We start from the raw sequence: 248268 nt of genomic DNA, 5'->3' as shown, positions 1-248268 counted from the left end.
TTCAAGTTTCTAGCTTAAGCGGTTTGGCTTAGGCGTTGATGTCAGTCACTTACTCATTTACTCAGGATTTCTTTTATACACTGTACAAAATATCGGGAAGGTTTCTCATATTCGGGGAAAGATTTTGCATAGAAAAGTCTAGGTTTCCGGACAAATCAACAGAGCGTTACTCTATTTTAACGAAAATAACACCCTTTCCGTAAGAAATCAGAAAGGATTCGATGTGTTCAGAAATATATAGGATCATTTCATCATCGGAAACAAGTTTTCTTTATTTTAAAGGAATTTTCTCATACATTTCCCATAATTTGATGTTACTTTTCCTTTATTTCACGGTAAACTAAGTGAATTAGCCCCAGAAGCGACAGTCCTATTAGCGACAGGAACTCTTATCTGTCCTATGAACGACCGATTCATTTACATTGAGATGATGGAAGATTATATGATTCCATCTCGTAAAATATGTTTGCCTCTGGCGTTATTAGCGCCCGAACAACCTTGGTATGAAATATGTACGTGCCAGTGATACTGTTCGTTAAATGTATTTTTCCTCTACTGAGAGTGCAAATAAAACTTATTTTAATTTTGAGTTAAGTTTGACATAAAACATATCAAATAACTTAACGAGACAACAGGGATATTTCCATGAAAAGTATATTCCTAAAGGTAAAACAATCCAAAAAGTAAACAAACTCTTTAAAGTACCATCCCCCTATTATAAGCTACTAAAACGTAAACTAATTGCTTAATTTGCCTTCCTCCCTTGTTTTGACTTATACATAAAAGCTTGTCGTGAAGCAATCTGAAATAATCCCTTATAACTAGACGAACTGTAAAGTCCTGCGAGCATCGGCGTTGATGAGCTAAGAGGAGTTGATGAGCGAAACTGGTATTCCACACCAACTTGCGCGGATATCAACATGACAGGACTTGAGTTATTATAACAAAGGAAAAATTATATCGTTTAGTTATTTTTAAAAGAAGGAAATGTTTGAATTTAAAAAAAAATCAAAACGGGGGAATAATTAGCCCGGGAAATTAGGAAGGCCAAGAGGATGCTTCATTTTTCTTGTATGAATAAAATAAAGGGTTAGATTCACTCCTAAATTTTTGTATCATATCATATAGGATTTATCGGTCTGCAATTCTTGCCATTATAACTTCAATTTATGCATAAATTAAAATATATTTAATTCTCAAAATCAGGTGGGCAATTGCCCACTTCCTTCCTTGTGTTGAGCATAGCCCCTCGAAACAAAATCCTAAATACGCCATTGGTTGTCTTCAACATTGGGAGGTGAGCAGATTTGAGGCTTATTCTAGAGAAGGGAGATGAAACTCAATTTACAGTAGATGAATCTACTCAACTGTTGTAAAGTATATTATATATTAGGCGTGTAGATGAAGTAGTAGTACATATCAGTATTACAAACCACTGCCGTGAACACATACTGAAATCTGAATACATGCATATTTATAATTGGCATGTTTCTAATTAGGCATCCACAAAGATCCACGTTAAAATTGTTTTATAATATAATAATATAAATAATGACTTCCCCAAAACTATGAAGAAAGAATATCAATTATATATGACGCAACAATACTCTTTGAACAAAATGATGATAATCTCAATCAAGGACGCCGATTTCTCTGTAACTTTGGGGGGGGGGGGGCATTCATAAAAATGCATAAAACAATACATATAACAAGAGAAAATACATATACAAATACATATTCATAAAAATGCAGGGGGTCCACGTGACCTTTTGGGGGGCCTCCGACCTCCCAGGATCGGCCCTCTTGATCTCAATAACATTAAAGGAATCGTTACAGAAATCTAACGCATGTCATATACTTTTTAGTTAACAGATGTAACCTTAAGATTATGGAGAAAAATATTCCAGCAATTGAATTCTTTTCTTTGCTTACGAAGCATCCTCTCTCAAAACAAAAATTGGGACACGCGGAAATACGTAGCAACAAACCACGGTTCGAACGAGCAGAAAAGAGAAAACAAGCAAAATTACGTTGGCTACAAAATCCGAATGAAATAACCACACAAAATTTCGTAGACATCAGGAGGGAAACTTCCCAAACTTTTGGAACAAAGAAACGCTATTTTTTGAAAGCTAAAATTTAGGAACTTGAAGATAATAGTAAAAATAAAAACATTCGGGACGTGTATAAAGGGATCAACGAATTTAAGAAAGGCTATCAACCTCGTGCTTATATTAAAGAAAGCTGATGGAACAGTTCTCACTGATACAGATAGCATTTTAAAAAGATGGAAAGATTTCTTTAACGATTTGCTTAACTCGCAGCAAAAACTAATGTGCGTGGAGAAAGGGAGATACACACCGCAGAAATGTATATTCTCGAACCCAACCGAATAGAAGTAGAAATCGCTATAAAGAAACTAAGGAAACACAAATATCCGGCTGTAAACGAAATTCCGACTGAGTTAATTTTAGCTGGAGGCGAAAAATTTTAGAACAAGATACACAAACTCATTCTCCTTATCTACAAGAAGGAAGAATTGCCGCAAGAGTGGAAAGAATCAAACATTGTTCCAATCCACAAGAAAAGCGACAAAAGTGACTGTAATAATTATCGAGACATCTTTCTTCTGTCAACATCCTATAAAATCCTTTCAAATATTCTATTAGCAAGACTGACCCCATACGCAAATGAAATGATTGGAGATTATCAGTGTGGATTTAGATGAAATCGATCAACTATCGACCAAATATTTACCATTCGCCAAATACTCGAAAAGAAGTGGGAATACAGTAGCCCGGTACATCAACTATTTATTGATTTTAGAAAGGCTTACGGCTCGGTTAGGGGAGAAACATTGTACAACGTTCTTACAGAATTTGGAATACCGAAAAGGCTAATTAGATCAATTAAGGCATGTTTAAATGAATCAAAAAGTAAAGTCCAGGTAGGAAAATTTTTGGCCACGAGCTTTCACGTCGAGAATTTCCTGAAACAAGGAGATGCGTTGTCACCATTATTATTTAATTTTGTGCTGGAATACGCTATAAGGAAAATCAAAGATAGCAACCAGGGCCTAGAATTGAACGGTATTCACCAGGTTATGCGTACGCTGATCATGTAAATTTAATAGGGGATGACAGGAGAACAATAGAAAGAAATGCACAGATCTTATTAAACGCTTGCAGGGGCATGGGTTTAGAAGCAAATGCAAGGAAAACTAAATACGTACATGGAAGTGCGTCGGGACCGTAATACGGTAAATTATGGATGCGTTAAAATATTAAATAATTCTTTTGATAAAGTGGATAGTTTCAAATATCTAGGATCAATATTAACAGAGGAAAATCATATTCACGAAGAAATTAAATGCCGACTAAAAGCAGGGAATTCGTGTTACTATTCGGTTCAAATCTCATGTTGTCGCAAATTCTGTCGAGGAGTTTGAAGCCTAAAATATATAAAATGATAATCATACCTGTTGTTCTGTATGGTTACGAAACTTGGTCGCTTACTCTAAAGGAAGAACATAGACTGAAAGTATTTGAGAACAAGATCCTGAGACGAGTATTCGGACCCAAGAGGAACGGGAATGGAGAATGGCGGAACTTCATAACGAGAAACTACATAATTTATACGGTTTACCAAACATTGTTAGGGTCATCAAGCCTAGGAGGCTTAGGTGGGCAGGACATATAGCCAGGATGGAAGAAAGTAGGAACGCTTTCAAAGTGTTAGCGGTAAGACAAATCGGAAAACGACCATTAGGAAGACCTAGGCGCAGATGGGAAGACAATATTAAGATGGATCTCGCAAAAATAGAAATACAAAGTAGAATCTGGATCCAGTTGGCTAAGGATAGAAGTCAGTGAAGAGCTTTCGTGAACGCGGCATCGAACCTCCGGGTTCCATAGGCTATAGAGTTAGCTTACGAAGCATGAGTAGATGCCTAGGCTGATACTACAAATAGATTAATTTCCCATTTACTGAAAAGATGGGTTCTACTGACGTTGGATAGTCTGTATATTCTTCGTGTGCTAAGGCCTAGGGGAGAAAAGAAGATAAGATTTCATATCAGGTTACGTCACGCACAGTCGCACGCCTTCATTTTCATTAAAAATGAAAAAGCCAAGAGAAACAGATTTCAGCTCACTTTTCTTTGTGGCCGTCGGACACAAATCACCACACTTTTCTGCAAAAAGCACTTTTCAAATCGGATTATTGGGAGAGCCTCCAGTTCCAATGTTGCGGGGGGGACATGTCTCCCCATTTCCCCGGAATTTGTGCCCGTACCTACAGCTGAGACAACTTTCCAGCATGAGGAGAGGGATATATCCTTCTCTAGCATTTATCGCAATTTGTGCCCAAGTAGTGGAAGTGTAATTGATACATATTGATGAGACTACTAAACGCACTACAGCATGAAGTTCAGTTTGAAATACTTACGATTCTTTTTTAAAAATGGAAAAGCCAAGAGAAATCAATTTCATCTTACATTCCTTTGTGGCAGTCGGACACAAATCATCAAGCTTATCCCAAAAAGCACTTTTTAAGTCAGATTATTGGGGGGACTGTCCCCCCAGGTCCAACATTGGGGGGACATGTCCCCCTCGTCCCCCCTGGGATTTGCGCCAGTGCCTGCGAGAGATTTTTAACTTGTGTAATAATTTTTTCAAATACAGCGTGTTTAGATTTCTTTGATATCCTCAAATGGTGATCACCTTTTTTTCCATGGGCACCCGATGGGAAGGCAGGGGTGGCCCCCCTGGCTCACAAAAATGTATACGTAATATAGCAAACAACGTATGTTAAATACCAGATATACCAGACGTGATACAGCAACCATGGAATGCCCCCCCCCCCCCTAGAAAATTTTCTTCGGGCGCCCATACCTCTGTCTGATTTCTTTCTTATGCATAAACATATTCAACCTAAACTTATGCTCCGTATCATTTTAACATGAAATTTTTAATTATATTAAAATCATAGACAAAGGTGGAGCTACTCTAAATGTATTTAGTCAGTTTTCCCCTTGATAGAGTCAATGTATTCATAGAGATTAATTCAAAAATATATTAGGAAAAACGTATAAAAGATTGTTAATGTAATGAGAGCATTCTCACGTATTAAATTCAGGTAGAGCGAAATTTTTCATAGTACATTTTGTTAGATTCTAAATCACATTAGCATAAAACAAATTAAAGAAGAGAGAACCTTATCTTCTTCCATTATCTTAGTATGAACGAATCGGTGACTCATAGGGCAGTTAATAGATCGAATCGGTCGCTCATAGGACAGTTAACAGTTCCTGTCGGTAATAGGACTGTCGCAAGTGGGAAGACACCAACTAAGTTATCTGGCTACTCGGAAACCTTTTACTGATGCATCATGTGAGATAAATAAAGAGCCATATTGAATTATATCATATTTAACTTATGATGAAAAAAAATGGGTTCACTCGAGCAGACGGTTCTACCGAAAACAAAATTTACAGGTAAAATACGATGTAAAACACTTTTCATAAAAGAAGAATGTGAATGTAAGTAACTACGGCATTACTCGAGCAGACGGTTCTATCAAATTTTCACACATTTATTGCATTTATGAGGATAATGGTAGAGCACACCTACACATGCATATATATAGGGTAACCCAAAAGTAGGTATCCACCCTTGCATTGATCAAGTATAACATTCTAGTTTATGGTTTTTTTTTTTTTTTTTTTTTTTTTTTTTTTGCTTCGGCTGTTCCGAGCTTAAGATACAGTACAAGTAAAAACACATTAAGAACAAATAATAAAGAAACTAAGTCTACCTGATGGATAACAATAAGAAATGATAACCATTTTAGAAATGATCCAAAAAATGGATCAAAAGAATCCAATCTTGGCCAATAATTAGTTTTTGGATCAGGGCCCACGAAAGTTTGGAACGGCTCCTAATCGGGTTTTAGTATTTTTTACGGAATAAGCACATCATACTAAGTTAAGTGATAGTTTGTGTTTGGCTACACTATACGTAATTCTCCAGATATAAGGCGTACAAGAAAATGTGTGATTGTATAAAATATATGAATTTTTGGATCAGGGGCCACACAATTTTTAAACGGCCCATAAATCCAATTTTCATATTATTATTATTATTATTATTATTATTATTATTATTATTATTATTATTATTATTATTATTATTATTATTATTATTATTATTATTTTACGGAATAAGCACACCATACTGAGGAAATTGTTAGTCTCGGTTTGGCCTCACTTTATGTAGTTCTCAAAATATGGGGCGTACAAGAAAATATTTGATTGAATGAAATACATGGAATTTTGTGGATCAGGGGCTATAAAATTTTTGAAAGGCCCTTAAATCGAGATTTCGTATTTTTTACGGAATAAGTACATCATATTGAATAAATTGTTAGTTTTGATTTGGCTACACTGTATGTAGTTCTCCAGATATAAGGCGTACAAGAAAATGTTTGATCGTATGAAATATATTGAATTTTGTGGATGCCGGGCCACAAAATTTTTGAACGGTTCTTAAGTCGAGTTTCATATTTTTTACGGAATAAGCACATCATACTGAGTAAATTGTTAGTTTTGGTTTGACTACACTATATGTAATTCTCGAGATATAAGGCCCACAAGAGTGGCCCCGCGTAGCGTATTTGCTAACGCTCTCACCTTCGGTGCGAGCGGTCCCGGGTTCGATTCCCGGTGGGGGCACCCGTTCGAAAAAGTGTAAAACGCTTTTTCAGGCCAGCCACCCTGAATTGAGGTTTTCCTGGGTTTTCCTGGGTGTACCTAACTTATAGGTCCCAGGCCGCTTAATTCCTTCTCTTTCCCCGGATAGTGTGCTCGCCGAGGGACGTCATCCCTCAAAACATGACGGGCTAAATGGCCTTAGATGCCGAAAGCCCAAAAATCTAACTCCTAAATCCCTAAGGCCTACAAGAAAATTTTTGCTTGAAATATATTGGATCTTTTGATCCAAAAATGATATAAAATGCAATGAGATGATCAGTACGGTACTGTATACCTACTTTTGGGCCACTCTGTATATAGAGATATGTTATATAGCCTATATTTTCTTTGCATTTGTGTTTGTAAAGCAGTGTGGACGATTTTGTGTTTATACTGAAAATTCAACTGGTTCAGTAGTTTTTAGAAGTACTGCACACCACTGTTTAGGGGGGGCGCGGTGGCTCAGTGGTAGAGCGTTCACCTCTGGTGCTTGGGGTCCCAGGTTCGATCCCACCCCCGCCAAGTGAACTTTGTGGTGGACAAACACCGTGCTCGTGGGTTTTCTCGGGGTTCTCCCGTTTCCTCCCACTTTCTTCATTCCACCATTTCACTCATCTCTCATCATCACCGTCTCCTTTAGCCTAACCGGCATAAGCGTGGGACGTAAAACTTAAAGATTTCATTTCATTTCATTTCCACTGTTTAGGCTATTCGTTAAGTAAAATCAGAATTATAAACATTGGTTTGGATCATTTAACTTTTCGGACTCAATTTACAGGACTTTTGTAGGTGACGTGTTACCTAATTTCCTTAACTGCGATCTGTGAATGTTTTCAACATTGAAGAGGTTTATTCACCACGAGGAGAATAATAATAATTGAAGTACAGGAAATCCCGTATAAGAAATTTCATCTATTCTTAGTTCGTCATAGTATCTATTCTATTTGATAGCAAAAGCAGGAAGAAGTCACAGATTTCTGTCATAATTGATATTGGAAATTCCAGCATCGTATTAAATTAGTAAAGTCCAATCTGTAAAGAATACGAGAGTCATGATTACATAAGAAACCTATTTTTCCTCTACATTCTTAAGCTTTTTGTATTTATTTCGAGATTAGCATTTAGCGTATTTCCATTAGCTACCTTATTAGTTTTATTATTTTCTTAGAATATGGAACGAACATTGACTCATCTTCATGGAAGCAGTAGAAACGGTGTTTTCTTTGTAATTTTGTGAGCATTACTTTATTGATTACTTAAATATTCCTTAGGTTTCAAGTTAAATTTCTTATTTTGTTAAAGAAATGTGTTCAGCTTCTGTTAGATACTCGCTAAACCTTCCTGCCCAGCATGTCAGTAACTTTTTGTATCCGTGCCTCGACAGGCTGTAAATAGTTGCTCCCAGGATTCCTTGGATGAACTCCGATTCACAGATACGTTTCTGGTGCACGAAATGATTGAATGATAAAGAAAAAATGTTCCTTGTTTACTTTCTTTTATAGAGCTCTTAAAGTGATAAGCATTCGTTAGACAATGTCTAGGAACACAGAAATATATCGGAGAGCATTACATAACAAAAATAGTATCTCGTATCACGCCAATTTTAATAGCACACGAATTTTAAAAATGCTCATACTCTCATATCATTAAATTATTATGCATTCAAAGAAAACCAATTTCAAACTTAGAAAGAATGAAAGATATTGCATTAGAATAGTGTTATTGCGTTATACGAGGGTGGGCTGATAAGTTCTTGGCCCTACCCAGAAGGGCTTGAGCTGCAAGCATGAAAGTGTGAGGCTATTCAACATAGTCCCCTCGAAGGTCAACACACTTGGCACTTCGATGCTGCAACTTCAACAACTCCTCCCCCCCCCAAAAAAAATTCTCAAGGTCTGCAAAAAACTGTTCGGCAGCTGTTATCACCTCTTCATTACTGTGAAATTTCTGTTCTTTCAGTGCTGTTTTGAATTTTGGAAACAGATAATAATCAGAAGGGGCAAGATCTGGCGAGTAAGGTGGGTGGTCAATGCACTGAAACCCTAGGTCCCTTAGAAAATCCATTGTTCTGCCAGCCTTGTGGACGGGAGCATTGTCCTGCAAGATCAAGACACCTCGTGTCAACTTTCCCCGGCGCTTTTCTTTAATAGTGTCCTTTACCTTAGCCAGCAGACTGCAGTAATACTCTGCAGTTATGGTTTGGACCTTTGGAAGGTACTCTGAAAGCAAAACACCATCCTTATCCCAGAATATTGAGACAAGCACCTTCCATGACTGCTGTTTGGTTTCCGGATCAAAGTAATGCAACCACGTTTCATCCTGGGTAACAAACCGATTCAAAAAATCGTCCTTGGAGTTCGCAAAATGCCGTAAAATCACCTGCGATGATCTCACACGTTCGCGTTTCTGATCCGCGTTCAAACATTTCGGAATCCATTTTGCAGAAAGCTTGCGCATGTCCAACTGATCATGGATTATTGACCCAACACGTTTTTTGAATATGTGCACTTTGTCAGCTATCTCCTGAAGCGAAATCCGTCTGTTGCTCAAAATCAGGTCATGAATCTGGTCCACTTTTTCCGGAGTTGACACTGACACTGGCCTGCCACATCTGTCACCATCTCCTGTTGAAAATTCACCACGTTTGAAGTTCGCTGTACCATTTCTTCACAGTGGAGTATGAAGGGCACTGTCCACCCAATGTGTCTAGCATACAACCATGGATTTCCTTGGGCGACTTCTGTTGCAGGAAGGAGAACTTCATTACACCTCACAACTCCTCTTTGGTGAATTTGACATCTGGCTCCGCCATGGTTCATTCAATTACCTGTAAAATAAAAACCGTTCATGGTAAAATCGTGAAATTTGGTACTTAAACATATAAAAGATTAACATTTCACATGACATCAATTACATCAGGGTAGTACATTTGGAAGGGGGTCGGGCCGACCCTCGTAGCTACTCTCGGAGACACGGTGGCTCAGTGATATAGCTCTTACTCTTGGTGTGAGATGTCTATGGTTCAAATTCAGTTGATGGGAGTATGTGGTGTACAACGTCGTATCTTTGAGTTTTCTCAGAGTTCTCACATTCTCTTCTACATTCTAATTCCACCAATTATTTCATTATCATTTACTTTCACTATTCATTTGGCTTCTTTAACCTAAAGGGGACAAAACTATGAGACATAAAACTACAAATTATATGCATTTCAGGTTTCATTTCGCGTTGTATTCGTAAATTGACGATTTCTGAAGAGAAAAGTACGATATACATTTACGAGAAGCTGCTGAAAAGTTCGTAACCCAACCTAGAAGGAGTCAGGGGCGGATCCAGGGGGGAGATCGGGGCGATTGCCCCTCCCAGAAGAGGAAACTTCATATATATAAATAAAATCCATCCAAGAGTTTGGAGCCCTTAAAAGTTGCAGTATGACAACCCCCCCCAGAAGTCGGTCCTGGATCCGCCCCTGGAAGGACTGCACATGGAATGATGAAATTTTAGTTATTCTATATATTCCCACCGAAGTTCAATACATTTTCTCGCAAAATATTCCAATTTTTGCAGACTAGTTTAAAAAATCTAAAGACTGTTCCTCGTACCACTGTTCCGTGGTACTAATCTACTCCTTATCAGGTACAAAATGTCGTCCTTTTAAGTGTTGTCTGAGTTTGGGGAATAAATAACCGTTTAACGAAGCTCGATCTGGGAAATAAGGAGTATAATCTAGACATGGAAGCCCTAGATCATGCAATGCCAGTTGTATTTGCAATCCCCGATGGATAACAAGCAGTGCCGGACTGGCCACGTTGGCTACTTGGCGATCGCCAAGGCCCGTAGCCAGCCCAAAAATTTACGGGGGGCGGTAGAAGTTAGGGGGACCCGACCCAATCATATTATACTTCATCACCATATTATAGTTCATTTGCAAGCCTACCGTGAAATTTTAAGGGGGCCTCCCTTGCCCCCCCGTGGATACGGGCCTGCCGAGGCCCAAGGGGGGCCGCAGGGATCACGAGGCTTAGGACCTGTAGGCCTTGGACGTCGAATTTTCACAATCGCAAATACTTTCTTGAGTCTTCCTACCAAACAAAAGTTGTGGAAACTTAAGTTTCTTTCTCCGAAAGAAGTCTTCTCGGTCACCACTTGCTCATATCTATTTTCCTGTGTGTTAATCCCGAAAGACTACAACTATGCAAAATTTGATTCTTCTATTCCTGCCGGAAGCGCCTAAACATTTTGGGGATAAAAGATGCCCTCCTAAATAACATGGGAAAGATTTTTCAGTTCCCTATAAAACCACTCTAAAGTTGGAAATTTGTATTTTTGATGATTTATTTAAGTAAGGATAAGGAAAACGTACAAGAATACCGAATTTCAAAATTTTATTCCAATTCTAAGACCTAAAACATGAGATTATAGCTCCAAAAAAGACCCTTTTAAATAACATGGAGAATTTCTTCATTCCCCCTTTAGACCCCCTAAAAATTAGAAATATTTACTTTTGTCAATTTTCCTGTGGGTTAGTACCGGAAAGCTACACTCATGCCAAATTTGAACTTTCCAAGTCAACCAGAAGTATACATAAACCAATTCGTTTTGTCAATGAGTTGAGTTCATGTAGTTTATAGTTATATTGTTAGTTGTGGGAGAAGACAGTATATTTTCTTCAGATGCATAATCAATTTAAAAAATGCTTCTTGCTATCTATAACCGTATGTGTTCTCATTAAATTCTACATCTAGTTTGAATAGAGAGATAGCGATTTTTTAAAACAAAATTTATTGTATGGATTCGTCGATGCAGAAATAATTTTCATCTCAGTGTTTATTCTCCTACTGAAGCTGAAAGTAGTAAAAACTAACAACTTCTGGTTTCAATATTGATTTCTTAATTGTAAGAGATAACGAGAGACTGTTTTTGGTATGCATTCACAGTCCAAAGAACAGATCTGGAGCTAAGCAATTAGTGTATGAAGCTTTTGGAGTGATACACCCGGGTTCGATTCCCAGTGGGAGATCATGTGGTTCGAATCACACGTCTCAAATAGCCTTGCTTCTGAAAGGGACGTTAAAATCAAATCAAATAAAAAAAATCCAAAGAACAGATTCAATCTCTGACCTTATCCGTGCATCTCTATTACAACCGAAAGTTATAAATCTCCTTTTTCTGTTGAAAATCGTAGCTTTTAGTAACAGTCAATTACTTTTTCAGAGCCTTAATTTTATCCATTAAATTTTACACTAATCTTCACAATTTAGACAGTTCTCATTCCATAGCAGAGTCAAAAACCACCTAAGTAATTTTAAATTTTAATTGGTAAATTTTGAAGTTTAGCGTCCCTTTCAGCGCCGAGGCTATATGGAACGTGGACCTACATTTTTTTTTTAGATTTCTGTTCTTGCGATAGATAAAAGTCAATGCAGACCGTGTTGAGTCCCGATTGGGAAGAGCATGCGAGTTTACAGAAGCCGAACACGTTATGCGCTTTGAATCTACACAGTCTAATAGCATTCATTTTACATAACGAGATTATTAAAAATTATACATAGGCTATACTGAAAATAAATGAAATCTTTTGACTTTACGTCCCACGGTTATGCTGGTTAGACTAAAGTAGACGGTGATGATAAGCAATGATGAAATGGTGGAATGAAGAAAGTGGGAGGAACCCCGAGAAAACCCACACACACGGTGTTTGTCCACCACAAAGTTCATTTGGCGGGGGCTGGAATCGAATCCGGGACCCCAAGCATCAGAGGTGAACGCTCTCTACCACTGAGCCACCGCGGCCGTATTTGTAAAATTAACTTACAAATATAATTTACAAATATATATATTTGTAAAATCTACTTCTTGACAGATGTTTAGCTCTAGAAAGAACTGGCTGGTTATTATTATTACTCATTCAGTAGCAAAGAAATTATTAGGCCTTCCTTCTCATCTGCTTGGTCGTCTATCATCCAATTGGTCGTCCACCCAGCGGCTATCAGTGAGTTGCTTTGCATTTGCGCACCCCGCAATGAATTGTAAGTGCAAGTACTGTTTACAAACAGAAAAAGTTCTAAACTCGCATCCGTGTTTTCTTTTTTAAAGGGATTTTAAGCACTGTATTACAATACTTTAGTCCGAAATTATAAGAGTAATGTAGGTAGTAAGTATGAATAAATCAACAAACATGTTCTTTTTGCATCTAATTGTGTCTTAAAAAACACAACAAAATTACATTTCCGCTCATCAGGAGCTGGCCAGTGAGCTCCACTCCAGCTGATTATTTTTGTTATGGCTTGACGCAAGATGGCGAAAGGTGCTGAAATGCTCATACAACGGTGGGAGTAATTCAACTAAGGTAAGACTTGCTATGAATTACATAGTTAATTTGATACTTGTTTTTAATCGTTGCGAAATAGTGGTGCTATGTATGATGAAAGTATTGAGTGTTCGGTGCAAGCTAAAAACTCTGTTGTTGCTAGGTGTTGAGTACAAGATTAGATAACGCTTCCCGTTTCCTCCCCCTCCGTGGATCCTCCTGTAAAAGTGACAACAGAACAGGAGGACGCGGTAAACTGTTCAGTGTTGTAGTAATGAATGTAACATTTTGGCACTTAAACTTGGAATATTTTCAAGAATGATGGTTTACTTTCAAGGCAGTTCCAAAACGATACTCACACCTGGCTGAGAGAGTATTTACTACTGAGTATGTGATTCGCCAAAGGAAGCAACTTCGTTGACGGTTTTGGTATATTGCTGATAAAGTGTTAACAAGAGAGCTGAATAATGTGAAAAGAATATTTTCGACACTTCCGTGATACAATCATATCGATCCTTTTCAAGTTTCAGCTCAAAAGTGCAAATTATTTATTAGATCCAATTGTCAAGTGACAACGTTGTATGTAAACAAACTAGTATTTGTAAACAGAAGTGTGATCTTTTCTTGATTATAAATATAACTGATTATTTGGTTGAATCGTTCACAATGGATTTAAAACGAAAATCCAAGAATGGATATCCAAAGAACAAGCACGAAAATAAGAAAGTAAGTTTTATTTTGTTAATTCTTTAAATTTGTGAGAGTATATTATTTTTAGTCTTACGTTCCTTTTCAGCGTTGATATTAATATGAGACGCGGATACACGTAATTCGTCCGAGAATCGAACTGTCTTCTTTCACACTAACGCCGGAATTTAATCATTGAGCCAAACAAGTTTAGCATTGGTAATTACATGAGATTGCAATGATCTCTGATTGCATAAAATGTCAACTTGGTTAGGTTATGTTGAGCTTGGATACGTTCTTTGTGGACTCATTCTTATCCCGTTAATTTATATTCAATGAGTACCGTTCATTTTTTTTTTTTTTTTAATTTTGGCAAAGAAAGAAATTCGGGCTAATCTTCCGCAGATGGCAGCCTCGGATGAGACCCAGATGAACCTGTTTTCAACTTTGTATTACTATTTATTTGTTGATATTTTAGGCATAATTTTGGATTTGGGGAGACAAAATTTTTTTGCTTAAAATTCCTTACTTGGTATATTTTCTGTTGCTTCGGGGTAGGTTAACTTACTACTAGACCCCCAAATCCAAAACTATACCTTTAATAAAGAAATGTATTACCTAGAATTACTCCTCGTTCTTTTCTGTCGTTCGCTCTTCACTGTTAACCGCAAATATTATTTTATTAATTGCGTTCCCCTAGACATATTCATCTGTATTGTCTTATTGCGCAAAATTAGTACCAAGTGTTAAGTGTTGCAAACTGCACACTATTCAGAAATAACGAAAACAATGAGTTCTTACGTTCACATGTTTCCAAGTAGCACTATAAACAACACCCTATTACAGTACTATGTAAATAATCTTTTATTTGGTGCTTGGGGGCGGAGCCCATATCAAATACATGTTCCTGGGACATCAAAAATTATAAATCACGTACAAAAGTACTTTTTTCCTGTACTAGGTTGCCACATAGGGGGACACTTTTATTTATGAAATATGAATTTCTCTTAGCAAAAATGCACTCTTAGAAAGTGTTTCTTGAGAAAGAAATTGCATTAATTGGTGCAGATTGACTTTAGGAAGACCGAGTATAACTATAATATGTGCATATATGACATAAAAATAACTACAGTGCATAAATTACGAATTAACATTAAAACACAAACCAACTGGTGAAAGGTGGCCACTAAAAACCTTGCATACTATCTAACCGAATCAGGGCAAGAGAGCAGCGAGGGGGTGCGTCGGTAGGGAGCAGGCACGTCAGTGACGGTGGGTATACGCTTAAACGAAGACAGTGGGGAATAAACTTTGTGTGGCATAAAACAAATGCTTTGTTTGTGTCACAGCTTTGCGATAGTGTATGATCACTTTATATACTGCATTCCAATTGCACTGTAGTTCATCATATTTTTCTTATGGTAAAGAGCATACTTACCGTTTTATATTTCTACCTTATTAAACATGCAGAGCTCATTCGTGGCTAAGCGGTTAGCGTATATACGTCTGGCGTGGGAGACCCGGGTTCGATTCCGGGCAGGAGCTCATGTGGTTCTGATTGCACGTTAATCAGTAGGTTCACGTCTCATATAGCTTCGCTCCTAAACGGGGCGTTAAACTCGAAATTAACTTATTAAACATATAGAAGGTAAGATTCCGATATATTTTCATTACTTGTACAGTTCGATTGTAAAATCAAGTAACATATTTCTTCCATGTACTTTACAAATTTATGCCCCCGTAAGGTGGGATAGCACCCAAAATCAGCGTTTCCCGACCTTTTTCAACTTGCGGCACACTACAGGTGTAACTTGAATTCTTGTGGCACACTCATATATATTATTATTATTATTATTATTATTATTATTATTATTATTATTATTATTATTATTATTTGTAAATATAAAATACAGTGGTATTTTTTCTCTGTGATTACTAATCTCCTCACAGAGAAGAAAGCTCGATCACTGGTTTCCCCCCGTGATAAATCATTATGCATATTTTCCATTCTAATTTAAAACTTGACAACATTTGGAATGAAATATAGGACTCAGGTTTCTAAAAATACAATTCCTTTTCCGAAAACTGTATCCAACCTTTCACGAAGAAGAAATATCAGTAAATAATGAACGAACAAATAAATCTCTTTTACTTTTAAAACACAAATGTAGGTAATTTGTATGCACGTTTGCTTTGTCAAAAGGATTTAATGATATTTTAAAATTTCAAGTTACGAAATTGTCTGCAACAATAAAGAAGCAATAATGGTCATAACAATGATAATAAATACTTTTTTGAACATTAAAAATGTACAGAAAAGTAAGTCAGTATGAAGCTTAAAATTGTAGATTCATAGTAATGTGAAATACAAATATACATTTTTCCCTATGTCTTGCAATTTGATTGATATAGAATTAATAATTTTGTTTCAATTTCCTCGCGGTACACCGGTTGGGAAACGCTGCCCAAAATGTTGCTCCATTTTACTACATCTGTTTCAGATGCAATTGCCTTCTTATTAGTTTCCAGTCTACATTTCTGTATTTTCCTCCATTACTGGAGCATACATGTCCTAGGTTAATAAGACAGTAGGTTTGAAATGCTGCCATATTATGCTTATTATCTATTTACCTATTATCACACCAATACGCGAACTTATTTAGTCCAAGATGTGGCTTTCTTTTTTAACTTATGCTGAAATATGGTCTAATTTTGTTCATTTCTCCCCAAATTTTGTGTTGTGGGCCCACCATCTCAGTGGTGCCCCCCCTTATGTCTATGACCCCCCCAATTGTCTATCCTTAGGTGTTCTTCCATGTAAAAAATCTTCTTTTCGATTAATTTTACCCCCCTCATCAAACATATTTATATAGATTTCCCCCCCAAATATTTCAATGACGCAGTTTGCGTCATAGCCCCCCCTTGTGGGCACCATCTGCGGCAGTTAACCCGAAAATTGAAATAAAAAGTTAGTTTTCAAACGTTCCGTTTCCATAGCAGGAACCTTTCTCAACCAGGAGACCACACTGTAGACAGCAGGTACAATTTCTTGGGCTAATAGAATACGGAAGGTTATATATAGGTATAAAAATATATTTCGTTGAAAATATGATCAGCTTGCAAATAGTGAAGAATTTGGGGGTCGAAGTACATAATTTATCCAATTAATTCCAAAAGATGAACAAAATTTTCGACCAGTTCTTTGGAAAGTTGTTCACATTATTTTCCAGACGATGTTAATAAATACTTGCTAAGGATGAGGCTCATTTCTCATACGCCATGTCCCCACCAGAAGGTCCGGTGAATCTTATGTATGGTAAAATGATCGTGAGTTAATGCAAAAACACTTGGGCAAAGGTCAGGAGCGCAAAAATTGAATTTGGAGTTGACATTATCGTCTGTGGGAAAAGTACAAAAGTCATAACTTACGAAAGAAAGAAAGGACAAAATAATAAAAACAATTTTTGAGTTTTTATATATATATATATATATATATATATATTCTACCAGAAGGATACGTTTCATTTTGGACATAAAGGGCTGAAATTGGATTTGAACGGCATCGGAAATGTCACTGTTCGTCTCAGCGACACCGAAAACTATGAATTCGACGCTACTATCAGTCTTTTTCGAACATTTTAAAATATTTCTCCCCTCCCCTAAGTTGCACCATCAAAGTGAAGTGATGATAACCATCCCAGACCCGAACCTAATTTATGTTGAAATTTTGATCAAGATCGGTTGCATGGTTCAAGAGTTATGAAGTTACAAACATACTCAAGTGTTTTAATTTTAGATTTTAATGGTACTTAGTAATACCTTTAAAATGAGCCTACACTCCTTTTGGGGAAATGTACCATTGGCGAGCAGTTTTGAAGGCATCGCAATTCGAGTATGTGGAAGAAAACATTATATTTGTAGCCATAGTATACTGATGTAGTAATAATGTGTGCAGCAAACCTGGCAAAAGGGTATGAGTGAGAAGTCATAGGGGACAGTATTTTGAGAAACATTGTATTTGTAGACATATTAGAATAGCCTGGGATATTCGCGAAATGCACGTGTGCAGTTAAGCAGTTTCCAAAGATATTGTGAAACTATAAAGAGAATGTATATTTTTTCTTTACACGTTGTCGGCAAGGACTGTCGAAGTGGCTCATAGGCACTCCTCTTTTAGCTCGAATCTATTTTTTTTAAGGTTCATAAACTTTTACAAAATAATAGTATTTGTTATATTCAAGTATCGTCACCATGCGGGCAGGTGATAGATTCTAAAAGATTTAAAGGACAACATAAAGTGAGTTTCACACACTACAGGATGCAATGACTATTTTGTCTAGAAATAAATTACTTTGCATATAAGAACTATTAAAGTGTATTCTTGAAGATGCATTTCATGGAGAATCAAGTATGCTTTCATTCTGTTTCTGCCAGGGTTGTTGAGATTTTCCCCAACACAAAAATCGACATTGCTTTCTTTTTCGAGTAAAACCCACAATAACCCCCCCCCCCAAAAAAAAAAAAAAAAAAACAACCTCCAAAAGTATACTTCAAAACTTGGATTTAATTAGAGCTCCTTCGTAGCTGAGCGGTTAGCGTACACGCCCTTGGCGTGGGAGACCCGGGTTCGATACCCGGCGGGAGCTCATATGGTTCGGATTCCACGTTGATTAGTAGCTCCACGTCTCATATAGCTTCGCTCCTAGACGGAACGTTAAACTCAAAATCAACTATCAACTTGGATTTAATTAAGAGCCTTAATGTGATTATAATTACGTTCTTCAATCGTGTTTCTGAATACATGGCCAGTTTCAGGAATGGCTTAAAACATGTATTTATCAAGACATCATCACAGAATACCATTGAATTAAAGAAAAAAAAAGTTTAGGAATCATGCATAACGATTTTGTTTGCCCTCGATCAAAGTTTCTGTAAGTGTTCAACTAATCTATCTGTTATATAAAACTAAAAAGAATCTAGTTTGTTAATATATTATGGAGAAACGGTTGAACGGTTTAAAATGAATTTCTGAACATAGCAAATACCTACATCAAACTGGGTTTTATCATGAAACTTTGACTAAAGGGCGTACCCTAAGGAACACAGCGATTTACCATGTATGCTAGAAAATAGAATATCTTGTAAAGTTTTAGAGTTACACTTTTATTTATATGGGTATTCTAAGTGGAAAAGGAGGCTCAAATATTTTCCATAAACCCAGTTCTCCCCATGCAGGGAACGGGAATTTCAACTAGTCAGAATTAAAAAGCAACGCGGCTACATTCCCTTTATTTTGTTTTTGTAGTACGTACTCTTGTATTAGTACAAACAAAGAACAAAATGTCTTTCTTCATGTGTCAGTTAATTACAAATCGAATACACAACACTTAAGAAAGAAATCTGCTAAAGATACTAATCTTCTCGTCATTAACGGCAATCAGATTGGGTACTCCCGAATTCATCGTGCGTATTTGGTGGAGTATGATTTATATTGCAGTTATCGTATGCTACAGAAGTTCTTTAGTCGTAAAATATATTGTAAGAAAGCAAATTGGCAACTGGAAATGTCATTTAAAAAAAAAAAAAAAGTCTAACATTTCATTTCTGCCCCCTCCCTTAAAAAAATTCTCTATTTTTCAAATAAACACCCATTTAATAAAGCTGTTTTTTTTTTATTGGTCTCTGCTCCTTAACTTTAGGTACTATCTCAATATTTGCGTGACGTGTTTTGAAGGAAAGTAAAGGAATCTGCACTCAGGATGACTGGCCCGGGGATTTGAATCCTAGTTCAATAGAGGATTTTGTTACTCTACAAATTTTTCTACTTCCTTCAGTCTAGAAATCGAAATATTAGGGAGTATTAGTGGAGGAAAGTGTGTCCAACGAAACGTGGATGGGGCTTCACAGATTTCTTTTGTGCAATTTCTTTTTCCTTTTTTTTCTTTCTCTTTTTTTTTTTTTTTTTTTTTTTTTTAAGTTCAGTGTTTCAAGTTTCATCGAGGCTAAGAAAGACGATAATGGTGGAATGACAAAAGTGGGAGGGAACTAGACAACCCCGAGAAATCCTATGCACATGGAGTTTGTCCACCACAAAGGCCACTTGGCAGGAGCTGGGATCGAACTAAAGATTCCACTCGCTAGAAGTGAACGCTTTACCACTCCACAAAGGAGTTCCTTTGTTCTGTGTGTACATTTCAGCATGAACACTTAAATGGTTTGCTCTATGTGAAAATTGAATACTTAAATGGTAATTTAAGTAGGAATATGGCTGTAGAAACCCAATTTCGCTGAAAAGAGAGTTTATGTGAATTCGAGGAGATAGTTTTATGTGTCCGAGGAGATAGTGTTATGTAAATTCGAGTTTTGGGTAGCGTCATGTTTCAAATTTCAATTTATGATCACTTACATACTTTCCAGTTTTGGTGTCATTGTGACATCCATCGAGAAGAGCAACATCATAAGAATACCGTAATGGACTTCAGACATACCAGGAAATATTTTTTTTTCTTTCATCTTTCCTGCTATTTCGTTATATTTATACATAATTGCTAACATCACTGAACAGCTCGAACGCTGTCGGTGTAGATGGAAATACGCTGAGACGGATCGGGAATTCGGAAACAAAGTCCTACAGAACACCAGCATGCCTTTGCTAAGCGTATTGAAAATCACGTGATTTTAATAGACGATTATTGATTCACGTTCATAAATACTCATGAGAATTTATTCTTATATCTGTTTGCAGAAATTTGTTTTTGAAAAAGACATCGTAGAGAACGTTTGGTGATAATATATTTTAGAACTTTTTTTTTTTTTTTTTTTTTTGAGGAGGGAGATTAGAAATCTGTTTCTGGGATTTCTTCATGTATGGTCATTTTAGTTCGTCACGTATAAGGAATGACGTCCCTCAGTGATTATATTACCCGGAGAAGTACGGAATTGGGAAATAAGCAGCCTGAAACCTTTGTTACGTGTCATTCCGACATTAGTATGGTATGAATGAGGAAAATCCAGGGAAAACTTCAATCAAGATAGCTGACGTGAAAAGGCTTTAACATCTTTCCAACCGAGTGTCCCTACTGGGTATCGAACCCGGGACGGCTCGCACTAAAGCAGAGAGCACTAGCGACTACGCTACGCGTAATCACGAGTATGGCTTTAAAACAATACTTCAATAGATTTAACAGCTTCAGCTGATTGACATCGGATTATATATATTTAAATTGGGATGTTTAAGTTTTATTCTTAATTTACCTATGAAAACAGTCACATTCGATTTCTTCGCTTACAGGCGAATGTATTTGATATTATTAGTTCATTCATTAAAAAAAAAAAAAAATCTTTTTTTTTCTTTCCTCCTTTCTTACATTGAATATATATTTCCGACTGAGATCACGCACTAAGCGACCTTCCGATTTTCAAACGATTGCTGATAGCTGCCGAGGTCACATTTATGTCTAGTGGATCAGGTGTTGAATGGCATCTTAATACTGTCTAATGCTGTACTTACGATTACTTGTAATCTTAAATACCTTTGATGCGTTCTTTTTATGATTATAAATATAAGCGTCTTTGCCCTTAAAAAGAAAAACTTTCTGACTATTACTGTATTAACGTATCTGGTGACTGAATGATAGAACACTTACCGGTACCTCAAATATGAGGGGTCCGTTCGTCGATCCTAGACGATGTGACGTTATGATGCAAAGCTTCGTATTAGTCAGTTATCTCTGGGTTATTGCGTCTCGTTGGTGTAAAAACATCATCATAGGACGTTATAATAAGGATTTAATTTAACTTCTTGCGAATTTCAGTTAGCAACGTGATATAATGAAGAACAAGATGTGAAATTTTATTATAACGACAATTAAAATCGTTTATTTGGACTTAGATGAGTACTGTTTATAGCCGATGTATGGCGTAGGAATGCGGTTTGACAGTCGAAGAAGGGGCAGATACAACAGTGCAAAAAAGGGGAAGTGACGAGGTAGGAGGATGGAATAAAACAAGTGTTGGTAGAATACGTTTAGTCATGAATTCACGAACAGGGTGTCTAGCAGTTTGAAAAATCGGGAAAGTCGGGAATTTTTCTTAGATTTAAAAAAGTGGCAGGAAAATCGGAGATTTGTCGGGAATTTGCAAAAAAAAAAAAAAAAAAAAAAAAAAAAAATCGAGAAATTTGAATTTACGTTTTTGACATTTGTTGTGCTTATTTGCTTGAGGTGGACACGTATTTCGATGCTCTAGTAGGTCAGATACATGTGCGAGAGAAAATGGAGTCGTACAAAAGAAGTGAACACAGACTTCGTGACTTTTGGATGAGCGTCTTATCACCAAATTATGTATATCTCTGCAAGATAGTAAAGATGTGCCTAATTCTTTCTCATGGTAATGGAGCTTTAGAAAAGAGTTTTTCCGTAAACAAGGAAATAATAGTAGAAAATTTGTCAGAGGACTCTTTAGTTGCGCAACGTGTAGTGTGTGATGCTGTCAATGTAGCTGGTGGCGTACAGGCCCTGCCTATCCCGAAACAGATTATTGCTGTCAATGAAAAATGCATACGCGCAATTCAGGAAAGCCGAATAACACCGTAGGAAAATGATGTCAGAAAAAGATCACAGGGTCGCTGAAAAAAGAAGAGCACAACTGAGATTAAAGAAACAGAAAATTGTAAATCAGTGTCAAAAGAAGTCGCTACCATAGAAGAGAAGATGAAGTTGCGTTATTAGATTACTTCATTGCATACATGAATAAGGAGATACTTTTGATCAGATAAGATTTTGCACACTTTTTCGTTACATTTTAAGCTTTCTTAACTTTACGATTTTTTTCCCCTTAGGATAAGTCGGGAAATTGCTGAGAAATTTGCTAGACACCCTGCACGAGTAGAATGCCTGCAAAACCATCGATGCCGTCGACGTTCGTGTTCGCCTTTCACCACTGCTGCTGCTTAGTCTCTCTATATGGTTTACTGAGAATAACGCCACAGAACATTCAATTACAATTGACTGATTTAAAGAGTATAATTTAGTTTTATTTCTCTGTTTAATGATTCCGTTGGCCCAATAGTAAAGACCGACACAAGAAGTTTTTAAAAGAAGTCATAAAGAAAGAAATAAGCAAACAAGGGAAAATTGATAAGACGATACACACATAAGGGCCGAGATATTAACCATAACTCTAAATTACATCTGTAGATACAAGTTTATACGAAGCGAAGTGGCTATGAATTTGAAAAGACGCTAGTGATCTCCACGGAAACGATTGACACGTATCAACATTGAAGTTAGCTTTCCCTAACCTACCTTAGCCCAAGAATTAAGCCGAGGGAAAGGTTTTTCGTAATTTTTATGTTGATTTCTCTGACAGTCCGTTTATAAGTTATTCGGATTCCGCGTAACGCTATAGATTCGCATCTCATATGAGCTCAATGCTGCAGTGGGCCGAATTTTCAATAGATGTGAAGATCCACAATGCCGTTTACTGCAATTTGTTATCTCAAACCGTTCTAGAGATAGGTAAAAAAACTTGTTAAACTTCGCAAAACTGCTTATGATTATGTAATCCCGAGAGCTTGTTGTCATTACACCTACCAAATAGATTGTTGTAATGTTACAGAGGCAAATAAATGAAAAATAGTTTTAGAAGGCTTTCACAAATACACCATTTTGAGTAATACATCAAATGTTATATTTTTTTTTTTTCGTATCAATCGAATGGTTTGAGATATCAAATTGCATTATGGTCTTTATGTCAAGTTTTCTTTTAACATGTATTTTGAAATGTGTAACTGACGTAGTGCAATCTTTATGTTAGATTGACAAAACTGAACGTTGTGATATCACAGAACATACTAAATAATATCCCTCTGCCAATATTTGCATGGTACAAAATTTCAGCGTCCATTAGTTTAAAAGTAACAAGATAAATGGTCCATTCTGTAAATAGTTAATGTTGTTACTCGTCTGTCTTAGCCTGAAGGGCATAATTGTGGAACGTTAAACTGAAAGATTTCATTTCATTCTTAATATTGTTACAATGTTGAGTTTCCGAGGAAATTGAACAGATCCAGGTGTAAGCACGAAGGAAGGAAAAATCTTTTCAGTTCAACACCCCACGATTATTCCCTTTAGACTAAGGAAAACGTATGATTAAGGCAAGTGAATAATGGTGGAAAAATTGATGAAATGAGAATGTGGGAGAAAACAAAAGTACCTCGGGAAAACCACAATGTTGTCCACCACAAACTTACTTGGCCGAGAGTCGAACCAGAGGTAAGCGGTTTACCACTAAGCCACCGAGCCCGCGCGAAGGAAAGAATATTTTCCATAATCGGTATTCTAAAAGTTTAATTGTGTAAATTCTATTTTTCGTGCTATGCTACTAAGGGATTTTTCAATTAATAACAGTGTTTTTTGTGAAATCTTAAGAGTATCGTCTTCCTTAAAGTGTTAGACTACGTGTGGTAATCTCTATAAAAAGGCCTTCCTCTTTAACGAATTGAATAATTAAATATGTACTTCACAAATGTAGAGTGCATATGTTAAAATTCTACGAAAAAATAAAAATTGCAATAAGGAATTTTCCTTGAGTATAATCATTAAGTAAGTAAGTATAAAAATCGAATCGTATGCATTTGAGAAAAAAAAATGTAATAAATCTGTTTAGTTTCCTGCAACTGCTGCTGAAAGTACAGGTTTCGTGTTTCAGCAGTTCTCTCCATGACCTTGACTTTGAATAGCACCGGTATTGATCGGCCCTATATTTTCTCCCCTCAACCCTATTGCTTCAGCGTCCCAGAGAATTCTCTAGAAAAAAAGAATATTTACTTCTAAAGAATGCGGAATTTAAACAAATGCGATAATAAAATTTAAGTGATCTATTTATCACAGAATCATTAAAATTCAAAATGCGAAAGTGGTATTATTTGTGTTTCCTGTTAGCATGTACTGATCTGTTTACAAATTGATCTATGTATACAAAAGTAAATTTACATGATGAGAAAGCGTAATCAAGCAGTACTTTGTTATGCTTTGGTGTGGAATGTTCATATGAAAGTATTTCTAAAGTTTTTAATAATTCTGACAGTTGAAAAGGAGAGACGTGTTGTACACAAGCTCGCGTGGGGAATGGAAAATGAGATTCATCTTAATAGTTTTCATTAAGTTTGCCAAAAGAAATGATGAGATGAAACTTTATGGCATACCCAGTGTTGTTTTCCAAGTTCTTAACTTGCAGAAGAAAAAAATGATGAATGTAGTGATAAGTTTAATTCACACAAGCAGGCAGCTGAAGTTTACTGGAAAACTTAAGCGGCCTCGTTCACGATTTTTGTTCGCATCTCTTTCAGCATCGGGCTCGCTCGTGGGTATATTGTTAACGCAGAAGACTCGGGTGCGATTCCCAATGGGAGCTCATGTGATTCACGTTCCACGTTAAGCTGTAGGTACCACGTCTCCCATAATCTCGGTGCTAAAAGAGACTCTCAAGTCGAATCCAACTAACTAACCTTTTCAACATTCTGTTTCCAAAAGAGATTTACAAAGAACTTACTATTAACTCAGATAGTTTTCTCCAACCTATAAAAATACATAGGTTGGATACATCTTAAAAATCTTAGAACTTCAACGCAGGCAGTGGTGGCTCTTGAAGGAAGTCATATAGGCAAGGGTGCCCATCAGGGGGACAAGGTAAGGCGCTCGCCCCCCTAAGAGGAAATTTTACTTGGGAATATCGCAGGGTTTGAAAAAACCCGGGTTTTTTTGAAAAAGCCCAACCCACCTGGGCCCATATGGGTTTTTTCGGGTTTAATCGGTTTTTTTTCGAAATATTTCAATGTCTTTGGGGTAAAAGTGTTAAAATGTGATTTATATTTCAAGATTGTCATTGTCACAACTTGCAACAATTTTCTACTTACTGCTGTTTTGAAAAAATGGCCGCCATTTTGAAATTTTACATTCGATCGCCGAGAAAATCTATACAGCAAATTTAACATATTTCGTGCTTCCACCGTCAAAATTTCAATTTAAAAGACTGAAAATTGCGCTTCGTAGCATGGATACTTGCTGTTTTGAAAAAATGGCCGCCATTTTGATATTTTACGTTGGTATGCCGCCAAAGTCTATACAGGAAATTTAGTGTGTCTCGTGCTTGTATTCTGAAAATTTTAACTTCAAAGGCCGAAAGTTGTACCCTGTAGTGTGTGTGGTAGAGGCAGACAAACGAGTTGAGTTGATTTTGTGTTTAACGTCCCTTTCAGCAGCGAGGCTATATGAGACGAGACCTACTGATTAACGTGGATTCCGAACCACATGAGCTCCCTCCGGGAAGCAAATCCGGGTCCCACGCCGAAGACACTAACACACTACAGGGTACACTAACCGCATAGCCATGAAGGAGCTCGGCAGACAAACAAACAAATATAGATCAAGTCATCCAGAAGCCTGACTGACGTTCGCCAAATATGAATACCAAAAGGGGTCTATTAATTTAAAACAAAGACACAATTCATGTTGTGAAATAAATAAATGTTTTAAAATTTCTTATATGAAATTAGCATCTTCCAGTGTAAATAAACCTGCCATATTTTCTCCATGAGAATACTGGACACCTCAGATCCCCCCCCCCCTTCCTCAACTTTCCCACACAATGCAATGAACTGTGGTCTGGTTATGAACAAAAGTATAATATGCCGCGGTGGCTTAGTGATAGAGCGTTCACCCCTAGTGCATGGATTTCCTAGTTCGATCCCAGCTCGCGCCAAGTGAGCTTTGTGGTGGACAAACACCTTGTGCGTGGGTTTTCTTGGGATTCTCGTTTCCTTCCACTTTCTTCATTCCGTCATTTCATTCATTTCTCATCATCACCGTCACCTTGAGCATAGCAGGCATAACCGTGAGACTAAAACTAAAAGATTTCATTTTTTTTATTTTTTTTTTTTCAATAATATAATAGGCGAAAGTTCACTAAGCAGCAGCTGCTTTTCTCTGTTCGTACCCTGCAATTAATTGTATAGACTGAAGATGCCTAAAAACTTAAGATGTGCTATAAAAATGCTTTACAGGAAAACAATATGCAGATTATTTAAATCAGTGGTACAATCTACTTTCAATATTTTTCGCGCGTTGAGCAATATTTATATGGCTGTATCTGCCAAAATTACGTTCGTCAGTTTACTCTGATGAAAAGCAGATTTTTCTTCTTGTGTCGTGTGTAGTTGTCAGGACCAGATTTGCATTTTTCTCAGACGTGGACCAAAGCACAATTCTGTGCCCCTAGCCTCTGAAAAAGATTATAATTCTTGTTAACTTATCTAATGTGTTGCTGAAGAAAAGGTTAGTTATCTTCCCTGTGTTTGTAAATGTAGAAACACTCAAAGCCATTTTTTTTATGTTCCGGAGAGTATCCGAGTTTCCATCAAGTGCAATGGAAAAAGTAGCATTGCAAATTTCGCTCGCTATGAAGTCGAACAGGGTGGTGTTATAACTTCATCGAAACTGTTACATGCAACATCGTACTGTTCATTCACTAATTACAGGATTCCCAGCCAATCTCGGAATTTTTTGTTTTTCACTTTTCGAATAAGCTGATATTGATAGCAGAAATGGAACGGAGTTAAAATACGGGACATTTCCCTGTCCCGACTAAATTTACGGGGACGCGGGACACTCGGGCCCAAAAACGGGACATTCCCTTTTTTACGGGACGTATAGCAGGCTTAAGCGTAAAATAAATAGTTTTATTGTTGAAGTATTCATTTCCGATCCTTCCGCATTTAATTCGGGAATTTCCCGAGCACTTCTTTCACGGCGTGTACATCAAAACTTCCACTAGTACGGAAATTTGAACTCAGCACTTGAAATAGTAAGCGTTACATAGTCTTCGGAACCCCGAGCATTAAGCTTCTTAAATTTGACAAGAATTTTTACGCTATTGCTGGTGTTGATTCTACAGAATGCTTATGTGAAGAGTAGTAACTAATGACTGAACTAAACTACTGTTGTTGGAAAATCAAATTTTAGTTGAACCTCGTATTTTACATCAAAGGTAAGAAATTATACTAATAGTTTTACTAATGTATTTACATATGTACTATTACTACCGGCACCTATGACCTTAAACTCGTCAAGCGTGTGAGTGATAATGTCCCTCGGTGTCGCCAAGTCGACGAGCATACTATTCACGGAAAATATTTTTTAAAGTACAAGATTGCTTATTTTACTTCAAATAGGCTATAAGCATAATCCATACATTAATTTGTTCTATAACTATCTCAAGCTAAGTTTTTTTTTTTAAAATTAATTTAGGGAAACGAACCAGTTAGGTTGTCATAGTGCATTCAGAACTTTATAAAGGTCTTATGTTGAATGTTGTTGTATACCTTAACGTGAAAGCCTCTAATTCGCCCAAGGAGAGTAAAAAATCTGATGAAAATCACTTATAATGCGATCACCTTAGTTGTATCAGTAATATACTAACAAATAGGTCAAAAACCCAGGTGGGTTTTAAAGTGGATTTTTTCAGGTGGGTCCAACCCGAAAAAAAACACCGGGTTTTTTCGGGCTGGGCCCACTTGGGCAAATCCTGGAATATCGACAACCCAATAGAATTTTTACATTACTTAGAGCAAAATTTGAAACGTTGCTTATACTTGCCCCCCTCCGTTGGAAACCATAGCATGGGCGCCCTTGCACATAGGTAAAAATTTAAATACTGACCCTCCAAGTTAAAGAAAGCTTACCTAATGTACACTCATGTCCAAAATTATTGTCTCATGTCTATAGGGCCGTTCCATCTCAATTCAGGCAGGTATATGCAAAATTGACTAGGTGACTATCTCTGATTTTTTTTTGGAAAAACATATATTTGGTAACCCTGTTGGAGATATGAAACCTGCAAAGAAGTTTTTCCCAGAAAAAAATTTTGTCTTCGAGTTATGGGCTAATGAAATTCGGACGAAAATCACTATTTTTAATAAGAAAGTGGATGAGCAGAATCTTGAAAGACACGTAATTCAGTAACTACTTGTGATAATTGGATGATTCTTTTTTTATTTAGAAGTGCTCAGATTACATTTGTCGTTCTGATATAAAAAACTCGAATTACTGTCCAACAAGAGTATTTTGTAAACACCGGAAAACTTAGTAAAAAAGTAAAATGCAAGAATTTTGACATTTATTTTCCGTATGAAAGAATGAGAGAATAACCGTATTATTGTGACACAATATAGTATTCCTTCTGGGATCCCTATAGATACTTTTGTTTCCCATCTACGATGGCACATTGGTGAGAAAACGTGAGTGAAAGCATGATAAAACATCATTTTCGCCTGAAATTAGGACGGATTTTCTCCAAAAGGCCATTCTTAAAAAATCTGAAAATCTGCCCGAACGATCTTTCATTGTTCACTATGTGAATCATGCAAACAGAAATTGAGATGTTTGTGTATTAAATTTTTCGTAAATTTTTAAAAATATTGTGTGGCACAGGGGCCGGCTATGCAACCACACATAACATTGGCGCCTGTAATGTATGCAACCATTATACTGGATTAGTTGCATAGTATTGCAAATGGGAGCTATTCCAGAGCGTTTGAGTACTGCAAAACACTTGCATCATACCTAGGTACATGTTGCGCAATACTATGCAACTACTCCAGTATCATGGTTGCATACATTACAGGCGCCATTGCTATGCGTGGTTGCATAGCCGGCCCCTGTGCCACACAATATTTTAAAAATTTACGAAAAATTTAATACACAAATATCTCCATTTCTGTTTGCATGATTCACATAGGGAACAATGAAAGATCGTTCGGGCAGATTTTCAGATTTTTAAAGAATGGCCTTTTGGAGAAAATCCGTCCTAATTTCAGGCGAAAATGACGTTTTATCATACTTTCACTCACGTTTTCTCTCTCATGTGCCATCGTAGATGGGAAACAAAAGTATCTATAGGGATCCCAGAAGGAGTATTGTATTGTGTCACAATAATACGGTTATTCTCTCATTCTTTCATACGGAAAATAAATGTCAAAATTCTTGCATTTTACTTTTTTACTAAGTTTTCCGGTGTTTACAAAATACTCTTGGTGGACTGTAATTCGTGCTTTGTATATCAGAACCTCAAATGTAATCTGAGCACTTTTAAATAAAAAAAGAATCATCCAATTATCACAAGTAGTTACTGAACTACGTGTCTTTCAAGATTATGCTCATTCACTTTTGTATTACAAATAGTGGTTTTCGTCCGAATTTCGTTAGCCCATAACTCGAAGACAAAATTTTTTCTGGGAAAATCCTCTTTGCAGGTTTCATATCTCTAACAGGACTACCAAATATATTTTTTTAAAAAAAATCGGAGATGGTCACCTGTCTCCCCCCCCTGCCTGAATGGAGATGAAATGAGCCTATCAATATGTTGTAGGAATATAATTTGATAACGAATTCGCCCGGTATTTCTTATAATGTTAGTATGTGCATAAACGGCAGACATGTATGTGGCAAGTTTCATGTCAAAAGAGGAGTATATAAGAACAATAAAACGAACATAAAACTTTATTGTCCATTTAGCAACATTTTATTTTACTCATTATAATTTTTGTATTTATAATTCTTTCCCTATGAAATTTACCACAAATATACATTTCCCGATTATACACATGGTATCAGTATTAAAAATACCCAAGACAGTTATAGATATGCGACAATAATTTTGGACATGAGTGTACAGGGTGGTCCGGAAGTGGACGTAGCCCCCCTTTAGTTTCAACAGTATAGTGTTAGTTATGGCAGAATGTCTGTACATAGTTACCTTGAAGTCTTAAGAGTCATAAACATTGGTATGATTACCATCCATGTAACACAGCTGAATTCTGCGCCAAGTTCTCGCAGATGTTTTGCGGAGATACTCCGGAGTCACTACGGTGGCTCAGTGGTAGAGCGTTCACCTCTGGTGTATGGGGTCCTTGGTTCGATCCCAGTTCGCACCAAGTGAGTCTTGTGGTGGACAAACACCGTGTGCCTGGGTTTTCTCAGGGTTCTCCCGTTTCCTCCCACTTTCTTCATTCCACGATTTCATTCATTTCTCTAGCCGGCATGAGCATTGGACGTAAAACTTAAAGATTTCATTTTTTTGCATCAATTTTTCAGATAGGGGTTTCCTTATAAAATCTGTACATGTCAAAAACATAAAATATTTTGAAGATAGAGCAATTTATTTTTTCGTATATTATATATTTACTAGTTTTTCAATTAATTTAAATATTTTAGCTGTTACATTTCAATAACTGAATTACCTAATTTGACAAATAACAGTTAATACAGTGCTATAAAGTATACTGAACATAATAAAAGAATCATGGCGCTGGCGCTAATTACTTTCATCCATTTCCTATAGACTATTTATTTTTGTTTCACTGTGTACTTAGCTGTACTCACAGCTGTTACAGATAGCTAACAAACTTTAACGGGCTGTATCTTCGAAACATTGCAAACAAATAATCTAAAATTTTGTCATATTTCTTTACGAGTAAACTAAAAACTCCTATCAAAATATCATGAAGATGGCTGTCGGTGAGTGTAATTAAGCGTTTGAATTAGCATGGATCCTAAATCGAGGTGCCAAATGAAGCCCATTTTTCGATAGCTCTTTTCATTCTCCAGAGATGGATAGGATTCTACAACATTACAAGAATAGTTTTTGGTAGTTGTAATTACAAGTTCTTTCAATTACGTAATTTTAAGTAGTGTTGCAAACTTTAACAAACTTAGTCATATCTCCTGAACGGTCTGAGGTACTAAGTTGCTGTAAACAACATTATGATCCTTACTCCATTGTAAATCATCAAGAGGATTGGTTGTGATGCTTATCTAAGCACTTTTCGATGTAAATCCTTTGACAAAAGCAAGTCAGATTTTCAGTCCTTTATATTTTCCTCCCTATTTATTCAAAATACTTCATATTATGATCATAGAATTCAACATTGTGGTACTTTTTATGTGCATTGCTTCGTCCGTTTCACTTACAATATTACTGCAGTAGAAGGCTTCGAAATTTTGATGTATGTGATACTTAGTGTCCTTAGTTTGTAACTCTGAATGATATCTAAAATTTACAATTTTGACATACTCCCTTCTAGTAAACAGAAAACTCTGCCAGAATATCATGAAGATCGCTGTCAGTATGTGTTATTAAGCGGTTGAAGTGACATGGAATAATCCTAATCGAGGTACCAAACGTGAAGTCCGTTTTTCGATACCTCTTTTCATTCTCCAAAGATAAGTAGGGATGTATAGGCTTCTATAACATTACAAGAATTTTTTGGTAGTTGCAATTACAAGTTCTGAATAAATGTGGCATGTAAGTTTTCGTTTAACATGTATACCTAAAGTAAGTAACAACTTCACGTAGTCATTTGAACGAATATAATTTTATGTTCGGTTGGCAACACTTAATCCGGTGATATTGTAGAGTATGTCAGCGATTACTTCCAGTCCTGTCAATTTTTCCATCGTTCAAAATTTAAGTGTTTTTGTTGTTGTTGTTGTTGTTGTTGGGGGATCTATTGGTTTTTAAAGCTACAAGGGCATTTCAGCATAAATAGTCCCTGTATATTAGGTGGAGAAGGACCATTATCTTCTCCGGATACAGATACGTGCCATTGCGAGTCCCTAATTTAATTTTGTGTCCTTATTCGGACCTGATTTCTTCCCAGGCCCTAATACCGTGTAGAAAAATATTAACGTTTTGACACCAGGGCAGCAAAGGCATTCTCCGCTATAAAGCTCTTTATATAGTATCAGTATTTGTATTATACTACATTGTAGCATTGCTTTTTCCATTTTATTCCTTGTGTTATACCATGACTAACACATTGGACACTTCAAATAGTTTTGAAATTTATTAACGTATACTGTATGAAGTTCTCATTTATCGCATTCCTTTTTATTGTATGTTTATAAAACTAGTATTCTCAAACGTAAGAAAACAAAGTCGTAGTGGAAAATGTAAGAATAAATTAACAGCGTTACAGTACCACATAATTTTACGTTTTCTTTTGTAGCCACGAAGATCATTAAATGAAAACAATCTGCTATTCAATTAGAAGAAAAATGGTATCGACACAATCTTATTATTGTTTGTAGTTGTGTATAGTACAGAAACACATTGAAAATATTTATCGTTTGTGTTCAGTGTTTTCTTTCCTTATATATCGACTTCCTTGCAAACTGAACGTCCACTCACTCTTCTTAACATTTTACCACTAAGTGAATTGAAATTATTAATATTCAGCAAGAACCGGTATGTATTATTATTATTATTATTATTATTATTATTATTATTATTATTTGTAACAAAGAGATATTTAATTTATCGTAAAGATAAATCAATTTTGCGTTAGCGTGATTCCTAGTATTATTATATGCTGTAAGTCGTATGAAATAAAAGAGAACTGAATACTGAATACTCACACCTCTTTAAAATTCCTTCCTTTATTCTTGATGTGCTGTTGGAGACACTAATGTATATTCTGTGTTTTTAAAGATTTGAACCTTTTCTCTCACAAGTCTGTGTAGCAAAATATAATTTATATGAGCGGAGGACTTTCAAAACAAAGTTTGTAATGTTTAAATCCGTTCTCTGCACGATTTGACTTTTGTTTTTATCTTTTTTCTTTCTTTCCTTCAGTAGGTTGATTATCTCAGCCGAGTTTGTTCATGGAGTCAATCCATTAACATCTTCACGGGAAACGGTGTCTTTAAGGGTGGCTCTTCATATTCCATTTTCTGTTATTGAAATAAAGGTTGGAGTGAAGTTACTGTCCCTTTTAGCACCGAGGCTATATGAGACATGGATCTACAGCGTAACGTAGGATCTGAACATGAGCTCCCGCTGTTAATCGAACCCGGCTCCCCTGCGCCTAAGGGACGCACGCTGACTATTTAGTCATATAGGGAGCATTTGAAACAAAAGTGTGTAATTGTAGAATACTAGAAGTTACACATTGCTCCTTTAGATGGCAGCAAATATCCTTCAGTGGTTGACATCTGCCGGATGAAATTAAAGCTTCTAGCCGTGATTCTTCTTACTGTCTTTAGCAAAGTTTACTACTATTATTATTAATAATAATATTTTATATTATTATAATATGACTGTGTAGAGTCCGCCAAGCTGAGAAGGACATTGTGCGGAAACTGGCGGATTATAAATTTCGATCTTGTTTTCTTCAATATCGTATTACAACCAGTATTGCGACGCCTTTAGAGGTGTATGTGTCACCGTGAGGAAAATCTACTAGCCCTTTGGGGATCCTATGGTACAATTTGTACCATACGCGTTTTTCATGATACATTGCGTTATAACTCTCCTATTTGAGCTTTTTCGTCTTTTTTTTTTTTGTTTGTTTTGTTTTTCAAGTCCAGAGGCATTGTAGAAGACATTACGTATGGTTTCACACCTTCCTGCGTCCAGACATAGGAGGTGATGACGTCATAGGTCTAAAATTTATTTTTTCATTTATTAAGCCTATGTTCAATATTTTTGGCGGGCTTATTTTTGCACGTAGAAGATTGAAATTTTGCACAAACATTCAGTCCACCAAGTAGTATTTACCAGATTTTTTTTCAGATTTGTGAGTTAAAACAGGGGAGGGGGGACCAGAGGGGCAAAGGGTTGAAAAAAGGGATATTTTTACCCAAAAATCCCGTTTTTCAGGATTTTCCCGCCTCACATACATGATGGGGAAACGTGAGTCATATCGTCTGAAAGGCAGTTCCATTCTGAAGAGAATGACGGTCGAATCATTATCCAAGGGTAATTAGGGATATCACAGGGAATTTTTAAAAAATATACTTCTATATAGGGAAAAATATGGGACATGGTGGGTATATATATATATATATATATATATATATATATATATATATATATATATATATATATATATATATATATTGGGGCGGGCTTATTTTTGCACCTAGAAGATTGAAATTGTGCATAAACATTCAGCTCACTTAGTAGTATTTATCAGATTTTTTTCAGATCTCTGCATTAAAACAGGGGGGTCCAGAGGGAAAAAAATTGGAAAAAGGGATTTTTAGACCAAAAAATCCCATTTTCAGGATTTTCCCGCCTCACATACATGATGGAGACACGTGAGTCATACCGTCTGAAAGGCAGTTCCATTCTGAAGAGAATGACGGTCGAATTATTCTAGGGTAATTAGGGACGTCTCAGTCAATTTTTATCAAAATATACTTCTGTATAGGGTAATATGGGGCATTGTCGGTATATGTATTTTATGGCGGGCTTATTTTTGCACCTAGAAGATTGAAATTGTGCACAAACATTCAGTCCACCGAGTAGTATTTAACAGATTTTTTTTCAGATTTCTGCGTTAAAACAGGAGGGTCCAGAGGGGCTAAAAGTTTAAAAAAGGGAAATTTAGACCAAAAAATCCCTTTTCGGGAATTTCCCGCCTTAGATACATGATCGAGACATGTGAATGGTACCGCCTAAAAGGCAGTTCTATTCTGAAGAGAATGATGGGCGAAACATGACCCTAGGGTAATTAGGGATGTCTCAGGAATTTTTTTCACTGAGATCATAGTGTTTTGTGGTTATTTGGAGCATTGTGGGAATTCTTGATAAAATTTCTCCCGCCCTTAGTATTCAAGATAGAAACTTGAAATTTGGTACACATATTCAGTATACTAAGTACTATTTATCAGATTTTTTTAGATGGCTACGTTCACACATGGCCGTTCCAGGGGGGGGCAAAGTTCAAGAAAAAATTTTCCCTTTGACATCATTTTTCCCGCTTCTGGTATATGGTATGAGCATGCAAGTGGTACCATTTGAAAGCCAGCTCTGTTCTGAAGAGAATGAGGTATGAACCATCATCCTAGGATAAATAGTGACGATGCAGTAGCTGCTTGATTGAAAGTCTAAAAAATAGCCCAAAATGCCGGGATCCGGAAAGGGCTAGTTAACGGTGATTTTTAAAACATTTACTACATAAGTAAATGCACAATATGTTCAGCATAATTGAGAAGAACTGCGATTTATTATTGGCAACAAACGACACACTTTTTTAAAGCGAAAGTCATTATAGGGTTTCATATAATTGGGGGAAAACAGAAGGAAAATAAGATTGAACTCAGAAACTGTTATGGAGTAGTATTGTAATAAATTCTCAGCTGTGTACATCCAATTAGGCAAATGACGGTATGACTAGTGTCATTTGTTTTAATTATTTTAACGTTTTGAAATGGTTTAGATTCTTTAGAATTTCTTGGTTTCATTTCCTATTATACACTTCGTCTATTTGCTGTAAGCATTAAGCAAGTTTAATAAGGACATAACTTAATTTGCCCTTTTCTCCCCAATCCGTGGTTACACTTCTAGATGAGTCATAATTTTGGGGTATATTTTCTTATTGTGTAGTATCATCCTGTGAATGTCATAATGAAAAGCTTCGTAAGAGTATTCTTCAGTGCCGTAGTTAACGTACAGCATCAATTTTTAGATTTACAGGGAAAAAAAAAAGAAAGAAAAAAAAACTGGAAAACTATGCATGAAGGTAGTCCTTCGTTCACCCGTATCATTTTATACATCTCAGTGATTTCTATAGCTTGGCATATGTCTCCTTTGAATATTAATTCCCCACTACGCTAATGGTATTCTAGAATTATAATTCTGAATTCTAGTTCGTAATAACCACAATGAGGAAAAAATCTAGGCAACACTTGTAGCTAACGGTATACTTTTAGTTTTTCATGTTTTTATTTGTACACAAGAAAATATTTATCGGACGTTCGTTTCGTAAGAACGTGCTTGAGTACAAGCTATTTATTTAACAAATCATCAGAGACAACCTGCAAGGTCAATTTACACTAAAATCATAACAATTAATGACAATGAGAAAAAAGTGTGCGAAAGTCGGTTGGGGCATTTATTTAAAAGGATCATTCCGGTGTTCACCAGGTAGAATAAGGAAAACCCTGAAAGAACATCAGTCTGGTTGCCCGGCCACTGAGTTCGAACCAAAGACTTCCTGGTTGCAAAACAGGAGCGTTAATTAGTAGCGTAAATTGGTTGTTGTTCTACGTACATTAGAATAGTATATGTTGTAATTATAAATTATAGGACTAAATTATATCGAGACCATAGACACACTATCGTCTTATTAAATACTAAAATTTATAAATTGTAGGTATGTCACATGGAATGTGTTTAAATAAATAAAACTTGGCAGGAAATTTAGTTCTACTGTTAATTTTCGCATTATTTTTATTGTCCAATATGTCTGGTTATGACTTGTTTAGTGACATATGTACTGATTATGGTGAAATTATGTTAGAAAATATGATTTCACTACATTTTAGAGATACGCACTTCACTGTATCAAAGAGACAAGCTCACAAAACAACAGCGATTTTAAAGTATCAAGTGAAGTTTTGTCAATTTTATTCTATGAATTAAACAGAGGGCATTTGCTACACGTGAAATTTTGCATTTTTTGTTGTATTTGAACTAGCAAACGGCAATACAATTACAGTATAGAATATTTGAGTACTTAATGATATAAATTTATCATCTTTTTTGCCACCTACGAACCCAGAAAATAAGATGAAAACGGGATATTATTTTTGTAAAGATCTACGTCAGCTGTTCGTGCATGTTCTTCCGCTCTTTTTTGCCTTTCTCTTGACTTTGGCTGAAGGTCGATGAGAGAAAATAGCAAGTGAGCATTTCTTTGCCTTTATCTGGGGAAGTTTTCTATAAACAGCTGTGCTCGTGTGATACAGTGCATATGGTAATTGGACTTTTGTTGTATCAATTTATACATTATGAAGACTGTAGATCTTGTTGTTATTTACGTGACATACTTGGCTGTGACGTGCGCATGCGTTCCTTCGTCTAAAGAGTGTATGTACGCTTTTAATTTCACGGCTGATCGTCAGCTGACTGCTTTTGTTATGTTTCAGTGACTCTATTTGCAATAAAGACCGTATCAACAAAGAATTAATGATAGTAGCTATAGTATTGTCTCTATAATTCCAATGATAAAGGGCTTTGTACGACCTTGAAGTTTAATGTGTGATTACTCAAGAATACTGATAGGCAATGTTTAAAATCTATGAACACTTAAATGTTTCTGTTTACTTTCAACGGAAAGTAAGTTTAACAGAAAAAAAAGTACTATTTACGCGTGAAACGTCATGTACAGGGTGTTTACGAATGTTGAGGACAAGTTTCGGGAGGAGATAACTATAAGAGTTATTATTATTATTATTATTATTATTATTATTATTATTTACAAAAGAACTTCGCAATTGTAAGCGTTACTTATTATTGTTATAATGCTTTCATTATTTTACTTTTCTGTTGGTTAGAGTCAACTTAACTAGTACAGATACGTCAACCTGATGGTAGAACAATGCTGTCACAGAATTTTCGCTGTAGCTTATCGTTTTACTGTAAAATAAATTATTTAGAAATAATTATGGAGTGCCCGATGCGTGTATAACTCGAACATAAACAGAAGTTTGATCAGTTGCAAACACGTAGTCGTTCAGTTTTTACGTCACATAACATATGAACATAAAATATGCAAACTCACACATTGAAATAATATAGTATTTTCAAGTAAAGTAAGTTGATTTGAAAGATATTGAATAGAGACTTAATAGAATAATAACCGTAATAAAATAAAGCAGTGCTTTTATAAAATACACTAGAAACTAGCATATATATTCAATGTTATATTCAAGGTAATTCGGTGTTATTGCGTTTTGTTTGTTTGTTTGCTTAGCCGGAGTAAAATGAAGAAAGGGATCTGAGAATTATTGGGCACTCTTCCTAACTTGACGGCTTTCTTTTTTTTTTCTTAAAGGAAAGGAACGTTAAATTCATTTAGATTTACTTTCATTTCTCTATTTTATCGTACCAACAAATAATCTTATTGTGTAATGCATTTTCCAGTAGGTTCACGTCTCATATAGCCTCGCTGCTGAACGGGGCGTTAAACTCAAAATCAACTCAACCCTTTGTAAACATTTCCTAATAGGAGAATAATACTTCCAGTAATTACTTCACCTCTCCCCTAAAGAAAAAATCGTCGGTTGTGCATTTTATAAAATGCATCGTTTTAAAAAAATGTGAACTGCGGAGAAACAGGACAAGATTTCCTTAAACAAAGAAAGAAAGGGGAAAAAAGAAAAGCGAAGTTCCAGGAATTGGTATTGGTGATTGAGAGCTAAGTTAATTATTGATATTTTCTGTTTCTCAAGTTGATCGGTTATGAGTAAACAAGCATCATGGTAATCTTTTAACAAAGAAACAGAAAAATTTCGTAAGCTTAGAATACTTAAGGCAAATACCACAGAAAACTTCGGTGTTTTTCTCCTCCATCAATTTAGAACGATTTATATATACAGTTAGTCACAATTTTGTTCGTACGGATGACATTTTTGTGTTTAGAACATTAAACTGTCTATCTATTTTTGTAAAATGATTAAAATATTATGCTGTTCGTAAAATATATATAAAAGCAAGCTAGTGGCAGAATTGCAAAGCTTTTATGTGTGTAAGAAAGAAATAAAATAATTATTCTTCCAGAACCTCCCATTATTTACGCCACTTTTTTGTTCGTACACTACCCCTCCACCCCAACAATGATTATACAAATCGCGTCGATGCGAAGAAGAAGGCAGTAGATAGGGATGTTAGCAGCTCACTTGTGCTGTGATAGTGTGATCAAGGTCGTATTCCCACCCATATCGTCTATCTATTGTGATCATAATGGGTAAGAGAAGAGAGGTTAGTTGTGAGTTGAAGGACTAATCATAAATTTGGCATTAAATTGGCATTCGATGAGAAAGATTGGTACGTTGGTAAAGAAATCACATTCCACAGTTCAGTACATAATTAATAAGTTTAAACATAATGGGTCTACAAAGAATGTGCCGAGAAGGAAGAAAGAAAGGAAACTAAGTGAACGCGAGGAAGGCTTTGTGGTGAATAAGATTAGAGGTAATCCCAAATTAAGTGTCCCAAAGCTCCGCCCAATGGTTGAAAGTGTGTGTAACAAACGTATGTGTAATGAAACTGTACGGAGAGTATTGCACAAGTATGGATTTCATGGTAGAATGTGTCGTAAGAAACCGTTCGTTAGCAGAAAGAACCGTACTGCGAGAAGGAAGTTGCTAAAGAGCACCTTGACAAGGACCAAGAGTTCTGGGACAGCGTGATTTGGTCCGATGAAACAAAAGTGAACGTATGTGGGTCAGATGGGGCAAGCAGGGTGTGGAGAAAAGTGAACACAGCTGATAGGGTTGAGAATACAACACCCACAGTAAAATATGGAGGTGGTTCTGTCATGATATGGGGGTGCATGTCATTCAAGGGAGTAGGGACATCAGAGTTCATAGATGGTATAATGGACAAGCACGTGTACCTTAATGTTTTGAAGCGAAATGTAAAGCAAAGTGCACAAAAATGCAACTATATATTTCAGCAAGATAATGACAGCAAACATACGACTGAAATTAATAGAATGTGGTTAGTATGGAATGTACCAAAGTTGCTGAAAACACCTCCTCAGTCCCCCGACTTAAACCCCATCGAACACTTATGGGCTACTTTAAAGCATAATGTGGGTAAACACGGGGTTTCTTCGAAAGACGAGCTTAAGAGGGTAGTGATGCAAGAATGGGAGTCAATCAGTGCTCAAACATGTAAAGACCTTGTTAACTCTATGCGTGTAAGATGTCAAATGGTCATCAAAGCAAGAGGATATACCACAAAATATTAAATTTTCAGTTGTTGGGGTTTAGTTTTATACCTTTTGATACTATATTCTCAAGTGTACGAACAAAAATGTGACATAAAATGGACGAAGTATTTGTTTAGTGAACAATATTAACACGAAGGAAAACATATTTTGTTTTTTGTTTACTATTAGTTAATATCGATATGTGCTTTTTTTCAAAATACAGGTCGTTTTGAACAAATAATTAAATTTAACGTCAAATTTCTTGCTGACATTTGAAAATTTTCGCCTGTACGAACAAAAATGTGACACACTGTATATACTTAATTTTGCATTTTGTTTCATTAGGTGTTGCATCAAATGGAGAGATCTTTGTGCCTTAGTTAACTTTCGAGAAACTGTCGCATGTAAGTGAAGACTTACCTAATCGAATCTGTTGTATAACGAAGTGACGTTAATTAGTAAAAGAATATTCTAATTTAAAAGTAAAATGCCTCATTTGAATAGAAACAAAATATTTGTTAATTCTTCAGCAGGATTTAAATCATTATTGTTGCTTTACCTGGCAAGAAAAAGCACCGCGTCCTAGTTTGTTTTTCTTAAGGATGTTCAGTTCCTGCGCCATCTTAGTTTTTAGCCCATTGATTTGTAGAGAGAAGTATTCTCCTCTTTGTTTTTTAAATGAACTGAAATTTTAATTCTTTGGTTTAACATTTACTTTTCCTTAGATCTATGTAAATGTCTCGTATTTAATGGACATTTAAATTGTTTTCCTGTCTGACGAGTCACTGTGTTGTTATTGGTGGAAAGAGTTGTCGGGAGGGAAAGTATGAATTGTTTTCTGTATTACTTTGTAGTGTGGCCAGAGCGTAAGAGCACTAAAAGTCAACACCCAGAGTCCATTTCTTGGTTTGTTGTGTTGTATTATTATTTAGATTATTGTCGTAATTTGAAGTGGAAAATGGAAACGAAAAAAAAAAAAAAAAAAAACACACACACACAAAGTAATCCAGTCTGATATTAAAATTACAAAGTGTTAAAACATTTGAGGGAAAAGTGTACTCATATTGCATTTAATAACATAATAGAAAGAGCTGCATAATAAAATAACAGTAGACAAGTGTGTGATCTGTTATTAAAATTGATATATTTTATTTAACCTGCTATTCACAGTATATGCATAAACCCACATTGTAGATCAGTGGCGTAGGCAAGGGTCTGACGTGCTCAAGCCTACCCATTTTAGTATATCAAAAATTGATTCAGCTAATATGCAGTATATTCCATTTGTTATCACCATTAATACACCTTTTCTTATAATTTATCAAATTATTGTACGATCATGTTAATACCGAGAAGCTTCCTTTAACCTTACATAAGATTACAATAAATTGTTATGCACTGTATTCTTATTCTTTGAGGGAGGGACCCTTCTCGTCATCTATTAAACATCTAAATGTATCTTCTGTGGGTGCGCGTAAGAGCATTAAAAATGAAAAGGTTTCTTTCTTTCTTTTTTTTTTTTTAATATATGTTAACGTGCTTAGTCAATTGCTACCACACGCGACTTCATTGTGGGGGGGCCCTGATTCTATACTCCCAATTGAATCACTGAACATTTTCCGGTGTTTACCCATCATCATGAAAGGCCACGGTGGCTCAATGCTAGAGCTTTCACCTCTGGTGCGTGGAGTCCTTGATTCGGTCCTAGCTCGCGCCAAATGGGCCTTGTGGTAGACAACTACCATTGCATCGATTTTCTTAGATTCTCCCATTTCCTCCCACTTAATTTATTCTACAGTTTCGTTCATTAACAGCATCGTTTCCCTTAATCTCTAAGGCATAATCTGGGACGTAAAACTGAAGGGTTTTATTGCATTTTTCATCATAAGGCAATTGCAGAACAACGTGAAGTAAAAAGTAGGGAACTCAAGTCTAGAAAGAAATAGACACCCGAGAGCTGATACGCTGACCATGCATCACTTACTTGAACGTGCTACGTCTGGCTAGCCATAGACCTTCATGGATTGTTGTGCAGCGTAGTAGGTCTTGTAGGAAATTCCTTAATATCATAATAAGACTAAATCTTTGTATTTTGCTGAAAAATGCTTAGGAGGTCCAGCTATGGAAAGTTTGAGTTCACATTTTGCGTGAATAATTTATATGTATATTTCAGTAATCAATGGATGTAGGTATATCAAGGAAATATATAATTAGATGTATCAATTTAATTTATTTAAAACAAATACGTATAAATCTTCAGTAATATAAATATTTTTTTCTTAAAATACTGCGATCTTCTGAAATTAAAGTGTCAAACACCCAGAACTGAAAACGGAAATGTTTAAATTGGTTCATCTGAGATCAGTAAGTGGCTTTCGTTTTCCAATAAAGTAGACGTGAGTTGAATGAGTAAATGCGTTACATCAGCAGAAATACCATTTTTTGATGAAAGTGTAATATCAAATATGATTTCTCTTTCATTTAGAGATAGGATAAACAGAAAGTACAAAAAACTTAAAACCACGTGAGTAAAAGTATATGAGTGATTCTCGTAGATAACGATATTACAGGAAGTTCCAAAGTATAAAATAATAATAGCACAATTTGATTGTAGTATAAGTGTGTATCCGCTTGTGTCTGTACTTAAATGTTTTTGTGATGCCACAATGAACACCTTCGTAGGTAAAGAAACTTTCCTTCTACTTCGTTCGTGACCATCTCTGTTCAGTAAACACAATATATTTATTTTGTTTACACTTAGACACTGTTTCTTTTAAAGTGCTAGTTCCGCGCTATTACTAGCGCGTTGGCGATTAACCAAAGAATGAACGTTCCGCTCTTTGTATATGTGCGTAAATTGGTATTCGCGTAGGTTGTCTCAAGCTTTAAAATCCTTGTTATTATATATATATATATATATATATATATATATATATATATATATATATATATATATATATATATATATATATATTTGGTCTAGGAATTAATTCGTGCGGTTTTACAAAAGATGGCGTAACTAGCTTATTGTCCCATAGTTTCGTTGATCCAAACATGCGTTGAAAACTACTGTCATTGAGCATCTTGTTTAGTATATGTCAGTTGCTTGAAGCGGAAACAATAACATTTTCTCTTCAACTGAAAATGGCGCATTTTGTGCCTGATAAAGTGTTCTTGCGGGGAGTTATTCTTCATTGCTTTAACATGAAGAAAAGTGCTACCGCAAGTCATCATATTTTAGTGGAAGTGTTTGGTGACCATGCTCTAGCTGAGCGAACGTGTCAGAAGTGGTTTGCACGGTTTAAAGGTGGTGATTTCAGCTTGGAAGACCGAAAGCAATTTGGACAGCCAAAAGAATTTGAAGATGAAGAATTGGGAGCATTGCTTGATCAGGATTCGTGTCAGACGCAGGACGAACTTGCAGAAGCATTTGGAGTTGAGCAAACAACGGTTTCCAAACGTCTCAAAGCCATAGGAATGATTCAAAAGATGTCTTATTGGGTTTCACATGAATTGAAAAGAAAGACGTTGAAAGAAGAAAAACCGTTTGCGAATTGCTGCTTCAAAGACAGAAAAGGAAGGGATTTTTGCATCGAATTGTAGCTGGTGATGAGAAGTGGATTCATTACGAGAATCCTAAACGAAAAAAGGCCTGGGTGAAGCAAGGTGAACCAGGTCCTTCACAACCGAAACGAGATATTCATTGTGCAAAGGTTATGCTGTATATATGGTGGGATTTGAAACGTGTGGTGTACTATGAACTTCTGAAACTTGGTGAAACTATTAATGGACACCGCTATCGACAACAATTAATGCGTTTGAAGCAAGCTCTGGCCTGAAAACGACCAGAATGGAATAACAGGCATAATAAACTTATTTATCAAGATGATAACGCTCGACCACATGTCGCAAAACCGGTCAAAACCTATTTGGAAAATATCGGATGGAAAGTGTTACTCCACCCGCGATATTCACCAGACACTGCTCCGTCTGACTACTACTTGATCGATTGCATGAATAACGATTTGATTGGACAGCGGTTCACTTCTTCAGAAAATATCGAAAAATGGATCTTTGATTAGATTGCGTCAAAAGATGAGGAATTCTTTCGACACGGAATCCGTAAATTGCCTGAAAGATGGGAGAAAGTAGTGGCTAGCGATGGACAATATTTTTGTTAACGTATTCATTTACTTTGTTTTTGAAATAAAGCTTCAATTTTTATTAAAAACCGCACGAATTAATTCCTAGACCAATATATATATATATATATATATATATATATATATATATATATATATATATATATATATATATATATATATATATATATAGATAGATAGATAGATAGATAGATAGATAGATAGATAGATAGATAGATAGATAGAAAGAAAAATACTAAGAAATCTCGTTTTTACAGTCATTCATTCATACTTGGGATTGGCTACAGTTAGACTGGATTACCTAGATTATTTTTATAAACACTTCTCTGTTCACAAAAGAATAAATGAATGAAATGAAATCTGAGTTTTACGTCCCACGTTTATGCCGGTTAGGCTAAAAGAGACGGTGATTATGAGAAATGAATGAGATGGTGGAATGAAGAAAGTGGGAGGAAACGGGAGAACCCCGAGAAAACCCACGAGCACGGTGTTTGTCCACCACAAAGTCCACACGGCGCGAGCTGGGATCGAACCAGGGACCCCAAGCACCGGAGGTGAACGCTCTACCACTGAGCCACCGCGCCCTTCTGTTCACAAAAGAAGTTCGAACATGAATCTAAACGTGCACTATTTGAGGGGCAAGTCCATTTTACCTCACAATATACAGTACGTGTATATATTGAAGTGATCAATGCTAGAAGTTTTGGTAGGTATACGTCCCATTACATCCCTCTCTCTCTCTCTCTCTCTCTCTCTCTCTTTCTATATATATCTATCATGGAGTTAAGGCATCATTATATATATATGATATTGCTTTGTGCAATTGAATTTTTTATGGCACAGAAAGTGATGCCTTAACTCCATGATTAGTCGTTACAAGTATTAATCTGTTGTGACCACCTTTAAGATTTGTCTACATACCTGTAGGACCATAAGAATAAGATAATGTATTAGATTATTTAGTATGAGTGTATATCTTCGCTGTAACTTTTCAGTGGAGCTATTGGTAATCGCATAGACAGGAGTTGGTGTGGTGTAGAATCGGTTATTTCCTCAATTTTATCATATCCTTCTGTAATGAGTAGAGTTTTTCGTATACTGTAGAGGCCCATAGTCACAAATTTATTATTGCAGAAATCATCCAAATTACTTTAGTCTTTATATTTACTCTAAACACTGTCTTATCGGCGTTTGACATAACGAATCACAACATCCGGTTACAACTTTGTATGGAAACGACCATATACAGTGTCAAGTGTGCAAGGAATTTATTGACTTCGGTTGCCATAGTTATAATTTCTTAAAAAAGAAAAAAATGACTTAAAAATTGGCCGATAACATATTATTGTGTAGTTTTCTGTATGTGAATATAAGATAAGTTTAGTTATAATATATAATATGGATTGGTACTACCTCAAAGACCTAAAATCTCTGATGAAACGAAGTGCCGCGGCCATTTTAATTAAGAGATACGCTGGTAAAAGATTTATCTCATGTTTATAGTGTAGAATCAGTTTATACTTTATATACAGGGTGTTTCAAAACAACACCGTTTGGGAGGTGATTCCTGACATCAAGATAAGACAAAAAGTATAAACCAACCTGGGTGCACAAATGCTTCCTTTCGGAGTTATAGGCTGCCCAAAACATGAAAAAATGAAATTTAAAGGTCCATAGCTCCAAAACTATTGGACCTACCGTAGTCGGGTCAAGACTTCACTTAGAAACTAGTATGTGCCCTATCCAAATATCCAAGTTTCAAAATCCTGCGGTACTTCCACAACAATTTTTATAAAGATAATTGGTGAGTAATTCAATTTATATGCCCGTAGTCGATCTCCCTCTATAAAAATTGTTGTGTGAGTATCTTCTGAAACATGTATTTTTAGATAGTGCACATGTTAGTACCTAAGTGATGTCTTAAACCGACTGCGGTGGGTCCCATAGTTTTGGAGCTATGGATCTTTAAAGTTCATTTTTTTTTCTTCATATTTTTGGCAGCCTTTAACTCCGAAAGGAAGCATTTGTGCACCCAGGTTGGTCTATACTTTTTGTCTTATCTTGGTGTGAGGAATCACCTCCCAAACGTTGTCGGTGTTGTTTTGAAACACCCTGTATAAAGAAACTAACTTTTTCGCAGGCATGTGTGCGTGGTCCGGGAAACCACTAGTAGCAGTACACCTTGGGATAAAATGTTAAAGTGCCCTTACACGTTGCGTAAATCCTTAGTGCTTTAGCAAGAAGCAGAAATCCATACAAACATGTAAGAAGGAATGTCTTCATATGACTGTAGTTTAAGGTGTCATTGTATATACAGGCTGGCCCAAGAGTATGCATACAGTCCTATATTGATCGATCCATGGCATTTTATGTAATTTACTTATTGTTATCCACACTAATTTAGTTTATTATTTGGTTTTAATTTCTTTTCACTCGGAATAGACTAAAGAAAATAAACTCATCTTAGTAAACTAAAGTGTCATACTTAATCAATACAGGGCTATATATCTACTTTTGTCCCACTCTGTATGAATGAAATGATGCGAGGAGACGTTACTGGCTCTGAGAGTTAATTTTTATTAAATCCTGAGTGACAACAGAAGCACGTGTTTCACAGCTTTAGCATCCTGCCTGCAGCCGGTGGGCTCACTCAAAACGTTCACTTAAAGACGTTAAATAGAATTCTGATTACAGTCGTAGGACTCGCTGTCTGTTGACAAAGGAGAGATTGAAGAATGAAAAATAAATAGCACAAAAGTTAAGTTAACATGACGAGGAACAGCTGTCCAAAACTTACCACGGAACAAGTTTCGTATTTACTCATTGTTAAGTATTTCAGTAAAACTTGCATTGTATTACACAAATACTATCAATGAAATTATGGTATTTGGACTGATTAAAAAAAAAAAAAATAATAAGTGTATGTGCTTTATGAATGGTTTGGACAATTAGAAAGTTATACGACGGTTGGGTAAACAATGTTTTCATTGCTTGTGGAAATGTGTTAGATCATTTTTATGCATTATGCCAGTCGTCGTCGCTTTTGCTTTCCGAGCGGGTCGATAAGTGGATTTTCTTCACTTCCGCCGCTTTCCAGATCCTGGCACTGTTTTCGGTTCTTGCGTGAACTAGATCGTGAAGAGGGAAAGTGAAGTTGCCAATTGAAAACAACTATTCATTGAGGTGAGTTTTTTTTTTTTTCGATTTTTTTGTTTGTTTATTGGGCAAGTATTACAGCTTTTAGAAGTACAATATAAAGATGAGCAAGGGCTAATCCGTGTTAGTATGAACTTATTGGTAGTAAGAAATACAAAAAGAGCAAAGAAATACTACAATGCAACTTATTTTGTAGTAATTGTCCGCGGTACCTTCCACTTGGTACCTGTAATCTCTATCTGAGCGCCGAAGTACATTCTACAAAGCGTGTGGACAATTGCTATCAGGTCTCAAACTTCATTACTTTTTCCTTAAGGTTATTCCCAAAATATTGTAGAAAGTATTTTTTCAGGTGCATTATCTACACACTACCCATGTACATAGTTATGTACTCTTTTTGATTTTCTTGTCTTATAGAGACAACCCTTTGGCTCGTCTGCAAATTACTTGCACGCGAGCGACATCTTTTGGTATCAGGTAGGGGACACCGCAGCTAGCGACAAGTACTGGCCTGACTGAGCTATTGGGGATTGACGTGACTGCCAGACAAGCGTCTTGTATTGATAATAAAGATTAATTAGAATACCTAAATATTTTTTCCTAGATGTTATGCAACTTGTAACTCTTAAGTGTTTTGAAGTTTGCATATTAACGTTGCTCACAGACTGATATGATTTTGCTTTATGATAAAGATTCACATTTTGATAATCAACTTTTGACATTTTCTTATTTCTTTCTTAAAAAAAAAAAAAAAAACGTATCAGTATTAATGAAAACGAAAAGGACTGCCTTGTAATTCTCCCATTAAATTAAGATGAGTTTGAATCTCATTGCCTCGCTCGAGCAGGAGATAAAAGCTACTCGACTATGCAACGCACTATTCTAACATTAGTTTGGTTCAAAGCCAGAATGTATGTTTACTGAGTCGCAGCTGTTCTTTAATCCAATTAAGTGCAAAAACAGCGTAGGCATTCCTGGACATTTTCAGCATTTTTTTAGTAAAAAAAAGTTATCTAAAATAGCGAATGTTTTCATTGTTATTTTTTCCTTGCTGTGCAGTACATCCTTAAGTTAATTATAACATCATATAGAGGGTAATTGGAGATATTTCATGAATTTGTTGAAGCTATAAATATTTGACATACTGTCACAAAACTTTACAATAATAAAAAGATAATCAAAATAGTTTATTATTATTATTATTATTATTATTATTATTATTATTATTATTATTATTATTATTATTATTATTATTATTATTATTATATCACGAATGTTGATACCCTTACTGATTCTGTCCGTACTCGTGGGTTTTCTCGGGGTTCTCCCGTTTCCTCCCACTTTCTTCATTCCACCATTTTACTCATTTCTCATCATCACCGTCTCCGTTAGCCTAACCGGCATTACCGTGGGACGTAGAACTTAAAGATTTCATTTCATTTTCCTTACTGATTTTGCATACATCGAGACCATTATCAAGTTTCTCCCACATTCGATGTAACATGTTCGGTCTACAAAACCATTCATGATGAGGTGAGATCGCAGTTTTGTGAGGTTTGCTGGTAAGGGAGGCACGAAAACAGAATCTTTAAGAGCTCTGCCCACAAAAAGATCACAGGGTGTTAAGTCGGGTGAGCATGGAGATTATGACGAATATTTAATCATCATCCCACAACGATCGATCCACCGCAGAATTTTTACAGATCTGGAAAGTCAGGGAAAGTCGAGGAGGCATATAAGTAGTCAGGGAAATTTACCAAATATATATCCTACGAATAAAGAAACTAAAAATACGCTACAGCAGGCTGTTAGTAGGCAGAAAATCTATATTTAAACGATAATAATATTCGTAAATTACTAGATAAATATTATAATAACCTGACCTGTTATTACTCTACTGCTACTCTATTACTCTACTACTCTACTCAGTCAGTAGAATGTCCGACTGCCAATCCAGCTATCCTTGTTCAATCCCTGGTGGGTTTAAAGGGAGTTCTTCACATAGTGGGGAGAGAGAACCAGAAGTTGCATTTAAAATTTGAGGTGTTATTAATTTCGTAAATAGTATGTACTAGTCGAGTTATTAATATTTAACTGTACTTTCAATTCCGTGTAATCAGTATACATGGACTGCGTATAATATAGTTCACGAAGCAGGTGGAATTAAAACAATAGACATTGAAATGAGAATATAAAAGTACGATATACTATGGAAAGATTTATGTATTTCTTAGTTTGTAACTTAACATTAAATTGTAATATCAAAAATAACTTGAAAAGTTGGAACATAAAGGTGAGATATGGCCGGGTATAAGGGGAGTAGGAAGCCAAGAAAAAAGTGAGAGAAATTAAATCTAAGATATTTATAGAAACCTTGTATCAGTTTCTCAATCGCTTGTTTAAGAATGCGCTAACATAACAACGAAAGTGGGGAGGAACACTATCCTGTAGGTAGGGAAAGCCTACAATTTCGGTCTCCAGATTTGGGAAGAGCCAGTTTTCTAGTATGTCCAGATACACATTTATTTTAGTGATCTGTTCACTGAAGAAAGCAAGGACCATGAACTTTAAACTTTGAGACCGCACAGAACATATTAACTTTTATTGAGGCACTCAAGTGTTGCTCGGTAGTGTGGGGATTGATAGCATAGGGTAGCGTTTCCCAACCGGTGTGCCGCGAATGAGCCGCTGGTGTGCCGCGAGGAAATCGAAACAAATTATTAATTCGATAGGAACCAAATTGCAAGACATAGGGGAAATATATATATTTGTATTTCACATTATTATGAACCTCTACCATAAATATCCAATTTAAGTTTCATACTGTGTTACTTTTCTGTACATTTCTAATGTTGAAAAACGTATTTATGATTGTCATGACCATTATTGCTTCTTTATTGTTGCAGACTATTTCGCAACTTGAAATTTTAACATATCATTCAATAAATTCAACAAAGCAAACATGCATACAAATTACCTATATTTGAGTTTTAAAAGTATAGGAGATTTGTTTATTTATTCGTTATTTAGTGATCTTCCCTTTTAGTTAAAGGTTAGATACAGTTTTCGAAAGAGAAAATAGGTTTTTAAAAACCCGAGTCCTATATTTCATTGCAATTGTTTTTTATTTTAAAATTAGAATGAAAAATAAGCATAATGATTTACCATGGGGGAAAATCAGTGATCGAGCTTTCTTCTCTGTACGAAGGACAGTAATCACATAAAAATACCACGGTATTTTGTATTTACAAATAATAATAGTAGTAATAATTATATATATATATATATATATATATATATATATATATATATATATATATATATATATATATAATGGGTGTGCCGCGAGAATTCAAGTTACACCTGTAGTGTGCCGCAAGTTGAAAAAGGTTGGGAAACGCTGGCATAGGATAATGAAGAATATATAGATAGCTCTTCTGAATGTATTGTGTATCCGAATCTCACCCATTTAATTTATAAATAATGTTACAGCAGATCGAAGTAAGAATCGGGAACGAATCTACTAGTATTTGGGAAGACGATTGTAACCTTTCATAGATACTGCAGAATCACAGACAAATACTGGTGAGTCAGAGAAGGAATAAATAGATATATATTATTCCTGCACAAAACCTTAAATCATGGCAACTTGAAAAGCGTATAAAGACAGCTGGTGTTAAGATTCTTCACCTGGAATCCATAGAAATAATCTATAAAGATAAGCAAGAAACTTTGTCGCTTTTTGTGGAGATCTGTGTTTAATTGGCCCTCACACCGCGAGTTGAATGCGAATGCAGATAAGACGAAGGTAAGTTGTTGGTATGGGTATATCCGACATACTACCTGGTTGTGGCATTTCAGTTAAACCGTGAACTTGCGTAAGGATAGAGTGAACATGGGACCTCCACAGACCGTCATTGTACGAGTTCAAACTGGGGTCAAACGCCACTGCAGCAGACCGGAAGATATGCCAGGCTGTTGGTGAGGGTGTTGTGACTTCGCGGACAGTGCAGCGGTGGTTTAACAAGTTTAAGGATGGTGACGAAACACTCGAAGACGCACCACGTGCCGGAAGATCAATATATGTACACAATGAAGATCTTCAGGCAGCAATTGAGGCGAACAGTAGCCAGGCATGTGAGGAACTGGGACTACAATTCAGTGTGAGTGGAGAAACCATTCGGCAGCACCTCCATCAACTCGGGAAGCACTACAAGTTAGGTCGATGGGTCCCACATGATTTGAATCCGGGTCAGAAGGCAATGCGAGCAGCCACCTGTGTTTCTTTGCTGTCTCGTCTGAGGAAGGAGCCATACCTGGACAGGGCGGTGACGTGATAAGAAGTGGGTCCTGTACAAAGCTCCACGGCGCCGTTGTCATTGGTTAGCATCTCATGAACCGGTTTCAAAACAGCCGAAACCAACACTGCACTAGAAGAAGGTCCTCCTGTGTGTTTTGTGGACTGCTCGTTGCATCGGTCATCGGGAACTGCTATCAGCTGGTCAGAGCATCATAGAACTATGTACTGTCAGCAGTTGAGCTGTGTTCAAGAAATACTTAAAACTCTGGATCCCAGCACTTCTGAATCGCAAAGGAGTTCTCCTGTTACAGGACAACGCTAAGCCCCACTTGGCTACGATGATCCGAGACACCATTCTACGCCTTGGATGGGAAACACTATTGCATTCACCATACTCCCCGGACTTTGCACCGTCTGATTATTACCTGTTCCATTCCTTGGGCGATCACCTTAGAGGATGGCAGTTCAAATTCCTGGTGGAGGTGCAAAATGCACTTGATACCTTCTTAGCTTCACAGCCCATCACGTTTTACCGCGATGGAATCCATGGTCTTTCAGAACGTAGGCAGAAGATCGTCGATGCTGATGGGGTTATTTTTGATCTTCTAGGTGACATATCGATGTTCGAAGGTGGTAGGTAAAAAAGCGACAGAACTTTCTTGGTTACGTTATATTATTATTATTATTATTATTATTATTATTATTATTATTATTATTATTATTATTATTATTATTATTATTATTATTATTATTATTATTATTACATTTGCAAACCACTGCAGTACCATAGCGTATTTATCAGTCTTAATGGCGGAAATAAAATGTTGCGATTTAAACAGATTCCTAACGGTTGATTGTTACTGTCACATACATTTCATGGTGTTAATCCCAACGGATTTTGTTGTTGATTTTGAATTTAAAGTCTCTTTTCAACACCAAGAGTATGTGAGACGTAGACACTACAGCTTAAATAATGCGATCCGAATTACACGAGTTTCCACTGAGAATTAAATCTGGGCCTCTCGCCAAAGGCGCGTATGCTAGCTATATACTCCTGGAAGTGCTCTGCTGAACAGATTTTTCCGGAGCACGAGAAAACATCAAAATGTTGATAAGTTACTGCGGTTGAAAGTAAATAAAATACAGAAACGACAAATTCTTGCACGATTTTGAATTAATTATGTCGTTCTGTTTATAAATGGAATTGGCAATCGTAGAACACATTCATTGCATTTGAGTTTCTAGTCTCATCTATGAACTTCAAGTGTAGATGCAAATCCCGAATCAATTTCTGAACTTCTATAGGGAGTTGCGTGTAGATATCCAGCCTAACTGAGAATTTCTCAAGAATTCCTTGATTGTTTCAGTTAAATACTGGAGTGGCATTTTTAAAGATTATTAATGGACAAGAAGGAAATTAATGGACAAGAATTTAGAAAATATTCTGTAGTGCTTGTTTGAACCACTGCGACTTACGTACATATTATGATACAGATATGAAGTGTAAATGTATAAGTTTTTATATTCCCGGACATTTGGCGTCCGGAGTAGATGTTGCTCCGGACTCCGGACGGATTGTTTAATTCCCGGAATGTCCGGGTTAAACCCGGACGGATGGTAACTCTATTACAAACAAAAGATATATTGTCGAAATTACTCGGGACGGATTTTTAAAATTGATTTTTAATATCCTAAATATAATCTCAGTGCCCTGGTATTCACTTATTTATCTCAGTCATTTGAATAACGGCACACGAGAATATCGTATACATGATGGGCGATGTGATAATACAGAATGATTGATAAAAAGGATATCTGACTGAAGTTGTGATATTAATTGTGGAAGATCACGACGTTCCTTGCGGGACTTGCGAAATTTCTTCAGACATGCATATTGACAGCATTCCTATTCGTAACACTTAAATGCATGAAAAATGCGCTTTCATATGAAGCACTGTAGTTTCGATCGGATTAAGCGGACGTGCAAGCAGACTTGGAAAATCTGCTGTTTGTCCTTGGTCTACATTCTTTTTAACTTTAATAGTTAACGTATTACCGTTCACTATATTTTATTCTTTCACGTTTTGTGTGACTGGTTGATCCAGTCGAGAAAGGAAAGAATGTGTAGCTATAAAGAAGCTGAATAGACAGTTGAAATATTTGGCTGAACTTGAAGCTTCTACTGAGGGGGGGAAAAAAAAGCTGTTGAAATTTGTTGCATATACCGTATACATTATTTATAATTATATGTATAAAATTACGTAAAATCATTACTGAGTATGTCATCAATCATCAGGAGACGTATAATTTTTCGTGTGGTTGTGTAAGAAAACTGTTTATCATAATTGTCTCATATGATAAAAGTTCTTTGTCAGAGGCATCAGTCATGTATTTTAAGAGAGGAAAGTAATTGTAGTCAGATAGTTTGTCTAACCCATTTTGTTATAGACAGGCGTTTTACTTTCTCTACTTGAGTTCTTGCTGCTGATTTGCTCTTCAGTTTCTGGTGTAGCTAAAACTCAGAGAGGCACACAATAAAGGCGAACTTAGCTAATTAGGAGCCTGAAAATACATAGGTATAAGGAAAATTGATGCGCACAGAAAGCACAATGCTTATAGATACTTTGTCATGAAGAGGCACTGGACAATTTTGACCGTGTAATTTGAGTATTTACTAATCCCTTAGTAGTTAACTCAACCAAGACTGCAGAATATTCGTTTCAATGCATTTAGTGAAGAAACTTTTGAGTTTCTCTAATACAATTTCTGATGGGATTGATCCTTATTAATGTGTGAAGTGAAAAGTTTTGTTTGAACAATAAGCTAAGTAAATAAACTCTAGCGTAGAGTACATTTAATATCATTCATTGGAGTAAATATAAGCAGGCAAAAGAAAAATAAAAAGAAAGAAAGGAAACAGTTAATAAAGAATAGCAGTTAAATGTACTCGTTCTACAGACAAACGTATTTCTGTTTTGAAAAGTGTGGCATAGTATATTTAACAACTATTATTATTATTATTATTATTATTATTATTATTATTATTATTATTATTATTATTATTATTATTATTATTATTAATTAATTAATTAATTAATTAATTAATCAATTAATTAATTAAAATGCTAGGTTTGTATGCTTATGGCCAATTCTTTTGACAATTATATCTCGGAAACCACAAGCTCTAGAAAGATGCCGTTTTCACTGATCGATTGCAAATTTTTGTGTAGATTGTTAAGTTCCAATTGAATATTTTCTTAATAAATGGCCGTTATTTATTTATTACATTTTTTAGGGGTACACATGAAGTATTGAAATTTCAAAAATCAAGCATCATATCTTACGAGTTATACATTCCACCACCACACATCTGTATACGGGGTTCCAACACCACATATTTGTATACGGGGTTAGTATATCTCTCCGGCGTTTGTTTCATGGCCAAATGATAATGAGAAACGAAGGATAACCATTTCTATAGTCTAAGATGAATCTTTATTGTTTGGAGTGTTTGCCCAATGAACATCATATAACACTGACATTATAATTAATTGTGTATGTAATATATTGCTTATTACATACTGCATGCAAGAAGAAAGAAAAACACTGATAATACATGAATTAGAAACTCCAATCGGAAGTAGGCTCAAATCTTGCAAACAGTGCGAGATACTGAAAGAAAATATTCAAAAAAAATCTTTCCTTTATGGTAGGTACCCCTTGCCGATTTTTATCAAGACGTCTTTTACTTGTGTCTGTAAAGGGACATGTACAGATGTTATAAGGAATGACAAGGAGATTCATGCTCATAAAACTGTGCAGAGAGCGTAGGTTCAGATAATAATAATAATAATAATAATAATAATAATAATAATAATAATAATAATAATAATAATAATAATAATAATAATACTTATTATTATTATTTATTTATTTTTTAAGTCATGAAATGTAACCTACGAAATTAACTTTTTCAGTTGCAAGAAATAGTTTGCTTGATACTGCGAAACCTTTACATGTGTTTTAAACATTGCATTTCCTGTTGTATTTGCGCATACCAGCACATTTATTTGTAGTTTCACAATTAATGCTAGAGTGATTAATGGAATACAATTCCGATTTCTTTCTCAGATAGTTCATTTCTGTAATGACCTTGACGCAAATTATGCACTTAGCCTTGTATAGTATATGTATTCACACAGGAGATAACAAGGTTCTTGCAAGAATAGAAACATGAGAAGAATTTAAAATATTTCTGGTTAACTAAATCATTAGCGGAGCTTTTGTGTATTTGTAAATTTTATCGGTGTTGTGTCAGTAACGATAGTTCCTGGAACTTAATTGTGGTGTGACATGTCGATCAATATCAGTCATAAAGTCCACTACTGTCACCTATGTTTCTATTTTTCTCTTTTTTTAATATTAAAAAGTCGATACTACAAGCAGGGCCGGATCCAAGATTTTTCTGACGCCGATAACTACCAGTACATTTGAACTAAATTTGATTTTTAAAACGCCTTTCGTCATCCATGGTGTGAATAAGGAATTTCTCTGGAAATGCTTAGTGTCTGATGTTGTCAATCGAACCCACGACTTTCCGAATGCGACTCTTCAAAGTGACAATCACAATTCTTTACCCCTGATAGCGCTGATGCATAGAATGGAGGAAGATATTTTAAAGAGGGTCGCAAGTGGCATGCAGGAAAAAAAAAAAAAAGTGTTCTTTCCTCCTGGTTTCAGTTTTCTTCCCTACTTGTGAAATGTTATATTGTTTTTCTTGGCGAATCCTCTTCCTTCAATCTTCAGAAAATCGACTTAAAAACTACAATTTCTTTTAATCCCGAGCGGAAATATAACGGCAGAAATTTTCGGAAATTATTATTATTTTTCACTGCTAGCTTTTCATTTTAGATAGTGTATATTTACAACGAAGGGGGGTGCATATGCACCGGTGTGCATCCTCCTCAAATCCGGCCCTGACTACAAGCATTGTTTGTCCTTGAAAACAGGAAAATTTGGAGCATGGTGATGTGTAATCCTGCTCTGTTGAAGGTAACAAAGGAACGACATATACTTTGAAATTGATCTTGGCTACCACATTCAAGTCTCGGTGTATTTAGTAGGTAATGTTAATAGTAGGTCCTGTCCTCCATAACCTCGGTATTGCATAAGCATGTAAAAAAACACAAACTCAAAAACTCGAGATGTGACGCTGTGTTGATAGAAAAGTAATCAGTACTACTAAAAGAAGAAACAATTAGCAGTGTCATAGTGTATTCACGTGAAAGTTTGGTTTAGGTTTTGGTAAAGTAAACTCTTTAACAAGCTAAATTTTACTAAACCTAGGCTTAAATATAGCATTTTACCTCAAATTAAAATAAGCGTACTTTAAGATGAATTTGCCGAGTCGAAAATAGCTGTTTTACTGTATTTTAGCGTTGTATTCCACATACAGATTGATATTTTACATTCTGATCATTATACTAACCAGGGCGATATCCATAATTACTCCCAAGGAATACACGGGAAATCATTTTTTGGTTGTCCATGTATTGGGATCACCTCTATCAACAAACTCTGCTCCTGACTTTTGACCTTCTACAGCTTGGCCCAAATTGATGATCCATTAAGTAGTTCCTGAGATTTTCTCTCTCCCGGACGAACACGTGGACAGATAGAATAAATATACAGGGTGTTACATAAATGTATCACAATATTTTCAGAACAGATTCCTCACATCAAAATAAGAAAAATAAAAAGTTCATATAAACCTTGCTCAATAGTTTCGTAGTTATAGGGTGCCGAAAACGTGAAATAAAATGAACTTTAAAAGTTCATAACTCCACTACTATGGGACCTGTCGTAGTCGGGTCAAGCTATCTCTGGGAAACTGGTATGTGAGCTACCCAAATATCCATGTTTAAGAATGGTTCAATACTTGCACACCAATTTTTAGAGAGGTAGATGGAGAGTGATCAAGTATCTTCCAAACAGCCTCTCTAAAAATTATTGTGCAAGTACCGGAGGTTCTGAAAGATGAATATTTGTATAGTTCACGTACCAGTTCCTCAGTGATGTCTTGACCCGCCTACGATAGTCCCATAGTAGTCGAGCTGTGAACTTTTTAAGTTCACTTATTTCACGTTTACGAAACTATCCATTTTTGAGCACGGGTCCATATGAACTTTTTTTTTTTTTTTTTTTCATATTGTGATGTCAGGAATCTGTTCCCAAAATATTGTGACACATTTATGTAACACTGTATAAAGGAGTTTTTGGTAAATTAAACTCCTTATACATATAAAACAAGGATTGTTTATTTAATTCACAATTCAGCTGCTCTTAAGAATATTTTGATCCTTTGGTTTCTAGCTCAGTGGATGGCGACACCTTCACCAATGTCGGGGGGCGCGATGGCTCAGTGATAGAGCGTTCACCTCCGGTGCTTGGGGTCCCTGGTTCGATCCCTGCTCCCGTCGTGTGGACTTTGTGGTGGACAAACACCGTGCTCGTGGATTTTCTCGGGTTCTCCCGTTTCCTCCCACTTTCTTCATTCCACCATTTCACCCATCTCTCATCATCACCGTCTCCTTTAACCTAATCGGCATAACCGTGGGACGTAAAACTTAAAGATTTCATTTCATTTTACCTTCACCAATGTCATTTCGTGGTACTTTGATACACAACAACTTTAACATACTGTTGGAAGAATGGTTGATGAAGAACCAGATATGGAAGACTCAGTACGGAATATCTGGATGATAGAAAAGGACGATCATACTAGCAGATCAAAGAAGTAAACACTAAGTAGCACGAGCTTCTTCGTGGTTATATGGTTGGCGTATGCATTTTCGGCGCAGGAGACTGAAGTTTGATTTCCGATTGGATCTTATGTAGTTTGGGACCCACGTTGCGCTCTAGGACCGCATCTCATATATTCTAGGTGCTGAAAGTAACGCTAAATTTCAATCCAACCAACAAACTAAAAGCACTAGACGGAAAATCGAAAGCCACCATCCTTCAGTTAACATATTTCAAAGTAGTTTAATCCTTTTTGTGCGCATTCAGTATAATTTTGTTTTCTTTTTTGAAGTATTATACGCAATCAAGTAACAATTTTAAAAAAGTAGGAACGGAGTACTCAGAAAATGGCATAAAATTAACAGAATTATCCTGTCACATAACCAGGACGGATTCGACAGTTTTTTTTTTTTTTTTTTCGTTACTACAAGTTATTGGTATAAGGAATTCTTGCTGATTGAGTCAATTGAGTTTTGAGATAAGCATGAGATTGAAATTTTGTGCTTCCACCGCACAATGCCTACGAATTACAAACATTAGACAGATCGATTTTAGACCAATAAAAACTAGTCATCAAGAGGCTGCAAAATATTTTCTCAATATCAGCGTGGAATTTACACGCAAAACGAACGACAATAGTATTGCGAAGGAATATTTTTGACAATATTTCATATTGAATTAGAAAGAGAAGCAAGGTTATCTCGAAGACAAAGAGAATCCATAACAAAAAATCACTAGACAATTTGTGTCAAACAATAATAGCCACTGCGAATGTTACGATGTAAAAGGATATGAGAAAAATGTAACGAACCTTTCAGAAAACATGATTGAATTCGCTGCCAAACATGTAAATAATATCATCAAATATATGTAAGAGCTTCGGGGGAAAACAATTGTGTGTTGCAGGAACTTGTGAAGTGAATGTTTCTTTAATAACTTTTAAACTCTCTTGGTTAATAATTTTCGTAGTACACTAAATTTGATGTCACTTACTACCTAGTATTACGTTAAAACTTCTAATTTGGATAAAATATCTTTCCATAAAATAATTATTTTCATGCAATTTTCATGTAGTAAGTCGTATGAGAACTATATATGCAATATTTTTTTAAAAATTAAATGAAAGTACAGTATAGTAATGACCTAAGTATCCCTTTCAAAGGCGTAGATAGCTCCATTTAATATATATATATATATATATATATATATATATATATATATATATATATATATATATATATATATATACCGTATATATATTTTTCTGACATTTTCACTTTATTTTTATTTTTATTTATTTATTTATTTTGACTATTGGTTTTATAGTGGGACTTTAGTTTTTGATATATTGTACTATGATAATTTGTCATTTTCACGCCGTGAGTTAAATCGCCTCTTGCGTTAGTTTTAAGGGAAAAAAAAATATTTTTCTCTTACTATACTTAAGTAGCCCTGGTCCCCCCTATGTTAAAAGTAAGAAAGAAGCTAAGCATATGATTGCTTTTCGATCTTAAACGCCAGGTTGCATGCTCTGAAATCGACTTCTGAACACGGCATACTATGTATTTCTGGTTAATTAAAAAAGGATTTAGCATTTGGAGAATTCTGTAATCATTCGTGATTGGGCAATGGATTCTTGTGTTAAAAGAGACAAAAAAAAAAAAAAAAAAAAAATCGAAACAGTATGTATATATTAGTTTATTAAGAAAATAATGTGTTTCGGTGCACCCAAACAAACGTTATATATATACACTTTGTATATACACCTCGTTCAGATAATTGTAATCCATACTTTTGTTTAACACCTAATTTTTGAAGTATTTGTAGTTAATCTGAAAAATATTTGGAATCCAAGCCGTTCTTGTCACTTTCTTTTAATGCGTATCTTATTGGCGGTACCGTAAGTGATGTGTGTATTTAGAGCACGTGATACAGCTTTTCCCAACCATTTCTCTTCCTGTGATTGTACTTCGTTTGTATTGAGAGGCCGAGGTCAAAACATCGCGCTTCTCCCTGAAGCTGTCAGTGAACTAAGGGCATAAAGTGATGTCCAAGGAAATTGTAGTGGAACAACATTGTTTGCCAATGGATGTGTTTTCTTTCTTCTTCTTCTTCTTTTTTAAATTTTCTTTGTTCGTTGTGCAATACAGGATAATTACCCGACTCTCGTGTAGGTGAACTGCATTCGATGATATGCAAGACTGGTTTTATAGTGTAGCAAATGAAGGTGGCATATACAGTTACATTTCAAGTTCGCCCCCAGACTCGGACAAGTCCATAATTGTTTGAACTGGTTGTTGTTAACTGGAAGATGCACATTTTTAGTTTGTTGTTAATATGAAATAATATTTATAAACTCTTCCGCATTTACCAGTCATTAGGTTCCTTTCTGAATATGGGCTTATAATGACCAACTTAACTAAATTAACCAGGGCACATCCTGACTAAACCAGAATAACTTAATAGTAATAGTAGGTATACAGTACAGGGTGTCCGAGAAATCCTTCCCTGATTACAGAAATTGATAACTCAGCCTAGAAATAAGATAGAAATATGAAACTGGTGTTGAATTGTTTACAAACTATAAAAGTTTTTGTCTGTGTTAGTGCAACTCGTTCAGGCTTTGTTGCCCGACGACGGTACACGTCGATATGACTTTGCGGTCAAAATGCTATCACGTATTGAGGACGATAATGGTTATCTCAGACGAATTGCCTTTTCCGACGAAGCGACATTCTTTGTCAGTGGAGTAGTGAATCGCCATAATGTACGCATTTGGGGTTCAGAACCCCCCCGGGAGGTCAGGGAGTTCACCAGAGGCAGTCCAAAGGTGAATGTTTGGTGCGCGTTATTGCACGATCGAATTATCGGGCCATTCTTCTTCGCTGAGGATACCATCACATCTGCAGTGTACCTGGATATGTTGCAGCTGTATGCTGTTCCTCAGCTGCTTCAGTATCGCCCCGATGTCGTTTTTCAGCAAGACGGTGCACCACCTCATTGGGGTTTGGACGTCCGTGCCTATCTCGATAGGACATTTCCTGGGCGATGGATTGGTCGTGATGGACCAACAGCTTGGCCTCCACGCTCTCCTGACATAACCCCATTAGACTTCTTTTTATGGGGTTATGTCAAGGATGAGGTCTACCGAACACGTGTACCAGATCTTGAAACCCTGCAGCAACGAATAGCCACAGTCGTTGCATCGATCCCTCCAGTGATGTTGGCTAATGTGTGGATGGAAATTGAATATCGCCTAGATGTGCTACGTGCTACCAAGGGTGCTCATGTGGAAGTGTACTGATGTGACCAAAACTTTTATAGTTTGTAAACAATTCAACACCAGTTTCATATTTCTATCTTATTTCTAGCCTGAGTTATCAATTTCTGTAATCAGGGAAGGACTTCTCGGACACCCTGTATATGTAATGTGTTATCATTTACGAAGACGACAGTGGATTATTAACACAAACGTTGGAAAATATTTCAGTTGTAATATTATCAAAAAATTTTCTAAGTTTCATTCTTTTGTTTCAATTTTGCATCAGACTACAAAAACATTAATTTAGAAAACAAGTAATTAACATTAATTAATGATAAGAATGAGAAAAAATGGAATAACGGAAACAAAATTTCATTAATTTTTTCCTTGTGTTCTTTATGCACGAAAATTAGACCTTTAGTTAAAAGAGAGCAGAAATTGATGTGGCTAGTAGCAGGGTTGGCTGGTTTAAACAAAAAAAAAAAAAAAAAAAAAAAAAAAAAAAAAAAAACGAAAAATGCTTTAAATCGTATGAACTTTATGGTGACGTTTCCACATATCAAACCATCTGCATTAGTTTTATCTCCTTTTCACCTGTTAATCATGGCGTCCCATGTTCAATTCCCGGTCGAATCAAACCCTTTTTTCAAGTGTAAACCAAGTAGCGGTTCAGATGTCACTTTAAGCGAAAGGATGTTAAGCCTAAACACACGAAAGGAAACCAAATTATGTGCCTGAAGTCTGTTGTTGTATAAAGAAGCCAAGGTTGCTTAAATATATTGATAGGAATTAGCAAAATTTATCGACTGCCTATGTAGCTTCAACATTAGTTTGGATTGGACTTTCAGTTTTAATTTAATTGAATGATATCTACATACTAAATTTGTAATTTAATATCTCAGTTTTAGCGTACTGATTATGATACGTTGACCATAAAATTTTACATGCGAAGCAATAAGGGATTTTTTTTTTCCGTTATTGCTTTGCATTTAAAGTAATAACAGGATTTTCCCAATGGCTAAGGCGGAAGTTTCCCAATACATAATTCTGTATAATGGTTTCATTTGTGCAACTGTTTATCTTTTTGTCCTTCTGAAATGACTCTTGACAATTATATTAACAAGTGTGGAAAGATCAGTATTTTTATCAGGAGTTCTTCGTGAGTCGGCAGACTCATAGCATTTGTGGAAAATTAATCCCGGTTTCGAGTCCAAATGGGGAACAATTCTCTCGCATGTAAGCCGAGAAGCGGTTTGGATTCCGCTTAAAGCTTGTCTGACCCCTTCCAGCATAACCCCGTTGTTGCATAATCACACCAAGGCAAAATAAACTTATTTCTGTCCATATGTAATATAAATATATAGAGCAAATTATTTAAACCAAAAAACCTGGTTTAAATAAAAAAAACGGGTTTAAACAAAAAACAAACAAACAGGATTTTGGGTTTTTCAATAAAAACCATGGTTTTTGCCAACCCTGGCTAGTAGGGATCAAAAGATTCGATTTGACATGGGCCGTAAACACATTTCGTGATTTGTATCTCGGGCCTGAGAAGTTGTGAGGAAAATACGATACATTAGTTTCATGTAAACAACTGATAACTTTAATCCAGCTGTAACAATTGAAACTTTATAAGGATATACATTAGAATAGTAATTTATTATATTAATAACCGAAAACTCAAATAAACTATTAACGTAATAAATTATAACTTTAATATGCCCATAAATTTTCCATCGGTGCAGCAGCATTAACGAATCTGTAGTTTACATTTAATGAAATATTGTGCCATTCCTCTTGAAACTTTTTTATGTTAACTGAGTGATTCACTGTGTGGTAACTGGTTAGCGCAAGTTTCGTTTGATACCCGCCGGAATGCATAAGCGTGACCTGTGTATGCACAGACCTTTGGTGTACGCGGTGCACTGTATGCACGCTTTCCAAATAGTTGGGTTGGCAGAGAAGCCTTCATTGCATGGCCTCCCAAAAGTCCAGACCTTACCCCTTTGGTTTTCTTTTTCTGGGTGGCTATCAAAAACATTGTGTATGCAGAAAAAAATCACGACTTCGTACATCTTCAGCAGCGCATTTCTACTTCCATCTTGACTGTTACTCCTGATATTCTTCAACGCACGTGGACCGAAATTGACTACAGATTAGACGTATGCAGAGCAACAAACGGAGCACACATTAAGCTTTGATATTTTCTACACATTTTAAGGCTAAAATCATTGAACTACCTGTAATGGTTTTTTCATAGTAACTAGTCAAAATCCCAGCATTCTTTTTCGATGACCCTGTATAGTGAAAAGTGTTTATACTCCATTTTAAATCGAAGCTCTTGATCCACACTAGCTATATCCACTCGTGTTCCTACTAAATATACGCAATTTTTATTCACTATATGGATGTTAGTTTATTTTTAGGTAATCCTGCAGATAAGCGTCGTCAATTAAAACCTTGTAATTTCAGGATTGTCAAATGTTGCAACATCCTAATATGAAACTCACTTTAGCAACGAAAATCGTAACTGCAAGTTGCATCTCTTTCGGAGTAACTATTGTGTATGCACTACTTATTTTATACAAGGACAAATCCATATTGCATTAATAGAGTTATTAAACATAACTGAATTAAAGTAAATGTGATTTTCTGTAAAATGGCTGGTAGACCAAGGCTTTTGACAGGAATAGTATCTACAAATGAAGTTCTTGATTTTCAACAAGTAAGAGGTGAAAAATGGACATTTGACTGCTCTAGGACCATATCATGTAGATGGTAAAACTACTTTGCAACAATGGTCAGCACGCAGAAGATTAACTTTTAATACAGAATTGTGTGAACAATCGAAAACTTCTTGTTCTCTACATAATTACAGTTCTGGTATTGACCAGAAAAGATAGGTCTGTGGGGCATATGTAGGAAAAAATGTAAGATTTTTTTTTCTTTTTCTCTCTAGAAGAACCATTTGACATTGAGACTAATCCCCATTGCGATTTAATGTTGGTCGTGTGACATGTTCCAAACCACAATTGAAGACGTCGGTACAAGAAGGGGACAGCTCCAATTTTACATTTGGTTCAGGATTGAAACAAAATATTAGAAATCTATTTACGCTACTTTAGCCTCCAAACTTTTTGCAAAAAACAAACAAAAAAAAATTACTCCTATAATATTACATTTCTTTACAAAATGTTTGGAGGTTAAATGAAAATAAATTGCGTTTAAACTTTTTTTTCTTTCTTTAGTGAATCAAATCCGCAATTGGAGCTATCCCCTTCTTGCACTGAGGTCTTCAATTCATCACTAAGCTGAACTCATAAGTGAACACACTTCAGTGGACTGGTCCAATTTCTGCATGAGGAATGTAAAAATTGGCTGCAAGAGGAATCCAGATGAAATTGGAAGACTGGGGAAAAACGTCATTGAGTTCATTATTGTCGAGATTGATGAAAGCAAGTTCATTCACTGGAAATATTATATGGGATTATGGCTAGAAGGCCACTGGGTTTTCGGAGAAGTTGAGAGAACCAGTGGGAAGTGTTTCCTCGTCTAATTTCCTTACATTAGAAGGGAGACTTTGAAAGAAATTGTTTTAGGTCGCATACTGTCTTATCTTCGACAGCATCGCGCAAATCCAAACTGGAATTTATTTTCAATATATCATCATTCATCAGGAAAATTTTGTTGATCCAAATTATGCATCTGTTCATAGAAACAAGAAACATTCGATGGCAGTTTGAAACAAATAAAGTGGTTTTTCTTTTCCCACAAATTTGTGATCAGTAATTGATTTAGAGAATAGGACATGTTCGTCAGTTTTGTGTATGTACTCGCAGAAGATAAACATTGTATGATACACAAGAACACATTCCGTATCAGTCTACGCAAAATTTTACGGACCACAATGTAACAGAAAAGTTGGAACAAGCTACTGGAAGTGAGTGCTATACCGATTATCGCAAGCTAAAACTCATATTTTACATTACATTTACACAAACTCTTACGGAACGAGATTCATGGTGAGTGTATAGGATAAATATGTTTTGATTGGTGTTTACTTAGTTAGATTTGAGTTTATCGTCCCATTCACCAGTGAAGCTATATGAGACATGGACTTACAGCTTAACCAACCAAACCTGAGCTTCCGCCGCGAATCGAACCCGGATCTCCCGCACCTTTGGCTCATACGGTATACACATAGCAACGAGGGAGCTTTAATTTTTACTTGAGTTAATACATTTAAACGGTTATGGTTTGAAGAGAAGGCTCGAGGAAAATTCCCTACATCATATCATCATTCATCATCCCCTATATCATCATTCATCAGGAAAATTTTGTTGATCCAAATTATGCATCTGTTCATAGAAACAAGAAACATTCGATGGCAGTTTGAAACAAATAAAGTGGTTTTTCTTTTCCCACAAATTTGTGATCAGTAATTGATTTAGAGAATAGGACATGTTCGTCAGTTTTGTGTATGTACTCGCAGAAGATAAACATTGTATGATACACAAGAACACATTCCGTATCAGTCTACGCAAAATTTTACGGACCACAATGTAACAGAAAAGTTGGAACAAGCTACTGGAAGTGAGTGCTATACCGATTATCGCAAGCTAAAACTCATATTTTACATTACATTTACACAAACTCTTACGGAACGAGATTCATGGTGAGTGTATAGGATAAATATGTTTTGATTGGTGTTTACTTAGTTAGATTTGAGTTTATCGTCCCATTCACCAGTGAAGCTATATGAGACATGGACTTACAGCTTAACCAACCAAACCTGAGCTTCCGCCGCGAATCGAACCCGGATCTCCCGCACCTTTGGCTCATACGGTATACACATAGCAACGAGGGAGCTTTAATTTTTACTTGAGTTAATACATTTAAACGGTTATGGTTTGAAGAGAAGGCTCGAGGAAAATTCCCTACCAATATTAATTCGGGAGGACATAATCAAGTGTGTATGTTTCATTGTCAAATATTCAAGCGAAGGCATCCAGATTGTAGGGGAGGCAAACCAAACTTGGGGAGACCTAGGCCACACATTTTCGGCGCCCGTCCCTTCCGGAGCTACGAAATTCGCTCCCGGGGTGAACCTATATTGCTAATATTTTCTCAGCACTATTTTCATCCCCCTTTTGTACAAAGTTCTCACGGGAGAAACCAGAAATCACGGTTTTTAAATATGTTAGTAACGCGAGTAGTAAGTTGTAATAGTTGACATGTATTGCATTAGGCCTAATATCAATTACGCCACAATTTCTTTCATTCCTCAGAAAGAGGCGCCACTTGCACTTACGATTTGCGATGGTACTGGAACATTCATTATTAGTATGTTGAAATATGAGTCAACTATGAAATTAATAGAATTTCATTCACGACGCTAATCTGCAGGATTACCGTATTTTTATATACTCTAAACAAAACTGTTAACTAGAGAAGATTAGCGGGAAAAGTGGAATAGGTGACTAGTTTTCGGTACACAGCTAATGTTGCTTATGAAGATACGAAATGTGAAGTCTGAGAAATTAAGGGAAGAGGCATGAATTACGAAAAGAAGCATTTAGAAAGACCAAATAATCCGTTTATACATTACAAAAATAATAATGTTAAGAAAATTATAGTGTTTAATGTTTCGTCCTGCGTAAGGCGTTAATACGCAAATTGCAGGGAGGAGGGGAGGCGAAAAACTACGTTAACCCTTGGAAATGTTAAAAGAGAAAAGAGTGGATAAAATTGCCTGACTGGAACAGAAAAGCAGGAAAGAGGAGAATAATATTGAAGAATAGACAAAAGTTAGTAGAATAATGTTTGAGATGAATTTGTATTCTGAACGTCGTGACGATTTGGAAGAAAAACAAGAAAATGATTGTAATTGATTAACGATATAATTCTTACGTCAATAATAATAATAATAATAATAATAATAATAATAATGTAGGATCGTAAAATTTAAAAAAAACTTCTCAGTACGTTGCAAATTACGTTCTGTTGTCGTTACCATAATTTCTGACCTGATTGGAAATGTTAAGAAAAACAATGAAGTGCCCTAGGTATAATGTAAAATAGTGGCGACAAGCATGTACCAGTTCCCAGTGCGGGTATCGGGAGGAAGTTCCATATACAGTGTAAAGAATACGAAAACTTCAAGGAGTTTTTTTTTTAAGGTATTAAACATGTGTACCTATTTTTTTTTTTCGTGTGTGTGTGTGTGAAGTATTCTTGATACCCATGTTAGTATCTTATTTTCCTTATGAAAGAAATTATGAAACAGCCCCTCCCCCCCAAAAAGAAAAAGTCAAGGGCATCTGAACGATTGCTTCATTACGACAAAGAACAATGTGAGCTTGAAACTACCTGGCCAGAACTTCTGAGGAATTGCCAGGTATACAGTTGGCTGTATATACATAGCTGCAAGTACGCAAGTAAGCAAATATAGACTTAAGCGTTTGTGCCAAGTTCATTTTTTTTAAAATCTTTTAGGATAGAAAGTAAAACACACAAGGCCATGTAAATAAGTTGTTGTTGAGTGATTTTCTTGTATTGTTTACATGTAGAATTAGCGAATTAATCTCAGTTAAAAGTTTTGCCGAGGTTTTTGCACTAAGTAAGAGTAAATAAGGTTTAATTATAATAGATAGAAGATACTAGCTGAAATACCCGTCCTTTGCACTGAAGGAATTAGTTTATGAAGAATATTTGAAAGATATATGAACCCCCTCCCCCTTAGGATATGCACTTTATGGAAAGTAACATGATAATATACTTGCTCAAGCCAAATGCTATGTTCCGAAATTCGAAATGCTATGTTCCGAAATTCGTTCCAAACGGTTCAGTTGTTTTCCCGTGATGATAAGAGACAACGTCGAAAATATATTACAGGAATCGTCCCTACCCCTCATTAAAAGATGAATTTTCTAAAGCGCTGGGATGCGTGACCAATTATTTTTAAAGAATTTCATATACCAATTGTTGCTAAGATGAGAAACTCATCAATTTCTCGTTTCTGACACATTTTAAACCCATCTCCCTTTCCCCTTAGAATGCACTTTTTAATAGAGTGACATTATAAAAACACAATTCTAGAACAGTGCTAACTATTTGCTAAATTTCAGACTGTTCAGTCGTTTTTCCTTGTTAGTGAGATAGGCAACGTCGATTTGGACATGAAGAAAAATATATAGAAATTGAATTGGTGAGTAGGAAAAGAACATTCCACGACACCATACTTTTGGAAAACAAGAAAAGAAACCGCTTATACAACAATATTGTATGGTACTTTTGTAGCGTATGTTAAAACTTTTTATTATCCAAAATACAAAAACGTAATAAGATTACCTCTTAGTGGACAGTGTTGCTCTCAAGCAACATCGCATTCTATTGCGTTATCGGCACGAATTATAACTTCAGTGATCATTTAATTGGCACTATTGCTTTCATACAATATTCATATACATGATTTGCGGGTCGCTTCTTTAGATAGGCCTACTTCTAATCTTCGTCAACAGGGACAGTCAAATTTAGTATTATAGAAGCCTTATCTCCTACGTTTCGCGAAAGTTATTATTTTTATTTTTTATTTGTAGTTTCTTGCTCTGTAGGAAAATATTTCAACGAAACTGTTGATAATTACTGAGAGTATTCTTATGATATTTTACTATAATAGGGCAATGCTGCTCAGTAGCTACACATAAGACCTATTTTATGGCAATGTTGCTTTGAAATAAACACCCTGTATTTTGTAACCAAAGTACAAAAACACTTTAAAAATTACGAAATTATGATCACAAAGTCATGGTTCAACCATAAAAGCAAACTAAATTTTTTAATAGTAATGCTATCAATGTTTGTCATTTAAATGGTTATATATTAGGAAAAGCTATTAGACACTGGAAATAGTAGATAAATGGAATTTTGGAGGAAGTCGACCAGGGGCTGTATATTAAAGACGTCATCCACCTTCACCTAGTGAAACTGAGAAAAACCTGGAAAATATACAAGATGGCCGGCCGCGTTGTTTAAATCTGGAATCTCCGATTATTTTACAAGAATGCTAACAGTTTAGCTATGTCAGATTGTTCGTTTAAGAAAGGTAGAGTGAGCCAACGCACAATGTTAAACTCATCAGGCAGTTAGGGAATCAATATTTCACTGCCAGCGCCTCACTCACTTCTATCACAGTTATTATTACTATTATATTATTTGATAGAAGGAAGTGAGTATATATGTGACAAAAGCTCTATTTGTGTAAAGCCTTCGTATTAGATTGAGAGATTGTAACGGAAAAATAAAATCAGTTACACGTTCGTTTTCATCACACCCCTGAAACGAATGAATATACATAGTAACTTAATAGATTAGTTGTTAGTCCAAGCTTTCGGCTTGTCTACGAATTGCTTACACGCTAGTGACATATCTTGGCGTCAGGTAGGAGTCAGCCCAATTAGCGACAACTAGCTTGACTGTGAACTATTAGGAAGTTGCGTGACTGACAGAGTGAGGTGTTCTGCGTTTACGTATATGTTAGGGTTACTTACAGACTAATATGTTTCTCTTTATAAATAAGATTGTAAACATTACCATATTCTTCCTCAAATGTTATTGTCGTACATATGTTTGGTATTGGAAAGTTTATCTTCAAAATAAACAAATAAATTCTTTTGAGTTCCCAGTCCTTCAAGTCATCATATATATATATATATATATATATATATATATATATATATATATATATATATATATATATATATATATATATATATATATATATATATGTGTGTGTGTGTGTGTTTGTATGTTTTTTCTACGATGTACGGTAAAGATAACAGATATAACATCTCCAGCTGTCAGGATAGATGTGAGTAACCTTATAACCTTTACCACCAAGATAGCTTCCGTTTAATATGATCGTTCTTTTAAACTTTGAATCGTCTACCTAATGAAGTTTTATCATTTAATGAAATTGGGAGAAGATCCACGCATCATAAATTCTCTTTAGGTTTTGAAGAAAGACAACTAGAACCTCTATTTTAAATCTTCATATCTTTACATTGCGTAACCAGACAATTTGACCTGTCTTAACCCTTTTGAAAGATACACCAATTTAGAAACGAAAAATGTAGGATTAAATTCAAATGACATTTTCTTGTTATTCTGAGTAATATGTCAAGCCTGCTCTGCGTGAACACAATCCAAACTTAAAAATTTATAGCAACTATATTTATATCGACTATATTTCTTTGACATAATCCGTAGTGTTACGGTCGGACATATTAGTTGGATAGTGTTCTATCAACAGATTGATTCTCATTATTATTATTACTTTTATAGTTTTCTAGACTGCACCTCGCTGTCTATGATTGAAGCCACTTCCTAATTAATAATGCTTTTCTATATCTTTTGTAACACGAACAATGAAATATTTAGTTACGTGTTTATTTTCGCGGAATCTACTCATCAAATTGTTTCCTCAAGTTTATCATTTTGTTCAGCTTGATGTGATCTATAGATTGATATGTATAACGTAGAAACAGTATTATTAATTAAGCAAAAATTAAAATTTAGGATAAAATACTTTTTGAGTTATATTTCATTAACTATTCTATATACTGTCCTTTTTCTATTGTCATGATGAAAAGTTTGATGAGGATATACTTCAATATCAATATCAATATTATCATAGTCCATCATCAACTTTTAGGTTTCCAAAGCAATCGTTTTTCTCGAAAAAATATACATGAGAATTTACACTGAATCATATAATTTTGTTCAGCCTGAATCATTTGATGTATATATGTCATCTTCGGGCATTTTTTTTTCTATAACTGCTAATACTGTTTCAGAATTTGTTGAATAATTGAGACTCTCAATTAGTTCTTTCAAATATGTAAAAGATGATTCATGAATTAAATTTGCAGTTTCAATAGTTCGGACGTACGAGTATATCTGTTTTTATTGCATTGCTTTTAATTCTGCAATCATTAGCAATATTTTATTTATTATTATCACTATTATTATTATTATTATTATTATTATTATTATTATTATTATTATTATTATTATTATTATTATTATTATTATTATTATTATTTCAGACTATGCTGTGTATAAATGTCAGAAGTCTTATAGAACGGTGAAGCGGTTTTTTGCTCTCGATTCAGTGTCCCTAGAATAGGATCCATCTTCTCCGTTAACACTCTATTCAGACCGAAAATCATTGAAATTTACCATTTCCGGTTTCAGCGTTCATCGCCATAGAACAAAAATAGTAATATAGCAACAAGCTTTTTTGCAGTCGATTCAGCATATCAAGAGAGTATAACATCACCACCCGCAACACACTACCGAAACCGAAAGAGGTTGAAACTGACAAGTATTTCCGGTTTCAATGCTAATTTACGCAGACCAAAAACGGTGAAAGATATCGAGCAGCTGATTCTTTTTTTAAATCGCTTTAGCGTTCCAAGAATAGGTTCCATATTTACTGTTAGCACTCTATTCAAACCGGAAATGGTAGAAATTAACCACTTCGGGTTTCAACGTTGATCGCAATTCGCAATCGATTCAGCATATCAAGATAACATACCAACATCGTCCACAACACTACCATAACCGGAAGTCGTTGAAATTCACTCGATGACTAATACTTGCGGTTTCAATACAGATTTCCATAGAGCAAAAACTGTAAAAGATGCCGAAAAACGTTTTGCAAATGCAATCGATTCAGCATGCGTTCTAACAATAGGTTGTGTGTGCTCCATTAACTCTCTGTTCAAACTGGAAGTGTAGAAATCAACAGTTTCAACGTTACTAGCCATAGAATAACGGTAATAAATAGCGACAAGCTATTTTTATTTCAATCGATTCAGGCTCTCAAGAAGATATCACTACTCTTAACACTTTGCCAGAGCCAAAAGTGGTTGAAATTTACTAGTACTTCCGGTTTCAATACTTTTTTTACGTAGAGCAAAAACAGTAAGAGATATCGAAAAGCGGTTTCATGACAGATTCAGCGTCCCAAAAATGAGTTTTGCTTCGATTTTTTCTATCTGTTCAAACCGAAAGTGGCGAAAATTACGATTTTCGGTTTCCAAACTGATCGCATAATGGATAAAACGCAAATAGATGAGGACAAGCAGCTTTCTGATATGGATTCAGTACCGCAAGAATATGTTTCACCTCTTATTTTATTCCTCTGTTGCAACCAGAGATTATAGATATCAATTAGCACTTCGATTTCAGTATTAATCTTCATGGAGTAAAAAACAGTCAGAGATAGCGAGTAATGACTTTTTGATATTGATTCAGCGTCCGAGCTGTCTTTGATCTTATTTCTTTGTTGGAACTACCGCTTTGAGTACTGAATTCACATAGTTTGGAAGTCTACCGTAGTTTCATACTGTAAAATGAAACTTGTTATTAATATTATTTTCACTTTCAGGGGACGTAATCATTAAAGGAATGAATTGATTACATCAGGGATAAACTATACAATTAAATAGCGATTTGGCTGTTTTACTTCTCTTCCTACGTTCGTATTTCCCTGTTCTGTCCTCAGATTCGTAGCGTTATGTAGGAACGATATACCATATGTATTTTTATTAATTTGTTTTTATTATTATTTCCATAATCTTCTCTGTTAATGTCATTTTTTGGAGGGAGTCGCGTCTTTCAAAATTTTGTGCTTCTCTCGAACCTGGCAGTTGGAGCAGATCAGCTGATCAACTGCTCCATAATAGTTGACGCTACGCTTTGCCTTAATTAGGTTTCTAGCCTCGATACCAATAAAGCAAAACTTAAAAGTCAATAACTTCAATTGATATTTGGGGCTGCAGTGGCTCAGTCTAGAACATTCACATCAGGTGCGTGGTGTCCCTGGTTCGATCACAAAGCTCACTTCGCGCGAACTGAGGTTGTCAGATACCGTGTGCATGGATTTATCGAGGTTTTCCAGTTTCCTCCTACTTCATTCATTCCACCACATCATTCATTCTTATAATCACCGTCTCCCTTGGCTTACTCGTTATACCCGTGGAACATAAAACTGAAAGATTTCATTTAAGATATTATATAGTTCGTTGCTATGAAAAAAAGCTATATGTCAAGATGTACATTATTTATTTGCTTTTGCATTTCAATATCGGAAACGAAAACGGAAATGAGGTAGGAAATATATTAAAGATCGCTTCATACATTATTGATCATTTTCAAAGTAATATTCATATTTTCTTAGACTAAGTAGGTCAGATTCACCTAAAATGATAAGGTTTAACTGTATATCTGCTAACTATCATTTGCCGCTTAAGTTGTCTGGCAAGAACATTTTCACTTTCACCATCAGAGCTCGTGTCTGGCTTCACGTAATGAAAGGAGAATTACGTCAAAGCGCACAATAAAACAGTGCACGTTCTAACTATGCTGTGAGTGGTTGTTTGCGAAAATTGTTACTTTGTTCTCCATTGTCTGGCAGACTTCAGTTTTCAATATGGTTCCTTCAAAGAACATATTGATTCAAGAATTATTGTGTTGTAGACATATGGTAGCTTGCTGTAAGTGTACGTAGAACTGTGTTAAGTTTGTATTGTATTTTGCATAATGTACGATGTGATATGCTTGTGTTTAACAGATATTGTGATAAGTTTGAGGATGAATGGATGTTGATTTGACAATACTGAAGGAATACTTTTAAAATTATTATTATTATTATTATTATTATTATTATTATTATTATTATTATTATTATTATTATTATTATTATTATTATTATTATTATTATTATTATTGCTTGTCATATTAAAATTGTATATCTTAAATAATGACGAAAGATATAGCAAGTTTTTATTTATCTTTATTTTAACGAAAGAAAACTTGAAAATATTGAAATTTTCTCCAACCAGTAAGAAACACTTTATACTCATTATTAGTAGTCCAAAGATAAATTTTACAGTTTTTTATGATCTGTGATATAAACAAAAGAGTTTTCCTTCTCTTCGAGAACTGATAAGTTATCATGTTACTTTCAAAAACTGAACTATCAAAAGAGCTGTAGATGTCATGTGTGGGGGTGTTCGCGAGTTTCTGTCAGGAGTCTTTTAGAAGTATGCCTAAAAGAAAATTATCCCGGTTAGGCTAAAGGAGACAGTGATAATGAGAAATGAATGAAATGGTGAATTAAAGAAAGTGGAAGGCAACGGGAGAACCCCCGAGAAAACCACTCCCACGGTGTTTGTCAACCACAAAGTTCATTTGGCGCAAGCTGGGATCGAACCAAGGACCATTTGCACCAGAGGTGAACGCTCTGCCTAAAAGAAAAGAGTTTTCTGCTTCTGTTCATATATATAGGAATGTTTCTTTACTTGAAAACGAGAAAAACATATAGACTTATATATACAATTTCGGAACTATAGCAGTTGTCATTAAAACTGTCAAAAAAAAAAAAAAAAAAAAAAAAAAAAAAGAAAAAAGAAAAGAAAAGAAATGTCGGGTAAAGAGAGCTGTACAATATTTATAATCTATAAAATGGAACAAAAGCATAAAAACAACAGAAGAATAGCTACAGTATAAATTTGGTATTAAAGCTTTTGATTTGCTCCATTTGCATTCAGCCAGCTGTATCACTTATCAGTATTAGGGCTATGTCGTGTAACATCCTGCTAGTGGAGTCTTTACTCCTTCAAGTACTTATTCGGTTGTTAAGGTCTGTTCTGTTGTGCAGTGGAGGCATTGTAATGAAAGATCCGTCCGTCTTTGGAGGTCATGGTGAAGTGTCAAGGTATTCATGATTCACATATGATTCAAAGAGATTGTGAATTGCGAATATTATTTTATTCATATATATTTTTAAACTGTGATAAGATTTTTAAAAATAAATCAAGATTAGACAAGCAGAAGTATTTTATCTTTGATTGTTTAGTGATTTGCGTGCTTTCTAAAATCATTGGAGTTATCTTGCTTGTCAGATCATGCAGTTCAATGATTAATTCATTCCAAATAAAGTTCATGCCATTTAATATTTTCAAAAACTAAGTATCAAGCAAAAGGTAATACTGACATTTTTAAGGACATAATATGCAAAAACATGTGAAATGATGTGAAATAGAGTGACACAAATTTTAAACATGCTATTTTCGACTGAATAGGTCCTAATTCATGATAACTTTATGAAATAACACTGTCATTACATTTTTTTTTTTTTTAAGTTGGAAATGGGAAACTCTTTCCACTCGATTTCATAGAACTTTGTACCAAGGCTGTATCAAGAATAGGACGCGCATTGATGATCAGAACTCTATTGAAATTCTTAAGTTTATACAGTGAAACTTGTGTATATTGTTCATTATCAGTTCTACTGAAAATGACAAATTTACAGGAAATAAAAATGAAAGTTGAAGCAAAAGTAGTTGTAGATCGTGTTATAAGCATTTCAAAGTGTTCAATGTTTATCATTAAATTACATTATACTAACATTAGATTATACATACATTCTATTCTTATCGCAGTATGTGGGTAGTTATTGCTAAGACTTACATTTAAATCAGTTAATCGTAAGTTAAGCAGATTATATGAACTTTGAGTGTCAGTGAGCAAAACTCGCCGTACTGCGACAAATTTGATTCTACTTAAATATTTTATAATAAAAATTATCAATTGTAAGTTATGTTCTAAGTGAAGAGCTCACTCGTGACTATGTGATTGTCACACACTCCTTCGGTCCGGGAGACCGGATTCGATTCCCGTTGGATAGCATGTGGTTCCTATCTCATGTTAAGATATAGATTCATATCAGAAATAGCCTTGGTCCTGAAAGGGACGTCAAACTCTAAACCAACCAATCAAAACCACGTAAACTTTCGTTGCGTTATTCATTACACATAAATACATGATACAGGGAAGTGTGGTAATTGTAGTTCATGAAACGAAATCATTTAGCAAGTTGACTGATTTCCGACTTTAACTGTACTACTAATTTCGTTTTAATGTGTGTAACTTTTCAGTTGACCTTTTAGAAGAAAATAAATAAGATATAACAATTTATTCAAGCAAGGCTGTGTACTGTACATAAATGTATCTAGCAAACTCTTTGTTTTTTATTATCAGCAACTACAAAATAGTATACTGTATTAGCATTCTTTTCACTTATGCCATCTCTGTTTGCAGAAAACACTTTTTAGATGTTATTTGTCATCTTTGTTGTTGCATTTTGAAATATGATATAGTCTAAACATTGTGTAATGTAAACACGTATCCTTCTATAATTGCTAAGTCAGTTCTAACGTGTAAGAAATTAAGATGTTTGATGTTCTTTAAATGTCTTCTGCAAATTTGATAGTTTCATGTTAAAATTTATTTCTCATTAAAAATTATAACAAGTGTACCGTAGCCTTTAGTTCGTCCAAATTTCCAAGTGTAGTCTTTTAGCACCTAGATCTTTTGGCTTTTGTTTGTATTATTCATTGGCATAGTTGTCTGTTCGTAAACTTTTATTTCTAAAGAACTACGACTTGACCGATTTGGACCAAAATTGGTAGGAATAGGAATTGATGGTCATTTATAGGGCCTTGCAAAGTCTCCAAAATGGCCGGAAAGTAGAAAGATAATATACCGTATCTGGTACGATAAGATATGGGAAACAAACTTTAAATTGTACTTCTATGCTTGGAAGGAAGAACACGGTCCACATGAACAATTGTGGATGGCCAAACCTGAGTTTCCAAGTCACCGTGAGTTCCTTCGTGGCTAAGCGGTTAGCGTGTTCACCTTTGGCGTGAGAGACCCGGCTTCGATTCCCGGCGGGAGCTCATGTGGTTCGGATTGCACGTTAATCAGTAGGTCCCGTCTCATATAGCCTCGTTGCTGAAAGGGATGTTAAACTCAAAAACAACTCAACTCAACCAAGTAACCGCATTCTATAACAACTTGAGAGTGAAATAAATATGCAGTGAGGCGAGCCATCATGCAATACCTTTTAATAACTAGTTTTCCATTGTTATTGATTATTAATTAGTAAAATACCGTTTTAGAAATGAAAATTAATTCTTTTGAGCTTACCAAGGTCATATTTATTGCTTATTAGTACCTGCGTGCATGATATATTGCTTAACAATTACAGGAACTGCGTAAGTTATTATATAATTTATAAGGGTTTCTTTATTGTAATTGAGTCCATTCGTTCTGTTTGTTGTAAGTACATTTTTTTTTTCATCTAACTTTCTTGTATGTACTTATTTCTTCTTCAGTAAGGTAGCTTCATGTTTAGTATGCTGTTTAAGGATGGAATCGAGACGAGATTGTTTACAATCTGTCTCTCTCGAATTAAAAATTCTCGTCTATGTCTTGTGTCGATCTGCAAACGTTTGTGTCATTATCGAGGAGCAAGTTTTCTCTTGTCTTGAAGTAAATTCTGTGAAATTAAAATGTATAAGTAATATGTAATATAATCTTTTTCAATTCATTTTCAGAGGTGTGCTTATCAGGTTGTCTTAAAGGTATTAAGCCTTTGGAGGTCAAAATTAAGAACACATTTATTATGATTTGAAAATTAAGTTATGAAATCATGCACGATTTTGTTCGATGACTTGCCACTTTTCCAGCAATATTGTAATCCCTGGCTATAGCACTTCTGTGGTTTCTGGTCAAAAAATGTGATACATGGTTTTCACAGGTCTCTTTTTTAAATAACTTAAAATCATTCAGGAAATTCTGTAGAGACCGAAACAACGGTGCCAGATCCAGGCTATATGGTAGGCCCATTAAAACCTCCCAGCCGAGTTCTCTTAAATTTTGACGTGCCGCTAAAGATATATGCAGTCGGCTGTTGTCAGCGTGGTATACACCTTTTCTGTTGACCAATTCCGGCCGTTTCTTCTGACTTGTTAGGTTTACTCACGCTAATTGTCGTCAGTACAAATTCCAGTCTTATCATTCTGCCCGTGATTCACAATGCCCTTCCAATCCGGCCAGATGCACAGCGTAACCTTCTTGAGGATCATTGTGGGCTTTGCCACAGACTGTGGAGCTTCTCCTCGCTTGGACTACGATCCTTTTCGCACATTGTTGTATGTTATCCACATTTCATCATTCGTGATCAACCGCTTCAGAAATGTCTCGATTCATTACGTTTCAGTAGAGATTCGCAGGTAGAAATTCGATCGAGTAAATGTTTTTGAGTCAGATCCTGTGGCACCCAAACATCGAGCTTCTTTTGTAGCCAGCTGTTTTGGCGATGGATGTTTAGTTCATTGGCGATGTCATGACTGCTTACATGCCGATCTTGCTCCTCTTCAGCCAGAATATCATCCATTTTTTCTGTAATTGGTGGCTCAATGCAAGGCATCCTGGAGATCAAAATTTTCAGATTTAAGCTGCTACTTTCCATAAAATATCTTGCTCATAAGCAGCACAATTTTCTTCATGGCTTACACAGCATTTGCGCCTTTATCGAAATGTAATTGTAAAATGTAGCACAGTTTTATCGAAAGTTGACTCACCTTCACGGTACAATACCTCACGTCTGATAATAAGAATTCCAATACGTTTTGAACATCTGCTAACTTCAGTTGTCAGCTGTCAAATGACTTAGACCTGACCCACTTCGACTCAAATATCTGAGATAGAGACAGTAACTATCTCATGCACGAAAAGTTCAATACATTTTAGATTTATCTGAAATGTCCGCGTGTGATGAATGCCATCCTCAGTGAGAGTACTAAACTTGAAGTAAAAATAGAAGTTGTGGTTCATTTGCCACTTTGAGCATTACATCCCGTCCCATTTAGCCTTGTACTGATATAGGGCACTTAATTCTGCGTGAGGGCAGGGTGGCTCAGTGGTAGAGCGCTTATTTTAGTGCGTGAAGTCCCTGGTTCGATTTCCGGCCAAGTTTGTGGTGAACAACATCGTGCCCGTGAGTTTTCTCGGGATACTCCTGTTTCCTTCTACTTTCTTATTTCATCACTTATTCCATCATCATTCGTTTGCCTTAATCATCGTTTCCCTTAGCCCTCCCTTGCGTACTCCACTGCTAGAACTGTCATCGAACAGAATACGTAGATGCATCATTGTGATGATTTCTGTTTAAAAATAAGGTTTTGATATTTGATATTCAAGATAATCATAGTAATGTAATTCTTCTCGCGTTACACACGATATTATTTTTTTAAATGTAAATACAAATTAATTTTATTCAACTTTGAAAAACAACTTTCCTGAAGGTATCCGAGGTATCTTGGTTGTGCAACAAAATTTTCAGCAAGGTTTTCCATCAAAATAAGAATCAACCCTGCAATTGAAATTTATTTTTCTTGATTTCGGCAACTATTGTTTATGTTAGATTAGATTGGCTTTAGTTCGTTCTTATGTCATGATACGAAATGCTTACATACATAATCTGTTCACATATACATCATACATATTCAATAAAGTTCTGTATATTTACATTTGCTTATAGAATATTATACACAAACCTAATTTTACAACTGCGAAATACAACACAAGACTTTTCTTTGTAGATATATACTACCAATAATTTTATATAATTTAAGTAATTGTAATCTACTAAAAGTCAGTCTGTAGTTATCATCTAATCAAAATACTTTGGTAGTCTTTGTCACACTTCCGTAGAGAAAAATCTCATTAATATATATGACAATTATTATCACTAAACTTAAATTATTTTTATAGTTGTATTGCACTTCAATTGATCTTGTGTTTCTTTCCACAGAGCCACATGGACTCGTTCTTAGGCTTGTTCGACCCTGGAGCATCGGATGAATGGGTTGATGAAGATGGGTTCTCCACAAACGACCATCTTCCTCCGGAACCGCAGCTGGGTAATGTGGAGTACAAACTAAAACTAGTCAATCCATCGAAACAAAGATTCGAGCATTTAGTTACGCAGGTTAGTGTTTCTAAAATAAATATTGAGCATATTAATGTTTTAAGTTATTTGTTAAAGAACTGTTATGGAGAAAATACAAGATACTTCGATAATTGATATCATAATTCCAGTCCATGAAAGGTGACTGGAATTTTTATATGTATTATTTATTAATTTAAGTTTTGTTGTATTGTATTTAAGGTACCGCTTTTTATTTTATTTTACTTTTGGTTTCAAATGTAGGTAAACTTTTTTTTTTTTTTTTTTTTTTTTACATATAAAGAAATCATATCTAGGAGAACTTTAATAATAAAATGTTTTCTCCATGTCGAAAAATTTTTGATATCGCATATCTAATAATTTAAATTAAACTGTTATTCCAGTTTATCTCAGTGTTGTACAATCAACTGAAAGTAAATCCTGACAATCAATGTGCTACCATCTCGTTGTTTGTTAGTCATAAACTTCCTTTACAGGATCAGGATTATTTAGTGACTCTCCAGTTATAAAGAAACGAAAACATTCACGTAGAAAGAACTGAAATCTGTGATTTAGTTCACATATTTTTCGCGGTGCCACTTTCATTGGCGACGTAATAATCAAACAATAATAATAATATACATTCTAATAGTTTTATTTAAGTGGAATTTGAAAGTACATAAATAATAATTTGTATAAAAGAACATGAAGTAAAGCTCAAAACTGACAAGGGAACCTTCCGAAAATGATAGTTGCAGTGAAAGATGTGACCTATGCCAATTGAAAGAGCTGTAACAGAGATAAGCATTCCCAAAAAATTAGCTGCCCATAGCAATAGGTTCAAGAAATATAAGGGGTGGAAGTTCGGGAAACAGCAAGGTAGGACAAGGGGGAAAAGTGCAAATTCCGCAACAAAAAAAAAAAAGGGGGGGAGGGGGGCACGGCAAAATACAATGCTGACAAGTGATGTATAGAAAGAGACTTGCCACAATAGGGAACAAATGAAGGCCACCAGTGGGGTTAACAGTGTTGCCAACTGCAATGAAAAGTACATGTTTTGCAAAGAGCACTATATGAAGTGAATGTAATATTCAGTGTCAATCTGTCATGTAGAACATAAGATATGGCGTGTATAATCAGTGGTACAATCTAAAAAAATAAAATAGAAGAAAACAGAAGTACGAAAAATACGGAAAAGACGGAGTTTGCCATAATGCGCCACATTTGATCACGGGCTGTGCATATTAGAATGAACACAACAAGAAGCACCGAATATGCAGGAAACCGACGTACCTAGAGTCGAAAAGAAAAACTAGTTCAAAAGTTGGCAACACTGGCCATGAACATCCAGAACAGTCTAATATATTTAGGGTACTCCCTTCACAAAAAGAAAATTCCAGCAACAGGCATCACTCGGAATGCATCAATCCTAGAGTGATTGAGGCAATGTCAAGTCGGGGAACATGAAATCGTTGGGTTGAGCCAACAGCCGATAATAGAAGTAGTTAACATTATGTCATGGTTGGGTCGTATGTGGGAATATGCAGGGTGTCCCTCCAAACTTTGTGACCTGAAAGATTTGCGAAACGAACAAAAATGTGACGGATCCAGTTGTGCAGGAATGTACCAATGTCAGGGGGTGATAAAAGTCAGTGAGAAGCAAGTGCTTCCAGGATCCCCATCATAGGGCCCCAGGAGCCAACTTAAAATTTTCAAATGGCAACAGGGACCAAGTGGTACCTCTCTCGATAGATCATGGAATGTGCAACAACATATATAGGAAACATTTGCTATATAAAGCATGTTTTTCAAAATGGCCGCCATAAATATATGTTGTGTCTTAACATGGCATGAAACATTGTAATCTCAAATTGCTGCGAAGCGAAAAGAGATGTTGCAAATCCAATTGCACAGGAATGTACTCATGTCGAGGGCCAAGAGAACTTTGTAAGAAGCAAGTCCCCCAGGGCTTCCATCATAAGGCTCGAGCGGTCAACTGCAACATTTTAAATGGGAACAGGGAGCGGATGATATTTCTCTGGATAGATACAACACCGCCTATAAGAAACATTTGCTATATGAAGCACGGGTTTCAAAATGGCCGCCAAAAATGCACGTTTTTCTTGTCACCGAGCAGATATTTTTGGCGGCCATTTTGAAATCCCATATGGTAAATATTTCTGATATGCATTGTTGCATATTCCAAGATTTATCGAAAGAAATATAACTCGACCGACGGTGCTATTTGAAATTTTGAAGTTGGCCCCTGGGACCCTATGATGGGGGACTTGGGGGCACTTGCGTCTCACATAAGTTTGTCGCCCGCTGACATGGGTACATTCCTGCACAACTGGATGTGTCACATTTTTTTCGCTTTGAAACTATTTCAGTCGCAGAGTTAGGTGGGATACTCTGGATATATCATATAGGCGGTGATAGTACTGCAGACAGCAACACACAGCAGATCAAGCCTTTATGTTTGCTTTCTACAGGTGTGGATATGTGATAGAAAGACCACCAAAGGTTCCGACACCTCTAGAGTACTGTTTCGAGACATTCACAGGCGATCATTGTACCATGTGTGATTGGCAGTATTCCGCTGTGCTCACTGCAAATGTATCTTCTGTTTGGACCATTGTCTCATCGAACAATTGCACGTACAATGTGGACGAGCACGTACAAATGATGCGAAGGCTAATGCCGGTTGCCGGAATTTTCTTTTTGTGAAGCGAGTGGCCTAACTATATTATAATTGTCTGGATTTTCATGGCCAGTGCTGCCAACTTTGAAACTTGTTTTTCTTTCCGACTCTAGGTACGTCGGTTTCCTGTATAGTTGGTGCTTTCTTGTTTTGTTCATTCTAATATGCACAGCTCGTGATAAAATGTGGCACATTATGGCCAACTTCGTCTTTTCCGTATTTTTCGTACTTCTGTTTTTTCTATTCTCTTTTGGTAGATTGTACCACTGATTATACACGTCATATCTTATGTTCTACATAACACTGAATATTACACTCACTTCATATAGTGCTCTTTGCAAAACATGTACTTTTCATTGCAGTTGGCAACACTGTTAACCCCACTGGTGGCCTTCATTTGTTCCCTATTGTGGCAAGTCTCTTTCTATACATCACTTGTCAGCATTGTATTTTGCCGTGCCTCCCTTTTTTGCGGGATTTGCACTTTTCCCCCTTGTCCAACCTTGTTGTCTCCCGAACTTCCACCCCTTATATTTCTTGAACCTATTGCTATGGGCAGCTAATTTTTTGGGAATGCTTATCTCTGTTACAGCTCTTTCAATTGACATAGGCCACATCTTTCACTGCAACTATCATTTTCGGAAGGTTCCCTTGTGAGGATTTCATTAAGTGTCATTTATGGAGCAAGTGAAAAAAAATGCATGAAATATTTTTCAACTAGGATTTTAATCCTATTTCAAGACTTTTTACTCTGATTTGAAGATTGTTGCTTTTTCCAACCACTCGCAGATTCGAGTTTCAATACAAGTATTATTTTTGGTTCATAATACAGATAATGGAACACTAAACTCCAGATTTCATTTCATTACTCATAGAGATACTATAATGTACCATCTTCTTAATATAATTACCACGGAAGTGGATACCCTTGTATATAATTTCTTTTGACAGTCATTTGAGACAACTATCTGAGTATATCCTTCTATAATTTAAAGAAGGCGTGGTCTTCTCCACATACAGCAAACTTTACTCAAATCGATGTGCTCATTCCAAAATTCCTAAGAAGAGAAATCGTATAGAAAGGCACTCTTGAATAAACTTGCAAAGGTAATCTTTTTTAGGGCACATGCCCAGGGCGTAATGTCCTTACAAAAAGAAAAGATGAATGAAATATGAGAAGTCCATAACCTAAAGAGGAATCGTTTAAAAATAAGTGAATTTGCAGTAAATATGAAAGATGCGAGACGTGTTTTCTATTATGAATCGCATTTTTCTCAGTACTATTCACAATAATGTACACTTCTGAGTAGCAAGAATAAGGAATGGTAGGTACACTGTGCGTAGCCAGAATATAGGCAGCTTTGATCTTTAATATGAATAGAATTCGTATACTATGCTATTAGTATAATTCAACATAGTAAGATACGTATTCATTTCGCCCTTTATCCGTTCCTTCTCTCTCTCGACTACCATTTTCTGTTTTAATGGGAAAGACGTCTGCGTAAAATAATTAAATTTGGCAATCATAATATGAACAAAAACTGTTTTTATTTACAGTTTGCAGTTAGCAACCCCAAACTCAGGAAAGGTTACCTTAAGGAGGGTTAAGGAAGAAATCCCTCTCAAACCAAGATTGGTTTACCATTGTTGTTCGTAAGTCATTCTATTTTAAGTTAACCAAAGATGAAAATTCATGGTCTCAGATTTTGATGATTTTTTGTACGTTGAAAGACATGTTTGAGAATAGTTATTTCCCGAAATAAAACTTTTCACCCCTTATAGTTAATTAGTAGCTATTTACGCAATTAGCTTCAAAGTCACTACTCAAAAAGAGCTTATTTGCGTTTTATTGTTTATTTCAATAACCATAAGTGCTATGAAGCTAAAAATTTGCATCTGCATGTAATTTTGCCTGTAGATTTCAAATCTACAATTAAAACTAATGAGTATTATTTAGTAAAGTTACAGCAGCATTTATAGTCCCAAATTCTTGCCCTGGAATGAACATATGAAAATTGTACGTGTGTGAAATTTTAGCACAAGGTTAAGAAATACCTATATTTCATGTGAACCCAATTTGGTATTGGGTATTTGAACCTAAGAGCCAAAATAAAATTCCAATATGTGCGAGAACCAAATATTAAATGCACAGCAGTTATATAAGATGGGCTATGGACAATATCACATCCATTAGATATTTTTTTGTATCAATTGAAGATGTTCAGAGCATGGCACGACTCAAGAAAATAGATTTATTCTTGTGAAGACAATACCTGGAACAAGAAATAATCCTGGTTTCATTCCTGACAGTGAAATAAGTTTAAAAATTGAACTAATTTCCTTTACACCAATGGAACACCTACATAGAGTTTGGGTAGATAAACAATACTAACAGAAGACATCAGGGTAAAAGTCTTGGATCCAGGTGGTGATGATGCTGGAATATTCTGAAGAATATCAGGACTACAACACAAAGTTCTTACACCTTGCAGGGCCCGCTTCCACTTTTCACTGGCCTGGAATGGAACCGACGATATCGTATGGGTGCTAACCGATCATATTCTTATTGACGCAACAAATCACAGCTAGTGGAGGATCACAAGGTGTATATCACATGAGACTGTTCATAAAATTTAACCAGTTATTCAAGATTTTCAGAAACATTTATACATTGTACAATGCTGATGGTTAGTACATAAGTCAAATGTTACTTTTGCTGTAATTGAAGGCTACTTTGTAGAACAGTTGTAATAAAAGCTGTACAGTATTAAATAGCTTATATCATTACTTCAGAAACTCGTTATGAGGCAAAAGACACATTCAGATTTTTTTTTTTTTTTTTTTTTTTTTTTTTTTTTGAGGGGGAGGACTTATGTTCAAATATCTAAAACAAAATTTGGTTCACACGAAATATAGTTTTTTTTTTTTTTTGTGCTAAAATTTCACACTTGTACAACTTTCACCACATGCTCATTCCAGGGCCTGAACTTTGGACCATAAATGCTGCTATAACTCTACACCTACCATATACAATATTTATTAGTTTTGATTGCAGATTTAAAGTTTACAGGCAAAATTACATGCGGATGCTTTTTTTTTTTTTTTTTTTTTTTTTTATATATATATAGCTTCATAGCTCTTATGTTATTGAAAGAAACTATAAAATGCAATATCAGACGTTTTTGAATCGTGACCTTGAAGCTGATTGCGTAATTAGTTACTAAGTAAATAAGGGCTGGAAAAGTTTTATTTTGGGAAATAACTATTCGCAAATATGTCATTCAATGTACAAAAAATTATCAAAATCTGAGACGTAAATTGTTCATCATTGGTTGATTTAAAATAGAACGACTGTATTATGAGGCCTGAAATGTCTGGAGGGGAATGGTTGTTCACGTTGTATGCAGAGATATTGATGACAAACGCGGATTATATACAGGTGGATATCCACTCTTGCTGGCAAATGTATATAGGTATAATGCCTACATAGGCTAGAACGAATTACGTGATTTATTTCTTAAAAATTTGCAGATGAAATGGCGGTTGCGAGAAGGCCAAGGCGAAGCAATTTATGAGATTGGTGTGGAGGACAACGGTATTTTAACAGGACTGACGGACAATGAGATGACGGCCAGCCTTCAAACGTTACAGCAAATGGCTTATAAACTTGGAGCCACTACCACAGTACTTCGGGAGCGGATTGTAGACAGCGAGAATGGAAACTACCGAAAAGTGGCGGAAGTTCTTGTCAGAAAGGTGAGTTATAAATGTAATTACTACCACATATAAGAAACGTATTTATTTATGTAAACTAATGGTCTTATCAAAATTATCGCTATGTATGCAGTGAGGCAAAACTGTGAAACTTTATTTTATTCTGTAACAAATGAAGGTATAGCTTCCTGATGTTTTGTATTGTAATACTAAACGAAAGAAAAATATTTTGCTATTGTCAAGCAGTCGTAGCCTTCATCTTTAAGACTGACATTTTGATTTTGTATCAGTATTTTAAGAATATAGTGCAGATGTACAGGAATTAAATTGAAGTTTTGAAACCTTTCGTAGTTTTGCTATCGCTTGAAAATATCTTTGACATTTTATAATTCTGTTTTATTAAAATTTCTGTTTGTTAATTGTTTTGTAAATAACTCAACATCCGCGTGCAGAAGTGTAAACTCATTATTTTAAGTTGGGGGGCGGGGATGGAGTATAAGTAAATGAAGGTTCAAAAGAGTGCAGTACTTAATATTTAATATGATAATTTATGCAAGTATGTGTATTAATAAAATTACAATTTATATTTTGAATAGGAAGACTTACTTAACAACTTGGTTGTGTGTGATGAATTTCTACCCAGTATAACCCTGATCAGAAAGTGTTCGATTTGTTTTCTTCCCCATCTCCATTACAAGTTCAGACATAACCGTTTGTAAGATGCAACTTGAAACTATTCTCTGCTCGTGCGACTAGTATCAGTGCAAGCAAATGATTAAATAGTTGCCACATAGTTGTTTATTGTGTGTGCTTTGTGGAATGGAGTCGAATTTCTGTTTTTCTGACTGGACAACAGCACCACAATGGTGCCAAAGAATCCCGCTCAGAGCTTATGGAAATCAGATTTCCGTTAAATTGGCTGGTATTGCAGTATGTTGTGTATTTTGGTCCTCTGATGAAAAGTCTTAATGGGCTCGAAACCAGAAAACCCCGCGTTTTTAAGATATCCGCTGATTAGCATTATCACTTAAAGGTATATGCTCCGTTGTAAACTGAAGATAATAATTAGGTCGACATTTTATCTATGACGTATGAACGAGTCTCACTAGGGTATACTAGGACCTTTGGGGCCGCTGATTCCGAATCCGAGATCGGTTAACTTCCATCACATGAGGTTCAAGGTTATTTGAAGGTCAAATCGAGAAGGAACGTTGCAAAAATCTGAACAAAAGAGTACATAAATGTTTTCTGAGTCGCTGGATCCGATTGTGTCATTTCCTTGACCCGACAAGGTCATGTCAAGGTCACTTTAGGGTCGTTTGAAGGTCAAACTTGAAAAACCGTCGGAAAAGTCTGAAAAAATCATAGGTTTATCCAAAATTATTTAGACCGTGAAAGCACTGATATTATTCAATTTGATAGAAAACAGGTTTGAGCCAGGATTGTGACGTTTTGTAATCTTTTCAAGATTTAGAAACGCTACTCGATATGAGCTTTGGATATGCTTTGCAGTGAATAATGACGAATTGCCGGCCATGGAAGGGGAAGATGGTCCGATGTTAGGGTATTAATGAACTTGTAAGTCCGTTGCTAGGACATTAGTTTGTTGTGCACATAGTTTTAGTGTCCTATGGTTTTTAGGATGGGCTCGATGTCAACAACAGATCAAATACCTTAGTCGAACTTTACTGGAATACATACAAGATGCTGGTAATCATAATATCGACAACGATGGAAATGAAGGTGAAATACTGGAGGTTGAAGTTCAAGAATGATGAGATTGAGATGCAGAACAAATGTTTATTGGAGAAGACACTGCAAATGACAGACTTGGAAACTAAATGGACAGTATTAATGGTAAATTCGATTAACACCGACCTCGAATTCGGAATCAGCTACTCTGAAAGCCTATCTATGAATTTTTTCAGGCTTTTCCTATGGTTTTTTAAGTTTGACCGTGAAATGACCCTACGATAACCTTGAAGTGACCTTGTCGGGTAAAGAAATTGACATAATCGAATCTAGGGACTCAAAAAACATTTATGTACTTTTTGTTCAGATTTTTGCAACGTTTCCTCTCGATTTGACCTTCAAATAACCTTGAACCTTATGTGATGGAAGTTAACCGATCTCGGATTCAGCGACCCCAAAGGTTCTAGTATACCCTAAGGAGACTCGTTCATACTTCATAAATAAAATGTCGAGCTAATTATTATTTTCAGTTTACGAGGGAGCCTATACGTTTAAGTTACGATGCTAATCAGCGGATATCTTAAAAACGTAGGGTTTTCGGGCTTCGTACCCATTAAGACTTTTTATCAGGGGACCAAAATATATAACATACTGCAATACCAGCCAATTTAACGGAAACCGGATTTCCATAAGCTCTGAGCGGGATCCTTTGCTGCAGTATCCAAACTGCAATCCCTGTTTGTGATATAGATTATTACTGGTACCGAGTAATACTTGCTTGGGTATGTAGCTATGACCTGGAAATTCAATCTTAATTATAGCAGTGCAAATCTTACGACGAACCAAGAGCACATGAGAAGAGATGTTTACTTTTTTGTTCTACCATCGAGTACGCTGCGGAGGATCAATCAGTCATACAACAGTACTATCTTTATGGTTTTCGTCGTCTTCGCAATACAGCTTGTCGCATATACCTGGTAAATCCACCACAACCACGCTCCCCCTCATTGCTAATCTCTTTCAAGAATTGTTGGTCAAACACAAGATATAACAGGCCCGTCGATCTCCCTACTCATTAAGCATTGCTCCATGTTACTTCTGTCTTTTTTTCCGAGTTAGGGTTGCCTGTACATGGTAAGTGGAAAGATTAACCGATTTTACCTTACACCAATTTGTCTATAGGTGCAAATTAGTGATAAAGAAAGAGTGAAAGAACGTACGACTGGATCGAGGATAAATCCCTGGTCTCTGGCTTAGCGTATCTATGTGTTAGACATCACGCTACCCAGTCTGCTCCCTGAACAGCCATGCATTCTATCATCAGTGCGCAGCCACTCAGAACCATGGACTGTACCACAACTGCTTAAGCAACTCAGTATATGCCTTACAGAGCACCTTTCATGGTTGAATATGAGAAATAGAGGAAATAATCTAAATAACCATCTAGAAGAGCGGTGAATGCACTGCCACGATAATTGCGAGATCTGGCTTCGATTCTTAGTTAAGTCATGCATTCTTCACTCTTTTTACTGAGTACCATTGAAGTTACCTGCCTCTTTTCCAAGTTAAAGTTGCTACACAAAGAAACCAGTTTTCAAAATAGAGAAAAGATAAATACGACGCAGCATCTCTTAGAAATATAACATAAGAACTTCCAAAACTGCTACCAGCAATTGTGTACAGTCCGAAGGGGCTTACTACTTCGGTGGAAGGTGTTAGCATTTTTTTCTTTCTTTTTTCGGTAAAGGTTGGCACTTTGTGATCAAGGTTGTATTTCACTTGGGTACCCTACGAACATCTTCAAAAGTGTTAAATGACAGGGTTTAGACTAAATAAAATAACATTTTAAAAAAATAAGTATAATAAAACTAAAATAGAATTCTGTGGAAGACGACTAACTCACTCACTGTACGTCTTAAAAATCCGATTTTATATTATATCACCTTAGACTAGCAAAAGTTTTTTTTTTTTTTTTTTTTTTTTTTTTAATCTTTTCTGAAAAGCTACTCGACTAGAACTCTGCAGTATCTTCCGCGCCCCTTTTCTATTTTATTCTAGACGTCGCGATGTTATTATTATCCGTATGGTATTTAATCCTCTTTCACCTCATCATAGCTATTCTGCTATTGGCATATCACTTGCTGCAACTGAGAAGCTTCCATGCTTCATGGTCTTGAGTTAATCTCTTCGTCTTCATGTACAATTTTCTATGTTAATACCATTCATCAACTGTAGTCTCCTTCGGCCCCTCTCTCTCTTTCCTGCCATCGGACCTCTTAGCACGCCCCTTATGACGTATTTATAACATCATGATATTTATATTTATATATGATATGAAACGATGATGATGTTTTTATGAATGCGGTTTTGTTTAGTAGGACGTTCTTTTATTTGTCTCGTCTATATTTACTTAACCAGAGTGATGTATTTACTTGCGTTAGGAAGACATTCGCGTTTTCCCGCACTGATTAAATCTACATCATCCACATACACAAGTAGCTGATTCAGGTCATTAGAGTGTTAATTTTATTTTATTTTATTATTATTATTATTATTATTATTATTATTTTTAATCCTTCTTCTAAAACCAAGTGAAAAGCTACAATAAATAAAGCTTCCCTGTTGCAGAACGTTTTGAAAGAATCACAATTTTCTTTGCACTTCACTACTTTCTTCACTAAGATACATTTTCATCAGCTTTACGGTATTCTTGGGTATTCCTAAATTCCTCTGTCTAACTTTCACCCGACTCACTGAAAAATCTTCAAACAGTTAAATTACTCAATCGTAGGGTGATATCAATAAAACGAAGAAGTTGCTCATTACTCACAATTTTGAAATAGTTACTCGCATTGGTATCAATAAAAGGAGAACTGAGCACTACTCGTCTCGGCTGACCTCGGAGAAGCCCCTCCATTTTAGTGCAACCACACCTCTCTTCTCGAGCTGAGTGACTACTCCGCGTTTGATATCAATAACATTGAGGTACTGCTCTGTAGTGCGAGTAACTTCTCCAAATATGTGGAGCAAGCTCAGTTGGTGACTCCATGTGAAATATGGCAGAGTATATGATTGTTTTGCAGCATAGAAAAACTTATAAACTGCATAGAAATGTTGCAAATGATGACTATATACAAAAAACATTATAGGTTCATGAAAGAAAATGTAGAGTGGTTAGCACATTATTTTTTAGGAGAATCAACCGAAACTCAGGGTGGCGCACTAAGTAATGACGAAAAGATGCGAGTTTTCTTGCGTTACGTGAGTGACGGGATTCCAGGTCGGAGTGTCAGAAGATTCTGGTGTGGCTCAAAGTACTGTTGTGTTGATTTTGAGTTTAACGTCCCTTTTGAGCAGCAAGGCTATATGAGACGAGACCTACTGATTAACGTGGAATCCAAACCACATGAACTCCCGCAGGGAATCGAACCCGGGTCTCCTACGCCAAAGACGCGTACGCTAACTCAAAGTACTGTGTCTATAACTATTACAAGTGTAATGGATGCTATTATTGCAAAATCTGAAACCTGGAGTGAGTTTCCGTCAAGCGTGCGTAATATGCAAGCAGAAAAGGCAGAATGTCAAGGCGGAAGGGGACATTTGTTGTGTGGAAAACACAATCAGATGGACGTGCTTTATGACGTGATTGGCTGGACTTTTTTCTTTTCTTAAAGGAAACAAAGAGGCCAAGTGTATGATTTCATTCATTCTTAAAGCCAAACAATCTACATTTGTGTTAATCTTGATATTGCTGGATTCGAATCAGCATCCATCAGCTCCAATAGGTTCGTTCCCATGATTTCAGCATTACTTTCTTGTTTGCCGCCTTTTTCAAATCATTCTTTTTTGTTTTATTCTCGCTCGAATATTAATGATTTTCTTTTGGATTTGTGTCTCAGTTGTTGATGTATTTGATATTTTGTTGCATTTCACTGTAATTGCTTTCGACGCTTCGGCTTTCCTTCGTGTACTTTCTGGTGGCTGTAACTTCGAAAGTACCCTGGAAACTCTTTTATAATATCCACAAATGCACCTCAATTGAAACTGTCGTTGCTACTTTCCCCTTCTGTTGCGTTTAGGATACTGCGCCATAGGTTAACCACAACAGAATGACCGCCCGACAGATGAGAGAAATGAGTTATCACTCTTTTTATTAATACGACTCTGCTACACGCAGAGGAAACGCCAGTAAACGTTCATAAATCTGGGGCAGTCTCGATCTGAGTAGTGGCTTGTTTTATCGATACGAAATTGAGGGAGGAGATTACTCCAGGTATAGTTACTCCGATTCTTGAGCAGAATGTATTGATATTGCCCATATTCTCATGTTTCTTTAACAACTTTTCGATTAGAAATTTGGTTCAGTATTGACCTGTTGGCCCGAGTCATACTAATAACACTCAATTAATTCATTTATGTAAGAAGTTAAGCGTAATATGAGAATTTTAGATAGAGTCTAATTACAACTTGGCAGTAAAGATATATCTCTGTACTTACTGTAGATTGTTTGATTCTTTTTCTTAAATATAGACATTGCTATTGATTCTTTCCATTCTGTAGTATGTTTTGTTCTTCTTTCTTCTTATCGTAAATTTTCCATTCTTGCAGCCTTCCTGATCAGTGTGTGCACGATGACTTTCTTTCAATCTATCGTTCTTCTAGATCTTTTCTTATTCTTACCATTGTTCTTTTTTTGACATCCTTTTGTATTTCATCCTGACATCAGTTTCTTGATCTTCCTAGTTGCCATTTTCGTGTGATTTTCATTAGTTAAGTCTACTTTCCAGTAATTTTTTTCTATATATCCATTTTAGGGTAACCTAGATTCTTCACTTCTATTTTGGATATTTATCTAAAGATAGTGATTGACCCATTTTTAATCTAAATTTTAAGGAGAAAGTGAAATATTTATTTCGTTGATTGCGATTGAAAGAGTTTTCTTTTCACGTATTTTGTGACCTTGGTCACAGGTTAATCCATTGACACGAAAATCAACTCACTCTATAAACATATTTTGCACTTTTGGTACAAAGGGTGTAAAATTGAAATAAGGTATACTAGTCCTACTTTATGGAGAAAAGAAAATATTTCTTGATGTAACCGTAACCTAGGTTGTTATAAGATGTGCCTCCTGTGTAGTAGCATCTTTGGTTTCCTAGATGTATTCTGATCTCATATGAGAAGTTTCGCGCTTTCATAATATCTTTCTCCGTGTGTAGTCCCTTCGTAATTTCTTTCGTCATTCGCCCATCTACCATCACTTCTGTGCTCAGGCACTTGAAAGTTTCATTTCTTGAATGGTTTCGCTTGTAATTTTGTTCGTTTGTCTTGTTATTTTTTCTTTAAAGAACCAGTACTTCATTTATTTTTTGGCTTTTTCGGAAACCACATTCTTCTATATATTTGGCCCAAGTATCCAGTTGACTTTTCTTGAATATTCACATTACATGTTATTTATTTATATTTTTTCAATATTTCGCTATTATCTTTTTCTATCGCCACATTTCATCATCGTGCTATTGTATACCCACTGGACTTGCCACTATTTATATTGCTATTTCATTTGCTTCTGGATTTTTAAATTTTTTTATACCTCTTCTACACTTATTAGGCTGATATCTATACTTATTGTACTGGTATTTGTTCCTCCTATATTAAGCAAATGATTTATGTATATTTGAGTAAGTGAGAACCTCCTGCATTGAGTAGTTTATCTGATGATCAACTTCTGAATCTGCTATAACGTAACGCATCTTCTTAGTTCTGTACACTGTTACAGTGCTTATAAAAGGTGCACGTTCGCGCTATGCAAGACAGCGTATGGCTATGGAAAACCAAATCTAAACTCTCTAAAGTAATCTAAACTCCTGACCTTTGAACTCACGAAGGGCTGTGGTTATTCAGGCGTCTTGGTGATATGTGATCAGTATCTGACTTTCTAGAGAGAGTTAGCTTCTCACCATATTAGCTGAACATCAAATGTTCCGTGCCTCTGTAGAGAATCAAGCTTATGAACTTTCGTTCTAACTGTTCTGCTATACGTCAATACATGATAAACAGAAATCAGTTTTAAAAAATTCTTAATTCGATGCTTAGAATAGGCGAGTGACTGTTGAATACGAACGATTACAAAACTAAGTATGTATTACTTTTATAATGCCTTCGATAGATATTCATTCTCATAATAACAAATATTGTTTAGAACTTAGAACTTATCTATAGATACATGTGTATTACTATTATTAATAAATATTCCATCTTGAGTTAGCCATATCGTATGTAATAGTTCGAGATTAGATTTCATTACTGCGTTGTGCTTCATAGTACGTATTTAAAAGGTTTTAAAATCGAAGTTATATCAATTATATATTATTTCTTTCAAGTATATAACATAGATGATTTCGTAACATTTTTTCAAATAGCCACTTCATGTTTACATAGACATAATAATTTTGTTTGCTTGTTTTCCAGGTGCCAGATGACCAGCATAATATTGAAGTTCGAGTGGCGGTTATGGGTAGTGCAGAGGCAGGAAAATCAACATTACTTGGAGTGTTAACTCAAGGACAATTAGACAATGGTCGCGGACGAGCTCGGTTAAATATGTTTAGACATTTACATGAAGTTCGGACAGGACGGACGTCTTCGATTTCACATGAAATTCTCGGTTTTGAATCTCAGGTAAATATTGCATTGTTGTAAAGTATAACAGTTGCTCAATTGAAATAAAGGTTAGTGTCAGTAAGTGTTGCATTATTATGAAGTATAAGGGTTGTGAAACATAGACTGGTGTCGCGACATTGTATATATTGGACAACATACATTATATCACAACGACAACTTGAAAGAGTCCACAGATATGCTTTTCCATCGTTCAGGTAACTGTTTTAATGTTGAACAGGTTTCCTTATACTCTTCGTAAAGAAGGATACTGATCGTTGACTGACCCTTTTTCCTTGGCATCTCGAATGAACTCTTTGACCGAAAGTTCCTGACCGCTTACCTTTCAGGTCCTCCTTCAACGCGCTAAAGACGTGATAGTCGCATAAGGGGAGTTTTGGTTTGTTAGGCGGATGTTTCATAAGATCACATTGGAAACGGCGCATTGTAAATTGTTAGTATTGCAATCGAATGTGCATGCGTTATCGTAGAGCACAAGTACACTTCATGAGTTTTACCAGCCATTTGGTTTTGATGGTCTCTCGGAATTTGTATAAGTTGTTATAATAACGTTGAACGTTGATCGTGGCATCATCAGGACCCATTCCAATAATAAAGGTCTAATTGAATTACAAAAACTGTCAACATGACCTTGGCAGCTGAGACATGATTATGCCCTCTTCGGTCTTGGTAATACAGGATATCTTCACTTTCTTCTAACTGACTGGTAACCATATTTTTGTTACCAGTCACGATTTGCCCTAAGAAACGTTCGTCCGTGTAGTATCACCTGAGATGTTCCAAGTATACCTCCAACCATACGGCTTCCTGTTCGTCATTGAAGTACAAGATATCCATTAGGCACACACTTTCAGACATTCTTGTTCTTTTTGCAGAATTTTGTGGATGGATTCAACACAGGTTGACAGCTCATGTATGGTTCCGTGCTGATTGTTCTACACCATTGTATCAGTAGTAATCTTTTACCAGCTTGGTTAAGGGCATCTGAGAAGCTGTGCATACCCCTCCACCTCGAAACCCGACGCGATTTGAACATCGTGCTTCGTTTTAAATATGCTTTCCCGTTCCACGTACACCGTTTGTGTTCAGGTATTCAACGAAAAATTTCACTTACTCAAAAACCTACTTCGCACAGGAATTAAACCATGTCGCATTGTACTTACTGAACCTACCCATGACACATATCCGTAGCTTTAACTTTCTACTCAGTGGATGCGTGTTTCAGACTTCCTACGGTTCTGCACTATTATTGCAAACACCAAGCCATGCAGTACTATCCCGTCAACTATCTGCAAATAGATTAATAGAAGCAAATCACATTCAAGCAACACAAGGCCTTTTACTACAATTCTACTAGGACAACTTAAGTTTCAATTGAATAATCCTTTTAAAAAAGGTGGATTAGATTAACAATACACACATGGCATATATATTGAGAAGGAGTGGAAGTCTGATGAAGACACAGTTATTGTTTTGAAACTGTTACGTGATACTGTTTTTTACATATTATAACATAGCCTTGCTCAGTGTGTTATTGTGTATTAGTACAAAATGGAAACAAGGCCTGATAAAATAGTTATACTGTATATATATATATATATATATATATATATATATATATATATATATACCAAATAATAATAATAATAATAATAACAACAATTGTAATTGTATGAGGAGGAAACCTGTAAATTAATACATCTATTCATGTGTCCAAAATAATAATATACATAATCTAATCTCTTTAATTTTATTTCAGGGGAGAGTCGTGAACTATAGTGAACTTATGACAGCAGAGGAAATATGTGAAAATTCAAGCAAACTCATAACTTTCATAGATCTGGCTGGTCACCAAAAATACTTGAAAACAACAATCCTTGGGCTGACAGGATACTCTCCTCATCATGTGATGCTCGTGGTTAGTGCGAACGCAGGAATTGTTGGAATGACACGTGAACATTTGAGCTTAGCTCTAGCAGTGAATGTACCGTTCTTTGTTATAGTGACTAAAACCGATATTACGCCGCCAGCAATATTAGAAAATACTCTTACGAACCTCGAGACTATATTGAAAACTGTAGGATGTACAAAGGTTCCGCTACGAGTAAATAATGAAGATGATGTCATCACGGCGGGTTCGAATCAGTTAGCGGAAAATATTGTGCCCATATTCTGTGTGTCGAATGTAACGGGAGAAGGACTCGAACTATTGACAAAGTTTCTTCACGTGTTACCACCTGGAATCAGTGCGAAGGAGAAAGAGAGGTTAGAACAGGTTGGTATTAAATGATTTTTCATTATGATATAATCACTCATAGAAGTTTGACCATGCATATGTTCATTATTGTGTTACTTAAGTAAGCTATCAGAAATTCAGTGCCTTTTTGCAGAAAAAAAAAAACATATCCAAAAAGATAAGTACAGTATGTAACTTCCTCCATGTTCACTCTGAAACTATTATTTAAATAATTAATATTTTTCTGACCAGAGTATGCATTTCTTTATTAAAAATAAATTATTTCGTTACAGTTTCCATAACGTAACGGGGAACTTAGGAAATTAATTGATATTTGGGAATAAGAAGAAAAGAAAGAGAAATATGATAATAATAGTGATTATATATATATTAATAGACACAGTTATTATATATATATATATATATATAAATGAAACGGCAAATTATAATAATTTCGTATCGTTACATAATTTACATTTAAAATTATATAATGAATATCAACCATTTAATATTATGATATCTCTATTACCTACATTAATATGAACATACTTATTAACGTCTGAGAAAGATAACGTTACGTTATGGAAACTGTTACGAAATAATTTATTTTTAATAAATAAATGCTTATTCTGGTCAGAAAAATATTAATTATTTAAGGTACAGTATGTTTTTGACTAGGAATGTACTGTTTAACAACACCAGAATTAAAAGTGTGATCTTGAGTGAAATGAAGTGAAGTTTGTTTTATGTAGGCCTAGGGAGAACTTCAGTGCATATATATAAAAACAAAATGCTTTCATGATAATCTACTATTATACGTTTTAAAAAATTAAAAAAAATAAATGAAAACTTTTTTCACGTTTCATTTATGATCTGTTGACCAATATAGTAATCTACATCAGGAATAGTCACCCCACGTGCCACATTTTATGTTCATAGTCTTGAATGTGCCATGGACGAACTTTTGAACTAAAGTTTTCTATATATTCATCTGCCCGTTGGTGAGTTTGCGCATGTCAGTAGTGTCATGCGGTCGCAGGTTAGCCATCCATTATCTATTTTTATCTTTCTTTACAATTTATTTTCTAAAGTATGTTAATAGCTTGGTAATTCCGCACGTTTATGTCAACGTAAAACCTTCCAATCCTGAAGGTTAGACTTCCTTGGAGGCAAGACTCCATATTTTTAGTTGTTTTATGTTCTTATGAGTTATTCGTAGCTATAGGAACAATATATACTTACTGGCTTCCTAAACAAAGCACACATGCTCAAAGAAATGTATCAACTAGTGGTGCTACTCAGCATTTTTGTCGGCAAAAGCGTGGAAAATTTAAGTAGCAGTTAAATTCATAAGGATGTCCTGATTTAATTAAAGGAATTAAAATATACGAAAAATATATATAAGGTGGGCAGGAATTAACTCGTAATGAAAACTGTTTAATATTTAGCCAGTTTTCATGAAATAAAAAGCATTTCGTTCCTTACAATGGGAGAATCGTTATGCATTCCTAAAATTCCGCATAAACACTGCCATTATCTACCAATTTACGTAAACTGTTGGGAATGTTTGCAGCATACTTCTGCAGATACTCCAGTGATACGTTTGAAAAACTTGACAGTAAATTCCATGGACGAAAATTCAACTCTTCCTTCAAAACATTTTGGATTGTGTGTCAGTTAAACTACTTTCGTGAAATTCCTGTGTGATTTTTGAGGATCGATGAACATTTCCTGAACCATTTGCACATTTTCCTCCGTCCTGGGTGTTAAAAGGCAACCGCGTCTCTAATATCTGCTACAGGACCTGTGTCCGTTAGCTTCGAACGGCAATTCATTATGGCCTTTGCACCTAATGAGGCACGAGGTCTTTCACACTTCGCCACCATCTCTGTACTTGTACTACAAACTGTCATACTTCGTTTCAGGATGCCAGCTGAGCCCTCTCACGTAAGGTTAGACGTTGCGTCATGGTCAGCCACTAATACCTGCAGTGACATAAATGAGATATAACGTAATAAATTCTATAATTTTAAGGAACAAGATACTTTTTGTTTCATAAAAAATGGTTAGGTAATATAAAAAGTTATAAACAAATTTTAATAGGGAGTTAATTCCCACCAACTCTGTAAATAGATCAGTTTGAAGTAGATATAGGGCTGTGGTGGCTCAGTGGTATAGCTTTCACCTCTGCTGCGTGGAGTTCCTGGTTTCATTCCATCTCATGCCAAGTGCTCTTTGTGGTGGACAAACGCCGTGTGCGTGGATTTTCTCTGAGTTCTTCCCATTTCCTCCCACTTTTCATTCCACTATTTCATTTATTTCTCACCATCACTGTCTTCTTTACCATACACTACATAACCATGCGACGTAAAACTGAAATATTTCATTTTATTTTTGAATTATATATTAATATAATAGGATATAATCGTCTTCAGATGTTATGAGACAGCGTGTAATCATATTAATGAAAACTGTATTGCTACGACAAAGCGCAATATAATATCACGTATAGAGTGTCTACAGACACTAGAACACTCCCTTCCCCACTCCCCGCTTTGCACGTCGTTCCAAACATGTAAAAGCACATGGAAACCAAATTTTTAAAAATACATTACCCTAACATAGATTTGTTTTCAGAATGCTCCTAACCAGGAAAAAAAATCTAGTACTGCTTGACGTAGTCTACTTTGACAAGTCCTGATACGATCTCATTGAGTATCTCAGAAAGATCAGAAGCATAATTTTTGAATATATTTTCTCACTAAAAATATAATAAGTTGGCAATATTTCTTTTTCCTTCCATAACTCTCTTAGCGCTGTATAGATGTATATATTTTTTTCATTACATTTTACAAATTAGTGTACACTGCAATTTGTACGTAGAACTTTTAGAGCCTACTTTCCTTCATCTTGTTTCTTGAAAATGGCAGCTGCATTTAGATGTTGAATTTACCTCTTAAAATTATTATTTTTTCAGTGGAATTGTAAATATTATTTATATCAGATTGTAGATGCCTCTTTCTTCCACATTTTTTTTTGTATATTTAGAATTTCTTCCAATCATTGTTTTTTACCTTCTCTTTTGTTGGTCAAGAAAAAAGAAAAACATTAAAACAACAATAATTAAGTGAAAAATACTATTTAAAAAAAAAGATTTAACATAGTTTTCTTTTCCCATTAAAACTTTCATTTGCTGAGAAACACTTCTGCTTTTATTGGTCAGGAGGAAAAATGTTTCCATATTGAAGTATATCGTTTTATTATATGATATTGATTGTCTGCGATCTATAATTACGACGTAAGCTGCGTGAGGAGTTGTCTTATACGTACCTTTACCCTTTGAGTTTATGTAATCCACAATGAATTTAAAATTCTTCAATTTTATCAAGATAGGTTCTACTTATTGTTAAGAATTTAAAGGAAATAGGGTTTAGTAGAATGACTGATAGCGACATTTATCCTATTCTTGTAATTTAATTATCTACTCTACTCCGAATTTCAGTAGGTGCACTAACAATTTAGAAATTTGCCTTCTATGAAATTGCATAGTTACATATAATAATATTATATTTATACGAAGTAGCACTTCCTTTCGAGAGTTCAGAATTAAACTGGGTCGTAAATAATAATAATAATAATAATAATAATCCTTCTAAATCTTATTATGGACTTCCTCTAAGCCTTTTAAAAAGATGTCCTTTTATTACAAATACTCAAGCGTGTATATATATATAACTTAATCAAATTTTTATATCAAACTTTCACGGTAAGTTAATAGCGTATTATTATTGTTGTAATAACTTAAATTAAGTTCTTATTCAAACGACGCGAACATATAACGGACCATAACAGAGAGGTGAGTTAATTATTAATTTTAATATCATATTATAACCGAGAGGTGACTTAAGAGTGTATTTACATAGTAACATTTGCTGATATTCTTTGGCTGAGAATTCAAGTAATTTTCAGTCTTCTGTAAGTGATTTTAAATTCATGGATGAACTGACAGACTTCCCACTTTTCACTCGATTTCCGGTGGGAGCTTACGTGGTTTGGATTCCATGTGAAATTGTAGTTCCATGTCTCACATAGCCTCAGTGCTGGAGCGTTAAGGGACGTTAAACTCACACTAACGAATCACATTTGTTTCTTTATTGGCTAGAAAACAATAGAGGATAAACCGATCCGTTACCATTCAGTTCATCTGTTGTATACTGTATTTGTAAATTTTACAAATATCTTCAATATTTTCGTCTTTCTTCCGATTTATCTTCATATATTTCAGTAAAGAATTTCTTTGCTTAAATATTCAAAAGTTAATTTTAAGTATTACATATACTTACAATTAACTATAGTAGGGACATTCCATGTAAAATCAACCAATGAAATCACAAAATCTGACCTGACGATCTTAAATTTTTGTAAAAATTGGTGCACAGGTTTATTACAGTGGTCGATGAAAATATCCCAAATATTTCCTCTCTCCTCCTGAAAGTGTCCCCATACATGGTGGTCAAAAATGTCAAAAAACGGTACAGTGATTATTAAAAATTGTCATAAAATGATTAATGTGTGCACTAGAGACATGAAACAAACATCATTGGAAATTTTAAAGATTGCTCTACAAGTTGTACTATATTGAAAAACCTGTAAAATAAAAATAACACTTCAAAAATTCATTTAAAATTTGAATTTGAATTTCGCATAGAAATGTCCCTGTGAATTTGTTCAAAATCGCTCAGATTGTAGTCTCATATGTGTACTAAAACACCGCAAAGTTGCATTTTGGCCACTCAATGGGATCCGATTCAAAATTCAACATAAATCAAGCATTGCATGATATTGACCATGTGAATATCTTGGTTCAGATCGATAACCATTTGCCTGTAGCTATTTACCTGCAGCATCAAAGGAATTTATATTCAATTTTGATTTGTTTCTTGATATATTCATTTGAATTTACACAATTATCCACCTTTCGAGTTATTAAGAGAGGTATTACGTTTCCGAACAGTACTCAATACAGATTATTATTCTTGTTAGTTAGTATGGATGTTTCTAAATTTATATTGGCTACATTGATGCATGTTATTTTCATTTCTTTGTTTCAGGATTGCTGTTACAGAACTTATTATGAAAGGGAGGGAGGGATATATTTCCCTCCCTTTCACAATATTTGTATCAAATGTTATGAAACACAGTGACACTGTTAATCACTTCACACACTTTCAGCACAAACAGTTAGTCAATAAATGCTTTTTCCTATTTCAACTATACACTTCCTCATGTCTGTGACAGCAATCCTGAAACAAAGGAATGAAAATAACTTGTATCAATGTAGCCAATATAAATTTAGAAACATCCATACTGACTAACAAGAATAATAACCTGTATTGATCACTGTTCGGAAACGTAATACCACTTTAAATAACTCGAAAGGTAGATAATTGTGTAAGTTCAAATGAATACATCAAGAAACAAATGAAGTTGAATATAAATTCCTTTGATGCTGGTAAATAGCTACACGCAAATGGTTATCGATCTGAACCCTGATATTCACATGGTCAATATCTTGGAATGTTTGGTTTATGTTGAATTTTGAATCGGATCCCATTGAGTGCCCAAAATACAACTTTGTGGTGTTATAATTAATTTTGAATACCCAAAATACACATATGAGACTACAATCTGGACAATTTTGAACAAATTCACAGGGACATTTCTATGCGAAATTCAAAATTCAAATTTTAATTTGAATTTTTAAAGTTTTATTTTTTATTTTACAGGTTTTTTCAATATAGTACAACTTGTAGAACAATCTTTAAGCTTTCCAATGGTGTTTGTTTCACGTCTCTAGTGCATATATTAACCATTTTATGACAATTTTTAATAATCACTGTAAGTGAAAAAATGCCGTTTTTTGACATTTTTGAACACCCTGTATGGGGAAACTTTCAGGAGGAGAGAGGTAATAATTGGAATTTTTTCATCTCCCACAGTAATAAAGCTGTGCGCCAATTTTTACAAAAATCTGAGATGGTCAAGTCTGATGACTTGTTGATTTGACATGGATGCCCTAGTAGTAATATTTGTGACTCATAGTCTTTCTTTCGCAGGGGGGCCGCGGTGGCTCAGTGGTAGACCGTTCACCTCTCGTGTATGAGGTCCCTGGTTCGATCCCAGCTCGCGTCAAGTGAACTTTGTGGTGGACAAACACCGTGTGCGTGGGTTTCCTCGGGGTTCTCCCGTTTCCTCCCACTTTCTTCATTCCATCATTTCATTCATTTTTCATCATCACCGTCTCCTTTAGCCTAGCCGGCATAACCGTGGGACGTAAAACTTTCACGTAAAGATTTCATTTCGTTTCATTTTTCATTCTTTTGCAGGCATGGTTCACAATAGATCACAGACGAATAGTTAAAAGAAGAATAATTTTTTGCACTTAAGTAAAACTTTTCTGGCCAGATAAGCGAGAGGTGTAACGTTTCCTCGTCTTCTTTTATATATAATGTGTAAATTTTTATTTTTGTTTATTTATTTTTAAGTATATTATTTCTTGTCAGAGTAATTTTAGAGAGGAGTATCTTTAAGTGTGAGGAATTTTTCCTTCTACTTTTCAAAAGAAATACGCTTAAGTAGTTAAGATTGTGTTCAGTTATTTTAACTGTAGCTTCTCTGTGAAAGTAGTTCCTTTGTTGCGTTTAGTTCAACATAAAATCCTCGTGAGTTGTATGTTCCGTAACTAATTTTTACCATACTTATTTTTAAAGGAGCCATGTGAATTTCAAGTCGATGAAACTTTCCGGGTACCAGAAGTTGGAACAGTCGTTGGTGGGCTTTTAACCAAAGGTGTTATAACAGAAGGCACTAATTTAGTAATAGGTAAGCTTCACTATAGAAATTATTTAGGTTTTGTGGTTGTTTCTGTATCGAATTGAACTATGTGAAATCAGAAGTTCACGCACTATTAATATATGAATAGAGACAAGATCTAAACGTATTGTAGTGGTATCCCTTATTTATTTTCTATTCACGATAATTTACTTAAAATTTGACGTAAAAAACTAACGGTATATTTTGAAGTACATAATGTTGATTATTATTATTTCTTCTCTTCCTCCCTTTAACATGACCTCTGTGTCATAAAGGTCATATTCCATGCAACTTCTTAATGTGTATATTTGAAGTAATCGGCCAATCCCGAAGTTCCGGGTTGGGCTCACACAGGTACTGAAATCCGAGATGCCATTGTTCAATCGTATTTTAGAATAAAGAGCACTTTGTAAGCTTTCGTATGATGTACATATGTGGAGAAAATATGTTTACATTTTACTGTTACAAAATTTGTAAAAGCTTCAGATATGACCTCTGTGAAAAACAGATTTTTTCTGTTTAACACAAGCGTACTTAAGAATTAATAATTGCAAGAGAGGAAAAGCCTTCCTTTAACATCGAAATGTGTAAAGTACGAGGGTTAAGTCCTAAATTATGGCAATAATAATAATAATAATAATAATAATAATAATAATAATAATAATAATAATAATAATAATAATAATAATAATAATAATAATAATAATAATATTTTAATAATAATAATAATAATAATAATAATAATAATTATTATTATTATTATTATTATTATTATTATTATTATTATTATTATTATTATTATTATTATTATTATTATTATTATTATTTCTATTTCTTTCGAAATGGAGCATAAAAAGACAGATCGAAGATACACGTTGAAAAGCTTATGGCACGGGCCGTCGAATGGTCTTACCAGAGGAAGGCTGGATGAAGGAGGCCTTCTTGGGAAACAAGTAAATTACAGGCAACCGGACAACACAGATTGATAATCGTATGAGCAACGGTTACACAAAACTACTTACACAGACTTTATAGTCGTACACGGTACAAGTCTCGCAAATTTCCCTCGATGTTAGCAACCTTCCAAGTAGTCTCCAAGTTCATCTAGGGTCCGTTGCCTAAGATGAATATCATCTGCTTTATGTGAAGTTTTAACGTGAGCCACCTCGCGTCGAAATGCTGTCACAATGTCTAGTCTATCTGTTAAAACGTTTCCCACGCAATGCCTGTTTCACTTCGGGGATCAGTTCATAATGGCATGGACCTAAATGAAGAGATGAAGAGAATATGTCAAGTGTGGAATAACTTCCCATCACCACCCGTACGTTGTTCATTTTTCATGACCTCACCTACTGAACTTTGGGGCGTGCTCAGATATGTAGTTCTAGTAGGACCACTCGACGTTACATGCCATAAACTTTCCAACGTGTCCTGTTATGTCTCATTCGAAAGAAAGAAGAAAAAATGTTGTAGCTGACTTAAGATTTAACCCTCGTATATATATTATATGTTTCTGGAAAATTACATGACGGACTTACTTAGTAAAGTTACATGGGAAGCTTAACTCTTCCTTCATCAAAAGCGTTAAAAAGTGGAAAATAATATAAACTTAAAAAGTGGAAAATAATATAAACGCTAAAAAACAGAAAATAATTCATTACTGTTATGTATAATAAGTCTGTGCCAAGCTAAACTAATTAATACCTAATATGAAATTAGTTTCGATGATAATTCTATTTGACTTGGCTTGGCAAGCCCTCTCGATAAATTTTGCTTAATTTGTTTCAATCAATTTATCATCTTAAATTTAACCAGTTTATCACTTTTAGTTGTGATTGTGAATATTTAAAAAATGACTAAATATCAAACTTGTAGTGTATTCAAATGTCCATTTGTTAATGAATCGCTCAAATAAAGTGTATGTGACAGTAGGATCACAAAGCTTTTTTAAGACAGTATTTTACACAAGAATTCCCTTATTCACCACTGTGTTTAAGCCTTGCATTTCAATTTGCAAAGGTGAAATTATTTTTCTAATTTCATTCAGATAGACCTTCTACTCTTAATTGCGAGCTGTGTATTTTAGTTCAGTATCGGAATTATCATTATCACATAGTTCCGTCATTCTGAAGAAACAGAACGGCAGTGAACGTCATCGTCTAAATCTCCCTCAGAATCTGAGAAGACATATGCGAAGTCCAAGGGCGAAACATTTCCTATGGGAGAACTAGAGGAACTAAGAAGAGTCTTTCTAGGCTTAGTAATAATGTGACAATGAGCCACTCGAATTTCTTCTTTACAGAAGGTATAATTTTCCTCAAAATCAACTTAGACTGTTGCATGCCATGGGGGAATTTTCTGCTTAAATTTCTCGAAATGGTTTCATTGTACTCGTTTCATGAAGCAGTGTTTTGCGAAAGGTCTATCTTTTTTACACCTGCTATCATTGCTTTGTATTTAAAAGTACTTTTGTCTCATATTTATTTATATTTTGAGACAAAGTAAGCAATTCAGTCCACTTTAATTAAATTATGTTATAATCTTATAAATATGACCACTTCGGTCTTCAAAAGAAGCATAACCAGTGTAAATACTGGGTTCGTGTAGACATACCTAATTAGAAGTGAAGATTTAAGATTCCCGCTTGTTTTATATTCTGCAATAATTTTAAAAACAAAAGAGATGTGCAAGAATGTGCAACTACAAGGAAATAAAACTTAAGAGCCATGCAATGAAACTCTTGAAGAGATGATACAAGTAACATTAAGGAGAGATCGAAATAACATAGAACTAATTTGGTTTTATACCTGAACTGTCGACAACGGTTGCAATGTTTGTAGTTAGGATACTAATGGAAAAGTACAGAGAATACCAAAAGGCTTTCCATATGATTTTCATCGACCTAGAGGGAAAGTATACGATAAAGTTCTACGGGAACTTATTTGGTGGCCACTAAAAGTGTATTCTGAACGCATACATTTGTGTAATTTAAGATATGGTGATGAATGTAGGGCAGGAGTGCGGAGTACATGTAGAATAACAGAAGAGTTTACAGTTAAAATGGGACTTCGTCAGAGATCTAGTCTCAGCCCATACCTTTTTGCAGTTGCGATGGACAAGCTTGCAAAGGATATCCAAGAGTTAGCACTTTGAAATATTTCATTTGAGGGTGACATCGTACTGGTGATTGAGATCAAGAAAGCACTGCAAGAGAAATTAGATGCCTGGAGAGGAACATTCGGGAGCAAAGAGCCGAGAATTAGTAAAACCAAGATAGAATATTTACATTGCCCATTCAGCAAAAATGTAATCGAAAATACAAGAATACGATTGGGCAAAGAAGAGGAGATAAGGACAAAGAAATTCAAGTATTCAGGATCAATACTACAGGAAAATGAAGAAATGGAAGAAGATGTAAACAGCAGAATTAGCGATGGTTGGACAAAATGGAGAGAAGCGACAGGAGTGTTATATGACCGTAGGGTACCAATACGCTTTAAAGGAAAAGTTTATAAAACAGTAGTGAGACCTACCATTTTATACGAAGCGGAATGTTGGATGACGAAGAAAAGAGAGGATTGAAAGTTTCTTGTTGTGGAGATGAAGACGCTGATATGGTGGATGTGTAAAGTGACGCAGAGGAACAGAATTAAAATTAAAGTGATCCGAGGAATAGTAAAGTTGAAACCAGTTGTAGAAAAAGTGCAAAAAAGTAGACTTCGATGGAAACCTTCGGAATACGTGGCTCACCGAGTAAATGTTATAGAACTGAGTGGGAAACGAACGCAAGGCCGATCAAAGAAGAAGTGAGGAGACTGTTTAAAGAACGATATGGTGCAGTAGGGTATGACAGTGTTATATGAGACACATGAATGATAGCGATATGGAAAACCTACCTCATCTAACTGGGAAAAGTTTAGAAGAAGAATTATTTTTAAAATGTACTTCTTGTAATAAAGCTCTTCTTAATAAGTCTGTCTTAGAGAAAACTAAACCTGGCACTTAACCTTCATGTTAATATTGGCGTGAAACATATAAATATATATATAATTCCGAAGAACCTGAAATATTCTTGACCCTGGCTAATTCGCATGCAAAAAACTTATACTGGGCCCGAAAATTCAAAGTTGGGTTTATTTCAAGCGTTTATATTATTCAGACTTTTCTATTGTTTTCATACTTTATAAATGAAGAGAAATAAAGTGCATAGAAAGAGAAGGCCACACCCGGAATCCTTATTTCATAAGTAACAGTATCTTTAGAGAAAAATTTAAGCATTAGTGTAGATGTGAAATGATATAAAAAGTCACTTCCACTAATTTGCTGTTAGAGTAATTACTGTTCTCGTGTAGACAAAACTGACAGCAAAATTAGTTCAGATGTGACGCGAACAGACTAGTCACTTCAATGAGTTTACATTTTACAGTTAAACACATTAATTTTCTAAAAGCTCGGGAGGAAGGAACTACTAACACAGCTATGTATTATACCATACTGTTTTGGAGGAAAACAAATAATCGTATATTTCTCCCAGCATTGCCAAATCAACCATAATTTCCTTTAGTAACACTGACTTTAAAGTACTGACATACAAATTTGATTAAAACTCATTCGAAATTTGGAATTTTTAGCCTAGTTCATTAGTGATAATGTGATCAATGAGCTCTCGAATTTCTTCTTTGCAGAGGGTATGATTTTCCACAAAATCAACTTGGACTATTGCATGTCTTGGGGAGATATTCTCCTTAAATTTCTAGAATTGGTTGTTTTGTATTCGTTTCATGAAGTAGTATTTTGCGAAAGGTTCGATTTTTTTAGTGTACCTACCTGTACTATGTCTCATGCTGTTTAAATATAATTTTAACAGATTGGAATTTTCAATGTGAGAGGATCACTTTGTCCTGGATTGGCCGTAATACAAGGCACATATAAGGTTTTGGTTACCAAATATGATTTCCCTAAGGAACGAACCTTTTTGTTCATAGTTTATTGCTGGTCTGTAAATTCCATAAATTGCATTGAAAAGGGATTGCATACCTTGCAAAAATCAACCACTTGTTTGCTTTAAGTTACTGACATCATCATCTCGTATTCACTTTGAAGTTCCCACGTATCTCATAAAAGGAAAAATGTTTCTTATTTTTATTTTATGGAATAGTGAGAAAATCTTGTTGTTACAATTGTTTTTGAATTACAGTTTGATGTTAATACACAATAACACACTGAGCAAGACTATGTGATAATATGTAATTAAAAAAAAAAAAAAAAACTATCACGTAACAGTTTCAACACGTGATTTATAATGGCTGCTTCCATGCGGGCTCAGCGTGTAGTTCTTTTGAGACAATTTGTAACAAAATACGGTGCACAGTTTAAGTTTTACAATGGATATAAGTTTTTACTAATAAGAAAGACTGTGTCAGATCCATTATGGTTAGGCTTGAGACACCAGATTAGATTTGCAAGCACCGAGAGCCAGACAGCTGAGACGGAACACCATTCTATCATTCAAGACTCGGAGAAAGCAACAGGATCTGGACAGCGACATGAATTTCAAGCTGAAACTCGTATGCTTCTTGACATTGTTGCCAAATCTTTATATTCAGAAAAAGAAGTAAGTACTATTCTTGATTTTAATGTTTTGGATTTTGGCACAGACTTTTTCATATTGGTGAAGAAGTAAATTCAGTTATTCATTATGAAGTGATTCAACTCTTCAGATAGACGCTTTATCGATCAGTCAATCCCAGTATTCTAGAGCTATTCGTGATTGTTTGTTTGTTTGCTTATAAAGTTTACCTTGAAAAAGAATCTGTCAATTTATTAAACAGAATGTATTTAACGTGCTATTGCTGGGTTTCAGCTTTGATAAAACTGACCAAAGTTTTCTTCACGTCGCCAAGCTCCTCTGGAGTGTTCTGGAGCTAGGACATACAGGAAAAGCGTTTGCCTCTTGTGCAAAGAGTCCCTGATTCAATCCCAAGCGATGCGTGTCAGTGGATCGTAGGTCAACAAGATGTTACCCACTGCGACCCGCTGACTCATTCTGCGTAATGCATTGTAGACAGCATCTTCTGAATACTGGTGAATTTGTCTACGTTTTACTTTTAAAGCCTCCATTTTTCTTCCTTTTCCATTTATTTTAAAAAAGTAAACTTCTAATTGGACACGTGTGCAGCTAAAAAGTGAAAGTGAAAGCCACACAAGTGTTACTTTTTAATGAAGGGGCGGAGCCTAATTAAAAATTGATCTCCGGAGATTATATAAGTGATGACTAACTCCCAAGCAGCCAGAAGGAGTGGAAGTCTGATGAAGACACAGTTATTGTGTTGAAACTCTTACGTGATACTGTTTTTTTTTTTTCTTTTTTTTTAAACATATTATCACATAGCCTTGCTCAGTGTGTTATTGTGTATTAGTACAAAATGGAAACAAGGCCTGATAGAATAGTTTGATGTTGTATTTAAATAGCTTACGGTACTCTTCAGATTGTACTAGGAATCAAGTATTTCAAAGTGTCCACCCAAAGTTTAAGCAGATTATTACCTTGATTTATTTTGTATTAAATTGTATGTATTATATATCGAACTTAGACTTTATGGTGTTACCTGTTGTGTTGGTAAGTATTTAGATGAGATCGTGAATAAATCAAATAACATTTTTAAGATGAAGCTTCGAATTTAAAAATATGGTTTAAAGTGGATTAATTAAAGATAAGAAACAAGTGCAATGTGAATTTCTCCGCAACCATCATATGTGACGGAAAATGTCTACATGCAATTCGCGAAGTTTTCATGAATATACAAGCCTTGGCTCTTTGTCTTGATGATGGGTCTTCAAAAATCGTGGAATAAATTGCTTTCACAGTATGGATTTCTGACTTTCACCACTTTGCTTCATCCACTTTCAATGACCATCCTTTTCTTTCGGCTTTGCCTCTTCGTCCTCAACGTCAGGTTCCTTTCGCTCACGAAGGCTACACCTTTTTCCAGTATATAATTTTCCATAATATAGCCTAGTGTGTTTTTGACTTGCTAAGGGGAAATTTTTGGCATGAATAATGTAAATGATTCTCTTATTGTTGTTTCATGTTCAAAACTGAACCCTTCTGATACAATTTGTTTCATCAAAAATTTCTAAGTAAATTGCCTATTGAGAGCTCAGCCTTCTGTTAATTTAAAAAATCGATCACTTCATTTCCATAAAACTGCTAAATTGAGCTAGGCTAAAAATTAAAATAATATAATATAAAAATTATATTATAAGTTGGTTAAAAATAATTGAACTTTTAAATTGTATCTTCACTTGATTTTATTGTAGTAAACTTTTGGTTGAAAATAGAGATGTATTTTTTAAGATATTATAGAACTGTAATTAATGAGCCTACTGTATGGTCTCTGAAAGCTTTCAGTTCATTATATAGCTATTTTGAATGAAATGGCTATTTACAAAAGAAGATATTTTAGATATTATCTGACGATTTGCAGGACCTATGGACGATGGAAGTTTTTTACCAGTGCAGGTGCAATCCATACATAGGAATAAAGCTCCATGTAGGGTCGTGAGAGCAAGCCAGAGTGCGTCTTTGGGACTAAATCAAGAAGTCGCGGGACTCAGAAAAGGAATGATGCTTCTTGTTCCCGATGCCAAGCCTTCAGCGTCTAATTTTTTTCAGGTATACCAATGATTACGATATAATGCTGGTATTATCACACTGCTACTGACATAGATTATATACTCTTAAGAAGTCTGATTAAATTACTTACGAAGATAAAGAAGATAGAAGTAAAAATATTTATTGTAATCAAATTAACATAAATCTTACGAAACAGATTACTAGCATGAGTCATTTCGGGTAGTTAACGTTAAATATGTTCAGTAGCCAGCTAAAATGGATACCTGCCAGTGTAGTTTGTTTTAAGGACGTGTGGACGGGTTTGAGTATAGTCTTATATAAATGCTCAGTTAATCGTTTTCATTTCGACATTACTAACTAAGATGGGTCTTTTGATAACGTTTGCACAGAAATTAACTTCAAATCGTATTCTCAACATTTATTATAAAATTAGAAAGGAAAAAAAAAAAAGTTCCAGTTATCTTTTATAGAAAATGAATGTGTATTATATGTTGGAAAATAGCTATTGGGTATCTGTTGATTTCTTCAGTTCTTTAAATGTAGAAGTAAAGGGAAAAATGCATTGATTCATGTTATTCAGTACTATCTATTTTTATTTACATACAGCATATACTTTGACAGGGATATTTCTTCGGTGGTTTTTATAATAATTATTCATTTTAACAAAAACCCGATCGAATAAATAGAATATACATACATGTCTCTTGTACATTATATGTTGAGGATCAGTTGCATTTAATATATGCTTCAAATTATTTTCTGTTTACATCGAAACAGTATCAATAGTTCTACAAGATACATATATTTTTGATGACCAAGCTATCAGCGTTGTTAACTGATTAAAAAAAAAAAATGTTGAGAGAAATACAAACAAGGAGAAGGAACAGGAACATAATTACGTAAAAATGAAAACGTAAAATCATTTTCACACCGAAGTAAAATTCAAGTAGTTCAAATTGGAAACGCTGTTGGTTCTTCAATTGTTTCGTGATTTTATATTTTACTCTTGTCGTCCAGAATCCAATACTGTATAATATCCAAAGCATTTTTAATTCTTCTTTATGGATCGAAAGATGCGCGTGTAGTTTTAATAACTAACATTTGAAACACTTGTTTTGGGCACAGTCACGTTCCTCGAAAAAAGTATTGTTTTCAATATTATCAGTACAGGATTCTGTACAATACTAAAATACAGTATCACAAATCAATTTTAAAAAATGCATTCGAAAAATAATTGTTCTAATTGTAGTAGTTTTTTTTTTTTTTTTTTTTTTTTTTTTTTTTTTTTTTTTTTTTTTTTTACCGATGACTATTACAATTTGATCAGGAAAAATATCTATGTTTAAGAATGTTGATACGTTTTCTTGACATAAATAAGAGGATCAAATAAGGTATATATAGTATTTTTTGCTTAGCCAACTTCGGAATAGCATAAATTATTATTTTAGTAATATTTGATTAACTTTCTTACGTATATAAACTTAGCTTAACTCATTATATTATAGATTATGTCGAGAACAAGACCAAATTAAATTTCATATATATATATAGTTACTATAATTTGAAGTACATACCTTAAATTGCCCATGTATTAAAAAAATTTAAAAAAAAACTCTGTTTGTTTCAGATTTAACCATAGAGTAAGATTTACCAGAATTATAATTAAAGACTTACTTTGTAAGCGTCGATATTTTATGAATAACTGTACTGTTTCAATGGATAACTTCCGTCTTCATCAACAACGGCAGCGAAGAAAATTTTACTGCTGTCATATCGCATTTTGTAAACTTCTTGAGCTAACGTTCCAATACATAAACAAAATTTATCACCTTGTACAAAGGAAGAAGATTTAAAAATTAGGTAAATATGAAAACCATCTTTGATAAAGTTGAATGCCACCTGTTGAAACAGTACGGTTATTCTTAAAACTTCGACACTTGCAAGGTATGTGATGAAAATTCAGTTCTGCATTCATTAGTCTCTTTAAGCAAGATACTTTTGGTACATAATCCAGGGATGACTAGTGTGTACGACCACTAATTTAGCTGTTATAAAGATACTATCGCTTTCTACCCCGTTAAAAAAAATAAATAAATAAATAAAATAAAAACACCTATATAAAAGCACTTATATGCATATATTCCTTAACCTAATTTAATGAGTCACCCGAGAAGCTGAGTGATTACGACACATGCTTCCTGTTCATACAGTTTATGGTTCGATCTAGGGTGGGAGCATGTGGACTACCACACGGATCGAACGTTAAACTATAAATTTACGCCATACATTCTTATTGTAAGACTGTTAATACAGGTTACGCATTAAAATATAGATACTGGAGTAGATCAAGACCTTTAGGAAAAAAATAGAAGACGAAGTTTCCTAAATAACTGTACAATAATTGAAGGGCCCTCTGCAATAATAAGGTAAGTGAAAAATGAGGTTCACTTATAAACTTAAAGTGCAACATGCAAGATGCAGATAAATTGTGTTTTTCTCTCAACAGACACTTCGTATACGCACTAGAGGCGACGGAAAAGGAAAGTAAATCCACACTCCTTCTTTATCTTTATTATACGCGGAATCGAGGTAACAATAACTCGACTTATCTTGTTATTGCAGAGGGTCCTTCAATTTCAGAAAATTTAGAAGTAAAATGTGATTTTTATGAACCTATTGGAGCTTTGTATGAAGTTATGTTTATCTTTGAAGGGTGTATTTTGATTACTCTTTCTTCCTCTTGTCGCTAAAGAATTTTAAAATTGAACATATTTATTGGACGAGTATAACCCAATTACATAGATTGATTGCTAATAGTTAGGTAACATAACTAACAGAACCGTCATAACAAACCGTCTTGGACGTTAGGCCATTACAGCCGTGCTATAGTTTTCCTTAACGATCCATTGTTGTTCCATTTACGTAAATGAAGATAATGTATTTTTTATTATTGGTAAAATATTAATACACGAGGGAAAAAGAGTATCTTCGAGAAAACATGCCATATTTCAGCGCTAAATTTGTGTACTTTCGTGAACAATATTGTCCCCACTGTCCAGTCAGTCTCTCAGTTTCATATATTAAGCTAATGCAAGCTTTCCATTGACTTCTGTCCTTAGCCAACTGGATTTATTTTCTACTTTGTATTTCTATTTCTGCAAAATCCATCTTAATATTGTCCTCCCATCTGCCCCTAGGTTCTCCTAAAAGTCCTTTTCCGATTGGGTTTCCAGTTAAACTTTTAAAAGTGCTCCTACTTCCTTCTATTCTGGTTACATGACCTGCCCACCTGAGATTTAATAACCCTGACAGTGTCAGGTAAACTGTATAAATTATGCAGTTCCTCATTATGAAGTTTCCGTTTGTTTTGGTTCTCAATATTAGCCTTAGGCTTTTATTTTCAAATACTTGCAGTGTGCGTTCTTTCCTTAAAGTACGCGACCATGTTTCGCAACCGTACAGTACATCAGGCATAATTATTATTTTATGTGTTGTAAGCTTTAAATTCTTCTACAGGGTTCGCAAAGAAAGAGAGTTTGGACTGAATAACACAAATGTTAATGTTGATCCTAGATATTTGAAAATATTGACTTTATCGAAAGTATAATTTGGTATTTTTTTGCAACTACAGAGGTAGTTCAGTCTTCATTTGGCCAATTTCGACTTACCTAAAAATTTAGAAGAATCCATGGCCCCAGGTTCTTAAGTGCTCGATGTGTTTCCCTTGGTTCCTAACAATAGCCCGACAGCGTAATTTCCACTGTAATAGGCTTCTCTGAAGAACTGGGAGGGGAATCTTGTCCCGCTCCCTTTGCACAGCTTTCCAAAGTCCTTCCACAGTTGTCACACGCCGTTTTCTCAAAGCCCGCTTCAGCAATCCAAATCCACAATAGTCCATAGGACTTGCATCTGGAGATTTAACAGGTACCTCATTGAAAGGTATCACCTGTATACCACTTGCCTCCTCCATCTCTCTGTAGAATACGAGGGACAATCGTGAGGTATGTGATGAGGCCTTGTCCATGTGAATGCGCACCAGATTGGCGTCATTTCCGTACATTGTTGGAATCTCATGCTCGTAGATCGGCCGCATGATCTGCTCCTGAAAATACTGCGAATTTATTTTGCAGTTCTTCGCCACCCTACGAATCTTCAGTTTACCTCGGTAACAATAGCCAGTAACGACCATGAACCCTTTTGGGAAGGATTCTTTACAGACACGGACCCACCTTATGAAGTTCTTGGCGCCTTTCTCTCGGTACATGATGGCTCTCGGTTTGCCGCAGTCGGAAAGGTAAATCCATGCTTCATCGAGCGTTACGACGTACATCCACCTTTGTTTTGCCAGATGCCGTTCGTACAGCTTCCGGACGTTACATTTTCGTTCCTTTTGGTGGACATCCGTGAGAAGATGGCCGCGAACTTTCATGACTTTTTCCAGCTTGACTTGGTGTAACGTCCGGCTCACAGTCCCCAAAAACACGTCAAGACGATTAGCCATACACCTTTGTGTTGGCGGATTTTCTTGCATTGCCATTTTGCGAAGTTTCCTCTGCGTGGTGGAGGTGGCCTTGGTGCATTCCCGCTTCCTAGGCAACTTCGTTGGTGATCCAAATGGTGGAGCTTCGTTGCCCTTGTACTTTTTAATAACATTTTTTATTCCACTTAAACTGATGTTGCAACCATTCCTCTTGCACTGTTTTCTAATGACAGAAACACTAAAGTAGGCGTCATAAAGAGCCGCAACTTAGCCTTCCCAAAACCGGCTTAGTTTGGGCGGCATTTTGGTCACAGAGGGAAAACCCACACACGTGGAAACAAATTTAACACAACACTCACAACAATGGTCCTGTTTTCTACGTTATTGTCGTCCGCGCGGAAAAACAACTCCGTTCCCAGGAAGCCATTGCACAACACTGCAGGACGCCACGAGCCAGGTCGGGTGAGTCCATTCTGCCCGGGAGGGGGAAGGAACGAAATCAGCCAAACGTAGGCTAAACAACCTCTGTATAATTTGCAGTATTACGGTTACTGCGAACTTCCATGTATTTAGTTTTCTGTGTATTTACTTCTAACTCCCATGTCCCTACAGGCGTTTAATACAACTTTTGCATTTCTTTCCATTATCCTTATATCATCTCCTATCAGATTTACATCATCAGCATAAGCTATAACCTGGTGAGGGCCATTCAGCATTAGGCCCCGGTTGCAATCTTTGATTTTCCTCATATTCTAGAACAAAATTGAATAATTTGAGACAGTGCATTTTCTAATTTCAGGCCATTCTTTACGTAAATGCTCGTGGACATGTATGTTCCTTCTCGGACTTTATTTTTGGATTTATTTAAATACATCTTAATTAATCTGACCAGCTTTTCCGGTATTCCAGATTCGATAAGAATGTAATATAATGTTTCTCTCCTAACAGAGTCGCACGCCTTTCTGAAATAAATTAATAATTGATGTACCGGAGTATTGTATTCCCAAGGAAGCATGGTGGCTCAGTGGTAGAGCGCGTATACCTCTGGTGCGTGGGGTCCCTCGTTCTATCCTTGGCCAAATAAGTTTGTGATGGATAACGTACTGTTCGTAGGTTATCTCGAAATACTCGCTTTTCCTCCCACATTCACATTCCACCAATTTTCCTATCATAATTCCCTTGCCTTTATCATCCGTCTCCCTTAGCCTAAAGGGCATAATCGTGGAACGTTAAACTGAAAGATTTTATTCCATTTCATTTATTGTATTCCCATTTCTTTTCGAGTATTTCACGGTGGTAAATATCTGCTCGATAGTTGATCGATTTCCCCTAAATCCGCACTGATAATCTCCAATAATTTCATCTGCATATAGGATAAATCTTGCAGTATGTTAGTATGTTAGTATGTTAGAGAACATACTGTACAGTATGTTAGAGAATTTTATAGGATGTTGACAAGAGAGAGTGCCACAATCAGCTCCTCTAAACGACCGAACATGAATTATGCTAGACTGTCTTCTTATGTCTACTAAAATGTAATCAAATTGATTATATGTTTTTCCTTCTGGTGAAGTCCAAGTATATTTATGAATGTCACTATGTAGGAATTTTGTACTCTTCTTGGTAAAATTTTTAGATGTTACAAAACTCACGAGTCTTACATTGTTTCCATCATTTTCCTTGTGCAGACTTTCGTTCCATCTAATCGGTTTGAAGATATTCCCTCGCCCTCATTCGCATTGAAATCTCCTAATAGAATTTTCATATGATATGCAGGAGTAGTGTATGAAAGATTATTGACAAAATGTCACCTAAACTTTTGTGGCTAAGTAGACTTAACTTTTAAAATCGGGTATGATTTGTGCGAATTATTCTGATTTTTATTCCTTTTAAGCATTTATTCTTTCTCTACTGTACATTTCTGTGATCACTTTGCATATTTCTTTCTTTTTCAGAATTCAGTAATAATAGTTTTTATTTATTTATTAATTTTTTTACATAAAGATTTCAGTGAATAGATGTAGAACATTATATAATAAATGTTACAATTTTACCACAATGATGGTGCAGAATGTTACTGTGTAATATTGTTACAGTTCTTGTGCAAGATATTTGCAATATCCATAGTACGAATATATTGGAGTCATGTAATTGCGTAGAAGTAGTATGCAGATTAGGTAAAGCATTAGTATTGTGCTTTGGGGTAAGGATGTAGTCAATTTTTCACCCATAACGATAACGATAAATTTTAGTATTTTGTAGTTAACACCAACGAGCATTACGTCTTACGGCTTATTTGTCTTTCACTTCCATTTATGTTTTGACTAATGCTATTCAAAACTTAACACAAATGTGTTTTTTACGAGGATGCTGAGAAATTGATGTAGAATGTGTACTTAGGTAGTATGTTTATACTTTACCGGAAACATGTCACAGTTTGACACATTTGGATTAGCAGCAAAAATTGGAAGATGACCCAGAAGTCAAAAGCGTTTACATCTTTTGGAATGATGTTATTTCTGTGTAAGACAGCTTCACTCCACAGTACATTCTTAAGTTCGAAAAGTTCTGAGAGCTTGTAGTTAAGAAAGTCTAGGGGACAGGCATAGTGTACTTTCCTATAATTCCTAAAAGGTCGGAACTTATCTAATGCCACATAATAGCAAATACGTATTGAATTTGGTCGGGAATATATTAAAGAAAGAACACACTCTTTCACATTTTGTATAGATGCTGTTTCATATTCTCTTTAGCACCTGAACGAAATTTTGCTATGAACCTTGTATTAGTCATAAAGCTTGTTCAAAAGGAGGTACAAGTGAAACAATGAAATATAAATATGTCAGATTTAGCTAGTAATTAAATAGAACCAGCATCTTATCCATCTTTGAAGGTTGTTGTTTTAACTCCATTTCTCTTGTTACAGGCTACAATTTTTGTCGACTTCCATCCGAGAACGATTTATCGTGGCCTTCAAACCACTGTGTTTATAGGTAATATTCGACAGACAGCAGTGATTGAAGGTATATTGGCAAGTAATGGTATCCACAGCAATGAAAAGGCATCGGTTTTGTTTCGATTCATCAAGCATCCCGAGTACGTAAAAGTAGGAATGAGATTCCTATTTCGCGAAGGACGAACAAAGGGCATTGGGAAGATAACTCAGGTGTTTCCATTTGTTCCGTATGATAATTAATTTAAAAAATATGAAGCCATTTGTCTGTGGTTTTTAGGCACAAAGAAATTCTAAATGCATAATCATGACATTTTTTTTCTCTCACTATTTATTCTATGAATACTTTTTATCAAGTTCGTACTAACTTGAAATATTGATACTTTATCACGTTTTTTTACACTAGTTTTAGTGTAATTAATGTATAAAATACAGAAAAAGGGAGAGGGGAATATCATTAACTCTTTAATCGGTAATACGTTTTTAACACTTACAAAGAGTACAGTATTTAGTTGTCTTTTTAATTACCTCATTGTAATGATGTGAAAAAAAAATCAAGAAGCATCAGTATTTTTAAAGTGTAGTGGTTTTAGTGAATTTTAAATGTAAGAAGAATTTACATATAAATATACACTGCGATAAGAAAGCCAGTAACACTAAATAATCAAGTATGTACAAATTCGAAACGCTTTTGTACACCAAAGCATCTGGCCGAATTTATTTTGCTGTTTTAATGTAGGTCATTTCTTATTTACGGATCAAGGGCTGTTTTAACAGAACTTTATGATGTAATGCTGATTATGTTTCTTTCATAATGTAAGTTGCTTGAGTGAAAGCATGACGTATAGCCATATTGGACTGAATGTGGGACTCATTTTGACTCCAAGAAACATTAAGTAAGTGTGGAGTTAAGTAAGTGTTATGAAACTTTTTATGATATGCCGTTTACCCTGACATTTATATCACGTAAAGCGTAAACAAGGGCTGGAATTTAACAGGATATTCCGATCCATCTCTTACTTATTCGCAGCTCAAATACCTTGAAAATGAGCTATCTGTTATGAGCAACAAATAGATTATACTTTACAGTTGCATAATTCTAAAAAAGAATTATTTTAATAAAGTTGCATAATTTTAAGAAAGAATTATTTTAAATGCAATAATACAGAATATTCTGAGCGCTGGACTGGCGATAGCTTGAAAATTATAAGAACTGAAAGAATTAGTTTCCAATTCCATCAGTTGTCGACATCAGACTACATTGGGCATATCATCTATTGATTATATTTTTTAAAAAAGTTTCAGTGTATTGTGTATCTTCTCCTAGTCAAAATCTGCATAATATATTGAATTTATTATTTGAAAATGATTTCTAATCGTCCATTGGTATATATTTAGTTTTTGTACAAATAGATATGTACCACTTAGAATACGATATTTGTCTCAGTTGTAAACTTCTGTGATATTTCCCGTACGAATTTCATCTGGAGCTTTCAAGCAAATTTTTGCAAGAAAGATTCCCTTTTCATCTTAAATTCCTGTATTTTCTGTACTTATTTTCTTTGTGAGGAGTGAATTAATAAAAAATAAAATGCGTTAGAGGAGGTGAGGTATATTTTAAAGTAGTTTATGATAAAAGTGAATGAAAAATAGAAATTTTAACGAGATTTATTTAAAGTGTATATCATTAATATAACAAATATTATTTATTTTTATCTTTAAGAACTATAAAATATTACTTGTAAAAATATATTTTATATGTATTTCTCAAAAAATATGTGGACAAATATAGAATATTTAGTAATTAATATCTGAACTACAGTTTCAAACATGTAACACGCCCAGGCATAATAGATTATTATATATATTTCATAGATTTGTTCTATAAATACACAAGTGATAGAAACTTATCTGGCTAATAATCCCAATATCTACGTAACGCGTAAATAGTACAAACATTCTTGGTTTTGTTTAATGTAAATGTTGCAAATTTGTATCAGCAGTTGTTGCACTTTTGCTCAATTTTTGATGTGTGGTTGTTCATCCATATTTGTAAGTACGTGTGGACATGTGTGCAGAGAAAGGCATAATATTTTCAAGATTCTTTCACAGTCATTCAACACCATGAAATGAAAAGTAATTTTTTTTAACGAAACGATTGCGCGTACTTTGAATGGATAAGTTTAACTGTGATATAGATAATCATAACCCTAAACTACTGTAACTTCATATTTAAGTGCGAAACTGGGAATAGGTTTTATATATATATATATATAGTAATGTGATTATCAGAGGTCCTCAATGCACTATTTCACATTTAATTTTTTAGTGCTGCCCACATTTTTCTCCTTTCCTTTGGTTATGGGCACATGCAACCTGAATACATCCTGGCACAGTGTAATTAATTATTTAAATCAGTAATTTTTACAATATCTTTTACTTGCTTTTCTGATTTTGACCTGATAACATTGAAGAGTACATATTTGTACCTGACTCGTACAAATGAAACATTGAAGAGTACACGTATGTCCCTGACCCGTACAAATGAAATATTGGAGAATATATTTATATACCAGATCCGTACAAATGTGGAAAGCTTTGGTAAGTTAAAAAAAAAAAAAAAAAAAGTTTGCTTGTCCTTGTGTACTCTGACAGATGACATTTTGATCATTTTGATATTGTTGCAAAGATTGCTATTCAAACACAATTTTTTTCAATTATTCCTTTCCATGCAGCTGCATAGTATAATGCTTCTAACCAAAAGTCATACATTGTGACTTGGTTACCTGAGTGTAATATTCATATCGAAATTTGATAAATTTAGATAAATGTAAATTGCATGCAAGTTCTCAGCCAACAAAAGAACCTGTTCTTGAATATTTTTAGCGAAGTTGATTAAACAATCCTTATTTTATAATCAAATCAATATTTGTCATCATTTTCAAATATATTGTATGAAAATGCATACTTATCAAGTAAAAAAGAAGTAGATGTAGATCTGTAATTGAGGAAGTAGGATAAAATTACCAGAGTTTTATTTAATGTTCGTTAAGTACTGCCGTCTGTATATTAGTGTTTCTTATCAATATGTACAGCTTTATGAAACGTGATGAAAATGCAAATATGCAAAGAAATCATTTGTTGAATATTGGTTTTGGAAGTTCGCTATTTTATATTGTTCCGTTCAGTTTATCACTTTTCTCGTCTTAACTGGTTTTCAGTCTGAAGCATATTCTTTTGAAAACAGATAGCAAATGTTGATCGGAGTATAATGATTGTGTGATTATCCCACTGAAGGATTTCAGCTTAGCCCATAATGTATTACTGTCCTAAAATAGAACACCTGCGAACATAGATTTTTTTTAGATGTCTTTAATAAAGCTTTAAAACATTGTTTGATTGTGGACATGGATCGGTACATATTAAGTTTTATTATAAATAATATGAACGTAAATAATAGGTATAAAGCTTCTTTAGTGACTTTTCATCTTCAGTGTGCTATGAAGTTGTTAAGAATATTTAAAAATTATTAAAATAGGTTCTAGAAAAGTTTGTTAGCTGTTCTAAACTGTATTTTGTTTGGTGTCAATGGCTTCCATGGTAGTTTCTAGTAAGACCCAACCAGTAAGAGAGAAGTGAGGGTATTAAAATTAAGAAGGGAGAGCAACCTATTGCAATCACATTTAAATGCCCTGGTGTAAGTGCACAATAGCATATTTAGAAGGCAAATAGCCGACCTATGTGTCCCCTGTACAAGAGAAGATGAACCAAAAGATTTTGTGTGCACAGAAAAATGTACTAATTTTGTGTATATTGATCAACTACACTTCGCGAGTGGACGTCATATGACTTAAACGTTTTAATACTGCGCGCGACCACGGCTTGTCATGATACCAATGGGTTAAGTAATCGGAAACTTCTAATTCGAATGTGGTAGAAACTCTTGAAAAATTGCTTTTTCGTGAATATTATTTGCCTTTTTTTGCACATATGACTACGTACACCAAATGGTTGTATTGTTAGAGAGCCAGTTCATTTGAGTTGTTGATTCTGTATTACTAATGAGTTAATTACAGTAACTAGTTGCTGCTGTTACATTTTGCAACATGTAAAACCTTATGCAATATTTTATACCTGTCCATTCCTCTATTGATGTACAATTAAATAATTTTAATAGAAAGATATGTAATATTATTTATAGATTTACACAAAAGTGCAATCTACATGTGAAGGCATTAACAAAGAGCTTTTTATTATAGATGTTATTTTAATTTCATGACAAATTATAAAATAGAGTACGTACAATAAATAACATAATAATAAACAATATTTTTGTGTATATGTGTGAATTGAAATGATCGTACTTTTAGCAAAGATTTTTAAGTGTTTATTTCTATAAATTAAGGAAATTGTACATTTTAATAGTTTTATTGGTATGTGTTGCTTTTTTTAAAGTTTTTTCTTCCTTTCTTTAAACAGAGATTTAATTATTCGAAAGTATGACTTCCATTGAGTGTTGTTGTTCTCAATCTGCAATAATTATATTAATCTACTCATCGCTACTATGACATTACAATAAATGTTGAAAAGAACTTTCTTTGTACTCCGTGCTGCAGGAAGTTTTAATTGTATTTCAAAACCTCTGTGAGGTTTGATTATAATAATAGTTATTGTTATTATAGCACATATTAAGTACCCACGATTCACGTGAAAAATGCTATGTATTTTGACGAAGTGACACAAAGATCTCCTAATGTATATTTCAAATTTAAATTAATAATTGTAGTAATAAATAAATATCTGAAATCTGATGTTTTCTTTTTAAGCTATCATATTTTTATATGCGATACCAGAACTCCACCAAAACATCCAAATTTTGCGTCTTGCTCTTGAAAACTGCAAGTTGTTAAAATCTACGCTGATCTCTGATTTTTATTTGAATGATGCATTCTGCGGCCCTATTTTTCGACAGTCAAAAGTAATTGCTTTAGTTCTAAAAATTCTAACAATAATTCAGAGATAAATCTCAGAAACCAGTTACTTATATGCAAAAAGCGAATTGTCTGTTTTAATAAAGGAAAATCATTTTAAGATGGAACCTAGTGGTTAACAGAAGATCTGCGACAATGAGTACGATGCCAGTAGAACATTTAAGTAGCGAAAGAATTGTGGTTAACAAATAGTTAATTCGAATTGTCTGAAGTTTGATTTTAAGACATAACTGAAACATATCTTTGTATTGTGTAAGTTTAGTTAATGTTCATAGTTTACCTCTGTCACTACTTAAAGCTCTTTCCACAATTCCCGTAAGTAACTAGAGAGAGGAAATGAGAAATCGAAATATTTGCTATGTTCGCAACCTTGGTTTCAAAGTAAGTAAAGTAAAAATATTGCATTAACGAAAGTCAAAATCATTACTCAGATAGAACAAATTTAAAATAGCCGTCCGTGCTTTTAGATTTTATGGATTTTTTTTTTTTTTTCATTTTCGCGTTTTTAACATGATGAAACATAACTGTTACTAGGATTTACAAACTGCGTAAGAAATCAAATTAACGGTTTACAGTATGTGTATCAGTGATGGCAAAAATGAAAAATGAAATCTTGAATTTTTATATCCCATGGTTGTTGTTTACATCCCATAGTTATTGAAATATAAACTTCGGTGCAGAGTAACCCCATAAGTGGGGATACTTTACACAACATGCAAGAAACTATGTTCAACATACGAACATAATGTTTCTGTGCAATGTTTTCCCTTCAGTATTTATACACTTCACTTCCTACACAAAACTGCATGCAGACTACAAATATTGATATTAGAATGATGATACCAGTGTCGTCAGTACTTAGTATGAATTATCGATATTTGTAAAGAAAATTATGCATTTTCTGGTACCGGCACGAAGCCACATTCTGATAGCACATGCCTCACAAAAATGCCAACTCAGGAACAGAAAAAATCCACGTGAACTGATTTGCCTTGGTTGCACTTTATGTCCGAGAATATCATCCTAAACGTAATCAGTGGAATATTTACGGGGTTTGGGACTTTCAGGCTGAAGTCCATCCAAATTACATGATTTTTTTTTTTTTTTTTTTTTTTAATCTAATGTTAGTCATTCCTATGCGTATAAGCTTCAACCCCCCCTAAAAAGTCTAGTAATTTCTGAAAAAAAAAATAAATAAATAAAATTTTCTGAGTGAAGGCCCTTTCAAACTAATTTTGTGGTTCTGCCACTATTCGTAATTTATTTTCCAACAAGAAATCCATTCCGGCATCTATCTAAATAGAAAATTTACATAAAAGTAGACGGCAGGAGATACCAGCAGTAGTAATTTCCTATCTAAGGGGTTACTTTGGACCGGTGCCAAGTAACCCCGATTAGAGGCTGAAACCGCCTTTTCCCAGTTTTGTCTTTTTTATGACTTTAAAACGTTTCACACTTCAATTTCAACTATTCTTTTAAAGTCCCATTATACACAGTAGTATTCTACGAAACTGACTTAACTTTGACGGAAATTCTTGTACGTGATGTTCTTCAAATTTTGTCGGTCTTTACAAAGACTGCTTTCCATACCTCTACAGCAACAAACTCTCCCGGTAATTAGAACTGAAGTTTATATATTATAGCTTATAGCCCGCCAATATTATAGCCAAAATACAGTTAGATGTTCTATCTTACGGTGGCAGTTTAAATATTCTCTTTGTGCAAAGTAACCCCTGATGAGCAAAGTAATCCCGTCTTACGGTATAGAGATGTGCTAATGCTTGTTACGAAATGTTAATTTTATCCATGACATGCATGAACTCAATCTGCACCCATTTATTACAATTATGAATGTTACTTCATGTATTTGTTTTGTTGGATGCTACTTATTTAACATAATTCCGTACTTTTGAAGAAATTTCTTCCTTTCTGCACAGCCACTAAATTTGTTGTTGGTATGATTGATTTGAAGTTAAATGTCATCTGAAAAATCTGAAACAACTTACAAGATTTGAACGCAAGAATATATTACAAGTAAACAGAAAAGTTAACAACTTAAAACCATTAATTGGTTGTTTATGTAAATGGTGTCGGTGGATAAATACGTTTTGTGTGTGTGTGTGTGTGAGAGAAATGAAATTAAATGAAATTTTGAGTTTTGCGTCCCACGGTTATGCCGGTTAGGCTAAAGGAGACGGTGATAATGAGTAATGAATGAAATGGTGGAATGAAGAAAGTGGGAGGAAACGGGAGAACCCCGAGAAAACCCACGCACACAGTGTTTGTCCATCACAAAGTTCACTTGGCGGGAGCGTGTGTGTGTGTGAGAGAGAGAGAGAGAGAGATTTTTGTGCGAATTCATAATTAATCGTGTTTAATATGTTAATTAGATAATATGGATATCAGTAGCGTAGAATGCTATGAGACTTTGAGACGTTGTCTACCCTTTCAAATTAAAAGAACATATTGAATTATTCCCTCCCACTTCTATTAATAGTAGGTAAAGTATCTGACTAATGAAGTAGATAAATATACAGACTTCTCTGTAGCTTAGCAGCTAGAAGATGTTGAATCAATCCATTTAGCTTACTCATGATATTAAAACAATGTGCTGTGGCTAAAATGATTTGTGAAGGAACCTTTTATTACAACATATCTAAACATTTTAACAAAACAAAATAAATAATTTATGAACTTACCAAAATAATATTCTCTCAACCTAGTCTTTGTCCGAAACAAACTAGCTATTAGAAGAATCCCTCTGAGAATAAAATTACAAAAATTGGAATACAAACTTATATTAACACATTTTGGCAGAAATAATTCGCCTATTGTTTTAAAACTTCAAATAATAGTATATATATATGTATGTATAAACGTATATAAGTAATAACCCTTGGATCACTAAAGCATATCTGAGCCTAAACGATTTACAATCGTATACATAAAGCGCCACTCTTGCCGTGCTTCTCATGGGAGTATGCTACTAATTTGGTTTGCATAAAATCAAATATTCCAAAGTATATTAAATTACAAAACAGTGATTTAAAAGATAAAATTTATCAAAACATTTGGAAGGAAATGTTACGAAAAAATGACCAGGATTCAACACTAATTCATATGATGCATCTAAATATCAGGATATCAATGTAGTTGCAACAATCTAGATTTCAGTACGAAATGTTACAACGTTCAAATTACCAAAATCCATCTAAATATATGAAGGAGAGAGATTTGCAATCAGACGGACATTAATTCATATTAAAGATCAAAACATCCCATCTGCTGCAATCTGTACAGATTCATCAAGTGTACTTCAGTCTTTAGCTACAATAAGCTGGAATAATAAAACCATATGGAATTTTTTAAATATTAAATCTTTATACAGAGCTACGTCAGAACAAAATAAAAGATCAATTTTACTCTTATGAAAGCTAACGTAGATACAGAAAATAGTTCTATAGATTTGGCCTCCAAGAGAGCATGTAAAGAAGGAAAAGCATATCCACTTAAAATACTTTATAAAAACTATAATTATAGAAGAAAAATATAAAGCTGATTTGGAACAATGGAAGATTACAAATCAAAGCTCTCCAGGAAAACTGTAGAGGCCAATTACTAAAAAAAATTAAACCAATAAATTACATCAAAAATTGGTCGAGAACAGAAACATTTTATATTACAGAATACTTTTTGGAACAGCATTTACATCTTTTACATTATTTCAAATAAGAGAGAAGAATGCATTTGGTAATAAAGAAATTAGTACCACCAATCACACATTGTTTGAATGTAAATTCTTTAAAATAAATGGGAATAAATTATTACATCAAATGCATTAGATGCTAGGAATTGGACTTGTTTCATATAATCAAATATTAGTCGTATACAATTGGAGAGCTATAAGAACCATTATTAAAATTTTAAATCCTACAGGAATAAGATTTTAAATTTATTTAAAAATATATTTCACAAACAAGAAATCATATCTGACACAGATTCAAGGAGGTGATATTAACAGTAATAAATAAACGAAGAGTAAACTAAACAGCAAATTTACAATAAATTTTGACAAAAGAGCTCCAGATACAAATTGAGACATTATAGATAAAGAGTTATAGGGGAACCAGCAAAAGAAGGTCTCTGACAACTCACAGCGGCGTTGCCACTACTCACGTGTTACGGCTTTCTCAGTGCATCTATAATGACAGTTTTCTTAAAGGTGTTAAACAGATTGACCGTGGTTGGTAACTCTAGCACCAAAGTAAGGGCTGCATTTTCCCTCCGCATGTGGTAAGAAACTTCAGAGGCCATCTCTTGATTGCTCTTCTATAGTCGACTAAAGAAGTTCTAAGTATAGCATCGAAATGTGCCTCCACCCACTTATACTACTAGAAAACAAGTAATTAATTCACTCTGATTAAATCATTTTTGTCTTGTATCTCATGGAGACATCTAAACTGGAGCAGTTATTTTTATGAACACAATTAAAAGTAATGAAGAAGGAGATCATTAATATAAGAAGAATAAAATTTGAATTGCCCTACAAGGAAATAAAAACATAATTTTATGAATTTTCAAAATTGTTGTAAGGTAATATTTGTCTATATCTGATGAACTAGAAGGTAAGTCTTGGGATGCTTTAAGAACATGGTCTAGATGAAAAATTGTTAATTCTATGTATAATATTCAACACAGCTTTAACACCGACAAAACTGTTTTGTGTAAAGAAAAAGATACAAATCTCTGCTGGTGTGGAAAAGAAATAGGAAGTTTGAATCATTTAATATTTGACTGTGTTATTACAACAAAACAGGAACTATCTTACAAAACATCTTTTAAAATACTTTCACACGTTCCCCATCACAGTTGGTATGATAATTACATCAAGAAACTGGAATCTTATCAAGATGTTTTTACAGTACATACAGGATAATCATTTAAATAAATAGATAAATAAAACCTCATGAATAGGTTGTTTCGTGGAGTTACGTTTCACCTTTTACAACAAATTAAACAAATTAAAGAGATGACTGGGACAGGGACGTACGCAGGGGGTGGGTCCTGGGGGTCCGGACCTCCCCGAATTTCGACTTTTGTGTAAATTTAGCCTAATTTTAGGGGCAAATTTAGGAATTTTAATATAAAATACCCTTATATTGAGTTTGAACCTCCCCCGAAATAAATTCCTGCGTACGCTACTGGACTGGGAAGTAACTATTGCTACTATTCTGCTATCAATTCAACGTGTTTATAAGAGTGAGTTTAACACTATTAGTTCAGAAACAATGTCAGTGCTTTTATCAATCATACTTCCCAGTGATTCTACTCACACCTTAGTGTTAAAACTTTGTTTTATTTAATTGCTCAGCTTCATTTTTCTACAGTTATAAGAAGAAGGCTATTTGAACTTATGTCTGAGCCTCTGAACATGGCATTCACGGGTACCGAAATGCAAATAAAAGGTAATATTTACCCGCAATAAATTTATTTTTGTATTCATGATGCCAATGAAGGCTATACTAATGAAGCACTAAATACAAAGCTCTTTGCTCACACCAAACGAACATTAAATAAAAGAATATGACAAATTTTAATGTATAAATGTACATACAATTTTATACATACAAATATTAATGTATTTGTATGTACACAATGTATGATCTGTCAGGAAAGTAAATGTACACCTATTTTTCGAGTCTGGCATTCCTGCGCTCCATCCGTGGAGAGTATGAGAATTAAATCAATCAAATGTTTACTGAGGGGCAAAAAGAAAAGCTTAATCTGAATAAGACATTGCAGAGGGGCACAAGCTGTGAATACGAATAGTGCACTGTGTAAATAAAGGACGACACCGAAAGAGAAAGCCAGAAACAGCTGTTAAACTTACAAAAAAAGAGTAAAAATTGTCGAAGTGGGAACATAAAACACAAATACAACAAATACGCCGACAACTAAACGATCACCATGCCCTGTTCTTGGTGTAGTGGTTAAGGTGCTGGCTTACAAATCCAAAGGGCGCAAGTTCGAATCCTCGGCAAGGACATTTTTAAAAATTTTTGTTAATAATACATACAACTCATGAGAGATGGTAAAAGAGGTCGTATTTAGTTTTTCGTAGCAATTATTATTGGTAATGTTTAGTACTGATAACACTTTTTGTCTTTGCGTATTGCTTTTGTTCTTGTCTTCATTTCGAAAGAGAAGAATATCCGAACAAATGCCACCAAAATTCCTCATATTTTGAATGTAAACGCCATTTGCAATTAGTAGAGAATAAAAATTGAACGTTCCGAAGTAGCTGCAAAAAGTAAAAGGAAAAACATGGAAGTCGACCATACTCATGGTTATTAAAAATACAATTTCTACATGCCTTACACCTCCCGACCACGTTTCTACGTTAGCAAGTAAGAGGCTTGTGTTTAGGTTAGGTTGGTCAATACGTTTTGCAAAGGGGCCCGGTTTAGCTCTGACGCACCACAGGTGCGAGAAGGGAGAAAAACACTTTTTCCAGCGCTGCCAGACTCACAACTCGGAATTATTCCAAAACCTGATCGAAATTATGCTAGATTCAGTCAAATTATGCTAGATCCTGATACTTACTAATTCAGGAGTTTTTCAAGAAAAAATCTCTAAAATGAAAATAACTCAGGATGTAGAAAAACCTTCCTTGTTTCCTTTTTTTGTTCCTAATTCAAACAAAAAAGTCAATAAAGTTCCAACACAAACATTAAAACTTCTGGAAACTAGAGGTTTTTTTTTGTACCGGTACCTTCTGATTTTTTTTTCATTTTTGACTATGGCTGTTTTTCTTGTGATGCATAAATTTCATTAACACTTAAAAAACTCGTTTTCTAATTCATTTTCAGAAACACTAAATTGTTTTTACTCTCACGCCCGTTCTCTAAGGCATCGGTAAAGGGATGACCTCCTACCGTTTCGAACTTGCTTCGAACAATAAGACTACTTGTATCGTTTACCGACAACGATATGAATCAATGGAAGAGGATACATTTCTGCTGCTCTTTTTCTTTCCACAACCAACTTCTTTATCATCTCCAGGTTTTGCGGCTTTTTTGATAAACTTGCTGAAATTATGCTAGATTTGGGCAGGATGCTAAAAGCAAGATGCTAGATGCTAAAGACATGCAAATTATGCTAGATCTAGCATCATTATGCTAGATCTGGCACCGCTGACTTTTTCTCTCTCCCTCTGTGTGTCTATTTATCTATCTATTTGTGTATATATATAACGCTATTTGTGAATGCCATAACCACCCTAATTTTCAGCGGATTGAGACGAAACTTGGCACAAACATTAATTGTTGAAATATCTTGATGAGTTCGTTAACCAGAATAATCAGATGAAAATGTTCAAAATGGTGGCCCTTCAAACTCTTAAAAAGTTCCAAGGGAACCAAATTTCGCCCATAAATAGGTATTCAGAAAGTTTGAATAAATTTTCCTCTTTTACTGAAATATTTGTGTGCAGAAACTTATTGAAATATTGGACCCGATTAATCGCCTAAAGAAGGTTCACGCCCTTTCGCTACGGTCAGTTTTTTTTTTTTTTTTTTTTTTTGCAGGAGGGGGTTATCTTCCTATTGGAACAAGATGATTGTTACTGATGATATGAAATTACACATTGAAAGTGAAGTAACTTGTGTAACGTGTTATTTGAAAGAATAATATAATAAATGTGCATTCCTCTAACACAGAGAACTCATGTATTTCGAGTTCGGGAGCCTGAATGGCGAGGAATGTTATTTGATTTGCTTTTTAGTAACACATTGCATTGCAAATAAAGGTAGGCAACATTAGTGGTAAGTAAAACAATAATAATAATAATAATAATAATAGGTGTTGTTTGTGGCAAGGCAATATCTTCCTCAGTTCTTCTTCAAACGTAATGATTGTAACGCCATATCTCCCTTACAAACAAAATATTAGCAATTTATATCGAGAGAACGGGAAACTGTAGAGCGATGGGACCAACGTTGGACAGTATGCACCCATAGTACTCAGAAAAATAAGCGATTTCAATGCAAAATGAACGAAGAGTCATTGTCAGGGGTACTCATGGGGCCACGGCAGAGCCCTCTTTAGGCAAAATGACGATAGCTTATATCGAGAAAACAGGAGGTGATACTGGAATGGGACCAACGTTGGACACCGTGGACCCATAAGGCGCATCGAAAAAATTAGGGAGGCGGGCGCCAGCCAGCCTTACTTATTTCCACATAATAATATAAAATTATATTGTCGAAATACACACACGAGTTAGCTACTAATATTTCATATTATTATTATTATTATTATTATTATCATCATCATCATCATCATCATCATTATCATAATCATCATCATCATCATCATCATCTACAGCGTCTTTTCATTACGTGAGCATGTTTGACATGAAACCAAAGAGAAAATCCATCCTGTAGCGAAAAGAAACAATACTTTCTCTCAAATGGATAAAATATCAAGCCGAGATTGATTCGAACTCGCATGAACGGCGCGAAAAGCCAGTGCTTTGTCCACTATTTTTTAACTGACTCACCGAACGCGTTTCAGTAACTTACTTATTGCTAATTTTACTTGCTTCACTCGTTTAACTTGCTTTTTTCTAATAACTTATAACGACAGGGACACGAAAACTGAAACATCGAGAACAGTTAAAAATGATAGATGCTCTCCCGCCGAGAATCGAACCCGAGACTCCATACACTCAAGGCTCACGTGCTAGCCTCTAGACCAGCGGCGATGGTAACGCTCACTTCCTGTGTCGTTAGGGATTACGACCACTGTATTGCCAGCTATCACTTCTGTGGGTTGTATAGTATGATCACATGTTTCTTCTTTGGTGGAAGAGTAAAACCTACATTATATGTAATACATGAGGTATTTAGACCTACATGCTCTTCATATAATGTAATAAAAGAGTCATGGTGTCGGATTTTAATACATGACGTATTGCAGTATACAACATGCTTTGCATTACTTGTTTGTTTGTAGACAGCTACTAGCTTAGTGTTCTGAAAGGTTGTGTATAAACTAGGGATAGCCCGTTCCGGAATTATTAGTTTTCGGACTCCCGAAAGTAAAGCCGGACAAATTCCGGAATTCGGAAAATTCCAATTTTGTAATAATTTCGGAATTCGGAAAAATCCGGAATTTAGAAATTTCTGATTTCGTTAACATTCCGGAATTCGGAAAATCCGGATTTTTTCGGAAAGTCGGAGTTTTTCACAATTCCGTAATTTTCTAAATTCCGGATTCTTTCCGAGTTCCGAAATTCTTCTGAATTCCGGAGTATAACTGAATTCCATAATTTTGCGAAATCCGGAAAGTGAAAGTTCAGCTTCCGAAAAATGAATTTATTTTGGTTAATATGAATCGTGGCGGAAATAAGTCTTTGACCAGGTAATGGCGACTGCTTTGAAAGAAATGGGGAGTATGAGAATTCAATCTGTCATATTTGTAGTTTCGTGTGGAGAAAGAACGAACTTGTGAACCAGTGGTTTAAGAAAAACTCAAGTTATTAATATAAACTTTGCCGACTTCATAAAAGAAATACGAAAGACATTTTGAATCGAAAAATATAACATACAAGTTTGCAAGCGAAGACAAAGAAACCTAACGTAACCAGACTAAAGACGGATCGTTTACCGCGTAGCGATCGCGGTTCAGTGGTCAAGGTGCTTCTGCGAATGCACGTTGCAATTTTTTTTTTCTTACTTTAGAATTTTTGATGGCGATTGATCAGCGATAACATACGTTTTATTATATTCAGATATTTGAATACTCGGATGTTTCAATACTTGAACTATCAAATCTTCAGGAATAATAATAGTAATAATAATAATTGTTATTATCTCGTAGAAGATTAAAATCTAGAAGCTAAATTATCGCTCAGGTCATACCGTTACAAGGAGAAACGTGACATTTGGAAAGAATATTTCGGTTTGGTTTAATGTTGCTCACGAGAAGAGGAGTTTGTCATCTCGTTTCTAAAACAAATAAAATAACATGAGAATTAACATTTTACATTCGAGACGGGTCAGGGCTAAATCAAAATTTTCGTCTCTCTTTGGAGATGAGAATCGAGACGAGACGAAAAGTATCGTAAACATTTCCCGTCTTGTCTCGATTCTCGAAATAGTGTATGTCCATTCTTTAAGTAACAATTGCTCTGTAGACTGAATCTCATAGGCTATTTCGTTACATTGTATTTCAGAGCTCATTAAATTATGCTCTGTGTAGGTATTTTTGTAGCAAAGCTTTTATATTTACCTCTGCATATTCTAAAAATTAGTTTATTATATGCCTTACTGTCGCGTGATATTCAGTTATATTTATTACAGTTATTTTCCTCAAAACATACTTTCTACATGCAACTTCAATAAAAGGTTCTAGTTTAAAATGTTGGTAGTTGCAGAGGTGTGTCTTGAAGGTACGGAACCCTTTCCCCGAAATCTCTAATTTTAAGTAAGTTTTGCCAAATTTCAGGGCAAGTTTAAAACAACAACAACAACAACAACTACTACTACTACTACTACTACTACTACTACTACTACTACTACTACTACTACTACTACTACTACTACTACTACTACTACTACTACTACTACTATTATTATTATTATTATTATATCAACTCCATGTATAATCTTTAAAAGATATACGGTTTGTATCTGAATAGTAAAAGCTAATTGACTGTCGATCTCGGTCGTCTGGAAGTCTTAAGGAGGCAAGGACATCGGTCACGTTCTGGGTTTGAGTTCCGAAGGGGCAAGTATTCGGGCTCGAGCAAAAAATTGTTAAAAGTTATTGGCTTCATCCAAACATATTCAAAACAGCTGGGACCAGGTTTGGGCTTCTCAACGGCTCGAGCGGCTCGGCTTACAGCTCATTCAATATCGAACCGAATCGAGAAGTGAGCCGAGCCAACAGCTCACCACACCGAGCCGATTTGAGCCATCGGCTTAGTTGAGCTGAGTCGAAACGTGCTGATGAACTAGTTTCAACTTAGCTGGCTCGAACCGGTTCACATGAGCCGAGTAGGTGACCCATCCCAACCGAGAAAGCTCGAGCCATCGGCTCAATTGAGCTGAGTCGATGGCTTGTTCCAACTAAGCCGGCTCGGGTCATCGGCTCATCCCAACCGAGCCGACTCGAGCTGTTCGCTCAGTTGATACGAGCCGAGCCGGTTGATATCACTACCCGAGTTGGTCTTCTGCTTGGGCTCAAGAATTCGACCGTGCAGATCTCAGCCTTGATTTTAAGAACTACAGTATATAATTATATTGGTGATTACGACATTTGAGGCTGTCTCGTAATAATAATAATAATAATAATAATAAACTCTTGTCTTCTCGTTATCTAGACGAGACGAGATACACTAAAATTGCCCCACGAGATGCACTAAAATTACGAGATGAGACGCACCTCTGTCGTGAGCAACACTAAAAGTATTCCACATTACTGCTTACATTTCTCATGGCTTTTGCTTTCCAGTCTGATCAGGCCAATATTTCAAAACGAGTTAAAACGAGCTGAACGAGTGAGAGAGCCATTATCAAACTCAACTCAACTCGAAACTAGACCTCGAAAACAGCGACTTGGCTCGGAACTCAATTCAAGAAAATTACCTTTGACTCGACTCAAATTGTACTCGAGTTGAATTGAATTTTGGCTCGTCTTGTGCTCATCCCTATTCGTGTTTGTATTTTATGTTTCCACTTCAACAATGTCTACTCTTTTTTCTCCTTTTACCTGCTGTTTCTAGATTTCTCTTTCGGTGTCGTCCTTTATTTACACCGTGCACTATTCTTATTCCCAGCTTGTGACCCGCTTCAATGTCTTATTCAGTTTAGGCTTTTCTTCACACATTGACTTGACATGTGATTGATTTAATTCTCACTTTCCGCGCACTACCGATGAAAATGTTTTATTATTATTATTATTATTATTATTATTATTATTATTATTATTATTATTATTATTATTATTATTATTATTATTATTATTATTATTATTATTATACTATTGAACTTGCACGGCGAAATTACTGTATAATACGATATCATTTCCTGTAATTTTACTCCATTGTATGCTATTTAGTTTATTAATGGGCACTAAATTGTCTCCAGATCAACGAATAAATTAACTACGGCATGCACTTTGGTGGAAATATCATTGCAATAAGATTATTGGTTCGTTCCAAACATGTTCATGTAATGATATTTCCACCAAAGTGCATGCCGTAGTTAATTTATTCGTTGATCTGGAGACAATTTAGTGTCCATTAATAAATTAAATAACATACAATGGAATAAAATTACTGAAATGATATCGTATTATACAGTAATTTCGCCGTGCAAGTTCAATAGTATAATAATAATAATAATAATAATAATAATAATAATAATAATAATAATAATAATAATAAAACATTTTCATCGGTCGTGCGCGGAAAGTGAGAATTAAATCAATCACATGTCAAGTCAATGTAAGGAGAAAAGCCTAAACTGAATAAGACATTGAAGCGGGTCACAAGCTGGGAATAAGAATAGTGCATGGTGTTAATAAAGGACGACACCGACAGAGAAATCCAGAAACAATAGGTAAACGAAAAAAAAGAGTAGAAATTGTTGAAGTGGAAACAAAATACAAATACGAATAGGGATGAGCAGGAGTCGAGCCAAAATTCGACTCGACTCGAGTTCAATCCGAGTCGAGTCAAAGGTATTTTTCTTGTAGTACTTAAAATTATACTGTAGTTCTTAAAATTAAGGCTGAGACCTGCACGGTCGAATTCTTGAGCTCAAGCAGAAGACCAACTCGGGTAGTGATATCAACCGGCTCGGCTCGTATCAACTGAGCGAAGTTGTTGTATTACTATACATCTGCTTCCGCCCCTGCCAAATCTGGTCGATCTCGTTGACGCGACATATTTACTTTTTTATACCCCTTTCTTCGTTTACTGAACAAAACAGTAACTATTCTGAAATATACTACTGCGCATGCCTCGTAGATAAATATTTCTGATGCCAATAGTTTCCGTTTTGTCCAAGGAATGTTCTTTTTCTTATTCCCAGCATGACCCTTTTATTACATTATATGAAGAGCATGTAGGTCTAAATACCTCATGTATTACATATAATGTAGGTTTTACTCTTGCAGCAGAGAAGAAACATGTGATCATAGTATACAACCCACAGAAGTGATAGCTGGCAAGACAGTGGTCGTAATCCCTAACGACACAGGGAGAGAGTGGTGCCCTTCCCGCTGGTCTAGTCGCTAGCACGTGCGCCTTTGGTGTATGGAGTTCCGTGTTCGATTCCCGGCGGGAGAGCATCTATGATTTTTAACTGTTCTCGATGTTTCTGTGTTCGTGTCTCTGTCGTTATAAGTTATTAGAAAAAGCAAGTTAAACGAGTGAAGCAAGTAAAATTAGCAATAAGTAAGTTACTGAAACACGTTCAGTGAGTCAGTTAAAAAAAAAAAAGTGGACAAAGCACTTGCTTTTCGCGCCGTCCATGCGAGTTCGAATTAATCTCGGCTTGATTTTTTATCCATTTGAGAGAAAGTATTGTTTGTTTTCGCTACAGGTAGTCCACTCTTTTCGTATTTTTTGCTGTCGTTCACAGTTAAAGTAACTGACTATTCTTTCTATGAATGATGGATCTTCTCTTTGGCTTCATGTCAAACACGCACACGTAATGAAAAGACGCTGTCGATAAAAATAATAATAATAATAATAATAATAATAATAATAATAATAATAATAATATGAAATATTAGTAGCTAACTCGTGTGTGTATTTCGACAACATAATTTTATATTATTATGTGGAAATAAGTAAGACTGGCTGGCGCCCCCCCCCTATTTTTTTCGATGCGCTTTATGGGTCCACGGTGTCCAAAGTTGGTCCCATCCCAGTATCACCTCTCTATATAAGTTATTGACACTTTGCCTAAAGAGGGCTCTGCCGTGGCCCCATGACTACCCATGACAATGACTCTTCGTTCCTTTTGCATTGAAATCGCTTACTTTTCTGAGTACTATGAGTGCATACTGTCCAACGTTGCTCCCATCGCTCTACAGTTTCTCGTTTTCTCGATATAAATTGCTAATATTTTGTTTGTAAGGGAGATATGGCGTTACAATCATTACGTTTGAAGAAGAATTGATTAAGATATTTATTACCTTGCCACAAACAACACCTATTATTATTATTATTATTATTATTATTATTATTATTATTATTATTATTATTATTATTATTATTATTATTTTATTTACCACTAATGGTGCCTACCTTTATTTGCAATGCAATGTGTTACTAAAAAGCAAATCAAATAACACTCCTCGCCATTCAGGCTCCCGAACTCGAAATACATGAGTTCTCTGTGTTAGAGGAATGCACATTTATTATATTATTCTTTCAAATAACACGTTACACAAGTTACTTCACTTTCAATGTGTAATTTCATATCATCAGTAACAATCATCTTGTTCCAATAGGAAGATAACCCCCTCCTGCAAAAAAAAAAAAAAAAAAAAAACCTGACCGTAGCGAAAGGGCGTGAACCATTACCAATAATAATTGCTACGAAAAACTAAATACGACCTCTTTTACCATCTCTCATGAGTTGTATGTATTATTAACAAAAATTTTTAAAATGTCCTCGCTTAAGATTCGAACTTGCGTCCTTTGCATTTGTAAGCCAGCACCTTAACCACTACACCAAGATCATGGCATGGTGATCGTTTAGTTGTCGGCGTATTTGTTGTATTTGTGTTTTATGTTCCCACTTCGACAATTTTTACTCTTTTTTTGTAAGTTTAACAGCTGTTTCTGGCTTTCTCTTTCGGTGTCGTCCTTTATTTACGCAATGCACTATTCGTATTCACAGCTTGTGCCCCTCTGCAATGTCTTATTCAGATTAAGCTTTTCTTTTTGCCCCTCAGTAAACATTTGATTGATTTAATTCTCATACTCTCCACGGATGGAGCGCAGGAATGCCAGACTCGAAAAATAGGTGTACATTTACTTTCCTGACAGATCATACATACAAATATTAATGTATGATACATACAATTTTATAAATATAAAACGAAATGAATACTTATAAAAATAAAAAAGTATTTAATTAATATTTATATAATAAAAGAATATCTATACATTAAAGTAGGAAAATAAGAAAATGCTTGCATGTAAGAATTTAATGTTAGCATATAAGATACTGAATGCAATATCTATTACCAACAGAGCTAATTAAAAACTAATATATATCTTTATCTTCATGTTAATGCCTAACATTTTAATAATAGCAGCTATAATATACTACATGGTGTCTACCAGCAGCAAGCAAGCATTATCGAATACTACGGATACAACACAATCTACGAAACTACGATAATCTTAACATACATCTAAACTACGAGCCTAAAAATGAAACAAACTATTCTACGATAGGAAAGCACCACAACTACAACTAGGAAGAAACTACATTATAAACTACCTTATCATCTAGGAAGCTACACTTCAAACGACCTTACGGGCTACACTTACCTTTCAATCTGATCCGCGTAGTTCGTCGCTTTAATGCTGTAGGTTACCTAAAATAAAAAAAGCAGAAACTGTTAAATTAAAAGAAATCGTATGTTCCTAACCAATAGTACTGTATATATATCTATTCACATCTATTCATTCCTTATCTATTCAAATAATATTAATCTAATATATGTGTTTGTGCTTTCCATTTGCAATCATAATTAATTGTTCTTTTTTCAGCTTTCGACATATGTTTTAAATTATATTGAATATTTAGCTTTTGTTTTGATGCCACCTATTTGTGTTCAGGATTTGGACAGCGTTGTCCGTGTAAATTCTCTGGAGTTCTCCAGAGGCTGTGTCACTAAGTGTCGTGGTATCCTTTTAGTTAACGCGGTCAGTTGTGTGACATAGGTCAAATAAAATGTTTTGTATTTATCGCATTCCGCACGCCAGTTCGTAGTTATGGTAACTAACTGATGAGGAAGAAAGAGAACATAGAACTATATTGATTAACTCAATTATAAACAGCTTTATTTCTACTTACACTGTAGCTATCTCGTTTCTATTTGATTAGAGATACTCAGAGCTAAACACAGAATATTTTATTATAACATACCTTCACTTAAATACACATGAAAATTATTTAATGTTTATTTCTTTTATTGATGTATTGGAAGATACTGTGTTCTACTTATACATACGTTTTTTTTCGTTGTTGTTATTGTTTTGTTTTGTTTCATGCAAAGTAATTTTAAAATTCTGTTTGCCCGTCTGTAGAAATTACACAGGGTTAATTTCATACGTAATTTGTGTGGGTGCAGTCTGCTATAGAAATACAAGCAAGATAAAACCGTTCACTCATTTAGATTTGTTTATCAAAGAGAAGGAAAATTGTCTCATTTACAAACAGTTTAAAACATTAATTATAATAATAACAAAATCTTTGATCTCTTTTCTTTCTTTCTTTCTCTCTCTCTCTCTCCGTGTATGTGTGTATAATAAATGTATTTTATGGCCTGCGAACAATTAGAATTCGTTCCTAATGAACAGATAGACACAGAATACTGTTACCTGTTACCAATAAAATTTGCTTTATTATTATTATTATTATTATTATTATTATTATTATTATTATTATTATTATTATTATTATTATTATTATTATTATTATTATTATTTTACTTAAACAATTTAGATTCAAATCGAACATTCATATTGTTTAACTCGTTTCTTCTTGGTTTCCAACTGTGTGAACAAATTGTTCGCTGGTCAACCACATGCTCAAAGTCTCTGCTAAAGAGGAATCTTTGAATTTAAGGATGGATCCATCTTATAAAGGGCGTTAATCTCAAACGAGGACATAACATTCATCAAAAGCGGGCGGAAAGAGTTCAGAGCACACAGGAATCGAGTCCAATTACCAGAGATGTGAGAAAGAGAAACATAAAGTTGTACAGTACGCTTAAGTTCATGTTTTTTGCATTATAAAAGTTATCTCTATCTATAATAGAATTAGTTGCAATTGACTGACTGATCAACCCCCAGACCAAACCGCTTAACCTAGAAACTTGAAATTTGGACAAATCATAGGATTTGTGACATAAGGCCCCACTAAGAAAGGATTTTTGGAACTTTGACAGGAAAGAAGGTATAAAGAAGAGTGCAGTTATTATCTTAAGATGTCCACATCTCGGACTTTCTTAAGGTTAGAGACATAAAATTAGGTATTTGAACTTCTCATTTAAAGTAGACATGTATTTCACAGTTTTTTGATGTTTGTCGTAGAAAGGATGAAAAAGGTTGGAAGAGAAAAAAGGTGGTGTTACAATTGTTATAATTGGATGGGCATATCTCGAAATTCTTTAAAGTTAGGAACTTGAAATTTGGTATTTAGATTTTTCATTTAAAATGATCAAAGACGTTTCAATGTTTTTTAATATTTCCGCTAGAAGGAAAAAAAAGATGGGTAGACAAAAATGTTGCTATAAAATAAGATGGCTTTATCTCGAAATTCCTTAAAAACAGGAGCGTGAAAATTGGTGTTTAGGCTTTTAATTTACAATAATTAAAGACGAGTTTCAGTGTTTTTTCATGTTTGCCTTAGAAGGGAAAGAAATGACGGGAAGAAAAAAGGCAGGAGTTATCATTGTTACAATAACATGGCCATACTTCGAAATTCCTTAAGAGTACTAACGTTTTAATTAAAGACATGTTTCAGCGTTTTTTAAAACATTTTCCTTAGAAGGAAAGAAAAATGGTGGGGGTTGCAATTCTTATAATAAAACAGTCATATTTAGAAATCTATTAAGGTAGAGAGATATGTTAGGAATATGAGAAGCATAAGTTTTGTGACCTAATACTACTAAGGAAGGATTTTTCAAAATTCGATGTGGAAAAGAGGATTTTGGAGGTGACAATATTATAGGAAAGCATCCGCCGAATCTCTGAAGGGAAGAGACATGAAATTTGGTGTATATTGACTTCCCATTTAACCCTTTAGAGACATACGTGGTATATAAACACAGCCGATCGCTCCATTGATGACGGATGTTGTATATAAACACATTTGGACAGATATAGTTTATAAGCCTCAGTTGTGTTTAATTTGTCAAATAAATCACTCAATATCCAATTATAAGCTTCGATAGCTTTTAAGGAGTCAATTTTTGCGTCCTCTAAGGATTAAAATAATTAGACACGTGTTTCACTGTTTTTTATATTATCCTTAAACCGCAAACAAAATAGGTTGGATTTAACAATTATTATAACGGGATGCTCATATCTCGAGATTTTTAAAGCTCGGGCACAATGAATTTTGATTTTTAGACTTTTCACATGAAATAATTATAAACGTCTTTCAGTATTTTTTTTTTTTTTAAATATTAACTTACAAGGGGAAAAGGGGCGAGAGAAAAGGATAGGAGTTACAATTATTAAAATAAAATGGCAATATCTCGAAATCCCTTAAAATTAGAGACATGAAGTTCGATATTTGTACATCATTTAAAATAATTAAAGACGTGTTTCAGTGTTTTCTGATATTTCTCGTACAAGGGAAGAAAAAAGTTAGGGTTACAACAATTATTGTAATAAGATGGCCAAATCTCGAAATCTCTTAAAGATAGATACATGAAAGTTAGTACTAGGATTTTAATTTTAAATAATCAAAGACTTATTTGAGTGCTCTTTGTTATTTCCCTTAGATGGAACGAAAAATGCAGGAAGGAAAAAGGATGGGACTTGCGATTGTTATAATAGGGTGATCATATCTGGAAATTCCTTAAGATTACAAACGTGTTAAAGATCTGAAACTTGATATATAATCTCCTTATACAATTCAAATGTTAATATACAGAAATTTTCCGGAAAGCTCGCCACAGTACCGATTTCTGTATAACTTTTATTTGAGGGGGGGGGAGGCGTTCAGGTTTGTGTGTTTCGTTGTTCGATATCCAAGCAAATATATCCAGATTTGGGGTGTTCAAGTTAACTTTGGGGAGCTCCGAACTCCTTGACCTCCACAACCGGCACCCACCGGTGCTTCCCGAAGTTACCCATAGGTCACGTAGGCTATGTAAGCAAAGAAACGTAGCCAAAAAAACAAAACTCCAAGAACAGAAATATGTAAGTTTGCTGTTAAAATCCAAAGCAGGATTCGTCCAGATCAAACGGTTTAAGCTACAAACTTGAAATTTGGACGGGGCATAGGATTTATGATGTAAAGCCCCACTAAGGAAGAATTTTTGGATATTCAAGAAATTAGATGAGAAAGGGAGTGGCAATTATCATCTAAGTTTTTCATATTTCGGAATCCCTGAATGTTAGAAATGAAATGAAATTAAATTAAATTTTCAGTTTAACGTCCCACGATTATGCCTGTTAGGTTAAGGAAGACAATGATTAAGGCAAGTGAATGATGATGAAAGAATTGGTGGAATGAGATTGTGCGAGGAAACGAGAGTACCCGAGAAAACACACGGACACGGTGTTTGTACACCACAAACTTACTTAGCCGTGGATCGAACCATGGACCCCAGTCACCAGAGGTAAGTGCTCTACCACTGAGCAACCGTGCCCTCTCTGAATGTTAGAGACATGAAATTTAGTACATTTAAATTAATTAGACACATCTTTCAGCGTTTTTCTATATTTGACCTAGAATTGAAGATAGAGGGTTTAGAAAGAAACAGGGGTGCAAATTACAAATATTACAATAAGATATCCATATCTTTCAATCTCTTAAGATTAAAGGCATAAAAATTTGTGTCTACTCTTTTAATTTAAAACGATTAAAGATGTGTTTCATTGTTTTATGGTGTTTCCCTTAGAAGAAAAAAAAAACAAGGGCAGGGGTTTCAATTGTTATAATAAGATGGCCATTTCTTGAAATTCCTTTAGGATTAGAGATATATTAGGGATATGAGAAGTGCGAGGCCGTAGGTTGAGCAAATACAATGTTCTGGGGATGACGTCCCCAACTAGCCGAATGCTAGTTTACAATATCTGTACATGAATCTTTTAAGCTTTCTGAAAGGAGCTTAAATACAGGTATTAAAATAAAGATACCAGAAGTCTCAGTTTAGTCTGGATAGTCCTTCCTTTTTGGTCTTTGTCCCTACTTTTTTTTCAACTGGATTCGGAACACTCAAGTATCCCTAATTTTTGCTTAGTCAGTTATTTTATTTCACATGATCATTTTTATTTTTTTGTTTCCTTTATTTATTTTGTTTCCTTAAGGTTCATTGCTAACACGTATAATTTAACTAATAAATCAATTGTCAATAATTGTTAAAGTTATCATTTGTTTCAAAACTCAGAAAGATGTGCCGATTTCACACTCTGAAAATATGATAAGCTTATCTTAAAGATGAAATATGTCCAAAAGGATTTGATTCCCTTGTACACTGAATGCGCCAAATCATGATTTAAAGTGCTGACATGAGTTCATATAAAACGGTTTCAGAATATAGCAGTGGCAGCTTATAATTAAAACCATCTTGACTCACGTAGTGCAAAATAAAGTGGCTATTTTCCTAGATTCTCCCAAGTGTATCTTTTACTTTTGTAGTACATAACTAAAGAATATCTCCATGTGTTGGGTTGTCGCAAAATGTATGTGGGATTTCGGGTACTTTCATGTTGTATGTAACCTATTTAGTGACTTTTCGTGCCACGATAGCTCGTATTTAATGTCCATTCAAAAGAGGCAGCTTCGTATTGAAACAAATCATTCGATGTATCTGAAGTAGAAAATTTTAAGTGAAAGTAGGATTCTATCTGCTTAGACATGTGGATTGAGGACGTGAACATTAGCAAAATCTGATTTCACCGTCTCCAAGCTACATAATGAAATATGGAAATATATTCTACAAATTAATAGCAAAGGTGAAAAAATATCTGCATGGATCAAGAAGATGGTAGAAAACGACTCATCAGACCCTATCAGGAATATAAAAGCAATGAGGCGGTAGAGGAGTTCACAAATTGCAAGAAGAAATTACCATCAATTAACAAAACAAATCCTTATATAGAGACCAAGGGACATACAAGAAATATCCTACGAAACGCCCTCGTAGAAAAGGTGAAGTAGAGAAATGCAGAAATACTGCGCAGTAACATAGAAACAATTTGTCAAGATCGATGATTGAGAAAAGTTGGATAGACCTTTATTCAGCAGTGGATTCACATTTATTGATAATAATTATCGTGATGTCAAGTCGTTGAGTGATACCGGCTACTCAAATCGAATTTTTCGAAATTCAACCTCTAAGAGGGAAACTTTTAAATATTTTTCAAAAGTTATTTCGTGTGTCGCCATCACGTACAAGCAATATCATGGGTTTTAAGTATGATGAAAAATTATCACCCAGGTTGTTTTTGTGTGAAGTTTTTTAAAACAGCTCTGTGAGGAAGATTTTTTTTCTTACAATTTTTGCTCGTTTCGTTTGAACCTTTGAATGTAAGTCACGAAATTTGTAGACAGGGTCTTTTTAACTGACATCAGATAAAAGATGAGGTCCTCAATTCTATATATTTCTATATTATAAAACTAAAAGTGTCTATGTTTGTGACTCTTAATCTCTTGAACTACCCGACCGATTTTCATCAAACTTTCAACATAGATGAGATTCGAGCCCGGAATGGTTGTTATCTTTTTACATTGACGGTGCAACTTAGGGGAAGGGAGGGAGGAGATATTTAAAAATGATCGAAAATGGCCGATATTAGTGTCGAATCCATAGTTTTTGGAGTCGCTGAGATGAATAGTGACACTTCTGATGCCGTTTAAATCCAAACTCAGCCTCCATTGCCTTTTATGTTTAAAATGAATGTATTCTTCCCGTGCGAAGAACGAGTATTCTGCTAGTTTAATACAAATATGTATAGATGTTGTGAGAAGGTTCATGCATAACTTCGATTTACGTGCATCAATTTTGATGATTCTTTTTGTTTGAAACATTGTACTTTCTTGGTGGTCCCATATAAATTTCATTTGGATGCATGATTGTCTTCGTAATTAGACCATGAAACACGTCAGCGATCGTGTGTATGTTCACACATATCCAAGGGTGTAGGCAGCAGGTTTATATAGGAGGAGTCCGTCGTTTTTGAAGGGGTGCCAGCTACAATGTACAAAACCAAAAAAATGTCTTGCAGCTAGTGCTTTTGAGGCCTGACAAACCGGAAAATGTTAGTTTCCTTCCGGACAAATAAAAAGACTGTTTTCCTTAGCTTCTTCTTCTTCTTCTTCTTCTTCTTCTTATTATTATTATTATTATTATTATTATTATTATTATTATTATTATTATTATTATTATTATTATTATTATTATTATTATTATTATTTTTTTTTTTTTGTCTCCATAAATTATATTCCAGGTAGTTTTTGTTAAGTTTCACCAAAAACTACTACCCCCGACCAAACATTATACCTTTGTGCGTAACTAATTCAATTTAAGCCCTTGTACACATAACCTATCTTGTACATAGGTAACCAAGAAAGTTCTCACCCACCACTTCCAATATCGAAATGTCACCTGGGGCTAAGACGTACCTGGAAGATCAAATATAGTCCCCATCAGCATCGACGACTTTCTGTCAACGTTCTGAAGCCCATGGATTCCATCGCGGTAGAATTTTGTGGGCGTGAAGCGAAGAAGGTAAGGTATCAAGTGCATTTTTCACCTCTACCATTGAATTGAACTTTCGTCCTCTAAGGTGATTGTCCAAGGAATGAAACAAGTGATAATAGGACGTTGCAATATCCGAGGAGTATGGCGGATGCAATAGTTTTTCCCATCCAAGGCGTAAAATGGTGTCCCGGGTCATCCGTTACTCGTGGGGCTTAGCGTTGTCCTGTAACAGGAGGACCCTTTGCGATTCAGAAGTGCTGGCTCCAGAGTTTTGAGTTTTTCTTTAACACTGCTCAACTGTTCACAGTACACAGTTTCATTGATGCTCTGACCAGCTGGTGGCAGTACCCGATGCACGATGCCGCGAGCAGGCCACCAAACACACAGGAGGACCTTCTTCGGTGCAGTACTGGTTTCGGCTGTTTTGGAACCGGTTCATGGGGGGTCTAACCAATGATGACGGCGCCGTGGAGCTTCGTACAAGACCCACTTCTCATAACATGTCAACAGCCTGTTCAGAAATGGCTCCTTCCTCAGACGAGACAGCAAAGAAACACACGTGTCAACTCGCATTGCCTTTTGGCTCGGAGTCAATTCATGTGGGACCCATCGACCCAACTTGTAGTGTTTCCTCAGTTGTTGCAGGTGCTGCCGAATGGTTTCTCCACTCACACTGAATTGTAGTCCCAGTTTCTCTCATGTTTGGTCACTGTCCGTCTCAATTGCTGCCTGAAAATCTTCATTTTGTACATGTGTTGGTCTTCCGGCACGTGGTGCGACTTCGAGTATTTCGTCACCGTCCTTAAATTTGTTAAACCGCCGCTGCACTGTCCACGTAGTCACGACACCCTCACCAAAGGCCTGTCATGTCTTCCTCCCCCTTACAGCGGCGTTTGACCCCAGTTGGAACTCGTACAGCATAGATGCCCTCATGACGCTCTGTGGAGGACCCACGTTCACTCTTCCTTACGCAAGTTCACGGTGTAACTGAACTGCCAGAACCAGGTGGTATGTTGGATACACTCACATCAACAACTCAGATTCACCTTATCTCCATTCGCATTCAACTGACGGTGTGAGGGGCAATGGAATACAGACCTCCACAAAAAGCGATAGAACATTCTTGGTGACCTTTATACATAAGACTGATTTTTAAAATTGCAATAAATTTCTTTAAGATTTCCTGACAAAAATCTACAGTGCCGGCAAAAAAAATATTTACATTGTGTGGCAAAAAAAAAACTTGCCACACTCAAAATCCACATAACGGGGTCAAGCGCCGTTCCCGCCATAAAAATATGAGAGGAGCCTGATGATGACGTCAGCGATTAGCGCGCCACTTGCAATCTTCCCTCACCCATCAGAAGCTCAGTGTGCCTCGTAGCGTTGTACGGCGAGATAGTTCTTTCTTTGCTCTGTGCAGCTAGATTTTTGTTTAAGTTCTTAAAAGTAAGTGGTCTTATAACTTTGTTCTGATTACACACAATGGGTCGTAAAAAGCTGACAATGGCAGAAAAATCCCGGGCCTTAACCCTTCTGGAAAAACGTGATTCGGTAATCGCTGTATCCAGGGATCTTGGAGTGTCAAGAGAGACAATTTACCAGCTAAAGCGTTCAGCGGCGTCATTTCCTCCTGGAACTGTACCATGTAGGAAGTCCGGCTCCGGTGCACCTAGAAAGACTTCACCAAGGACTGATAAACTTCTAAAGCGTGAGGTAATGTCAAATTCCTTCATAACAGCTGTAGAATTAAAAAACAAGTATCCTGAGCTCCTCCAGAATGTCGCAACTAAGACAGTTCGTCACCGTCTGCAAATGGATCTGGGCTTGCCAAGTCGCCGTGCTGCGAAGAAACCCCTTCTCACATCAGCAATGAAGAGAAAAAGGCTCGACTTCTGTAAGAAATATCAAGATTGGACACCTGAAGACTGGAAAAAAGTTAGGTTTAGTGATGAGAGCACTTTTAGGTTGATCCGGGATGGATCTAAGATGGTGCTCCGTCCGAGTACTGCTTCACGGTATGACCCGAAATTTACAGTTAAGACCGTTAAATACCCTGATAGTGTGATGGTGTGGGGGGCATTCAGTGGTAACAAGGGCAGAGGAGGATTATACTTTCTTCCCAAGAATGAAACCATGAAAGCAAGCTATTATATTAATGTTTTGGAAGAACATTTACTTGCTTTTTTGGGACATTCATGAGTGTAATTATTTTATGCATGATGGGGCCCCGGCCCACATGTCCAAGGCCGTGCAAAAGTTTCTCAGTGACCATAATATTCCTCTGTTAGAGTGGCCAGGTAATTCTCCTGACATTAATCCAATCGAAAACGCCTGGAACGTCATGAAAAACAAGATTCAAGAGACACGGCCAAACAACATCAAGGATCTAAGGGAAACGATCAAAACACTGTGGATAACCATGGACTCTACATACTTCGTCAGCCTGGCTGAATCAATGCCTAAACGACTGCAGATGGTGATAAAATGTAAAGGCGATATGACAAAATACTAATTGTAAAGTATTAGCCACAATAAAATACTTTAATATTATGAATTTGTAATGATTTCTGATTTGTTTCACAATGTAAAGATTTTTTTTTTTTTTTGCCGGCACTGTATATATTAATTGCGGTGTCTGTGAATAAAAAACTTCAGATCCAAATTGAAAGTGACTATGTTTGTGACTCTTAATCTCTTGAACCACCTGATAGATCTCAATCAAATTTTCAACATAGATGATGTTCGAGTCTGGAAAGTTTTCTTTTTCTTTTTTTAAAAATATTTTCACTTTAACGGTAGAATCTAGGGGAGGGGGAGGGGAGATTAATATATAAAAATAAATAGAACTTAACTCTTGAACCACCCACCGATCTCGATCAAATTTTCAACATACACAACATTCGGGCCTGGGATAGTTATCATGCCGTGTTGAAGCATTCTAGTTTTTTTTTTTTTTGTTTTTGTTTTGTTTTGTTTTGTTTTACATCTGTCTCACCGTTTCAGATTAATAGGAATGGGCATGCATTTTTCAATGACACTTGTGTTGACATTTTGACCCACCGCTATTTTGGACAGGTTTATTATCAAGAGTCGAGACTTCTTTCACCTTTCACTTCACATCAGCTTTCATACGATACTCAACTTGAACCCCTTTCCCATTTCAACATTTTGAGTGGGACCCTGCGAGGGAACCTGGAACATTTTTTTTAATACTTTGAATCATTATAAGTTTGAAATAATAACATATCCGTGTTCTTGTTTTTACACCTATCCTACCGTTTCAGATTCATACGAGTAGCCATAGACTTTGCAGTGAAGATTGTGTTGATATTTTGACTCACCGCTATTTTACACAGGCTTATCGTAGAGTCGAGACTTGATTTATCTTCTTTCATTCAATACGAACTTTCATACGAAATGTAAGTTAACCCCCCTTTCCATTTAAAAATTTTGAATTGGGCCCCGTTCGGGATACTGTGGGGGACCCTGGGACCATTTATTTTACTTTCATATGTTGTACTTTTGAAACGATAGAAGACATGTTTTTCAGTTTTCATATCTGTTTCACCATTTCAGATTTTTCGGTTACCGGACTTTATAGAGCGGTTACAACGGACTTCATAGACACGCTTAAAGATTTTAATAAAAATAAGTAAAGTGCTGCCTTTAAGCGGAATGCATGAGACCTCACCAATTTTGGTAACCGGTTTTGATCTTACCTTGACCCAAGCTTTCAGGAAATATATACATCAGCCCCACTTTGTGGGTTCAGGTTCAAGTACATCCCGGGTAAGATTCGAGGACGTCTTAAATTCGAGTAGTTATTAAGAAATTCTTAATTAAATATATTATTAATGTGTTATTAAAACTACTTTGCTAGCCATAAATATTTTTAATTTTGTATCATGTTCAATCATTCAGACAACAATAGTGTCCTCCGCTTGCGCAGGACGTGCGAGCTTGCTAGTATTTATTTATCTATTATTTATGACTAAAAACATAATTATTTTATTAACAGCTATATCTAGTTAATACACCCTATTTTACACCAAGTAGCATTAAAAAGAGCGAATGAAATCCAAATAAAAACGTTAATTTTCACCAAATTTTCCATCTGATAAAAAATGTTTTTTTTTTTAAAAAAAAAAAACTAGTTACGGCATATAAAAATATAATGTACTCACTAATTAGTTTAGTAGTGTTGTTTTATGGTCCATACTATTTTACCGTAAATTATTAATTATATGTAAACTTTAAAGCTGTTCGTTTGGGGGGACCAGGAAATCATTTGGGGGATCTGGCCCCGATGGCCCCCCCGTGGCTACACCCCTGAACATACCTTCAACATAAGTAGGTCGATTATAGTGCATTTGTTTTTGTTTGAGGGAGTATATTTTCCCGGTGGTTCAAAAGTCGGTTAATATTTTTTTTAGTTTTTCTTTATTGAAACATAAGTACAAATATATGCCATTTGTACAAAATCAACATAGCTGACGTAGGAAGAGAAATGACGTCACTTTAGGTTTTGCTTTTCATTTTAGTATTATTATACTATTGCTTAAGTAGTATTATAGTATTATTATATTATACTATTTTAGTATTATACTATACTATATACCAAATGATGCTTCTGAGAGGGAAAGGGCAGGTTTTTTCAGCTTGTCACACCATCTTGTAAGATCTATTTTGTGAGTCACCATTATTGTTGGTATGATGACAAGTTTCCATATGAAGTTGATCTTTGTATGATTTTTTTGAAAATTCAATCCTATGGAAAAAGATTTATATATATATAATTTTTACTTGTTTGTCTTTTAAACCTCTGAATATAAAGATACAAAATTAGGTACCGTATGACGGGGTTGCTTTGCAAATCAGGGGTTACTTTGCACATCAGGGGTTACTTTGCACATCAGGGGTTACTTTGCACAAAATATGAAAAGAGTTTCACAGTCCTCTGTCGGTAAAACCATGAACAGTAAAGGCGAAGTGTCAATTGGCACCGTAAGATAAGAATATCTAACTGTATTTTGTCTATAATGTTGGCGGTTAATATCAGTTCTAATTACCGGGAGGGCTCGTTGTTGTAGAGGTATGGAACCAGTCGCTGTAAAGGCCGCCAAAATTTGAAAGATATCACGTACAAGAATTTCCGTCAAAGTCAGTTTCGTAGAATACTACTGTATATAATGGGACTTTGATGCAATAGTTGAAACTGAAATCTGAAACGTTTTAGTAATTAAAAAAAAAAGTAAAACTGGGAGAAGACTTTTTCAGCCTCTAATCGGGGTTACTTTGCACCGGTCCAAAATACCCCTTGGATATCAAATTACTACTACTGGAACCTCCTGCATTCTACATTTAGGTAAATGTCCTATTTAGGTAAGTGCCGGAATGAATTTCTTGTTGGAAAATAAATTATGAACGTGGCAGATCCAGAAAGGTAGTTTGAGAGGTTCTTCACTCACAAAGGCCTTTTTTTTTTTTTTTTTTTGAAATTACTAGACTTTTGGGGGGACTTATAGCTTGTACGCAAAGGAATGACTAACATTAGATGTTTAAAAAAGAAATTATGCAATTTGAGTGGGTTTCAGCCTGAAAGTCCCAAACCCAGTAAATCTACCATTGATTACGGTTGGGATAAAATTCGTGGACATAAGGAATAGCCAAGGCAAATCAGTTCACGGGGACTCTTTTTTCTGTTCCTGAATTGACATTTTTGTGGAACATATGCTAAACTGTGGTTCCTGTGTCGGTACCAGAAAATACATAAATTTCTTTACAAATATCGATAATTCAAACTAAGTACTGATACCAGTACCATCATTCTAATATCAATATTTGTAGACTGCATGCAGTTTTGTGTAGAAAGTAAAATGTATAAATACTGAAGGGAAACCATTGCACAGAAACGTTATGTTAGTATGTTGAACTCACTTTTTTGTGTTGTGCAAAGTAACCCCATCTGTGGGGTTACTTTGCAACAATGGTAATATATTTTAATAACTATGGTCATATTAAATGTTTACTAATGAACTTGCACTATTTTTTTCCTTATGTATCTAGCTATTATATGTTTAAAATACAGTGTTGTAAATCATTACGTTTGTAAGTTACATGTGATTTTCTTTAAAATTACTTAAATCTTATGCAAAGTAACCCTGTCTTACGGTAGCGTACATTGTGATAGCTACATAGAATACCAGTGGTGGATCTAGAAAGCAAAAGTGGAGGGAGAGAAGTCAGAAACCAGGCTATGGTAGGTATAGAATATCATAATTTTACTACAAACTTTCAAAAGTATATAAATAATAGCTTACATTATTTTTGTCACTCAAAAACCGGGGGCCTTGGAACCTTGGCCCCGCTTTAGATCCACCACTACAGAATACAACTATAGTACTCATTTACGATAGTTTAATATGACAGACACAAGGGAAAATTGCTTTCTACATTTATATGTCATATAATCACACAAAAACTACTTTGTGAATTGTAATCATTTTTTGAATCAAGCCAGGTCATGAAATGGATAAATTTTTACTATATGTCGTTTTTTAATTGAGCCCATAATGGGAAGGGAGAGGGGAAATATTTTATTATTATTGTATGTCTGCTTGAATCGTTGGGTAAAAGATCACAAAATTGGTCCAGGGCTTTATGGTATGGGGCACAAAACACCAACCAGCCGTTCACTTGCCCGAATTCAATATGGAGGACGCAGAAGAATAGGGAGAAAGATGTGCAAAACATTGTTGGTGGTAACATGGCTATATTTGGTAGTATTTATAAAAAATGTTAAAATATTAAGACTGTAAAGACATACCTGTTTTTGTGTAAATTGCAATGTACACGTACGTCTTTGTACGTTCTAATAGGGGTTCACTACCCCTCTCACCTTTTGGAAATCACTGATAACTTACTGACATTGTTTCCTTATCTATCACAATATAGTGCGCTAGGTTCAAAAATTTAATGTTGTTACTCCCTTTGTTTTTATCATTGATTTTTCCGCATTCATGTCAAAACTAGATAAATGATAAGATATGTAGAAGAAAAAAAATACTGTCGATGCACATATAGGTATTCTCCCTCTCTCTGTCATTGTGTCTGTGTGTCTTTTTATCATTCAGGATGCAATAAAAGTTAATATTGACATCCCGGGACAGTTATGAATCTCGGCTATTGGAAGAGGAGGTAATATCATTTATATCGATTTTGAAGGAAGAAGACGATGAAAAAGACTATAAATGGAATGAAATCTTCAGTGTATGCCGCGTGTGGTAAACAAGGCGGATAATTATATTGAAGAATGACGATAGTCTGATTGGCATGGTCATTTTTATCGAATTTTTAAATTTTAAGTGTAGTCACGGCCAATTTGACGTCAAGTTGACCGGGACATTTGAAACCTAAATAACGGTTTTATTTATGTAGCAATAACGTTGAAATTCAAGCAGTATTCAGCATGCACATAGTAGGAATGATTAGGATAGTCATATTATCCAATTTTGAAATTTTAGAAGATTTTCCTGGACAACTCGACTTCCAGTTGGCCGGACATTTAAAACCTAAATAATGGCCTTATTTCTCTAGCAGTAGCAATGAAATTCGAGCAGTTTCCAGTAGGAGGATAGCAGGAATGATTCGCGTAGTTAGATTATGAAATTTTGAAAGTGTCCAGGCCAACTTGATGCATATAACAAATCTATTTTTTAAAAAAATATCTATACAATAGTAAAGAAAAAGGAATTTTTTGAATAATAGTGTTAATAATCCTCCATTATAAACAAAATAGCCGTTTATAGCTTTAATTTTGTAAACTGAACTCTGAAGTTCAAAATAAAATGTTTCCCGAACATAGAACGAGATGTTTGCAGGTACTTGATAAGATAGTTAGGCAACAAAAACTGTAATGCCAGTTTGAAAATCGATCAAGGCAGCCAGCCCCGGACTGAACATAGAATTCACAAGTACTTGATGTTGTGAAAGCATTTTCTTGATTGTAAAATCCATTACAGGGATATAAAACTGGTACCTTAACAAGAAAGTCATAGAAAGCCCAAACAGTAAAAATGCCGGGTTTTTTCTTTAAAAAGATTGTTTTTATGCGGAAATAAACCATCGTCCCAAAGAAGCCGCCTTTTTGGACCTCTGATTATAAGACATTAATCATTGAATCACACTGTCTCTTAAAATTTCTGCAATTATAAATATTAATTGATGGAACTGTTGTAAAAATACAATAATTATAAACTAATCTTTCATTATATCATATTTAATTAAATAAAAGGAATAGAATAACTGAAAAGGTTTTTGAAAGGAAATGATTTTTTATTTTTATTTTTGATGTCCTACGATTATGCCCTTCAAACTGAAGGATACAGATGATTAATGAAAATGAATAATTGTTAAATTTAATTTCTGTGCTCTCCCTCCAGGAATCGAACCCGGGACTACGTGCACCAAAGGCACACTTTTTTCACTAGATCATCGAAAAGGACTAAACGGGGTTATATTTCTTATCTCGATCTACTGGAATTCTAGTTGATTTTACACCTTGATACGGTAGAAAATTTTCATCGCCTATTGGGGTCGAACTCTAGGTATGTATAACCAAAATTGAGCGTGTGTTAACGATTTAGTTACTTGGAATCCTATTGTTATGGAAGATACTCCTCTCAATTTAAAATAAATTGTTATTACTTTTTAAATAACATGAAGAAACTTGGTTATGCAAATGAGTCCTATGTATATTAGACAATATATCGTTAAGATATCAGCGATAAAGAATGAACTAATTGTTACTGTATAACACGAGGTCATTGCCGTCCACATTGAGAATGGAGTAACTGCAGTAAACTACTTGAAAACGTCGATTGTTTAACATTCATTAATATGAATTATAACCAGTGAATATGCCATGATACTGAAGATCATTTAACATAGTTTAAACGATTGTTACGTGAGAACTGCATAATAATACTTAAATCATTAACGTTTGACTACGAGCGTGGCTTCATCTGTTCCGCTGATAGAGAAAGAGTTCACTTACATGTATGGGAACAATTAATGTATTATTTTGTTAAAAGATTTATTACCTTTAATAATCGTTATGCGTTTTGCATTTTATACAAGACAGTGGCCATTGCTCTTTGCTTCTTACCCAATACAGAAATTGTTGGAATTTGTTTTACGTACATCGCAGTAACCAAGGATTGAATTAAATTTTACTTATTCCACATTTTCAACTGTATGCATTTTTTAAAACACTTTTGTTACTGAACACGATAATTTGTATCTAAAAAAATCTTAAATATTCTAGTAACGTATTAAGATGGGTGACCAAGCTATAATACACCGTATTATCATAAGAGTTGAGTTGAGTTGAGTTGATTTTAGTTTAGCGTCCCGTTCAGCAGCGAGGCTATATGAGACGTGGACCTACTGATTAACGTGGAATCCGAACCACATGAGCTCCCGCCGGGAATCGAACCCGGGACTCCCGCGCCAAAGGCGCGTACGCTAACCGCTTAGCCACGGAGGAGCTCTATCATAAGAGTTATGGTATGATACTTTCATATTTTAAAAAATGGCAGGATCTTGAACAAACTATTTTTATCACGTTCTTTTCATACATTTTCACTACTTTTAACTTTCTTTAGGAAATCTGTGACGATAGTCTCTTCAAAAAGCACTACGGAGAACAAAAAGAGAGATAAAGGCTGACCAGTTGAGACGGGCTTCGAATCTGAAATTCTCCTCTCTCTGGTGTCTGTGATTCCATCTTAATGTTCCAAAGGAAATCCTTCCGGCGTCGATGGTGATAAATCAATTTTCCAGAGCAACACTACATAAAACACAACTTGGGAACAGTTTGCGATTAGAAAGAATTCATAAAATCAAGCTCAAATACATTTGGATGAATAGAATGATGGAGCGATCTTCTCGATGTAAACATCAGAGCTGAAGGTCCGTTTCTATCGTCATCCTGAAAACAGTTTGTGTTCAGGAAAATACTCACAAAGTTAAATACATAATCATTTGAATTGACAGCACAACAAAGTGGGCCTTTCGATGTAACTCTCAATATCGAAGACGCTGCGGCTCTGTCCTTCTTTTTCCTCTGTCAAGTAGTTTTGTTAAGCAATAGACGTTTCTGGGCTTGGTAATAATTGCTTGGGATCGTTTTCAGGATGACGGATTGCAAAGCAATCACATTCTTGGTCTCATTTGTCTATTCAACTTGGGTTTGTCTCTAAAAAAGAAATAAAATGTACAATACGTTTAGAAGTTGCTAAGCAAATTGATTTCAATTCTTGTCCTATATAGAAAAAGAAAAATTAACAGCGAGTGGAAAAATTGAATAGAAAACTAAACATGATTCAATATCGCTTTAGATAATTCTTCTTTCCGTTTTTATTTTTTTCTATCAATTTCATTTTTTCATTGATTTTTTTAAAAAATACAATTTATGTTATTTTTACAAATTTTGGATTAAATCAATTTGGGAAACCATTTTACGATATTGTCCAAAAGAAACGAATCCTATTATTAATACCTTTTTTCCCTGAATATATCGTTGAAACAAATTAAAGAGTAGCATACTAAAAGATTTTTTTTTGTTTTGTTTTAGAAATGAAATAATTATGAAATAGAACAAAATCGAACTTTTCCTGGAATTGTATCCTTAAAGTCTTAAGTTTAAAAACTTGTTTCCTATATTGTGACCTTCAGGACTTTATACATATGGACAAATAAGAATATTAAAAACGGCGATGGAGGCTCATTTACTCAGTACTTATCACTCAAGTAATAGGAGCATCACCAATCATAGTCCTTCATCGGGGTCGCTGAGATGAACAATGACACTTCCGATGCCGTGGCGCGCAACATGGAGAGGAGAGGAAATATATAAAAATAATCGAGAATGACCAATATCAAGGATCTCTTTAGTAATAGTAAAAAGTGACTGACTAACGAAACATGTTAATATTTTTTCTTAATTTAACCCAGCGAAGCGGGTAATTGATGCTAGTTGATTATAAATCCAAAGAATCAGGTGTTTTGCAAGTCATGAAACGTGAACCTAGATAAATCCATTGAAATCTCAAATGTTCGATTTTCTTCGCGATTGGTAGGCTTTTCTTCACTCCTATAATATTTCGAAGGGAAAACATTTTGACACAGTCGGAACTATCGTACAAATAATAATGACATCACAATTTGTGATATACTGGCACAATTTCACTTGTGGTAATTAGTAATAGAATGAACAATATGTATGTATTAAAAAAACTCCCCAATATTCACTACCTGTCATGATGAAATATTTTAAAGTTGATCTATATCCGATTCGCCTCCAATTACTCTATGGGAAGTATTATACAAGAGTATGTCTGTCTGTCTGCTGACAGATATCACAGCAAAAACAAAACGGTAAAAGTAGCGACAAACGGCTTTTTGGAATCGATTCAGAGTTCCACGCATACCTTTTTATTAAAACCGGATGTAGTAGAAAATTACTACTACTTCCGGTTTCAATAATGATTTTAATAAAGTGAAAGGGATAGCAAGAAATGGATTTCAAATATGGATTCAGCTTCCTAAGAATGAGTTCAATTTCATATTTATCCTTCTATTAAAACCAGAAGTAACTAAAATATACGATTTCAGTTTCAACATTGATCTGCTTAGTGAAAGACAACAATAGATGGCGAGAAACTTTTTTTTTTTTTTTTTTTGAATCGATTCAGCACCGCAATAATACGTTCTTTGATTTTATTCCTCTAAAGCAACCGAAAGTGATAGAAGAAATTAAGTAATACTTTCGGATTCAATATTGCTCTACATAGAGCAAATACGGGTAGGAAATAGGGAGAAATATCTTACTGATATGGATTCAGCGTGGCAAGAATGAGTTTCGTCTCTACATTTGTTCTTCTATTCAAACCGGAAGTGATGAAAATCTATGATTTCCGGTTGCAGTTAGATAGCAAGATGCAGTTGCAAGAATAGATTCAATCTCTAGCTTTATAACTGTATTGCAACTGGAACAGTTCCATTATTGTTTTCCATCGAGCAAAAGCAGTAATAGGTAGGAAGAAACTTTTTTTTTTTTTTAAGTATGGCTTCAGGATCTCAATAATAGATTTCATCTAAGCTCTTATGATATTATTCTACTGAAACCAGAAGTAGCATGTACTACCATGAGCAAAATAAATGACGCGTCTCTTTATTTTGAAGTTTTTTGAAAATATCTCCGTTTTCTTTATATGTTCGAAATTTCGGAAGGTTTCCCCAGCAGGACAGGTTAATAACAAACCCGTTTTTAATATTTGTGTTAGATATTAGCTTAAAATAAAGAAATTAGAAGCAAAAAACATTAAATCGACAGAAATCTCGAGAATTACCAACTCTGCTAAAGTGGGAAATTTTCAAGAACGCGAGGGAATTCTGCAGTTCAACACGAAGCAGCGACATCTATGTCATTGAGAGAAGCGTGGATTAGATCTACAAACGAAAATTTTAACGAAATATTTCTAGTATGTCTTATTATATGCATTATCAGCGAACTCCAAATATATGAATCTATGCTAAGTATTAACGTATAGATAGTGCAAATAGTGGAAATTACCTATGGAAAAAGACGAATTGTTAGCCCAATCGTAATGAAAAATCGTCTTTACTGTAGAACAGGTTCAGCTTACGTAAGAGAGCAAATAGCTCAGTTAGGTAAAGCAACGAGTTTGTATACCGAAGGTAGACGGTTCGAATCCCGTGGAAGTACTGTTGACAGTTTTATCACTAAGGTTATTTTATTTATTTTTATTTGGGAAAGAATCAAATTGTAACATATGTGTAAAACTCATGACGATACCAAAAAAAAAAAAGAGAAAATATAGTCGCATTTGCATTAGTGTCTCTAATTTTTGTTTGCAAACAGATTCGTAATTATTTCCCCTGTGCTCACTGATGCATAACGAATGTTTTCCAGTAAATGTTAATTCTAATTTGGAGAATTTTATAGTTTCACAATGTTTCTCACTACATAGTCTTCTATTTACGTGTTTGGATATTTTGATAACAGATTTCCCTATTAAATGTTTAATTTTCTCTATAAATATTTGTCTTAAATTGAAATTGTTTTGAATTTACTACATAAGCAAAGTTGCCCGAAGGAGGGGAGCTCAAGTAATAGATATTCTACGTAAAAGCAACCTATTGTAGAATGATGATGCTTCTTACCTTCAGCACATAATCTTAACGTTAGAGAGTCAGAGAGAGAAAAATCCTGGTTTTTCCTCCTCTATGACCACCCATCTTAAACCTCTACATATCATTGTTCGTCTCACATAATTTCGGCTCTCCAAAGACATTCATATTTATTATTATTATTATTATTATTATTATTATTATTATTATTATTATTATTATTAATGAATATGCCACCCTTACATAATGTTGTAACTTTACACATCTTAGTTTAAAGTGCTTTCTTTAGTAATAATTTGAGCAACCACGTCACAAAATTTAAAATGTATGAGGGGGAACGACGTTTTATTTCCCCTCCTCTCTTTTCAGCACCCTCCAACAGAAGGTATATAATTTCTGAGAAGCAGGGCAGACAAAATAAATAAGAAATATATTTAGAGCATCCTTTCCTCCTTCGTGAATGTAATATAACGTAGCATTTTTTGTTCTACTGAAGACGACCCTAGGCCGTTATGGTTAGGTAACAAAAGAAATACCTAATATATTTATAGCGCCCCTTAACTGTAATATTACCTCTTCTTTATTTGTTCGAGGCTTCCCTACACAACCAAGGGTGACAAAAAGAATAGGAAAAGTGTCTAAAGATTACAAAAGACTTTATATTTTGTCAGAAGCAAGGCAGTATATACACAACATTGCTTTCGTTAACAAGTGTTTCACCCTTGAGTCGCTTATAAAATTATGCAGAATAACTTTTGCCGATCATTGTTCTAGAGGGATTTGTCCAGGATGGTTTGGTGTCGAGCTAATAACGATGAGTATGTTTATTTACATCACTGTTAAAGAAATAGCAAACTTTCAGAAAGGAACTTACTTAGGAAACAGATCTTCCTTCTACTTAGCCAGAGCCCACTCTGAAAAATTGCATCTGGCATTCTGAGTGAAAGTTCTATGGGACTATTAGAAAAATATATTCCCGTTTTCACGCTGATGGTAGAATTTCTTAAACAGTTATTGAATTACGTTCGAAGGGTAGGCGTAAATAGCGCCCCCGCAACAATATGGCGTGGGGACCGCACAAGCTGCAAGGCCAAAAAATATACAGAAAGTACGCAGAGGCGGAGCAGGCCAAATTTTCACACTGGCAAAGTGACTTTTTGGCGCCCTTCCCCTAGTAGTAGAATATATTTTACATTTTATCATAGTGTTTTTAATAGTTTAAACCAGGAGCGTCATTTCAGATTTTGCTTTGGGGGGGGCAACACCTCTTGATATAAGTAAAATTTCGCGTTTTTCACTAATTTACTACTATTCTAATGATAAAATCTATATACATCTCAAACTCACGGGGGCAAATGCCCCTCCCTGCCCTCCCTAAATGACGCCCCTGTTTTAAACCCATTTTCAAAAAGAAATCCATTACCTAGGAAAAGTTCACAAAGAATATGGCCCGCTATAAACAATACCAACTCCACCCCCCCTGGTCTAGTGGCTAGCACGCCTGCCTTCTGTGGTACCGGGTCCAATTCCCGGTGGATTACTGTTGAACGATAAAAGTGGTTCGGATTCCACTATAATTAGTATCCACATCTCCCTTGCCCATTAAGGCATAACCGTGGAACGCTAAACTCAAGCAAACAAACAAACAATACTTAATTCCCGGCACTCTTTATTCTACATGCCATCTCTCAATTTTTCGATACAGCCCCCTTAGTACTATGAAACTCTCTTCTTCCATAGTGAAATGGAAAAAGATCATATAATTGCCACTACTTTACAAGAATATAAACCAAAAACGTCAGTAGAAAGCACATTATAAAATTTACTTTTTGAGGCTCGTTTTGGTGCCCCTCTTTCTCTGGCGCCCCGGGCAGTCGCCCGGCCCTTAGTCCGCCCTTGAAAGTACGGACGCATAACTAAGGACTGCGGAGGAGAGGTTAACCTTCATGTTATGCCACTGGTTTGACGTGTTTGAAATGTTCAGTAAGTGATCAGTTGGTGATATAATATCGACGGTTACTGATGTTTAAAGTTTAGCTAAGACAAAGCTACCTAATCAAATACATTTGATATCGCGATGTCACAATTTGATTTTTCCTCACATAAAAAAGATAAAAACAATAGTAATAAAAACCCTTACTCGTACTGGGCTCCTAACTAACTAACAACCTAATTCTTACAGACTAGTTGCTCTGACCAACTGAGTTTCGATTTCTTACGCGAAAGAAGTCTGTTATATTAAGAGGCATGCTTTTCATTATCAAAACTGTTCGAAGTAATAGAACATGGCTTAAGAACAGAGACGGAACTGAATTACCACTCGATTGACCTTGAGGGCAAATCACCAAAGCGTAGCTATAAACGTAAGTTCAGCATGCATTTCTCTGGAGTTGTGTTCAGTATTCCTATCTGCCAGTCATGCTTGTTCGTAGGAGTAATATGTTACAAACCTAACCTTTCGATAGAGCACAATGACAGAGAATCAAAATTAATGAATTCTTGCCCTTGTGAACTTGGGATACCACCATGTGCAATAAAACTGTCGCGTCTTCTGAAGTGATATTTTATCGAAAATAACTCGTTTTCCTTTATATATCCGAAGTTTTTGAGGGTTTCAAAATGAGAAAACGTTACTGACAAACACGGACGCATTTAGGGGTGGGTCCAGGTGGTCCGGACTCCCCTCTGAAATCCCAACTTCTCTGTAAATTTAGCCTAAATTTAAGGATTATCTTTTAAATTTTATTATAATTTATCCTAATATTGAAGTCGGACTTCTCCCGAAATAAATTACTGCATACGTGCCTGCTGACAATTTTCAATATATTCCTTAAATAAGTAAAATAACTAAATTAGGAGCAAAAAGCTTCAACACGGGCTAACTTTTGTCCACTGCCAATATTGTTAGAAGGGATATTAATAGCAAAAACTGCTAGGCAATGCTGAACCTTGGAACTTCACTCCGAACAGCAAGCTTATTATTGAGAACTACATATGAAACATTTTATCAAAACTTATCTAGCTTTTACCTGGCATGAAATTATTATATACACCAAAATTCACTCTCCTAAAATGTGTATCTAAACATTGCTCTACGTATCTACGAAGCAATGAAAATTATTTATCGAAATATGTGAGCAGGGAATTCTAACAGCCAGCCATTTTATTTAAATCGTAGTAAACCCTGTAACCGGGCGTTAACGTGAAGACAGAGCTTGGTCCATTGGTAAAGTGTTGGAAGAATATAAACTCAATGTTCGTAGGTTCGAATCTATCCACTCACCATAACATTTTGTTCTTATGTGTAACGATGAAATAAGAAAGAAAAAATGTATAACCGTTAAGACAAAACTTCAACCAAGTCTGAAGAGAACAATACTAAAATAGTAATACAATGACGTCAACCAAGAATTATTTCATGTAGCGTTTGGACGAAATTACAGCTGTTAACAATTGCAGAAATAAAAACAGGCTGTAATGCAGTCTAGACTTCTGAATGCATTTACTTCCTGAAAACTTCCGTCTCGTCATTGGTATGCCGTTAATCATTGTAAAACCTTTCAATTGGAAGTGAAATGACACAAACTAAAACAGTTTTAAATCAATAAATGTCTATGTGTAAAAGTAGGTGTCTTTTATCTGTAGTTCTGAGTTCCTTTTACTTTGAAGTGACAAATGAGAGAAGAAAGTATGGTGTTCGAAAAAAAATCAAATTTGAGATTTCAACGAATTTACACGTATTATAGCCCCTAACACCGAAAAAGTTATTTTTCGATACATGTCCATCAGTTCGTCCGTCCGTTCGCTACACTTTTCTGTGCACTCGCCTAGAAGCCATACCGTTCAACTTATCTGCACCAAATTTTAGTTTAAGATTTTCATAGTATTTCCTATAGTTTTTTTTATTTCCCTCCTACTCCCAAAACAAGGGTAGTTTCCTGTACGATGAAAATAAAAAAAGATATTTTCTCATAACTGGCTCTAACGATCTTGTTTTCTTTCTTTTTTTATAAATCAATATTTAATTAGCAACCCTATTTTGTGGTATAAGGCATTTATCTGAGAAAAATCTACAAGGGGTAGTTTATACTAAGGGGGTGAGTTTTTTCTCAAAATGGACTCAAATGTTTTCGTTCATATTTCATAAATAAAGATTTCATTAATAACTTATCAATATGGCATAACTCGTTTGTCCTAAAAAAAATGCGAGGGGTAGTTTATTCTTGGTGGAGTGTTGTCTGGGCGATTTTCTCAAAAACGACTCAAAAGAGTTTATTCATATTTCAAAAATAAATATTTCGTTAATAACCGAACAATATGGCAAAACTCGTTTGTCCTGAAAAAATATGCGAGGGGTAGTTTACTCTTGGGGGTGTTTTTCCTCCACGGTTTTCTCAAAAATGAGTCAAGCAATTTTGTTCGTACTCAGAAATAAATATTTCATTAAAAACCTAGTAATATGGAATAACTCGCTTACCCTGAAAGAATCCTCAAGAGATAGTTTATTCGGGGAGTTATTTTTCCCTCACGATTTTCTCAAAAATTACTCGGACAATTTTATTGATAATTCATAAATAAGTATTTCATTAATAACCCTATATTTTTGTATAAGTCATTTCTATGAAAAACAATTACAACGGATAGTTTATTTTTGGGGTCAAGGTTTTTTCCCCGACAATTTTCTCGAACGACAGGCGATTTTGTTCAAATTTCGCAAATAAATATTTCATTAATAACCAAAAGTATATCTTAACTCATTGTTCGAAACAATTCACAAGAGGTAGGTTACTCCTGACATGTTCTTTTTGAACGACTTTCCCAAAGTGACTCATTTGATTTGTTTCATATTTCATAAACAATGATTGCATTAATTGGTCTATTATATGTCTAATGAAAATGTGCTCAAAGTGTGAGTTAGTTTTGTAGTATGGATTTTCTTCAATCGAAGTTTTTTATTCGATAATCTGACATTCGATGTATTTGAATAATACGATAATTTTATTCGTATTATCCAAATACACACTTCAGTAACAACTGCGGCCTAACACAGTTAAGAAATTGAATTGAAAAAGTTTAGTGCGGTGGCCCTGTAATTGAATATTTTTTGAGAAACTCCCTAGCTTTTTGTGGTAAACTCAGGCTTTTCTTTTTCGAGCGACAAAAGAGAGAAGAAAATATAGTGATTGTGAAAATAATATCAAATTCAGATTTCAACGGATTTACATGTTTCATGGCGTCTACATACCGAAAATGTGACTTTTCGACACCCGTCCTTCCGGTCCGTCCGTTCGGCACACTTTTATATGCACTCGCCTAGAGGCCATACCGTTCAACTTATCTACACCAAATTTTAAACTTAGGGTTTACTTAGTATTCTTACAGGAGCTTTTCCATTTTTTCCTACCACCTAAAATAAGTGTGGTTTACAAACAGCCGAAAATCGAAAAACGCTATTTTCTCAAAAATGGTTTTAACAATTTTGTTTATTTTTCATTAATCAATATTTAATTAACAACCCTATATTGCAGTATCAGATATTTCTCTTAGAAAAATTTACGAGGGGTAGTTTATTCTTGGAGGTGACTTTTTCTCGACGATTTTCTCAGAAAAGACCCTGGCGAATTTTGTACACACTTCATAAATAAATATTTGACCTTACAACATGGTATAAGTCAATTGACCTGAAAAATATATGAGTAGTAGTTTATTCTTGGACTTGAATTTATTCCCAGTGAGTTTCTCAAACACGACCAGTTGGCAACCCTGTATCTCGACAACGAAGCTGAATTCGAAAACTGCAAGAGGACCATTTGTCTCCTTTTGATGTCACGAATCATCTCCCGAAGTTTGTGGACATCTTACAGGTTCACCCTCAAAGGCGCAAATCTGTCTTCAACATTGGGGGGGACGGGTAAGATGGTCCCGTATATATATATATATATATATATATATAAGCGATGTTCAAAATATTTATGAAGTTGAAAAACAATGTTGTGAAGGATCAGGGGAGCAGAATTGTCTTCAGTGACGAATTTAGGAGGCTATCGGGCTCATTCTCCCCTCGAAATAATTTGTTAGTTTTACGCATTCCACGTACAACAATAATCCTTCTTACCATTTCTAAGAATGTCATTGACTTTCCATTTTCTTATGCTTTTTGTTTAGAAATAATACTGTATTTGTCAAATTTCATTCCATGTAAGAACCGCGTCCTTAATTGTTCTTTCTGTCATCCTTTCTATTTTTCTGTTTCTTTTTCTTGACGTTACTACTTTCATTTCGCCTATCATACTTTATCGACCGTTGTCAGTTGTGATTCAAGTTGGCCGTCATCAGTAACACCAAAACTAAGAGGAGTTGATAAGCGAAACTAGTGTTCCACACCAACATGCGCGGATATCAACATGACAAGACTTTAGTTATTATAACAAAGGAACAATTATATCGTTTAGTTATTTTTAAAAGAAGGAAATGTTTGAATTAAAGAAAATCAAAACGGGGAAATAATTAGCCCGGGAAATTAGGACGGCCAAGAGGATGCTTTCTTTTTCTTGTATGAATAGAATAAAGGGTTAGATTCACTTTTAAATTTTTGTGTCATATCATATAGGATTTATCGATCTGTAATTCTTGTCATTATAACTTCAATTTATGCATAAATTAAAATATATTTAATTCTCAAACTCAGGTGGGCAATTGCCCACTTCCTTCCTTGTATTGGGCATAGCCCTCAAAAGAAAATCCTAAATACGCCATTGGTTGTCTTCAACATTGGAAGGTGGGCAGATTTGAGGCTTATTCTAGATAAGGGAGATGAAACTCATATTACGGTAGATGAATCTGATCAACTGTTGTAGAGTATATTATATATTAGGTGATGTAGATGAAGTAGTAGTACATATCAGTATTACAAATCACTGCCGTGAAAACATTCTGAAATCTGAATACATGCACATTTATAATTGGTATGTTTCTAATTAGGCATCCACAAAGATCCACGTTAAAATTGTTTTATAGTAATATAATAATATAAATGACGACTTCCCCAAAACTACGAAGAAAGAATATCAATTATGTGTGACGCAACAATACTCTTTGAGCAAAATGATTATAATCTCAATAACATTACAGGAATCGTTTCAGAAATCTGACGCATGACATACTCTTTACTTAACAGATGTAACCTTAAGATTAGAGAGAAAAATATTCCAGCAATTGAATTCTTTTCTTTGCTTACGAAACATCCTCTCTCAAAAGAAAAATTGGGACACGCGGAAATAATATGTAGGAACAAACCATGGTTCGAACTAGCAGAGAAGAGAAAACAGGCAAAATTACGTTGGCTACAAAATCCGAATGAAGTAACTACACAAAATTTCGTAGACATCAGGCGAGGAACTTCCAAAACTTTTAGAACAAAAAAACGCGATATTTTGAAAGCTAAAATTTAGGAACTTGAAGATAGTAAAAATAAAAACATTCGGGACATGTATAAAGGGGTCAACGAATTTAAGAAAGGCTATCAACCTCGTTCTTATATATGAAAGAAAGCTGATGGAACAGTTCTCACTGATACAGATAGCATTTTAAATAGATGGAAAGATTTCTTTGACGATTTGCTTAACACGCAGCCAAAAACTAATGTGCGTGAAGAAAGGAAGATACACACCGCAGAACCATATATTCCAGAACCCAATCGAATAGAAGTAAAAATCGCTATAAAGAAATTAAAGAAACATAAATCTCGGGTGTAAACGAAATCCCGGCTGAGTTAATTTTAGTTGGAGGCAAAAAAATTGTGGAACAAGATACACAAACTCATTCTCCTTATCTACAACAAGGAAGAATTGCCACAAGAGTGGAAAGAATCAATCATTGTTCCAATTCACAAGAAAGGCGACAAAACTGACTGTAATAATTATCGAGGCATCTCTCTTCTGTTAACATCCTATAAAATCCTTTCAAACATTCTATTAGCAAGAATGAGCCCATACGCAGATGAAATGTTTGGAGATTATCAGTGTGGATTTAGACGAAATCGATCAACTATCGACCAAATATTTACCATTCGCCAAATACTCGAAAATAAGCGGGAATACAGTAGTCCCGTACATCAACTATTTATTGATTTTAGAAAGGCTTATAACTCGGTTAGGAGAGAAACATTGTACAACGTTCTTACAGAAATTGGAATACCGAAAAAGCTAATTAGATTAATTAAGGCATGTTTAAATGAGTCCCAAAGTAAAGTCCGGGTAGGAAAAGTTTTGGCCACGAGCTTTCACGTTAAGAATGGCCTGAAACAAGAAGATGCGTTGTCGTCATTATTATTCAACTTTGTCCTGGAATACGCTATAAGGAAGATGAAGGATAGCAACCAGGGCCTAGAGCTGAACGGTGTTCACCAGGTTATGCGTACGCTGATTATGTAAGTTTAGTAGGGGTTGATATGAGAAAAATAGAAAGAAATGCAGAGGTCTTATTAGACACGCTTGCATGGACATGAGTTTAGAAGTAAATGCAGAGAAAACTAAATACATGGAAGTGCGTCGGGACCGTAATACGGCAAATTATGTATGTGTTAAAATATTAAATAATACTTTTGATAAAGTGGATACTTTCAAACATCTAGGATCAATATTAACAGACGAAAATCATATTCACGAAGAAATTAAATGTCGACTAAAAACAGGGAATTCGTGTTATTATTCAGTTCAAAACCTCTTGTCGTCGCGAATTCTGTCGAGGGATTTGAAGCTTAAAATGTATAAAACGATAATCATACGCTTACTGAGTACAGAGCATAGACTGAAAGTATTTGAGAACAAGATCCCGAGAGAAATATTCGGACCAAGAGGAACGGGAATGGGGAATGGTGGAAACTTCATAACGACGAACTACGTAAATTATATGGCTTACCAAACATTGTTAAGGTCATCAAGTCTAGGAGGCTTAGGTGGGCAGGACATGTAGCCAGGATGGAAGAAAGTAGGAACGCTTTCAAAGTGCTAGCGGTAAGACCAATCGGAAAACGACTATTAAGAAGACCTAGGCGCAGATGGGAAGACAATATTAAGATGAATCTCGCAGAGATAGGAATACAAAGTAGAAACTGGATCCAGTTGGCTAAGAATAGAAGTCAGTGGAGAGCTTTTGTGAACGCGGCATTGAACCTCCGAGTTCCATAGGCTATAGTTTGTTAGCTTACGAAGCATGAGTAGATGCCTAGGCTGATACTACAAATAGATTAAATGCGCATTTACTGAAAAGATGGGTTCTACTGACATTGGATAGTCTATATACTCTTCGTGTGCTAGGGCCTAGGGGAGAGGAGGAGATAAGATTTCATATGAGGTTACGTCACGCACAGTCGCACGCCTTCATTTTCATTATAAATGGAAAAGCCAAGAGAAACAAATTTCATCTAACTTTCCTTTGTGGCAGTCGGACACAACTCATCACAGTTATCTGCAAAAAGCAGTTTTCAAATCGGATTATTGCGAGAGCCTCCAGTTCCAATGTTGGGGGGGACATGTCTCCCCATTTCCCCGGAATTTGTGCCCGTACCTACAGCTGAGACAACTTTCCAGCATGAGGAGAGGGGCATATCCTCCTCTGGCATTTATTGCAATTTGTGCCCAAATAGCGGAAGTGGAATTAATACATATTGATGAGACTACTAAACTCACTACAGCACGAAGTTCAGTTTGAAATACTATAGAATACGATTCTTTTTTTAAAAAAAAAAAAAATGGAAAAGCCAAGAGAAATCAATTTCATCTTACATTCCTTTGGGGCACTCGGACGCAAATCCGAAAAAGGGCTTTTTAAATCAGATTATTGGGGGGGACAGTCCCCCCAGGCCAACATTGGGGGGGACATGTCCCCCTCGTCCCCCCCGGGATTTGCGCCAGTGTTCACCCTTAATGAAGCTTCTTTTCGAAAAGTTAACTATTAACTTTAGGCATTGTTTATCTTTTTTTAAATCACAAATGTCGTTATTAATTTTAAGGCAGAGAACTACTTCTGAGAGAATAGATCTTGAAAAATAATTTTAAAACTTAGACTTTTGTTTTCGAGACATTCCAGACAAGACGAGACATTTTACAAGCTATCTCGTGTCCAAAACATTTGCCTCGTATTATCTTGGATGTCACAAAGCGCGTCTTGTCTCTTTCTCGAGACATGTCTTATCTCGTGCGCATTCGTTAACACTTGGGAAGGATTATCTTTCTACTCAAAGCATTGTTTTTATAATGGTTGCATATTTATGATAATTGCTGTCCACATAAATTACAGTCCTTTCAGTTGAATTAATTTTTATTATTATTATTATTGAAATTGCAATATCTAGTTTAACGTTGGACGATTATGCACCTACGCTAAGGGAGAATGATGATGAATGAAATGGTGAAATGAAGAAAGTGGGAGGAAAATGGAAAATCTCAAGAAAACACATACCCATGCACACGGTATTTGTCCACCTCAAATTTCACTTGGCACGAAGTGGAATCGAGCCACGGACCCCTGCACCAAAGGTCCCTGCAATGCTTTATTATTATTATTATTATTATTATTATTATTATTATTAATAATAATAATAATAATAATAATAATAATAATAATAATAATAATAATAATAATAATTGAAGCGAGCTTAACGAGTTTCAACCGTAGGACTCAACCAACGTTTGGGTGCCTGTTCGTTCGTCTGCTCCTCTCATAAAAGACATTTCATTTTAATGAAACTAGTAAGTGCCTTCTTTTAGCTCTGCGAAGTAACTATTGCTTGGAATATGAATCTGCAAAACATAAGAGGTAAAATTAACCAAATGGTGCAAGTTTCCACTTATATATACAAAACAATTTTGCAATATCAACTACGTAAATCTTGTCCCATAAAGAAGCCGAAACCCCTACACCGAAGAGCCCTCCGAGATTTGATCATTGTCCACACGGACTGAAATTGTCATTTGAAGCCAAGACTTTAATATGAAGCCAATAATTTCTTTAAAATAGACGGAAAATTCGGAAGTTATAAGCATTTTCATATTTTTGCCTTTTCCCATAAGGGAGCCGTAGCCCCCTATACTGAAGACCCCCCGGAGATTTGATCATTGTCCACTCGGACTGAGTTTGTCATTTGGAACCAACACTTTAATACGAAGCAAAATATTTCTTTAAAATAGACGAAAAATTCGAAAGTTATAAACATGTTAATAATTTTGCCTTTTCTCATAAGGGGGCCGTATTAGCCTACACTGAAGAGCCCCACGAGATTTGATCATTGACCACTTGGACTGAAATTCTCATTTGAAACCAAAACTTTAATATGAATCCAAAAATTAAACTTTTACATCAATTTAAATTGACTGGGTTCCGGTTCCCCCCACTATTGTTTAGTTTAGTTAAGTGGTAATTTGTGACAGCTTCACATCATCAAAAGAATGTTTCACTTCCCCTCCCCTCCCCCAGGAGTTCGTGCTGGATCCACCACTGGAATCAATAGACACTCTTCCTATTCTTGTTGTCACCCTTGATTGTGTAGGGGCTCCCTCGAACAAATAAAGAAGCGGTAATATTACAATCAAGGGGCGCTATATATTAGGTATTTTTTTAGTTACCTACCCCTAACCGCACAGGGCCATCTTTCGTAGAATAAAAAATATTACGTGATATTCCAATCATGAAAGGGGAGAGGATGCTGTAAATATATTTCTTATTTATTTTGTCTGTCCTGCTTATCAAAAATTACTTTCTGTTGGAAGGCTACTGAAATGAGAGGGGCAAAATAAAAAGTCGTACCCCCTCCTACATGGTTGCTCAAATAAGTACTAAAGAAAGCATTTTAAACTAAGATATTTAAGATTTAAACTAGGAAACTAAGATATCCTACATTATGTAAGGATGGCATATTCAGGATTATTATTATTATTATTATTATTATTATTATCAGGGTGCGAATTACCGGGGGGGATGAGGGGGATTTTCCCCCTCAATCACATTTTGTTCCCCCCCAAAGAAGTCAGCTGAAGTATCCCCACCGGGGATGCTTGCTTTCCCCCTCAAACTATGCTTAGTATAACTCCAAATTTCACTGATTTTTGTTATTTCTTGTAAATTTAATCTTCTAGCTGTATTTCGAAATGATCGATGCAAACTGTTCAGTTTTGGTCATTTCTACTTACCACCTAATTACCCACTATTTTCAACGTTGTTAGTAGAACTATATTATTATGACTACGGTTGTTACTTGCAACTGTACCTTCGTACCCTTCAGTTCGTCATCGTTTGTGAATTTGAATGTACTAATTGCGTATAACAAAGCCACATAGAGATTTATAAATGTTCTTAGCGGTTGGCCAAGAAGAAGTAAACAAATAGCTTCTTCTACCATACTTGGCGAAGTTCGGATATGTCATATTCATCCTCTATATTTATATCGATTATCATCTTATTTTAATTTTTGTTATAACATGTTATTTCATTTTCCAGTGTACTCTTTGTTAGCACATGGTCTTCATTCCCTAGTAGGTTGTGTGTATACAACTCAAAAGTTGCACTTAATTTGTGATAATAGCATAGTAATCACTGCTTTTACAGTTTACGGAAATGAACTTTTGAAACTGTACTCAAAATCTGAGATATAGGTATTCTCTCGTAAGTATATGTTAACGTACACGCTGGGGGAGCCGCTCCTAGTGAGCAGACATATTAATGAAGGTGATTTTTAGGTGAATAAGCGAATAATTCAAGATTTGTTTCAGCATTTGTTAATACGACTTGTTCTCCGTGTCATTGTCCGTGTCTGTATAAGCATTTCAACTGGAGCGGGTTTTTTAAAAGTTAACCCTTCATTTTTCCATCTTTTCGCTGTACAGTTTGCTGTCCACACAATTAATGTTGTCTGAAAAACTTCAGTGTAATGTTTTACTTTATTTGAATAACGTAGCCCATAGTGAATCAACTCATCTCCAACCTAACAGTAAAGTAATTTTTTAAGTGTTGACTTTCCGTGCCCATCACGGAATCGATATTTGGAGAAAAAAAGTCGTGATGAGCACAGCTTTAGCGGGAAGTAGAAGCACAAGCTCGAAATTTGAATTGAGAGATTTTAAATATTTGGCCTTCGATTTGACCTTGATGTGAGAAATCGGGACCAGCAACAATCCATTTCTTATTTGATAGACTAATATCTAGATTTTCTTAAAAAAAAAAAAAAAAATGTCCAGTTTAACTGATAATTTTAGTGGTTTTCACAAGACTGAAGTAGGTTTCTTTTCGCAACCTGTATGTATTAATGCCAAGTGGAAGCTTTCAATATAAGTGGAAAAATTAACATATGCTTGTGATCATGGCTATCGCTTGAGCCGAATTATTAACTAAATAAACCTTAGAGAGCTACGGGGACAAGAGTGAGTACAACATTAAAACACGTTCAGAAAGGTTTAGTGGGGTGTGTGTATGTCACACAATATATATGTGCATAGTTATTGTCGGTAGATTTATTAAATTAATAAATCTCTTATTTATTACACATGCCACACACACACACACACACACACACATATATATATATATATATATATATATATATATATATATATATATATATATATATATATATATATATATATATATATATATATATATATATGGGGGGTAAGGCATTTATTGTCTCATTTTGAAATTTGAACCTTCAGACTATGTCTTTTGGCCTAATTTTATCCCCCCCCAATATAGGTTATCTAATTCGCACACTGATTATTATTATTATTATTATTATTATTATTATTTGAATGTTTTTGGAGCACCGAAATTTTGTGAGACGAACAATGATATATAGAGGTTTAAGATGGGTGGTCATAGAGGAGGAAAAACCAGGATTTTTCTCTGTGTGACTCTCTAACGTAAAGATTATGTGCTGAAGGTAAGAAGCATCATCATTCTACAATAGGTTGCTTTTACGTAGAATATCAATTACTTGAGTTCTCCTCCTTCGGTCTACTTACCTTATGTAGTAAATTCAAAACAATTTCAATTCAATACAAATACATTGTAAAACTTTTCCGTAATTAAACATCTAGGGAAAATTAAACATTTAATAGGGAAATCTGTTATCAAAATATCCAAACACGTAGAGAGAAGACTATCTAGTGAGAAATATTGTGAAACTTTATAAAATTCTCCAAATTAGAATTAACATTTACTGGGAAACATTCGTTATGCGCCAGCGAGCATATGGTGAGCAGTGAGCACAGGGGAAATAATTACGAAACTGTTTGCAAACAAAATTAGGGACGCTAATGCAAGTGCGATAACAGCATTTTTTCTTTTTTTGGTATCGTCATGAGTTTTACACATACGTTACAATTTGATTCTTTCCCAAATAAAAAAATAAAAAAAAATAACCGTAGTGTAGTGATAAAAATTATAACGGCACTTCCACGGGATCGAACGCGCTACCTTCAGCATACAGACACGTTGCTTTAACTAACTGAGCTATTTGTTTTTTTACGTGAGCTGAGCCTGTTCCGGTAAAGACGATATTTCATTACGATCGTCCTACCAATTCGTCCTTTTCCATAGATAATTTCCACTATTTGCTCTATCTTTATGTTAATACTTAGCATATATTCATATATTTGGAGTTTGCAGATAATGCATATAATAAGACATACTAGAAATATTCGTTAAAAGTTTAGTTTGTAGATTTAATCCACATTTCTCTCAATGACATAGATGTCGTTGCTTCGTGTTGAAATCCAGAATTCCCTCGTGTTCTTGAAAATTTCCCACTTTAGCAGAGTTGGTAATTCTCGAGATTTCTGTCGATTTAATGTTTTTTGCTTCTAATTTCTTTATTTTAAGCTAATATCTAACACAAATATTAAAAACGGGTTTGTTATTAACCTGTCCTGCTGGGGAAACCTTCCGAAATTTCGAACATATAAAGAAAACGGAGATATTTTCAAAAAACTTCAAAATAAAGAGACGCGTCATTTATTTTGCTCATGGTAGTACAACTTCTGGTTTCAATTTTGTAAGAAACAGGTAGAAACTGTTTTAATATGGATTCACCATCCGGAAAAACAGGTTTCATCTATGGTCTTAACCGTCTATTGCTTAGAAGGAATAGTTCTATTACTTCCGGTTTTAGCACCGAATTGGCGTCGTTTGGAAGTTTGCTATAATTTCAAAATGAGAAACGAAACTCATTTGTTTCTTCTCTAAATCTTAACACCTTAACAGTCTACCTACCAATATAATAATAGTTGACTGTCGTTGTGATTCCATAGCTAGTCCTGTAAAGGACCCCGCCTTCGCTTCAGCAATGCTTATGCGTAATGCGTGGGACTATCCCATATCCTTTATGGTCAGAGAGTTCGGTCTCGGTGTACATGTTCGCATGGTTCAAAGCAGTGATTCTGATTTGACTTTAATAGTAGGTTCCGCCTGTATAACATGTGGTAGGTATTAAAATAAGGATGAAAATTGCTATTAATCAATTAGTACAGTGTAGCTAAACATTTGAAAAGAGCAAGTCTTAAAATCCACATGTGAGTACAAATATTATCAAATTTTTATGTCCTAAATTTGAATAATACTTCAATTTTCCGATAACCTAAATTCAACTTATCTAAGCATTTATGAGTTATAATTAGGTTTAATATACTGGACGAACTTCGCTATGTATTACTACTTATGCACTAAAGAAGTTTACCATAAATTGTTTTCTTACCAGGAAGTTACAATAAATAGCTTAAGATAATTGCATTGAATGTTAGAAGCCAATAAAATATTGTGAGTACCTAAGAATCATGACAATTTTAAAGTAAAGAAAGTTGATTTTATACGTAAATATAACCAGAGAAAACGTTGCGGAAACAAAGGAAGAAATATCCGTCCTTTGGTCGTAAAGATCAAGGACGCACGACTCTCATAACGCCAAGAGAGGGTGTTAACTCGTTCTCAGATATTTATGGAGCGCTGGCAGCCATAATGGTCCATTAAGTTTTGTGTAACATTATTTTTAAAGTCATTTATTTAGTAAGAATAAGATTCTATGTGTGTTAATGGGAAGCTTTATTATTTTTTCTTTCAAGTTTAGTTCCCAATATTCTTACCTTTACATTCAACTAATTGAACTAGAAAGTAAAACGCCCAATTGTTAATATTCCCGAAGGACTATAACCGCACAACAAACGTTCAACTGGGCGATATTTGATCAGAGAGTCGATTTGGAACGTGATTATTTTTGGCCTTCTTGACTGGGTTTCACTACCTCCGAATCCTGTGGTACCTAATCCTACATGTGTCGTCTCCTTGTGAGAAATCCAAGTTAGGAGAGAAGAAATATTTCTTAAATATGCACGAACTTGTAATAAATATTCGACTAACAGTTCTGGTAAAATGTTTGTGTGAGAGCATTGTTTTGTCATGCGTGGGTGTATGTGTTGTATAAGGTTTCTTCATAAAAATAAATAATTTTATTTTCAACGTGCATTCGTATGTCTATTTATTTATCTATAAACGCATTCCAATTCTTTCAGCCGCAAGATATTCCGTTCATAGTATATTTCCTTTTAGATATGCAAATTGTGCTGAGGAAGTCTTACAGAAAGTTTTTCTCCACTCCTCCATCTGTCTATTGACAAAGGTCAGAACAAAGACGGTAAGGTATGGTAGATTATATGTATATATCATAATGTCTTTGTTCCGGGGGGTGCAAAGGTGCAGATGCACCTCCCTTCGTTGTAAATATACACTACTGAAAGTGAGAAGCTAGCAGTGAAAATAGCAACACTTTCTGAAAATTTCTGCTGTCATGTTTCCGTTTGGGCTTAATACAAAGGGACATTTTGCAAAATCGATAGTTTGTCAATTTTCTAAAAGTTGAAAGAAAAATATTCACCGAGAATAGACACTTAGTATTTCCAGAACATTTCCTCATTCACACCACAGGCGTTTTAAAAATTTTAATTCAATTCAAATGTATTGGTAGTTATTGGTGCACCCGCTCAGAAAATCCTGAATCCGACCCTATATATATATATATATATATTAATCTTTCCACGGAAATATCTCGAAAACGGTTGAACATAAATGAACTGAACAAATACTCAAATAAGAAATACCATGGAGAAAATCGAATAGTGGTGTCGCGGTGTCCCCCAGGGCCGCTCTTCAAGGGGGCCCAGGGTCCAACTTTAAAATTTTAAATGGAAACATGGGGCGAGTGACACCTCGTTCGATAGATCTTTAAAAACTAAAAAGCGATGTGGCAAAAGAATTTTCATATCGATCATCATATTCAAAATGGCCGCCAAGATATGTCACCTTTATCAGATAAAAGTCCAGTACCACTAATATGAAAACAGTTGAACATAAATGAACCAAACCAAAACTCAAATAGGAAAGCCATGGGGTAAATCGAATAATGTTGTCGCGGTGCCCCCCAGGGCCGCCTTTCATGGGGGCCCAAGCCCAACTTAGAAATGTTAAACGAAAATATGGGTCAAGTGATACCTCGTTCGATAGATCTTCATACACTAAACAGCGTTGTAGCAAAAGATTGTTCATATGAGTCACCGTTTTCAAAATGGTTGCAAAGACATGGTGTCTTTATCAGATAAAACGTCCAGTACCACTAATATGAAAATTCTTGGAGATAAATGAACAGGATAAAACTTGTATAGGTAATCACAGAAGGTATTTATCTTTCCACGCCTCGAGAATAATCCAACTGAGAAAAAGATTATTAAAGTATAAGTGACATAATGCTAAAGAGGAAATCTAACTCTTAGAAAATTATCTTTCCGATCTCCCTCCATAAGTGGGGAATGCATGGTAAAATCTCAAATGAGAACCCCACTTTTACTTGCAATAGGTATGGTTTGTCTGAAACACTTGGGTGTACAAGTGACTGGTACTGTAATGAACCAATATTGTACAGACGGCTTTTGAGCAAAACCAACCTTTGTACACATTGTTCTAAAATTGCGTTGTTCGACAAATTGGTTTCGCATTGCAGTTGTTTCATTTTTGCACAAATCATTGTTTGTAATCAAAATGGAAGGTACTATTTAACAAGAATTTTATCTACTTTTTCCATTAAAGACATCTATCTCTTATAAAAACAGATAATTTTGTTGTATACATACAATTTGAAAAAAACTAAGGTTCTCATTTTCAATTTCACCGTTCCTTCCCGTCCCGCTTCACCCACTTACAGAGGACGTTGGAACGATGATTTTCTAGGAATTAGATTTCCTCCTTTGCACTATGGCACTTTTACTCTAATCATCTTCTCCTCTGTTGCTACATTTTGGGGAAGTGGAATAATAAATACCGTCTGTGATTTCCTATAGGAGTTTTACTATGTTCATCCGTTATTATCTTCAACCGTTTTCATATTAATGGTACTGGACGTTTCATCTGATACTGGCACCTATCTTGGCTACTATTTTGAAAACGGTGACTCACATGAACAATCTTTTGCCACAGCGCTGTTTAGTGTATGAAGATCTACCGAACGACCCATATTTTCGTTTAAAATTTCTAAGTTGGGCCTGGACCCCATGAAAGGCGGCCCTAGGGGGCATCGCGACATCATTCGATTTGCCCCATGACTTTCCTGTTTGAGTTTTTGTTTGGTTCATTTATGTTCAAACATTTTCATATTAGTGGTACTGGACTTTTATCTGATAAAGGTAACATATCCTGGCAGCCATTTTGAATACGGTGATGGATATGAAAAATATTTTGCCACATCGATTTTTAGTTTTTAAAGATCTATCGAACGAAATATCATTCGTCCCATGTTTCCATTTAAAATGTTAAAATTGGGCCCTAGGCCCCCTTGAAGAGCGGCCCTGGGGGCACCGCGACATCACCATTCGATTTGCCACATGGTATTTGAGTATTTGTTCAGTTTATTTATGTTAAACCGTTTTCGAGATATTTCCGTGGAAAGATTAAAATGGGCCACCCTATATATATATATATATATATATATATATATATATATATATATATATATATATATATATATATATATATATATATATATAGGGTGTAAACAAACTAGACAAATTGTGTGTTAGGGATTAATAATTCTCTTCATTCATTTCTGTGTGTCTCATAACAATGATATTCAGTAATGACAACTATAGCAAGGGAAGAGACTACTTTGTGTCTTGATTTTCGTATTTTTGTTACTGCACTCGTTATGTTACGGTTCAGGGACGGATCCAGGGGGCAGCGATCGGGACGATCGCCCCCCAGAATAGGAAAACTTTCTTATTTTATATATATATAAATAAAAAACATCCCAGACTTTGGAGCCCTTAAAAGTAGCTTTAAGTAGCAGTATTACAACCCCTCCCCGCAGAAGTCCGTCCTAGATCCGCCCCTGTTACAGTTTTACGTCCTTTATCACTATCAAGACCACTACATGTAAGGATAACACACACAGCTTTCCATTTGATCTGATATACTTGTCCTTTAATAATCAAAGCTGAGATCTCTTGATTCAAAGACGACAAGTGATGCCACTCATTCGTTGCGTACTATGTGAACGTACCCGTAAATGTTGTTCTCAATTTATTTGCAATTGTTTCCCTCTTCCTGTGGTAATCTCATACATCCATACCTCAAAAAGGGGGGATGGAAAGTTGGAAAGAAAGTAATTGTTCCCAGGGTAGATTGAACATATTGTTCCCAGACATACGCATGTGTTCTGTGATACTGTAACTGATGGTTTTGATCCTGTAATGGATCCTAGCAATGGATCAGCAATTCCACCTATTACATTTTTTAATATTCGACATACACTATGGGACATTTCATGTTCGTTACTAAAATGATCAGATGTCCTTAGAAGTGTAGTCTGTCTGGTGTAACTGAGAAAAAAAAGAAAGAAAAAAAAAGATAAAAATCGGAATCGTTGAATTGTCGTTCTCCTGTTGTTATGCAACCACGCAAAGTTAGCACAAGATTTAGTTTGACTGGTTTGATTCTGTATTTAGCATGTCTTCCGGCAGCGAGGTCACATGAGACTTGGACCTACAGATTAACGTGAGATCTGAAGCTCCGGTAGACATCGGAAGCCATGAGCTCTCGCCGGGAATCGAACCAGGGTCTTCAATGCCATAGGCATGTACTCTAGCCACTTAGCCACAAGAGAGTTCCTAAATGAATTGGATTTGAGTTTAGCGTCCCCTTTCAACAACGAGGTTATCTGAGATATAGACTTACAGCTTAACCGCGGATTCCGACAACATGAGCTCCCGCGCCAAAGGCACGTACTTATTCACATAGTCACGAAGAAGCTCTCTATTCGCACAAAATGTCTCCTACGTTGCCTCTAGTTACAATATCGACTTCTCGGGAATGCATTATGTATCCAGTGCTGTCAAGGCTTCCTTTTCACCTACTTCGAACCCACCTTTACGTCCGAATATGTCTGAGTTTTCCTTGGAATTCCTTGCATAATTATGTACACTCATGTCCAAAATTATTGTCGCATGTCTATAAATATGTTGTTGTATGAATATAATTCGATAACGAATTCGCCCGATATTTCTTATAATGTTAGTATGTGAATAATCGGCAAAGACATGTGTGTGCCAAATTTCATGTCAAAAGAGCAAAAATTGAAACAATAAAACGAAAATAAAACTTTTGTTGTTCATTTAGCAACACTTTCTTTCACTCGTTCTAATTTTCGTATTTATAATTCTTTTCCTATGAAATTTACAACAAAGATACATTTCTGGATTATACACATAATATCAGTATTAAAAGTACCATGCAAAATCATTATCAAATTATATTCTTAGAAGAAGACAGTTATAGATATTCGACAATCATTTTGGACAAGAGTGTACATTGCATAAATATTAATTTTTGAACAGCGTACGTGTGTCTTCCTGTACTCGTGTTCGTATGTCTTTGCTCACAGTTTGGACAGCTCTAGCTCTGAAACTACGCACATTTTGCCACACATCCATATGAAGTTTTTTCTTGTTTTGATGTGAGGAATTACCTTTTACAGTTGGTCGGTCCAGCTCATAGCACAGAAAATACAGGCTGCAATTTGAAAATAACTCTGGGCTATAGTACAGTAGACAGAAAATCCCTTTCCTACAAAATATTTTTGTCATAAGCCAATGACTTAGTGAACAGTTGTAAAGCTGAGCTTGAATTTTTTTCCCTCTTTAACAATAAAACTGTTTCTGGTGTTAGTCCTAGAGAACCTTCAAAGAATAATAGTAATCGTAAATATCTATTCTTATAGCTAAGGATGTTACGCGCAACTTCTTTCCTTTCCTGACAAATTCACTCCTCTTTTTCTTCAAGTTTGCATCTTCCCGTGCAATTCAAAGATGCATGAACGTATGCCATACACAAAATCTTAAACACCCAGCAATACTTTTATTTCTTGACAGATCTTTATTCCGTAAGTAATTCGAATATTGAGTACAGAATATCGAAATAGCCGAATTCAATATTTACGTTTATGAGTAGTATATCATATTTATCTTACACTATATAAAATCACTGTGACTAATCCAAATTTGTGTAATCTTTCAATAACGGACACCTCTCAAGTACGGACAAATAATTATGTCCCGTCATTCTAGATTTCACTATATCTGGATGCAGCGTCCGAAGAATAAGTTCCATTTCAGAACGTCATTTAGGGAGGGCAGGAGGGGGCAATTGCCCCCCCCCCCAAGAGTTTGAGTAATACATATACTTTAATCTATTGACTACTAATATACTAGTACAAAACGTGAAAGTCTTCTTACGTCGGTGGTGCTCTTGCCCCCCTCAAGCGAAGTCTGAAATGACGCCCCTGTTCCATTTCCGTCCTTATTCCTCTATTGCAACCAGTAGTGGGTTAAATCAACATCTTCCAGCTACAATGTTGCTTCCCATAGAGCAAACTAGTGAGTTTTGTCCCATATTGATTCAGTTTCAATAGATGGATAAAAAGGGCGTACTTCTTGTGATGTTGAATCTATGTGGGGGGGGGGAATCTCGATATTTTACCGTTTTTGTTTTTCGCTGTTCATGACCGTTTTTGTTCTATGAGGATCAATATTGAAGCGCTAATATTTAAACCTTTAAATCACAAACCGAGATGAACCGAGCTCACAAGCACCCGGTGTACAAAGCTGTGGAACACAGGCTCTGTTGTTGAGCCGAGCGTGTTCCTGACCGACCCCGGCCACAAGATACACTGATCTTTATTCTTTACGATGAGCGACTTGCGCACCGAATCTCGTTTACATCCGGCGAGTAGTAACCAAGAAATAAAGTAACACATAAAAGACAAGTTGAGCCAAGATGAGCCTGTTCCTGGCCAAGCCTGGCAACCAAATGTAGCAATATTTACTCCTTGGAAGATAGCCTATTTATCCACCTAATTTGGCTTAGATACGGTCAGTAGCCACTAGAAATAAAGTACCACATAAAAGGCAAGCTACGCCGAACCTGCTCACCAAATATAGCAATTTTTGTTCCTTAGACTACGGGCTATTTATCCAGCAAATCTAGTTTAGATCCGAACAATAGTTAACGAGAAATAAAGTACTACATAGACGAACCTGGCCACCAAGTATAACGCTCTTTATTCCTTAGACTATGGGCTATTTATTCATTAAATTTCGTTCAGATCCGGCCAGTAGTTACCGAGAAATATGGTAACGTATAAAAGGCGAGCCGAGCCGAGCCGACAATATTGTTTTCACCCGACTTGTATCACTGAGCAAAATATCATTGTATGAAGTCAAGAAATGAGTAAACCAAGGTTGCAAGATTTAAGGACACGGTCGAACCATTCTAAGTTAAAAGAAAATATATAATATGCTCTTTATTTTACTTTCTTAGAGTTTAAGAATGTTTATACTTTTTAAATAATCGCGGAAATTTCATCAGGCGAGAACCTATTGATTGGTCGCGTTAAAGCTTAACTTTCTCTTTCAGTGCTGAAGCTGTATGAAACGGGACCTGCAAAATAAATACTAATATCTGTAGAAACAATAAATAAATAAAAATAGTACATAAATTAGTGTTTAATATGGAACCTAAACTACTACCCACGTCAGTCCCCATATTCAGGGGGGTCTAGGGGGCCGGTCCCCCTAAATTTTTGCTGCCCCCCCTAAAATTTTCACGATAGGCTTGCAAATGAACTATAATATGGTGATGAACTATCATATGGCTGGATCGGCGCCCCCCACATTTTTGGGCTGGCTACGGGCCTGACCCACGTTTGTATCTGAGACAAATATTCCAATCAGGAATTGAACATGAGTCTATAGGCACAGAAACCACGGACGTTAGCCACTTAGCCGTTAATGTGTTTGCTTACACCTACACACCACATCCTATTAAATCCAAACCCGTTCTCATAGAGAATCAAACCCATGACTTCCATGCCACACGACATGAAACTGATCTTTAAACTAACCAATCATTGAAGTTCCTTGTGAAGGTATTGTGTTCCTTCTTAAATAGCCTCATTCAGTTATCTCTGGAGTTTTATTAGTTAGTAAATACGTAGGTAACCTGTATAAATATCCTCTAGTCTTAATTTACTTACATTTAATCTCAACCCGTTAACTTCTTTTGTTTTGAACAAGTTTTGAACACTTGAACACTTGGGACACGCGGTTGAGCAACAGATGGCACCAGTGCAGATTTTAGACCTTTATTCCTCCTCTAAACACTGATTGATTGGTTGATTTGTATTTGAGTCCTTTATCAGCATTGAGGTTATATAGGACGAGACCTGCCGTTTAAAGTGGTATCTGAACCAATGTAGTGCGTTCGATGCTCTTCTAGCCGAAATTGAACACAGGACATCTTGTAATAGCTCTGTTTACGGATTTCTTTCTCTCTTCCTATTGCGCAACAAATTTACTTTGATATAGTCTCGCGACGGACGACATGGGCATGCGCCGCGAAACTGTAGGCCCATGGTCGCCATAGAGGTGTATCCTCTAAATATGATAACGCATCCGATATTGCATCCAAGTCCTTGAAATCTAGAGAGGCATGATGAAATCTTAAGTATATCACAACGCACGGTGGTGAAAATTTTGAACCGTGACGTAATTGGAATCAGAAGATCTTGCTAGATATATGTTAGATAGAAGTAGGTTAATGATAAGAACGTCGTATTTCATCTTAACGTAAGTACAATAGTATTTATTCCAAGATGATGGTGAAAAAAATCATTCTTGAAACGAATTAAATATGACCAGGTAAATTAAATTGTTTATATATTGCACGTAGCATTATTTACTTTTAACAACATTCGTACTATTTTCATATAGATTAATTCATTATCACTTATTCTCATTAATAATAACAATAACTAATACTCTTTACATAAATCGTTCCATTGGACTTTACTTTCGAAGAACTACAATTCCTTTTACCGGTACATATTAATTCTAGTTCCTTACGTTTATGTTATCATGCATCAGCTGTTCCAGAAATGACGTACCAAACCATCTTACCTTACTTGTATACATCTAACAACATTAAAGACTTCCACTGTGACTACTTGGCTCTTTATTCTCATATGTTACTATAATGTTAGAATAAATTTTCTTTTTGTGCATGTAATATGAATTTTACTGAACCAACTAGTTAACACTTTTAATCACAAAATGGAAAATCATCGAAACAAGCAGCTTACTTGAAGTTACCATTAATTTTGAGATTTAAATGTAAATATAAAATGCTACATGAATTTGGTATTTTGTGGTTATCCCGGATTATTAGAGAAAGGGGGACGGAGCCCCTAAACTTACTTTTACAGATACATAATCTGCTGGTATTTTCTCTCCGTCATGAAATTAACAGAATAATAATACACACAATTATAACAGGAAGTTCTTATGTAAAAACTATTAAAATATTGTGCCTTTTCTTCTTCTATCAACATTGATTTCTATTATGGTCCAGACCATATTCCAAGTTCCCTTAACACAGCTTCTGTAACTAGATTGAGAACAAGGCATCTTCAACAAAATTAACATTAAATTAAATATTTCACAATAATAACAAGATTGTAATGCCCATACCGAATGGAGCATTACAATTTCTCCCGTCACCAAGAAAAATTTTTGCTTCAGTTAAAATTTTTAATCTAGAACAATTTTTTTCATTATCCTGATGATTTTCGGTCAGTTTGTATGTTCATGAGATAGTATTTGATATCATTTGTACCTAAGTGAGAACATCTGCTAAGGAAATCCGCCACAACATTTTCTTTCCAGGTCTATTAATTTAACACGACAGAATTCATTGAGAGTTTCACGTAATACCAGATCAAAATTCCACTCTAAGGAAGAACTCATAAAACACAATAAATCAACAGACACAACTCATTGAAACATTAATCTAAATGAAACTTTAACAATGTAATACATTTTACCCAGTGTCGAATCCAAATTCTCTTCCCCTAAAGAGTGTCCATTTCAAATAATCTTTAATCCTCGTCTTCTTTCTGCATATCCAGCATTTTATGGATTCTGCTTTTCTTCTGGTTTCTGTATTTAGATATGTCGTCGTATACTTCTTATTTTTTAATCGATATTTGTACTTCACTTTATCTGTCAACTTTGACACCTTCTTTTTTCTCTTTTTGTGACTTCTTGCTTTCATTTTCATTCCTTTTCCTTTAGGCTTTCTTAAGTTTATTCTCTTCTTCCTTTGTCTTTTACTTTTTCTCATCTTGTTTACATAGATCAGAAACGCCATACGTTTCAATTTTCTTCTCTTCCAGTACATCAACTCTGTCTTTCTGTTTCCTCGTTCCTTTCGTTTTCTTATTTTCCTTCTCCAAATAGTATTCTTACATCTTTCGTTAATCTTTTTCCTTCTGAATATTGTCCAATAGTTCCTATACTTTGTTCGGAAATGATCTCTGTTCTTCGTAGTGTAGTCATCAATACTATAATTTTCCTTTCCTTGGTAGTACCTTTCATATTTAATCGTTTTCTGCTTTGATTTTGACCATAGATAGTGAGAATCAATCTTCTTCTGAGTACTAGTTTCCTTTTCCTTTACAAAATTCAGTTTTACCATTCTTTTCAGTTTTTCCGCCTTACAATTGGACTTTCTAGTCTTCTTCTTACTGATTTCTACAGGTCTCTGCCAGTTTCTTTTTCTACATATTATCCGATTACTTGTTTTCTCCAATTGCTGTATATCACTTTCTTCTTTAGTTGGTTTTAGCTTCTTGTCAGGTCTTTCCACTAGTCCATTTGATATTTTCATGCTTTTACATGATACAGTTTTAACGTCTGTACTTTCGTCACATACTGTCATATCTTTGATTACATTTGTTGTCCACTCGGTGGTATCTTTTAGAATAGTTTCTGTTAATCCGTCACAAGGTTGATCCTTTTCTTGATCTTTTACAACTTCCTTGTAACTATTCTTATCACCGTCTGCATTTGTCTGTGACAACTCAATAATTTCATCAATTGCCTTCGCTTTTGGATCGTTTATCTGTTCCATCTTCTTTGGTGTCACAAAATCCAAATTTTCTCCACTCATCCCATTATTACCTGTATCCACTACCTTATCCACTTTCATGTTACTAATTTCAACTGTTTGTTTCAGTTCCATTTTCTGACACAGGGTATCACTTTCATTTCTTATTTTCGTCCGACTTTTTCCAGTATTTTCCATCAGTTTCAACAACACTTCCTCAAACCTATCAAATGCCTCCATAATCATTTTGAAACCAACACCTAAGTCCGCTTCATTAACATCGTTTCCCGTGGCATTTTCAGTATTACTAATTGAGCCTCTCTCACTACCACATTCAATGTTACTCATTTTATCTGGTTTCATTCTTTTTTCATTTTGTTCTCCGAAATTGTGTTTTTCACCATTTAGTTTCACTTCCTTTTGTACATCACTATCTTGTTTTAATTCATTTAGTTCTTCACCATTTTCTTTTGTAGAACAATTCCCGCAAAACCAAGAAGTGTTGGGCATATTTAAAATATCATACATATCGATCTTAAGACACTTCCAATGATACGATAAATTACAATTGGAACATATAATGGAGCCTACTATTCTCCCAGACTTTTCCATGGACATCATATAATCGCTACAACAACCATACCTATTCGTATTCATCACCTTACGAGTACAGTCCATAGTACTACTTTGTTTTTCTATCATCTGAACTTTGATTTCTTATGTTCACTTAGGGACATCCTTCCCTTCTCTATCTCCGGGACATATCTTCTAAAACTTTTTTTTTATCATACTAACGCTGCTTTTCCTTGAATATCTTTGATCAATAATTAACATTTTCACCACACACAACTCTAAAATTCTGACGTTGAAGCCACTTTATTTCAAATCGAATTCACTTGAATTCAGTAACTTCAATTTCCAATCCTGTCGCTGGAAGTCGCCATTTTGTAATAGCTCTGTTTACGGATTTCTTTCTCTCTTCCTATTGCGCAACAAATTTACTTTGATATAGTCTCGCGACGGACGACATGGGCATGCGCCGCGAAACTGTAGGCCCATGGTCGCCATAGAGGTGTATCCTCTAAATATGATAACGCATCCGATATTGCATCCAAGTCCTTGAAATCTAGAGAGGCATGATGAAATCTTAAGTATATCACAACGCACGGTGGTGAAAATTTTGAACCGTGACGTAATTGGAATCAGAAGATCTTGCTAGATATATGTTAGATAGAAGTAGGTTAATGATAAGAACGTCGTATTTCATCTTAACGTAAGTACAATAGTATTTATTCCAAGATGATGGTGAAAAAAATCATTCTTGAAACGAATTAAATATGACCAGGTAAATTAAATTGTTTATATATTGCACGTAGCATTATTTACTTTTAACAACATTCGTACTATTTTCATATAGATTAATTCATTATCACTTATTCTCATTAATAATAACAATAACTAATACTCTTTACATAAATCGTTCCATTGGACTTTACTTTCGAAGAACTACAATTCCTTTTACCGGTACATATTAATTCTAGTTCCTTACGTTTATGTTATCATGCATCAGCTGTTCCAGAAATGACGTACCAAACCATCTTACCTTACTTGTATACATCTAACAACATTAAAGACTTCCACTGTGACTACTTGGCTCTTTATTCTCATATGTTACTATAATGTTAGAATAAATTTTCTTTTTGTGCATGTAATATGAATTTTACTGAACCAACTAGTTAACACTTTTAATCACAAAATGGAAAATCATCGAAACAAGCAGCTTACTTGAAGTTACCATTAATTTTGAGATTTAAATGTAAATATAAAATGCTACATGAATTTGGTATTTTGTGGTTATCCCGGATTATTAGAGAAAGGGGAACGGAGCCCCTAAACTTACTTTTACAGATACATAATCTGCTGGTATTTTCTCTCCGTCATGAAATTAACAGAATAATAATACACACAATTATAACAGGAAGTTCTTATGTAAAAACTATTAAAATATTGTGCCTTTTCTTCTTCTATCAACATTGATTTCTATTATGGTCCAGACCATATTCCAAGTTCCCTTAACACAGCTTCTGTAACTAGATTGAGAACAAGGCATCTTCAACAAAATTAACATTAAATTAAATATTTCACAATAATAACAAGATTGTAATGCCCATACCGAATGGAGCATTACAATCTTTCACCGAAGACATGTATATTATTAGCCACTTTTTATACTTTTTTTCATTAAACTAAAATCTGAAGCACCAAGTATACCAATTTTTGTATTCTCGCTTTATTTTGAACCTAGTTTTTCTCATATTAGGGCTGATTAAATATTGACTTGCGTGATCGCAACGCATCTGTGCGATCAATTTCCGACCAACAACGTTAAATGTATTTTTTAGAAATTTGTGTAATGACATTAGTAGTAAGATTTTGCGATTTTGAAGCTAAATTTATCATATTGAAAGTCTTGAATCCGAATTTTAGAACAAAATTTCTGCATAAACATGCTATCTGTTTTGTGATATTTGTTTGCAAAGAGCAAGTAAGTAACTTAAACTAATGCATTATGCAATGAAGAACTTTATAAGTGAACATGATGTTCCAGAGATCGTGCAGATTATGAATATCGGGGCCACTTCATAAAAATATTTTACGTTAATTTTCTTGATTTAAATAATACTTCAATAAATTCTAGATCGTTAGTTGTATGGTGCATATCCAAATAACTGTCTACAGTTTGATAACATTCAGACAAATTGATATACCAAAAAAGCAAACACCTTGTAAACGAAGATATATATATAATATCATATATTAATGCTCATATACAAGTAGGCTATATGAGCGGCTTAGGCGAACATATCGGTAAGCTCAAGTTACGGTGAAATTGAGTTATTAGGTGGAATGAATTGTGATCGAAACACAAAAGAGTATGTAGGTAGTTTTATTTCGGAAATATACCTGATGAAATTAGGGGAAACTTTTAGGGTAAATGTAATTGCATTAAATTGCATGGGTATAGTCAACCTTGTTTCCCAAAGTTAGAAAATGTGACAGGCCATTATGTTCGTCGGAGCCGCCCATATACTATATATATATATATATATATATATATATATATATATATATATATATATATATAGAAGGGCGGCTCCGACGGACAATGAAAACTCTTTAATTACATCCACAAAAAATCAATGTGATATTTCCAGGAAACAAATACAATGCGCATCACTTTAAAAAAAATGTCATAGCTGATGTCTCTGCACTAAACACTGAAACAAAGCAGAACTATCTATCTAAACTAAAGCAAAATTATAAATGATTGCAGTGCAAAATGTAATCATTAATTATCTTTCTGTTATAGTTTCTTTGATCACTGCTGTTAACTAACTGTATCGGTTGAATTTGTACAATATTTTATGTAATCCGTCAGTACTTTATTATTTATTGCTGTGAATGAGTTACTGTTGGAACGTAACTGTTAGATAATACGGTAATATTGTTTCTTTTATTTATTTGATTTTTGATCTCTCTCTCTCAAGTTTTATAATTAAAATGAACTAGACATTTTAGTCTGACGTCCCACATTTACACTGCAGACTAAAGAAAATTAATGGACAGCAAATGTGATTATATCGAAGAGGTGACGGGTAGAGAAAGTGGAATGAAATATTTTCAAGAAAATCCATGGACACCATTGGATTCTGTCCCACACAAGAACATATGGCCTAACGATTGGAATAAGATGTTTCCCACGAAAAATGAACTTTCTATAGCCGAATGGTCTTGGATACACACACCATCTTTGTTCTGTTTTTCTGTTTTCATTCATGTGAACTTGAATTTGAATTATTTTATTTTACTGATATCTTCTTCAAACCTGTCACTTATTCCGTGAAAATTAAATTTTCTTATAAATAATTTTATTATTTAATAATCAAATTTACTTTAAATAATATTAAATCCTATTTGTGAAACACAAATGTGTCAGTGTATCGCACTAATTCCTAAAAATAAACAGTCATACTAATTAGGTGACGATACCTGCGCTGCCTGTTCACTTGGTGTCAGCAGATGTCGTTACTAGCATGCAGGCAATTTGTCTAATTTAAAACTTTTGTCATGATTTAAATACAACTTAAAAATTGTATTGTTACAATTTACTTATTTCCAACTAGAACAAGAACCGAAACCATATTTAGATTTTAACATTATTTGCATAATTTAGATTTAATCATTAATATTTCTATTATTTAGATTTAAGCACTAACATTTGTATAACTTTGATTTAAGCATTAATATTTGTATAACTTAGATTTAAGCATTCATATTTGTATAATTAGATTTAAGCATTAATATCTGTATAATTTATATAATTACATAAAAACAAATACAAATTTACATATTTATTTGTATAACTATAATTTGTTTAATTTAGACTTAAGTATTAATATTTGTATAACTTACATTTAAGCATTAATATTTGCATAATTTAGATTTAAGTATTAAAATTTGTATAACTTAGATTTAAGTAATTATATTTGTATAACTTAAATTTAAGAATGAATATTATATAACTTAGATTTAAGCATTAACATTTGCATAACTTAGATTTAAGAATTAATATTTGTATAATTTAGACTTAAGTATTTATATTTGTATAATTTAGATTAAAGCATTAATATTTGTATCATTTAATTCAAGCATTAATACTGGAATTTGTATAATTTAGATTTAAGTACTAATATTTGTATAATTTAGATTTAGATTAAGCATTAATATTTGCATAATTTAAATTTAAGCATTATTATTTCTATAATTTATATTTAAGCATTAATATTTGTATAATTTAAATTTAAGCATAATATTTCTAAAATTTAAATTTAAGCATTAATATTTCTATAATTTATATTTATACATTAATATTTCTATAATTTAAATTTAAGCATTAATATTTGTGTAATTTAGATTTATACATTAATATTTCTATAATTTATATTTAAGCTTTAATATTCGCGTAATTTAGATTTATACATTAATATTTGTATAATTTAGATTAAGCATTAATATTTACATAATTTAAATTTAAGCATTAATATCTGTATAATTTAGATTCAAGCAATAATATTTGTGTAATTTATGCAGTAACATATTGTGACATATTGTGACAATTTAAGCATAACTTAAACTGTATATATTGTTCAATTTAATTATTTCGAAATGAATGCTGATGATGCTAAACAAGAACATGCTTTGCTTGTATTATTAGGATGAGTCGTAATATATATATATATATATATATATATATATATATATATATATATATATATATATATATATATATATATATATATATATATATATATATATATATATATATATATATATATATAGGATTTGAGCATTCAAATGTGTATAACTGCATGTTGGTTTAAAGGAAATTTTTAAAAAATAATAAATGCAAATAGTTAAAGCTTTTATTTGAGGACGATTTTAACCTATAGTGTACAGCGAGCCGAAGGCTTGAGGAGAAAATAATTAGTTTATATATAATGCAAATTCGTTTCTGAGGAAGCAAATGACATTTAACTTTAAATATCAGTAAAACTATAAAATTAAAATCCCAGTTCATTTCAAAAGCTTATAAATCAATCTACTTAAAAACAAAAAAATATTGTATTTGGTACTCAACACCGTTTAGCTTTATTAAAGATCAAGTGAAAGATATTTATCCTACAGTTAACCATTTGAACATTATTGAAAAATGCATACTATTTCAGACTTCCTATATGTGAAAAAAATTCTTTTCTTTAGTTTGGACGATTCGTAAAACAGCATAAAATAATTATTTTAGATTTCAAGAGGAAATGTAAACATTACTTGCTTGGAGTGTCGATTATTCCAACTTAAGAAATGTGTGTACAAATTTGTGATAGAGTTTCAGAAGACCAAAATATAAAGCTGTACTTTCAAACTGAGACTTCAAGAAACTATTACATTATTCTCTTTAACTATTTAATTAAAGAGAAATGTATGTCGTAGACCATATTGCTTTGTATTAAATGGCTGTTTGAATGTCGTAAAATACAAATAAGTTTACCATTTCAAGTTTTTTCTTACCTGTTTGCCAAGAAAGCGAAAATAGCTATAGGCCTACATTTGAAGCAACTACTAATATAACTTCAATTTCTTTTTTTACGTCCATGTTAGAACTATTAAAGACAATTTAAGCTTAAAACACTAACAGTGGAAGACGAATAGGAATTTTGCGAAGATCTACCAGGATTTATATATGTATCAACAGTCTCTTTGTAAGTGAAATGAAATCTTTAAATTTTACGTCCCACGATTATGCCGGCTAGGCTAAAGGAGACGGTGATGGTGAGGAATGAAGGAAATGGCGGAATGAAAAAAGTGGGAGGAAACGGGAGAAACCCGAGAAAACCCACGCACACATTGTTTGTTCACTACAAAGTTTACTTGGTGCGAGCTGGGATCGAACCAAGGATTCCGTGCACAAGAGATGAACATTCTAAAACTGAGCCACCGCGGCCCACTCAGTACTCTCTTTGTAGAATAGTTAACCTAAGGATTGGTAGTAGGATTTAATTACGAAATTAGAAGGGTACAATTTACCTATACGCTTATTTTCTATTTTTATGTTCAATACAGGTCGTCTTCAGTGATCAGTCTCTCTGGTTTTTGAGATTGTCTTATCAGAGACTTTTAAAGCATCATCCACGCTGGGAAAGATCAATAGTCAATCAATAGTGATTGCTATTTCATTTTTTTTCCTGTATAAAAAACAAGGTCAAACCATTTTGAACGGTATATATACACAAAGTAGCTTATCACAAAAAAAAAAAAAAAAAAAACATACAAGCATAAATTAAATTCATGCATTTCTTACATACAAGCATAAATTAAATAGAAAGTTATTTAATTCCTGGCACAAAACCATGTTCATATGCCATTATAGATCATTAGCAAAAGTGAATACTTATGCTCTCTACATGTTTACTCAATAAATTACAAACGAATTCATGTTTTCCTTTTTTTAACACAGAAGAATCACATTCCTTTTCGTGATGTTGAAAGTTATATTTACTGGAAGTTGGTAAATCTGTTCAAAATTTATTGACAAAATAAAAATGACGTAGATGTAGACTTTTGATTCTGGCTATATGCAGGCAGGTAGCCAGCCTCAAAATGTAGGGGGGCGGCGGTAGAAGTTAGAGAGGCCTGATTCAAAAATTTTATAGTTTATCACTATATTATAGTTCATTTGCAAGCCCTCCGTGAAAATTTTAGAGGGGTCCAGCAAAAATTTAGGGGAGAGCGGCCACCCCTAGACCCCCCGTGGATACGGGCCTGGTTGTATGTAATGTGTTGTCTTAATTCAGGGTTAACTAGCTAACTAACTAACTCTATGGCCTATGGAACCCGGAGGTTCAGTGCCGCGTTCACAAAAGCTCTCCACTGGCTTCTATCCTTAGCTAATTGCATCCAGTTAATTCAGGGTTATTCGGCATAATACAAAGTTACATTTTCTGAAAAGAAAGAAGCATTGGATTCAATCACATTATTTATACAGTAAATTCTCGATAACCTGGACTAAAGAAGGAGAAATAGTTTCTGCCACCATATTGAAGGAAAATGATTATGTCTAATGAATGGAAATTGATAGTCACTTCATGGTAATAACATGCATTTTAATATAAGGACATAAAAGTACACTACAATGCTTTCAGTATTTATATAAAGGATAATGTACAAGCGTTTTGAAACAAAAATACTCTATCTTAGCTCAGTTTAGAAGACAATGTAACTTTTCGGAAGGAGAATCAGAGAGAGAACTGAAGTATTGTTGCAAAATATTTATTTCAAGCACATTCTTTTACTAGTGCATCTTACATATTAGTATATCGTAATTGAAACTACTGTTTGTCAAATATCACCGTATCATACCATCATTAAATAAAACTTAATCATTAATTAAAACTTAATAAATCGTATATCATTAAATGAAACTTAGTCCCCAAAAAAACTAAAAAGAAAAAATATAGGTCCTACAAGTTTTCGGACTCTGCGAGATATCTCTTTCCGAACTTAAAGGTCATACGAGACAGTCATATTTAAAGGATATATCTTACTGAAAAATCGAGAACCAGACTTTTGCACTTAGGAGTTTATTTAACAGGACGTGCCAGGAACAATTTATTCATTTATTTAAGATTACAACAGGCCTTTAGGATCCAATTACAGTGTTCTGAAGATCTTCAACAGTTCAGCTCTCAAATCGTTTGCAGACATTCTACAGATATCTAAACTTTTATTTGCCTTGCTGTATCTGTAATAAGAAGCACATATTCGCCACATAGTAGACTTCATTAGTACATTCGTCCTAGTTTCCGGAGAGAAAAAGAAATCCGTGTTTGCTTGCCTCGTTCTTAAGGTAAAAACCTGAACTTTAATCTTATTCGTTAGTTCCGAACAATCTATCTCATTGTTAATGATTTTGAATGAAAATAATACATCAAGATCTTCCTTTGCTCAAAGGTTTCAAAATGAAAATTTCCTGTTAGGGTAGCAGATAATCAAATTTAGAGTAGTGCAGTGACCTGTCTGTAAGTGAGGTATCTTAAGAATTTAGTCTGTATCATCTCTATCTGTTTTGCGTAGGTAATATGATTTGGGTTTCACATTTGGCTGGCATATTCTAATTTCGACCACATGAAAGATGTGTACAATGTCTTGAACACATGCATCATATTAAAGTCTCTATCTATTCTTACTACCGAGCCTAAATTTCTGTATGCTTCATTAGTTATATTTCTTACATGAGTTTTAAAGGACAAGCAACTACCATAGGTTACACCTAGATCTTTCACTGTTTCTGTTTTCTTAAATAGAGTTCTGCCTATCGAGTACGGAAAGGTATGAGGATTTCTTCGTTTTGTAAATGACATATACATACATTTGTTTATATTTAACCTAAGACCATTTTCTTATATTCATTTATGTTATTTATCGCAATTTTGCTCAGATGTTATTCGCAAATATATATTTAGATCGTCAACAAACAATAATTTTTAACCCTTTGACGATTTATAAGTCCTGTTCAATCAAGCTGTGAATAATTCAACGCTACGTTAGAGTTCACTGGAAGCCGGATGGCGGATCGTTTGCTCGCACTTCACAGAGTGAAGAAGGGAACTTATTTCAACGTTATGGCCAAATTCGCACTGTAAAATTGATGGTCCTAATTTATTTCCATCGACGTCTTCTTCCTCCTCTATCTCTTCTTCGTTCACTATCTCCTTCGTAGAGTTCTTCAATGTATTCCTTCCATCTTTTTGTTATCTGCTCCTCTTCTATTAGCGTTGTTCTGCCCTTGTCTATGATGATGTCTGTGCGTTTCATTTTCTCACCGAACTGTTTTCTAACCTTTCTATATTCCGTTTCTGTATTGCTTTTGACTATATTTTCTTCAATTTCCTTGCATAAATTGTTTATCCAGTTTTCTCTGGCTTTCTTTACTTCTCTGTTGATGTGATTGCTTCACCTTCTGTATTTCTCTTTTTTTGTTTATCTTGAACTGTCTCCTTTGCTCCATCATTTCCAATATTTCTGCTGCTATCCAGGGCATACAGACATATTGGATTCTCAATTCTCTTCCTATGTGCTCGTCGGCTGTTTTTATAATCCCCGTTTTCACGGCTTTCCATTTCGAGTTGATGTCATCACCCGCTAAAGCAACTTTAATCATCTCTTTATCTGTCGCAGCTGCAAATTTCCTTTTCGTGTTTTCATCTCTTCTTAGCTTGATTGTATTTCATCTTTTATTTGGTGCTACCACTCTTTTCTTCTTAAGTCGGAGTTCGCTCTTCATCAAAACTAAATTATGGTCTGAGGCAACGTGTGCACCTGATTACCGTTCTTCACTTGATTTCTAAATGCTTGTCAGATCAGTATATAGTAGGGTGTATCGAAAAAAACTTTTTTTCGAAACCCGGTTACGGCTAGTGCGGATTTTTGGTCAAATGGCATCAATAAAACGTATAAAAAATCTCAACTCGATCAGACAACTCCTTCTGCTGCCGAGTAGAGCCCAAATATTAGAAAAATCAACAAAAGATTCACTTTTCAACTGATTTCCCCAAAAAATATTTTTTTAAATATTTCCTATATTTTTCGGTCTTTTAAATTATTGAAATAGCATTGGAAAGGAGAAATAAATACATAAAACAAATTTATTACGGTTATTTCTGTACACCATAAGCATAAAAACCTAGTTAATCATTTGTAAAAATGCACTGATTTTCTGGCGTATCGTACAATTAAATTTTAATATAAAATTATTGAAGTCTCTTGTATAACGAAGAAAACACTTTAGTGCTAAATTCTAAGAGCAGTAATAGTATAAATAATTTGCTCCCAATGCCGTATGCATCTGCTTATCACACTAGATCACCTGCCGCCCACCTCTTCCCGAACGCCTCTTCTCTTATACTTGCCCAGCTGAAAGGATCGGTCTTATCAGTCACCAGTAGTCAACCAGCTGTGTCGAACGTGATTGTCGCTGCTTGAGTTATTTATTAGTGCTGTAGGGAATTTTAACTAAATAATTTGTTTTCGTGTGAAGTGCAGTATGTAGAAGTGAGAACAGTGTTTCAGTTGTGTTAAGTACTTTTTATTAGGAAGAGAGTGACAGATATGCTGACGTTATGGCATCGACAAGTTTGTTACGGTCTGACGTTAGGAATAGCATTATTGGGACACCCAAGGAATTGGGTAGAACACAGCTACCAACCGTTGAAATGTATTGAGACAATACCTATGGGAGCGAGAAGAAAAAATGAGAATTTCGGGATCCCGGAAAGAGCCTTCAACAAAGGGTTTATCTTCTATCGTCGGAAGAAAGATTGTAGAAAATTGAGATTACGCCTCAATCTTGTGGTTCTTTGATCTAGAAGAAAAGGCGCCTCTAGCACTGGTACTTTTGTTCCTTTTTCGCAGTTGCAGGCAAGAGGATCGGAACACTTACAAAAGGCTATATCAAATGAAATATTTTTGGCAGACTGTTGAAAATCAGCAATTCGTTTTGCAGAAGTTTGGAAACCGGACTTTGCTGAGTTTTGCAAGTCACGGACAATATTATGGTACTTCAATAGCATTGCAATAATCCTTCTGACACTGAAAATTGCTTCGCCGCTGATTGAGGCGTAATCTCAATTTTCTACAATCTTTCTGGCGACGAAAGAAGATAAACCCTTTGTTGAAGGCTCTTTCCGGGATCCCGAAATTCTCATTTTTCTTCTCGCTCCCATAGGTATTGTCTCAATACATTTCAACGGTTGGTAGCTGTGTTCTACCCAATTCCTTGGGTGTCCCAATAATGCTATTCCTAACGTCAGACCATAACAAACTTGTCGATGCCATAACGTCAGCGTATCTGTCACTCTCTTCCTAATAAAAAGTACTTAACACAACTGAAACACTGTTCTCACTTCTACATACTGCACTTCACACGAAAACAAATTAATTAGTTAAAATTTCCTACAGCACTAATAAATAACTCAAGCAGCGACAATCACGTTCGACACAGCTGGTTGACTACTGGTGACTGATAAGACCGATCCTTTCAGCTGGGCAAGTATAAGAGAAGAGGCGTTCGGGAAGAGGTGGGCGGCAGGTGATCTAGTGTGATAAGCAGATGCATACGGCATTGGGAGCAAATTATTTATACTATTACTGCTCTTAGAATTTAGCACTAAAGTGTTTTCTTCGTTATTCAAGAGACTTCAATAATTTTATATTAAAATTTAATTGTACGATACGCCAGAAAATGATTAACTAGGTTTTTATGCTTATGGTGTACAGAAATAACCGTAATAAATTTGTTTTATGTATTTATTTCTCCTTTCCAATGCTATTTCAATAATTTAAAAGACTGAAAAATATAGGAAATATTTAAAAAAATATTTTTTGGAAAATCAGTTGAAAAGAATCTTTTGTTAATTTTTCTAATATTTGGGCTCTACTCGGCAGCAGAAGGAGTTGTCTGATCGAGTTGAGATTTTTTATACGTTTTATTGATGCCATTTGGCCAAAAATCCGCACTAGCCGCAACCGGATTTCGAAAAAAAGTTTTTTTCGATACACCCTAGTATATAGTCTATTTGTTGAATTTTCCTTTGTCTACTTATCTTGTCAGTATGTATCTTCTTAGTGGTAGTTCGAAGAGAGTATTTGTTAAAATCACAATATGGCTTTTGCAGAACTCAACTAGTCGTGTACCACTCACTTTCCTTTCTCCTAGGCCGAAATTCCCAGTTACATTCTCTTCTTTGCCTTCGCCGACTACTGCATTTCAGCCTCCCATGATGATTAAATTGTCCTGGTCTTGAACATTCATCAATATTTCTTCTATTTGCTCATAAGTTTCTTCTACTTTCTCATCTTTGAAGCTTGATGTAGGCATATATACTTGGATTATCATCATATTCCTCGGTTCGGTTGCTATCTTCAACATTACTATCCTTTCATTGTATCTCCAGCTAGAACCTATTCTTGGTCTAGTGGCTAGCACGTTTGACTTCCTTTCGCGTGGTCCCGGATTCGGTTCCCGGTGGAGTACAGTTGAATGACCAAAGTAGTTCGGATTCCACTATAATCAGTAGGTCCACGTCTCCTTTAGCAGGCATAACTGTGGGGCGTTAAAATAAATCAAGCCAAAATGCATCTCCAGCTGCCTATAACTTTTTGTCCTATCTTCTTATTCAAGGCAAAACCGAGTCCTTCTGTACCGTTTACGGTTCCTGAATGAATCGTTCTGAAGTCCCCGCTCGACGTGTCTCCTCCATCAGGCCATCTAACTTCGCTGATTCCCAAGATATCTATCTTCATGCGTTTCATTTCTTTCTTCAGGTTTTCTAGTTTTCCGCACTGTAACAAGGATCGCACATTCCAGGTTCCTATCCTTCAGGGGTTTCGTTTGATGACCACTGAGGAGGCTCTGCTTTATTTTCCTCCATGCCGGGGACGACCTTCTATGAAACAGTAGTGTCGTATTCCTTAATATTACTTTTCTTATTTTTCTTTCCATGTTCTTTTCTAGAGTCTGAGTAAAGTGGTGATGTTCCAGGTCCTTCCACCTCGCAGTGAAACAGCCATAGAAGACATCCTGTCCCTGCCTGTTTTTGTCCACATCTGAGCCTTGCCGATGTCAATCATCTTCGGCCCCAATGCAGTAATAGTAGAGCTGATGCCCTCTACCATAATATCTCTCTCGTCTGGCTCTTACCCCTAAAGACCTGTCCGGCATGGGAAACCCTCTGATAGCGAAGCTATCTCCGGCATAGCTCTTGGAATCCTTGAAGCACACAATTCCCCTTACCGTGGCAAGGTGGAGATATTATCGAGGGAGCAAAAGACATATAGTAATTGAGGGTGATTAGGGCCATTAAAAAAAAAAAAAACTACCTGCTACTCCTTCATTGTTTATTATATCTTCCGAATTTCTAGCAAATATACTTCCTACATCCATTAGCCATTGATTCCAACCAGAAATGTTTACACATCCTCTAAATTTGGAGAGGGAATTAAAAAAAAGACAAAGTATTACGAGTGGCCCTATTCACTATTGTTGATTGGGTGAATAGGGACACCCATAGGTCGAATAGGGCCATTGGGTTTACTTATCACTGAATGAATATATTTGGAAAATATATTTATTTATCAAGACAGCATACATATATGTTACAATAGTGCGAAAAATGAACAATAATGCGAAAAAGGAACAATTATTTTTAATGAATAATGTAAGTACAAAAATATTGTTACTCCCACTATGATACATTGGATTACGAAGTATTCATGAAATAATGAGTTATCAAAGAACAATATTGTAAAAAAAAAAAAGAAAGAAAAAGAAAAAGAAAAAAAGAAAAAGAAAAAAGAAAAAGAATGGGTTTCCTTTCAGAATTCAGAATAAGCACAAAAACATTAGTAGGATACTCGGAATACAGCACATTAAAAAATAATATCATATGAAATTATATTGCTCTCATGAAATAATAATAATAATAATAATAATAATAATAATAATAATAATAATAATAATAATAATAATAATAATAATAATAATCACTCGAGACTCAATAGTTACACTTAAATCTAAAGTTATACTTGTATTTCAGAAGTAGAGGCAATCAAGCATCGTCCGTATGTCAATCTTCTTCTTCTTCTCTGCCCCAACGCATCGTGTATGGAACCAAGCTTTACATTTCCACAAGATGTCTAATCGCCGATGAAGATTTGGAGTGGTAATACAAAATACCACAAAATGCACAAATATTGTCATCAATTTTATGTTCTTTGTTTTTCTTCCTTTTTTGACTTTCTTTCGATTTTCCAGTAGACGATCCAAGGTGTGTAGCACAACATGGATGACGATTGGTCTTGAAAAGTGTCGTTCGTGCTCGATCGATGAATTCCGGTGACATTTTTATTAATCGTTGTTGAAACTCCTGCTCTTGTTCATTTGTAAAATATGTTTGTCCTCTTTCCTTTTTAACTGGTTTGAAACCTACCTTAGCTTCAATTCTTCTCTGTAAGCACGTCCTGGGAACACATACATTCTTGTTGCTTGTCTTTGACTCATACCGTCTCTACCTGCCTACAGTGCCACCTGAACAGCTTCTTCAGTACATTTGATTTCAGTTTTTATTTTGTGTCTGGTCATCTGAAATTAAACAGTTACAAAATATTTTTTTCTTAAAGGTATCTTAATATGTGAAGACATCTTCAAAACATGTCTACAATAATTTAAAGTATAAAAAATCTATAAAATATGTTACAAGTATGGTGGTCCTATTCACCCCAAATGACTAGGTCCTATTCACTCAATTTACACATATTTTCATATTATTGGATGGCAACCCTACTTTTATGCACTGACTGACATTGAACAAGTGACTGTCTGTTACCACATAACTATCGCTCTTACAGAAAGAAACATTTCATTGTTTGGACAACTACATACTATATGATACACAACATTCTCAACACTGAATTTTAACTTGTAGTCAAATTCTAAAAACTTACCTTCAAGGACGTAATTTCAATTCTTGATAAATGAAAACTGTACAACCAATACCCATCCATCTGTTCGACTAACACTCGTCACATTCTAAGCTCTCCATCCATGTGGCGTTTTACATTCTGCATTGCTGCCAGCGTTGCCAGATTGAATTTTCTTAGAGTGGCCCTATTCAACCAAACTTACCATAATTATAGAAAATAATGTAAAAATTAATCATTTTTTTAAACTGTCAAAGTGTAAATTCATTGAACTAGTTACAGTGAATAAAATTAATAAATGTTGGAAATATGCCTGTATATTACTCTTACTTGACTCGTGTGCGTGGGTTATCTCGGGGTTCTCCCGTTTGCTCCCATTTTCTTCATTCCACCAATCATCCCATCATCGTCCATACGGCCTGAGCCAAAGTTGTCAGCATTAATCTTACATTGAAATGGTGCCCTCTACATACTCTCAACCATCTGCTTCTGGACCCCGGAGAAATGCTCCGAATCCCCCCCCCCTCCCGTAGATCCGGCCCTGGTTATGCCACATGAGTGAGTGCATTATGGAAAAACTCGAGCTAGTAGACTTACGAACAAAAATACCAAAGCAACAAAGATAAATTCGTTGATAATATTTACGTCCATTCCAATATCTCCACGTGGAGTTTTCTTCAAATTATTATTGAGTACATTTATCCATTACAGAAACTGCACCACGACTATGTCGTAGTTATAAGTAATGTAATTATTCCTAGTTAGGCTTCAATAATACATTTTTTTTTTAAAAAAAAAAGCATGAAAATAAATAATAACAGTAGTGTCTATAATGAACAGTTCAAGTGCAAATTTCTTCAAGGCTCTCCCACCGGGAATCAAATCCAGGACTATATGCACGGAAGACGCTAGCCATTACACAAAAGGAAAGGGCACCAAATTTAAAGTTGTGTGTTCGTAATTTACTGTATTCCTACCGCATCTTTAAATGATACGTGTGAGCAGGGCCAAAGCTCACAATACTCTACACCAGTACCTACGGCGCTCTCACGCATACTTCACGCCCCTTCTTACCGCTCATTGGTCACCTGTTCTTTTTCTCTTCTCTCTTCTGCGATTTCAGATACACTATTAAATTCTCAAATTCCAATAATAATAATAATAATAATAATAATAATAATAATAATTACAAATTGGTAAGAATATGGTTATTATTTCCATCAAGATTTCTCCATATCATTGTAGTGGAGTATTATTAATATTATTACTTTGTTCTTAGTAAGACCATTGCTTACGTAATAGTTATTTTGTGCGTATAATTGTGACAGTTCCTTTTGTAATAACATTCGTAGTATTCGTAATCACGAATTTCAATTTATTTCTATCGGTAGTTTGCGTTCCTCTTGCTCGCTCTTCAAGTCCCTGATGTTGGAAATACTGTTCTACAGCGTTCCTAAACTTACAACATAGGCAGCTATGATTATCTCCTGAAATGTAGCAACGCAGCGATCGCTATGCTGGAGATTGGCGTCGTTTTAAAAATAATTATACTTTCTATAGACAATCTTATGTTTATATTTGTATATCACTTGACACTTACTACTATTGCATTTCATTATTATTATTATTATTATTATTATTATTATTATTATTATTATTATTATTATTATTATTATTATTATTATTATTATTATTATTATCATTATTATTATTACAAGATCCTAATATTCCACGTCTAGTTGCAGAAATAAATTAAAATAATAACCACCATTGAAGTCCGTACTTTATGATCACTTGTTGAAGTATGACAGTGATAGATTTCAGTCAGAAACGAGAGGACGGGGTTTGCTACTCCGCATTCGAATTCCACCCGCCATGCAAGCTGCTTCAGAGTCTAGTATCTCCCAATTTGATTGCAGATTGTGGCTTCAAGTAATGGCCGACGGTAAGTGAGAAATGGTTTTACATATTGTGAAAAAATATATATAGACAATATATTTTCTCCTTAAAGTGTTGCAATTAAAATAATTACTATATTATTTATTTAAAAGAAAAACTACTTTCCAGACTCTATACACAGAATCAATATCTGACTATAATAACTTGTTAATTTGCATAAAATCAAAAACGCACTCAAACGCATTCAACTGAAATATGATACTGCATTACTGTATCCATAATATAAAGTTTGTTTTGCTTGGATCAACATAAAGGCATGCTTTTTACTATATTGGGCAGGTATAATTTTATTCATTTATGAATTTACATATTTCTCCGGGATTTAATTGAGAACCGTTACGAGTTATAGTTTATATCACATACATATTAACATGTTAAAACTTGTATCTACTGTTTAAATAAAAGTGTTTCATCTTAAATATACCAGTATGCTTAGTTTCAATTGTTGCGTTTATGCGCATATGTTATTTGAGTAATTAATTGTCTCTTTTAACAGATTAGTTTAAATACAGCTCGTATATTTAATTTTTCAAACAACTGTTTCGTTTTAGTGTATATGCTTTATATACATTTAAATATGTTAAACAAATTCATGAATGTGCAAACAATCTTCTTTGATTTCGATGCGTTAATGTATCACAAATGAAATCAATGAAGTTATTAAAGGTAAAAAAAAAAAAAGATATTTTGTAATTTTTTCATTCTTTTATTTGATTTTTACCTAAAATCAATGACAGAGACACTGTGCACTATATAGTAGGAGTTCAACTGAACTCATTCGAACTGAATTAAACTTAACATGGTTATAGACCTTGACCTGTTATAAAAGCTTGTGAAATATTATTGTGCACAGTGTCTAAGATAATGCATAAAATAAAAATTACATGAAGAAAGATTTTTAAACTTTACTTTCATAGTTTTATTTTATATTATTTAATCCGTATCAGGACCCTGTTTACGATCCAAGACAACTATTTTTTCTTTAAAATAATAAAAACTGGATTGATTCGTTTTTTGGACCCCACGAACTCGAATGATTTTAATACAAAGCACACTGGATTTTAAGGTAAAATATTAAACAAATGGTAATAACAATAGAATAAAAATGAACTTTATAGGACTTTGGCGAATATATTATAGAAGAAAAATAAAAGAAGAATATATATTCTACTATACTATAGAAGAATATATATAAAAGAAAATAATACAAAGCAGGTTAAAGAAAACATGTAATTAGCAATAAAAATCATACGAGATGTTTCCATTCCGCTCCCGACAACGAACTGAACGATAAAGCGTGTTGGTGCGCTGGGGAAACGTAGACAAAATACCTGCTGGGCCTTGGATTCCAAATAACGTTCATATTCTGAGGAAAAACTTACTCGAATCTTTTCGTTCGCATTCCAAGTTGTTCGAAATGAAAATGAAATGAAGTCTTTCAGTTTAACGCCACATAATTATGTTCTTTAGACTGAGAGAGAGAGACGATGATTAAGACAAGTGAATGATGATGGAAAAATTGGTGGAATGAGAAAGTGGAAGGGAATGGGAGTACCCTGGGTAACCCACGAACACGATGTTGTCCACCTCACTTGGACGTGGATCGAACCAGGAACAGCACGCACTAGACGTAAGTGCTCTACCACTGAGCTACCGTGCCCCCAAAACTGTTTGTGTTCTGAGTTTATATATGTAATGAAAAGCGTTATCCATACTAAATCGACACTCTTAATCATTATTTAATGTATCCACTCCTGCTGTACCTTAAATATCATTTTTAACCGACTTAAAAAAAAAAAAAAAAAAAAAAGAGTTCTTAGTTAGACCTGTAAGTGTGTATATTTGTATGTTTGGGTGTATACTATTATCGCGATTATCTCGAGAACCGTTAGCTATATTTCATGAGGTTTTCACTAATCGAATAAGCTATTCGGAAGGAAGGTTTATTATACGTATCAAATATTAAAAAAAATATATTTTTCTTTTTAAAATCAAGCAATTCCTCCAACGCTTGAGAAAAAAATACCCTAAAATATGCTGCAACCAGAAATCCAACAATGTAAGGCGGGTTATATACCTATATAACTAAGGGGTAGAAACCATTTTTAGCCAACTTTCTCCAAATGATTTAACACTGATGATGGATGTTTAGTTCATTGGTCATCTCATGACTGTTTACATGACGATCTTGCTCAACTATTGCCAGAGTATTTCCAACTACTGCAAGGAAACGAAAGTAACTATTTTACTGATTTTCGTGTCTATGCTTCCTGATTGAAGTACTCAAATTTCCGCAATCTACTAACAACAAACCTATAGAGAGTCATGATGGCCCAATGGCAGAACGCTTACATCTAGTATCAAGATTCAGAGATTTGATCCCAGGACATGTGAGTTCCCGACGAACAGCAGAGAGAGAGAGAGAGAGAGAGAGAGAGAGAGAGAGAGAGAGGAGAGAAAGATTCAAATATGGGAACAAAGAGGAATACATTCACCTATGCAAAGCTATTTGGTCTAGGAATTAATTCGTGCGGTTTTACAAAAGATGGCGTAACTAGCTTATTGTCCCATAGTTTCGTTGATCCAAACATGCGTTGAAAACTACTGTCATTGAGCATCTTGTTTAGTATATGTCAGTTGCTTGAAGCGGAAACAACAACATTTTTTCTTCAACTGAAAATGGCGCATTTTGTGCCTGATAAAGTGTTTTTGCGGGGAGTTATTCTTCATTGCTTTAACATGAAGAAAAGTGCTATCGCAAGTCATCATATTTTAGTGGAAGTGTTTGGTGACCATGCTCTAGCTGAGCGAACGTGTCAAAAGTGGTTTGCACGGTTTAAAGGCGGTGATTTCAGCTTGGAAGACCAAAAGCAATTTGGACAGCCAAAAGAATTTGAAGATGAAGAATTGAGAGCATTGCTTGATCAGGATTCGTGTCAAACGCAGGACGAACTTGCAGAAGCATTTGGAGTTGAGCAAACAACAGTTTCCAAACGTCTCAAAGCCATAGGAATGATTCAAAAGATGTCTTATTGGGTTTCACATGAATTGAAAAGAAAGACGTTGAAAGAAGAAAAACCGTTTGCGAATTGCTGCTTCAAAGACAGAAAAGGAAGGGATTTTTGCATCGAATTGTAACTGGTGATGAGAAGTGGATTCATTACGAGAATCCTAAACGAAAAAAGGCCTGGGTGAAGCAAGGTGAACCAGGTCCTTCACAACCGAAACGAGATATTCATTGTGCAAAGGTTATGCTGTATATATGGTGGGATTTGAAACGTGTGGTGTACTATGAACTTCTGAAACTTGGTGAAACTATTAATGGACACCGCTATCGACAACAATTAATGCGTTTGAAGCAAGCTCTGGCCTGAAAACGACCAGAATGGAATAACAGGCATAATAAACTTATTTATCAAGATGATAACGCTCGACCACATGTCGCAAAACCGGTCAAAACCTATTTGGAAAATGTCGGATGGAAAGTGTTACTCCACCCGCGATATTCACCAGACACTGCTCCGTCTGACTACTACTTGATCGATTGCATGAATAACGATTTGATTGGACAGCGGTTCACTTCTTCAGAAAATATCGAAAAATGGATGTTTGATTAGATTACGTCAAAAGATGAGGAATTCTTTCGACACGGAATCCGTAAATTGCCTGAAAGATGGGAGAAAGTAGTGGCTAGCGACGGACAATATTTTTGTTAACGTATTCATTTACTTTGTTTTTGAAATAAAGCTTCAATTTTTTATTAAAAACCGCACGAATTAATTCCTAGACCAAATAGAATTGAAGAAACAAATTATTGGACAGCATCCACATTCTACGCGACTCCCCATAGCTTCGTTGTTAGTAGGCTGCGGATGTTTATTCACTTCAAACAGGAAACAGACACAAAAATGAGTAAAACAGAAACTAGAAATATGTACATGAAATAACCAAAATAGACACAACATATCAACATTAACTATATGAACATTTTCATCTAGTTACCAAGTAAGAAATGGAAATTAATCGTTGAAGAACACCCATTTCTTTCAGTAGTTTGTAAGTAAATGAATCCAGACGAATTTCTCTCTGAGCGGAAGAAGTATATTATGTCACAGCAGCAATGAGTTGACGAAGACTGCTTTACACAATTTTCACATTTATCGAAATAAAATTGTAAAATGGAGCACAGTTTTTCGGAAGATTCATTCAACTTCACTGCTCAATATCTTACGTCTCATTATAAGAATTCCAAACACTTTTTGTATATTTACTAGCTTCAATTATCAGCTGCCAAATGGCATTAGACTGGACCCGCTGTGGTTGATATACCTTGTGATTTGAGACACCACAGCCATTCCATGTGCACAAGGCAAACCACATTTTAGTCTAAGTGATATTTTGTTACGGTTTTCACTAATGTATTGAGCTATTTCCAAAGAAGATTGTTACCCATAAATATATTTTAATAATTTGATAATTAATTATCACGTATTCTTTCAGGCATATTTCGTAGGGAGACCCATTTAATACGGAGTTACTATCCTATCTTTAGTTTACATATCTAACTAAACTACTGGGTATCAGAAAGAGTAGAAAAATAAAATAATAAAAAAACAGAACTGACTTCAAAAAAGCACTGAAAAGTAGAAAATAAAAAACTTATTAAAAGAAAACAATCGACTTCAAAAATGCACAAAAAAGCAAAAACTAAAAATTCTCTCAAAAATATGAAACGACTTCAAAGAAAGATACTTTGATAATAAAAGCACTAAAAAGCAGACAATAATAACTAGTAAAGCACTTAAAAGCAGAAAATAATTTATTAATATTATGTACGAAAATATTTGAAGTCGTGCCAAGCAAATCTATATTATAAAATTAAAAGTGGCTATGTTTGTGACTTAATCGATATAGATATATAGATATATAGAGAGTAAAAACAGTAATAGATAGCTAGAAGTGGTTTTCTGCCATCAATTAAGCTTTCCAAGAACATACAGCCTCTCTACTCTAATCTCTTAATTAAAACCAGAATTGATAGGTATTTACTATCACTTCCGGTTTCAGAATTAATTGAGAGAATATCGCGTCGTACACGCTTCGTACTTCTTCAGTGATATACACTTGACACTGGTACCTGTTTTATACAATGCTACAACGGAGATACACATATCAGTATATTTATCAGGTTATGACATACACAATCTATAAATGAGCATATTTCAAATTGTGGAAATCCTTTGATTGATTTGTATTTACGTTACTTGTGAACATCAAATTATAGAGGATAGAGACAAGAACTAAAATAGGCTCTTAACCATTGTAGTGCGTAGGGAATCGAACCCTGGACCTTCCACACTAGAAGCACATGCTAGCCACTGGATCAGCAATGAAATTATGAACGAAATTTCTTCCAAAATTATATACATTATATAATATGCATGCTCTATTAGGTAATCATCTGACAGATATATGTAAAATATTTATGTTCTAGTTGTAATATTTTGCAGAAGATGCCATTTATTTTAAAGACATCAATAAAAAAATAATATAATAAGAAAATTCATTATGGTTACATACCATGTTTAAAAAATGACTTTTTGTTTTTCTTGTTTGTCTCTTTTGTCTGCAATTCCCTCTGAACTCTTTTTGGCTTGTGTTCAACTCGTTTTAAAAGCTACTTTATACTGAGACTCAGACCTATTAGCTACAGATTAAAAAAAAAAAAAAAAAAATAGATAGATAATATCCAGGTGCAAAATTGTGTCATTCACTCTGATTTAATTTTCTGTCTTCTCCTTTATCTTTATCAATCACTCGTTTTTTTTTTATTTTTTATGCGTCACAATTACATTCTGTTATAAAATTCAGTGAGAATACATATGATTGAGCCCCTTGTAGCTAGAATGGTTAGCGCATAAGCCTCTTTTGACGCAATTAATAAGCTTTTATACAATATTTTCGCTATCAACTTGTCATTATTTTAAGATAAACAGTAAGGTTTAGTAAATTAGTTAGAAAAACTTATTTATTTATGTGTTGTACCGTACTTAGCATCTCATATGAATTGACAAGTTCCATATTTATGTCTGAGACCAATGTGCAACAAAGGACGCCGAAGAACTTACAATTAAAAAGACGAACTCTATAACGGCTTTTCCGTGCAAATCACTTTAAAAAATAAATAATGTCCCATGGATTATACACTGAAGTAAAGCGAGACAGTGATAATGATGGAATGACAAAATTGAGAAAAAGCGAAAGAACCCTGGAGAAACCCATACACATGATGTTCGTTCACTACAACGCTCATTTGGCGAGAGCTGGGATCAAACCAGGAACTTCATGCAGAAGAGGTGTGCACTTTACCACTGAAGTCCCCCGCAAAATACAATTGTCCTTCTGCATGTGCTGATAGAGGACCAAAAGACCATCTCCAAACACACATGATCAAGAATTGAATGCGAAAATGCGGAGACCTAGGTTCGATCCTGGTAGCTCACATGGCATCCAATGAATGGAGCAAATAGCTCGTTGTCCCAGACTCGCGCTTGAGAGACCCGAGTCATAGGAGGAAAGTATTAGGTATTTTACAAGAGTTAAAAAAAAAAAAAATACTATTTCTAATACATTCTTGGCATTTTAGTGCCCAAGGGTATCAAGTTCACTTTTGGTCATTTTGGACATATTTCATCTTTAAGATCTTTATCTGAGGCATCTTTCAAAGCTTATAAGATTAATGTCCAGATATTGTAAAAGAAGAAGAAGAAAAGAGATAAAGAAAAAGAAAGCTGAGTTGATTTTGAATTTAACATCCCGTTCAGTAGCGAGGCTATATGAGACGTGGACCTACTGATTAACGTGGAATCCGCACCACATGAGCTCCCGCCGGGAATCGAACCCGGGTCTCCCACGCCAAAGACGTGTATGCTAACCGCTTATTTACGAAGGAGCTCAAAGAAAAAGAAAGAAAACACTCTTATAATGTAAAAGACAGTGTTAACTTTTCCCTGTAGTTAAGCGTACCATATAAATTTTATGTGTCTGAACGCCCCATACGAAAGAGTCAAAGTTGCCGAAAAAAAATTTTTTTTCGTACTAGAATTTTGACCTATATCATTTGGTTACTCAAATCGACGGGACGGCTCTTGGATGCTCATGTGGTTCTAGCTGAAATAAAATATTTCAGATTAACGTTCCACGTTCATGCTCTTTAGACTAAGAGAGACAGGCCCGTATCCACGGGGGGCTAGGGTGGGCCGCCCCTTCCTAAATTTTCACTGCCCCCCCATAAATTTTCACGGTAGGCTTGCAAATAAACTATAATATGATGATGAACTGTAATATGGTTGGGTCGGCCCCCCCTAACTTGTACCAGGTTCCTCCGTACATTTTTGGGCTGGCTACCGACCTGAAGGGAGACGATGATTAAAGCAAGTGAACGATGATGGAAGAATTGGTGGAATGAGAAAGCGGGAAAAAACGAGAGTACCTGAAAAAAAATGGACACGACGTTATCCACTACAAATTTACTTAGCCGGAGATCGAAACAGGAACTCCACGCATTAGAGGTAAGCGCTCTACCATTGAACCACCATGCCCCCTACTCATATGGTTAGAATTTCACGTTAAACTGTATATATATATAGCAGTGGCGTATTTACGATTTTGTTTCGGAGGAGGCTTTGATAACTTTCGGGGGGGCTTTGCCTGAAAATATGAAAATTCGGCAAGATATTACATATACTTTACTTTAGTAAGTAAGATTTCGGGGGGGGCTTAAGCGCGGAAGCCCCCCTAAATACGCCACTGATATATATATATATATATATATATATATATATATATATATATATATATATATATATATATATATATATATATATATATATATATATATATCACAAAGTCTCGACGCCTAAAAGGACATTAAATTCCACGTATAGTCTATATCTTTGTGGTGAAACAAACTCCAAACCGACCAATTCTTTGACATTTTAGGTGCATGACCGTATGAAATATAAATACACTTTATTAAACTGACTTCAACGCACACATTTCTTTCTTTTTCTATTTTTTTTTCTTTCTTCAGAAAAGCAAATATTTTACCACTTTCACGCTCGGTTAAAACGTCATCATACCATGAAACTGATTTGTTTCCCCTACAATCTTCCCCTCCTACTAGACTGTTCTCTCTTCAATAATGGAAATTATGACATTCAATTACAACGACGTTCGTGATGCTAAAATGATATAAATATTTCTTTTTTAAAAGTAGAAAGACTTTGGGAGAGAGAAAAATTTTTGATAATGCCATTACAATGACTTTTAAATGAACTAATATCGAAATGAGCATATAACGGTATTAATACGTACACTATACTGTTGCACGATACGCATCGTTAAATAAAGAAATTCATTTTTTCTTGAAAAAAAGACACAGAGAGAATGTTTAGACTTTTTATTATAAGCATTTCTTGCGTGCGGGCTGTCTATCGTGAAAACTAGGTTAGGTCGTGTTTTTTTTTTTTCTGAGTAAGCAATTTTTCATAGCCACAATGCAACAGGTGCTTTTAGTAACGTTGATTGTTTAGTGGCAGAAAGACAAAAACACTTCATTTTTCGATTTTCTGTCTTCAGCTGTTTCATGTTTCCTCTGTTTGGTGTTTGTTCAGTGTTTGCAAATAAGTGCTCCCGAATTACGAAGACAGTTTTTTGATTGGTGCAAGTGTTGTGTTGATTTATTTGCGCGGGCTAGTATGTTTTAAAAAATATTTTTCAAACTTTTATTTTAGGCCTGATTATATATTCATTTTTAACACTTGTTTAATTTTTACACGATGATCTAAAATTACTAATCTTCCTATATACGCCCTTTGTAAAACTTACGTAATACATAACCAGGAATAGGGATACGCCTTTCGGGCATATATGGATATGCAGCCCTGAAACCTGTTATTATTTTATTTCATCAGTGTTGCTCTTCCTTGCGCGTTTGTGATGACTCTTCTCGCTTCCTTTCTGAACCATTTTATGTAACAAACATGATCTTAGTCAACAATAATACCAAAACATCTTTTTAGAGAAAAAAAAGTGAAAACAAGTCTACTGCCCACTCGAAAAGTGGAAAAAAAAAATGTGGCTAATTTTAAAATCTACCGTCTGAATCAACACGGATCTCTTTGCCATCGACTGGTGGTGGCATCTTGCGGCAAGAGATGAAGATACGGTCCTATACAGTCGCAATATTCGACGACATTTTACAACGACCAGTGGCCAAGTTTTCTGCAAGGGTCTTCCTGGGTCCCGGGGCACGAAATTGCAGGACCGGTCGTTATTTTAAGGTAAGTGTAACGTTTTCATGAACTTTTATTTTGTCAATGACATAATTATATTTGTGTGTCAATCCATAATTGATTATATACCCTAATTTTTAATGTAAACAATCTCTCGGCAGATGATGCACCGTTGTCTAGGTGTTGATGCTGCTGCATATGATAAGGGGCAGGGGGGATGATATGTCACTAACATATTATTTAGAAATGCATGTTCACAATGGTTGTAAATTAATTCAATTTTCAATCACACGCAATAACGTAAGAAAATTATTTTTTTCGACTCTATTTATTTATTTTTCAACACTAACCTTCTCAACAATAAATATTAATGCATCTAACGTCAAATCATCAAATCATGTATATCAAATTGTGGTTACGTTCGAAAGGGAAATTGGACATATCCCCTTTAAGAATTAACCCTACCCGACATTTCTTTTTAAAAATAAAATATATTTCTTTGCTTCAGCATGCTAATGTAATTTATATGTTAATAAAAATCTGCGTTGTGTTCATAGATATTTTAATTTCTTATCAAACTTTTTCTTTACATTCGAAATTAGATGCTTGCAGTTCAAGACAATATTGTGTAACACGTCATAGGAAAATTTTCACGCGTTTGTGACTTCTGCGAGGGATTCTAAGCACTTTTTAGTCAGTGAGTGAGGTATTTCGCCCGTTCTGTGATCTACTATAAAGAGCTAGGAATAATATTATAAACTTTTCCTTTTTTTTTTTTTTTTTTTTTAAAAAAAAAAGAACGTTTAGGTTTGGAAATTGCTAAAATTCAATTTGTTCTATTATAACGCAGAATATTGTACTAATCAGTAAATGAATACCCACTGCTCATTTTTGAATTATCTAAATGTACGTAAAATCATTAATTCTACTCCTATAATATACAAGATAGAACATTTAATCTTGATGTAACTTTTAAACTAATGAACAAAGCACGCTGAAATTTTGTACCATGCAAATATTGGCAGAAGGACATTGTTTGCCATACTCTGTCTTACCACAAGGTTAACAGTGTTGCCAATCCAACATAAAATTATATTTTTCAAATAACATTACGTCAGGTTATTACATATTTTAAACATACATATAAAAGGAAAACATACAAAATACCACACCTGTCATGCAAACTAAGAATACTACAATATCATAAACATCTAAATTTTGCTGACCTCTATAGTAGTAATAACGCAAGCGAGACAGACAGGGCAATGCACATTCAAAGTACTTTAGTGTCTAATATTATGATCATGATATGACAGAAGGGACTGAAAATGTGACTTTTTCAAAAGCCTTTATTTCGAAAAACTGTTTATGGTCACTTAACCCAGTCCGTCTCATTTGCGATATTACTATTCCAGAACTCTCCAAAATTTGTTTCTTTATGTTTTTGATACTGTAGCGTCCCTAATTTCCAACACTGCATAAGAAATGTGGCATTGTATCTTTCCCTTTTATATGTAGATTTGAAATATGTAATAACCTCATGTGTACCATTAAAAAAAAGATAACTTTCTATTGGGTTGGCAACACTTTGACCATATGGTATCACAGAGTAGGCCAAACAATGTCCTCCTGCAGATATTTGTATGGTATAAAATTTCAACGTTTTTGGTCTGTTAGTTTAAAGTTTAAGTTACAAGGGCGTACAAAGATAAATGGTCCACCCAGTGTGTATATATATATTATCGTATTCCGGTTAAATTTTATCAATAAGTCCAAATGATTATGACTGTGATGCATTCTTTACGCTTTTATTAAGATCGATAATATGAAGTATGTCGTTGAAATGGAATCAGAAGGACTGCTTGAATTTTTTTTATACAGTGTGTTGTACTTCCAGCAATATTTGAACCTGTAACCACGGTTATTGAAAATGAGCGCTCCTTTAACCCTCAACTCCAGCTACTCAATTGATCTGAATGAGCCAAATGGGGGTCTAATAGCATCCCAGTACTGAAATGGGTCTAATTGATACAGGTAAAACCATTAATTACTCAATGAGGCGTTTCTACTACACAGAAGAGTATGTGGTAACTCGTAAATGCTATACGTGAAAAGAGCGCCATTTGACACTTTTCCAAATGTCATCTACGTTTTCTTTTCTTTTATTTGAATTTTAACGTCCATTTTAGACGTTTGAACTACGTAAGTGAATCGAGGATATACAACTTAACGTAATATCCGATCACATGTACTCCCACTGGGCATTGAACCCGGCTCTCCTATACCAAAGACGAAAATTCTTGGGGTCTTAGGATCGCTTTTCAGTAACAGAGCATGGAAATTTAAATTCATTGCGGTGATTCGGATTCCACTTTAAACTGTAGATTTACGTTTCATATAGCCTCTATACTGAAAAGCAGCCACGTGTGTTCGTATTTTAGGTGACACTTCCTTGATTTTACTGTGTCAGAAAACTCAAAATATATTTGGTGTATACCTATGCCCCATTTGCATTTGCAACGCAGTATGGCTCATTTTTTCTCACAAATGGGACACTCAGTGTACAAAGGATTCAAGTCCACTTTCGGTCATTTTCGACATATTTCATATGCAATACCTTTACCTGGTGTTCCTCTCAGTGCTTAAAAGATTCACGTACAGATCTTAAATGTAAAAAGTGTGTTCTTTTCCATGTACATTATGTATTTAAACGGAGCCTACAGACTTTATGTCTCGTTTGCCCACAACTTGAAATTGGACTTGAATCCCTTGCGCTCTGAAGGACCCAAATGCTGCTGGGTAATTAAGAGTCAAGTGTCTCCTGTCAAAGTGTGGCTTACACTTTCGTCTTATAATGTGTGACGTCTACACCGTTTGAATTTATAGCTATTCTTTTTATAACCTGAATAGCGGAATGTTGAATTGGCAAAAGTTTTTTTTCCGAGTCGTGATTTCTATATGGATTTTTATTTCTTTATTTTATGAAGTTACAGATACATCCTTGCAGAACAACTTTACCAGAAACACTTATCAATAAGAAGTGCGAAGGAAATTTTGATTTTAAAAAAGAAAAGAAAAGAAAAAGTTAAACAGACCCTCTCTCCTAGTATTTTTGTAGTAGGATTAGTGTAAAATCATAAATAAAGAAAAAAATCTGATAGGATAACCAGGCATAGAGTTGAACTCAAGATCCTCTAATTACAAATCGAGATCTTGGACGTCATCATCTAATTAAGTATTTTCTTTCGTTCGTGTTTATGTATACCAGAAAGTTAACTCGTGGTTAATAATAGTATAAAAGTTGAAGTATGAAAACTTGCAGTCGAAATTGTTTCCCAGAATCATTACTGAAAGTATGAAAAATGAAATCTTGAAGTTTTACGCCTTACGAATATGCCGACTAGGCTAAAGGAGACAATGATGATGAGAAATGAATGAAATGGTGGAATGAAGAAAGTAGGAGGCATTACTGAAAGTGTGAAAGCCCTATGATCCAAGCATTAATTACAAAAGTCTTGATAATCTTGTGTAATTATTATTAATATACTTATAATAGTATTGCTAAATGGTACGCTCGATAATGTGTCGCTGCCATCAGCGTTATATTGATTAATGATGAGTAATATTGGAATGAAAATACTCGGCGGCTTGCATCATTAACAATTTGTGTGTACTTGCCTAAGAGCAGGAGACTTATTTATGAGTTCATACTTTTTCAGTATCTAGCACAAGACAAATATGGTGATGTTAGGTTAGAAACATTCCTTCATGCTCTCTTTGGATATAATAAAGTATTCTAGTTATTTCCATATTTAAGTATTTTGACTTTTACTACGTTTATGTGCTATACCCTAAAGCACACAAGGAGAACTGAATATTGAATTAATAATGACAACGAATACCAATGCTATAGGTGGGCTTCGAACTCTCGAATCCTAACGTCGTTATATGTTAGCATATGAGGCTAATCTACCGTATCAGCTGACAAAAATTGTCTTGGATAACAGATGTGCAAGATCTTCGAACTAGGTCAATATTTTATGGGACGCATCTGTTCATAGGAATAGACTTCATATTTTATTGATTTTGTGCAGATCTAAGCGTTTCACTTAAAAAAATATTGTGTGTTTTGCTAAATTTTAAATTTTAGTGATTTGTTAAAACAATGCGATTCTTTAAGAATATTATAATTCAGTGATGCAAGTTGCAAATCTTTTATCGGAATAGATTTTGGGAGTGTAATTATCACAAGTTAAAAACACTATATAACTTTATGAAATGTTACCGGGGTAACTAATGGCCCTGTATTTTGTCCTTTCATACCATGAATGTTTCAATTCAAAATTCAAGTATAGTATACTATGTAGCCGATAATAGCTATCTTCCTGTTCTCGAAAGAAAACACACCGTACAGCTGGATTACATTTTAAGCGTAGACAACGCGGAATCCAGCCATTTAAAGGAGATGTACCATCATGCTGGCGGAAAATACGTTTCGCTTCCTCGTTCTTGCAATTGTTTTTAGTTATCATGTACACTCACACACAAAATTCAAAATGCATAAAAAAGAAAGAAGTTTGACACAATAATGTATGTCATTTGATGCGCTTTATTGTATTAAACAGAGAGACTTACGCTTTTTAAAATTTTGTCGCGGCTTGCTTTGGACACTAAAAATATCTATAAGCGAAATCGTAACTACAAACAATCAATCAAATAAAATGTGTCTGTTCTAGATAAATATGCTATCAAGAATAATCCGATACACAGACTGCTGTTTGAACACCTTTGTTAAGGATGACATAATTTCTGCTTTTGATAGTCATACGAGTAACTGTAACTTACGAAAATTTTTGAATTGCATATTTTCTTGATTTATGTGTACATTAACGTGTATTTTGAAATTAAAAATATACATTTGTGTACATATAACGTATTTCTGAATGTGGTAACTTGCTTTAATATTCCAGTTCTAGCGATCCTTAGTTCGCCCCCAGGCGTATAGTTTTTGTTGACAACATCGTGTCCGTGTTTTTTCGAAGGGGGGAGGTCTCTCACGATCCCTTCTATCTTTTATTAGCATTTGATATTCTCTTTTTAAGATTACGAACATATTATTATATTTACTTTCTTTTTAACTGGAGTTGTTTACATATCTAAAACTATAATTCAAAAGGGGTACAAAGGCTCGGTGGTAAAGCGTAGGGTCCCTGGTTGGGACAGGGTCCCTGGTTCAATTCTAGCCATATGAATTTGTTATGGACAACAACCAATCCGTGGGTTTTCTCAGGATTGTCCTGTTTTCTCTCACATACTCATTCCACCAATTCTTTCATTTTTATTCATTCCTCTACTTTAGTACAAAGGACATTACCGTGGGACATTAAACTAATAATGTCATTTTATTTTCATTTTGTATATTTCAAATTTTAGGAATACGTAATTACTTAGAACTTCAGCTAACTACTTCTTTCTTAACAAGTAAATTTCCTGCGACACCTATCTGTCTAGTGTTCGCTCAGGTTGTTGTGTGTATACTTTCTTATTACGAGAATCCAAGGCGATAACGAACGTTAAAGGCATTTGGCAACATTGTGTAAAGTTAGCCGTCGTTTAGTGGGAAAAGAAAATCGTTGGCAGCATCCGTAAATACTTGTCTCTCCACGTGTCTCTTATAGACTCTCTTCCCTCTTGTTTTCTTTTTTTCTTAAATGCTTAAAGCAAGATAATTTTTTTTTTGTTTTTAATCTGTACTTCCGTTCGATTCTTGGTATCTGGCTTATGTAGGATACGTATGATAAACACAATAGTCAGAAGGGAAACAATCTTGTCTCAAAGTGATCAATGTGTTTGAGGTACTTTTTATCTTACCGCTTCATTCTAAAAGAGTTTGATTTTCCAAAAACTCCTTTATATGTTTACTCTGTCTGTCCCTGTGTCCGTCTGGGAGATATAAAGTCTCAAGAACTTCTTGATAGATCATAATAACTTTGACTATAGTTACTAGATCTAGACCTATAGGATCTAGAAGGTCAAACATTAGAAATCGAGCTCGTTGATGAACGTGATCCATCCAGTTGATTCCAAGATCACGGACAATTTAAAATCCGTTCCACATGTATTCTTATGGGAATAAATATGGATATTATCTTTCCTTGATATACTAGACAAGATAATGCTGTTGATATTAGAGAGGAGGAGCCACGGATCCAGGATATGATCAAGGGAGGGGCTAAACCATAATTTGCCGCTTTATCCACTGTAAAGGAAGTAGGATTGAAGCCCATTTTATCCAGTGTATACCTGAGCGTCAAGGGAGAGGCCCCTATAGCCCTCCCCTTGGATCCGCGCCTTGAGAGGAGTATAGGCATAGTGCTCAGTATGCAAAATACTAATGTCTTTGGAATACAACGCTAAAATGAAACTAAATGACTTTCTACTTGACAATTCTAAACTCTTAAATAGCGTTCACCTCTGGTGCTTGGGGTCACCGATTCGATCCCAGCCACCGCCAAGTGAACTTTGTGGTGGACAAACACCGTGTGCTTGGGTTTTCTCGGGGTTCTCCCGTTTCCTCCCACCTTCTTCATTCCACCATTTCATTCATTACTCATAATCACCGTCTCCTTTAGCCTAACCGGCATAACCGTGGGACGTACAACTCAAAATTTCTAAACTCTTAAATATTTTCTATTTTCAAATATTTATTTAATTTGAAATAAAATGCTATATTTAAACTACACTTTGTAAAACTTTGCTTGTTAAGGAGTTTCTTTACAAAAAAAAAAAAAAAGTCGGACTCGATTCCCGGTAGGAAATTTTGAAATTTGAACGCATAACGGTGATAGGAACTGCTCCTTAAATTATAGCCACATGTCTCATATAGCCTCAGTGCTTAAATAGGACTCTAAATTTCAAACAACTAACTAAAACAATTTTACACTATAAACTGTAGAAAAAAATCGATATTGGCAAAATTAGGTGCATCGTTTCTTTTGGACATTCCCTACATCTCAGAGTTGAAATCTTGTCTTGTCCACAAATATACATTCTGTGAGATTTCCTAATCATTTCCTATGCATAAAATTAAAATTATTGACGAATAAAGGGATTGATTAATCCCTTTCCCAGTTTAAAACAAAAATTCGATTTCTGTGGAATATGAATGCATTTTGTAAATCGGACAGATCCCGTCCTTTTTAGTCCAAGCTACCAGGAATTTACTAATTTACTAATATCAATCCGTTCTAGTATAATTTAACATTTTTTTTTTTTTGTGAAAGAACTCCACTGACTATTTTGTTTACGCCAAGCATGTTAACTTATCATTGAGTCTGGACGGGCCAAAACCTTGAAGATATGGAACTACTTTTCAGCCGCTAATCTTGAAGAAATATTACAATACTTGTACTTTCCTTGTCTAAAAGACAAAATTAAGTGTGTAATACCTTAAACGAAATATAAATTAAGAACCAGGAATTTGAGAAAGGATGAGTTGAGTTGATTTTGCGTTTAATGTCCCATTGGTCATCGAGGCTGTATGAGACGCGGACCTACTGATTAACATGGAATCCGAACAACATGAGCTCGTGCCGAGAATCAAACCCGGGTCCCCCTCGCCAAAGGCGCGTACGTTAACTTCTTGGCCACCAAGAATCTCTTTGGAGAAAGGATGAATTGTGAATTCGCACTTATACTTTGTTCGGGAGCACCTGTTCACCATGCATCTTGTATAATATTAAAAGAGCAAACAGAAAATCAATCTTTGTTTAAACATGCTTTGATCCACAGGAAAACAAAATGTAAGTTGGTCAGCCAATTGAAGTCGAAAAATTAGCTGCTATTGAGATGTGAAATTTATTTTTTGGTGTATCCATATGTAATACTGATTTGTATAAGTGAGATAATATATTTGAATTACTTCATTATTCGAGTAATACTTTGCAAATAGCAATATAATTTTATATAATGCTATAAAATTAAAGGCAAGAGCGGCATGTAAGAAATTCCTGCCTTATGCTTATACCAAATAGTTGACTACTAAAACGTATTTCCTCCCTTATTATTTTTGTCTATGCATCTGTATTTATTAAGAACATCGCTCATGTACATAGGCTATGTAGCTAGAATGTATGATGTCACAGTCTACGGATGTCAGTGTCCGTAGGTTTTATTGAAAGCTTTTTAGAAACTGCCAGCCAGCCATTATATCCTGTCTGGAGAGACGCCAAAAATGCAAACAACTGAACTAGAATAACAGATAGAAAGGGGTACTTCACAAAAGAACGTTGTAACTAGAAGGAAAGAATTAGAAAAAATCTCTTGACAGGAAAAAAAAGTTTAGATTCTTACAATAAAACGTAAATTCACTGCCCATTTCATTTCATAATCGTTTATTTTTAACGGCAAATTTTCAGTACCATTGACTATAATGTTGGCTGTAGTGATTTCAAAAATACACATGTATAACTTATGTTTTGTAGTTGGAAAAAGTGTACTCACGATATGCAAGCATCAAAACTAAATCCTTTACGTGCTTGATTCGACTTTTCTAAACGATAATAATAATAATAATAATAATAATAATAATAATAATAATAATAATAATAATAATAATAATAATAATAATAATAATAATAATAATAATAATAATAAAGTATGAACTGCAAGAAATAACAGACATGGAATTCTTGAAAAGGAATGCAACAAAAGTAATTTTTGTCCCTCCTCCCATGAGATTAAGATTTTCAACTGTAGTCTGTGCTAAGTACAAACTTTATATCTCTTTATCTCACTACTTTGGCAATATGATTTCATTCCTTTGTGCTCTGAACGCCCTAAATGTTAGTCCTGTGTTTTTTGTTTAATAGATCATAAGGGCAGCCTATATTACTTACCTAGTGATCTCGGGACAGGATTTTACTTACTTTCATTCACTTTCGCATTATTAAGAAAACTATAATAGTGGTTCTTAACCCTGTAACTGGTACGTATCCTTATGATCATTACTTTTCTCCAAAAAGTGGGCCACTGATAATATGTACTTACACTGAAAATGAATAATTTTAATATTGTGAATTAAGATTTAGTTACCCTTGTGAAGAGTGAAAATTATCAAGATAATTTTAAATAAAAATTCTCCTAGCGAAGAAGCTGTAAAAGAGATTATAATTTAATACGGCAAGTAAGATAATTTTCTCTTAAAATTTGTCAAACTGAAACACATAAGAAGGTTAAATTAGACACATGTATTTGTTAATACATTTACGTATTTTACATACATATATTTAGCATGTAGTTTCAAGATTTTATTCGTATCTTAACGTGTCATTTGGTCCAACATATATTCTCTATGCTGTTGTGTTAGACAAAAAAGGTCTTATGATGATCAATGATCCTCATAATACAGAATCATTTCTAGGATGTCCAAAAGACGTTAATTTCGGGATGTCGAAATGTCCAGGGGAAGTTCCATTTTCCCAGTGGACGCTCCTTGGACATCTTATGGAAATCCAAATGTCCACTTTATGTTCTGGAAACGAGACTTTTCTGAGGGATTTCTGTGTGACATTTCTGAACACTTTGCGAGAAGATCACAGGACAGCTTTTTGATTTCCAAATAATTTCCTGTGACAGGCATACTCCAACGAAACCCGAAAGTAGTTTTATGGTTATTTTCATTATCCTTAAATGTTTCTACTGGAGGTCTATATGTCCTGGGACAAGTATGGTACCTATGGGACTTCCAAAAGACATTCCGTGGATTTGTTGTTCTATGCTTTGAGGCATATCATAATATTGTATAAATTGTAGTTTTCTGTAGTACGAGCTCAGTGGGTTCTAATTTATTTTCTCAGGTCATATTAAGCTAGCACCTGAATTCGAGTGTACTTCTGTCCAGCAAATATTTATATTTAAAATAAGTGTCACGTTTACACATGAAAGAGTTTGGTTAGAATATTGAAAATAACCAAAGCAGTATGCAACCATCCTGACCTTTAGGAATAGTTGGATTGCATACTGTCAGGAGGAACAATTCATCTATAGACTATAAGCACCTATGGGAATACACGGCAGGGGGAAGAATATATCCTCCAATCGACTGGATGGACCACCTTCATGAACGAACTCGAGTACTAAATTTTGATTCTCTTCATCCTCGTCAAAATTGATGATCCATTAAGTAATACTTAAGTTTTTTTTTTTTTTTTGTCTCCCGACCGGACGGGGACACAGTAAGACAAGGCAGAAATATAAATGAATTTTCATTCCTAAACCAAACCTCATCCTTCTTCTGTTGATAATATCAAATTTGCTTTTTTCATTACATCCATGGTATACTGTAATTTTACTGTATATGTACTGTGTTGCAACCTCATCCTTCTGACCTAATTCAACAACAACAAAAAGTTGTTATAACTGAAATTATAATCTTTCGATCGAACTCAGGACGTTATAACAAAGTTGCACTTTACATAACTCCCACTAAGGTAAATAAAATATCATTATGTCAATCTTTCGCAAATTATTTGCTTCAGTTAGTTTTATACACTGGGCATTTACCAGTAATTAAATTTGTTCCTGCCAAAACTGACGAGCGGAAATTCCAGTCATCAGCCATCATTTAATTTTTTATTATGAAATATGAGATATAATCGCTATTTATTTAACAATTTAGTTTATTAATATTTTTTTCACGAACACTACTACCCTTGATAAGTCAGAAGCATCCGTTTGTTATATGGTGATTTTTTCTTTTAAACATGAGAATAAGGATAGAACAGTAATCAGAGAAAGAAATAATTATTGCGTCACACTCAGTGTTACTAACAATTAGCAGTCAGTCTCTCTTATTTTATTATTTTTACGGTGGAAGCACACTGGAATCTGTCTCACTAGTGCTAAGATGTAGGGTAACGGTTCTCGGAAGAACAACTTCTTTGCGTGGAGTGTTTGTGTACATACATGTGTGTGGTATTTTGTATAAGTTTTTCTTCTCACTCGTGGATTTTCATGTTGCAAATGAATATTGAAAAGGTATGTGTGGTTTTCATTTTTACGTCTATTTTTACATTCCGGATCTTATTTATTTTATATTTTATTTTATTTATTTGCATTGAGTTACTAAAATATGTGCAATCAACTTCCCAAGCAGATGCATGTTTAGATGCAATTTCGCATACATTCTGTTGCAAAAGCGGATATAAACTTCGGGAAGTGATTTAATATTATATAATAAACATAATTTGATGACTATTTAAAAAAAGGAGAGATAAGCTGTCAAAATTTTCGTTTTAAATCTTCGTTGTCTACTGCCGAAAACGCAAGCAAAGCTGCATAACCCATGCTCATATTTAACTTTAGATTATAAAAGGCCGAAACTATGAAACAACTGATAGCCTAATTTGGCCAGTCTTTAACATAAGTGCCAAAGTAAAGAAATAATGAGTAGACGTTGGTTAGTTGAATTATTGGAGTTTTAACCTCTCTTCCTTTCAGCATCGAGGTTATACAACTTAACATGGAATCCAAATCACATGAGCTCCTACCGGAAATTGAACCCGGGTCTCTATCGCGAAAGGCGTTTAGTTAGCCGTATAGCCACTTTAAAAAAAAAGAAAAAGAAAAGAAAGAAAAATTCTTCATTGATTTCATTGATCTAAATTACGGATTTTACGCTGCATTTCAGACAATATATGTGACATTCAGTTGGTTCGAATGACATGTCGAAATTGATGTCTGCTGCGGAGCTCACTTTAAAGCAGAACACGCGGATGGATCATGGTCACGCATCTAACTTCGCAGACTCTGTACACATCAGGCAGACTGTGGTAACCAGACGATCATTAGGCAGTGTATTGTTAAAAAAAAAAAAAAAAAAAAAGTGATGGTGCAATACGAAAGTGCACCATGAAAAACACACAATTGCCAGCAATTTTCATCTGCGACTGCAATGTGAGATATTCTGCACAGCAAGACGCTTAAAACATTAACAGTGCATTTTTGCAAGTATGTTCATCGTTAGTTTGTCAAATTTTATTCCGGTGACACAGTTACAAAATGAGCCATATGGGCTCCAATAAACATCTTTGGAGCTCTTCAGGTATACCGTAGAAGTAGACCGTTGGCCAAGTGTTCATGTTATTGTAGACGGGTTAAGTATACACCATGCTCTGTCGGTGGCTCCGTGCAATCGTTAAGGTGAAAAAGTTGGATTCATGGATGCCACTTCAGTTAACACTGGCCAACATAAATCGCCATCTACAGGTGTGTAGTTCTTTGAGTGTAATGAACAATAAGGAAAGTTTCATGAAGCGGATTATCACTTCAAATGAAAAATCGATCTACTACGTATAACAATCGCAAATGGTCAGTGGACAATAGTTGGGTGGCGATCAAGGTCCGGGACGGTTCCCAAAACCATCTCTCCAACCACAGATGGCGTTTTGCTAGTATGATGGTCTCTGGAAGGTTTGATCCATCATGTCTTTCTCAGGCGAGGTGAAACCATCAACACCTGATAACTAGACGAATCCCAAAGTTATACTTGCCACCGGAAAGGATATTGTGAATTAGAACATATTTTGTAATGTAAAAGCTATTAGCTAGCAGAATAGTTTGAACTGGGCCATTTGTTCGGAAACGGTTAGGTAGATGGAAAATTCGACGAACGCGTATCCCAATATTTTAAAGAGCACACTTTTGGGGGTAAAAATGTTTGCCCAAATTATTTGAAAACTGTTGTAAAATGAAAGAAGATGGAGCAAGTCCCGATTCTCTACGACAACCCTATGCAAAATGGCGGCTGGCCAAAATGTAAACAAAAACTTAATTGAAAAGTTCATGACCAGCCCTATAAATAGGAAACGGTGAGACAAATGTAAAAACAGGAAAGCATGTGTGGCATTTTTTCAAAATACAAAGATTTAAAGTAAAAGTGTGTTGTTCCAGGGGCCCCTCAGGGTCCCAGGTGGGGTCCAACTCAAAAATTTAGAAGGCAAGGGAGTTAGGTAGCGCATCGTTTGGAAGCTGTTGTGAAATGAAAGAAGATGAGTTCACAATGACGGACTCATTTATGTATAATGCAAACGGGATAGAAAATGAAAGTGAGAATAACAAAGAAATAAGAAATAATCGAAATGGTAAATAGTAGTCATCATTCTATGGTGCTTCCAATCGTATGCTGCGGTGGTTAGAGCTGTCCCCTGGTGGCAACAACTTCTATACTTCCGTCGGTCATTCGTAGATCTCTTTATTTCAACGGGTCGAATGAATGAAAATGCAACATAATTGTCGGCTATAATTGTCAAATGCAACATAATTGTCAGCATTTATATGCAAATTCATTTTTCACGATGACAATCATATTGGATTACAGATGATACGTCTTTGACTTTTTGTGTATATCTATTATACTATTGATCATAAACGTAAATAACACATTTCGCTTCTCCATCTCCAGAGGTTTGAGCTGGACATCCGTGTGATACATAGTGCGCCGTTTTGAACCCCAGATTTCGCGTTTTTGAACATTTCGTATGTTTTCGTCACCTACGCTTACTGATCAACATTCATGGCAAATTTGGTTTTCCTAGCTTCAGCAGTTTGGAGTGCTATACTTCCGACATATATTTTAAGCGGCCATCCTGGATTCAAGCTGGCCATACACTTTTCAATTAAGTTTGTATTTACGTTTTGACTCTCTGTCATTTTGCACAGGGTTATCGTAGAGAGTCGAGACTTTGTTCCATCTTCTTTCGTTTAACAATAGCTTTCAAACGACGTGCTACTTAATCCCCCTTGCTATTTGAAAACTTTGAGTTGGACCCCACCTGGGATCCAGCGGGGGCCCTGGGACAACACATTTTTACTTTAAATCGTTGTACTTTGAAAATAATGCCACATGTGCTTTCCTGCTTTTACATTTGTCTCACCATTTCCAACTTATAGCCATGGACTTTTCAATTAAGTTTTTGTTTACATTTTGACCAGCTGCCATTTTGCATAGGGTTGTGGTAGAGAGTCAGGACTTGCTCCATCTTCTTTCATTCTATAAGAGCTTTCAAACGATGTGCTACTTAACCCCTCTTGCTATTTGAAACTTCTGAGTTGAACCCCGTCAGGGTCCCTGCGGAGTATCATGGGGCAAACATTTTTACCCAAAAAAGTATGCCCTTGAAAATGATGGGATTTATGTTCGTCGAGTTTTCCATCTACCCAACCGTTTCCGAACAAATGACCCGGTTCAAACTTTCTGCTAGCTAATAGGTTTTATATTACAAAATATGTTCTTGGGGGGCACGGTGGCTCAGTGGTAGAGCGTTCACCTCCGGTCCTTGGGGTCCCTGGTTCGATCCCAGCTCGCTCCGTGTGAATTTGTGGTGGACAAACAGCGTGCTCGTGGGTTTTCTCTGGGTTCTCCCGTTTCCTACCACTTTCTTCATTTCACTCATCTCTCATCATCACTGTCTCTTTTAGCCTACCCGGCATAACCATGAAACGTAAAACTTAAAGATTTCATTTCATTTTTCAAAATATGTTCTTAACTCACGATATCCTTTTTGATGACACGTATAACTTCGGGATTCGTCTAGTTATAACATATCAAATGCAAACACAATTATCTCGTTCGGATCTCGGCGGAGCCAGTTCGTTACCTTCCCTTGTGAGATATGTATATCTAAATAATAATAAAAAGAACTTCAGGTACTTTTGGATATTGATATTTGTAATTATAATAATAATAGAACTTATTACTTGGCTTTCGAGACAGTCAAATTTTATACTGTTTTATTTTTTTATTACGTTGACGTGCTTTACCTTGATTTGAGACTTTCAAATTTCATCCTATTTTCCACTGAAATGTATGTGTAATTCAAGAAAGAAATAATTACATATGATAATTAAATTGAAATTCATCGTAATATGGTCCATGATAAACATTTTACTATTTTATATCGTAAAGGTCAGATCCACCGGTATTGTGACAGCGGTGTTTGAGCGATTGACTGTAGAAATTGAAACTCTGATCAGTGATTATTTCACAGCCTTGTCTTATCACAAGTGTAAACTCTTTAGTCAGTGGAGAAGAGGGCGTGGATCAGAGTTGATAACGAGTTGAGTTTTGGTGGGTGGTGGGTCATTGGATCATGGGTCAAGTTTTTATTGACCCACGTCATTTCTGGTATTTGACCATTGGATTTTTTCCTCCGTATATAAAAGTTAGATATCCTACACTTGAAAATTGTGTTTGTTCAAACCAAGTTACACCGTATGATTTCGTACTTACAGTGTTAAAACTGTTAGACTCTTTATACCTCAAACTCATTGTACTTACAGTTCTCCTCGCTGTTCTAGTGGGTATGATGCATACATTTGGTATACGAGATCCCAGGTTTGAGTGGAAGATCATCGAATGCACATTGACTCAGGTTCTATTTAAACTGTAGTTCTTGTCTTATAAAATGTTGCTGATAATTAAGAACGAAAATACAAATAATCCAAATGACCTTTTATCCACATGACCTATGGTTCATGAAGTGTTGCGTGATAAAATGATTGCCATTCGTTGTATGTAAATTTTTCTTGGAAGCAAAATTTTTAATCGAATAAAATATATTTACAGTTGCTTCTTTAGTGGTAATCTCAGGTAACCTCATTCTTTGGTGTTCTTTTCCTATGTGATTATCAAGATAATTGAATGACCAACTGCGATGATCATTGTTTATAACTTAAAATTTGTGTGCTTCCATATAAAGAAAGTTGTTTGTGCTTCAGTTGTGGAGAGGGTTTATGTAGGATCGCTCTCAATACTTGACCACACTTAGCAAAGACATATGAGTGCTTACTATTAGCCATCACAAATGTACTGAAAGGAAAAAGATGCAAGTTTTAAAGGATGTTTTTTTTTTCTTTCAGAATTATTACAAACAAATTTCTAGATAAATTATATATTTGCATTTTTATCAAAATTAACACAAACAAATTTCTAGATATATAACGATTTACCATTTTTCTATAAGAATTGTTGCAAACAAATTTCTGGGTACAGCCTGCGAGTCTAATTTACCATTATAATCAATAATAAGAATAATAACAGCAAACTGGAAAGGGATATGAAAAGAAGTCGGCCAGCCATCTGATTCGAACCCTGGCCTCCTTATATTACTAGTATTTATGTAATGGCATATAAAGATTTACGAGCTAGAGTTAGTCATCTCCATCTGCGGCTAATAAAAAATTTTAATGTCCTACTATACTGCGCTCGAACATACACCTATGTAAATCTCATACATCAAGAAGCGTTTCATCTCGGAAAACATTAACATATCAAACGCTGTATAAAGGTTCACTACGATTTTTCCGTTTCTACAAAAGCGGAGATAAGCCTAAAGAAGACAAGTCTACTATGCTTCTTTTTTAGATAAATTTCTGGCTGTGTCTGTTATCTTAAAGAACACCCTACAAATATGTAGATGAATTGCCACATATTTTCTATATATTCGTACAAAGAATTAAAGACAAGTGTATATGAAATAATTAGATCAGTGGTACCAGAACATAGGGGTACACCTTCTTGGGAAGTAAGAAGGGATCAGAAGGAAGGTGAAAGTACTGAAAGTTTATTTTATACAGGATGAAAAATTATATATTATATATTATATGTACATGATCTGAGATCACTGATCTGAGATTACACAAAAGAATGGTGTAAATCAGATGTGACAGTATTGATTGATGATCGTTTAACGTATCTTTTCAGCACCAAAATTATATTAGACCTAACTTTCATTTTAAAGTGGGATACTAGTCTAGCTTTTATAATCGGCAAGCACCTATCGGAGATAGGGTTCCAAGACCATAAGTTTAGAAAACACGTTTTATAGTCGTTTGGTCACAAAGAGGCAAGGGATCATTGAAATACACGGATGAGGCACATGCTTATGAATGAGTTATTTTGCGAATAAGAAAAGAAATGTAGTTTTGTTAAACGGGATCTCTATTTTCTGTCTTGCTAGAAACATAAAGATCCTATCTCCGCTACTGAATAGTTATCTGCATTATAACCCGCGAAATGAAATGGCTTCTTGTTAAGGCTTCCATTTAATGCAGGTCCGTTAGTTTCATTGAGTGAGGGGTAGGGTAGAGTTTTATTTTTTTGGCACCGTGACAATTACACTCATCTTCCACATTTGCCCAACTTCCTTTTCTGGAACCATGTACAGTATTCGTTATTCTGTATCTTCATTCTCTTTTGCGTACATTTTTCTGCAATTTTTGTTTCTATTTTGGCAATGCATTGTGAACTAGGTAAGTATTATCCTCTTGTTTTTTTGTGTTCTAAATCAGCAAGGGAATTCTTCACGATGCAGATAATTTCCTGTAACATAACATTGCTATTTTATTATAGTTTGTATTCAAATATATTTTACTTGCGCGACGGCATTTATTTTCATTTTTCTGCATAAAAAGAAAACGAATGTTTAAATGTTTCACATAGAACAAATTGCATTTTAAAATAGTATGGTATACGGTATGAATACGAGAGATAGACTGATAAATATCTGGATTAACATCTATTTGCTATTACATGTGCAATTTTGTGACGTATTGCATATAAGACACGTATCGATCGATATTAATTATGTATGAGAAAAAAGATCTGCAATGGAAAAGCTATTCGATATGAGACATAAAGTATTAAAATAATACGAAATTTCTAGTTTTGCGTCCTACGATTATGCTTTTTAGAATAAATGATTGATGAATGGTGTGATGAATGAATGATGGTAGAATGATTACGAAATAATTGATCGAATGAGAATGTGGGAGGAAACCCGAGGAAACTCACGAACACGATCCTCTCACCCACTAATTTGTGAGGCCGAGGATTATGATCTTCATGTTTATTAGAAACTATTTACTGATTGGATGTAATATGAATGTGATACTTATTTAAGCACTTTTTCAAAATAATATCTTTTGAAAACAAGTACAATTTTCAATAGCTTGTAACTTTAGTCTTACTGGTTTCAAATACTTCATATTATGGTCATGAAGTATGGATTCGATACTAAGATACTTCCAGTGTGCATTGACACATCCGTACTTTTGCATTATTACTGTTGTTGAGACCTCCAAAATTTGGATGTTTTTTCAGAATTTTGTGACTGTAGCGTCCTTAATTTGTAACACTGAATAATGAATGTGATATTGTAAGTTTTCGTTTAACATAGTTGAAATATGCAATAACCTGACGTAGTGCCATTAATATATATTTCATTGCTTTTAAAATTAAGTTTAAAAGTTACAAGGTCGTTTTAAGATAAATAGTCAACCTTATGCAGGGTGTTACAAAAATTTGTCACCCCGGGAATAGATTCCTCACATCGGGAATAAATTCGGGAATAGATTCCGGGAATAGATTCCTCACATTGGGAATAGATTCCTCACATCAAAATAAGAAAAAAAATCACATGAAGCTGTGGTCGGAAGCGCATAGTTTCGTATTATAGGGTGCCGAAAACGTTTAAAAATAAGCTTTAACATAGAGCTGTGGTCGGAAGTGCATAGTTTCGTATTATAGGGTGCCGAAAACGTTTAAAAATAAACTTTAACATGGAGCTGTGGTCGGAAGTGCATAGTTTCGTATTATAGGGTGCCGAAAACGTTTAAAAATAAACTTTAACATGGAGCTGTGGTCGGAAGTGCATAGTTTCGTATTATAGGGTGCCGAAAACGTTTAAAAATAAACTTTAACATGGAGCTGTGGTCGAAAGTGCATAGTTTCGTATTATAGGGTGCCGAAAACGTTTAAAAATAAACTTTAAAAGTCCATAGTTCCACTACTATAGGTCTGATCGTAGTCGGGTCAAGACATCACTGAGGAACTAGTACGTGAACTTTCAAAACCTCCGGTACTTGCACAATCATTTTTAGAGAGACTGTCTAGGAGTACCTGATCACTCTGCACCTACCTCTCTAAAAATTGGTGTGCAAGTACTGGAACATTCTTAAACATGGATATTTGGATAAATCACATACCAGTTCCTCAGTGATAGCTTGACCCGACTACGATAGGTCCCATAGTAGTGAAGCTATAGACTTTTAAAGTTCTCTTGTTTCACGTTTTGGGTACCCTATAACTCCGAAACTATCCATTTTTGAGCACAAGTTCATACGAACTTTTTTCTCTTAGTTTGATATGAGAAATCTGTTCCCAAAATATTGTGATACATTTTTAACACTCTGTATATTTAATTCTATTCTATTGTACAAGTAAAAATGCTTAAAAATATTTTTTTAAAAAGATAAAGGGAATATAATTAGCCTTGACTCTTGAAGGAAAATGAAAAGCTTGGAGATAATAAAGTAAGCAATCTAAAAATATGTAATTGTTACACGTAGAGGTAAATGTTTAAGAGATGAGCCACATAGAAAAAAAAAGAAGAAAAAATGAAGATGATTCTGAAACTCTCTCTCCCATTTCCCTGTGTATTTTGCAATCAGCTTCGCCTTGTGGCACTTGTTCGGATGGATGCTCTCAAAGTAGCAATGATGACCTTCTAGGTGACACCTACATGCATGCTTGCTAGTTTGTGTGCGAGCTTGTTACTTACTCATCTTGGCAAAGTGAGTCAAATCGTAGGTGGGACATATAGGTCTCGTGATGGATCTCGTACAACGTAATATAAATACATTTAATATTGAGGGTTTTCACTACATTTACTTGAAAGCAAGAATGTAGGTTATATGATATGTTAAATTGCATAATTGTATGTACACGATACTAAATGTATCAAGCTGAGCAGGTACTATTTAGTATGGCTTATTAAGTCAAAAGGAAGATAATATCGAGTTTCCTTCCTTGAATTATTGGTGCCTTCCCACTTAGGGTGCGAAATCATAATAATCGAAGTGGGACGGGGATGGAGGGGGAGGAAAAGACAGGAATAAGAAACTATTCTCCCTGGAATATGTCGGTATAGAGACTTCACATACCTGAATAGCCACAATTATTAAACTACGTAAGATTAGGGATTCCGCTAAGCGCTGGTTTATCCAATGGTCACATATTAAATACATGGTAATTACGTGTGAATTACTATAATTAATTTCCAGATTTCTGACAATAGTATAACTGTTTTCGCCTCCAGTAAGTTATTAGTGGATGGTTCTTCCAATAATATTAAGTGGAGGAGAATTTACCCCAACTCCGCAGGATTTCGCACCCCGCTCTCACATAGCACAGAGACGTCCAAAGAACATCAGCAAGGATATTGAGATGTCCACAGGACATCCTATTTCTGCCACTGGATGTCCTTTAAGTGTCCTTAAAATTTCTACTGTGAGTCTAAATATCCTGGGACAGGTATAGGACTTTTGTGACATGCTGTGCTATGTAGGCTGCAATCAGAGGAGTCATTTAAAGTGTGTCAGAGATCGCAAGTGTCCCTCACTTCTGAGAAATTATGTTTCGAAAATATGTGAACATTTTTGTTAAAGGATAATTTTTAAAAAAAACTGACGTTTAGTACATTGAATTACGAAGTACTAGTATATTACTAGTATGATGAATTACGAATTACTAGTGTTTCAACAAGAACTTATAGAGAACAATTTTATTTTATAATAATAATAACAATAATTTATTCTGAAATTGAAATTATAGCTTTATCATTTTCATCAAATTAAATTTTAAAGTGACGCTCCTGAATACAATAGAGCATATAACCAAGTCGAGCTTTAGTCTAGTGATCCAAAAGAACTCCAAATTGTCGACTGTATCAGTTCAAGTACTTTTTGTGCTGAATATCTTAGTAATTTCTATATATAAAAGAAAAAGTCCTGACTGACTGACTGATTATCGCTCAGCCCAAACCGCTTAAACTAGAAACTTAAAATTTTCGTAGTGCGTAGAATTTGTGACGTAAGGTACCTCTAAGGAAGGTTTTTTTGAAAATTCGATGGAGAATAGGGGAATGGAAATGACAATTATTACAATAAAATATCTATGCCTCCGAATCTCTGAAAGTAGAGACATGTAATTTTGTATATAGTATTCCCATTTAAAATAATTATAAATGCATTTCACAGTTTTTTTTTTTGATATTTCCCCTACAAGGAAAGAAAGAAAGGCAGGTCGAAATAAAAATTGTTATAATAAGGTGATCACATCTCGAAATGCTTTAAGATTGGAAATATCTTAGAGATATAAGAAGTGCGAAGTACTGAGCCGAGTAAATGTGGAGATCTCGACTTAAGTCGCCAGCTAACCGAAGACTAGTGAAATAAATTCTTAGGGAATATAGCGAACCTTCTATGATTACATTACTTACCAAAATTGATGATACCATCTCTTCATTTAGTGTTCATAATACTTTTAAGTTCTTTCTGAAGAATGCAACTTTCGTTTTTCAAAAATTGGTGTTTTTCTCAATTATACACAATCTTGGCGTTTTAAATTTTATATATATTTTTGTATTTTTAAAAAAAAGATTGATAATAGCCACAAGAGATGGATAATAAGTACAAATCAATATATCAATAGAAAACTTGGTGAAAACGGAAGAACCCTCTGAAAGCAGTGTTATCTATCACTAACTTACATGCACTCAGACCGATCGAACTAGGAAACCTCACCAAAGTTAAGAGTTTTATCTTTAAGTTACCACTCCTCTTATTATTATGTGAAGTTATTATTATATTTCTCAACTTTGGAGAAGAGTATTAGTAAGAACAATTCAGATTTATATATATCTATATATATATATATTAGAAAAATAGAAAAAATAGAATATTTAGAATATATATATACAGTGGCAGATCCAAGGGGGGCTAGCTCCACCCTTGACGCTCAGGTATACACTGGATAAAATGGGCTTCAATCCTGCTTTACACTGGATAAAACGGTAAAATATGGTTTAGCCCCTACCTTGATCATATCCTGGATCCGTCCCTATATATATATATATATATATATATATATATATATATATATATATATATATATATATATATATATATATATATATAGATAGATAGATAGATAGATAGATAGATAGATAGATAGATAGATATAGATATTTAAATCTCGAATAACAAGTAAATTCCAAGGCGGATAAAGTATGATAATGTATCAATCACTGAGACGATTGACATTGCAGAGTATGTTAAAGGTGTTTTTGTAATTCTTTTCATTTAGGTTCTAATCAATATACAATATGTCAATTTTCCTTAAGAAAATGCGAAAATTCAGTAGCAGCTTAGGCATGTCCATTTGTATTTCAAACATCATGAAAACTAATGTAATTCAAACAATAAGAAAAATTAAAGGTAGTACTATTCCTGGACCCGATACTATTCCGTACTACATAACTAAAGCCTGTGGTAATGATGTAACAACAAATTTATCGAACATCTTTAATATTTCATTAAATACCATAGTATTCCCATTGAAATAAAAACACGTATATGTTGATCCCATTTATAAATCAGGTAATAATCGTGAAAACATTAAAAAATATAGACTTATAAGTTTACTGAATGTGTTTTCTAAAAATTGTGAAGTAATTATACATGAACATTTATATTTTAATGTTAAAAATGTCTTAGCTGAAGCATAACACGGATTCTGCAAAGGCGGATCGATTTTAACTAATATTATTAATTTTACAGACTTCACATTCGAAAGCAATTTAAAGATTGATGGTGTAGGTATATATCGATATGCCAAAGGCTTTCGACTCCATTAATCACCAGTTACTCCTTAATAAGTTATCAAATATCGGATTATCATTAGCGTATATTAGATGGTTTGAAAGCTACCTATCAAATAGAACTTTTAGGTGAAAAGTGGCAATACATCATCTAGTGAAGGTCAAGTAGGGAAGAGAATACCCCAAGGATCTCCTTTAGGACCTCTTCGTTTCTCTTTATTTATAAATTATATACTCGAAAAAAATCAAATACTCAAAATAATGCTGTACGTAGATGAATAAAACTTTTTAGAGTAGTTAACAACGAACACAATAAAATTTAGATACAATAAATAACTGATGCAAAAATAATTTATTAGAAATCAATTGTGAAAAAAATAAATGTATGACACAAATAAGATTCAATATTTTGTTAATACACATAAAATAAATGGAACAACAGTAAACAAGGAACAATAAATGATAAATTTAAGTACTGTATATGACAGGCAACTGAAATTTTACAGTCATATAAGTAATACGATACAAGAGGTTATAGGATTTAAATTAAATCAATGGCCTGATTTTAAAGATAGCAGTTCGTATGTTTATTTATACAAGACACTGGTTAGATCTAAACTAGATTTAGTTCAGTCTTATGGAACAGTATTTGTGACACGCCAATAAACAAAATAGAAGCTTTCATAAATGTTCTGTCAGGCTACTTTGTTACAAAATGAAATAGAATTATGACTCTCATAATTATGATTATTGACTAAATTACTGGATAGAAGTCTGTTTGATAGAAGAAAAGTCATCGATAAATCGTTTATTCAAATTGTATTATAAAACAAGTACTGTAACAAATATTGTCCAAAAAATTTAGGTATAAGGTTACTAAATTATAGAATAAGGAATCACTTGATGATGGTCCCCTTAAATTCGAAATCTGAGATACTAAAAAGAGTTACAAAAAATATAATTTTTTAAAATTGACTGAAGGGGTATATTTTAAAAACCTTTACAGAGCATCTGTCACATAGGCTAATGAATATATGACAAAGAATTATCTGCCAATCTAAAATAAAATGTTATTTATCTTACCAGGGAACTGTACGAATGGGGCACTCGAGTTGCCGGATGAGGTGCATCACATGTGAAATAGGATGTAAAAAGATGTCCATATGCAAAATTGTAGCGGCTGAGGGCAACATGGACGAGCGTGAGAGGCGGAAGAAATGGGACCTACAGTGGGACTTAATAACACAGAAATATGCAGAATCACACGTTTCGCTCCCGAATGGTGAAAGAAATGCATGTCAAATGTATAGGAAGTGGAACATGAGAAGAGGTGCTATATTGTGGGGGATATGAACATCATGGACGCCATCTTGAAAGTAGCCATCTTGAATTTGAATTCAAAATGTTAAATGAAAAGTGGGGCATGTGGTATATCAATTAAGACTGAAATTTTACCAGAAATTCATTGGTGTGAATAATTTTATAGTTTCTTTATTGTAAGTTGAGAAATACGAACATGCAACAACGTCTGGAGGGGATATATGGACATAGGCAACATAACAAATGTTTCATTTGTGTCCTGTTAAGGTACAAGTCAATTGTTCAGCAAAGAATACATGACAAAAATTTATACTGTACGCGTATGACAGTGTTCGTGTGGAAAACCATATTATCTAAACCATTCGCAGAATGTAGTCACTGGATGCACCTCTATAAGAAGAGTACAGCATTATAATATCAGTCGCTTATACCGACATTCTTTGTGTTGTCCAATGTTCAAACCCCTACGTGCCAAAATTCCATCATTGTAGGCTTGTAATGCAACAAACAATACATACGAATCAGAAACTGTCGTCAGCCTCACCATAATTACCTTTGGATTTTTTATTCTTAAGGTTTACGGGTATTTCATGGGTATGTGACATTTGTTTACCCATCTCTGTGCTCTTTCTTACCTGCTCGTTTTTTCTAATTCACAAGATAGTTACAATAGCAGTTTTCACACCAATGAATTTCTGGTAAAATTTCAGTCTTAATTGATATACCACATGCCCCACTTTTCATTTAACATTTTGAATTCAAATTCAAGATGGCTACTTTCAAGATGGCGCCCATGATGTTCATACCCCCCACAATATAGCACCTCTTCTCATGTTTCACTTCCTATACATTTGACATGCATTTCTTTCACCATTCGGGAGCGAAACGTGTGATTCTGCATATATCTGTGTTATTAAGTCCCACTGTAGGTCCTATTTCTTCCGCCTCTCACGCTCGTCCATGTTGCCCTCAGCCGCTACAATTTTGCATATGGACATCTTTTTACATCCTCTTTCACATGTGATGCACCTCGTCCGGCAACTCGAGTGCCCCATTCGTACAGTTCCCTGGTTAGTATATTTTAACGATTATGACAACAAATGATATATTTTAGCTTGATGGGCATGAAATTGTAGAAAGTAACACTAACTTATTTTAAATGAAACTTTCACTATCTTGTTTAGAAAATATTATTTTATTACATTTTTCATGTTTATTATATTTTGATTTTTAAAAAATAATTTTGAATTAAAGAATTAGTTTACCTTTTACTTTTTGACAAAGGTCTTAACCTGCTAACTTTACAATTGATTTATAATTCATTATAACTATTACGTACTTTACGTGTAGCCTATTGTGTCAGGTGTTATTATGTAATATTTTTACAAGTGCTGTAGTTTGCTTACGAGCTATTCCCTGCGCTCAAAATAGTTATTATTATTATTATTATTATTATTATTATTATTATTATTATTATTATTATTATTATTATTATTATTATTATTGCAAGTTACTTCCGGGAAATTGAGTATAATCCTTCACTAATTTCTTCGTTTAAACGTATTACCCTTTGTGATACCACCGTTACTTGCAGTCAGTGTTTCCCACGAGACGAGACAGAATTTTCTTGTCGAGATACGAGTCCAGACTAAGCTCTTACAATAGAAACAAATATATTTTTCGAGACGACAAAACACCTTCACTTTACGTTTTCGTGACGAGATAGCCCCAATCTAGTCTCATAGGCAAAATCTGTAATCTTTGGCGCCTATCTTCCACTTAGGCTACTATCATACCTTCCTATGATAATCGTAATAAGAAAATTTATCAATTAGTTTTCTCTTCGTAACTACCCGCACTTCCAGGATTATTTCTGTCTTCCTATAACTCTTGCGGACATTCTCTGTCATTGATCTCCTCTTATACAATTGGTATAATACAGTATTCTTCATCATATTTTTAAAAAGTGGACACTCATCTGTCTCAGAAGGTTTACATTCTTAATTTTATGAAGGATTTTATCAATAAATGTATATACCAATTATACATTTTGAACGTTATATGAAGTAAATAACTATCTCCTAAGACTAATTATTTTTCCAAGTTCTGTTATGTTGGTTACTTCATCTTTTAAACTATACCACACTTTGTTTCATTTGACACTAAAGTGTCACTAATCTTTCTAACTCTTTATTATCTCATATTGAACACGTAATTGAATCAAATAATATATTAATATGCACCGAAATGAACAAAATATGAACACTACAACTAGTTAAGATTTTAACATGAAGATACGTACATAATCTAATCAATAATGAATTTAATGATGCTTTTTGTTGAGTTTTTCTTTCTTTAATGCAATTTTTAACAGTTAATCAGTGCAGTTAAATGTAGTTGAATTTATTCATTTATATATATATATACAGATAATATATAACAATTTAAAATAAAATAATGCAACTTTATGTTAATTTGTTATTTCTAAGATATATCAAAATAAACATTATGCATTCGCACCACTTGTCAACTTTATAATTTGCATATATACATACAATACAGGTAATTCTTTAGCATGTCACAAGAGAAAGTTATATATTTTCAACAAATATAAAAATAAAACGCATTGAATTAAAACTAATTATATGTAGTGAGTTAAGCGTTATTAAAATTGTACATTAGTGGAAATGTTTTATCTTTAAAGTTAGTGTAAGTTGCATTTATTACTTTACATATATCTGAATAAAAAAAAGTTACAAGGTATTGCGTTGATAAATTATTTGGAAGACTAACTTAAGCTAATAAATGTAAAGATAGGCATTTAATTGCTCTAATTTTAAGAAAACTGTGAACAAGTAGCGTCTTCTTGTAAACATGAGTCTACTTGAGGGGACTTTAAGTATATTTATTATTATTATTATTATTATTATTATTATTATTATTATTATTATTATTATTATTATTATTAATAATAATAATAATAATAATAATAATAATAATAATAATAATAATAATAGTATTAACCATAAAATGAGATATAAATTGTGCATTAGAAAGGGAAAAATATTTGTGATATATTATAGAGGAAACATATAACATGTAAAGTTCCTACATATCTGAAGTAAAAGTCGCGATAAAGAATTTTTCTTACGTTGAATGAAAGTAGAGCTAGAAATTCTTCTTTGTACTTGTGTGTGAAGATGGATGGTTTAAAGTACAGTGAGGTGTGTGTTTCACTTGATCAACTTAAAATAGCCGTTTGTTTTTGGTTCAGCTGGCATGACTAAAGGTGAGTTATAAAATATGTATCTTGCTGATTTTGTGAATTGCTTTGGAATTGGAGAAACAATGATAGGGGTTGAAAAAGTCCAATTAAAGACAAAATCAGTAATTGATTGTTATTGTTATTGCTAGTATTATTAATTGTAAATTCTTATATTGCCAAATTGATAGATTAACTAATTATGAGTTATACTTTAATTAAACTTCTACTTCTTGAACAAAACTGACTATGGCAGGGGAAAATACAGAACTTTCTTGAGTGGAGTTCGTAGACTAGTGCATTGCAACAAATGGATTGTAGCTTTTCAACGTTCTAAAGTTGAAGTTGGAGTAAAAATTAGTTGTATTTTGTGAGTATCTTTAATACAAAACTCTACTAAAATTAGTCATTGTGTTTTTTGCTCATACAGCTCAAGACTGTTGTGGGCGACAGAATTCTGCTACTGATAGGAAGGTGGAATAGGACAGATTTAGCAATTTCATTATTACAGTTGTGCCCTTCAGTTCTATACTAACCGCTGTTGAGTAACCAATACGAAATTTTAATTTAATAGTAAAGAACTCAACTGCACAATGTGAAATGTCAGATATGTTCATTACAAGATCAATTTAGTGTAAGAAATCCATGGAAACAAGAGTGACACCAGAGATTTTGAAAGGAGATAACTGAAGAAATCCATGTTATTTTCGTAACTTATTCTGTTATAACTTCGTTCTACAGCTTGTATAAACCTCTATATAATTCAATTTGATGTTTCTTGCTTTTAGTTTTTAAACATATATGTCTGGCCAATCTAAAAATGTATATCTTCGTTCACTTTCAAGTTGGTGGGGGCAACATCAGAGGAAACCGTCTCCAACAATTCTTGTAACTTTTGCATAAATTAACCTTCGGCCTAGAAGGATTTTAATGAATCAAGTTTTGCACACAATGATGGTTTAGAAGGGACGCAGAATATTATCTGCTGTAACACTTGGGAATATTAGCTAGTTTGTACAGTGAAATCTCCCTTAAGGGACACTTTTCGATAGCGGACACCTGCATAAAACAGATAAACTTTCTTTTCCCGGCAAAAATATATTATTATGGACAAGAACATACTCAGTTATGGACACAGAAGTCTTCTTTTATTCCAACGTTTTAGAGCCTACTCATAACGGACAGGAGTTATTCTCAGCTCATACTTATTTAGCACAAAAATACTTTCAACATTTAGATTATCCCTTCATTGATAAAACAATTACAAACAAATTCCGGTCAGAAACTAATATCCGCTGGATTGTACGGCAGATAACTGTTAGAGTTTTCCGCAAAGAAATCTACAAACCGCCACGATTTGTTAGTTCTGTTCACATTTTCAGTATTTAATAATAATAATGTTACATGTTCTTGTTGGGTTACTTTTATTTTTAATATAGTCAGTAAGACAATTAAGGAGTTAGGTATGATTTGTATGATTTGAAATGATTTTCTTAAAGAAAAATTTTCTTTATGTCTGCACTTTTTCTTTCTTTTAATAAATTGTCGACTTGTTTTATCAATTTCAATAATTTTTCGTTGACTATAGATTTGGTTGCTTTAAATCATGTGGATTATTCTGATGCATATTAATTGACGATATTTTACCTAGATTCGTAATTTTGTGTGCATCGCAATGAAGTTCGTTATTGTCACTAATAATCGGGGGAAAATATAGAATTCATTCTCCGGCGGGATGTAGATCCCAATCCCAAACTTCGTAGTTATGAGCAGTGAAAATTATGAATATCAAGTTAGCAATAATTGTCAAATGTAAATCATATTGTCGATAAGGGTGAACGTTATCCTATTCATTTCATAATTTCATAAGTAGAATATTAATAAAGTTAGTTATAATCTAGGTTTCATGTTCCCTGTCAAATGCCAATTACAAAATTGAATGATTAGAATTTTGAAAATGTTCCGTGTCTTGGAGTCATTATTTAATTTTTGGTTCCGCGCTGCCTCAGTGGTAGAACGCTCACCTCTGGTGTGTGGGTTCCTGGTTCTCTTCCAGTTCCCACCAACTGAGCTTTGTAGTGGTCAAATAACGTGTGCGTGAGTTTTCTCTGGATTTTCCCGTTTCCTACCACTTTCTTTATTCCAGCATTACCATGAATCTCATTATCACCGTCTCTGTTAGCTTCGGTGCATAGTTGTGGTACGTTAAACTTTAAAATAATAGATTTTAAGAGTGAAAAAAAAAACAACCCGTAATAGCAAATTTGTCGAAGAAATGAATTATGTTTAACATGAATTAAATTTATTGGATTGAAAAATAAAGCTTGAACTCAAATCCATTAGAGGCTAGTGCTAGTATTTATTGCAATAAGACGATAAGAGGGACATCATAATTTACTGTAAACCATGTCACATGATTCATATTGTTCCGTAAATTCCTCAGTTGATACTGTGTTACGGGTAGGGGAAGCCACTCTACCAAGGAGAAACTGAAATGAAACAAAACCTTTAACGTTCCACGATCATGCCCTGTAGTCTGAAGGACAAAGGTGATTAAATGGAAGTGAAAGATTTTGGAAAGATTGTGGAATGAGGATATGATAGCAAACGAGAGAACTCCGAGAAATTCTCAAACACTCTGTTATCCATTATTAACTCACATGGTCTATAATCAAACAAGGGATCACTCGTACCATGGAATAGCACTCTGCTACTGAGTCAATAACCTTTTTCCTTCATTGTTGAAATTACAAGCTAATTACAGCAAAGACGAGAATACCGCGACTTTTTTCATATACATAGAATAGATCATTTTGTCTATTTGTACAAACCTATTATGTGGTAGTATTCTCGTATAAGACAGAGAATGTTACACTTAAGGAGATAATTTAACTAACAGCGCTTTGCAAATTTCTTACAAAATAAACTGGGAAACTAGTGAACAGCAAAACATGGCATCAAGCAAATCTTTTTTTTTCCTGACTTGATTTTTTTTAAGAAGTCTATCATAAGGACAGTTTATACCATACACGATCTACAGAGCTCATTCAATCTTGACCACGCTTGGCATGGAAGTAGACCTTGCTTAGTACGCATGAAAAATATTTGCTTGTGCGGATAATATTTGGTTCCTGATTTATGGACTATCAAATTTGGAGATTGGACTTAATAAAATTTTCGGCAAAAAGTACCAATTACTATTTAGAAGAAAAACTATTAAAAATACACGGAAGCAACATGTTAAAAATACATTGAGATAAAATGTTGAAATGTTAAACGTTATGAAGGATGGAGTTTCTTTCCCACAATCCGTAAACTCACTACGAGTAGTTAAATCATAAATATGACTTTATGAAATAAGCATTGTGCAAAGGAGGTTCTTACAGAATGTACTCTAAACTTCACCATACTGTAGGGAAGTTTAAGCCTTACTTAGTGTTGTAAAAGGTTGAAAAATGGAAATTTTGGGAAAATTGTCTGTTTTATATTGTTTTCCATGGTCACGGAAGAAACGGAAAATTAAGAAAGAACTTTTTTAAGCAGTCGCTTTGTTATGCAGTCGATGGAAAACTAAATATGAATAGAAAATTCATATAATGTTCTTCTGTTCTTGTTGCATACAATTGCATACTAACACTCATTGCTACAAGCGGCGGAGTTCACCCCGAATCCACTGTCTTCCCTTCAAACACACACAAACATATTTAAAGGAAACAAGAATTTGTTCTCGGTAACAAGCATTAACATTCATAAACTAAACGCTCTAAAGTTTTTAAAAGTTTCAAATTAACTACCCAGAGGCATACTTGTTTTCTATAATTAGTATTTGGAAATGAAAACTAGAATTCAATTGAAAGTGAAACAGAATGTGACATACAGTAGTTTTGCATTTAGTTCCTTCAATGAATTCATTGCATTACGTTTCGTAACGTTCTTAGAATGGACAGCGCCATACGTATTATATTTAAAACAGACTACTTCATACGTGAAAAATGTGCTAAGCTTTACACACAAGTAGGTCAGTTGTGTGCAGTTATTCATCAGTATTACACATATGTATATCATTCCAAGTATAAACTGTGTAACAATAACATATAAGACTAATAAAGATAATTACAGTTAAGTAACTGCAATCGCATTATCACTTTATCTTGGCATAAGACTATTATAGATTTTTCAATGTTATATCTATTATTATAGCTTGCACACAAAATAATTCGTGGTGCTTGTTATGCAATACAATGTTTTTTTTTTAATACAAAAGTGCAAATAATACGACTAAGTCAGTTATTTAGCAGCTAGTAACCAGGGAGGTACTTAGACTATTTATATTAGCGGTTCCAAACTAAAACTATTATTTTCCAACTTTGGAATATTGCTTGTACCGCGTATCACAAAAGCTAGTGTTCAATCTTATAACTTTTGAATTAACTATCTAATCTTAGGAGCAATATTATAGCAGCAAATTAGCTACCGTTTACGTGATTCAGGAATTATTATTCTGTTTATTAATTTCTGTAACATAAGATCGCGTCCGGATGTTTGTTTCCAAAACGTCATTTTTCCTTTTAAAAAAGGGGGAGGGGGCAATAATTGTCGTTACAGAACTTTGAAATTGAGGTATTTCTGTGTATACTTGAAATGTTTCTGGGTTGGGGTGAGATTTGCTTCAGTCTATTAAGACAATTTACTCGTACAAACATGAGGAAAGACATATTGTTTGATTCCACTAAACAATATTCTGCTTAAAATTAATGATGCAATCATTAAAGACGTTTCGTAGGAGACAAAATACGTAAACGAATACTTTTAATCGAAATTTTTCTAATTTTTTTTTTTTTTTTGAATATTGTTTCTAAGTAGAAATGCTTACCTAGAAAGAGTAATGTGTGTTATTTCAATAAGACACATCTCATTGTTTTTTTCTTGCTTTTATTCAGACTAGTCATGTCTTTCTTTTTTAGTTTAATGTCCCACGATTATGCTCTGAGACTAAAAGAGACGATGATGATGAGATGGATGATAACGTTAGAATGATGAAAGTAGGAAGAAGTTAGTATTCTTTGAATGTTTAGCAAGTGATTTCTCTTGCATTACAAAATCTGGTACCTTAACAGCTGGCTGATATTTCATGATATACTTACTTACTTGAAATCTAGCACAAATACTACTATATGAATAGTCGTCAATATCTACTACATGTACTATCTTGTAACTAAAGGTTATGATTTTTTGCCTTTGATACCTTTTGTCCTGTTGGAGTACATATGGTTGAAATTCTATATTAGACTATAAGAAGTCACGTTTTCATGTATAAAGGGATGAGATAAACTCCAAATAAACAAACATATACTTTTAGAAGTAGAAGAACGACGTCCTAAGGAAAGAGAGAGGAGGTCGATGTGAAACTTTCAATGAAAAATAAGAAAGGATTTAATGGGACCGCAGTGGCTCCGTGGTAGAGAGTTCACCTCTGGTGCGCGGACCACTGTTTCGATCGCAGCTAGCGCCAAGTGCTCTTTCTGGTAGACAAACACCATGTATGTTGGTTTTTGTGGGATTATCCTGTCTTTCTCCACTTCTTCATTCCACCATTTCAATAATCATTATCATACTGTCTCCTTTGGCCTTGGATCATAACAGTGGAAGTTATGGTTACCATATTCTGGAATGCCAAAATGCGAACACACTTCCATCAAACATAAACTATTTAGAATATACTGCTTTCCTTACCTAGTTGGTATGGCACAAGCATATAACAAGCATAATAATAAGAAATAGAATCACTGTGTGCATAGATTTAACCGTTTAAATATGACATGTTCACAGAACATTAGCATAGAAAAGCTCGGCAGAAAGAATGGGAAAAAATTATCATGCCAAGATAGCAAGATAGCGAACGTCTATATTCCTCATTAAGCGATGTTACTAATATGACAGCCCACACTAGGAAGACAATACACTGGAGGTTAGAAAATGCAGACAAATCAGAGAATTTCTGAAGAAAAAAAATGTACATGGACAAAAATTTTTACTTGCAAAATCCGGACATGTTCACGTACATGATTACGGAGTAACCCTAGTTAAACATTAAAATTATAATAATAATAATAATAATTTGAAGACTAATTTTTATTGGAATTTAGACAGAGAGTTTTAGAGACGAGATCATTTCTTATGCACTGCTTTACTATGCTCCATGTGGTCCAACGGCAATGAAAACAAACCTTAGACTTCAATCAAGCACACAAACATAAAAGGTACGAACCACTATACTAAACTTTCATCTTTCTATTTCTTAAATAAATCATATCGTGCTGTACTTATTACCGAACTAGTTGTGTATGTGTGTTTGTGTGGAATATGAACAATATCGCCTCAGTCGGTTTGTGAGAAAATTATCCGAAGATAACATGCACCAAGAGTAAACTAGCCCTTCTGACTTTTCTCGGAAAATAACATGACTTATAGCACACTATATAGTTTTTAATAAAACATTAATTTATGAAATACAAACGAAATTGTTAGAACTTATTCGTGAAATTCACATTAAAAGAATATTTTCAAACTCTAGTTAACCACCTTTGATGGAAAAGAGTGAAAATATTCTCTGGAAATACTTTCAGAACCTTAAGTTTAAAATTTGGTTTGAACACATTTGGGTTGGTATGTTCTCTAGGCGAGTGACGTATATCGGGTTAGACGAACAGGCAGACAGACAACATTTAGGACTCCCTCTTGACGAAATGTTAGCCGATTCGGGAAGATCCTTATTTGATTCCCTGTGGAGCTCGTTGGTTCATCTTTAAGCTCCATGGATGCTTCTCATATAGGCTTAATAGAAGTTAACTCTAAACAAAGAGAGAAGATTAATAATGGTTTACCCTGTTAAGTTCATAGACTTACAAGAAATTGGTATTTTAGTGAAATTTCAGTGATTTTTTGAATTCACTTGAACAGTGATGGTTTCAAGGGATGGCTCGGGGGTATTTCCCCAAGAGCTGCAAAATTCCTCCCCCCACCCTGGGACTATATATATGCTATCCTATCGTGTTCAATGTACATTTCCAATATTTTCGTAATATTATTTTTCACCTCTGGTGTATTGAAATTCCTCCCTGGATACTATTTTCTGAAATCATCACTGCATTTGAAC

The 248268-nt window shown here is 34.8% G+C and overlaps 3 protein-coding genes across 6 annotated transcripts in view; all 3 read left to right on the top strand.

Annotated features, from left to right (window-relative positions):
- Window positions 1-12866: 12866 nt before the first annotated feature.
- LOC145689780 (GTP-binding protein 2) lies at window positions 12867-124846 on the top strand. 4 transcript variants are annotated; one of them, XM_081763985.1, is made up of 9 exons: window positions 13285-13784; window positions 33435-33510; window positions 80937-81113; window positions 87304-87528; window positions 95650-95859; window positions 97619-98134; window positions 104866-104977; window positions 112456-112643; window positions 120011-124846. In XM_081763985.1, the coding sequence occupies exons 1-9, from the start codon at window positions 13750-13752 to the stop codon at window positions 120278-120280; spliced, it is 1809 nt and encodes a 602-aa protein (XP_081620111.1). In that variant the 5' UTR covers window positions 13285-13749; the 3' UTR covers window positions 120281-124846. The 4 variants fall into 4 exon arrangements, with proteins under 4 accessions (XP_081620119.1, XP_081620111.1, XP_081620114.1 ...); XM_081763993.1 differs by lacking the exons at window positions 13285-13784; window positions 33435-33510 and adding an exon at window positions 12867-13097; XM_081763988.1 differs by lacking the exon at window positions 33435-33510 and having other exon boundaries at window positions 13286-13784.
- A 24365-nt stretch (window positions 124847-149211) lies between these two features.
- Window positions 149212-149928, top strand: LOC145666411 (uncharacterized). The gene has a single exon (XM_081733660.1). The coding sequence runs from the start codon at window positions 149212-149214 to the stop codon at window positions 149926-149928; it is 717 nt and encodes a 238-aa protein (XP_081589786.1).
- Window positions 149929-213760: 63832 nt separating this feature from the next.
- Window positions 213761-248268, top strand: part of LOC145689749 (uncharacterized) — a 506237-nt gene continuing 471729 nt past the window's right edge. The window contains exon 1 of the mRNA XM_081763962.1: window positions 213761-213860. The gene's annotated coding sequence lies outside the window, so the exon portion shown is untranslated. The remainder of the gene's footprint in view (window positions 213861-248268) is intronic.

The sequence above is a fragment of the Thermobia domestica genome, chromosome 1 (assembly GCF_964235325.1).
Source record: "Thermobia domestica chromosome 1, izTheDome1.hap1.1, whole genome shotgun sequence".
NCBI classification, from domain to species: Eukaryota; Metazoa; Arthropoda; class Insecta; order Zygentoma; family Lepismatidae; genus Thermobia; species Thermobia domestica.
This window is presented reverse-complemented; position numbering and strand designations above follow the sequence as displayed.

Excerpts from the sequence above, each read along its gene's own strand:
- LOC145689780 (XM_081763985.1), top strand. The coding sequence starts at position 13,750 with ATGGATATCCAAAGAACAAGCACGAAAATAAGAAA. Across the intron at positions 13,785-33,434 it reads ACAAGCACGAAAATAAGAAA|TAGGTTGATTATCTCAGCCG; the intron begins GTAAGTTTTATT and ends TCTTTCCTTCAG. Across the intron at positions 95,860-97,618 it reads TTCTCGGTTTTGAATCTCAG|GGGAGAGTCGTGAACTATAG; the intron begins GTAAATATTGCA and ends ATTTTATTTCAG.
- LOC145666411 (XM_081733660.1), top strand. The coding sequence starts at position 149,212 with ATGGGTCGTAAAAAGCTGACAATGGCAGAAAAATCCCGGGCCTTAACC.